The sequence below is a fragment of the Coloeus monedula genome, assembly GCF_965178545.1.
Source record: "Coloeus monedula genome assembly, chromosome: Z".
In the NCBI taxonomy this organism is placed as follows: domain Eukaryota; kingdom Metazoa; phylum Chordata; class Aves; order Passeriformes; family Corvidae; genus Coloeus; species Coloeus monedula.
This window is the reverse complement of record NC_138822.1, coordinates 32,016,525-32,304,882: the sequence shown is the minus strand read 5'-3', so window position 1 is coordinate 32,304,882 and position 288,358 is coordinate 32,016,525. Positions and strand designations below refer to the sequence as shown.

The 288,358-nt window shown below is 42.1% G+C and overlaps 5 protein-coding genes across 7 annotated transcripts; 3 read left to right on the top strand and 2 right to left on the bottom strand.

Moving 5' to 3' along the window:
- Positions 1 to 10,700: 10,700 nt before the first annotated feature.
- Positions 10,701 to 11,963, bottom strand: FOXD1 (forkhead box D1; the record flags this gene model as incomplete). Its single annotated transcript, XM_082301225.1, has 1 exon — positions 10,701 to 11,963. The coding sequence occupies one exon, from the start codon at positions 11,961 to 11,963 to the stop codon at positions 10,701 to 10,703; it is 1,263 nt and encodes a 420-aa protein (XP_082157351.1).
- Positions 11,964 to 23,544: 11,581 nt separating this feature from the next.
- On the top strand, positions 23,545 to 31,051 carry BTF3 (basic transcription factor 3). Its single transcript, XM_082300953.1, has 6 exons — positions 23,545 to 23,658; positions 23,937 to 24,005; positions 27,161 to 27,274; positions 27,453 to 27,654; positions 30,104 to 30,160; positions 30,693 to 31,051. The coding sequence occupies exons 2-6, from the start codon at positions 23,937 to 23,939 to the stop codon at positions 30,737 to 30,739; spliced, it is 489 nt and encodes a 162-aa protein (XP_082157079.1). The 5' UTR covers positions 23,545 to 23,658; the 3' UTR covers positions 30,740 to 31,051.
- Positions 31,052 to 45,488: 14,437 nt separating this feature from the next.
- Positions 45,489 to 54,928, bottom strand: ANKRA2 (ankyrin repeat family A member 2). 2 transcript variants are annotated; one of them, XM_082301200.1, is made up of 9 exons: positions 54,764 to 54,928; positions 53,877 to 54,265; positions 51,719 to 51,877; positions 50,278 to 50,343; positions 48,817 to 48,914; positions 48,531 to 48,656; positions 48,067 to 48,133; positions 47,895 to 47,975; positions 45,489 to 46,261 (listed from the first exon to the last, which is right to left on the bottom strand). In XM_082301200.1, exons 2-9 carry the CDS (start codon positions 54,175 to 54,177, stop codon positions 46,206 to 46,208), a joined length of 954 nt encoding a protein of 317 aa, XP_082157326.1. In that variant the 5' UTR covers positions 54,178 to 54,265; positions 54,764 to 54,928; the 3' UTR covers positions 45,489 to 46,205. The 2 variants fall into 2 exon arrangements, with proteins under 2 accessions (XP_082157326.1, XP_082157327.1); XM_082301201.1 differs by lacking the exon at positions 45,489 to 46,261 and adding an exon at positions 47,185 to 47,262.
- A 123-nt stretch (positions 54,929 to 55,051) lies between these two features.
- UTP15 (UTP15 small subunit processome component) lies at positions 55,052 to 65,288 on the top strand. 2 transcript variants are annotated; one of them, XM_082301534.1, is made up of 12 exons: positions 55,052 to 55,236; positions 55,582 to 55,674; positions 55,759 to 55,943; positions 57,075 to 57,253; positions 58,013 to 58,138; positions 58,798 to 58,933; positions 60,063 to 60,147; positions 62,193 to 62,342; positions 62,518 to 62,619; positions 62,824 to 62,957; positions 63,443 to 63,501; positions 64,001 to 65,288. In XM_082301534.1, exons 1-12 carry the CDS (start codon positions 55,147 to 55,149, stop codon positions 64,228 to 64,230), a joined length of 1,569 nt encoding a protein of 522 aa, XP_082157660.1. In that variant the 5' UTR covers positions 55,052 to 55,146; the 3' UTR covers positions 64,231 to 65,288. The 2 variants fall into 2 exon arrangements, with proteins under 2 accessions (XP_082157660.1, XP_082157659.1); XM_082301533.1 differs by having other exon boundaries at positions 55,582 to 55,943.
- Positions 65,289 to 88,803: 23,515 nt separating this feature from the next.
- ARHGEF28 (Rho guanine nucleotide exchange factor 28) lies at positions 88,804 to 199,338 on the top strand (the record flags this gene model as incomplete). The annotated part of the gene is made up of 35 exons (XM_082301409.1): positions 88,804 to 88,836; positions 102,691 to 102,838; positions 104,580 to 104,873; positions 114,121 to 114,304; positions 115,582 to 115,762; positions 119,001 to 119,073; positions 122,944 to 122,990; positions 124,543 to 124,603; positions 144,870 to 145,000; positions 147,348 to 147,649; positions 150,098 to 150,242; positions 151,535 to 151,646; positions 156,233 to 156,272; positions 156,816 to 156,939; positions 158,276 to 158,408; positions 158,778 to 158,833; positions 160,322 to 160,373; positions 160,914 to 161,061; positions 161,166 to 161,287; positions 162,173 to 162,313; positions 162,784 to 163,034; positions 163,949 to 164,071; positions 164,463 to 164,580; positions 165,462 to 165,716; positions 166,593 to 166,669; positions 167,351 to 167,529; positions 168,196 to 168,284; positions 169,151 to 169,333; positions 171,904 to 172,035; positions 172,639 to 172,724; positions 176,101 to 176,139; positions 176,229 to 176,276; positions 178,038 to 178,517; positions 181,781 to 182,081; positions 198,616 to 199,338. The coding sequence occupies 35 exons, from the start codon at positions 88,804 to 88,806 to the stop codon at positions 198,774 to 198,776; spliced, it is 5,049 nt and encodes a 1,682-aa protein (XP_082157535.1). The 3' UTR covers positions 198,777 to 199,338.
- Positions 199,339 to 288,358: the final 89,020 nt, after the last annotated feature.

Genomic DNA, 288,358 nt, shown 5'->3' with positions numbered 1-288,358 from the left:
GGCCAAATTCCTCCCTCTGCCGGAGGGGCCTCCCTTCTCAATCCCGCAGGTGGGTCCCAAGGGAGTCCCTCAACCCGCGGTCCCCAGTGGAGCAGGGGTGAGATCCTCCGAGAAAATGAAGTCATTTGCTCTCTGCAGCCGAAAAAAAATCCGTCCTCCGAGCTGGACTCGCTTTTGTCGGGCGAAAAAAAAAAAAAAAAAAAAGTAGATTCTATGTCCCCAAGGAAAATATTTGATCGGTTTTGTCCTTGGGACTCGTCCTGTTGAGTTTACTGGGATTAGACACGGTACAGCGTGAGCAGCGACCCGTATGTCCCTAAGGGAAATATTTGATCGGTTTTGTCCTTGGGACTCGTCCTGTTGAGTTCACTGGGATTAGACATGGTACAGCGTGAGCAGCCCCCCGCCTGGCCGAGGAAGAGCGGGGCAGATCCGGGACGCTGCTGGAGCTACCCCACTTTCCACCTGCCGGCTCATCCAGGTCTCGAGTCAGCCCTTCTCCCGCTGGTAACGCAGCCTGACTGCCGGGACGAAGAGGAGCAGATCCTCTCAATTCTCTCCTGTTGCCCCCCTCTGCAGAGGGTTTCCGGATAAGGTGACACTGGAGGCTTGAAAGAAAGGGAAGATGTCAATTGGATATCTGTGCCTGCCACTCTCGTAGGTCTTTCTCTCAGGAGATCCCACCCGCCAGAGTCTCAGAGGGGCTTGTCCTTGGGCAGTACGGGGAAAACGGGATGGGGATACGTTTCTCTGGTAGACTGGACAGTTTATCCAGAACGCCCACCGCATCACTGTCAACAAGAACAACACCACCGCCATAACAAAAAAATTAAATCCCAACTTCATTCTCCTTCGCCGATACTTGTTGCGCTGCAATCACCAAAGGCCCCGGGGTGAAACCCGCGTCGCCAACCCCCCACCGAGCCGATGGTACCGACGGGGCCGCCGGTGCACCCTTGTTTGCCGGCACAAGGGCGGCGCGCTCCCCAGGGTCAGAGCAGGCTGTCGCGGGCTCGTCGCCTGCCGAGTCATGAGTGTGAGCTCTTTTCAGGCACTTTTGGTCCTAACTATCCCGTAAATTAAGACATCTCTGTGCAGCAGGCTTGTGTTAATGAAGAGAAGGTTTTCCTCATTCCTTCCCCCCCTCAGCACCAATCTTTGACTCGCCTTTATGAGGACAAAATGTATCTCTGTCGTACGGGGAAGAAACGGCTCCGCAAATTCGCTGCCAGACACTGCAGCGCTCGGCCGAGGCTGCCTTCCCCGGGAGCGGGGAGACCCGAGGGCTGTCCGCGTCCCTTCCCACACCCCGCGGGCGCATAGAAATGCGTGTGTGCGTACTTAGGTGCGCGGGGGTGTTTTCAGATTAGAGATGGTACAGCGTACCCTGGAGAGGAATTTCCATCCTCCCTTCCTTCACTCCGCCCGGCGGCCTGTTGGAAACTGCTGCTCTACGTTGGGCTTCCCTCAGGCAACGTTTGGGGGATAGGAGCCGTCACTTCCGTGGGTGACTTTTCCCCACCCTCCATCCACCTCTTTTTTACTGCACTGTTCTTTCTGAACAAGGCCGGCGAGGTACAGCGAGGAGGGCAGAGGGGCAAGGAGGGAGCCGGGCTCCGCACCTGTGCGTGCGAGGCAGGACGGCGACGGCCGTTCGTCTTCCCCGAGCTCCTGACTGGCTTGCAGCAGGCAGCGGAGAAGGAGCTGCCCAACCTAAACTTATCCCGACCGCTGAAAAAAAATCCAGGAAGAAGAGCCTGGGCCTGCCGTCAGGAAAACCGGTTCCGAACATACGCTTGGGGAGGAAGACTTTGGCCTAGCTCCATTTCTCTGCCCCCCGTTTTTATAGCTGCGTTATCTTCTTCTCTCCTTTTTTTCCCCTCTCTTTCTCTTTTGGAGGTGGGGGCAGGGTGGTGGGGAAAGAAGAAATTCTGCTGAACAGAGAAGCCAAGCCCGGGAAGGAGTTCCTTTTGACCGCTCAGGGTGATCTATCCAGGCCCTCTAATTAGAGAGGGATCCAGGGTGGCATTAGTTTCCAAACATTTTAATCGAGCTTTAAGCAGAGCTCTTTTCAATGGCAGGAGATAAATGTAGCAACTGTTACCCGTCCTCCTGAATGGCCACCTCCCATGGCGGTCATTCAGCTTTCCTTTCAGAAGCCCTAAGCAGTTTAGTCTGTGGGCCCAGCAACACTCCACATATCTTCTAATTAGTCTAATTAGAAAGGTGGATTGATAGATACAAGGAAGACACAGTTAAGTTAGGAAGATGCTCAATGCTACCAGTCTGTGCTAGGGAGCCGCTTGTTCTCAGTGTGAGGGAAAAAAGAGATAAAGGGGGAAAAAAAACAAGAAAAAAAAAAAAACAAGAAAGGGGTGGGGGCGGGGGTAAGGGAGGGAGAAACAAGAAAGGGAAAGAGAGAGAGAGAGAGAGAGAGAAGAAAGAGAGAAAGAAGAACCCCGGGGCCTGACAGGAAGAGCAGGTCCAGAGAAATCCGAGAAGAAGAAGCTGCTGTCTCTTAATTGGAGGGGAGGCATAACTGAGGTGCCTCTCCTGGCTGCGTTTACCCCGATGCGGGTTGGAAGCGCTCCTCGCTGAACGGCCAGCCCCGGGCCGGGACTCGCCATTGGACACCGCTCTGGCCCCCGCCGGCTCTTTCCTGGGACACGGGGCCCTGGGTTCACACAGACACGGACTGGAAGGAAGAGAAACAGAAGGGACCCAAAAGCGGCCACCTCGACTCATCACGTCCCATGCTGTCGCCGGGGAGACGTCACCCGCGGAGACCCGTCGAGGGGAGGCAGCACGGGTGGCTCGAGGAAGGCTGAAGCTTTAATTAGGCGATAAATCAGGGAGAGGAGCATGTGGCAATGCGCGCAGGTGTCAAAACAGAGGAAAAGACGGTCGGTCAGCATGACAAGACAGAGTCTCCTCGCTCCCTCCCCCGCTAGTGTCGAGGGGAGGGGAGGGGAGGGGAGGGGAGGGGAGGGGAGGGGAGGGGAGGGGAGGGGAGGGGAGGGGAGGGGAGGGGAGGGGAGGGGAGGGGAGGGGAGGGGAGGGGAGGGGAGGGGAGGGGAGTCCGCGGATCTCGAGTCGTCTCGGGCCACGGTGGGGAACGGGACTGCGCGTGCTGTATTCTACTCTATGTTCTGAGCAGGTGTGTACACCTGTGGGCTTTCTCTTTCTTCTTCCTGGCCGGTACAAAAGGCAGCAAGAGAAGCTTGGGAAATGCCCCCACCTCTCATCCTGTGGCAACTGAGCTTCCACTTCTCTCCCTACCGCTCTCTTTGCTCCTTCTTCCCCTACCTGCCTTTCTCTGCACTTGCTCGATTTCTGGCAGATTGAGATTACAGACCAAATAACGAACAATTTCAAATTCAACACTTATCTCGGGAAAAGTGTGTCTGTGTGTGTGTGTGTCTGTGATTACAATCCAGCCTGTCAAAGTCCCTAATCAAACTGCTGGCGAAAGGGGATTCGTAGACAAAAGGAAACAATGGAAGTCTCGTTAGATCATTTTTCTGGACATTGTTTATGGTCTGGAAGGGATCAATCGTTTCAAAATGTTACGAGTAAAAATGATCCTGTGTGGAATGCAGCTAATCCTTTTAAGTTCCTGTCAACTGTTTCCACTCAAAGAATCCGATTTTCCAAATCAAAGGTGCAGAACTCAATTGCCGAGGGATTTATAGGGTCGGCACCGGGCTCCCCTCACCCCACACGCCCCCGCGCCCCACGGTGGGTGTCGACGGCAGGACAGGACTGGGCCGACGGCTGTCCTCGTCGGGGCGAGTTATAAACCCAGAGTGCTCCGTCGGCGGCAGCAGTGGTCTGCTCTGCCGGCGGGCGGCCCAGCGCAGCCCTGTTAGGACGGCAGCGTACCTGGGGCCGGGAGGAGGCACAGAGCACGGTCCCTCCTGCCGGTCTGCCGGCAGCGCCCCCGGCTCCGCCCCGGCGCCGGCCGCGGGGGTTTGTGCCGCTTTCCCGGGCGAGCCGCTCCGTCTTGCAGCTGCAGGCGCAGCAGCATCTCCGGGACTGAGTTCAAAAGCTCTTGTGGAAGCGCTAGGTTTGGCTTGCCCGTGTGTGTTAGCAAGTTGTTGCGGACTCCTTCTGGGTGGGGAGGAGGCTGGAGGGGAAGAAAGTATTTTCTTCTATCTACTCCACGTCTCTTGTCGGTAGCCCCGCTCCGGTGCGCGGGACGGGGGATCTGCTTTAGGGGCGGACGGGCGGGGGTGGGGATTCTACCGAAAATCGTGTCCCGACCGGCAGATGTTTGAGCACCCGGAAGAGAGACATCGGGAGGCAAGCCGTGCTGAAAGCGATCTAAAGAGGTTAATTTTCAGAGAAGGGCCGCCCTTTGGCTTCTCATACAGAAGCAAGAAGTAGAAAGGAAGAGGTCTGCGGTTTGGTGCTAGCGGGGCCGTGGGCTGCCGACCGCTTGCGGGACAGTGTGAGGATACACACTTGAGTGTGCTGCCCCATAGGCAGAGCCGTCTGCACGGAGAAAGACTTCCAGGAAGGAGGGAAGAATGTTTGACAGCGGCCACCGAGCAGCCCCAGACAGCATTTTGTGCAATCAGAGGAAGGCTGGAATGAAAGTATAAATTATTTTTTCCATGGTCCGCAATTTCCGATCCCATCCACTTTCGAGCAAAGTCACCTGATATATCTGTCCCTCCTCGCTGGACATCTTCTTTCCTTTTTGTTTCTCATCAATGGTTCTTTTAATCGTCTATTTATTAGAAGAGGCTGTCCTCCTCTACCCCTTCCCTTGTGCAGCCGACAGGTGGAATTTCACTGTATACACTTCTATTGGAAAGCTATCTGTTTCGTCTTGTTGTTGCTGAATAAGCAGACGTGACAGTGTTTATTTTACGAAAGGAAAACCCAGGGAATTCACCTCATTAATCTTGATTGTGTGTATTTAATTTATCTCGTGTATACAGGTGTGCATGTACTCTCCTGCAATGAAAGCAGAGAAGCAGTCCTATGACCACTGCGGTACGAAGAGACATTCACGGGTTTTAAAAGGACTAGCCAAAACCTGGGCATTAGCAGGACCGACCACCGCAGTGCTACAGTTGTGCGGGCACTGGATGGTGATACCACCGCGTGTGGGACACACTCCTGAACGTTCACACGTGTTTCGATACACTCATATGCTTTTCTATCGCATGCAGGGGACAGAAATACCTTCGGATTGACTGTAGATAAGGCTTTCCCGGTCTTAAAAAACGAATTAATGCAACAAATGAATTATCTAATTATCCTTTTGCTTCTTGCATAAATTTCGTAATTTATCATCTAAATATGGGGGCCCGCAGAATTCTGCATGCCGTTTTGCTGCATCAGCGAAAGGGAAACAGAATCAATTCAACAGGTCTCTTGTGGCTTGGAGGAAGGGCAAGTTTAATTATTTTGATTAGAAAAATAAAAAACCCACAATCACAAATTTCCTTCTGAATTCAACTCAGAGGTAGAATTCTGAAATTGATGAGACACCGCGCTTAAAAAAAAAAAAAAAAAAAAAGAAGAAGAAGAAGAAAAGGTGCTTTTCGTCCTGTCCAGTCCATATGTTTTTGTACTTTTTGGGCACTACTGTGCCCAGCCGATAGGTCTCTCCGTGACGCAGAGCGCAGCGGGTGCCTCTCTGTCTCTCACTGCGACAGTCGGCGGTGCAGGGGCGCTGCGCTGAGGCCGCATCTTCGTATGCTATGTATCTTCCGTGGGCTTCCCGCGGTGATTCCCGCCGAGACGCCGCCGGGTGCCTCCCCACTCCCACTCGCGGTCTCGGCGCGGAGCACCGCCACGGCCGCGGAGGCTCTGTCCCTCTGCGCAGCCGCGCACAGCCCTCGGTGCCACCCACACTGGTCGCGAGTTTGGTCGAGGGGCTCCCCAGCCCCTCAGCCTCTGCCTATCTTCCTTTGGGTCGTGCCGGTAACGGAGCGGCGAGCCGAGCCGGGCGGCTGGGACGGGGCCGGCTTGTTTCCAGGGCCCCGCAGTACACCTCCAGGCGGGGACGGGTGGCGGGAAACAAGAGTTCTTCCGCAAGTGAAAAAGAAGGAGCAAGAGGTTTACCGACTTGGAACTCTCGTTCATTTCTCCGTCTCTCCCCAAAATCGAGGGGCACCTGTCTGCGCAATGAGGGATACAGTGTGGTTTTTGCCGCAGCATGGATCCAGCAGCAGCTTGTTACCTTCTGAAGTGCCATTTGCCTGCACACACGTACACACACTTCTGAGTGAATGTCTCCTACACATCTTGGTCGTGCTTTGCAGCGCAGGAAGGGGCAGCAAACAGACACCAGACGGCGGCTGCTGGACGTGACTCTCACGGTGAGGGTTGCAAAGAAGAAAGGATTTTTGGGGAAGAGTGGAGAGGCCTTGCAGTCACCTGCAGCAGGTTACTGGGGGCTTGGGGGTAAGGGACGGTGGAAGCGGAAGCCGAGCGGGCGCCTACCTGGTCGTGATGCACCCAGCTGCAGACACAGGGCAGCCGGTCCACGCCTGTGCCCGGGTTCCGATGGTGTGTGCGACCCGGCGCCGAAGGAAGCAGGGAAAATACTGCTGCAGGTGGGGAAGCAACTGTGAACAAGCTGAAAAACCGATCTGCATTGGTTAGCAAGTTCCAGAACAGAGAGGGTTTGGCCATGATCGTAATTTCCATTATTTCTGTCAGATACGATATTATCAGAGACTACAGCCGTACTTACTCTAAGTACTAAAGGAAAGTATTACATACGGAGTGGCGTCTCCGGGCCATGCCAAGGGACAGTTAAATCAGATCCACTTTCCCACAGAACCCCGCAACAGGCCTCAGTTTCGACGGGGGCGAGCGTGCGCTTTGCCCTCGCCACAAGCGCTGCAAGAAAGGGAGCAGCGGAGGGCAGGTGAGAGCCTCGCCCCCCCCTTTCATCTTCCGGATTTGGGGATGGGGCCCGTCCTGGGTATTTGAAACCATCCTGCAAGCACGGGATGTGCACCCCGCTGCCCCCTGGAGTGCTTCTCAATACAAACCAGACCGAAGGTGTGGTCCGAAGGAGCTGCGGGAGGGGAAGGTTTGGGTTGAGAGCAGCTTCAGGGCCGGGGAGTTGTGCATGGGAGCAATGGGGCTCGGCCGGACCCCCGGGCTGCGCTGCCCGCTGCAGCCCACGGCGGTGGCGACAGAGCGGGCACGATGTCCGACCCCTCTGCACAAGGCAGCGGGAGCACTCCAGCGGGAAGGGCGCAGTGTGTGGACGTGAAAACTAATCATCTTTGAAACCGGGGAGGGAAGGGGAAGCCTCTTCTACAGGAAATGTGGGAAGGGACCTAACACAGTCCTGCTTAAGAGAAGAGTTATACAAGAAACTTGAAAAGAAATAATTTTTTAAAAACCTAATTAAAAATATATAAATCACCCATCAGAAACAAAGAAATACGTGGAAGGAAACGTTTCTGGATAGAGACACTGTGTGTGGCATAAAAGACGATTGAATACATAAGGGCTTCATTAAATTCCCAATAGATAACATTTGGCTAAATCTACCCCTAGATTAAAACTCCACATAATAGCACCATAAACTAAAAAGTTTCTTTTTGTGTGGTCCTTCAGGATGAACTGATTGAAACATTAGCCCCCTCATAGAGCAATCCCCTCCCAATTCAGATCCAGTAATTTGTCTCTCAGCCCAACGGGGGTATGATGAGCAAGGAGACGGGTTAATGAATCCACACTTTGTCTCTGGGAGGAGAAGGAGGCGACACTATACTGCATGTTCTACCAGATTGTTTATTAGGGCCCAGACTGTTTTGGAAGAATTGTTTGTCCAGGCTCGGTCCTTGCGAGGACTACACTCTTAGCTTCTCTGTTAGTCTTGAAAGCCGCGGAGAGCACGGCGGGCTATTAGCATGCGAATGGGGCGCTGTGGCCGGCGGTACTGCGAGCTCATCAAAGGGCTGTGGGGCCGGCGCCTTTTCTGGCGGCACCTGCTCCGGGGCAGCTGAGGGGAAACAGGGACCCTCGGGACCGGGCCCGAGGCAAGGCGGCTTCCCCGCCGACTCGAGGAGAAGAGGCAAAAGGGTCCTCCACCACCACCCCAGACCTATTCCCCAACCCCCTTTTCCGCAAAGAAAAAAGAAGAAATCTATACCTCCTACTGCAATTTGCCCCCGTCAGCTTCCCTACCAACTCCCAAGGGAAGGCCTTGTCCGCACGGGATGCAGGCAACCGGCGAAAAGCGTGGAAGGAGCAACTGGCCAAGCACTTTGCTTGCCGTATACCTCTGAGGAGACCTGAGGGACGGGAGATGGGCACACTCAGACCCCACCGGCCTCCAGCCTGGACCGGGCTGGGCTCTGCGCAGGGGAGGTCGCCGGGCTCCCCAGGGTCTACAGCGGAGAAGCCAAGAGAAGCAAACACAGGGTGCGTCGCCGGAACCTAACCCTTCTCATGGAACTGCTCGTGGAGAGCGCTAGGACTCGAGCAGACAGAACCCAGACTGAGGGCCAGCAGCATCCCTCCTTGGGGAGCTCCGCACTGCCGCATGGCCACAGCTGCCTTCTCCCCCGCAAAACCTTTCCCTGCTTGATTTTGTCTGCCTCTTCGAGGGGGGCCTCTGCTGAGCTCGGTGCTCCACGCTGCACCGGCCCGCCGGCCCGGCGCATCGCCGGGCCAGTCCCGGCGAAAGTGAATTAGTCGGTCTTTCGTGAAAAAGACGCGCTCTCCCCGGAGGATACGTACACGATGCCCCTGGGGTATTTTCCCTTTTGTTTTAGGAATTAGAACGGACTTTACTTCTTTTTCTGCTAAGGAACCCTGGAGGTTCCAGAGAGGCCTTCCAGCTCCAGACTGCAAATGGAGTCCAGCAGAGATCTTATGTCCAGTCTTTCTGCTTTTTTGAAACCCACTATTTTAACACAGCATTGCTACAAACAAAACGGAGAAGCACCACTTTTCTATCTTCGAGAATATTTTAAACCAAGGCGACGAAGTACTTCTACATGTAAAATCCCTCCTCACTTCAAAGAGCACTAAAAGGCATCCCTCCCTTTAATTTTTTTTTTATTATTATAAAAATTCACATAATTGATCCCCGAGTCTCCTAAATTGTTATAAATACAGTCGTAGTTGAAAAGCGCTTCCCTGTTTTGAAAAACGCGTGTTCCTAGCCCACAACAAGCATTCACACGCCTACTCTTAAAACATGCGATTCTCTTTTCCATGTCTAAGCTCCGAATATTTGAGGCCGGCTTTTTGGTTAAAAAATTCTTTTAGTCTATAAAATAGGTATCTATGGACTTTATGCTGTTTAAAAACGAGTGTTTGGAATCAGAAAAGCTGCTTTCATGGTTTGTTTTGTACATTTAAATATCCTTACTTCAACAGCTTATACATTTAATCAACTCGTCACACGAGGGTATTACAAAGCTCATTTTATATTTTATGTATTGAAAAGTAGAAACACATGCCACTATTATCGTCACAGAAACATAAGTGTCTAGAACAAATCTCTCTTAAGTTCAATACATGCTCTATATTAGTAGTATTTTGCTTTGGGCCTCTTGGAAACCAAACTATGATGCAGTTGTGATTTAAAACACACCCAAAAGTATAAAAATAGTTTTAAACCGGCTTTTTAATCAATCTCCTGATTGGTGCCTTACAGAACTGGGTTTTACTCCCTCCAGAGAGACCTATTTCTATTTATCCCCTCTTTCGTCCCTGCTGGTTTTTGTAGGTTTTTGTTTTGTTGGGTTTTTTTGTTGGTGTTGTGGTTTTGTTGTTGTTATTTGATTGTTTGGTTTGTTTTGGGTTTTTTTGTCTTTCATTATCTGCTAGGGTTAACAATGCATTGACTGCAAAGATCATATTTTGATTTTCTTCTTTGCGGTCAAATCTGCACATAATAAATTTCAAGTTAGAATATTCCTTGACTATTCCTTGACTATTGTGCTATTAATCCCGAAGAAAAAATTATCAGTGTCCCAAAGAAAAGAGAAGTGCTAAAGAGGGAAGGATCCAACGCCAATTGTTTGGCTGGGCTCCTTTGGTCTTTGGGTTTGGTTTTGATTTTTTTTTTTTTTTTTTTTTTGAAAATTAAAAATTTTATTTTTGAAAATGTGTAAAAATTTTACATTAAAATGTTACAATAATACTTGCCAGTAATTTTTAAACAATATTCCTTGTAAAGAATACGCATGAAGTACAAAATAAAAAACTCCGTAAGTCTATTATAATACAAAACACAGGTTAAAATAAGAAATGATAATCTTGACTTTCTTCTGTGTAAACACGTTAATCTTTTCTTTATAAAAGTACATTAAACAAGTGTACTAAATGAAAAAGTATTGCTCTGCTGTCCTCCCTCAAGCCTTTTTTTTTCTCCTGTACATTACGGTTTTCAAGCTCCTAGACCTGAGAATCTCTGAACTTCTACGGTTTAGAGAAATTATTTATCACCATTTTTGTTTCTTTTTAAGGAGTAGCGAGTAACTTTCCGATGTAGTGACCGTCTGCCCGTGCAGTATCTAGATCTACACCTGGCTTTGCACTAGTGCAGGTCCCGGGAGGTCCGTCGCTCGCGGCGGACGGCCCTCGAGCCCCGTCACAATTATCCCCACGCAAAGACAGGCAGCCCCTGCGGGCAGTGTCCGCCGGGCGTCCGAGCGGCGGAGAAAGGAGATACCCCAGATCCTACCTTCGGAAAGACTCCCAAACACTTAACAGTTAGAGATCCGTGCCGCGAAGCCGGAGGTGGCGGGCAGGGCGGCGGCGGGGGGCAAGCCGCTCCCGGCGCTCCCCAGCGAGCGGGACAGCCCCGGCGCCGCGGTCGACTGCGAGGCGCAGCTGCTGCCCGCGCCGGGGCCGGGGCCAGAGCTTCCCCCGATGATGCTCTCGATGGAGAAGGGCGAGCGGGCCAGCGCCGCGCCGCTGCCAGGCTTGGCGGAGTGCAGGGAAGCCGCCAGTGCCGGGCCCAGCGGGTGCGCATAGCCGAAGCGCGTCCGTGCCAGCTCCGCCGAGGGCAGCAAGGGGCCCGGCGGCGCGGCCGCGGCGGAGGGCAGCGCCGCACCGGGGGCGCTGCCGGGGGCGGCAGGGGGCTGGCGGGGCGGCGGAGAGGGGTGGTGGAAGGGGAAGAGGGCGGAGTGGGGGTGGTAAGGCTGAAGCTGGAGACCGTAGCCGCAGCCGTAGGGTCCGTAGGCGCAGGGCGGCTGCTGCGGGGGCTGCGGCGGAGGCTGCGGGAGGAAGGCGGTGGGGTCCACGGCGCGCAGCAGAAGCTCGGGCGCCGGGAGCTGCTGCCGCTTGAAGCGCTTTCGGCGGCGCAGGAAGCTCCCGTTGTCGAACATGTCGGCGGATTCGGGGTCCAGTGTCCAGTAGTTGCCCTTGCCAGGATTGCCGGGCTCCCGGGGGATCTTGACGAAGCAGTCGTTGAGGGAGAGGTTGTGGCGGATGCTGTTTTGCCAGGCGGGGAACTTCTCCCGGTAGTAGGGGAAGCGCCCGCTGATGAACTCGCAGATCTCACTCAGCGTTAGCCTCTTCTTGGGGCTCTGCAGGATGGCCATGGTGATGAGAGCGATGTAGGAGTAGGGCGGCTTCACCAGGCTGTTCTTGCCGCCGCCGCTGCCCGCCCCGCCGCCGCCGCCGCCCGCCCCGCCGCCGCCCGCCGTCGCCTTCTGTGGGCCACCCCGCGAGGGGGGCCGAGAGCCGCCGGCAGCGTCCCCGCCGCCCGCCCCGCCGCCGCCGCCGCCACCTCCGCCGCGCACGGGCGACCGCGGCAGCAGGGCGGCGGCGTGGAGGTCGCCCACATCCTCCTCGTCCTCTTCCTCCTCCTCCTCCTCCTCCTCGTCGTCCTCGGCGTAGGAGCGGCGGCGGCGGCGGGTCTGTGGCTCCTCGTCGTCCTCCTCGTCGTCCTCCTCGCCGACTACATCGATGTCGGTCTCCTCAGCCAGCGTCGACGCCTCGGACATCTCCGAGCTAAGGGTCATGGCGCGGCGGCGGGGCAGCGCATCGGTGGCGGCCGGCGCGGCGCGGCGGGCGAGCGGGCGCTCTCCCCGCCGCCGCCAGGCCTCCGCGCCGCTCCGCGGAGAGCCGCCCCGCCGCCGCCACGGGCAGGCGGGCCGCTCAGAGCCGCGCCGGCCCCCAGCGCCGTTGCCGCGCCTCTGGAGCGCTCCCGCCGCCCGCTCGGAGGCGGCGGCTGGTTTGGGTTTTGTTTCGGGGTATTTTTTGCTGCCGTTTGGATTTCTCTCTTTCTCTTTTTCCCACTCCCTTTCCCCTTTTTGGGGATCTTTTTCGGGTTTTTTTGGGTTGGGATCGGGTATTGTGGGCGCAGGGAGGTTGTGCCGTCGCTGCTGGAAGTCGGTTTCCCCTTCTTTCTTCTCACCTCAGCCCCCAGACATTAATGGATGCGGGGCAGGAGGGAGCGAGCCTAGTCCTGGGAGGAGGAGAGGGGAGGAGGCTGCCGAGGAGGGAGGGCGTAGGGGATGGCTTGCCGGGCCTTAGGAAACACGGTGAAAAGGCTGGGGCTTAGTCCCAGGGAGGGCGGCCTTCCTCCCCGCCTTATAGCGAGGGGGCCATCACATGGCTCCCAGCGTCAGAGCGCGGTGGGGGGAGCGGCGCCGTGTCTCCCCCCACCAAGAAGGGCGCCTCGCCACCGTCCCGGCCTCCCCGGCCTCACCCTATCCAGGAGGGGCTCGGGGGGGTGGGCTTCGGGGAGACCGGTGCCATCTTTGTTGGAAAAGGGGAGAAATAAAGGTAACACTTGACCCTCCCGGAAAAAAAAAAAAAAAAAAAAAAAAAAAAAAAAAAAAAGCAAGCAAGTCCGTCGCAAAGTGCAGGAGCATCTTCCCAGAAACCGTTCGGAGGGTCTAGGAGCTTCGAATCTTCCGGGGCTGCCCTCAGAGACAGGGTGCTGCTTGCCGTGGAAAGGAAGGGGGAAAAAATCAAATCGGAGAGGGAGATGGTGAGTTAATAAACTTCAGACTTCTGTCGGCGGAATGGTTTAGAGACATCCTTTCCTTCCTCTCCCCCGTCACCCTCCAGAGTTTAATTTACTTAAGAATGAAATAAAATATCTCTCCATGTCGACCTCACAAGCTCTCAAAGAACAGCCTCCAAAACACACCGCTATTCTCAGTTTAATTGTAAGGCTATTGTTATTAGAGAGAAGCAGCTCCCTCCATTATGAGAAACACTAACAGAGAATTAGAATCTCTTTTGTACGCAAATGAAGTAAATCCACTGTCCTTTAGAACGGGACTTTTCGCTTTAAGTAGGAGCAACACCCCTGAGAAAGAGACAGAGGGTTGCTTGCAAATTTAGTGGCACTGTTTCCCTTTACAGGTGATCTATGCGACGACAGAAGACCGGGGCCCCCTTTATGTAAGGCAGGGGGAAAAAAAAGGCAACAAAAACTCCAGCAAAGAATCCAAACAAAATAAACCCCCCACAAATTTGGACAGAAATGCAATTACCACGGTCTTAAAAAGAAAGGCTTTGAAAAATCCCATCGTTCCCAGTTCTGGCAGGATAAACCACACTCAGGACCCGACTGGGATAGGAGCAAGGGAGCATTTCGTTCTTCGGCAGAAATCATCGTGAAAAGGGCAGACTGATACATAAAGTTTTATTGATCACATCCCTCTTTTCAAACAACTCACACACCCAATTTCTTGAAATACGTTTTCAATATATTGTCCTAACCCAAAGCTACAAGCCACCCTGTTTCAAACCCAGCTCCATCGATTTACAACATAATCCTTTCTACTATTTCCAAATAATCCTATTTACATTTTGCTCACTACTAAGGAGCCTGCAAGACAATACCACCAAAAGCTACAAAACAGGAAAAAAAATAGAAAAAAAGACGATGGAAACCCCCCCCAAACCTCTAGATCCAGCAACTGACTACTTTTTTTTTTTCTTTAGATAAATAGACATCACTCGAGATTTACAGTTCATACAGTTAATAAAATCTCTCTTCAAATTAGTTTTGAGGTCCTGGGGCAAGCTACTAAAAGGAAGTTAGGATTTTTCGTCTTCAAGAGGTTTCTCCTCTTTACAAAGAGTTAGTGTTTTAGCTTTCTGCTTCCCTTTTCCCCCCTTTCATTATTTTTTTTCTCCCAACCTGAACGTTAAAAACCGCCTTAAAAGAAAAAAAATCATGCTCTTAACTATGAAGAACAGCGAAGTTTAAAAATGCACGGGGAAGAACCACTGTAGCGACAAACCAAAAGAGCCGGGTCTGCCCTCGATCCTCTGCAAGGAGGACGCACGGGTGTTTCACTGAGCGTGTGACACCGGCGGCTCTTCGATAGCACCGAGTTCCCGGGAGTCTCGGCTGGGGTGCGGCTCTTTCTAGACGTGGCCAGGTCGGGGTGGCCATGGAGGGTGATGGTGGGGACCTCTCTGGAAGGCTTGGGCAACACTGCAAGCTCTCGTCTGTCGCTGCGGGGTATGCATGTTGTGTTTGTGGGCTGCTGAGGAGATATCTTTTGGGGGGTCAGTTGAGTCAGCCTCCAGTGCGGGCAGTTAAGACCCGATGTTACTTCAGTCCCTGGAGATCGCGACGTGTCTTTGAGTCTCTTCTGATCGTTCCCGTCCCCAATCCGGCAGGTGCCATTTCAAAAAGGCAAGAAAGACAAGGAGGAAGGCGAGCAGAGGCGGCACAGCCGCGAGTGGCATTTCCCTTGGTAAGACCCGGCCAGCGGCGGGGCTGCGGGCTTTGCCCCGTCCCCCACCTCGCGGCCGGTCCCGCTCCGCGCCGCTCCGCTCCGGGCGTTGCTCTCCGCGGACGGGGGATGCCATCTACCGGCAAGGAGCGCCGGCTGTGGGACGCCGTGTGCCCGGGCAGGGGGCCCGGCGTGGCCTCCCTGCCCAAAGCAGTCCCGGAGAAAGGCAGGGTCGGGCAGGAATCCCCCGCTCAGCGACTGCGCGGGACTCCGATACCCTAAAGAAAAGCAGAGTTCTGGAAGGGACCTAAGAACAGTCCCCTTTGCGGAATGGCTGGAACTTCCTCGACCACCTTACCACATCCATCCCGGGCCTCTCTGCCCACACACCCTACCACCAAACTACCACCCTGGGCCCAGGATCTCGGGGACTGCCTTCTAGAGTTTCCTGCTGGTTCTGAATGATCTGGTATATCATCCACCTAAAAACACAGTAGCACAAAAGCAAGATGAGAAATACAGTTACCCAGCTTGGGTTTATCCATTTTTTATTGTTTGGGCATATTAATATTAGTAATGAATTTTAAATTAATATTAATTATAATTTTTAGTTATATATTATACACACAATTTCTTCATGCATATAAAGAACATCCACATTTTATCAGTGCAGCCTAGGATCAAAGCACTCTGGCAATCCATCCAAACAGTCCTGATGGCTCCTGCTGTTCAACCACACCCCTCCCTAGTGGCAAGGCTGGGTCCCCGGTGCCGATGGTTCCTGCAGGGCAGTAAGGACAGGAATATCTCCCTCAAGCCCCTGTTCCTCACATCCAAACCTGAGAAAGGTTTGGGTATTTGGGCAGCTCTCTGCTGCCCGAGGTGGCCAGAGCAGGGGCATTCTGGTTAATGTGGTGTGTCCAGGGATACTGGGCAGAAGCCAAACTGGGTGAACTTGCCATCACTTTCCCTTGATGTTTTCTTTATTCTGGGGGACAGTGTCCCTTGGGGTCCCACAGGCCACATATCCTTCTACAGTGAGGGAGCCTGTGCCCAGCAAGGGAGACAATATTGGGACAGAGAATAAATGAGCCTACATATCTTCCCTCATCCTTTATTCAAAATTGAAGATAATCCTGGGCACTAATTAGGGCATTTTCAAGCAGCCACACTGGCACACTGGCAGAAGTGCTGTGAGTTTTCTGGAGCTGCAGAACTGGACTTTCTCTTAATGTATAGAACCATTTATTGAATGATTTACATTTTCTGTGAATGTAGTGTCTTGGGTCAAACACTGGACTGAATTCTGAGCTGCTTGTGTCATGGAATGAATAAATCCTCCAGCAATGACCTTGCAAAAGGATAGTGGTGTCCATGACAGACACAATAACAGTGACAGCTGTAGTCTTCTTTGCCCAGTATAACAGTGACTGCCATTTTATCTCCACTTTTTTGGGGGGTTTATCCTCCTCTACCCTCGCCATGTAGTTTTGCGGAAGGTAACACCTCCTTTAAGCCTTCTGTGGAGGTTGAGATTACAATGTCTGTGTGACCACAATGCATTGGAGACGGTTGGCAGGAGACACCGGAAAAACTGAAGAAAAATCTGGGCTTCCAGCCATGCCGACTGCAGAAAAAGGATTTACCATCCTTGGAGGAGATTTCCCCTCTACCCTCATCAGACATACTTTTCTTCTTGACCAAGTTGGTTTGGTTTATTTGTTTCATGAGTTGGATTTTGTTGGGGTTTTGTTTTGTTTGTTGGTTAGGTTGGTTCGGGATTTTTTTTCCCCCTAGTTCTATAATCCTTGCAGGGCATGTACATTTGCTCTGACAAGTGTAAGTTACTTCCTTTAAGGCCCTTTGGGCTTTTCATTTCTGTAAAATGTGATTTAATATTCTCATGATGTTCTGATCTTAAGAAGCATTTTTATCAGGTTAGACCAAGACACATCTAGCAGCGTAAACTGACTTCAACATCAGCTAAGACCAGATGTTTAGGGAAGAATACAGGAACAAAACAAGTGTGTAAAATCGATTTCTAGCTGCCAGAAACCTGGGTTTCAAGCTGTTTGTTTGTTTGTTTTAAAGCAGAGATAATATCTGAATTTAATAGCCTGTGAGAGAATTTATTCCGTGAATTTGTCCAGTCATTTTTTGAAATAATATACATTAGTACCACTAAATATATTCAGTGGTGAAATACTCCTGGGATCTATCTATCAGTGGTAAGAAGTCTCTTTTCATTTGCTTTAAGCAAGTCACCTGCTCATTTAAATGTGATGTGCTCTCATTTTTGTACTAGAACAGACAAGGAACAAGTGTGGTTAAATATTTTTTCCCTGCTGTTCATGGCTTTGTAAGTTCTAACACAAATTTTTTCACTTGTCACCTTTCTTACATGCTGAGGAGTTCTCCTTCAGAATCACTGGACTATCGCAAAAGATAAATGTCAGTATTTCTGACAATCTTTGTCATTTCCTCCACCTTTTTCTTTGTTCATCTCACTCCTATTATTTTCCTAGTAGTCCTTCAAAACAGCATGAGATACTTAAATTTGCTTTTCCAGTTTTAATTTCAACTTAAAATTTCTACTCTTTTAAGCCAGTAGCCATTTCCAATGCTGCTGGAAGAATATCAGAGTCACAAAATGAAGCACTGGCTTCCAGAGCTGATATAGCAGAGTACTTTTCATATGAACAAATCATGTTTGTTTAGGTTACTTTTAATTTCATAACTTCATCAAATACTGAAACCCTTTCTAATATTTTCCACATAAGCCCTAAGTTTTTGTTGTAGACAAGCTTTAGCAAACTAGGAGGGAGATCCCATAATTAGCGTCTTAAATATTTGAGATATTTTCCATTTCATTCTGCAGAGGTGGAAGTAGGAGTACAAAGGAGTACAAACTCATTCATATATGCAGTAACTATTGGCAGGTATACTCTTTTTTCGCTTAGAAATCCTTGGGGATAAGCTATATTGTGATCAAAGAAAAAGAAGATAAATCTAGAACTTAGTGGGTAATAGGTTCCTGCCAGGACTTGAGCAGAAATAACAGCTAGCTGTTGCAGGAAGAAGACCCTTGCCTTGTCCAGCCTTCCTGCCTCTTGCCACCTGTGCTCACCTCTTACCTCCTGCTGAGCACCAGCTGGACCAGGAGGTCTAGAAAATCAAAGAAGTCAGATCCAGAATGAATAAGAATTTTGCAGCTGCCAAGGCATTAGTCAAAGGAAGCATGATGGCACCTACACTTCTAAAGTGGGCCAAATTTAGTCCTGATTCATCCTGGGCAAAATGTGATACATTACACATTTACATGTTGATGTTGCATCATGTTGTCTCAATAATGTTTTGACTTTTAAGTGTCAATTTTTTAAAGACAATACAAAGACCATGGTCTTAGCAGAAGTCAAAACATTTCTGTGATCATGGTTTGAAGAATTCAAGTCCTCTCGAATTCTGCTGTCTTAGGTTACAATGTAAGGTAATTATGTAAGGTAATTACCAGAAGTATGTATTCTATCACCATCTTCATAAAAAAGACGGTTTTTCATGTTAAAACCAGGTGGGGCAGTGTTCTTTATCTCTTCCATGACACATCCCTGATAACTCCCTCCAGGGGATATCTTCTGCTAATGAGCCATCAAGTCTCACTGCATGACTCATAGAATTACATCTCCCATTGTGAGATGCTCCGTCCAGGTGGAGGAACCAAGCATTCCTACCTGGATGTAATCTGAGGTTTGGAACACCGTGGCAGCATTATTCACTGGATTCCCAGAGGAGAAGAGCTCCATAATCACCACTGGACCTCCAGAAAAGGACCAGACTTCACTACAGGATCACTGGTTTGACAGAGTGACATTTATCACTCCAACAGGACTGCAGCCACCATTGAATTGGACTGCTATGACCACCCTGCCCGGCAGGGTGTCAGGTCATATCCTGACTCTGTCAGTTTAAGCTAGTGTTTCTGTATCATTGCCTTTATCTTAATTTTCCTATTAAATTGTAATTCTGACTTGGGATCTCCCACTGGTTTGCTTTCAAACTAGCACATCTGTGTATAGAATGCCTATAGGAATAATCCATTTGTCTGTCTTTGTCATCTGTGCATAAATTTAAGGTTTAAATCACCTTTTCCACACACAGTCAGTAAGGAATATGGTGGCTTCTACTTCTTACTTATTTTCTATCAAGGTATTTGTTATTCACCAAGATTAACAGGCAAGCCTTTCTTGGTGAGATTTTACCAGTCTTATTAACAAGAACTCCCAAATATCCTGCAAAGCCTGCTTGAACCATGTACAGTGAAGGGAGGGGATTCTTTAAGTAGCACTGCTCCAACTACTCTCCAGCAGGACTCTGCAGGGTGTTAGAGAGGCAGCCCAGATGTCATAAAAGCCCAGGTATCTTGGGTTGCTGAGTTTAAAAGCCACAGGCATGGTGAGAAAAGGACACTCTTTGCTGGGCAGCAGTCTCTCTTCCTTGACACTGAAGTCTATTACCGATCACTCCCTACAACTCAGAGGCAGATGAAAACAGCATCAGACTTAAGTTCAAACTTTCTGGGCTCCTGTTCAGTGCTTATAAATTTTACATCCCTTAAAAAGTTAATTCTTCAATGAGTCTTATGTCTAGATATCTGGAGATGATTTCTTTTCGATTCATCTATTTTTAGTCTTCTACCTCATAATGCTGCTATTTTCCTCCATTAAATTGCTAACACTTAGGGGTATTTTTTGTAATTCCTTAGTGCTTTTCCCCTTATGTTCCGCTGTTAAATACAGCATTCTTCTGAACAAATGTTTCCAAATGAAATTTTGATTATCAGATTTCCTTCGCTGCCTAAGACTACTTTTTTCCCCCTTGCTGTCACTGATAATCAGGACAAATATTACTTCACTATAGCCTGATCACTTATGTTTATGACCTGTGATAAGTTCCCTCAATATGATACTAACACCTCTCCTCAACAAGCCCTGTTATTAATTATGCAGCACTGGCCATGACTTTCAGAAGAGCTTTTCCACTGGCATTTTGAGAGCAAATGTCATTCTTCTGCCCTTAAACTTCCATATAATTTAGGAAACAATTTTTCCAAGTAACCATTTTAATGATCTTCCTCCACTCTTATGCAGCTTCTGTGTAGATAATGAACTTTCCTTTAGCAATGTATACTCTTTGATGGTTTTGACGTCATGACTTCCACCCTTTTTCAGAACTGAAAAGCTGCTTACTGAGCTCAGGGTCCCTTTCAGTGGTACAGCCATTGGATCTGCTTCATTTCTCAGCAGAAGTTCTTCAGGTAAAAGTAAATCCAGCTTTAGGTTTATGTTCCCCATTATGCAATTACAAAAAAAAAAGAAAAAAAAAATTGAAGAAAACAAGCCAATACTATTTTAGCATGCTAAAATGCTTTTTCTCAGATGTAAAGTTTGTTTTTCAAAGGTCTGCTGCTTGATCTACAAAATGTAACCAAATCTTAGAGTCCCTTGAACTGCCACTCTTGAACCACTTTAGCTGAGTCCTGATACAACTCGGTGATGTGGTTTTCATCATAGTTTGTCTTCAAAAATCTCACATGAGGGCATATGAGATCATATCTCTAGACCAGCTAATGCTAAAATGACAGCTGGATCAGCATTTTCTACAGTTTCCATTTTGGAATAAGCTTTCTGTGATTCATTTTCACTTCAGTATTTCAGTCTATTAAAATATTTTGCTTGTTTGTAATCACCGTTTGCCCTAGAAATTCCAAAATATTTCATAAATATTGATGGAAGACAGTGATAAATCTGAAATGGATCGATTTTTACTTTCAATAGCTTGCAGTGACTCAGGTTTGTTTTGTGTTTTTCATCTTGGCTCTCTTCACTTCTGCTAGTTTCATCCTGCAATAAATTTATAAGCTTTCTTTTTGGCTCCTAAGAAACTCTATCCTCCCCAAACTATCCGCAAATACTCCCTTCTCCTAAATCTGCTTTCCCCCCAACTTCTGAATTATATACTGGGTTTACTAGTTCAGATAAAGTAACATGGGCTTCCCTGCCATCTTTTCTCCACAAACTGATTGACTGTCCAAATTTTGCAGATACAGTGGATCAAATATTTGGAGGTCCTCCACCATCTTTTACAGTTTGATCATCCTCTGATTTTCATCTGTAATTCACCTGGTGGGAGGCACAGAGGCCACTGCTCTTCAATAGCACCTTTTGAATTATCACCTCCCTGAGAACTTCTATCACCACCAGATGGAGTCATCTCAGAATTATCATTAATTTTCACTAATTACAAAAGCCTTGATTTTAAAAGGATCAAAATATTTTGTACAAATTAACACTCAGCTCTGGTGTAGTGAAAAGACAACACAAGAGCAAAGAAAATTTACAGACACATAAAAAGTACTGCTCTGGCAAAACCTTGGCTCTGGGGATTACTAACAAGGGAGACAATGTTAATTAATAAAGAAGGATAAGTTAATTATTAACATAGTCTTACAGAAACAAGACCAAAGAGAATAGTTTGCTGAGGATATTCCAGACAAGAACCAGTATAAAAGGCATTAAAATACAGGATGAGATGGCAAGGTCAGTAGTATTTCTACTGGTGCCAGTGGGCTCATTGGGTTCAGTTGTGGTAGCGAGTGGGACCGTGGAGCAGCAAGGCTTCTTCTCTCTTTCGTCACTCTGTGAGCACGTGAAGCACTGATGAGAATGCCAGGCTTCTTCCCCCGTAAATCTGCTCCTGTCCTCTAGTGTGCAACACAGGTCCTGCAAAGACCGCTTTGCCTTCTGTTGGAGCCAAGACATGAGCGTTTCTGATAGCTGTGAGATTAGTCATCAGAGTAAACTCAAACACATTGGCAAACTTGTGGGAGACTGAAATTGTAGGCTGTGAATGATCTCTGCCTCAGAAACGCAGGCTGAGGAACAGGGTTTATATATGCTCAAAGGCAGCGGCAACTGTGTGGGTTAGGGCCTGGGAGGTGCGTGTTTGGCTCTCAGAATAGGATTCGAATAACACAAAGACTGGCAATACATAAAAAAGCGCACATTAAGGCCTGAGTGATGGAAAACACAACTACAGGGGAACATCTCTGAGGGATCCAGCAAGGGCACACAGAGGGTGTCCAGTGACCAGCAGCAAGCAGCCACAGGTGGGTAGCTTATAAATTGCAATAACGTAACAGAGGAGGAAAAGCCACAGTGAAAAACATGCAAGGTGGAAGCAGTGCGAAAGAGAACAAAGACTGACACACAGGTGGGTGATAACAGAAAAACCTCAGTAGTCTGGCTGGGCAGGGGCAGCTGGGGGCATTGGTTCACCTAAGGGTCTCCACCACAGAGCTCTGCACTGGCTGGCTGGGAGGAAGGCGGCACGTTGCTGGGGACAACAGGGAGCAGCACAGCCATGGGCTTTGAGAGGGGGTCTGCATTGCACAAGGGAGAAGGAAACACAATGCTTACGTGTTTTCTAGCATGGAAAAGAATAAATACATAATTAGTGAGGCCACACCTTTAGTACCATGTCCAGTTCTGGACTCCTCAGTACTAGGAACTACTGGAGAGGGTCCAGCTGCACAAAGGCAATTGCTGAGGTATCTCTGTTATGAGAGACTGTGGGAGCTGGGCCTGCTTAGTCTAGAGAAGACTAAGAAGGGATCTTGTCAATATATATAAATATCTCAAAGGCAGGTGTGAAGAGGATGGTGCCAGACTCTTGTCAGTCGTGCACAGTGACAGGACGGGGAACAATGGCCAGAAGCTAAAACACAAGAAATTCTACCTCAACATGACGGATAACTTCTTTATGTTTAGGGTGGCCGAGCACTGGACCAGGCTGCCCAGTGAGGTTGTGGAGTGTCCCTCTCTGGAGCCATTCCAAACCCACCTGGATATATTCCTGTGTCACCTGCTCTGGGTGACCTTGCCTTAGCAGGGGTGGTAGACTGGATGATCTCCAGAGGTCCCTTCCAGCCCCAGTGGTTCTGTGATTCTGTGATGCCAGACCACGGATGTCATACCTGTGGCAAGGAACTTCTCTGGCAAGGCTGCAGGTAGCAGTGTGGGTAAGAGAGCAGCAAAGTGAGTAATGCATGGTAATGCGAGGCATGGTGAGGGGAGGCATGGTGATGAGTTCTGGGGCCTGCCCTTTGTCCACAACAACCCCAGGCAGTGCCACAGGCTGGGGCAGTGGCTACAAAGCTGCCCACAGGAAAAGGACCTGGGGGTGCTGGTGCCAGCAGCTGAACATGAGCCAGGGTGTGCCCAGGTGGCCAAGAAGGCCAATGGCATCCTGGCCTGTACCACCAACAGTGTGGCCAGCAGGACCAGGACAGGGATTGTCCCCCTGTACTCAGCACTGGTGAGGCCACACCTCCAGTGCTGTGTCCAGTCCTGGGTCCCCCACTAGGAGGACACTGAGGTGCTGGCAGAAGACCAGAGGTGGCCAACAAAGCTGGTGAAGGGTCTGGAGCACAAGTCCTATGAGGAGCAGCTGAGGGAGCTGGGTAGGCTCCACCTGGAAGAGACTGACGGGTGACCTCATCACTTTCTCCAACTACCTGAAAGTAGGTTGCAGCAAGGGGAGGGTCGGCAACCAGTCAACAGGACGAGGGAACATACTCTTAAGCTGCACCAGAAGAGCTTTAGGAGGAATTTCTTCACAGAAAGGGTGACAGATACTGGAATGGGCTGCCGAGGGAGATGCTAGAGTCACTATCCCAGAAGTTGTCTAAGGAAAAACTGGCCGTGGCACTAGGTGCCATGGTGTAGTTGACGCGGTGACGTTCGGGGGCCCCAATGGCGCCGCAGGTCTTTCCCAGCACCCGATCCCGGGATGCCCGAGAGCGTCGGGGCGCCCCCTGCCGGGCCCGGCGCGGCGCACGCGCGGCCCGGCGCGCAGCTCCTTCCTTCCGGCCGCCATCTCGCTGCGCCCGCGTGCGGATCCCGGCCCCTTGCCCTGCCCGCCGCCTCCAGCCCCGCTCCGGCGCCCTCCGCCCGCCGAGGTACCGCGGGGGCGGCCGCGAGGGGAGCGTGACTCGCCCGGGGGCGGGGGGCGGCGGCGGCGGTGGTTGGAGGAAGGGACGGCGGTTACGGGCTGGGCCTGAAGGGAGGCTCGGCTGGGCTCGGCGCCTCTGCCCGCGATCTGAGATCGTTCCCGGCCCTGCCGCGGAGGACGCGTGTGGGCGTGTGGTGAGGGGCGGCTGCAGAGCTGCCTGTGCCCACTTGGGCTCACCTGGGTTCCCACACTCGCCTGTTCCGGGCGCTCTTGTTGTTTCCGCAGATGAAGGAGACCATCATGAACCAGGAGAAGCTGGCCAAGCTGCAGGCCCAAGTGCGCATCGGTGGCAAGGTAGGAGCCGCCTCCCCGCGCTGCCATCGGGATTGCGTGTCCTTGCACGCATATCGGGCCTGGCACAAGGGATCCTGGAAACGGGTGTGGGAAGCAGCCCTGAGAACTCTCAGCTTCACTGGACTGTCCTCAAGGGAAGCTGTGCAGTTCCAGGGCTCCCGAGAGTTACTTCTGTAGGTGCAATATGTAGTAGCTGAATTTCCAGCCGTTTCTCTTTGTGGATGTTATGTTAGAGCAGCCTTAATATTCTATATTAAGGCAAATGGGAATCTCATCTTTTGCAAGGTCGAGTGCAAGGTGCTGTACCTGGGTCAGGGCAACCCCTGGTGTCAACACAGGCTGGGGGATGAACAGATCAGAGCAGAAAGACTTGGGGGTGCTGGTGGGTGAGAGGCTGGACATGACCCAGCCATGGGCACTCACAGCCCAGAAAGCCAAACGTGTCCTGGGCTGCATCCAAAGCAGTGTGGGCAGCAGGGCCAGGGAGGGGATTCTGCCCCTCTGCTCTGCTCTGCTGAGACCCCACCTGGAACACTGCATCCAGCTCTGGGGTCCCAGCATGGGAAGGACATGGACATGCTGGAGCAAGTCCAGAGAAGGGACAGTGAGTTGATTAGAGGGCTGGAGTTTCTCTCCTGTCAGAAGAGTCTGAGGGAATTGGGACTGGTCAGCTTGCAAAAGAGGAGGTGTTGGGGTAATGTAACTATGGTCTCCTAGTACATGAAGGGAGCCTACAGGAGAGATGCATCAAGACTATTTACAAGAGCATGTAGTGACAGGACAAGGGAGAATGGGTTTAACTTGAAAGTAGGTTTAGATTGGATATTAGGAAAAATTCTTTACTGTGGGACTGGTCAGGCACTGGAACAGATTGCCCAGAGTAGCTGTGGATGCCACATCCGTGGGAGTGCTGCGTTGGATGTGACTCCGAGTAACCTGGTCTAGTTGAAGGTATCCCTGCCCGTGGCAGGAGGGTTGGAACTAGATGATCTTTGTAGTCCCCTTCTAGCCATTCCATGAAAATTGTATGGGCTGTTTTAGATGTATGGGATTTGAAGTGAGTAGACCTTACAGCAAGTGAGGTTGGGTATAGTTTTCATAACAGATCATCGAGAGTTGTTACAGACTTGTCAGAAATACTTAGGGTGCTAAAGGCAGTTTTTTTGCCTTTCTGCACGAAGTTGGAAATTCTATGCTTGTCAGACCTATGTAATTGTAGACTAATATAATCAGAACATTTTTTGTTTTGCTGCATCTGAATATATGTAGTTGTGTGTTTACTTATGATCTGAGAAAAGTATGTTTAATATAGTCATATGGCAGTAAACATTTTAATTACAGTGTCAGTCTTAATTCAGGAATTTATTAGGAATCTTTTGTACCTGGGGGAGTATACACAATGTTCTAGAATACAAATTACTTAACAGAACTCGTCCAGACAGAGTTTCCAGGAGCTTTCATTTCTGTGCTGATTTTTAATTTTTTTTTTTTTGCCAGTTGCTGGAGATTTAGGCAGCCTTAAAACAGGGTTTATATAGTAATTACTGCCTCGGTGATTTTTGTATATTCTTTGTTAATGGTTAATTAGAGAACTCCTGTATTATATTGCTGATTGTATGCATGTTGACCAGTGTGTGTTTATTGACTACAAAGGCTTTTAATGTTAATCATATAAGATTATAGCTCTTGCAGTTTACTGGTCAATACAAGGCTTTTAAAGACATTAAGCAAAGCTTGGAATGGTCATTTAGTTTTAAAATTGGCCTATGAAATACTTGGAATGCTTGAACCTGCCTTACTTTATAACGGAAAATTATTCCTGGGATTCTTTATGGCATTGTTGCCATGTAAGTTGAGACGGGTGTGGAGGAGGTACATATTCCTCCATATCCTTTGATTCAAGACGTCATATTTTGAAATTTACTGAGAGTTCTTTTTTCCAGAGTGACTTAGCATATACCTTACCTAGCTCAAATCATGAGTAGACAAGGCACTAAAATGAGGCATTTCTACTATATTTAGTAGTTTCCAAACCACTGTGTATACTTACCTGACAGTAACAGGGTGTGAATATCAAGCTTTCTAGACAAAAACCTAAATGTTTGAGCTGTAGTCTTTCAAGTGTTAGGTTCATACAGATTTGTCACTAATGTTCCTCATTGTTGGTAACAGAATTATGTTAGAGTTGTTAGTGTCCAGCCAGCTTTCAAACTTCTGACAGTAAACTGAAAAGGAATTGCAGCTATTTATATGGCTGGGCAGCAACGCCTTCTCTTATTATTAGCATGTGGTAGATGAGCAGCTGGAGTGGGAGGACTTAGATTAGTAGTTACATTATGTCAAAAAGTAGCTTAGTTTCACTTCTTCATGTATACATTTTATGTCAGATTTTTGTGAACCCTTATGGCTGAGCAAGGAAGTATAGAATAACATTTTCTAGTTTTTCATAGAAATAGATATGTTCTAATGTGGGACATTGACTTCCCTGGAGAAATCTAGAGCTCTGGGTCTGTAGGGCAGCTTAACCTTTGCTTATTTGGTTTCTAAACAGGGTTTGTCTGGAACACTACATAGAAGTATTTTAAAAAATGTATATATGAAATATTTTGGAAAAGTAGTCATTCTTCAAATATGTAAGTCCATCAGAGGAGAGATGGGTATTTAGAATAAAAATGTAGTATTTTGACTTTTCTCATATTCATTTGTTAATGGTGTGTTCATAGCTTTATGGCTTCTGACTGTTACCAGAGTTTGGCTGTAATTTAAGAAAGATGATCTAAGGAAAAACTAGTAACTTTTGGAAATTGCTTAAAACTGTTCATTCTTCAGGTTTGTGTCTTGTGATAACTTGGGTTAACAAGGGTAAATTTGCAACTTTCCTTTTCTAAGATGCTGCAGTAAACCATGAAATTGTGGAATAAATGTTTTCTGATGCATTGCTTCCTGAAACACGTGCAAATCTTGCCTTAGTGTGAGAGAAAGACAGCTGCAGTGCAGTTGGGTGGCAGGGTTGCATGCACTGAAACACAGGAGCAGAACTTTATATGTTAAGTTGATTTGTAGATACAGTAAAGTAGTTATACAGCTGTTAGGATTAGAGTTTGGGGAACTATGTACGTTTTAACTTGTAATTTTTTTTTTTTTTTTTTGCAAAGGGTACTGCCCGCAGAAAGAAGAAGGTTGTTCACAGAACAGCTACAGCAGATGATAAAAAACTTCAGTTTTCGTTGAAGAAATTGGGAGTCAACAATATTTCTGGAATTGAAGAGGTAATTGCTTCAAAGAAAAAAAATTCTATCTATAAATAGAAAATGTATTAAAATCTATTTTCTAATGTCTGTAAATTATCAATAGTTCTTCATGGAGTTTTAAGAACTTTGATTTCTTGTTAAATTGAAAAATCCTGCTAAACTGCTTCAAATGCTGGATTTTTTTTTTTTCTTGCAGGTAAACATGTTTACCAATCAAGGAACAGTCATTCACTTCAATAACCCAAAAGTTCAGGCATCTCTGGCTGCTAACACTTTCACTATCACTGGCCATGCTGAGACAAAGCAGCTGACAGAAATGCTGCCTAGCATCCTAAACCAGCTTGGAGCTGACAGTCTGACTAGCCTCAGGAGATTGGCAGAAGCCCTACCCAAGCAGTGTAAGTTGAAACTTGAATGTGTTTCATGCTGGCAGCTGACATGAGGCTTATTTGTGTAGCAGCAGTGACATTCCATGCACTCTTGTTGTCTGCAAGCACGTTATAAAATGCTTATAAAGAAATCAAACTTTCTAAAATCAATTTGATTTGTAGCTCAAATCCAATGGCAATTATGACTCAGTAAAGCCAAGTTACCTGTTAGCATGTCTTGTAGCTGGGGTAGCACTGGAAAACTGTAGCCAGACTTGATTTTCTGGTAGTTTCCTTCTTGATGTGGCTGCCATATTTTGACATACTTTGTTCATTAAAGCTAGGTGGATTAATAACTCTGTAAGAGTTAGGTTTTAAAGAAAGATAAGCTTGGAGTACATCTCTTTTGACACTTTGAATGGAAACATAAATGATGGGGAAAGGAACTTAACAGATATCTATCTTGCAATTGCTTTTCTCCCTCACAGGTGTGGTGAAGGTATTTCTCACATCGGCTTTTTGATAATTAGGAAGGAATTACAGGGTATTTATAAGGAAGTACATTATGATTTCAGTATGTGTAGAACAGTGTAGAGGACAGGGCTGACATGAGCATTAAGCTAGATGCACCAACTTCCTATTCCATACTTAAAGTAGTAAAAAAACTCGAACATTTGTTCCTTCTAAAACTGGTAAAAGTAGAGGAGGGACTTAAATATGTAGTGTTTGAAAAAGGTGCTGCTGCTACAGGATGAGAATTAGGAGTGAAAGGCTTCTTGGCACTGGGAACATTCCTTTTGTCTTGTGTGTACAGTCTTCCTACTTTCTGAAGTATCTTAAGGCCATTACTTTCAAGGGACAGCTTAAACATGGAAAAAATGAGACAATGTCATTGTGTCCAGTTTTCAGCAGTTCTAACTTGATTGTTAATTTTTTTTCTTCCTCTCCTTTGTTGCCAACAAAACAGCCTCTATTTACATTCCTAAAGTTGGTGATACTCTCCTGTCAACTTTGCAATGAAAAAATATTTGCTAGAAGTAGTCTTCAAGATTATTCTTTATCATGATCGTCAAATCCTTTCTTCAAATGTCACTCCTGTGACTTCATTTTGATAGTAGAAGGGCTTGAAAGAAAAATTACTTGAAGGATTTAGAATGACTGCTGAAGTTCTGTCCTGTCATAACAATGTGGTTATATTCTAAACTAAATTGTGCAGTTTTAGAAAGAGGGAAGCTTGTTTGAAGTGATTGCTTTTTATGATCTAGTAAATGGCTATTTCTTTCCATTAAGAGTGGGTGCCAGACTAGTTGCACAAAACTTTTTATTCAGCATTGTCAGCTAGATTTGGAAGCCTAACATCAGTGAGTGGAGGAGCACCTGTGATGATTGCAGGTGCTAAAGTAAACTTGGACTGCTCTTGGGAATGAGAGAGAATGCAGGTAGTATAAGAGGAGATAACATGATTTGCTTTTAAAATGTCACTTTTAACACTAAGATGCACTTAAGTTTTAACAACTCTGCTGCTTATAAAAACAAATAAAAGTTAGTGATGTCCTTGTCCCAAGCCTTTTCAAAAGAAAGTTTATGCATTTCTGAGTTGTGGTTCTCTAGAAGTTAATGTACAGGTCTAAATAAGAACCCATATTTTTTCCTCATGCTTTTTTTAAAAACTGAGAGGGATTAATTAGAATAAAATTGAGGTAGTAGAGAGTATGAGACAACTTACCGTTGACAATACAGCTAAGAATAGTTGCAGAGGAGTGGCACAGGCACCCAGACACGTGCGTAGCATTATACTGCAGGTGCTCACTGCTCTGCTGCAGTGGAGAGGGTTAAGTCTCACTACCTCTGTCAAATACAATGGGAATGGTTAAAGAAATTACTGAGTCAGCAAACATGTGGACTAGAACACTAGGTCACCTCAGCCACTAAGGAGTGTAGAGCTGTGTGTCCAGTTCCATATTCTGACTTTGCCAGGGAACAGTAGTACCTTTTAAGTACTTCTTCTAGTTGTGTGTCTGCTTGCAACTTCAGAATTACAGCTCAGCTTTCTTTGATGTGTAGGATAATAAGATCCTTTGTATTTGTTAAAAACTGATGATGTAAGATACGTAAATTCAGGAGCCATGTGGTAGTCTGTAAACTAACCTACTTTCAGGAAAAACTGGTAAAATCAATCCCTTGTATTTGGAAACTATTATCATGCAGGACACTCAGTATACCTAGATAGAAGATGTTGACTAGTAAGCTGTTTAGCATGCGTCTTCTAATTTCACTGCTAGGCTGTTGGAGCATTATCAGTAACAAAGGGAATGTGAACTTCCTACTTTAGATAAAGATTTTTATTCACAGAATTGGATAAAGCATTGCAGCTTAGCTCAGAATCTTTGATAATGTTTTCAAAAACACAAAGCTAAACAATAAATCAAAATGCCTATGGTGAGCTTGAATGAAGCTTTTGATATACTTGCTCTTGCAGCTGTGGACGGAAAAGCACCACTTGCTACTGGTGAAGACGATGATGATGAAGTTCCAGGTAAGAACAAACGTGGTGGAGGAAAAGGAAGTGAATTTTGTGGAGAGATCTTACACATAGCACAAGATCAGGCCAGGGATGATAAGAGCGGTGTCTAGTTGCTGTCACAGGATTTCTGTGGGCAGATTATTTCATTAATTTGAGATACCATGAGAGACTTAGCAGTCTGAGCTAGCATTTTGGTTCTATGCTGAAGTAACAGCTGTGACTAAGATCAGTATTTAATATTCCATAAGAAACTACATTGTCAGAATCACTTTGCCCAGTTGTGGTTATAGTGAAGTTAAATGCTTTTAGGATTCTTTATCTTAGGAAAATGCTTTTTAATGAACCATCCAGAATTTCCTTGGTTGAGCAAGGAGGATGAACCTTGAAGCTCTTAAAAATTATTTGGTCTCTATTTTACAAGCTGAAAGTTTTTATGGTGTAAAAACTTGATATGAAGTAGAACTTTGGAAGAAAATTCAAACCCAGAATATTTGGCAAAGGGGAAGTGGGTCAAACTTTAATTCTAACAATCTTCTTTTTCTAGATCTTGTTGAAAACTTCGATGAAGCTTCAAAGAATGAGGCAAACTGAACTGTCACCTCCTGAATAAAATTAAAACTTGAAAAAGCTACATGGAGCTGCTATTTTATATTGTGACTGCCTTGATTTTATTTCCTGATGAGATCTCAAGATCTGTGATATTTGGAAACTTGTTGAATCTGCAGCTCCTTAGTTACTGCTTGTACACAATATTATTTTTGTGGCCCAATTGAACAAACCTATGCTTTGAAATAAGTCAGATTGCTAACAAATTTCTGCCTAGACACATTTTTTCAGTAACTTGTATACAAGCAAACACTCATCTTTAATGAACTTTGGCATACAATAAAAATATAAAACAAAGTTTCTGGTGTGACTTTTTGTCAGAAAATCAGGGACAAAAATGGCCCTAAATATTAAACAATTTTAAAAGGTTTTGCTTTTCTGCAGAGCATCTTCCTTTTGCTGTGTTAAAAAGCTGGCTCCTGAGAAAAAACTTTCTGTCCATAATGAAACGGTTTGGACTTAATTGGTGAATTTTTGGTGTTTGCAGGTTAGAGCTAGGAAGGCTGTAAGTCGCTTTGCAACCTACTGAATTTAAGCAATAGAATTGTATTTTAGCAACAGTTGCTGGTGTCTTAATAAAACAAAACATGCAAGTTGAGGAAGAATTTTTACTTGCCAGCTGCTTGCTGCTGTTCTTCATGGCCTTGGGGGAGCTACATGTGAATGTTAAATTTTTATCTTCAGTGTATTTGCAGGGCATAGCTGTTCAGTGGGTTAAACAATAGTTTACTGTTTTAATTTTACTTACCTAAAACCATCAGTTATGTGGGGAAGTGGAGGATAGAAAGAGGGAGAAGCCTTGATAGAATTGATAGTGGCTCTTAATTAAATCTGTATTTATCAGCTTTAGATCTATTAACTAATGATTTGAATGTTTCAGGAATATGGTCTTTTTATTGCTTTTTGGGCTTTTTGTTATGTTTCAGAGAAAAAGATAACTTTCTAGGGCACAAGAAAGACTTCTTAAATTCCTTTCTGACCTCAGCTAGAGTTTCCAGGGGTGAGAGCTAAATTTTATGTTTGTGAATCATTGATATTAATGATAGATCAGAACACTTGCAAAACAGAAGGTAAGCTAGGGATAGAAGAGCACTCAGCTACCAGCCTTCTAAGGTTGTTTCTGGAGCGCATACTTCAGGAAGTGTAGATTCACTGACTTGTCGAGGATAAAATTCAGGGTAAGACTTTGCTATAGCCAAAGAAAACTCTCCGTGTGCCTGGGAAAGGGTGGGTCTGTGTCTGACTTGCCAAGCCTGTTTATCGTGGTGTAACTCGCTGCTCTTTGGAAACAGTTGAGGAACTTGTTCAAGCCCTAAAACTCCTGTGGTTTGAGGTAAGACAGCAGACTAATGTGAGCATGACATGGCTGAAGTCAGAAGCAAGAACTCTGAGTAATGATCTCGGAGCACTTGTCCTTGATTTACAAGTACTTTATCAGTAAACTTTACTTGTAGCATTGAATTAGCTAAAGTGCATTCATTGAGTTGTGGGAATAAGGCCATGTGAATAAGGCTATGTGAATTTGACTTCTGAAATGAGGATGGCAAATGTAATTGCTGTGTATAAGGTAAAAACTAAGTTCTGCAGAGTAGTTTGCCAAACTTCTGTGACCTGTTGAATCAATAAATGACATGCTGGATTTTTATCAATGTTTTACCTATTCTGTGATTCAGATATGCTAGTCCTCATAAATACTTGCTTTTAGCCATTGTAGCCCTTGCTAATGAAATACTTTCTGTCTTGTGAAGTAACTTAGTGCCTTGCTCAGACGTTCTAGACAGTGTTAGCCTTTTCCCCTCTAACAGACATACATTTGGTGCTTAAAAAATAAAATCCTTACTAAAGCAGTGTCTTTGAAGTGCAAAGTAAGGCTAATCTAGTGATACACAGCCATGTGACACATGCCTGTGGAATGCTGTGTGCAAGGTATGCTTGCAGTACACTCCCAGTCAGGAAATACTGGCATAATCTGCATCTCCAGACTCAGACTGAGGATAAACGTGTGAGCAAAATATGTTCTTGACTATAGCAGAGTCTAAATGCAAGTAAAGTACCTATCTTGTAAGGTTGCAGTAGTCTTCATCTTTAACTTAGTTCAATCCTGGACTCAATGCTGTGATTATTTTTCTCTTGGTAAGGAGTTTGGTATGGTTTTCCTAGTCTGTCATTAATTACTACAAACTGAGAATAGTTGTGCTGATTGTTTCTTGTCAGGTTGAACTTCTGTGTACCCATATGAAAGGGACCGAGTACTGAAGAGCTGGCCAGAGTAGCGACCCATGCACCGATACAATTCGAGCATCGTTCTCCATTTTATTGTTTAACTATGCAAGCTTATATCTACTTTGCAAAGATTCACACCCAGTCCCTCTAGACAGCCTCTAATCTGCAGGGAGCCGACCAGTGTATTGCTTTGCCAAGGACTTTCAGGGGTGCCTGCAGCCAGGTGTCTTCCAGGCTTGCCTGCAGCCAGGGGCCAGTTCAGGGGTTTTTCCTCAGCAACCCTGGGTTGTCCAGTTTTTCCTGGGGTATCATATGCCCCTGTTCCACAAGGAATCCCTCTACACCTATACTTATAATTATGCCATTACGAATTTGTATCTGTAGTTTTACTCAGGGAAAATGGCACTGTATCTCCGTTCCCAATATTTTGGACAATGGAGAAATGTAAACAGATGCCTGTGTTTCTGCTGAGCTTTTTATTTTTAAAAAGCTTAGGCCATGTTCAGGTTTTGTCACAGTAAGCTCTGAAATAGCTTGACTCAATGCAGTGGTGGGTTCTAGTAAGATTTTTTCATAATGTTTGGAACAGATTTTTGGAAATATTTTCATAATTGTTAATCTTATGCTTTAAGGGCTTTGCAATGTTTTAAAATTAATATGTTCTAATATAAAAACCCAAACAACAGAACCCTTTTGGGAGGTGGTGAAGCTGTGTGGTTTATTAAGCTAGTGGTATATATATGAAAAGCTTCTAACTGTGGTTTTAGAGTAATACTGGTTTTAAAGCTCTATAAGCCACCTTGCATGTTTGTTCTTGTTATTAAAGTCTTGTGAGTCTGTGGTTGTGTCTCTTAGGAAAAATAAGAAAAAAAAAGGGTGAGAATTTCACATAATTTATAGTACATGTTTAACATACATGGTTTAAAATGTTCACAGCTCAATACTTCAAATGCGAAATCAATGCTTGTGTATCTTAATATATTTATTTGCCTGGAGTGTGGGGGAAGTTCAGTGTAGTTGCCACCTCTGACATTTTGTGCTGGTACTGTGTTTTGTGGGTGAAACATCTTAGAGACACTTCACTTTTCCTCAAGTTGTCTATTGTATCTGCTGAAAACCTAAATGTTGTGTAATGGTACAGTTGCAGTAACAAGCTGTTCTCTCCTTTAAATGTGAGAATAGATCTGAACAAGTTAGGAAACTGGAGTGTTAATATTCAACAGAGATGCAGGGAAGTCCATGTTGATGATGACTAGATTAAAGCCTTAAGTGACTGGCAAGATGGTGGTATATGTAAAGAGGAGAGATTTCTAAGCTAGGTATTTTAAAATATTATTAAGTACTCAACATGTCTTGCACTCAACTAATACATGCAGTGTGGCTTCTAATTTTTCTGAGCTGTTCTTTCTTCTATCATTTCAGCCACATCTAGCAATCTCTGAGAGTTGCTGAAAATGTTTTCTACTGGATATGATAGTTGAAAGATCCTGACCAGTAACAGAGGTTGGACTCTGTGAGGAAGTCTTATTTTACAAAAAAAAGGACAGCTGCAGCGCAGCCAAGCTTGCTTAGCTTAGGTGAACTGTCTGTAGCATGAGGGAGTACCATGATTAGTTTGACTGTGAGTTGAACTCAGTTACTTTAAAAATGGATGAAGAGTGGGTGCATATGGAAGCTCTGAGAATCAGGAGTATAACTGTTTCTGTGTGTTCTAATTGACTTTAACCTGTAGTTTCTTGGTAACATGGTACTTACAGTCTCATCATGAAAGTTTTAATTGCTCTGTTAATATTCTGCCTTCATGCACAGATTATCATTAGCAAATAATGTTACTGAATAGAAGGAAGACATCTTATGTAATACTGTTACTGTACTGTCTTGCTGTAATCTGGGTTTTTTGTAAGAGATTTAACAGATGTAATTTATATTGCCTATACATTGCACTGAAGGTATTCTGGTAGTGAAAAAAAAGCCATTCTAACAATGTTTGTGTAGTGCAGAGATTAGTAACACTTTAACAGATGAGTTACAGCCCAACGTTTTGCATTGCTAGTGAATCCAAACAAAGCAGAACAATTGTTGAACAATTAGTGTTATAATAGTATAGGCACTAATGATTGTAGCCTATGTCTATAACTTCTTACATGGGTGGAAGGCAGAATTCCTACGATATCTTACTGGTATTCTGATTGGTTGAAGGTCAGTTTGATCATGCAAAAGCTTTTGGTTTCGATACCTAATAACCAGGATTTGCAACATGTCTCACACAGGGATTTAATGTGCACTACAGGATACTGGCCGATAAACGTGGAAGTATCTGCTGCACTTGAAATCCTTATTCTGCAATTCTATTGAACAGTGCCTTTATTTTTTCCTGGAAAAATGTAGTAATGGGTTGAATCCTACTCCAAATTTTTAGGACCCACCTGAAGTTAACAGGTGTTAACATTCTCTGTGTAAGTTGTATCTGAGTTAGGTCTGTAAGGCTTATGCTGGAGTCTCAAAAATTTCAACCCTGCACACCTGATCAGTATCCTGCTTCATAACCAACATATAACTTGTGGCAAGTGTTTGCACCTGGATGTTATCACTGAGTTTAAAATGATGCAATAAGATTAGGCAAGGTTTGAAGTTCTTGAAAGTATCAACTGAAACAGAGGGAGCTGTGGGTTTAAGCTGCAGCTCTGGGGATTATGACTAGTCCTGCTATTCTTTCCTGTTATTTCCAGTAATTGCATCAGGCAAATGTAGATGTAACTGAGCATGACTGGACAGTCAGATCTCTGAACAGCAGCATCTCGTGAGCTGCTGTTTTGTGATGGGTTTCTAATAACTGTGTATACACAAGACTACTGCCACCTTTAAGAACCCAGCTGAGATGCAGAAGGGCTTCTTGCCCTCTTGTGACTGTAAAAAGAAAGATAATAAGATGGTTGGATGCCAGAATCTATGCCAGCTATGTGATATTGGTGTTTGACATGACATCTGTGGTATTACACAGACACTGTGACTGGTAGTCACAATAGAGTAGAATGGTGTTAAAATGTATGTGGTGACAAATACCCTCCTTGTCTCTTCAGTATTGTTGCCTCTGCAGAACTACGAGGAATTAAAAGTGATAATGCCTCATTAGAGCCACATAGGTGAGTAACATAGCTAAGATACACAGTGAGCAGACTTGAGTAGTTAGGAGCCATTTTTACAATACTTACCATGAACAACTGCATCTTAAACACTTCTGCATTTGAGGTGATAACTGACATTGTTCGGCTTCACCTGCACAGGTCAGTCAACTCATTTTGTTGTGTTAGAGTTGGGGCATTCATCTGCCCCCCCCCCCAGGCATGAGTCTTACATAACATACAGTGAGAGACAGCTCAAGACTCCTGATCCTGTAAAGGTAATGTGAACATGAGTATTTGTAGGATTCAAACCTAAACTAAAAATGACATGAAGTGAAAAAATGGAACAATTGTGTCAGCAAAGTGGCAGGCTTACTGATTTGAGGTGTCCATTACAAGTTTTTGTCCCGGGGACAGTTGGTATCCAAAGCACCAGGGGGGAGTTAATTTGAAAATTCATTTATTTCCCTCCTGGCTGCTTTGCACCAGTTAGTGTTAGGAATCAGTAGTTAGTGCAGTTCTTTCTGTTTAGGGAAGTTCCTAAACAGTGTGAAACCAGCATAGCTAGCTCATGCAGCTGGGGTTTGCCTTTAGCATATGTTGGGGGCAGCATTTGGGTAAACAATCCCCATGTACATCTGCAGCATTTCATGCTCCAGTAATTACTACCCGGGGGTGATGATCTTTAATTTTTTTTTTGGGGGGGGAGGGGGGTGGTTGGGGTGTGGTTTTTACTGTGTAGAAGCTAGACTAGCTTACAGGTCTCAGGATTCACTGAGTCATGATCTTCCACCAGCGTACAAAATTCAGACTTGCTTAGATGTGACCTTGTGCATGTATACACTGGTGTCTAGGCTGACCTCTGTCAGGAACTGTATCCTAGATGGATTGTTGTTCTCCTTTAGTGCGTCAGCCCTTGCATTTGTACAACAGACCCTTTACTCACGTTATATTTGTTCCTCATATTTTAGCATTGTCCTATTTTGATCATTAGTACCTTGAAAAATAAGTCATTATTTATTTCAAAATGTGGCGTTGTTTTTACTGCTGATTATGTCCCACCTTGGTAACTCTCTGGTTTCATCAGGATATACAGTATATTTGACAGACAAACTATGTGAGCAGGCTGTAAATTAAATTCCAGTGGAGATGCAAGGCTTCAACAATGCACTGATATATTTTTCTGGGATGCCGTGTACCTTCTTGAAACTGTTTTATGTGAACAGAAAATCATAATGCTTCTAAACAAAAGCTTTTTTGGAGACAATGGCAGTGTTGTTATGCCTGTGATCTTACCCAGTACTGGGATACACATTATACCACAGTTGCAGAGTAGATATTGTAAGCTATTTTTGGGATGCATTTTCAGAAACAACTGTGTGTTGAATCCCTTAGATTGTAACATTTAAGACAGTCTAGGTGTAGCCTTGTGGCAACAAAAGTGGGGTGGAAGGATCTGTGGGATTTAGCTAAAGCTTGCCTATTTTTCCATGGTGCTAGAAGCCTGAATAAGTTCTGGCACATTAAATGTGCCTGCAGACTGCACATCATTCAGTGTCCTTTAGCTGACAATCATACACAAAGGTTGAATCCAGCCATTGGATGGTATGATAGGTCCTCTTAACATGCTCGGCAGTGATGTATACTAGTCCTGGTGTGAAAGTCATGCTGTTCTGTAAGCTTCATTTTCTGTTTATGAAATAGAAATGCTGATGTGCTAGAAAATTTTGTAGGCTGTGAAAAGCATGTGATGTGATTGTTATTTGCTATGCTTTGATTTCAGTGCTAAAAAAAGAGCATGTACAGCTGATTTACATAATGAATCAAAACAATATCTTCCACAATGCAGGTCAGGATTTTTTTTAGAGGATTATTTAGGGATTACTTAGGTTTATTCTTGCAGGAAAGGGATGAGCTGTACAGTGCAGTCCCACAGCTGTAATCCACCTTGTTGCTGTGTCCAGTTTACTTCTTCCTTTCTGTTGGGCTCTGCAACCTTCCCTGCTGATTCCTTCGTACATGGTTGGCCTCATCACTGCTCATCTGCTGAAGATTGACTGACATGCTTTACAGTCCTGTATGCCTGGAGAGTTGCTAGCTTAATTTGGTGACAAATAACCCTCAACAGAAAGATCTATTCAGACGTCATTCCTAGGACTAACCCCTAACAATATCTTTGATCTTTAAAGTTCCAAGTGACTGGATTCCTAATTCACCCAGTTATACATTCATTGCCAGATGGAGCAGTGTACTTCCTGAAAGCATTATGTGCTGCACAGCAGGAGGTGCATGCAAGCGGAACTGCTATAACAATACTAATGATGATCATTCTAGTGATGGGGAGTGTCTGCACTCCAGTGATTTATACTGTTGTTGTAAAGGAAAAAGGTCTGGTCCACAGTGTTCAGGAAAAACTGCTAGAATGTCCCTAACATTAGCTTAGTAGTTAAAGATGCAGATCATATTTGAGTCTATCATCTCAGTAAATACAGGGTTCCTTCTTTTTTTTTTTTTTCTTTTTTTTCCCTATCCCTTATTCCTTCCAATTTCATGAGAATATGGAGTTACATCTGGTTGATGCTAGGGGTAGGCTAGAGCTGTGAATGTGAACTGCTTAGCCAAAACAAATCACCTAGAATTAGCATAAACTTACATGGTTCCTCTACTTCTGACATTTTTTGTTCCAGGTACTGTGATAAAACAGTTGTGGAAAATTAATAATAGTTCTGGCATTAGTTGACAGCTGTTCCTCAGGCTGTGATCTAAGCATCATCATCAGGGTTTAAAGAAAAAAGATGCAAGATTGCTTAAAGGTAGATTAAATACACAATGAAGTTGCTCTGGAAATGCAAAATTGGTGCATGCTGTAAGTAAAAGTTTGTCTCATGTTGTTTCTCAGCTGAGTAAGAGTAAGGTTCAAAGGCTGATTTTCATCTTGGAGTTGTGGAACATTATTTCTTACTGCAGGAATACTATTGGGTTACCAACTGCCGAGTTCTCTTGGCGGGGAGGGGGGAAAGAGTGCCATGGGGCACTTCCATCATGGCCCTGGGACAGAGTTTGCCTCTAGTGCCTCAGTGGCGAACTGTGATCATCTCACATGGATCATGGAAAAGGTGAAGAGCAGAGGCCCCATCTTCCATCACTTGGCTCCCTGCTGTGGGCACCTGCTCCCTGTGTGGCATGAGGAGGTGTAGGATACAGACTTTTTTTTTTTAAATACCAAGGAAAAACCCACAGGAGGGCTGAAGGGAGATTATGCTCTACCCTGGGAAGGTCTGGCAGGAGGTTGCTGCTTTCTATAACTGTCTCAGAAACACAAGTGGGGAATTCAAAGTACAAGACAGATGAACAAAGAAGGCAACAGAGTGGAACTAGTAACAGCCGCAGGGAAAACCAGAGCAGACAGGGAAGAGTGTTACAAAGTGCTCATCAAATTTACATGCAAATAGTAATGCTAACATTGTACATGATTAACCAGAATACCCTGCAAAGTCAAACAGGAATGAATAAGACAAAGACTTTGTGCAGCTCTGAAGCATTTGGCTGTTACTACTACATGAAACTGCTGGCAATCTGCTGTGTGAGCAGAGTTCATGGCATTTGTGTTTACATGCTGCACATTGAATTTGGCAAAAAATTATTTAGTTAATCAGGAAAAGCAACTTATTATATATATGTATCTATCAATACTCTTTGAAAGAGAGCATGCTGTCATTCAAGTTCAAATGTAAAAGATGAACAATTACTGTAAGAAATTACATTGGCAAGAGCTTTTGGTAAAAGCTTTGGAGAGAATCAACTTGGCATTAAGATTCTGACTGTAGAATTTTCAGACTCCTCTGGTCTTGTGACAAAGAAACACTGCTGCCTTTGGACCCATGGGTGTGGTTCAAAGGTCATAGTGTCTTCTCACGGCCTTAACAGGCTACAGAAATTGTTCACTAGAACAAAATCAGAAAACTGACCTTTCAAAACACTTAACCAATGCTGAAATTCCCACCACTTAGGAATTTTACCACTATAAACAAAGAAAAAATGAATACTGAGAAGTATTTACACCAAGAGAAAAAAAAATTCATTGTTGTGCCTCAGAGAAACACAAAGTATGTGGAGTGAAGCATGCTATTAGTATTGCATAATCAACAGTTGTCTGTGCTTTTTACAGACGGATTTTTTTCCTGCGAGTAAAGCTTTTTCTTTGCATTGTTTTTTTTTCTCTGTTTGCTAACTCTTGACTAACTTTTCCTCGTGGTGTCTGAATCGTAGTTTATTAAATAGTGCTGCTTGGTCCCTGCAGGGTCCTCAAAAGAGCCACAGAAAACTTCAATTCCATGTTCCCTTAGCAGTGTAATGTCACACAGTAATGCAGTAAACAGCTTCTGAAAGATTACCATCTTCACCTTTGTACTCACTCTTGTGGGAGGTGTTGTGATGACTATCTGACGATTGCTTGAAATTCGGCAGAAAAAAAGATGGAAGAAATTTTAAATTTTGTTGTCTTAAACTACATTCTTCTATTCCAATGTCTTCGTATATAATTAAAAAATGCATTTTCTAGGATATGTTTTGAGGCAATAGTTAAGATGTTTTATTTCCTATATATTATCCCATTGCTGACTGAAATTCAAGACAAAATACAAAGCAGATATTGAAGGTTCATTATTTAGAACAAGTACTTTCCTGTAACACAAATAATACAGAATGGAAATTCTGTTCTTAATGCATACTGATATAGTTTTGTCTACACATGAGATGTCTTTCAATTTAAGAAAAAATGGCTCAGGTTATGGTATGTTAAGGAAACACAATTTGCATTTTATTTGCATTACTTTTCAACAAATGTGGAAGTTCAGCATTTGTTTTTACAAAGGACATTAAATCTCAGTATTTTTAATATGCAGCTTTACAGTAATGGCCACTTCATGTTATTTTACTTTAAAATTACTTACCAGAGACTTATTTTTATGGACTTTGATTATGAAACATTTTTTCTCACTTGTTTCCAAGGCATGTCAGATTTGCTGTTTCTTTCATCTGATTTTATCATGCATGATACAATAAAACTGGTGTAAATGCTACGTAAGAATACAGGTGTCAAAGCCTGAGAGACAGATAATGGAGCAAGGATTTCACCAACACGTGCATGCTCAGTTACATTTTTTTGCTTCACTTCCCCTAAGGCTGGTTCCATTTCAGATTTCAGCTTCACAAAAGAAATGTATCTCTGGCTCTCACATAGCCTTTCACAGGTTAATGCTGACCCAGTGTACAACTTCTATGTACCACAGATGTTTCAGTACCTAGCGTCAGAAAGAAATGTAGCCAGAAATTCAGGTCTAATCCATGTAGGTTTGGAATTTTTTTTCTACGTTTTCCCCATTTGTATATTCAGTGACTTTGTTATTTCAAAGTTAGCATTTTTAATTTGTTACTTCTCTTGGTCTGACTCAGAGAACTTGGCTGGATTGTTCTTCAGCCTTCCAGTCCCTTTCGTCAGAATCACAGTGCATGTTCTTTAAATAGTACTCATTTCCTTCGTGTATGGATTTATTTTCAAATAGAAAAAAATAAGCATAGTAGAGACACTATACAAGAAATACAGGAACTTGGGAGGTTGGGGTCTCTACCCATGGACTGGGGAAGAAAGGCAGGGATTAGGCGTGTATGGATGTCAGTAGATGCCAGACCTCTAGTGGACACAATAGAGAAATGCTTGGAACCGTGAACACACGACATGGGGAAAACCCCTATGTACTGTTAGGGAGCAGCCACTGAAAAGTCTCTTTCAAAATCTTATCTATTATTTGTGCAAAACTACTATGTCCCGTCATTCACTGTAGCTTTGTCTAAGTGTAGAAGTCCCAGAAAATCAGTAAACATTGTCTGATTTTTTTCAACTAATTTCAAAATCTTAATTGCTATTTAACTGAACTGCATCACTGGGACATCCCCCAGACTGGAGGACAAGAGGCTGGAGAGCAGCCCTGCAAAAAGAGTTGTGAGGGTTTGGGTTGGGGACAAATTGAACTTGAGTCAGTGTTGGAGCCCTGGGTTTAGAGAATTTAGGTTTCTGGGATATAATTATATATATGTGTAACAATATGGAGGATTTTGGGTGTGGATTAGCTCTTCTTTTCTTCTCCTTCTTCAAAAATCTGAGTGTTCTGGTGTTGGTTCAAAAAACCCACACTGTGGGTCATGAATAGATAGTTATTGGATTACAAGTAAAAACATATTACTTGGTATTTCATAATTGGTTGATTTGGACTTTAAAAGGCCTTGAAAGTTAGAACTCACAGCCATTTTCCACCTTATTAACTAAGAGGCACATCCTGTGCAGCTGTGCTATAGATAAGAAAATAATAAACATCAATTAGAAGAAAAACCTGGCATTTCCTGCATTTTAATCCAAACTCTGAGTAAAAGAACTCACAGTTCAAGAGGCAAGAAACTGAAACAGAGAAAATTAGTAAGTCAGCAGTGCCTGGCAGCCAGGAGGGCCACCTGTGTCCTGGGGGCATCAGGCACAGCATCACCAGCCGGGCAAGGGAGGGGATTGTCCTGCTCTGCTCTGCTCTGGGGTGGCCTCACCTCCAGTGCTGGGGCAGTTTTGGGTGCCACAGGATAAGAGAGATACAAAGCTATTGGAGAGTGTCCAAAGGAGGGCCACGAGGATGGTGAAGGGCCTTGAGGTGATGCTGTATAAGGAGCAGCTGAGGTCACTTGGTTTGTTCACAGGCTGGAGGAGGCTGAGGTGATGTTATGGCAGCCTACAGCTTCCTCATGAGAGGAAGTGGAGAGGCAGGCACTGATCTCCTCTCAGGTAACCAGATATAGGACATAAGGAGATGAAATAAAACTGCATCGGGGGGAGTTCAGACTGAACTGAGGGAAAGGCTCTTTATTGAGACGGTGGTTGGTCACTAGAACAGGTTCCCAGGAAAATGGTCTCCAAGCCTGTCAGCATTCAAGGAGCATCTGGATGGTGCTTAGTCATATGCTTTAGTCTGAGGCAGTCATAGAACATCTCAAGTTGGAAGGGACCCACAGGGATATCCTGCAAAGAGCAGGGAATGTGACTCACTGATCTTTATGGTCCCTTTCAACCTGAGATATTATATGATCCAAAGGACTGCACTGTGGCTGAAGAAGGCTGTAGTGCAGGAGGCTGTGGCTTTCCTTCCCATACAGCTGGTATCTGCTTTCAGCCACTGTGTGAAGAATATTTAGGAGCTAGGAGTTCTGTACTCGCAATTAGACTCCCTTGTACCAAGGAAATTTCAACCTACGATGCACTGGCCTAGTTGCTCCAGGACTACCAGCGGAAGGCAGGTGGAAAGAAATCAGGTACTGTCAGTGTTCCCACTGAAGCCACATGCTGCTCACTAAGACTCCCCTCCCCCTGTGGCAGACTAGAGAGAGTTGGAGGCACACCAAGTGGTGTGATCAGCAAGACCCACTTATTCCACGCAGCTTTGGTAGCATGACGTGTAGGAGGGACTTCCCCTTTGAACATCCAGCCCAGCACTGGCAGTCAGGGTGCCAGAAGACTGCGAACATCAGTTTAACCAACGGACATCTAAATTGCAACAATCACGTCTCGTCACTGGATTCACAGTGGTAATATGTTTCTACCCTTTTCCTTTCTTTCTCCTTTCCTTATATATGTTTTTTAAGTGGTACTTTTATGGTTTTATATTATTACTATAGATAACAATAACCAAAATGGCTACATACATCCTCTCCATTGCAACCAAATTGTTCTAAAACAAACCCTACACACACACCCATACACGTGTGTGTGTATATATATATAAACAAAACTATATATATATATATGTAACTACTGATCATTCCGTGTCTTTTCACTTTAATCTGCCCAAAAGGATCTATCTGCTCATTATTCAAATCCCTATAGACTATGTCCAGCACAGTTAATTCTCTCAGTTACTGGATACCTTTTTCCATGGTGTTCCACCTGCTTGGGTGCACTACTAGATCATCCTTGAGAGTACCTTTCTTTCATGCTTTACAGGAGTCACCTCCAGGGTCTGAGTTTCTGTCCTCTTCCCAGTCTCCTCATCAGTGCCCACATCCCAGGACAGGGATCCCAGTTGCCTGGCTTCACTACCAGCTGGTTTTGTATCATGGGCTGCAATATCCCAGCATTGGACCAGGCAGGTCCCCAGGGGCTCTCATGAGTGGTGGCTGAAATCTTCTTGTGCATCTCACAGCTCACCCAGGGATAGAAATGGGGTGATTATCTCTGGCCCTGCCTCTTCCTCCTGTTAGGAGGACTCTGCTTCCTCCTCATTCCTCACTGTGTGAACTGATTTGATATTGGATTTCTTCTTCTGTATAGGGGCGACTGCTACCAGCAGAGGTTGCTCCTCTGGTTCAGCTGCAGTTTGAGAGGCCACAGTGCCTGTTGGACTGCTTTCCTCCTCCTCCCCTGAGGGTGCTGCTTAGGGATAAGCAGTGTCCAGGAAACAGTAGCAGGGTCCAGCACATTACAGAACTTTGTGCCTCTCTGGAACTGCCACTGCTGTTTTCCTTCACATACTCTACCACTTTATCAGGATCCTGTAGTTTTTCACAGGCGAACTTCCAAACCACTGAAGCACAATAATCCTTCAAAAGCTGGCCCATTTTCTCCCACATTCCGTGCCACTCACGACTATCCATCCTCAGGGCAGATGTCTGAATAACCTCCCTAGAAATATCTAAACATGATGTAGATCGCATTGAGGAAACCTGGCAGACTTAGCAACATGAACATGCTTTCCTTAACATCCAAAGGGAATTCAAAATTCTCAAAAGCTCTTGTAACAGGAGTGAAAAGATGGGGAAAAATCATCCTCTCCCCCTGCCAGATTGGACATGACTATTAATGGAGTCCCGAAATGTAGTGCATGAGGTAAGGGTAGGCGAGCAGCACTGAATACACATCCCAAATGACCCTCACTGCCCTTGATGTTATCATGCCATAAACTGATGTCACACAGTACAGCAACAGAACAATCCTGATTCCTCTCCCTCCTCTGAAAAATAGTACCAGGAGGAGCACAAACAGGCACATATAAAGGGTTAGGTCCAACACCACACCAACAGACCAAGCAACACTGTGACCAGTGGTTCCCTACCTAATACAGCAAATGCTTAGATCAAATCTGACCCTCTGGTCAGATCTGTAATCTCAATCCTTCCCAGTCCATATTGGGTGCCAAACAAGACTGCTGTTTAGGAATGGTACTGCCCAGTTTAGTGCTCCCACTTAAGACTCTTCAAACCACACTGCTGCTTGCTTGTTTGCCCACTCCCTCCCCGCTTTCCCCTGGAGTGAGATGGGAAGGGGAATTCAAGGCAGAAAAGGTAAAGATCACAGGTTGAGATAAGAAAAATTTACTGAAAACAGCAATGAGGTAAGAAAACAAACATTAACAGCAACAATATTAGTAACAAAAATATACAAAAGAGAGTGATTCACATGCAAAAAAGCTCACTGCAGAGCTCAACCCGACTCCACTGCAGCCAGTCCAGACCTCCTCGTGCCAGTAGCAATGAGGTGAGGTGATACAGAATAACCTCTGGGTCCTAGCCCCCTCCTCACTATTGCAAAAATGAACCCTGTCCTGGCTCTGCCAGGATAAATATTAACCAGGGAATCTCGAAAACTTGACGCACAGTGCACATTTTGGTATTAGTAAAGATATTCTGTGGTGATATACCTCAATATCGAAACACATTTTTCCCTGTAAATATGTATTAATGATGTGATGAAGTAGGACACTTGGCATAGTGCCACCCACTGCACTCAGTGTAAACATTTACATGGTCAGAAATGGGTTTATTTACAAAGCTTTTCATGCACAGCAACTGACTTCTCTAAAATTGTATAAAATGTATTTAAGGAAAGGGTGACATTGTATATTTGTATTAACAACAGTGAAAGAAGAGAAAGAATACTAAAAAGCTTAACTAAAACCAGCAAATAGTTGAACTGAGGTGAAGTTACAAAACAACAACTCTTGTCACCGATTAGAGAGCTAATCAGTAGTTCAAATCTCCAAGCCAAGAAGTGGCACCTGCAGAAGAGCCAACCACTATTCCTTGATGTTTTGAAGTAGCTTTAATAAATGAGACTCAATAACCTGTTGAACTAAAGCAGAGAAAGAGGTGAGGTTAGTTAGTGTTGATTATTTTGGTATTTTTAGGGTTATACTGTTTTTTCTGGCAGATACCTGCTTGTCCTGTACAATCATTTAATAAAAACCAGATATGTATAAATTCACTCTGTGAAGAAAGTCTGCATTCCTTCAGAGAATAAAAGCCTTACATAATGCAAAAACAATGCACCCAGTTAGGCAGATGATGTTTTTTGGGGTCATCATCAGGTCTTTTGTTTGAATAGGCCAATAACGCATGGAAAGCAAATTTTTAGTCTACAAACAGAAAGAAGGCAAAAACATTTATTAGAAACTTCTTCTGTGACACACTTTGAGATTGAGCTCTTGAAGCAGTCTTATATGTAGGCATCTGTGAAGTTTGCTGTGCCTGGATTCAGCTGGGGTAGAGTTAATATTCATCTCAATGGCTGGCATGGGGCTGTGTTTTGGATTTGTGCTGAACTCAGGGCTGATAATACAGAGATGTTTTTGCTGTTGCTGAGCAGGGCTTGCACAGAGCCGAGGCTGTTTCTGCTTTTGGTACTGCCACACTGGGGAGGGGACTGGGGGTGCTTAGGAGACTGGGAGGAGACAGAGCCAGGACAGGTGACCCCAACTGACCAAAGGGATATTCCAGACCCTGTGGCACCATGCTCAGTGCTTAAAGGGGGGGATGAAGGAGGAAGGGGGGACGAGGGAGGGAGTTTTGTCTTCCCAAGTAACCATTATGTGTGATGGGGCCCTGCTCTCCTGGAATGGCTGAACACCTGCCTGCCCATGGAAGCAGTGAATGAATTCCTTGGTTTGTTTTGCTTGTGTGCACAGCCTTTGCTTTCCCTACTAAACTGTCTTCTTCTCAACACATGACTTCTCCAGCTCTCCTTCCAATTCTCTCCCTGATCTCTCTGGTGGGGAAGTGAGCTAGTGGCTGCGTGGAGCTTGGCTGGTGGCTGGGGTTAAACCAAGACACTGGCTCATTCAAAAGCACAGGGCTCTGCTCGGAGAAGCAACACAAAGTGCTGGTTTTACTTTTCAATTCAATTCATTTCTGTAATGGCAGACATTTCACAGCTTTCAAAATGACAGCAGCAATGAGGGAAAAAACCAATAAGGAGTCCTTTCTTTGCTTCTTGTTTCCATAACCAAATGCGAAAGTATAATTCACTGATTACTGTCTGCCTCCAAGACAAATTAGAGCTAGAGCTGATCTGGCTGAAGAAGGTTTTGCAAACTACATCACATCATGCCAGTCAGGTAGGGTGACGGGTTCAGGAGGGCTGCTAGCCTCTTACCACTGTCCAGTAACACACTCCTTTGTACAGAGTGAGGGAGCAGCTCAGCTCCCCTTGTCTGAGTCGTGACTGCATCAGCCCTAAACACCATTATTTGTGTCCACTGATATACATCCAGGTCAGTTACATTTTCTTACTAATAACCTGACTTTCTGAAACAAGAATGAAAGCTCCTACCCATTTTGGCCTGACACATTTAGGATTATTAAGACTTGCAGGAAAGGTAACATGTTAAGAGGTACAAAACCTCTACTAGGCCATTGCAGCAGCTACATAAATGAAGAGCTGTAAAAACTAAAATTTTTTTAAAAGGGTTTACATTTTCAATACTCACCACTCCGATAGCCCAAGGCTACAGCCAAATCCATGGAATTATAGCCAGCATCTGTTTCGATAGTTGGATCAGCACCACTTTCTATGTAAAACAGGAATAGAATCTTGTATTTATGACAATGGGAACCGATGGTATATTATTACTGATAATTTGGTTTGGACAGTCTGCTTACCAAGAAGAATTTTTACACATTTCACATGGTTCCCATGTACTGCATATAACAAGGGCGTGCCTCCATTCTGCAAAAGCAGAGAAATGTCTCAGACACTTCATGATTAAGCAGTCAGTCCGCAACTGTAATTCCTTAACACACCAATATACTTCCATGTACCAGTAGAAGACTTCCTAGGTTTTATAAAAATGATGTTCTGTTTTAGATCTTCACAACTTCCACCTTTTTTTGTCTGTTGTTCAAGCTGTGAGATCACACTTCTACAAGAAGTCAGCATTAGTCTCACTCTCTTCCTACCAAGAGGTCAGAACTAGTAGCACCAACTTCTCTTACCCTATGGAAGTTTTGAAACTCTCAGGTATTTCAGAAGAGGTAGAACAACTTTTAAACCCAAGCCAGTGCTATGTCCTGCTTCAATTTTCTGACCACAGCACTGTCTGACTAAACTCAAGCTGGAGTCTTACCCAGTCATACTCATTGACATCAACTCCACAGTCGAGCAGCATTTTGACAATATCTGTGTATCCTTTACTGCAGGCCAGTGAGAGGGCACTTTCTCGCCCCTTCCCCAGAATCTGAGGATCTGCACCCTGAAATAAAGTATCAATTTAAAAAAAGAAGCAACTTTGAGGTTTTGCACAGACCTTAACTCTAAAACTTTTGAGCTTGTAGCACCATCAACAAACTTAGGAGGGCAAAACAAACTAAAGAGTACATAAATTCAAAATCAATTGTGATTTTTTTCCTTACATTCTGGAGGAGAAATTCCACTACTGCTATCTGCCCATGAGCTGCAGCCCACATCAGAGGGGTAAATCCTTCTTCATCCTTATGATTGATTAAATTTTCTGTTCAGAGAAAAATACATAACTTGGTAATCCCTTTCACTAATGCACTGTGTATCAGCTGGTGAAATGTGTTGATGTATCCACAAACATTTATTCAATAGGAACCAGTGTGACCTAAAAGTCATTCTCAACTTTAAAAACAAAATTCCGTCCCAGTGGTGGCGGTAATATTCTGTCCAAGAAAGAAAAACACATCTGACTGACCAAAGTAAAATTTCAGCCTTTAGTTTAGTAATTTAAAATTTAAGTTTTTAAGCTCTATGAATCAAACTCTGTTTTTACTCAGAAATGTTACAAGTTGTCTGTAATCTGGGCTTCACCTTTGTAAAGAAGATAAAGGATGTTTGAAAAATATAGAGGTACATCCTGTATTATACTGTAGACCATGTTTTTTTCAACAGAGTGAGCCATACAATCTTGTAAAGAATGAACTTGTACAGCAATATAGATAAAACAACTCAATTCCTCACAAAGTTCATGCAATCAATAAGGTGGTCTGTGAAAACAATTAACGTCTACATCTAGTGCAGATGGAAGAAGAAAAAAAAAATTTCTTTTAACAACTGCTGACAAATATTTCAGCTGGATTTTTTTTTTTTTATCTAAGTACTTTAAAAATTCCATGCTTATTATAGCACCAAAATAAGCATTTTTAACTGCTACCGACACTCCAAATTTGATTTGCTTTTCATATACATGGCTCATTACAAAGTATTTCAACTCAGTGACTCATAACCTACTTTCCAGGAAACATTTCAACAACGATGCACTGAAAGCATGGGTGATTACTATTAGTGCAGTAAGAATATACTATTAATGTTACTAAATTCCTCAATCTGTTAGGTAGAGCTGAAATTTTGCATATATATTACAGACACACAAATGTCACATTACTCAGAATGTGTAGTACTATTATATTGCAGGTGTGAGCCATGGCTTAAATTAGCGACATGCAGGTCTTTATGCTGATTGATTAAATACAGTTGGAAAACCACCCTTAATAGAAGTACGTTTTAAATTACAAAGATAAATTTAAAATAAAATAATATAAACTGCTGTGACAGAACTAACATATTCCTTTCTTAGTTCCATGGCTTACCTATATAGCTAGACAGCAGGATGATGAAAGGATTTACCTACTCCTACTAAGGTTAATGTTTTAATTTAAAATGTGAATCATACAGTGAGTGAATAATAGACTGATGCAAAACAACAGTCCACATCTGCAAAAAACAGACACCTCAAATGTCCTCCAATTTGTACCAGAATTGAGGACTTTATAGCTTTGGGGAAAAGGTCAAACACAACAGCATACAAATGGCCCAAAGAAAAAAAGAAGGCCTTTAATCTCCTTCTGACTCACCTTGTTCAATACGTGTGGCCAAATATAACATTTCTCCCTGAGCAGCCAGCTGATGCACTGATAAAGCTGCAAAAAAGGAAGCAAAAGCATGTGTTACATATACCAGTTTTCATTCTGCTCTATTTGGAGCTGAACATAACATGTCCATTGGCTTCAGCAGTACAGAACTTGGAACTGAGAGTGTACATAATTTCACCTTAGGCTCTGAACTTAAATCACTCTTAAACACTGAAAATTTTCCAAAGACTTTCACAGGTTTAGGTAATTTTTAAACCAATGCAGCAGTGATTCTTGAAAGCAAAGATAACTCCCACACTGACTCTTTACAAAGCAACATGCTCTCTTCTCTGCTGTTTGGTCAGCAACCCAAGATCATGTTAAGACCATTTATCAAATGAAAACAAACATCTTTTGATAAATTAAGTATGTTTAATTTAAAAATCACGCTTAAATCACCAGAAGACCTGCCCTGCTACTCAACAAAGAAACCTCTAGTGTGACTCTCACATACTACGATGTGGAATAGATCAGACATTACAAAACTATACACAACTCGATATATAGAGGGGAAAACAAAGATTGTGGGATATTTTCTGTTATTTCAGAAATTATGAAGAATAAACCTCCGATCCCATGGAAAACTGCATGGGTGCATGGTTTTGATAACTGGAACTTGGAGCAGGCCTGAGAGGTGCTCCAGAGGCTAATATGTAATAAATTATCCACATGATATAGTAACAAAATTAGCCAATGATTACATGAACTGTAAATGTTCACTGTCCTCTTCCAAGTCACTATATGAAAGTTTAGTTTGTTCAGAAAGATGCTGTATTTTCTTCAGTGGCCCATACTGCACCTCCAGATTAATTTTTCCCATGCAAATGGCATTTTTCTTTATAAAAAATTGATTTGTAACTTATAGAGGAAATAATTTACTGATGAAGTAAATTACAGCAAATTAATTTATAAAGAAAATGGTTGACAATTCAGAAAAAAAACCCACCACAAATAATACTTCCTTGATTTTCAAGATCTGTGACAATCATGACACTTGCAGTACTCTGTATTTATATTACATTACATCTTAAGTATTCTGCAGCATTTACCAATCATCTAATTTTAAGATGCACAAGTTCTGAAAACAGAGGCATGAAGCACATTAACTTACAATTTAGCAAAAAATCAGAAAAGCCCTTACCTATACTCTTAAAATCAAGAATTAGATTATTTCTGGAAAATAAACTTCAGTCGTGAATTCCATACATCAGGTGGATGACTATTTTATAGTTGGACCCATGTGAAACTAGACAAGACTATCTCAGGTTTTCTTCCTACCTTAAAGTTCATTTTAACACCAAAGAAAAAAAATGGATAAATCTGTTAAGCATCCAACACACAGTTCACAAGACAATTATTAATAGTACAGCAGAAGGATACTTACAGCTTACAAGCAGAGGCGTTGTAGAGACTTCATTTCCCCTGTGTTTGTTAGTTAGTGTAGTTGATTGTTTTATTGGTGAGAAATGCTTAGTAGTTGAAGGAGTATAAACATGTCTTACTTGGATACCAGGGGAAGGAGAAGTGTGGCTGTTGCATTCAGCTACATTAAACAAAAAACACAAACAGGATTTCAATACTAGTAAGAGCATTACAAGCAAGCCATAGATTCTAAGTCAAACTGTAAAGTACCAGTATCACAAGACCCTTAAAATCCATGTTAAGATGTTGTGACATGTGCTTTTTCCATTGTGTATTGTGAAAGCTGAATAAAGGGCTGCATTAATTTCTAGCATAGAACAATTATGCTACTTTACACGTTCAGTATGGCATAATGTCACCCAGAGACAAGCTGGTCTCTAAATGAGGTAAGCCTTTGCCTAGATTTTTCAACATACCTGGCATGGATTTATTAGGTAAGAAGGCTCCACTTAACCTGTCATCTTCTTATAGACACTCTCCAAGGCAGTAACATGATGCAGCTCTGGTCAGACTGCTCAGCCTTTGCCTGCTCCCTAACCAGTCCACTGCATGAGTGGAGACAACCTTCATTAACTTTCTTCACCAAGGCTCTTCCCACTCCTGGATAAAATTTTAACAGCATAATGAAAGCCTGATGAATACTTATCCAGCAGGAAGATATGTTCCACACTAACTTACATAAAATGCAACAGCAGATCACCACTTAGAATTCAGGAAGTCATTCACTGCTGATGTGTTCCTTCATACTAACTTTTCTTGCCTTCTCTTAGGAGCTAATGGCATTTTATTACAGAATATACTTATATGTTGTCTTGGCTTCTAATTCTCAAAAGCAGCTTTTGGTTTTGAGAAAGAACTGAAAAGCTAAGCAATTTTTAAAAAGCTAACTGATTAAATACTGGAAAGACATATTGAAAGATTAAACTCCATATTGGCTTAATTGATCTGACACCAGTGTGCATGAGTAATTAATGACTGGAAGCTAACTAACACACACAGTAAGTTAACACCATAGAGAACTTTCATCATAAATGCAAGCACAAATTCAGGGAAAGAACTAATTAAAAAAAGTAGAGTGTAACAGAAAGGAAACAAAATTATGTTTTGTTTGCCAATCAAATAGCTACAACTGACCACACTGAATTAAGAGTCCTACTGCAGATTTTGGCCTGTCGTCCCTGGATTTGCAGGACTATTTCTAAGGGATTTACAAATGTTACCTCAGAAAAACAACCCTATTGCTGATGGGCTTAAATCTGCTGCTCAGACCTGTGGCTCTGCTAGTGAGCACTTGAGACAAATCTAAAAAGTTTGAAAACTACAATGGCTGAGCTGCAGCCAAACAACACAAGTCAGTGAAACCATCAAAATTCGAAGTAGGCCTGTGTTTGCATTTGTTACAAGAAATAGGTGACATGAACTTAATGAAAAAATACACAGCCAACAGTCTGAAATATGACAGCAAGTGCTAGAAACCACAATTGTTAAAGGGAAGTAGATGGACGTCCTAATTTTGCTCTGCATGAATATCCTCAGCCATGAAAAAGCATGGATCAGTTCTGATGAAGCTGCCCAGAAATGGCTGGATTAGCTGCAGGGATCCAAATGCTGGAGCAGCATTTGCTTTCAAGTAGTCTGAAGCTACACTGGCAAGCCCTTTGGTACAACTAGAGGCTTTGTTCAGCCACAGTGACAAACACACATGGCCTGTGTTATTTTTCATCATACTCATGAAAAGATACAACATGTTGCTGAAAGCTACTGAAGCTGAAGTGCTTTCAGTAGTGTTTTGGGAAGAAGCATACTGCTGCAGGACATGCCATACAGAAGCAGCTTGTTTTCATAATCAGCATCAGCTCTTACTAACTTAAAGAGACTTTTTGAGCCACTGTTTTTTCAATCAATATAAATATGTAAAATGTGATAGAAAAAATAATCTTGGAGGAAGTCAATTTTACATTATTAATCCATTAGCCATATAACAAAAAATGTTAGAGGAACAAATCTTAGAAAAATGATCAACATACATATAAGGCAGAAGCTTTTTTTTTTTTAAGTAAAAATAATAATTTAACAGGATGACACAGCCCACAGATAATGATTTGTTCCATAAATTCAACCTTTAAATAAGACAGATGCAACTTCAAGGTCAGAGTTGACTTGATCTTGAATATTTTTACTGTCCTCCTCATTCAAAGACTTCACAAATCGTGAGCAGACATTCATATCAAATCTATTGGGCAAAATGAATTTCATCCCCATGGTGACACTCTGAGCTGGGCCTTCCTCTGTGTTGGTGTCAAGCTGATGCTCCACTTTAATGTCTGGCATGGGTGGAAGGCTGTAGCTCGTGGTGCATTCTTCCACAATTAACTGAGCCCCGACATCTAAGTTTGTTGAAGATGCCATGATCTCAGTCATGTAAAAGTTTCATGCAAGATCGTGCTTCATTGTTTCCAGCCAGGAGCAATTCTGGCCAGCCAAGCCCAATATTTTGAACAACCTGCAACTGAACAGATGCAACACAGATTAAGAACATTCTGTAAACAACGCATAAAAACACATCAAACTTCATTTAAGATTACAGCATTTAATTTTGGCACTCAAAACACTGGTGAAATATGAACCTTGTTGCTATCACAAGTTAGTGACCGAATTCTCCATTTATGTTTCATCATCTGGATGTTTAAAGCAAATTCCGTAATTAAGCCAGTAGGAGTTCCATCGAAATGATGCTTCGAAATATTTGCCTACTTGCAACAAAAAACCACCACACGACAACCAACCAGATTTATACCAAGGCAGGAACAAACTACAAGAAGATTACTTTATTTCCTAAAAACATTAAACTCGGAGGAAAAGTTAAACTGCCTTTAAGCCTCTTTATGTCTTTCACAACCTGAGTAACATAAATTGCTTCTACCTACGTCTCCTACGCACGTAGGAAAAAACCCAAATCCCTTTTAAACCGACAAAGGTGACCCCACAATACTCGGGGCTTGCTCACAGTACGGCGGGAAGCCTCAGATGGGGCCGGGATTCGCGCAGCTCCGGGAACGCCTGGAGACGTCCCCTCACCCTGGAGAAAGTCCGGGAGGCAAGGCCCGAGGGCGGGACGCCCGCACGGCGCGGGCGCACCAGAGCCGGACGCGGCCTCACCGCGGCTCTCGGCCACCGCCGCCGCGGGCGGAAGTGAGGGCTCGCCGCGCCGCCGATTGGCCGGGGAGAGGCGCGCCTTGATGACGCAATGCCGGTGCGCCTGCGCTTCCTCTCCTCGCGGCCGGCGCGGTGCCCGCCATCGCTGGGGCGCAGCGTGTCCCGTTTACCGGGAGCCCATCGGCCCTTCCCGACCTCTTCCGCTGAGCCCCACCCGCCCCGGCCCCGCGCGCCATGGCCGCGTACAAGCCGGTGGTAGTGCAGGCATGCCCCAAGCTCGGGGAGAGGGTCACGCAGGACACGCTTTACTGGCGGGGATACAAGGTAGGAGGAAGCGGCCTCACACTCGCAGTTACTGCCCCAGCATGCTTTTTTTTTTTTTTTTTCTGCTTTCCTGCAATTAATTTTTGTTTTTTTTAAACACGTACGAGTTAGTTTTTTACCTCAAAGCACATAAGTAATGGATCAGTTGTAATGTGAGAATTGGAAAAATTTATAAGAACAGGAGTAACGTGGCAGAAGTGAAACTCACTATCGTTGCATTTAAAAAACGCTTTGGTTCTAATGGAGTTCTGAGCTCTTTGTAGGAAGAATAGCTTTTATTTTGCTGTTTTCGTACTTGATGGTGTGCTTATGTGTATTTAATGATCCTTATTGCAATTGTTTTAGACACCTGTTCAGATAAAGGAATTCGGTGCAGTAAATAAAATTGACTTCTCCCCAGTCCCACCATATAACTATGCTGTCACAGCATCCTCGAGGGTAAGTGGCTTTTCTGAGGCTTTTATGCTCTTGTCCTTCAGTTGGTATCACACAACAAGATGTAATGCTGTCTTGTTTTGGCAGATCCACATCTATGGCCGGTACTCCCAGGAGCCCATCAAGACGTTCTCTCGCTTCCGGGACGCCGCGTACTGTGCCACGTACAGGGACGATGGGCGGCTGCTCGCCGCCGGCAGCGAGGACAGCGTCATCCGCCTCTTCGACATCAGCGGCAAAGCACCACTGAGGCAGTTCGAGGGTCATACCAAGTAAGACAGGATTGGTTTGTTTCCTTTGTGTTCATAAACTTCTTTGCTATATTTGCACATCACAGACCAGATGGTATGACCTTAAAGATCGTCTTGTGCCAGCCCCCTTGCCACATGGCAGGAACACCTGCTAGTAGACCAGGTTGCTCAGAGCCCACCCAGCCTAGCCTTGAGCACTGCCAGGGAAGGGGCATACATAACTTCTCCGGGCAACCTGTTCCAATGCCTCACCAATATACAGTATTTATGTTAAATTATATGTCTGCTTCACATGCTGCTGAAAATCTGTGGAATACTGGTTTACATTGCTTTCAATTGTCTCATGTAGATCTTACTGGAAAGTAGACTTTAAAATTAAATTTGAAATTGGAGGAAGTTTTTAAGAAATTCTAAATGTGCATCAAGTATGTAGAAGAGTAAATATATTTTGTTTCAGCTAGGTGTCTCTTAATAAGTTGTGTAGATACAGTCTTATGAGTTCATTGCACTGATAAGCACATTTTATCTCCTTATCACCATTTATTATGATGCTGGTAGGAGAAGAGTTCTAGAAAGTGTCTAAACCAAAACAGTGAAGAAACATGCCAGGAAAAGTAGGAATCCTTTAAGAAAAAGCTCCAAAAACAAAACAGAAAAAATACATAATGGTAGCTTGGGGTGGAGAAGAAGTTAGGAGTGCTGATGTATCAGTGAGGAGAAGACAGTGATAATGCTTCAACAGATCTCTGTGCTATGAAAGATCAATGTGCATTTTATCTACACAGAACAACAAGAACCCACCTTTGCGTGGGACGTACCCAGACTGACCTTGAGAGTGTTTCTGTTTGAGGTCTGTTTGTAGATTAGGTGTTGTGTTATATTATAATGGCTAGGCTAACTGCAGTAAGATTTGCATGCCTGTGCTCCTGCCAACATCTGTCGGGATGTTATGGTGATAGCAAAGTTTTCAATAGTGATTTTAAAGGACAAGAACATCATTCAAACCAGTCATACTTAAAATTAGCAATGCTGTTATGGAGAGGCTTTGTAAATCCTAATATAAAACACGGCGCTTCTAAGTTAGAGTAGTTTAATGAACTCTTGAAACGTGAATGTATTTTTACTTTGGATCTTGTGGACTTTGTTTTCTAGACCAGTTCATGTAGTGGGCTTCCTGTCTGATAAATACCGAATATTTTCTGGTGGTGATGATTATTCGTCAAATTTGTGGGATATTCCAAGTGCCACAGAAATCGTCTCATACAGTGAACATACTGACTATGTGAGATGTGGCTGTGCAAGCAAAGTGAATGCAGATGTCTTCATAACAGGTTTGGTTTTATTTTTTTATTTATGCTTCTTTTGGATTGAATTTTTTTTATTGTATTTTAGTCATGAAGGATCAGTTTCCCTGTGCAATGCCTACTTTATTGTTTTCTTTTTTTTGCTTGCTTTTTAAGCTTGACACCGATGTTTTAGGGAAACTTTGCAGGAACTAAGTTTAACTGAGTTTTTGGTTTAGCCTGTTAGGGTTAACAGAACTGTTCTGACTAACTTCTGAAAGTTAAGAAAATACTGTGAATGTATCCTTTGGGTGGGAGTGACTGAAGGGTTTTACCAAGTTTCTGGAGCAGGACGCTAGTCTGTACAGCCCGTAACTGGCAGACTCAAGAAGTTGAGGTCATGTGGAGTTATTCAGAACCAGTTGCTTTTGGTTTTCCTAGCAGGAGCTTTCTATCGATCTGTGGAAAGCTGCTGTGAAAAAAACCTAGTATTCGTTTTTTCAGGAGGCACAAGAAGCTAGGGTTTATCATGTTGCCTGATATTAATTGTTACAAATACACTTGATTAATAGAAATGAAATTAAAACAGATTACTTTCACAGACTGACATGTAGCTAGGGCTAGAATTAGAAAATTTATGTTGCCTTAGATATTAACCAAGGTAAATCACAAGGTGTTTTTACATATATGGTTTATGGAAAACTATTGCTATTAGCCAGGACTCCTTTAGATGGTAGGACATGGCTGTTTTAGTTCCTGAAATAGTTGAAATTAGGAAACTGAAGCTATTTATGGTGGTATTTGCAGGTTCCTATGATCACACTGTGAAACTGTTTGATGCACGAACAAAGAGTAGTGTCATGACAATAGAACATGGCCATCCTGTGGAGAGCGTGCTTCTGTTCCCATCTGGTGGACTTCTGGTATCTGCAGGTAATTCTATAAAATCAGATAAATCAAATTTCTTTTCTGTGGTCCTAATTTTGAGAAATACTTCAGCTACTTACTTTTTGTGTTGTTTTAGTTTGATAATGAAGTGGTAAGTGATGTGACAGACGGATTTCTCAAATATTTTCTGCAGGAATCTGTGTTTATCTGGAGGGTGCAAATAGGGGTCTTTTTTTTATCTTTGTTTTGATAATCTTGTAGTTGCTATTCCCCCCCTTTCCAAAGACATTTTTAATGACAAATACAGGCTCTAACTGGCCCACTTCTAAAGTGAAGGAATCAACATACTTAGGTTTTGAAAAGATGGGACTGTGTGTTTCTCTTAATGTTGACAAGCCTTTTTAGTCTCTTCTTGCCATTGCATCAGAAGTACTGTAACCCCATAGTTTACAGATTTCTTTTTGGTAATTAATATGGTTGGAGAATGGTTGAACCATTCAGCTCCATTCAGAATGGCGTAAAAAAGAGCAGGATTGTAATGTATCTTGTGCCAGGAGATAGAATGGAAGAGGATGGTGAGTAGGTACAGAAGACTGTTAGGAGTTAAAGGTACCAGTGAAGGAGGTACTGCATCACTCTGTGAAAACTTCAGAGAAGCATAAATATGTACATATGTAAGACTGTTTTGTGTACTTTCTCTTCAGGAGGTCGATATGTCAAAGTTTGGGATGTACTAAAAGGTGGACAGTTACTAGTTTCACTTAAAAATCACCATAAAACTGTAACTTGTTTGTGCCTGAACAGCTCTGGACAAAGGCTATTGTCAGGATCCCTGGACAGGTTGGTGTACTTTGTGGCTTCATTATGTGTACATTCTTTAGGACTCTTTTTCTTTGAAAGGTCTTACACATCACTGTGAATCTGTGTGTGTTTTTTGGCTTTATATGAGAACACGTCTTGGGGCCAAGGTACCTTCTGCGAAGCTGTGCCTGCTTATTGCAGGGACCTTGGTCTAGATGAGCTTTAAAAGGTCCCTTCCAACTCAAACCATAGTGTGATTCTGTGATACATCTTAACCTTTTCCTCTTACTGATCTGAATGTCAGTGTGTGCCTTTTGGGAATGCATATGGGGAACTTCTAAATGAGTGTTCAGTTTTTTAAATCTCTAAACTGACCTTTCCAGTCTTTGTAAATTAACTATTCCTAACTCTAATACAGTTTAAATAGCTAAAAGTGTATTAATATTCGCCTTTAAAAAGCCTGGGTTTTGTGTCTCTCTGCTGTTGCTTCTTGTACCCAAGAGTGCAGGTGAACATGAGCTCTTTGCTTTTTTGTTTGGTTTCAGTTGATGAGTACTGGTACTTGGTCTCTTGTCTCTGAGACATTAGAAATACAAAGTGGTCTGAAGTGACAGTGGGCCTGTTTTCCTCCTCCCTCATGTATTTCCTAGGCTACCTCAGGCTTTATGATTGCATAACACTAAAGTTTATCCTTGTAAGATAATATTTTGGTTTCCAATTTGTTAAATATTTCATATTTCCAACCAAACCTCTAAGGGGCAGCTGGATACAAGAATATCTATGGATTTACAGAAATTGCTAGTAGATCTTGTATTTGACATCTAAGAACAAATATGAAGAGATGCTCTCTTAGTGTTTTACTAATATGCATTTCTGAATTCAAATAGTCACTACATCTGCATTCAATTTCTTCTTCTGTTTCTGCCCCATTTTCACCTTTTTTGGGGTAAGAGCAATCCTGGCCTTACTTGTGGATATCTTTTGACAGAACCTTTCTGTTGCAGGAGGAGTTATACCTAAGAAGCCCAATGGTAGTGCGAGGAATGCACTGTATTAATACTTAGCTTTCTTAAATGATCTATAGATAAGATGAGAACGATGAAGTTCCTGTAAAATGACTACAGTAAAGCTTTACTAACAATGTTTTTATCTTTACCCTTCTGTGTAGGCATGTGAAGATTTACAGTACTACATCCTACAAAGTAGTCCACAGCTTCAACTATGCAACATCCATCCTCAGTCTTGCATTGTCGGTAAGTATATTAGAAGTCTTGCTAGATAAGGTAATTCCTGATACCTTTTAAGTCACTAAAGTAAATGTTGCTTTCATATAGCTTTCATGGCTATTGGGTGTTCCAGAAGAATGCTGTATATGCAAAGTAGGGTGATGGAATATATTTCTCCTGAGTAGCAAACACTAAGAGGTTTTAAACATCATAGATTCAAATAGCAGATGTTACCTGACTAGATCAGTACAAAATCATGTGTTTATGAATGACAGTGTACATCACAGGGAAAGTATTCACTTTAGAAGGGAGGTTCTTTGACTTCAAGAAGATTGTACTCACCTTTTGCCTTTTGGGAATGCTGTGAGTCTTTTTGCATGGCAGCAGTAAAAAAAAAGTAGTTACTTTTTTGAGAAATTTAGAATAGGGTGTGAACTTGCTTTAAAAGTTGGTGGTGTTAGGTTGGTCTGAGGAAGAAAGAAGAGGGTGTGAGCAATAAACAAGTTTGTTTTTCAAGGCATGTGTCTTACTGTCTTGGAAGGAGACAGCAGAGACTCTTCTCTGAAGCGCTTGATTTCCAGTGGATAAGTGACCTGCTGGCCAGAAATTTGGAGGCTAGCACCAGTTTTTAAACAGTACTGTTGTCATGTAGTCACCCCCTTACATAGCCTCTGAAGGACACGTGAATGGGACTGTGAGGGATCTTTACTAGCTTTGCTACTTTACTATTGTCCTGCTCTGCTGGAATGTAGAGGAAAGTGGGTGTGGGGAGTGTCTTCCTTTCTTCATTTCCTAGCATATTACCTAGGGAGCTGAGCTAAAATGAACTTTGAGGTTTTTTTTCTTTTGAGGTGGAGTGTACAGAATCCATAGCCTTTTAAGACCCTATGGCATCTGCAAAATATGCAATACCTGTAGTTTAGCATCTCTAGAGTGTGTATAATACATCTTTTGAAGCATAATCTTTTGCTTTTTATTGACTAAACCATTTTAATTTTAAATGGTTATAAGAGAACATTATAATGCCCTTACTGAGTCAAACCAAAAGCAGGTCTAATTCCAGACGCTGCTTCCAACTATAGCCAGCCATAAGTAGGTGTGTATAGAAAATTAAACTGAAGGCAAGTGTGTGCGATAAATTTGCTGAAATTCTCCCAAATTCCAAACTCATTTTCTGATGAGAAATTAACTCATCAAAGTGTAATTAAACAAATGTAGTTTTTGTGTAATTTAACAAAATTCTATTGCATAAGCCTGTTCAGTCTCTCCTTGAGCTTGGATAAACTTGAAACCTTGCCTAGATTCCTTGACAAGGAGTTCCACATTTCTGATACTTGTTGTGTGAAGAATTGCTTCCTATTGTTCCACTTGAACCTTCGTTAGCTTCCATTCATGCCCTTAAATGAGACATTGACCAGCTGATCTCCATCTATACCTGTCATAGTTCTGTAGACTTCTATCATATCAGAGAATCGTAGAATGGCTTGGATTGGAAGGGATCTTAAAGGTCCTCTAGTTTCATTCCCCCTGCCCTGGGCAAGGGCACTGCTAGACCAGGTTGCTCAAAGCCCCATCCAGCCTGGCCTTGAACACTTCAAGGGATGGGGCATCAACAATTTTTCTGGGTGAAATTTATACCTACTTTGTTATGTAAGTGAAATTACATATACCAGTGACTGGTGTTTTGAACAACTTTCAGTTGTTTCTCAAAATTCTGCTGTTCTGTGATAGCTTTGCTTTCTCACAGGTTCTGCTCATGCTTGCTGTATGGCACCTAATAGCCAAAGGTAGTTGTATGCCACTGCAAAAAACAAAACCTTATAGTTACAGAAGGGTGTTAATGAATCATTGAGCTTGGTTCACTAGTCAGTCTGTAATGCTGCTTATGAGCATAGCCTTGAAGCAGTCCCTGTTTTGAACAAAGTATTCAGTCACAGAACCTCAAAGAACTGCCCTCCACCTTAAATCATCTATGATACTATGATTCGAACCTTATCACAAAGCATAAAAATGTGCATGATAGAGCACAAGTGAAAACTCTGGGTCCTAACTCTGTGATTTCTTTATGCTAGCCTGAAGATGAAACCATAGTTGTAGGCATGACCAATGGGGTGCTAAATGTTAAGCACAGGAAGGCAGAAGAAAAGAATGAAAAGTCTCAAAAGAAGAGACAACCAGTGTATAGAACCTTTGTGAAAGGAAGAACTTACATGCCAAAACAGGTATGAGGTGGTAAGAAAATATGCGCTGAAACATTTCCAAAAAATTGGTTTCTTGAAATGGGCTAAATTGGAGGAAGGGAAGAGAGGGAATACATAAGATTATTCATGGTAATATATCTAATCTATTATGTGTGTGTGTATTTGTCTTATTCTGAGCTCTTTTTTTGAATTCTAGGAAGATTTCTGTGTCAGTAAACCTGTAAAACGTGTTTTGAGAAAATATGACAAGCTGCTGAGGAGCTTTCAGTCTTCCAAGGCTCTGGATGCAGTACTGGAGGTGAGGCATTGGGTTTTCTTCTCATCAAAGTTTTGTGTTGTCACCTGATGTTAATTTTCCGTGTATGTCATACTAATTTTATTTTAGCGTATAACTAGAAAGGAATCTAAGTTGGGTTCCGTTTTGGTTTTGCTGATACCAGTCAGTCCTCTGTTGTGTGTAAAGATACTGCTTTGGTACTAAACTCTTCCTGTATGTGTCCAGCCACCCATCATGCTTCATACTCCTGAAGTCACGGTTGCAGTCATGCAGGAACTGCATCGCAGAGGAACACTGAGAAGTGCACTTGCAGGCCGAGATGAGAAGCAAGTTAATCTCCTGCTTACCTTTGTGGCAAGGTATTATTTTAACATGAGTTCCCTCTGACTATTTTGACACTTCTATTTCCTAATAACTTCCCACAGATCACAGGTAGAACACTGGTACTCTTGAAAATCTCACATGCCTTTTCCATTCTGATTACCAAGGTTTTGGAATAGGTTTGAAACAGTTTACCTGTTAGCACAGAACAGTTTTGCTGATAGTATGGTTATTCTACTTCTTTGCCAGACACTCTACCCTTAGTCTGTTATTTTCTGTCTCCCTGATGGAACTTGCGTTTTTATGTACTCGAGGCTTTTTGCCACTCCTCCAACCCCCACTGCCTTCCTGAAAGGAGGAGGGTAAATATCACATGTATGAGTTTTTTTGACTTGCATCTCTGACTGGTGTGCTGTGATGTCTCTTCATCAAGAAAAATTTGTCTGTATGCCTGTGTGAGAAAGCTTCTTGTGGAGTGCAGTTGACAAAACCAGTAAAATTGGAATGTCTTCTAATTTTGCAGGCGTGTGATTGAGCCTAGATTTACTCCTGTGCTGGTGACTGTTGCTGATATGATCACTGGTAAGACAACACTAAAAAGAGGCTCAAAGCCATATAGCTAGCTTGGAAATAAGATTGAAAGTGCTACAGTTTAAAGAAACCAAATCTTTATGGGTTTGTTTGAAGTGTGGACTTAGTGTCAAGAGAATGATCCAAAAAAGATATTTCCAGATAACATTGACCATAGTCAGAATCTGATTTGCACAGGCTTCAGGAAGCTGCTCATGGTCTCTAAGTATCTTTGATACTTCGTGCATCTGTGTTTACATAGTACAAGTAGCTTTTTCTTATTCAGTGAGGTAAAAATAGTATTTGAGGTCATAAAAACTTCTGTTAGTTGGACATATTGCTGCTGTGAGTACATACAATGACAGTTTTCAGAACAGACAACATTAAAGTTGTCTTAGTTTTTCAGAATGTTGGACTTGTGCTAGAATCCTTAAGTGTATCTCTAACTAGCTGATAAAACTTTTGCCTTTTTATACATCTATGGATTCTTAACTGATATTTTTCTTTACAGACATTTATCAGCCTGTGGTTGGGCAGTCAGCGATTGTTGATAAACAGTTCTTGAAACTTCAGGAAGCTATTGGAAAAGAAATAGACTATCAAGAGGAGCTACTAGAAGTTTTAGGAATGATGGATACGCTGTTTGCTACTTTTACTAAGAAAAGAGATACGTGTCTAGAAGAGAACAAAAGAGAACAAAATGGTCTTACAGAGATCATTGAAACAAACAGGAATTACTGACACTCATCACAGCAAATTGTCACAATTGTGGACCTGAAAGACATGACCTATTCTCTTGGTAACTTCTTATAATAGTGACTTTCAAAATAAGCCTCTCTATGTTGAACTTGTCTTTTAAACTGTGTTGCTGAATAGACTTGATTACTGAAGACAGAGAAAGAGAAGGATGTTTTCAAGATTGTCCATGCAACATTTTCCAAAAAATTAAATTTTAAAGTTTTTTTTCAGGGTTACATAACTTCTTAAGGGTTTACATGGCCTTAGTTTTGGTAGCTGGATGGCTTCTGTGAGAAACTGTCAGAAGTTTCCTTCATGTCTGGCAGAACCAATCCCTTGTTCCAAAGATGGACCCACTGCTGGCCAAGGCTGGGCCATTTGGAAATGGTGATAACAAAGTTATTACACAGTTGTAACTGCGGCCAGAGAAGAGCAGAGTGAGAACATGTGAGAAGAACAACCCTGTGGACACCAAGGTCAGTGAAGAGGAAGGGGTAGGAGATGTTCCAGGTGCAGCAATTCCCCTGGAGCCCATGGTGCAGACCATGGTGAAGCAGCTGTGCCCCTGCAGCCCAAGGAGATCCATGGGGAATGCAGAGATCCACCTGCAGCCCATGGAGGACACTCAGAGTGGAGCAGGTGGATGTCTGAGAGGAGGCTGCGATCCAGTGGGAGATGCGTGGAGAGAGGGGCCCTGCTCCAAGGCTGAGCAGCCTGTCCTTGAAGGACTGCACCCCGTGCAAGAGTGACCCACGCTGCAGCAGTTTGGGGAGGGCTGTTGACCACGGGATGGACTCATGCTGGAGAAGTTCATGGAGAACTGTCTCCCATGGGAGGGAGCCCACAGTGCAGCAGGGGAAGGACTCCTCTCCCTGAGCAGTGGGAGAAGCCACGGGTCATGAACTGACCATAACCCACATTCCCTGTGTTCCTGTGCCACTGGGGTAGGAGGCAGAGCTGGGAAGGAGGGAGCAGGGGGAACATGTTTTTAAGGGTTTATTTTACTTCTCATTGCCCTGCTCTAATTTTGTTTAGTAATAAATTTAATTACTATCTCTTAAGTTGAGCCTGTTTAGCCCATGATGATACTTGATGAGTGTTGTCTCCCACTACTTAACTCAACCCATGAACCCTTCATTATATTTTCTCCCCGTGTCCAGCTGCAGAGGAGAGTGAGAGAGCAGCTTTGGTTGGGTGCCTGGTGTCTGGCCAGCACCAACCCACTACAGTTGTGTGTCCAGTACTGCCAGCAGTCAACAATTTTCAGTTTTTATTTACCAGAAAATAATTATTTAGGGGTAATCTCCAATCTCACATCCTTGGAAATTCAAACAAAACAGCCTACACATTTGATAACACTTGACTACATTGTTTTTTCTCTCCCGCCATCATCTCCATTTAAGGTTTCCATGAATTCACAGGGCACAGCAGAATGACTCAAGAAGTGCATGCTTATGTATATTGAAAAAGTTATTAATTTTTTAAATGATGCATATGCATTTATGAATGATAATTTTCTAGAAAACAGGTCATACTTCTAAAGGGGAATTAATTCAAATTAAAGTAATAAGTGCACAGCAGTGAAAAAATACTCCCGTTAAATATCAAAACATCAATTTTTGTGTAATTCTGTCACTTTCAATGCACAGTAGGTGGAATTTGAGTCTATATTGTTATTAGTCTGTGTTTGAATGCTAGGGTAATGGTTTATTTTAACTTCAAGCAGGGCTGGATCAGTATGAATACATTGGGAAGAGAGATGTGCCAAAGGCTGTTGCGTACATGTAGTATGACAGTAGGGTAGAACTTCGTTCTTAACCTGTTTTATGACTTGCATTTTCCCCAGGCCTGGAATTTGTTTGAGATGTAATAGGAATTTCTTGCAACATTAATTTGCTCATGTGTGGCATTGGAAGGTAGATATCAGTAGTACAAATAGCTAGAACAGTTTTGCAACTTCTTATCTAAAATCTTAACAATTGTGACTGAAAAGCATGGAGTGGTATCTTGTCTGCCACTAAATTACTTTTTGAATAATGTATGTTCCTGACTACTGGGATTTATTGGCTTTGAAGACTTAGAATGATAACAGGTAATAACAAGGAGCATGTTCATGCAAACTTCAAACTTCTAGTTTCCTTGCTGCTTAGTTAACTATTTTTAATTTTTATTTTGTTTATATTAATAGACCTGAACCTGCTTTTGTCTTTTAGGAAATCCACGTACTTCTCATAACTGTGTGACTTAATCAGGCAATATCACTTAGATTTCACACAGAATTCATTTTCGGGAGTGGAGGTGGTGGGGAGGCTTATCTTGGAGCCTCCTTATTCTGTGAACCAGTATTGCTTGAAGATGCACATTTCTCTTGGCAGCATAGTTTTCTATGTCTTGAAAACCACTAACCTGGACATAAAACATACTTTCAGTTCTTACTGAAAGTATTCATGTCTAAGGTATGTATCTGTCCATTGTAGTGCTTTAAAGTTTGATGTGTGGCTAGCAGAAGCATCGGAAGAAGTTAGATTAAAATAGTGATTAGTTGGATCTAAAGTGGAGAGAGGTGGATTTGATGGTTGGACTGTTAAGTGGATGAGAATTTGGTTGGTTGGTTGCATCCAGAGGGTAATGGTCAAGGGCTCAATGTCCAGATGGAGATCAATGGTATACGAGCTGTGTCCCTCAGAAATCCATACTGGAACCAGTACCATCTGATGTCTTCATCAATCACAGACAGTGGGATCAACTGCACCCTCAGCAAGTTTGCAGATGACACAAAGTCAAGTGGTGCAGTTGACACACCGGAAGGATGGGATGTCCCTTTCCAGAGGGACCTGGAAAGACTCATGAAAGGGACCCGTGTGAACCTCATGAAGTTCAATAAGACCAAGTGCAAGGTGCTGCACCTGGGTCAGGGTAACCCCTGGTATCAACATAGGGTGGGGACGAAGAGATGGAGAGCAGCCCTGCTGAGAAGGACTTGGGGGTGCTGGTGGGTGAGAGGCTGGACATGACCCAGCCATGGGCACTCACAGCCCAGAAAGCCAAACGTGTCCTGGGCTGCATCCAAAGCAGCGTGGGCAGCAGGGCCAGGGAGGGGATTCTGTCCCTCCGCTCTGCTCTGCTCTGGTGGAGAACTCCCACCTGAAGAACTCTGTAGCTTCTTGGGTGCTCAGCACAGAAAGGCATGGACCTGTTGGAGTGAGTCCAGAGGGCGGCCGTGAAGATGATCAGTAAGCTGTAGCACCTCACCTGTGAAGACAGGCTGAGAGACTTGGGTAACTCAGCCTGGAGAAAAGAAGGCTCCAGGGGGACCTTACTGAGGCTTTTTAGTACTTGCAGGGTGGTAAGAAAGATGGGGACAGACTTTTTAGCAGGCCCTGTTGTGATGGGACAAGGGGTAATGGTTATAAACTAAAGAAGGGTAGATGTAGACTAGACATATGGAAGCTCATTATAATAAGGGCAGTGAAATGCTGGAACAGGTTTCCCAGAGTTGGTAATTGCTCCATGCCTGTAAGCATTCAATGTCAGGTTGGATTGATTTACCAAAATATGAATATCAGTCTAATATCGATATCCAACTGAGATGGACAAAAACTCTTAACAGTTTAGAGTTAGAAAGTGTATGTTTTATTTGGCACCTAGCACTGCGTGGGATAGCTGCCTAGGGTGCAGGCCCCGATACAAGCAAACACGATACCTTTTATTTCCAAATATTATGAATATCCAAAATACAAATGCATATTCATAATGTTAACACCTCCCATTCTCTGCTTCATATGGAAATGGCCTTAAATGTCATTAAGCATGCATAGTGTGTGTTCTGAATTGAGTTGGTGGTCTTGAATTGGATCAGTGGTCCTAAAAAAGATGAAATAACTAATCTTCCTCATTTTGACCTTTTTGCCTTTCTGAGCTTTAACAATCCTAATTACTTTAGTGACCTCCAAGTTTCTTCTTGCGTGACTTTTGGACGGGTTCCCACCAAGGGAGGAAATCGGTAATTGTCCTTGTTCCCTACACCAACTTATCAATGTTTGTACTCCTCATTCTAAGCACAGCTAAGCAAACATGCAAATGACAGATCATCAGTTATTTGGCAATCAGTTACTAACATCTTAAAACCCATTTCAGGTCCAGCTCTCCTAACTATTTTAATTAACTCTCACTGGGCCCAAGTTCTTTCCTATTCCAACTAATCTCAATACAAAAATCTCTATGCTTCTTCTAAATCTGTGTTTCAGGATGGGGCTCTGAGCAACCTGATTTAGTCGAAGAAGCCTCTGCTTATTGCAAGGGGATTCGATTAGATGATCTTTAAAAGTCCTTTCCAACCCAATTTGTTCTATGATTCTCTCTCTTACGGCAATTAGATGTGTTACGATGTTTACCATTTATGTTAGTCTTCCAAGTGAATTTGCCAAGGTAGATGTGGAAACAAATGTGAGATATCACCTACACAAATGTAAATGGGATGAAAATATGAAAACACAAATGCTATTTAAGATCTTGATCTCTAACAAGACGTAAAATGGAATTTGGAAGACTCATGATGGACAAGTTGTACTTTGAGTTCCACTGGATTTACTACCTCTGCATTGAGAGCCAGTATTTGTTCAGGTGACAAACTTGTCAGACTTATGTGTTCTTTGTGGATATTATTTTTCGTTCTGAAAAACAGTAGTTTCTTTTTTTTCATTTAGTAAGATTTTTTTACATTATGCAAGCTCTTCTTCAGTACCGACATAATTAAGTTACAGAGGAGCTAGAAAAAGATACCGTTATTACCAGTGTAGTGCCTGTTCTTCATGTTCTGATTTTATTTAATTACAATATTAATATAAAGCTTTGATTTTTGGCTTTTAAAATAGGCTGCAGCTTGAATAAAACAGGAAAAAAAAAATCCAGGTGAGAGTTTGTAGTGGTCTCTTGTGCTCGTGAATGTTTGAAATGCTTTACGGCTGTGCCAAGCATACATACTTTTGTTCTGCAAGTGAAAAAGTATTTATATGAAAATGTAGTTATTTTTCCACCAGTGCATTATCTTATGCTCCAGAATCTAGTACTTTGAAGTATTAAGATGGAATTTAATAAACTCGAATAGTTAAAATAGTTAATTGTACATTGGATTGGAGGGGATGTAGTGCTGGGTATCCTGTTTTGAGAAACTGTATTTATCTGCTTATGTGGGAAAGGTGTCGGCGATTGAATCACGGACACAGACCAGCAGGGAATCTGAATCATTTATTCAAAGGAATGAGCTGGTTTTATACACTTTTCTAAGGCACAGCATTTCTTTATAAGGCGTGACCTATCCTGTGTTGCTACATCAGCAACACTCTTTCTCAATGTCCTTCTATGGGGTGGTCACTCGCTGTTCACTTGTCTGTCAGCTCCCCGCAGGCTCCTCTCCATAGGGCTCTGCCCTGTGACACCTCCTCCCCCCAGGGTCTGGTGGAGGCAAACCTCTGTGTGCCGCCGTGTGCTCCTTTGTGTTGCCATGTGCCTCTGCAGGCAGGTTTTACAGCTCACAGCCCAATTCTCTCTAGTAATTCCCCATAGAAAGGGAGAATTTATTGCAGACGGCTTCTTGTTGACTTGTAGCTCATTTGGAAATAACCAGGTTGATTGTGTTGAAATGTAGTTCATAAATTACCTTGCCCCAGAGCAGATAGTTACAGACAAAAAGCATGTCTGTTATTATTCTTTTAATGTACTTTTCATAGGAAATATTCTTGCAGCTCTTTGTTGGAAAGAAGGAATACCTCCTTACCCCCCAATGTTCTTGTGGCTCAGGAGCATAGTTAGTGTGGAGTGTAACCAAAAAAGAGGCTTCTCTAAATGAATGCAACCAGAATTAGACTGGGATTCAAAAAGAATAGTAAATTAAAACTTCCCTTTCCTGTGTTCAGGCACTTGAATTACATGGGAGAACTGGAGAGATGAGCTGGTTGGTCACTCCATTGCTTTTATCAAGGCTTCAACTGAACATTCCCCAGGAAAGACACTGACCTCTTCCCTGGACTAATTCCGCCAATGAGTGAAACTTTTATTGCTAGGTCACATATACATTCTAACTTCTCGAGGGCATTTCAACAGATACACTTGAAGACCATGCTGCTAGAATTTACTAAGTTGTACTGTTTGAGTTGTTCAAGGCTGCATAACTAATGACATGAAAACAGAAAATACTAAAATACTTATTGTCTAATATTACCTCATCCCGCAGCCATATGGAGGAGGAGAGATATACAGCATGCAGGAATTGTGCAGCAAGATTGATTTATTTAATTATTTTACGAACTCTTATAGATTTTTTTCTTCATAGTCTAATTGGACAAAGGATCAGCCACCCCCTGGGGGTGATTGGCTAAAATCCTAAAACATCCACTGTCAAAATATTTTCCTACTGTACTATAAACAAAGGTCAGCAAGGTTGCAGGTGTTCATGGTTTATAAACCCTGCAAATATCTTCTGTGAGAGAGAAAAGTATCCCACGGACTTAGAAAGTAGCAAGAAAAATTCTTGCTAGCAGCATTTTTGTATCCACAATTCCCCTTTTTGTTTTTTAAGATAACAATTCTACTATTAATCCTACTATTAATCCTACTACTATTAATCTACTAATTAAGTAGAAATTTACATCAGTTATTAATTCTAAACATGTCCTTAAGGCTTTAACTATCTGACTCTATAACAAGAAATTTAAAGTTCAGTCTCTGCCTGTAGAAGGACCATCCCAGTCTCCGCTTGTAGAAGGACCATCCGCCTGATGGTTGACATCCTGGTCATCATCAGAAGAGTCATTAGGCTGATGATCTACATTCTGGTCGCCATTTGGATGGTTGGCGTTCTGGCCATCATTTGGAGGTTGCCTGTTCTGCCTCTGGTGCCGTAGGTCAGGGCGAACGCATTTTGAAGGTAGCCACCGTACCCCAGTATCTGTGGAAACGCAAGCATACCCACGACCCCAAATGATAAGCTCATGCGGGCCTTCCCACTGGTTAGTGAGTAAATTCCGCACCCAGACTTTTGCCCAGGGCAGTTGTGTCTCGCCTGCAGACTGCAATGAGAGAAAATGATTCAGAGTAACAGGATTATTTGAATTTTGTGGTACTGTAAGGTGATTAATTGCATACAAAGCTTTTTCTAGTTGGCTCTGTGGGGTTTCTCCATGCATTCTCACTTTTTGTTTTTCCAAAACATGCTTCAAGGTACCATGAGCGCATTCGACAATGGCTTGGCCAGTAGGAGAATGTGGGATACCAAAGGTATGGTCTACACCCCATAGGTGTAAGAACTGCCACGTCTTCTCCGAGGCATAGGCAGGACCATTATTGGTTTTCACAGAAGCTGGCATGCCCAGGACTGAGAAAGCCAATTTCCAATGGGCAGTGACATCACGGCCCTTCTCTCCAGTCTGAGCAGAAGCCCACATAGCTGAGGAGAAACTGTCAATAGATACGTGCACATATTTAAGCTGACCAAATTCTGGGATGTGAGTTACATCCGTTTGCCAAATCTGCAAGGCTTTTAGCCCTCTGGGGTTTACCCCCGCTGGCAAAGGTGCAGCGAGTCCGTGACAGTTGGCACAAGCACTGACAGTGTCGCGCGCCTCGGCTGGTGTTAAATGAAACTGCTTCTGCAGGGTGTGTGCACTTTGATGGAAGAAACCGTGCGATGCCTTGGCTTGGGCAATTTTGTCAGGCTGAGGCCCTACCCACGCAGGGTTGACCAGCATGGCAGCTCTGGCATTGCCTTCTGTTAGAAACCCTGGTAAATCGGTGTGTCTTCGAATGTGCAGAGTGCAATACGGATACACTTGAGCCTGAATGGCAAACCACAAGGTTTGCAACAGTGAAAACAAAGCTGCATTGTTCACCTCCTTCAGAAGTGAACAATCTAAGTGTTGGGTTATATCTGCTACGTAAGCAGCAAATTCAAAGGTTCCTGTGAGAATCATTGAAAAGCCATGGTAACAGCCCTTAATTCAACTAACTGAGCAGAGCCTGACTCGTGGCCCTTCAGCACCTGCCATTCTGATCCCTCCTTCCAGGTAACGATGGCTTTCCCAGTTTTCCCAGAACCATCCATAAAGACGGTGGGTCCTTGCACCGGCACTCGACTATTTCTTGGCCACAAGGAAAGTATGGTCGATTTTGCCAATTGCAGTAATTTATGGCTGGGCAGATGGTAAGTGATCTGCCCTGAAAAGTTTTGCAGCGCGCTTTGCAAAGGAGCACTATGCATAAGGCTCCACTCAAAGTATTCCTTTGAGAGTGGAATGATAATTACTGCAGGATCCACAGCCATCAATTGCAAACACCGTTGGCGGCATTTGATTATCAGAGAAGCAACCAATTCAAACACTGTGGTCACAGTCCTTTTCGGCTGATGAGGCAAAAAAGACCCATTCTAGGATATGCAAAGGATCAGGCCATTGTGCATTCCACTGGCCAATGATACCTGTAGGATGGAGGTCTGGAATAGTAATGAAAACAGTGATAGCAATGGAGGGATCCACTCGATAAACCTGACGAGTGGAAACAGCCCGTTGGACCTCTTGCAGCGCTCATCACGCTTCAGGAGTCAACTCCCGAGGTGAATTCAGATCAGGGTCCCCTTTTAACATATTAAAAAGTGGGGAAAGTTGCTTTGGAGTTAGACCTAGTCGTAATCAATTGGTCGTAACCAATTGATGACACCCAGCAGTTTCTGAGCATCATTCAAGGTTTTAATCTAATCCAAGAATTGCACCTCTTGACATTGGATAGTTTGGTCCAAAATTTTTACTCCTAAATATTTCCAAGGAGGATGCTGTTGAACTTTCTCCGGAGCTACCTCTAATTCATAGGCATACAGAGCAGCGAGCAGCTGAGGCTGTATTCCCAGCAGCTCGTCCCGAGTGGACAGTGCCACCAGGATATCATCCATGTAATGGTAGCAGCGTGCATCAGGAAACTGCTTGCGAACTCCGGCTAAAGCTTGGGCGACATACCACTGACAGATAATGGGCTGTTCCTCATCTCTTGAGGGAGGACCTTCCATTGGTATCTCTTAGCAGGTTCAGCATTGTTAATGGCAGGCACAATAAAGGCAAATTTTGGTTTGTCATTAGGATGCAAAGGAATTGTGAAAAAGCAGTCCTTCAAATCAATGACCAGGATGTCCCACCCCATAGGAATCATGGTGGGAGAGGGCATGCCAAGCTGCAATGCCCCCATACCTTCCATTACTGCATTGACTTTTTGGAGATCCTGCAACAGTCTCCATTTCCCTGATTTCTTCTTAATTATGAAAACAGGAGTATTCCAGGGACTACTAGAAGGTTCAATGTGTCCCTGTTGTAACTGTTTCTGAACCAGCTGATGAAGGGTGTCTAACTTCTCCTTTGGTAGGGGCCACTGCAGCTCAATAATTGGTGTGTTAGTCAACCGCTGCAAAGGCAGTGTAGGATACTGTGTGCCCTTACGCACAGTGACCCCTGCTAAAAATTTGTCCCAATCCGTGCCCCCCAAGCTGCCAACACGTCCCGTCCCCAAAGGTTAAGGGAAGTGGTACTAATATAAGGCCTAATTGTAGCTGTGTGCCCCTGTGAGTCCCTCACCATCACAGGCCGTTCACTTAAATAGCTCTGTGTGGTTCCTCCTAATCCTGCGATGGCCGATCCCACCGGGGCTAAAGGCCATGAGGGAGGCCATGCAGAGAAGGAGATGACAGTTACATCAGCACCCGCATCAATCAAACCTCGAAGCTGAGTCCGGGGTGGACGGGCGTTCGGCAGGGTCAGGGTACATGTCATCTGTGGCCTTTGGTCAGAGATGTCTGCAGTCCTGAAGGCCTGCAGAAGTGCTGTAGATCCACTGCCGTTATCGTCATGAGTTTGCTGTTCTATCCTGGGGACACAAGACTTAAAAGGCACTAATTTAGCAAGGCAGGTCTTTTCAGGAATAGTTACAGGGGGTTTTTGCGTGGAGACCATAGCGCAAATCTGACCTTTAAAGTCAGCGTCAATAACTCCTGAGTGCACTAAGATTCCTTGGTGGGCAACGTCAGGTTTTCCCACCAGCATTGCACTGGATCCCTGGGCTAAGGGTCCATATGCATCCAAGGGAACCTTATAAATACAGCTAGAGTCTAAGACGACTGCGGCTGCGGTGTGGATGTCAAAACCATCTGATCCCTGGGTGCCATCTCTAGGGTGGCTGGGTAGGCCTGTGTGTTGGGGAAGATGAAACAGGAAAGCCTTATAAATATGATTGCCTGACAAAAGATTTTGGGAATATGAAAACTACAGGTGACATCGAAATGAAAGCCATTTTTGAAATACCAAATCTTAGTTACTGAACAACTGGAAAACAATGGTATGGCCGACTGAAGGTAATCCCCTCTTGATTGAACAATACCCTCTGCTTGCAGGCAGGTCTAAGGGTCAGAGCAGACCCTACTAGCTCAGCAGAAGGGGTCCAAAGAGTAGTTTTTAGAAGTTAAGATGTAACACTCTATGGTAATATAAGAACTCTTATAGGCTGTATGTAAATGCTATAGGATCTGTATCTTGTATTAGATTGGTTAGTGACAATTAGAATATTCAGTACAGAAGATGATTTATTGTATTGTAACCAAGACTTCAGACACTCTACTACTTCCATTCTCTCTCACTACTTCTTCACCCTCATTCCTCTCTCTCCCTCTCTCTCTTTACTTACTCGCTTACTCTCTTGCTCTCTTGGGCCTGCTCAGAGCTGCCAGCTGCAGCTCTAAGCAGTGCCCCTGTACCCACGCCCTTTGCAATAAACCGCATGTTCCAAGATCTGACTTCAGAGATCTCTCGTCACCACGCGTCTCCCATCACCATCCGTCTCCGTCCGTCCCGACCGTCCGACCCACCCAAGCTCCCGCACCTGTGCCTGTACCTGTGCCACTCTCTGGGGGAGCAACTGCATCGGAGAGCAATTCCCCCTCCTTGCACCCCGGCGGAAGTTTCCCAACAAAGGCCGACCATCGGCATGAGTCAGGGATCTACAATAGTCTGAGCAATGCCCTGGCCTGCCACACCTCTTGCACTGGGGGATCGGTGTGTTCTCTTTTTGGTTTGGCTTAGGCCGCTTCCATTATTTTGCATGTTTGGGTTGCTTTGGTTCACAACCAGAAGATGCGTGAACAGGCTGCAGGAACACAGCCAAAGCAGACCTTCTCTGGTTCCCAGATCCCACCTTAGCACAGGTCTCAACCATGTCTGTTACCTCAGGTTCTCCTGGTAAAGCATCTATGATTTTTCTGCACTCCTCATTTGTGTTATCTCTCACTAACTGCCTTAACAACATCTGTCTTAACCCGTCATCCTCAACCTGCTTCTCTACAAAAGAGAGGAATGACTCTGATTTCCCTTGAACTATTTCAGTATATCGCTTTCTAGGTGCAGACAACTCTATGGTTTTCAACAGGGCAGCCATGCCGACCTGCTGAGCTTGCTGCAGGACGCTAGAGGACAAGGTACCCTGTAGACTGGGATCAGAGAAGGGACCAGTCCTCGTCAAAACATCTGTTCCCACTGTCCATCTAGGATCGGCAGCGGGGAGCTGCATATTTCCTAATGCAGCCCTGTCGGCCAGCTTTCTCCAGGTTTTCTCAAAAACTGTAAATTGTACAGGTTGAAATAGAATTTCACCAAAGTGTCTGATATCAAATGGAGCAAGTAAATCTGTATTTATCACCCTTATTATCTGCATAACCTCAGCAGAACCTAGCCCATATTGTGCCACCTTGGATTGCAGATCCTGTGCGACCTTCCAAGCAATTACCTCATGCTTATCACGCTCGCCTGAATTTGGGAGAGCCTTATACACTGGGAAAGCTTGGATCTCACCTTTCGGGGAGTCACTACCATCCTGAACTACTGGCACAGCCTGTGGATGGAGCGTAACAGCTTCTCGATTACTCCTAGAATCCTCAAATCTGTTTGGCATCCCAAGTGTTTCCAATAACTTCCACTCACTCTCCTCCAAAGCCCACATCTCAACTGACTCTAAGAAGCGGTTGTAGTGGGTTGGACGCACTGTCACCGTGCAGTCCTGAAAGGGCCAGGGGCAAGACCGGAGCAGCCTTTTCTTTCGCTGCCTGGCTACGGCAGCTTTACGCCCTGGGGCCAAAGCCTCCTCTGCCTCACTGCCCGACGATGAGTCATCAAGTAAAGGCAACTCTGAGGTGCCATGAATGAACAGAGGTGGGTGGGGAGGAATGGATTGACCAGAGGCAGAACACGCAGCACAGACTACAGTCGGCTGTGCTGTAGTTTGAACTGCAGCCTCTTTTTGGGATGTGATCTTGGCCGGTTTTGACCGAACTGGTGCTGGAACTGTTGTGGCTGTCTCCGGGGCTGCAGCTATGCCCAGCACTGCGCCTGTCTTTTGTGCCATGGCAGCGCCTGGCGCCACTGCCAGCCAGGGCATGGCTGCCGTGTCCGCCACTTCTGTCGCTGGTCCTGGCTCTGCAGGCAGCTGGAGTGCTGGCACTGCCCCGGTCACTGAGACTGCAGACGCTGCCGCGAATTCCAGGTTCACTGCTGGCAGCGCTACTTCTGGGTTTGCCGCTGGCTGCGTCACTTCTGGGTTCGGAGCCGCGTCTCTCACAGGCAGCACGGGTGGTGCAGGTGGCACAGGCCCGGTGCACTCCGCGTGGCAGGGTGCCTCTGGCATCTGCAGCAGCTGCTTTTGCAGGCCGAGTAGTTCCAATAGCTGTCCTGATATATTCGGCAGTTCCGAAAGCTGTCGTGATACATGTGGCAGTTCCGATAACTGCCATGAGGTATTCAGCAATTCCGTCAACAAAGGCAGATGACGTATTAGAAGGTCGACTACTCAGGTCTGCGACTGTGCAGAACAGTCTGGCACTATGGAGGGCAATGGGCTGCACCCAGGCATCCTCCGTGCAATAGATGCATGCGCAACATCTCCCGGGACTACACTGGCCAAAAAGGTACATCCAGGCGTTCTCAGCGCAGCAGACGCATGCGTGGACAGGCTAGGAGCTAGCATGGGTGTCCAAGAGGCTAGACTGCTGTACCGTGGTCCTGGATAAGCCGTGGCTGCCGCCGAGCTGAGTGGCAAGGTGGGCTGTAGGCCCTCCCGCTGCCCCGACACCCCCGCCAGTTGCTCTGTCAGCGCAGGGTCCTTGAGGGGCGCGGAGTCCTGTGACTGTGCAGGCTGACCCGGTGCAGGTTCTGGGGCAGGCTCCGCCTGTGAAACCCGAAGGGTTTTTTCGGATCCACCACCACATGCCCCTGGAGCCCGGTCAGTGGGGTCCCCTTCGGATATATCTCCTTCACTCACCACCGAGACAGGCAAGCCAGCTCTGCTGCCACGGTCAAGGTCTGTCAGCAGAATAAATAACGAACGCCAAGTTCAGAATAATTCCAACACTGCTGGGTCCCCAGATGGGAGCTCATGTCGTATGGCACAGCCTAGTTCCTGCCACAGCCCAAAGTCCAGGGCAGTGTCTCTGTCCAGGGAAATACCATGCAAGGCAGCCCAGTCTAATAACTCACAAAGTGAGTTTTCAGGAATGGAGGTGTACATTATACTGAAAACACCTTTCCAGACCATTACCACAGCATCGGTTTGTGAGTCGCTGTTCGCCATTTCTCAGTCCCGTCGGACATCCTGGTCCTGGGGGCGGGAAAGGGAACAGCGTACCTCTAGAGGAATTCGGCTTGACTCACAGCAGCAGGACACGTCAGAGAGTGCAGATCACGTCGGGCAGCACCAAATATTACCTCATCCCACAGCCGTATGGAGAGGAGAGATATCCAGCGTGCAGGAATTGTGCAGCAAGATTGATTATTTAATTATTTTACAAACTCTTCTATAGATTTTTTTCTTCATAGTCTAATTGGACAAAGGATCAGCCACCCATTGGGGGTGATTGGCTAAAATCCTAAAACATCCATTGTCAAAATATTTTCCTACTGTACTATAAACAAAGGTCAGCAAGGTTGCAGGTGTTCGTAGTTTGTAGAACTCTGCAAATATCTTCTGTGAGAGAGAAAAGTATCCCATGGACTTAGAAAGTAGCAAGAAAAATTCTTGCTAGCAGCATTTTTGTATCCACAGTCTAACATTATGATTGAGCTATGTACAGTGTTTAAAAAATAAGAAACTGAAACAAACTAATAAAAATGAAAATCAGAGATAACTGGTCCGTTACTTGATGAGGTCAGTTACCTCAGAAACAGCGATGTAGACAGAGCAGAGGCATTTAATGCCTTCTTCACTTCCGTCTTCAACACAAGTCATAGACTGTGGGGTCCACACAGGTCTGGATACGTCGAGAAGGCCTTGACTAGAGGGATGATGAACTCCCCAGCTGACTCTGAACTTGTTTGAGACTTGCTTCTTCAGATGGATGTGCATAAATCTATGGGCCCCGATGAGATTCATCCCACTGTACTGAAAGAAGTGGCTGATGTTATTGCAGGACCTCTCTTCCTTACTATTCAACTACCTTGGGAGTCTAGAAAGGTACCAATCTACTTCACATGGCAAATACTGTCCCAGTTTTCAAGAAAGGTGAGAAGGAAGGTTGGTAATTACAGGACTATCAGTCCTGCCGTGCCTGGTAAAATTATGGATAAGGTAATCCAGGAGTTACTGAAAAACAATGGAGAGACAATGCAGTCATTGGTCCCAGCCACCAGGGGCTCTCGAGGGGAGAGTGCTCCTCGACAAATTTATTTTCCCTTAACGTCAAGGTCACCCATCTAGTTAACAAAGGGAAGCCAGTGGATGTGGACTATAATTTCGTAAGTTCACTTGGAGAAGTTTCTCCAAACAGTGGCACTTAGGGAGCAGGGTGGAGTAGGAAGAGGAGGAGTAGGAAGAGTAGTAGTAAGTATGTACTTAGTAGTAGTAATACTACTAAGCTCAAGAAAACACCTCACTGCCTCCTTGCCAATCATACTTCCCATTTTGTAACATTACTTTTTGCATGTGTGTGTTGAAAGCTAAGCATTCATCTAAACATTTTGAGCCTTACTAATTAAGGTTGTAGTTGGCAAATCAGATTCTTTGCCTTCAGCTGTTTTCTATAGCCAATGTATTGAAGGAGAAACCATTTGGTACAACGTGAAAAACTGAGTAAATGTTAGCCAGTGACATAAAAGGCCTAGGGAAGTAATTTGTTCGATGTCTGGATGTTTTATGAATCTGAAGACAGTCTCTGCAGTGTATGCTTTTTTTCCCTTTGTTACTTGAATGTGATCTATAAAAACTTACTTGTCATAAGTTTTGCTAGATACATAGTCCCAACACATACAAAAAGCTTGCCTAAGTCCTTATTTGCATGATAGAAATGCAGGAGGTGGTCTCCTCTGGAACTGAGGCCTGACAGTATCTTATAATTCTATTACATTATTACATTGGAAACTATGTAAATTAACTGTTAGGTAGTAATTTTTGTATCTTTTTCAATCGTCAAAATTTGGCATTGACATCTTAAATCTACAGCTGCTGCAGATGCACCTATGCTTGTATTCTTTTCTGGGATAACATGCAAGTGGCTGGCTTGCTACAGTCAGTGATGAATGAATATAGCAAGTGAAGTAAAGCAATCCTTATGTATGCTTCCAATAAAGTATCCTGGGGCTGGATGCAGAGGAAAGGTGCTATAAGATGGTTTCAAGTCATCTGTAACCTGACTGCACCCCATCAATCTCTATCTCTTTTCTTTCTGGTAGATTTAACTTTCCTAAGTCCTGATCACACCATAACCAGCAGGTTATCTCTGTAATTTTGGAGCTGTGAACTTGTTCTGACTAGTCCCTCCTTCCTTGCACAGATGGTTTTTTAATGTGATCAACCACCCAAAGCAAAAACAATGAAAAGGTTCATATTTTAGAAGTGAATGCACATGTATATAAAGCCATGAAATTCTTGCTGAAACACACGGGGTGATAACGGTGTCTTACTGGCCTTTTTCTCTCCTTCAGGGAATTGAGAAGTAACTCACTTTTCCATAGAATTGAGAGGGGACAATGTCTTCAAAGCAAAAAGCTATTCATATCAACGAGTCAGCTGAGTCAGGTGTGTTCCCCTCCTCTGACAGGTGACAGAAAACACACACACTTCACTTCAGTGGCAACCTTTTTATACCCTTTTGCGGCCGAGGGGAGGGGTCCCTGTCTCCTTTTCCATTGGTTGTGTACTGAGGAACTCTCCTCACCGTACTGTGTATTCTCCCCACCGCCTACCCTTCTTTCCTCTCCCCTCTCATCTTTCTTCCTTTTTGGTTATGTCTTCAACATTGCTTCTTTATTGGTTCCCAACAACACTTAACAGGTGCAATGAACAGATCAAACAAACCATATATAAACCGTAGGTAACAACAAGTAGGAAACAGAACTATCACTTTTCCTCTTTTCCTTCTTTTACCTCTAGTTCTTTTGGGCTGAAGCAAAATCCTACTTCATCTCTCACAGGGAGCTATCTTCTCGACTTTTGCTCTGTTACAGCAGTCTAATATGCTTAATATTAATCTAATGCTGCTGGTACAAAGAGAGTATGCTGTCCATCTACAGCAGACAGGTCATGAATTAATTTACAGTGCAGCGAGAGGAAACATGCTAAGTCTCTACTCGCAGTCTGGTACTCATAACCCCACATCTTCAGTGCTTCACTGTCTTAACCAGAGAAGCAGGTTGTCAGAGAAGTCTTAGGGAATCAACATAAGATGATTTTAAGAACAGCTTAAATTACGTATTATGTATGTATACGTGGCAGCTGAGAAGCTAAGATGTGGTGCGGTTTGTGGTGGGATCGATGGACTGTGCAACACGAAACACGCGTGGAAGGGCCGGGCAGCAGGCTGATCAACCAGAGCCTTGAGTGGCCAGCTCCCAGCGCAGGGCTGGTGACTGCGGGGGCGCGGCGAGAGGAGCGGAGCCCTCCAGCCGCCGTGCGAGAACGCGGGGCTGCCCCGGCCCGGCCCCGCCGCGGGCGCGCATCCTGCGCTCCGCCGGGAGAGGGCAGCGCTCCCCTCCCGAGGCGCCGAGGGCGTCGGGGCCGCGCACGAGTCCCCGCGGGGCTCTCGCCGCACTTTCCCTGTCCCGTCGAGCTGGTGGCGGGAAGCTGGGGCGACTACCTCAAGGTCTGCTCCCCAGGAGCCTCCCAGCGCCCGGGGCTGTCACAAAGCACCTTTGTTCCCTCTTCCCGCGGGCTGCCGGGGCGGGGGCGGCGCATCCGCCGGGCCGGGCGCGTCCCGCAGCGCTCCCGCGGGCGGCTCGGCAGCACCGCCTCCGTCCCTCCCTCCCTGCCTCCGTCCCTCCCTGGCCGGCGGCGGCGGAGCCCGGCCCGGAACGCTAGGCGTAGGTAAGGCGGCCGCTGTCCGCGGAGGGCGAGGCCGGTCCGCGGCACCTGCTGCCCCGCAGCCCCGGCCCGCGGGCGCTCGGGCGGGGAGCGGTGGATTGTCCCGAGCCTTCGCCGGGGCGCGACGTCGAGCTCCGAGGAGCTGCGGCGTTGTTCCGGCGGCTGGCACGGCGTCCTGTGTCCGCTGTGCGCGGTGTCCCCGGGCGGGTTCCGCTGGTGTCCGGGCAAAGCCTTTGCGTGCGCTGTCATTCGCCTTCCAAAGCACCAAAAGGCAGAGAGGGATTTGAGAAGGGCTTTGTTGTGGTTTTGTTGTTGTTGTTTTTAAATATATGTTGTTGGGGGTTTTTTTTGTTTTTGTTTTGTTTTTTTAATTCATTATTTTGCCATAGAAGCTACTCTTTTTTTTTTTTTTTTAGCTCTTGCCCCAATGTGGATGAGGTATTTGGCCTTGATCATAAAGTTGCTTGCCTTTCTCATCCAGAACAAAAGAAGTTTTAAACTTAGTTACTCTTCACTTTTTGAATAGCCAAAATTGTAAAGGAAATGAAAGCTTTTCTAATGGTAAAATTCTGAGAAATAACTTTCAAAGCAGTTCTTGGTAGTGTTTTGTTGGGGCACTGCTGTGCGCAGCTTAGAAATGTGCCAGGCTCTAAAACCCTTCTTCATTTTTATGGGCTTAACTCCTGCCTCTGTATCTGATCCTGTACAAAAATGAGTGTAGTTCTTCTCATAAATCTTATAAGGCACACAGATGTAATTGAAAACATAACAGGTATTTTATTTTACAGAAGTAATTTGCTCTTTACTGCACATTGTGGAAATAGGATTTCAGGGGGCATTTTACTTAGAGGGATTTTCCCACATAAGTAAAAATTGAACTGTATTCTGTGAAATTGGTATGAAAAATTGACAGGACAAAATCTGGTGGAAATACTAGACTATTTAATTGCTTTTATTTTTCTACAATGGTGTTTGAATATTGACTGAAACAAAGAAAATGGTTGTGTTGGTGTATCTTGATAATAGTGTACCAGGCAACTCATCTGGCCTTCTCGCAAACCTGCAAATTAGACATTTATTCCAATGTTTTAGAAAATTTTCAAAAACTTACAGGTTTTCCTACCAATTAGTTGAGTTGTGTCTTTCAGGCTTATCTTCATTAAGACAAGCAGTTATGGCCCAACTACATTAATAGTTAAAAGAGGGTTATAAGGTGGAATAGTTACCCTTCTCAATGGAAGCTGCTACTTTGATAATCAGAATTATGTTTAATGACTTCTGGTATCAAAAATTTTTTTCTGGCTCTTAGTGTAGAGTTTGTTGCACAGTTCTAGCTGTTCATGAAAGTGGAGTACCAGTTACAAAAGTGTCGTTAAACACACAGAATATCCCCTTGCTTTGTAAGTTACAGCAGTTTGGTGGATGGCCAAACCTGAGGGATGATGAAGTGTCACAGATAGCACTGGAGCCTGCATTTGAATGCATTTGTAGAACCAAAAGTTTCTGGTCCATTTCTTTGCCACCTTGTCAGTAAACTGTACAACTGTGCTGCGTGGACTTTTTAAAGAGTTTCTGCTGCTCTGGTCCCATGGCTTCACAGTGCCCAAACTAGGGAGTAGTAAATGCTAAAAGTATTTACTACTAATTATTCTAATTATTATTTCTAATTATTTCTAGTTTCACAATTAGAAAACTACTGTCTGTCAAAATGGGTGTTAAAAGGAGTAAGTGAGGTAAGACAGGTGTCCCACGATGTTATCAATCATGTTTTGTTTCAGTAACTGTAGTAATACATTTGGTTTTATTTTTGTCTTGTAATGTATAACCCACATTTCACATTTTTAAGGTTTCTAAACTCTAGAGACCCATTTTATTTTTAGTTGAAATGAAAATGCTGCATTAAGAATGTTAATACAGGAAGATGTAAAGAATGTATTTCGCCAACCCCAAGAGCAGACTTCTGTCAGAAGAGGCATCTGTCAGAAGAGGAGTTTTTTCTGTGTTTTAAAACCCAAGACTATTCTTAAAAGGTTAAGAAGTATGATCCTTTTTTTGAGACTGTTAAATTCCATTCTAAGGATCATAAAATGGCTGTGCCTTTAACAAATTAATTTGGATATATTTTGATATTTCAGTCACCCTGAATGGAGTGATTTTTTTAGGAATAATTATCTCAGATTGTTGAAAAGAGTGGTAGTTTAAAAGGCGGTTAGCTGCATTTCTTCTGTTCACTTGCTTCAAGAGCAGCTGATGTCTGGTGAAGTAATCAACACTAGTGCAGACTGCTTAATGATAAATGTGATAGGCAAAGGTTTATTTCACCTCTCAGTTTGAGTACTGTTAGAAGGCAGTAAACAAAAGTGCTTTTGAAGCTACAGGCTGAGGGTTCTGCCCTGTCCTTTCCCTACCCCCCACGTTCTAGATGCTCAGGAGACCCTAGTGAAAAAAATGAAAGATATGTCAAAAGCCTTGGCTGTAAAGTTAAATCTCTGACTTTGGGAATGTAGTATTTATTATGCATGTATTTTCAGTTTGCTATTTTTTTCCCTTTCATTTATTTTGTTCAGGGTCTTTTAGTCAGATCTAGGAAAAGGATCTGTGCTTAAAAGAATGTTCTGTACCACGTTTGACCTGGTGGCTGTGCAGTGTAGTTCCTGGTGCTGGGGAAACTGTGAGCAAGCCTTCGCTGTACCAACATAATGTAACTCAGATGGAATCTGTACATTCAGGAACACAGTTGAGTTCATTTGCTCTGCTTTTATAGAGGGAGGTTTGTTATTAATGGGCACTGGCTTGTCTGTGAGAACCATACTGAAATCTCACTGGTTTTGAAGAGTATTAAGGTCTGAGAAATACAAGCAGTGTTTGCATGGCCAAAAAGAATAAAATGGTGGTAATAGTTAGTGTTACACAGTCAACACACAGGAGAGAGCTCAGTAGAACACCTCTTGATCTGCATGTGCTGCTAGACTTCTACAAGACATTTTGCTAAGACAAATATATTGGGTTTTAAAGCATTACAAATGATGCTCTGGGGATTCCTGCCTGCCTTCTGGGTGGGACGCACCTTTGCTTTCCTGTTGTTTTGGCTGATCACAAATAAGAGATTTAATGTGCCTGTCTTGATATAGTGGTAATAAGACTAATTCTCAGTGTTCTATAGACATGAGTTTCAATGTGACCATCACCAAAAAGAAATGTAATTAAAAAGGAAGAATTGAATTTCAAGGCACCTGGGAAGCGTCATTGAGGGTTTATTTACGTAGTATGGTATTTTTTACAGTCTGCTGCTTTACAGTTTATGAAACAGCAGGTCTGCGGCACAGAGGTGTGATCTGAAGGGAGAATGTAACAAACAGAACATGAGCAAAGACGTCATGTTTTGTTACCTTTGAATTGATACATGGGAGTAAGAAATTCATCTTTTATACCACTGCTCACATTTTGCACCTCTCTTTAAGGCACAGTTTGTTGCACGAACTGTGATCTGGCGCAGCTTAATGAGCCATGGAGGCTCGTTGGAGCAGCCACAGAGCACGGAGTTCAGTGAAGTTCATACAAGTGACTGCTGGATCACAGAGCAGCATCAAAGCCAGAGTCTTCACCTTCTCTGTCTCTTTCTCCCACTGTGATATGCTTTATTTACAGGGAAGAGGAGAGAGTCAAGTTGCCGGCTGTGAGCTGGGTTGCTGTAGGATCAGGAAGTGTCCTTCTGTGTTTAGGAAAACGGTGATGATAGACAGTAGGTGCTAGGTGCAGCCAGTAATAGTCACAGTGTTGGCTGGAGGGTCACCTTGTTAACTGGTAGAAATGCCTTTCTGCTGAGACTTAAAGAATGCTTCCCCTTACCTAATTTCTTTAGTGTGTACAGAGTAAATATCTTTGATAACTGACATCTTAAAATGCAGTTAAGTCAATAATGGATATTTTTATTTTCCATTCGTTTATTTTCTTACTGTGGTTGTTCTAACATATCCTGATAATTGGGGAACTCATGCTGTAAAATGCTAAAATTTTTAATGTTGAAAAAATCAGAATATTTGACAGTCCCGTAACTGACAACCAGTAACTAAAATATTAAGTGAAGGATTTTATATTCCAGTTACACATTGGAATGTCTTGCGTCTGTGATAAAACCCAAGTTGCATGTTGCTGTTTCTCTTATTAGCTTGAGCTGGTTAGGCACTGGCAATAGCATTTGTCACTAGGTTTAAGGGGATATTGTAGATTAAAAAAAATGTTTACTGAACTAAAATGATGGTCAAGATTTTTTGCTCATTTTTGTATATTTACCTCTGCCTGACTGAAATCTCTGCTGCAAGTCTCTCCAGTTTGCACCACATCACAGTATATGATTCCATTAAATTAACTGCTAAACTGGATGCTGAAAAGGGGTTCTTTGTGTCTATAGATGAATTTTCTGCTGCTGCCATTGGCAATGTGGGCAATGCCTGAAACCAGACCTGTTTGTGTGTTAGATGCCTGTTGTGCTGGTTTCTGTGTCAGAGGCACAGATGCCAGAGGAAGGGATCAGGTGTTGCTCTGTGAAATTATGTGCATTCATGATGTTGGGAGCTTGACCCTCCCCTTGCTGTGTGGAGTGGAGCTGGAGAGGATTCATCTATGTGGCACCTTGTGTGTGCTGGGGGCCCTTGCTTTTTGTGGATCTGGGCAGTTCTTTGCTGTACAGAGGAGGTGAGTGGTGAGTAGTAAGCTGCATGTGATTGTCTCTTTCAGTCCTCGATCTGAAATGGAGGTTGCACAAGCACTGCACTGTAGCCGGAGCTGAGTATTTCCTCCCTGTGTGCATCCTCTTCTTCCTGCCTCTCCCAGCCACTTCCAGCAGCCAGGCTGAGTTACTGTAAGCCCCAGACTTAAGAGGAAAGATGTGAGCATTCATGTGAAATTTTTTTCTAAACAGCCAGGACTCTTCAGAGTGCGAGAAAAGCAAAAGAAGCTGGTTAGTGTTATGTGTTGACATTTATTGATTCTTCTGCAGAAAGCAACGAGTACCATTAGGTACCCCTTTGTATCCAGGAAATACCATTATAAGCTGGTTTGTCAGGAGAGTACACAGGGAAAGTACTGATAGTCTTTCAGCATGGTTCTAGTCGGTGCTGTATGAAAAACATTGATTGGTTCTGATGAGCTAAATCTTCAGGTTATTTACCCAGTCAGGATTCATGTTAGACTAGGTACTTACTATTTCTGACTGCTCAGGCTCCCAGGGGGTCTACAGTGTGACACAAACAAAGGGTGAAGGGAGCAGAAGCCAGGATGGCACCATCTCTGCAGTGAGTTTTATTTGCCAATACAAGTTCGTTGTACTGGTGATGCAATTTTTATCCTTCACAGGAAGAGCTGAGTTATGGTTTCCTGCTGACACTTTCTATAGAATAGGTAGAGTAGACTGGATACCTGCCTTTCTCATCCTTGCAGAGGAGGAGGATGTTGAGATATATCTTTTGAGGCTTTGGAGGTCATGACAATCATTTGACAAAAGTAACCAAGAGTAGTTCTTATTCTCTTGGCGTGGCATAGTTATTTGAATGTGCTCATGTGTTCTTGCAGTGGAGATGGTGGAGTTTAGTTTGGTTGTGTTCCTTTAAAGATTGAGAACTGTTGGAGGTGAAGGGGTTTTATACATTGGAATAGAGCAGTGGTGTCAGATGGCTGACTGATGTGTCCCTCATTTCAGCCAGCCATGAAGTGGTGCCCACTTCAGAGAGGCAGCAGTAATTGTGAGGTCTGGGATAGATATTAATATGTGTCATCTGTTGCGTAAGTTAACTCTTTTGAGAGGCTCTACCTTAAACTGCTCCTTGTGGAACTAATGTTACTGTTTCTTAACTTGTCTTGTAACCCTGTTTTCTTCTGTTCCAGCAGGGCTGTGCTTCCCATGCTGCTGCTCTTCAGGTTGGGTTCAGGATGCTGTTGGTGGAAACTGCAGAGCTTTGCTGAAGTGAGATGCCTTGGAGTCAGGTGAGGGATACCTCCTTCCTACACAGAAAATAAGAAACCCCTCTGTCTGGATCTCACTGCCGACTAGGCTGGCTGGATTAGTGTTTGCTTTGATATATTTTTCTTACAATAGGAGAGGTTTGGATTTTTTTGGCTGAACCTTTGCAACCAGTGATTTTGTAAAGGATTTTTCCTTGTTTTAGAACTGCAAGAATGTGTGAACTTCTGAATGTACTTGAATCGATGGGCACCAGGGGATGAGGATTAACGAATTTGTGGTTTTAAAGGAGTATATGCTGGGATGGTGAGTGGGTCATTTTCGGTTTCAATTGAAGCTATGCATTTAATTTCTGCATTTGTAGGCAGGGAACTTCTCAAATACCATCTGACTCATAAAAGGATGTACCTATGCATTAACATGCAATTAGCTGCACAACTGTGTTGTTCTTGGAAACTCTTCCATTTGTATAAACAAGACCACATCTGAGCTGAGACAGCCCTCTCTTAAGACAGACTCTTTTTTAACAGCCTGTTTCAGCAAGTTGAAGAAGACTTGTGCATAGTTGTTGAGCCCACCTTGCTGCTGTAAAGATAGGGAGTTGCTTCTGGTATGCTTTTCTCTTTTGGAAGGAATACTACTTTTAGACTATGAATTTTGAGGGTGTGGTGAATCTGAAATATAATTATAGAAATCAGAGTTGCTATGATGAGTGTCTTTATGTTAGTTCTGATGATGACTTGTCTCAGTAGTTTGCTGTTTATGGCAGTTAAGGCAACCTGCCTTGGGGATACCTTCTATGAAGTTGCTGAAAAAAAAATCAGCACCAGACACTTGGGATATTGGTGTGGAGTAAAAGTTGCTACAATGCAGGTCAAGTTCAAATTTGCTTCTAGAGATAAATGCTGAATTTCCCACTACCTAATTTGTTGCAGCTAGGAGTGTCTCAGCAGCTGGGCTCAACCTGACCTGTTTTGTTTACTGTTTCTATTGTCTGAAATGCATGCAGCATGTTAACTAATACCAGCCATCCCTCCTCCAGCCTTCCGTAGGCATCGTTACATCAGTGTTTTCTTGTTCTGGGGAGGTTTGGGGTAACTGGATAGCTGATAAGCTTAATATCCTTTTTTCCCCCCTAATTCTGGAAGATGTTGACCTAGTTTGCAGACATGAATCACACATAATGATATCAATGCCTCCTGATGGGTGTGTAATAATTCCACTGGTTTATTCTGTTTGTAGATGCTGTGACAATGGAGTTAAGCTGCTCTGAAGTACCTCTTTATGTAAGTCCTACAACATTAGGCTTCTGCCTGGAGAGTTGTTTTCTTTTGGGTAACAGCTCATTCAAAAGCAGGTTGAATGAAACTAAAAGCCATTCTCTGGTTTTCTGAGACTGGAGGCTGTTGAATGTTGCTGTCTGATGAGGCATGTGTGGAGGTGATAGTTTTCGGAAGTGCAACTCAGCTCTCTGAAAGAAGTTTGAAATTATTTCCCCTTTGTGATCACTATTTTGTTCTCCTTCAGTATTCTCAATTGCAGTTTTCAAAAGCAGAGTTACTGCCTGTGAAGAGATAACCACTCACCCACTTTCTCACAATTTGGTTGTTTTTTGCTTACGAAATTCCAAACTACCATTCTCTCAGTTTCCACAAAGCAGGAAATTGTGTGTTATGTAAAAAAGTAAGTTGAAATTTGTAATCAAATGGATTTTTTTTCTGCAAAACCTGAAATAATTGCTTAAAATAGATGAACTCAAAGTTAAAAAACAGTTAGTAACATGAATGAGGACATACATTAGATGAACTTAATTTATTTTGTGCCTTCAAGGGGATGTGAATGTGAGTATTAAAACTTGGGAACTCTGGTCATTATTATTTAAAAGCCATAATTTTATTTTTTTACTTGTTCTGCTTTGAAATGAGGGTAGCAGGGATACATGGATGGTGTCTGGGGGAAGATGGGAGGACACTGAATGGTTTTCAAAAGGGTGGTAAAAGATGAAACAAAGACGGGAAAAAAACCAATTATCTGCTTATTGTTGTGAGATGGGGATGGAAATGGAGTAATACAATAAACTGTATCCTGGAGTATTGAAGGAATATATGGTTGTTAATGCACCAGCATGAGTTTTCATTGTATTTGTCTTCATTGAGAGTTAAAACCTCAGGCTTGCAAAAATTAGATGTAGTATCTTTGAAGGCATCAGGAGAAAAGTATTTTTGAGGCATAATGATGTGATGTTTATTGTGTAATGCAAGGCTTTAAAAACAAATTTTGACAGAAAAAGTAATCAGGGACATGCTGATATCTGATCTGACTGATCTGGTATTTTCTCATAAGGTAACTTTGCAAAGGCAGTGTAGTGGTTTCAATCCAAGTTGTTGAAAATGAAACATTTGATATTGAGTCTCACAGGAAATTCTTATGGAAGAAAAAGAAGGGGAAGATTAATATAAAGAGATAAAGTTATATGGGTATTGCCAGAGCTGTTAGGGTAGAAAGAAAGATATTACAAATCATAGTCCTTAAGTGTCATACTTAAATGTAGTTCTGTTTAATATTTTGATTATAACCCTATGAACCAGGTGTAGGCTTGCAAAATCTTTGTAAATTTGGTGACATCATGGTTTTGGGAAAAGTTGGTTAGTACTGAGAAGAATTCAGTTATTATGTGGGAAGATTGAATTTTCCTACCTTTTATTTATACCAGTAAAAAGTGGAAAGAATGGTTTAAAACTGGATTTGGAGACTAAAAATGATACATCTCTTAAGAACAAGGGACTCACCAGGGGAAAGATGAGAGAATGTGATTTTAGTTGAGAACATTCACCCCAAGCTTTCCACAAGTGAGAGTCTGTACCAGATCTAAGCTTTGCTGGTTGTGGTCCTGTGCTTTGGTAATTTTCCAGTTGTGGTCTTCAGCCTCTCACCAGCCCAGGTGGATAAATTCCAGAGGGGCCTCCTAACTTGCTAGAAGCCCAGTGAGAGTAGTTTGGATTGCTGCCAACTCATTTTCTTGTGGGGGCAGCAGAGGGAGATGGTGTCTTTCTTCTGCGTCCTCAGTGTCCTAACAAGCCTGAGGTTAGTGGAGAAACATGGGCTACCAGGGACTTGCAGTGGGAGCACCTGGGGTGAGTTTCCCAGAACCTGGGATTGTAGTAATTTTTTAACATCCTCCTATATTTATTTCTGTGTATATGTGTGAGAAAGATTGAAGGTTTTCTCTCAACTCCCATCTGAAACTTGGAGAAATCTTAGCAGACCTTGTACTGATCATTTGAGGTTGATGTAGTTACTGTAATGAGTTGAAAGTATTGCAGCTTCACAGTCTTGCCCGTCACAATATTGTTCATAATCTGAGTGCCTTTTCAGCTTGTTTGGGAAGATTGAAGAGTTCTGTTCATCCTGAAAAATCCTTGAGTCAGGGCATATATCTTCTGTTAGTTAGATCCAATTATTTAATCAGTTCTGGAAACTCCTTCCCACTGCTTCTGCTTTATTTGCTTGACTTTGTTGGAAAACACAATCAAATCAGCATTTAAATTAAACATGATAACCCTTTCTGATTATTCAGTTCCTTAGTCAGTTTTAATTAAAGAGTTCTCTGGCAAGCTGAGCTTGTCTAAATGCTATTCCATCTCCTTTGTTAAACACTGCTTTCATCTCTCATAAGCATCTCAGGGACAGAGAAAACTTCTCTGGAAAACTGAGGGAACATGACAAATACTTGCACTGCAGTGAATTTAAGTATTTCTCTGATGTATTCCAGTCCCTTCTAAAGGGCCACAGTGGACCTGCAGAATACCATGTCATGGTAATTGCACACTCTTCTTCACATGCAACTTCAGAGGTGTCAAGCATATGGTTCTAACACATTATTTTCCACAAGAAAAGTGGAAGAGATCAAAAGGTAGGAAATAATCCCTTCTTTCCAGCCTCCTTTAAAGCATAGGCTTTGTTCATTGAGAGAGGGAGAAATCTGCTGGGTCCAAAATTAGAATGCTTTTCACACTGTATGTAAACATGCTTAGCATCCATATCCAGTGGATTTTACCCTCTTCTTCTTTGTAAGAATGCCTGTTTGGAGAGTCTTGTATTTCATGTCAGATTATCTGAGAATAACTGCAGTTTTGTGTTTATAATACACATTTTTAAAGATGATATGCAAGGTACTTTGTTGACTCACTATATGGGAACAGCTGTTAACACAGCTGGAGAATGTGTCCATACTGGGCTGCTACTTCAAGCTGTCACACTTCAGCAGTACTGAATTTCTTGGCAAATCTAGAATAGTGTGTGTAATCTTACTGGCTGGGTAATGGCTGTTCTTTTTTGTTACATAAGAGGGAATGCTTTCTGAAAGCTCAAGGACCTCACTGATTTAATACAATTTTTGTGAAATATAATTTAAAAATACTCTGTGTAATTAGCCCATTTTGAAAATGCATTATTTAATACCCTTCTTCTGTATGTAATTTTTGTGGCAGCAGTACATTAAAATCTAATTACAGCACGCATCAATACCATGATTCAAGAAATAAATGGTAATGAAACAGAAAATCAGGTATTTGAAGCGCATCTCCTCAGTTAATTTGAGGAGCCTGTTTCTGGATGCCAGACAGCAAATTACTGTTAACCACTCTATAAAACTACTCTTTATAAGCCAGTCTAGTTTTCAGGGTTGACTAGCCAAGAATAAACTGAAATTTCATAGACATCTCTTCTTTCGATGCTAATAATACATCATTTAAGTATATAGAACTTGAATGTAAGTAGCTTTTGCCCTCCTAAATTATGCGTTTTTTAAAACTGATACAAATTAAATTATATTCAGCCAGTTCTTTCTGTAAGAAGTGCAGCAAGCTGAGTTTTTCATTTAATTGTGTACTAGACAGTATATGGAATAAGACCTCACTATCTTCAGGCAGACACTGGTCTCATTGTATATGGAAAAAAGACTACTCATGAAAGAGGGAAGATAAAAGCAAAATATTTGATGAAGCAGCCTTCAGATATTAAAGAATTTATGTATGGCAGTTGTTCTTCCAATTATAAGCAGGTTTTAGTGTGGAGAAACAAATCTCCCTCATGGAAAATAATTCCTTCTTATTTAATGGTAGGTAACTGGTTTTTGTTTGTTTTAAAGAAATGTTATTGATTACCAGCTTTGATATTGGCAAAGAAATACCTTGCTGCCATGGGGCAAACATAGTGTGGAGGTAGTGAGCTCTCAAGAGCAGTAAATAAGTGTTCTCAGAAGTTTGTAAATTATTCTCTGCTGGGAGCCTTATGAATGTTTCCCGTGGGAGCTGGAGAGATAAATAAAGAAATGCTGAGCCACAGAGTATATCCCCATCAGTTTCTTGTAGACACCAAAGGGACCTCATCTCTGCAGGAGATGGTGCTGAAGGTTTTGTGTCTGTCTTTCCAAAGGGGCTTTTGGATGTTAATTCTCTGGGAAGAGGCAGGAACACAGGCTCCTAGCTTTGGGACTCAGGATCTCCTGGAAAAGAAAACTTCCACTTGATCCTGTGCTGCAAGGTGCTTACTATTCTCAAAACGCACTTTTCTAAGGTATTGCATGCTCCTATGTACAACCACTGCAGCTGGCTAAAAGGCCTCAAGGTCTAATCTTAATTAACTTCTCTTGTGTTCTGTTATACAATGTCTCCCTCTTAAGGTGTCTCTGCTCGGTTGTTTTTACTTGGGGACAGTTTTGTTTCTGACACTGTTACAGCTTCCTTGGTGAAGCATAGGTGCCAAGGAGAGAGAGGTGCTTAATACTGATGTATGGAAGTATTCCTGCAGTGAGGTTTTGGAGGATTTCTCTGCCTGGGGAAGGGCAGAGAGTAGGATGTGGCACCAGGCTACTTGCAGCCACAGCGTCTGATGGCCTGGTGACTCTCACACGTGGGATAAGCTCAGTGACGGTCTTTGCCTGGGCTGGGCGTGGAAAGTGCCCAGCATGATTCCAGCATGCTTTTGCGTGATTTGAGTAGGAAGTGGCAGTAGGACTTAGGTATTGATTGTGAGTAGCTGATTTTCTCCCTCGCCAAGCTGTTTGCTTTCCTAGTTCCTCCATACTGTACTAACAGTTGATGTGCAAAGAGGGGTGGAAAGGGATAAGTTCCTATGGTTGGATACAGCTTTTGTATTTGCTGCTCCTGCCAGGTATTCAGTGTCTTCTAGCCAGCCCTTTGTGGAAAAAGGCAATTTCTAGCCTGTCTTGGCAATTCTGTGTTTTCATATTCTTTGCTGTTGCAGTGGGGCTGGCCGTAATTCTGGGCCTACCAACGAGGCTGAAATGACTGCCTTACTTAGACTTCAAAACACAAAACAGAACTGTGGTTTAAAATGTAAATGTGTGTTGGCCTTTCACCGTGCCTTTGCTAATGCACAGAGCTGTGTTGGCCTCATCCAGCTCTGGCTGGAGTCAGGAGTACTTTGCTGTTGTCTGCTGTGGGAGCCTGGTCAGGTCTGTCATGGGAAGCCTGCGTGGGGGTGCACAAAAGAGTGTGCACAGGCTGGCCTCTGGATGCAGACTTGCTGCCAGAGTGAGACTGAGGAAATACATCTGAAAGAATGGGAACAATTTAGAAAGATACGAAAGCAAAGAATGGGTGCTTCAAAGCATGTCCATCACCAGGCAGATGCTTTTTGTTCCTGTGGTATATTATTTTTCCTTTGTTTTACCCTCAGTCCTTAAATTAAGATTTTTCTGGGCATGGACTTTGTGCTTACATGTATTTGTGTAGTGTCTGCAACAGTAGAGCCCTGATACTACACAGGACATGAGAATAATAACTAGTCTGGTTTGTATATTTTAAATCAAGTCAACTGAAATAGATTACTCCTTTTCTTTTAGTCAGCAGTTGCATGCCAGAAGGGATGTTAATTTTCTTATTGCAGAAATTTTATGACCTATGTTAACAGCACATTCTTAAGCTTTTTAATTCCTCTGTATTACTTGATGCATGAACATAAATTGTTTTGTCACTGACAGCAAAACACTGAATGATATTTTCAACGATAGACCAGAAAGAACATTAATGCATGTTTTGGCAATGGCCTTGAATATTTTTTGCTTTTTCGTCTGCCTTTTCCCCTCTCCTTTCTGCTAAAAGCACTCCATTTTTATTTCTATACAGTGGTTCCAGAATTAAAAGATACACCATTTATTTATTTATTTATTTATTACTTATTTATTAGTTTGCCATATGGGACTCTCAAAATTTTTCTGTGCCTTACCTGTTGTCTAGGTTTGATAATGAGCTAAACACAGCTTTAAGACCAGTGGTGCCAAGGTAAGGAAAACAGGGTCAGTTTGATGTAAAGTGCTGATTTGCTGTAGACTTGTTCTGTGGTTCAGATTGTTTAAAAACACTGTTAGATTAATTCTGCATGGGTTGTCAGTTCCATGACTGTCTCTCACACTGCTGCCAATGTAGAGCAGGCATAAAAAGCACAAAGCCAGCATAAGCTCTGTGTCATGTGCTCTCACTAATTCAGCAAAAATGAGATTGTGTTCCCAAGTCTGGCATGGGTCAGGTTAGTGTGGCTGGATGTTGCTTATGGTGACGTGGAAGTGGTGTTGCTGCCAGCTGTGTCTTAAATTGAGCAAAGGGCTGGTTAAGAGGGTTAAACAGAAGAAACTGGACTGAGGAAAACAGTTTTTTATGGTAAGATAATGCTGTAGAAAATAAGAACCTGCAAAGCATCTGAGCATATTGCATGTGCACTGAATGAAAAGCATCATATGTCTAATATATGTTTCTTTATAAGTGGGTAATATTAGAGGCAACTTAACAGTGCACAGTAGCATAGAGACTTGCAGACATATATATGTCATGACCTATTACTGGTTTTCTTCTTTTTAGGGGAAATATATTTAGTTTTGCAGTAAATGAGAAGTATTTTAAAGGCCTGTTTGTTTGGTTTTTTTTGGTTGTTATTTCGTTTTGTTTTGTTTTAATTCTGTTGGATTCTAGTTCCTTTTCCTGAAGACAGCTCTTGCAGTTCTCAACAAAAAACCCTTTTTTTTCTATGTGTGTCTCTGAAGAGAGTGAACCTATGTTGAGGCTAGTGAGGAGGTAGAAGGTATAACTCATTTTGAGACATCAGCTTTGGGTAACAGCCAGTGTCTGCAACTTCAGAAACTCCCAATACAGCAGATGTATTTAGGTTTGTCACTGAAGGGGGAGTATTGCAATAAGCAGTAAGCAAGTGATTGAAAACCCACAAGGTTAAAGGATGGTCTCCTCTCAAACCCCGACAACATAAACCACATCCTTCATCTCTCTTCCCCTTATCAAGGTCAAGGACTTGTTAAGCCATTAAAGAAGCACAAGGTATGTACCAGGTGCGGAAGGTGGGAGAGGCCAGACGGGATTGTTTGGGTGGGAGGAAGCTCACAGTACTGTGTGTTAGGGAACTATGTGAGTGGTGTTTTCACACACAGGATGGGGAAAATCCATCTCTGAGGAGTAAACTTGGGCAGCTTTGATCCTGATGTGAGGCAGGGGAGTCAGCTAGTTAACTTGTGAGGATCTCCTCCATCTTTTGCTTGGAGTGTACTTTTGTCATCAGTTTGGATGTAAGAGAGTGCTTAATTTTTTTCCACTTTATGTGGGCTACTTAGTCAAAAAGGTGGTGTACTTCTACCAGTACTTACTTTTTCTTTTAAAAAGGCACTGCATCTAAAACAAAGTGAGGAGCTTCCTGCTTTTTCACATCAAAAGACGGAAGCTTGTCTGTCTTCATTAGGAAATTTCTCTGTTAGTGCTTTTCTATTCAGGATAGTGCTGGGACCTTGCTAGAGGCATCCTTCAGATTTTATGTTGGTGGTCACCGAATACTTTTTTTCTCACGTTTTTGACAAGAACAGAGAGCTGCCTCAGCTGCTCATCAGTAGACTTTCTCTGTGCTGTATTGCCTTAAGCACCTGTGGGGGTGATGCTTCTTACTTATGCCTGTGCAAATGCATCCTCTACACTTCTGAGAAACCTGCCACATGCTTAACAAGTACCTACAGGTAGTTGGTGCATAAAGCTGATGTGGTTTGGAGAACCTGCCGTGGTCCGTTTCCCACATGTTGGCAGTGTATAGTCCACAGGTTCAGGGGCTGAAGACCAGTCTTGAGCAGGTAAGTGAGGTTCTCAGGTGCTGGTGGAGTTTTGCAGTATAAATCAGCAGAGGACTGGCTCTTCTTGAAGCAACTCTGCATGCATATTTAATTTTTATAAAAGTGTATGCGTGGGCTTTTGGACAATATGTAATATTAAATATAACCCTATCAACACATACCTTGTCTCCAGGTTTGTATGCGGAGTTATGCTTATGGGGTTACTCTGGATAGAAAAAAAAGCCATACTCAGTTGCTTCTTCCCTTAAGTTATTAAATGGGGGGAAAAGCCACCCTGTTTTTGTTTTGGATATTTTTAGCTATACAGTTAGAAAGTTAATGCTTCTAGAAATGTTCAGCTTTTATCTCGTATGTTTTTCAGTTTGTAACTTCTGTCCTTCCCTATATGTAGTTGCTGTTTCATTGTGTGCTGAATCCCACTGCATTCAATTCAGTTGGTGGCGCATGATTTCTTAAGCAAGTCGATAACTGCATTTACTGCAATCTGTAGACAAGGTCTGTCTGGTGGACGGTATAAAAACATCACACAACATTGGAAAGACCAGTTTATAACTTTTTTCTTGTTGTTAATGATTTGAATATGATTGATTTGTGCTCATTTAGAATTTCCCTACTGCTATTTTAGCATCTTTTGTGTAGAAGTGTTCACAGTTGCAGCTGAGTTGCAGAAGGGTCATTAAAACTTTATGCTACTGTTCTTGTCCAAGCACAAGTAAAATATAAACATTTTCTGAAGTGAGTCTTCCCAACAGTGAAAAAATATTTATGTGAAATTGCAGTGGCCAGTAGCAGCTGACATAGAGGAAAATATTCCCATTATTGCTGTCAATGCTGGGGGATTTGTGCTTACTTCAATGTGTTGGGACTTGCATTTTGGAAACAAACAAGTCATTGCTTCACCTCAGGATATAAATATTTTTCTTAGAGAATGTAATTACTAAGTTGTTACTTTTTTTGTCCTGTTACATTTAGAGATGATATCCTTGAAAGCCCTGGATAAAACATTATTTCTCGAGCTTCTCATGCATGATTTGGTAAAGAAATTTTAGAATGTGTTTTACTTTAGAATGTGCTATTTTTATGGTAAAAGGCTGCTGGGAAAGTAGATTTATCCAGGCTGTGTATGCAAGGATAGAGAGCAATTGTTGAAATTTAAGTGTTAGCCAGCATGGTGGCCTGGATCTGAAGTCCACTAAAGATTTTTTTGTCTTGCACCTGTTTTGCTGGGGCAAGTTCCTGTTGAGGAAGATGGTGTTTCTAAAAGGTTTCAAAGTGGAAGAAGCTCAGTTCAGGTTAATGGCCAATTTTTGGTTAAGGCATAGAGTGTCTTGCAGCAGGCTGAGGATGAGGCACAGTGGAAGTGCCATGGTCAAAACTTCAGCTCCTCCTGCCTGCCTGGGTGCTGCCATGTTTCAGCTCTGAGGGATTGCTACCCGCAATTGCTACCCTCTTGTCCTCACAAAGAGCCTGCCTCAGTCCCTTGCTGGGATGCAGAACAGGGTCGGAAGAGTGTCTAGAGGTGGGAGCTCTTCTCCCAAGTCTGGCCTTTGCTGCTCCCTACCCAGGACATGGGGTTCAGGGGACCTTGCTGCTGCAAGACTGACATGGCTCTCAGGTGCCCTAGACAAAACAAGGGAAAATGTAAGTCTGAAAAACCTGTTTTGTGACACTGAAAGAGTGCATAGACCTATAAATCTTGCTAAAAATACAAACCTTGCTGATCTCCTCCCTGGTGCCAGTGCCAGGACAGTGTTGTCTGTGGTAATAAAAGGTAGGCTTTACTTTTTGGATCCCAGAGAGGTAAAAACTAACACTTCTTCAGCCACAGGTTTAATGTGTTCAGACTTGGGACTGTGTCTCTCTTAAGTCACCCTTAACTGCAGTGTCTTCTCCTCAATTCCCCTGTATGCTTTCCTGGTTTTTATTTCAAGGATTACAGTGACAATCTTGGCTCATTAAATCAACGTCAGAACTCCTCTTGGCTGCAATGGGCTGAGGGCTTCTCCCAAGTTCTTTTTCTTCAGTTTTCTGGTATCTTTTTTGCAGTCAAAGGTGTTGGTGTGGCTGCCTGAAGTTCTCTGCTGTTACAGGCCTGTATGGTGTTTGAGCGGTCTCCAGTTTCCATGTGTTCCTGTGGTGATTCTGTAGAGCTGAATATCTTTTTTTAGCCATGCAGATGTAAACCTAAGTAAGATAATGGCTGGTTGGTCTCAGTAAGTGCCCTTCAACTTTAAAATTTCCTTCCACTACAAGTCTATCAGAATCAACACAGTGTGAGCTTGAGGCAAGGACCTTCCCCAGCATCTACCTGAGAAACCAGCTATGGCCAGGGACTGTGTTTATTTGCTGAGATGGTGAAGTGGTGCATCCTTGCCCTTGCTTTGATTAAGTGGGAACTGGGCAATCTGAGGTTCATGTGGACCCTGAAACCATGCTTAAGCATACCTACACGTAGAAACCAAGCTCTTAACTCTCTGTTGTATTTTCCTAAGTTTGTGGGGATATGGATAATCTTACTAATGCAGTGAAAGAGTTGGGAGAGAGGTTGAACTGTTGTTAAATGAATGAATCTGTGAAAATCATGTCAAAGACATCTAGCAACTGGATTGTCAAGAATCTGGCCCTTCTGGATCCATGTTCTCACAGCTGCCTCGTATTCAGTGTACTTGGCCACCTTTCCAAATATGAGGAGCCTGTGTTATTTACCTTGTTTGGGTTTTGGTATCTAGAGGATAAGCTTAAATTTTGTCTTTAGAAATGTAGAAGAAACATGTTAGTTGGGATGTATTTCCAGTTTCAGTGTCTGGAACAAACTCAGACCAAACATCACTCTGTAGGAGGACAGTGTTCTCATTTCAGGTGGTGTGTATTTTGTAATCTCTTTCTGTTGGTTTTGCTCTTTTGTACTGATACGTGAGCTAGGGCTTAATTACCTACTTTAACATGACGGTAAGTGTAATTTTATTTTCTTTGTGCTTTACTAATAAGTCAGTGCCACAGTTTTTTTGCAGACTTGAGAAGGTGCTTTGCTCATGCCTTGCAGAATGGGTTGTGAAGTAGTGGAGAAGCCCTTCTCCCACATGTAGTGAGAGTGCTGCTGTGCAAATGACTTTAATGCGTGTGAATTTCTCATTGAACTCCCGGAAAAGTGTTTCACTGTTGTTTGTATAGACCATTTAATTGTTGTAACAGTTAAGTGAATATGGTTGATTGAAAACCCGGATTGAGCACTCTGGCTCTGCCAGGAAGCAGTGCTTTTACATAAGAGGTGTCATCTTCCAAAAAAGTCTGGGAAAGCCTTGTGAAGCGGGGAGACATTTCTTTGGTGGAGCTACTTTACTGCGTCTCATTGCAAGATCCAGCCCACTTCCCTCCTGCATGAGTGCCTTGCTAGGAAAGGAGGACTAAGATGGGAGCTGGAATTGCTCCCTTTCCAGTGACTCTGAGTTAATTTTTCTGTGGAGGAAAGATCTGTTCAGGTAGTTCCTGCTGCAGCCTGCTCTTGGGGCTGGACTGACCTTGCCTGAGGGACCCAGGATATAAATGCTTCTGCAGGGATTTGATATAAAACCTGCATACTTTCTCAAAGTATTTTTCTATGTAGGAGTTTTGTAGGATGGACTGCAAGTTATCTTTGTTTGTAGAAAAAAAAGTGATTAAATAGTTCCTGTTATATATTTGGCTTCACAGAGAGACAATTTGAAAGTAAACTGATACATATTTTAGTAGCAGCAGCAGCAAGAAGAAATATCTTTGAATGGAGCAACATGAAACAAGAACATCTGAAGACAGGATGGAATGTGCTGGAGACAATGATAAGAGCTTGCATGAAATAACTGTTTCTGATGCCAGGTGTGATAACCATACAGCATCAAAAATAATTCCACTATTTCTTTCTGTGTTATCTCTGAATCATCTGCTGTAATACAGGGTTTAACTCTCTTTTTGGATCATGTGAGATTTTCCAATTGAATCACTTAATTATTTGGCCAGATACAAGCTAGCTGCCAATTTGCCTTCCTTTTGTAAAATCTCTGCTTAAATGACCATGACTTTCATTTTCTGGAGTGTTGTAAAGAGTGAGCTCTATAAAACTTGGTTTTTATTACATACACACGAGCTTTCCACTCTCTTTTCCCCCTCTAGACAAGGATTTGTGAAATTCTCCCTCGTGCCTATACATTATGTGAAATAATTAGTTGAAGATGTTTCTCTATCCTTAGTGAACCCAAGTTAACATTTATCAAAAAGGAGCAGTATGGCTACAATTTGACTTGAATTTTTTTTCCCCCCAACAGCATCTAATTAAGTGAGAAGTGTTTCCACAGAGTATCTCCCTTGTTTCATGTAGTTACAGCAAAGAAAACATGAAAGCTGTCTGGCTGTATATTCTCTCTAATTCAGGGGTGCAGAGGGCATAGAGATGGTTTGGGAGTTGTGGCTCCAAGTGCCCATGTGGAAGAAATTCTGCTGTGCTCCTGTGCACCAGGCAGCTGTCAGCTAAGAACCCACTGGAGTAGACTGTGGAGGGTCTTCAGAGACTTACCCTATTCCTATCTCCCCAAAATAGCCATCCACATTATTACTCAACAGACCAAAAGGGTTATTCATAACTACAATAACATTTTTTAAAGAAGATTGCTTTAATAATGACAGTAAGAGCAGCAACTGCAATAATAATAACAATAGTAATAATAATAATAATACTACTACTACATTCTGGTTATAGTAGTGCAAAACCCAAAGAGAAATAGGAGAAAACACTTCACAGTTAAAACACTTCAGGCTACTAAAAAGAGGTGCGTTACCATTTTTGGGGGATGACGGGCATGTTTGCTTTTGATTTTGAGCTCCTAAAGTTGTTTACACCTGTCCTTATGGGAACAGTCCTATCTGAGGAAGATTTTGTGCTTGAAACCAACCTTTGCCTCTTCACCCCAGTTCATTAAATCTGCCTGCATGGAAGAGGAAAACAAATGCAGGATTTGCATTGTTATGAGTGACGAGAAACATGTCCTTGGGGAAGGCAGGCCAGATGTGATGTTGTTGTGAGTGGCAAGAGTCACACTGCAGTGAAGTGTTTGCTATATAATGAACAGCGTAAGGACAATCAGAGGTATAAGTGTGGTTTTCAGCCACAGAATTTTCTTTGGTACTGTGTTGTGCTTTGTTTTTTACAGGACTTGTTTATGGAGCTGGTGGAGTCAGGGCTGTGGTAACTGTTTTGAATAGAGCAGGGCAGGCGTCTTTGGAAATACGGCTGAGATATTCTTCCATAGCTTGTTTTCCAGAAAACACCATTTCTGCCAGATGTTGGGGCAATTTGGCCTTATTTAGAACAACTGTGGCAGTCAGGAACTGTGGTGTAGCACACTGTCCTCCTCCTCAAGGAAATGCAGCTTGATCTAAATTTCCGCCCTCAGACTTGTCAGACATTTGTTATTGTTTGCTGCTTCTTAGATCCCTTTCCTGTTCTTTTTTGAAGCTATTGTATGACAGGTTTTTCTTGGCTGGCTGCTTTCTATTTACTATAAAGAAACCCATAGACAGATATCTGGGAACTAGTGTTCTTTGAAACCATTTGTAGAATTGCATTGGTGCTTCTTTTTGAAAACTAAATCTAAGATAATTTAAATCACTTCTGAATTTTTATTTTTTAAAATAGAACTTGCTTTTGTAAACAGCAAAATATTTGAGTTCAGGTTATTCTGATCAATTTTAAATAAAAAGTCAGTTACATTTGCGTGGGGTAGGATGAAAGGAATTGCTTGAAAGATATTGTTTAAAAGAGTTTTTAAAATCAGCTTTGCTTTTGCAGGCATAAAAACTTATTTTCTAAGTGGAAGTAGAAAACTGAAGGTTTGTTGTATCACACTATCTCTGTATAGTAGAGTTATAAAGGTTATAATAAACTTGGACGTGAATTATACATTAGTGGGTTTGTGGAGGATGGGAAATTTACTAAATGTTTCTGAATGCGCTTTAATTTTTTCAGGGACAGGTGACTATACATGCAAAATTTGACAAAGACATTTACCTCCCAGAGGATGCTGAGTTTTACTTTGTTTATGATGGGTCCCTGAAGAGACACATAATGTTTGCTGAGCGAGCTGGTGACAACACTCTTCAGTCCATAGTTCCAGGTGAGCCTTAATTCCTGTTTATATTTTTCCACTCTTTGTTCTACCCCAGCCCCATTTCAAAGCTGGGTATAACTGGACAGCTTGGTATAACTGTTTTGTGCCTCCCTAATGGAGAAAATGCAGGGATTTAAATGATGGCCTTTAGGATCCAGGCTGAGTTTGGCTGAGCGTAGGTGATCCTGCCTTCTGTAGCAATCTGTGCCAACACAGTATTGGATGTAGACAGCTTTACCTGACTTGTACCATTGGGTGTGCATTAAGTTCAGTCTTCAGGGATGGCATAATTTTTAATGTGAGTTGATTCTATGCCACAACTGTTTGTCTCTGGTCAACCTAACACCTGCAAAAGTCCTGGTTTTTTTGAGCCTGCCCTTGGTGCAGCTGATGCCTGGACTGCAAGGCCCTCCTGCTTGTGATGCTCGGAGCTCTGCTGGAGCTGCACATGGTATGGAGATGTCTGGGAGACAGTTCCAGGGTGCATCACTGCAAACAGGGGGACATACGTGCTGCCTCCCAGCTGGCTCTCTGCCTTGGGCTTGTCTCCCTCTTGGATGTAACATAAACCCTACTTGTCACCTTTATTGTGTGCTTTGTGACCTTTCCATTTGTGTGAATAGAAGGCTATAGACGTGAGGTACCTGGGCAATAGGATCTCCTTGTTTTCTCTTGTGTTCTAAAGGGGATTTAGAGTCTGAAAATAAGGGTAGAGTATAAAAAAGGAAAGTTCACTGCAGTTAGATAGTGGCTCCTTTGAACCTGTAAATGCTAAATGATTGTCATGAATTACAACTGGAGAAAATGCAATGCTAGGTTTGTTCCAAGTTGGTTTTAATTTTTTTTTTAAGATCTCAGCATATTCTGTGATACTGTTAAATGGTTGCTTCTGGTCTAGGAACCAAAACAGAAGGCTACGGGCAACACTTAATCATGACAGAAGCCATGAACAGATGAAAATACAATGTGAGGCTAAACTATATCCCTGCTGATGTTAGTGTTTTTTTATGGTAGCCAAATTAAACATAAGGGAATACAGAGCACTTTGAAAACAACTATTGTTGTGGTAAATACATCCTTCCTTCTGTAGTTACTAGAATGCACACGTAGCTCTTCAGAGTATGTAGGAAAATTTAAATTTGTGCCCCATGGTTAACTCTCCAGTGAGAGGTACAGCTTGCACCTCTTTTAGATGTATGACATCTACCCTCCCTTAGATGTCAAAGGAGTAGGAGGGAAAGACAAAGTGCTGAAGAGGTTAAAGAGGCAAACTCCCTTGGACTTTGAGGGTCCCAGCTGTAAGTTACAGAGTTGATAAAACATTTAATCAAGTTTGCCAAGAGCCTGAAATGTACTTTACTTAAAAGCCTTTGGCCTGGGTAAATACAAAATTGGTTTTAATAAAGAGGTATTACTCAGAATTCAGGAACATCTAATTTTTCTTAATGCTTACCCAAGAATCCTCAGTTCTTTCCACTGTGGTTAAAGAACCCTCACCTAAAAAGACTGGTTCTAGAATTAATTAACTTGGTATAATTGGGAGAACTATCAGTTCAATAGTCTAATCCAAGTTCATCAATAGAAATAGTTGGTGGATGTCCCATGATAAATAAGTGTAATGAAAGGGAAGAATAAAATAATTCTGAATGAGCAACCACAGGTCTTAGAGGTGGACAAGAATTAAAAATAACTAATGTATTTTTTGAACAGAGATGATGTTAATGATTAATTTACTGTGTAATTACAGGCCATGGATACCAAGAAGCAGTTTCTGTGTCTGTGTTAATGTACATGGTGGGTTTCTCACCTGTGGTCCTCGGCAGCTGTCCCATCACTTACAGACAGAATCTGTCATGCAAGTTGTCTCACTTTCTGGTTGACCACACAGAACGTGTCACCACCAGTAGTCACAAGCTGTTGCTGGATAAGTTTGGGCTAAGGATGAAAGATCTGCAGTCACTGGATAATGACTTGATGATGGCCGTTGCTTATGAAAAGTTGCCTTCAACCTGGAACATCCTTGGAAGCTGCCCAGAAGGTGGTAGAATTTTATTTGAAGTTAGAAAACTTTTAACAGTGGTTTAGTACACTGTTCAGACCACAGTATCTCACTGTTTTATCCAGTTTCTCAATTCTTGTGCTTTATTTTGTGGTTAATATGAAAAATTGTTCAAGTGTGAGAGGGGTAATAAGAGATTTGGTTTGTGCCCTGAGAGTTAAAAGGGATAATGCTGGTTATTGTAACTCTGTCTCCCTAGAAGGTTTTTCTGCCTTGACTCACTGTGAATGCAGCTCTTTATTTGTAAATAGAGTTGTCTGTTTAAAAAAAGCAAGAACTGTAGCATGAAGCTTTGCAGCCGTGATTCTAACCAAGTGAGATATTTTATCTCCAGAGAAAAAGGTGGTAGTCAAAGAAGAATATGTTACTGTAGGCATTCTGATGTGCAGAGTAAATATAATTTTTGTGACTGTTCTGTCAGTGTTTATCCTTTTTTTATGACTATGGTCATTCTTTTTGGAAAATATCATTAAACAAATTTCTTTGTGGCTTTTTTTAATTGTAGAGGAAGTGGAATGAAGATATATGTGAAACTTTACATTAGGGTATGCTACTGAAAATCTTCATAACAAAATCAAGTGATATTTTCCCAGTTTCAGGTTTCATTGCAAACAAAAAACTTAGGGTTTGGCAAAGAGTATATTATTTTTGCAGAGTCAGCTGATTTATAGCTGAGGGTAGAAACTGTGTTATACTTGATGGCTTCACATGTTTTTCATTCAAAATTTGGTAGTTTTGGCCATTTTCCTTTTAGTACTTTAAATTGCTAAAAACCAGAAGACAGGCAGTTTCCATGTGTGCCAAACTGAAAGAGATTCATGCAAGCTTTTGGGAAATAAAAACACATCACTTAAGCCCATTTCTTTGGGTAAGGGCTTTTTTCATGTCTTAAATCTTTCTAACTCTTAGTGACAGATAACTTAAAATTTGAATAATGTTTTTTGTCTGTCTGTTGTAAACAACTCCTTTAACAGATGTTAAAACAAATACCAAGTCTCATTCAAATACTGGCTAGACAGCAGAGGAAAAAAAAAAGCCCATTACTTGTTTCATTTTGATATTTAGTAAATATTTGTTCACGTTACTCAACTTCTGGGAAAACTGTTGGATTTTAGCAATGGGGAACTTGTATCAAAGCCTGAAGAAATCAGCTGTAGTTTTGTTCATTGGCTTATCTAAGCTTTTCACCAGCTGAAACCCAACCCAGAAGCATCAGCAGGATGTCAGTGGTACTGGGAGATGCCTGGGCTAGCCAGCTGGGTACCTGCTTGCTTGAAACATGGGGAAAGGTTATCCTGGGTGTATTGAGGGTCCAGAGAGTCAGAGATCATCTCAGCCAATATCAGAGTAAGCTCTGCCAGGACAACTGCTATCCACAGAGCAAAATTCTTTAATTTTTAGTTGTGCTAATAGTTAATTTTCAGGTATACTGCAACATTTATATGGAAAAAGGGTATGTTGCCCTTGCAAGACTTTTATAGATCTTGTATTTTAGGTTCTATGTATTTTTCATACATTTTTCACTTTTCAGATTAAAATACTATACATAAACAAAATTTCAACACAGCAGAAAAGCTGAGATGTGTGCCACCATTGCCATATAGAGTTTCTGTGAACATTTGAAGTGTTAGACAAGCATGTCTTCAGCATACTGTGGTGGGGCTCCCTCATGGGCACTGTTGCACCTGTGGGAGTGACATCTCCCTTTGTACAACAGATGCTGCTCTTAAGTGAAGCCAGGGTCTTTTGCCTTGTTTCTGAACAAACAAAATGAATTCCTGGGGCCTGGTAGCAATGCTCATTTACAGTGGGATCTGTCAGTGCCCTCCTGCTTGGGCAGTGCTTGGAGCCACCCTCGATGAATGGAGGGCTGCTGAAAGCTTTCTGGACAGCTTTTCCTTCAGCCCAAGGGAGGTTAGTCCTTCCCTTTGTCTCTGTCTGAGGTCCAGGCTTGGGCTGGGCCTGATATCTATTTTGCTCTCCTCTAGGTAGTTTGTATAATTTTTCTTTAACTTCTGTATCCTTTCTCTCTCCTTTCTGAAAGTATAGTTTTGATCCTCTCTCCTGACTATGAGAAGCACTGATTAGAATTGCTTCCTTGTGCTGTCTCCATCACCATGTTTTTGTCCCCAAAGCCAAGAAAGCCAAAACTGAGGGTTGTTTGTGGCTGAGGGAGCCCTGTGGATGCAGGGGAAGGAGAGGGAGGGAGAAGGGGGAGGACTGAGACAGGAGAGCCTCAGATCTCTCAGCTCATGAGAAGAGGAGGAGAAGGTCTTCATCAACGCTCAATCATCTTCAACCATAAGGCGATTAAGTGTTGTCCCTGTACTCTTCTACATGGTCTAAAAGATCAAAATTGGTGAGAAACAGAATGTAGATGTTTATGAGTGTTTAGAAAGGGAATGAGAACTTCTTTCCCTACTTGCTCTCCCTACAACTCCTTGTATCAAAGGTCAGAGGTGTCTTGACACTTGACATTGTCAGGATGTTCTTTTTAATATAAATGTTGCAAAAGATGGGTGCTGTTGTCCATCACTACTTAGAATGTTATGCTTGTGCAATTCTGTCAGTTTTAGAGCTGCTGGGCTATTTTTATTGGAAAAAAGCACTTTTGAGTGACATGTTGCTGGAAAAAATTATTGCACCATCTGGTGGTTTTTGACCTCATTCATTTTTATGCGGATTTAGACACGTAAGGTTGATGGAAAGATAGAAGAATGCTTTATTCATAGAAATTTTGGTATTTAGGGTAATGTATAAGAAGGATTGGGTAAAGAGAGCCAAGAGATTGTCTAGGGAGCATTGCAAATAATTCAGGAATTTAGTGTAGCCTCACAGGTCAGGAGTTATTGGCCGCATTATAGAAAGTTCAACAAAAGAAACAAGAAAGCATGAACCTTTCAGTAATGCTCACTTGTAATAGATGTGAGCTGCTCACTCTCATAGAGTGGTCAAGTGTTGACATCAGCAGCTTGCTGCTAGAGAAAACTAGGGACTCAACAAAGGTGCTATGCTTAGACATTAATTTGTTGGTGGGTTTCAGGAAAGGGGAAGGAGGGGTGGGGAGGAGGGAGAGGGAGAAGCTGATTTTCTTGTTTATTGCACCTTGATAAAGAATATTTTCCTTCTGAACTGGATTATTCAATCTGTGGAGAGAATCAGTATTAAATAATAAGCTAAATAAATTGTTAGTGCTGCCAAAAAAAGAGAAGAGAATCTCTGTGGAAAGATTCCACAGTTTTTTGTTTACCAAAAAAAGAAAAAAAAAAGGAAAGGATGCAAAGAAGGGAGGAAAGAAAAACTAAAAAAAAAGAGAAAAAGAGAGAAAGGAGAAATTAATCGGAATGAGAAAAATGCTTCCAAGTAACTCTTTCTTAGCACCATCAGGTTATGGCAGCCTTCCAATACTGGCAGTCCCAAGAACCTTGAGGCATAGGTTCAGCATCTTCCCCACAAATTTTTATCCTTGACGCACTCAGGTTTACATTTCTCAGCTGTCAGAGGGTGAATAGGAGCACAGGAGGGCACTTTGCAAGTAGTGCACTTTATTGACAAGAAGCTGAGGGCATCTCAGTTTTTGGTTGTTTTAAGGGCACTGCCAAGTGAGTGAGTTCACGTTGTCTGGGATAATTAACTGTGCTGGTAATCAAACAAGAACAGTTGCTGACTGCTTTGCCACTATTAACAGTTATTTTCAAGAGGAAGGCTGCTCGTTTAGGTTTTGGCTATTAATAGAAGCAATAACACTACAGCCTGAATTAAGAAAACTAATTGTGGAAGGGAGCAGTGTTTAGTTCCCTTTTGTGAACAAGGAGATTTTCCATTTTATTTCATAAATGCATAGTAATTGTTTTCTAGGGTTAGGTCTTATGGAATGAACTGAGCTACCCAACCTTGCTGCTTTATAGTCTGCCTTTGGGGGATGCTTTTCTATTTTCTGTGGCACTTTTTACTTTATAGCCCTTGTCCTACCATTTTCTTCATAATTTATGTTACTCCTTTCACCTGGTAGTACACATATGCCTTCTAAAGTGCACAAGCTCAAACCTGACTGATGCGATGTCAGGGTTTGATGTAAATTAAAGAAAATTCTGTCTTCTCTTCAATTGGAATTTTAGATTACTTTTTTTCCCCATGGAAGGAAATGGAGAGGAGTGCAAAGTGCCTGTTCTCCTTCACAGAATTAGAAAAAACATTGGGAGCAGTGGATAACTGTGTCTAGGTCTGGTGAGATTTGTGAGGAGAGGTAATTGTATTTTGGTCAGAGAGTTCAGGGTGTTAGAGAAACAGATAAATCTTTGCCCCAGCAGGAGTTTGTCCTTTTGGAAGCTGTGTCTGGTAGAGGGAGGAGGATGCTAGCCTGTACATTGTAAAGCAGATGAGTGTCTTCCAGTGCCTGCTGCTGACCCAGAAACCTGCATGGGGCAAGATATTGTAAAACACTCTTCAACCTATGGGTTGCCAGCACGTGTATGATTCTCATCTCCTGGTCAGTGGTAATAAGAGCAGAGAGAAGGCATTTGACATCCCTTTGACCATGAAGGGGCTTTTTGGGAAAAGCACGGAGCACTTGGAGATATGCAGAGTGACAGGAGAGCGAGTCCTATGAGAGATAGAGGAGATAAAGTTTCCTATTGAAGGCAGTGTTTAAGTAGTGGGGTTCAGGAGCCACTCTGCTGCTGAAGAGACCAGGTGTGGAGCTGTGGTCTGACCCAGACCTTGGTGCTGGGCTGGAGAGCCCTGCTCTTCTGGCTGAAAGGGTGTCCCACCTGGTATTGAGTACTAGGGTGGTGCTCAAAAAACAAGTGTCTTACACCAGATACCTCGAGGGAGTGTTTGGCTGCAGTACTAAAGAATGAGGAATATCCCTCCTGCTAACAGGTGCCATCTCCTGTAGTGTTTTGCATCATAGTTGGGGTCACCCAATCAGTAGAGTCAGCTGCAGCTTCACCTGAGGTGTAAGTGTGGCACCACGCGCAGCTTTTAATGCATGGGGCTGGTGGATGGGAGCCTTTTCTAACCCTCCTGCTGCTAGAACTGCTGGAGCAGGACACCCTTTGCAATGGACCTTTACCTTCCCTCATGTTCTTTTCTTCTGTAGGATTGATGCCAGCCTCTGGGAATTGGTTCATGTAGGTATGCTCTCAGGTGATCTGTCACATACCTGACTTCATGCATTGCAGCCTTATGCCCCTACACAAAACCACTAGTGTGGGTTTTTGTAGCAGTGGGGTGCACTGAAGACAGTTTTATAAACAATCTCATACCTAATGGAAAAATGAAAAAATTAGCAGTACTGTGTAAAAGTATGAGGCCAGGAAAAAATTGAATTTGTCAGCCAGTTTTGATGTCTCCCCCTGCTTTTCAAGTCCCAGATCTTGAGGTGTTTAGTCTCCTTCCAGGAAACGAATGAAATTCAGAGCCCAGAAAGGACTTAGTCATTTCTGTAAGAGAGAAATACTTGGTTTTAGTTTATTTTTTTGAATATAGGAAGGGATTCAGGTGCAAGGAAGAACAAAAGGATTTTTTTAATGTTTGAAACAGACTGTTTGGTTCAGCTCTGTGTAACCCAAACAGAATGTTTTGGCTGGAGAACTGGGATGCAATGCAAAACAAAGTCTTGATAGTGCATATAATTTACGGCACCACCTGCCTTGCAGCACCTGACGCTATCTGAATCAGCCAGCAGTGTGTCCTTCAAATTGTAGGAACAGTTTGGTTTGTGCATCGATAGGAAATGGCATTTTATACCATTTAAATTAAATTATATTTTATACCATTTAAATATGAATATGTTGAAGAAGCCTTGTGTTTTCCTTTTTTTCCTTATTTTGTTCCAGCTTGCCACAGAATGCAGTTAAATAATGTTGGGTTTTTTCCACAATATGGGGGGTGTGTGTATGTTTGTTTCTGGATAGTTTTCTTTCTGTTGTGGTTTTTTTTCGTGGTTCCCCCCTCCCTGCCCTTATGCCACATTAGAATTCTTCCCCAAGGGAATGGGAAAATAAAAGTGTAGGAAAATGCCATTTGTTCTGTCACAGTGAGGAAGTATAAGAGAAGGTGGTAAAAGAAGAGAATTGAAACTAGAAATTGTTCTTAAGGGATGAAATTGCTAACCCCCTGTTGTTTCAGAACTTTACCATCTTTTAATGGAAATCTTTTCTTTATGGGCAGATCTGTTTAAAAAGCTTATTATCAGTCATCATGCCTTTTTTTTTTATATTGCTGATTCTGGAATAGAACAACAGCAGATTTTGGATGTAAATGTCGGTGGAGGTGACCTGGTCCTACCCTCCACTTGGAGCAGGTCTAGCTTGAAAACTGTGTCAGGTTGCTACGGATCAGATTTTGAACACCTCTGTGGGCAGACAGTTTGTAACCTCTCTGGGCCACCTGTCCCAGTGCTTCACCATCCTTGTGGTGAAAAAGACAGATCCTTGTATGGAAAAGCATACTTACCTTTCCATTTATCCTTCTGAGTAGACAGTTCGAATTTCAGATTTTACTATCATGAAGGTATTAGTAATTGCTTTATGTCATCAGCTTCTGTTCAGTCTGGGGCAAGCCATGTGGGATTAGTAAGAAGACAGTACCCCAGCAAATGCATCCTCTAGAGAGGTGAAGGAGAGGGAGGAATGTGAGTGCTGTTTCTGATTAAGTGCATCAGGGCTGAAACCAGACAGTCAACGTGCTGGGTGGTTCAGCTACCATGTGCATTGAAGCTGACCATGAACAAATTTAGCATAAGGTTAGATGAAGGTTGTTAGGTTAGGCAGATAAAGATCGGTTACTAGAATATTTGTGGTGAGATAGTAGAAGTTATTGTTTTAGATGGTGGTTTCAGAAGACAAAGATTAATTACTGTTATTTTTAAAAATAGGTTTTTTGTAGCAGACCTATAACGAACTGCATTGTTTGTAGGATTTGGCTGCCAGAAGAGTAACTTTATTTGCTGCAGTGTCAGAGCAGAGAGAAGGCTATTCCACATCAGGGAAAGCTTCCTAAGGGCTCCCTATTAGGACTTCCCTGAGTGGGAAAGTCCTAATCTTATCATCCTCAGAGCAAGCTTATCTGGCTTTTTTTTGGCATTGTTACAGTATACATTGAAACCCCATGGCCACAGGCCAATGTTCAGAGCAAAGTTTGCCTTTTTGTTTCAATGCTTTTAGTCTGAGGATTTGGGTTGCATCTACTTGGATGTTTAGTGTGTTTAATATTGATTGATGTATTTGCATGTGTTTTAATTAGATTAATTTGTCTGCTGTCTCATTACTAACACTGTATATAGAAAAAATGTTCTAGCTGGAAGCATCTGAAGAACACAACTTGATGTCTAAAGTGAGACTTCAGCAGAATTTCAGTATTCCAGATCAAGGAGCAAGTCTGAAAACTTTTTTTTTCCCCCTGTGAATGCATAATGTTGGTTCAGGGTCTACATTTTGGACCATATAATTTCCTGGGTATTTAAACTTGAACTCCCTGGTGTACATATAAACACTTAAGACAAGGTGCTCTGCTGGGGTCCAGACTGGTGGCACAGCCTTGAGTCTGCTGAAGTCCTTGTGTGGGAGACTCTGTGAAGTACAGAAATAGCACTGAGGCCAGTGCTGTCTATGCAAAGTGTAGATGATGTTATCAATCTCTATTCAGAAATATAGCTAGGGAGAGGGAAGATACTGGCACACATTTTCATACTGTGTCTGAATTGCTAGGTCATTCTCCGAGCAAGTGAGAGATCTGGGCTTTGAGAATTGTGTTTCACTTCTGATGACAGTATAATGAGAAAGGCATCCACGTCTAAACAGCTGAGACTTGTCCTAGCTGATTGTTGCATTGTAGTCAGTCTGCTGTTTTCTTGGTCCTCTGCCCTGCAGCCCCTGGATTTCCCTCTGCGCCATGCCCTATTTTCAATTACTCTGCAATGGAGTGAACAGCATATGCTTCCACCAGATGAGTGTTCAGAGGAAATTTTAAGCTATGTGTGTCCAAATCCCATCTGGCTGAGGGGGAAATTGTACTGAGGTTTCTCAGATTTTGGGAGGCCTTAACCTTTGTTATTTAAATGTTCCTTCATAGAAGAAGGTCTCATATCCAAGCAGACCAAGGTGCTTGATGAGAAGTGCTTGACTGGGCTTTGAAACTGAGAGTTTCAGTGAGATCTTCTGGGCTGAGTTGTTCAAGGCCAGGTTAGATGGTGCTTTGAGAAACCTCCTATAGTGGAAGCTGTCCCTGTCCATGGCAGGGTCTTTGTACTAGATGGTCTTTGAAGTTTCCTTCTGACCCAGGCCTTTCTGTAGGTCCATGTTGCTTATGATTCCGTGTAGCAAAGCAGTCTGCAAATACTTGAGTAGGATTCAGCGGATGTAAAAGTTGCATGTGCTTAAAGACTTTGAAACATACATGCTGTCTTGTTCCATGGATGTCTAAACACTGTAGTTCATATTAATACTGGTAACTAAAATGTAGAAATGATCATTGTTTCCAAAGACTGAAATTAGAAACACTTTGTAGACCTTGGAGCAAAAGACCCCATAATTTATAACTTTTCTCTGTGGCCCTGGATCCTACAGCAGATCCTGTGCCCAGATGGACATATATTTGCCTAGAATCTGAAATGGGAAGATCAAGAAAAAGTTTTAAAGACTGATAGCCGGGAAGAAAATTGTTGCATAGGCAGGTTAATGCATGAGGCCACATGTTGGCTAGCCACAAATAAGATGAAATTTGAACATGAATTTAAAAAAAAATAATGATGTGACATTTTATATGTTCTACAAATAGTTAGGTACATATTATTTAAATGTTTAGTGACATTCAGGTTTCAATAATTCTCCCTGCATCTTGTTAATGTGTCTATTTCTGTTAGAACTGCAATGAAAAATAGTTTTCAGACACTACATTCAGGTTTGCTGGCTATTACAGTGCTAGAATCTGAGGCCTGAAGCTCCATTTTACTCTGATGCTTCAAATTTCTTTCATTTATTGAAGGAAGCATGACCTGGTTTTCTGGGTTTTGGCTGTCTGGAAGTTTTGATTCCAATTTAAATGGAAAGATAAGAAGTCTGGATGGGTTGCCACCAAATACTCAGATCAAAAACTGTATCACCAGTGGAGATCCTACAGTGATTTTCCCTGTGTAGTGGTAGAGAAAGTTCCTTAAGTTCCTAGCAAGTAAAATGCTGGTGTTTATTACTGATTATTTTGATTTGCTTGCTGTGGTTTTTTTAAGAGTCTGAACAAAAAGAAACTCTTCTCCACCTTGTGATGAGGTTGGGCTTGGTTAAGCTTTCCCAGTTCTTGGCAGCCCAGCCTGGAGGGTCATCAGCGTTGGCATTACCTAATGAGGATGGAGCAACACCGTTAGATTTGGCTTTACAAAATGGGCACTCCAAACTTGTTCAGTTCTTTACAAAGTGAGTATAATGGTTTGCTGTTTTCAATGAAAATCTCTTGTCATTTAAGGGATGTGGGGAGTACTGTTATTTATCTGGAAAGAGTTGCCTATTTTGTGCTGGTTTTTGCTGCTTTTGCCAGTATTATCATTTTAGGTGGTAAATTTACATTTACAATTAAAGGAAGTTTATTATTTGTGTCCTTCACTACATTTGAAGTCAATTAACAGTCAGTTAAATGATAGAGGACCAGCTGCACCATCAGGTGCCTCTCCCAGTACTGTATCAACTGAATCCCGACACACTAAAACCAAGTAAAGACATTCCTTAAAAATATGTGTAAAGAAATATTTATACATAAACAGAACCATAGGACCTGACTTCCAGAAAACCTCAGCAGACTCTGTGATCCCTCCAAAGCTCAAGTTTGAATGAACAAATAAGGGAGAATCAGCAGCAAAGACACTGCTGCAGTTATGACTCCGTTCTGCCCAAGAGCTGCCACACTGACAAATGACTTAAAGGACAAGTGCTTTCTGGCACCTTTCAGCTGTGTGGAGCCCTGTCTGTGCAGTCCTGAGGAGCTGCCTGGGGTGTGTGTGCATGTCTTGGGATACCAAATGGTAAGCAACAGATACCCGTTCTTACTCTTGGCTTTTCTTTGCAAATAGAAATATGCAAGAATTGGGCTACATTTTTATTTTGGTATGTGGCTCTTTCAGTTCTGGCTCCATGCAGCCTGTAGTTTATGTGACACTTATCTGTACTTCAGCTTGAAAAAAAGTACAACACGGGTACAGTACATTGTGTTATGACTGTCTCATTTGTTTGTTATGTCCAAACAATACTGTATTCCCTTGAGATGCTTTCTGTTTTTCACTCTTGTGGGATAACAAATCTGCTAGCTGCCAGTCGTGTTGTACTGCTATATATGGCAACATTGACAGGAAAAGGTACTATTGCTCATTTACAGCAATAAGGAGAAATAGGTATTGTCACAGCTTGCTCATTCTGGCTTCTTTTAGTAGTGAGTAACCATCTAGAGCTAACATTTTTTTTCCCAGTTGATAGCTAGAAGTAGCTATGTGTTCTTAAGGCTGAAAAGAGTCGTTGCTACGTATTTGTTTGCCCAGCTGTGTTTTCAGTGGATGTTTCAGATTTTCTGCCTCTAGTTTTTGCAGTGGGTGCATTGGAGTCCTGACGGATTGTGCTGAAGGAAAGCAGGAAGCTCACTGTGGCTGTGCTTTCATTCTACCTGTGCAGAGAGCTCTGCTTTGACTTAGAGTGTCTCATTCCAGCTTCCAGGGCAGTCACTCGCTTGACATTTCAAGAGCAGAGATCAGCGAGGGTGCCTGCCTGCAGTTTGTTCATTCATCAGGAGCTCTGACGCTGACGTTTAGCCACACTGCACAGCACTTGCTGGAGTCAGACATTAAGCTCTTCAGAAAATACTTCTGGGACAGACCTCTTCTTTATCAGGTACCACAGATTTTCTTCACAATTTCCACCTGTAGACTTTTGAGGCTGGATTTGTTTTTCTTGTGTATCCTTTTAATTTAAGCTGCCTGTGTGACTGAACACCAGCATAATTTCGTTATTACTATTGTGGACTTCTACTTCATGTAAGAGTAGTACATTGTGTGTCTGAAGCTGGAGCGTAAGAGGTCTTGAGAACTTTGTCGAAGCCTCCTTTGCCTCCCAAGTTGTTTTTTAATCATGATGGACCCTACAGGGAGTATCTTTCCATGAAATCTCTGTGTCTTCAATTGCATTGCCATTGTATTCATTTTTGTACTTTGAAATATTTAATTTACTTCCATTCTTCTGGTAGTGTAGTGCCCTGGAGTCTTTATCAAGAGCCAACCCTGGTCTATTATTTACAGCAGAAATACAGAGTACAGACTTTTTCCTACAGAGTTTAGTTTAGTTGGTCTTATTTTAATGTAAAATGTCTGGAACACTGCTGTCATATCCTTAGGACATCTCTTGATTTCAATAAAATAAAGAGAATGCTTGAATGTAGAAGTTCTTTAATAGCAATGCAGATGCTTACCTGTGTTTTTAGGTTGAGACCGCACATCATATGTAAAACTAGGGAGCTAAAAGCACACTAAAATTTGGCTTTTTTTCTGGTCTTGAAATTCAACTTTTCCGTTCTTAGCTTTGGGTTTCCTCATTTGTGCACTGATTTTCCTTGCATTACCTTTATTGCATACTGCTTTTTTCTTAACTTAGGAAATTATTTATGTGTTATGTTTAACATAGAAACTTATGATGTGGTGTATTGTATAGTCCGTATGTATAATCTCATGTAATAACATTGTCCAGATTTTGATTTGTTTCAATACAAAAAAGTTACTCTCTGTAGCTTGCAGAATTCCTACAATTTGTGTGTGGCTTTTCCATTGAGACAATAATAAACTCAAAAGGAAAACCAAGACTATAATCAAGAATGCATTGTTATTTATATAACTGGCTTTTTCTTCCACTCACGAAGTCCTTGTTTTTCATTCAGTCTTTGAAATGGAAAAAGAAAGTGTGGCATGTTAGGTATTCTCAAAGACAAAGACTCTTAAAGGCTGCAAAATTTTGCATTTGGTATTTTCTGGAAAAAGCCTACTGCTCTGGATTTGTTGGTTCCCCTTTTGCCATTCCTCTAGTTGCAGCAGTCTAGGTTCTGTTGTGAGGACCTTATTCCCCACCTGCTCAGCATGGTGTTGCAGCACTTTTAATAAAGCAGAAATAAGCGAAGAGTAATTGGGAAGATAATGTGGTTTATTTAGTTAATTTCTTATACACAAGCTGTTGTGTTTAGACTATGTATTATGTCCTAAAAGAAAGGTAAAATTCATTTTCTTTCTGTTGCAAACAAGAATTCTGAGCTCTTTAGTGGTATCCAAAGAATTGGAAGGCAATTAGAAATTTTTGGTGGGTATTAGACATTTCACAGTACACAGTCTTTTTAAAATAGAGACAGAACTTACTGCTGTCCTGGAGTATTCATTTCATCTACAGCAGACTTAGGCTGTACATTTGGTGTCTGAGACTGTATAAATGACCACATTGCTATTTCATGCTTGAGTCAGAATGTCATGAACTGAAGAAAGGGAGCTTGTCTCAATTATGATGGCATGTAGTGTTGGATTTGTGGATTTGTGTAAAATGATTGCCTTAGACAGCAGCACATCTATTCATGCAAGAAAAGCATAATCTTTCTCAAGTATATTCTTCACTCTCTGCTGTGTCAGTTCTTTCAGTTCCTTTTCTATTCCTTAGAAGCCTACTGAAGAAGTAATGAAAAAGTTAAAACAAGCTGTCAGTAAGCTAAAGTCACTTGTATGGGAGCCATGCCTTAATCAAGCAGTTCAAAAAGTGGAAACCCACAGGTTTTGTGGGCACGTTAGGCAACAGAGATGGGAAAGATACCTGAAATTGCTGAGAAGAAATGTGGACTTGCTTAAATTCTGTGTGACCTCCTTGAGGCAGAGATTGCTGTGTGGTAATGGTGCCTGTAAGTGGGACGATGTGGTTGGTTCATTGTGCAGTTCCAGTGGAGACCTAGACAGCAGAGAAGGTGATCCACAAGGCTGTCAGTGCTGGAGGCAGCACAGCCAGTGCAGGGCAGAGGTCCTGCGTGAGAGGAAGAGAGATCTGGGGACTGATGGACACATTTGAAATGGTGTCAGAGTAATGAAAAAACCAAAAAGGCCAAGCCAGGATAATTATCCAAAATGACTAAGATAGTTTATGATCATTTAAGTAATTTTTTTGCCTGGTGGTGGACAGATTTAATAGTTACCAACTTTCTTTTGACTTTTTCTGCCTGATAGGTGCTAGAGTGGGAAACTGTCTAGCACAGCAAGAGACGAGCAGAGATAAATGCAACTAGCCCCACTGAGGTGGGGCTTCATGGCTTTCAAATTAGTTTGGCTGCAGTATTCAGCCGAGGGTCACCCCTGGCCTTTTCTTTTGTGTCCAGGTTACCATGTCTTTTCTCTGTTTGCAGCTCTTGGTACATGGCAAATACACAGGCAGCCTTCTAGAGGGAAAGACTAAAAGCTAGCAGAGTTGTAGATGAAAGGACACAAAAGAATCCATTCTTTCTGCCTCCCACTTTGTTTATCATCTCTGAGGGTAATTTCTAAAATAGGAGACTGTATCCCAGCCCCCTCTTCCTTTTGAGCAGGAATGATATAGTCAGTGTGTATCTGAACAAGGCCTGGCCAAGGGCCACAGATAAGGGGAGTGTCTCCTGGCTTCCAGGCTGGGTTTATCATGTATTTAGTGTTTGGTCTTAGTTTATTCTCTTTGTATTACCTATCCACCAAAATTGCTTGCTTTACAGGGATGCTTTTAATATAAACTAGACTTGGGAACAGAGCTGTTGTGCAAAGCTGTTGTGCTGCTTTTCTCGTAGAGAAGAAGGTTGTAAGCAGTGAAGTGCAAATGGTAAATCATATCCTTTAGATCTATTGTGTATTGTAAGCAGGAGGTGATTTCTCTCTGTAGTTAAAAATATTTTATTGGTTTCCCTCTTGAGGGATTGCTGTCAGTTTCCTCTGGAAGGTAGCCATTAAAATATTGTGGAATCTCTCTCAGTCATTTTGGTATTGCTTATGACATAAGTGTTTGCTAGTCTTTGACATTGTTCTTGAGTTTTCAGATAAATGTAACGGGCATCAAATACAGTTACTGTCATTTTGATTTTTTTTTACAGAGTATTAATTCAAACCAGGTTGAGACAGTGGAACGCCCAAAAATGCCCTGCAGTACAACACGCTCTGTAGAAGGTACAGTTTTTTATTCCATAATGTTGCAATCTTCAAAAGCTCTAGAAAGTTGGCACAGATTCATACAGTTATTTATTCAGGAAGATCATGTTTTATATGGTTTTAGAGACCTGTTAGAAGAGAACAGTGGAGTATGTAAGTCATACATTACAAGAATTTTGTAAATCATGATACTCCCTAGAGAGCATCGGTTTTCCAATGTTAGACTGAAATTGTTCACAAAATATTACAACATTTATAGTGACTGGAAAAGCCTTAGCTGATTTCAAGAGCCAGAAAAAAGTCAGGTGTTTCCAGGAGAGGGCAGTATTTAACTGAATGAACTCTCCTGCAAATTCCAGTGACGCCAAATAAGTTAATAAGGATAGGAGCAGAGTAATGATTTGTATGGGTAGTTCTGGGATTCAGCCTAGGCTTCTTAATGTGGCAAAATCCTCATTTGTTTCCACCAGACATTAACTATTTTGGTGAGCAGTTTACCTCTGCAAGGATTGTGGGACTGTGCTTGTGTGTGAGGATGCTCTTTCATTACCAAAATACCTCCCAGTGTACCTCAGAGCAAACATGTCTTAGAGCTGAAGAGAAAATCACAAAAAAAGATCGTTCTTCAGTGTCAAAAGTATAAGGCTTGGGGACTTATAGATGGTTCTTAGGAATTAATTAAAAGTTTTCTTCAGTTGTCCATTTGCTTAGTGGCTGGCATTGTATGTTTGGATGAAGCAACAAGCTGAAAACTGAGAGCTCTGTGAGAGGCTCGGTCTTGCTCTTGCTCCAGTGTCTGCTGGAGACAGCCTTACTGAGGGCTGCAGAAATATTAGCACCTGCATGAACTGCAGACAGGACCAGGACCAGACCGAGGGAAAGGATGGGGACTAGTTTGAGGGGTGTCAGCTAGTAACTTCGTGTGAATGGGTAAAATAGGGACACAGTTGTGTATTTAAATGTGTATGCTGCCATTGCTAGTGCTGAAAAAGTAGTTTTATACCCAGTTTCTCTGTCAGTCTTCAGGCAACAAATGTTCTGCCATTAGAAGTTAAATTTGCAGAGAAATAATAAGCACTTGTTAGCAGTTACAAGTTACATATCTGTTATTGTAAGTGAGAATTTATTATACGCGTTTTGTAAATGACTTTGGTGACACAGCATTTACTCTGGGTGTTCACCTGAATGCTGTACTCTGACCATGGTGATCTTTATGCTGCTCCTTGGCAATAGAAAGTGAATGGCCTTCATTGGCAGTGCTATGTATGGGAGTTGCTTCATCAGTGTGACTTGTAGGTGATGATTAGTTTAATACTTTTTGCAAAAAGCAGTTTTAACTTGATCTGACTTGTGCAAGCAGAAGGCAGAGATCAATGGGTATTCATTTCCTGGAGGGGGAGAGAGAGAAAGTCTCCAGTTCAGGACATCTACTCTCATTTTGGATTCTGATGAGCAGCAAAGATATTTGGCATAGGCATACCTAGCTGTTTGTGTTTTCAGTGGAAGCTATACACTTCAGTGCCTTTAGGCATCAGAGTTACTTTGCACCTGTTTTGTTTTTTTTTAATTAATTTCAGTTCAACACCTGGAAAAGTATGCCACATTTTGTAAGTATTCAGGACCTACACGAACAGATTGTAGTAAACATACTTGCATGTTTTATGCTCTGTGATACCTACTTGTAGACATGAGAAGTCTGTAACTACTGTTGGTTAGTAGTTAGTGTTAGGCAACAAAGTTTTTTCATCTTCTTCTATTTCAATATTTAATAGGTTACCATATTTCTGTAAGTCTAGCCACCTAGTCAAAAAAAAAAAAAAAATCACTGAGTGGTGGTGGTTACTGGTGACTAGTAGCTTGTCTTAAACTTTCCATTCGCTGGCATTCGGGAGATCAAAAGAACTTTGTTCGAGATTGAGTTAAAATTGTTGCTGCTGGAAGCAAAAATTATATGAAATTATTGTACTTTTTACTACATTCTGAGTTGCATTCGCTGAGCTCCTTTATAAAGTGTCTGCTAAGGTAAGGACTTTATTTTGGCACATTCATGTCATGAAAGTATCCCCCTCAGATTTTAGAACTGCTGCCATTCCAAGAAGTAGTAACTACTCACTTCTAAAGTCAAGATCGACAGACCTTTAAAACACAGTGCTGTCAGCAGCCCTGAGCTGTTACCAAGAGGAGGTTGCTATAGCAGTGTGTTGCTTCTTGTGAAATGCCATCATGTGAAAGCAGTGGGTCAGCGTAAGGTGATGCTGCTAGCTTAGCAGTGAATCTCCCATAGCAACTTAATTAAATTCAAATATATGGAGTGATAAATTATCCAGACAGGATGCAGAACAAAAGGTGAAATTGGTGGTATTTTGGCTAATTTTATAGTTTGTGCTTTTCTTTTCTCTTTTCTGACCTGAAATTCCATGCTCATGAGCTGACTGAATACTGTTACCTGGAGGATAAGCCAATTGCTGCTACAGTATATATGGTATAGAGAAAACACGGCTTTTTATTTCTGAGAATTGTGGAACTGAATAATAATAATAATAATAATAATAATAATAATGCCAATTGCATGTCAATACTGTAAAAAAAAAAAAACCTTCTCAAGGAAGCTTTAAAGTTGGTGACTGCATTTACAGTTACCCAAGAAATAGTCTATTCCTACTAGCTGAAGGATAATGTCTGGAATGCTTAGTTTGACAGCAGCAGGGATTTTGTGCTGATTACCCTGTGTTAGAATGTAAGGGGAGATATATATATATGAGTGCTGCAGGAAGTTAATTAAAGAAGGTGGATTAATTCAAAATTAATGATCCTGATACTGATAAGCACGGACCCAGTCCTAACTCCTGCCAGTATCCAGGGGCACTGCCGAGGTCAGGGACAACAGGTTGCAGTGGGCCTATAACTGCATCCCAGAACTTCATGTCTGAGAGACCTGTAGGTCAGGTGGGGTTTTTATTGCTGAGGATTGTGTGATTTAGGTAACAGGCAGCTGTCTTTGAATTGTTTTTCCCAAGATGTATTGATACAATGCTTTTTTAAAAAAACTTGAGATATACTTTGTTCAATGCCAGTAAACGTCCCTAAACTCCATATACCTCAAGGTATCCTATGCTGACTGAGAAATGAAGAGGGTATCTGAGAACAGATATGAACCTAGAGTTGAAAGGTTCAGTATAAAATGAGACATATTTACCATGATGACTCTATGTAATTTCATTTTCATTTTTTTAAAAACATGTGTGCTAAATAATAATGTTCCTGGAAGCATGAATGATGCTTGTGTTCATTTACATTCCTGTATCCAAATTACTCTTCTTTGCTGTTTCACAGTAGTCTTTCAGGCTGCATTTGGGCAAAACTTAAAAAGTGTGGGAGGTGTTTTTTTTGGTGGCTTTTATTGCCATTGCTGTGTCCTTCTGCACAGTCCTTGGAAGAAAATATAAACCAAAAACCAGCCAACCAAAGAGAAAAAAGAGTGACAGAAGTGAAGTTATTTTTTTTTACTACTTGGGTTAAAAATACAAAGTCTAATTTCAGAAAATGCATGAAATCCCTGCAGAAGAAAAGCAGAGCTCAGCTGCTCTGTGACGTTGGTGTGAGGCACAGTGCTGGAGCTGTTGGTTTTCTGAGCATGTAGGGGTTAATCAGCCCAAACATAACTGTGACAATAACATAGCACTTGTTGTGCATCCAGCTTGCATGCTGCCCACGGGATTGCCGCTGTGGGGAGATGCATGGGCTGCCCATGTCCATTGTTCTGGCTTGCCTGCCTGCTTCTTGTGTCCCCTTTTCTATTTGAAAGAGGAGAGAGACCAGCAGCAGAAACCAAAGCAGACACAAACTGAATTTTCTTGTTATTAAAGGCAGAAGTCTTTGCTCTTGCAGGTCCTATGAGCTCAGCATCTGGTGACTTGTCCCAGGATGACACGAAGGTACAGATTTCTCCTTCTACAAATAGCTAAGCTTTATTTAGGCTGAGAAGCAGCAACCTCTGCATGCCTATCTGAGCACATACCAGAGCTAACAAATAAATTCTAGCCTGCCAGGCAGCATTTCTTGCTATTTCTATCTGGCAGGAATAGTTACGTGTGTAGATGATTATTATTTGAAAGAACCTGTTATGTAGTTGTGGGCTGGAAAGCTGGGTTGCAGAAGCAAGCTCTGCTTTTGGACCAGAAAGCTCTTGTATTTATGGTGAAACTTAGTGCCTTTAGGGAGCTGGCAGCCGCCAGTCTGGGGTCAGCACAACCTGTCTAGCATAAGTTTCATCCTTGAGACAGCATGGTTCATTATATCTGAGGAGTCAGTTTCTGAGAGAGACCCTGCGGGTGAGTCCTTAACTGGATGTAAATAGGAAAGATGCTTGATGCAAAAAATTCTGCAAGTTCCCATTGTCATCTACTTGGAGGTATCTAAACAGCTTTTGGGAGAGACCAAAATATGTGAGAAGTGCCATTACAACTGTATTTCTGTCAGTTGTATTTGATCTCTAGTCGTATATTCTGCTTTTTATTTATATGTATTTGTTTACAAAATGTTTGGAAAATGTTTGTCTTGGTATTTTTTGAACACTTTTCAAGTGGGAGCTTGATTATTACCTCAGTGGGTATGCAGCTAAAATAATAATTTAGACTGAGAGAAATAAAATCTGGTCAAACCTGGAAAATCTGGTAAAAGCGATATCAATACCAAGTGACTACTGTTTGTTTTGGGTTTTTTTAATAACATTTGAATGTAGTGGAATATTGCTGAGCTGACACATTAGGTAATTTTTATGAATGTGGTCACCTTTATAGGCTTTTTTTTTTGGTTGGTTGGTTGGGATTTTAAAATTTTTAAATTTTTATTACCAGCCACGCAGAAGATTGACCATTTGTTTGGAAGTCGCATGTTGCTGTTGTAATCTGTGAAATCTCAGAATTATATCTACAGTATGCACACAATTTGGAGTCTGTGTTGAAAGGGTGTGTTGGAGCAGAATATTTTAGCTCATGAGTCTTGCTGGGGGGAAAAGATTCTGGTCCCATATTGATTGTCTCTTGTTTTGATCTAGTAGAAAGGCTATAATGAATCTATAATGAATGAACTGAACTGTGACATTTCTACAGGTGTGAACAGCTCCGGCATTAGAAGTATTTCAAATCTTAGAAAATATTGGTCTTTTCTCCAGAGCACTGTATATTGGCTAGTCAGAGCACAATTAAACTTTGTAAGAAAAAAACAGGCTAAAGATTGAAGTTTGCATGGGAAGTAAGAGGTAGTTTGGTCTCTTCTTTAATTATAGTTAGAATTTGAGTCCTTAGGATTCATTTGCGTATGGAAGTAGAATGCCATATCAGCTGCATTTATGAAAATGGCTGAAATGAAGTGACTGTTGCTTGATGGTGTTTGAACTGAATTATGAAAGCCTGTAGCGCAGATTGCAACTAAGCATAAATACAACAATTTGTCTTCAGAGATATAGCTCAATTTTTCTGTTTCTAGCCTTCCCGAGACTCTGGGTTTCCTTCTAAAGAAAATGAAGATCGTGTCTCATTGGGTGTAGGTAAGAAAGAATTAAAAATTTTGACTTCCCAAAAGCTACTGATACATAGTGTGATGTCAGTTAGACACGAGGCAGTTTCTTTAAAAGAGGTGAAGGTAATTGACATTGCAGAGTAACTTGCTGAAAGATCAGCCAGTTGTATCTATGGCAGAGAGGGAACCTCTTTTGTCTCTAGCATACATGGGTGGTGTATCCAACACTATTATGATACCTGGATTTTTCAGTAATGTATTAGCTGTTGTAGGAACAACAGCCTTGAAAATAATATCCGATAGAGCCAACATATGTAACCGAAGGTGAAATGAGGTATGTAGAAATGTTTAAAAGCCACAGTGAGTTGTGGGCCTGGTAGGAGAATATAGCCAATTGTGCTCAACAGCACCTTTAGAGACTGAAACTCAACTGGAAAGGTATTTTCAAGCTTTGTGGAAAGCTACAAGAGCAATATGCAAACATGGGCTCACGGAAAGCACAGCAAGTTGGAAAACATGATGAGTAACTAAGCTCTGCAAGTGGGAGCTGCTGTGCCAGGCAGAGACTGCCAGTCTGATATCACTGGCCTGTAGTCCAACACTGAGCTCAGAAAGAGCAGCCTAAATGGTAGCATTCTGTACACAGATTTTGGTGCTGTGAAGATTCGCTTTGTGTGTGCAGAAAGGGAGGGGTTAGATGTGCATGCATAGGGGGGATATATGTTAGAGGGAAATGAGCTGACTTAAACTCAGAGACAGTTCTAAGATAAGAAGCTGGCAGATTATTTTATTACTTCTCACTAAATCAGCATCTAGTTATCTATTTTTTTAGTTACTGTTATGCCAAATACCTGTACTTCAACTATTTAATGATGTTTGTCTCACTGTCCCATAGAGGCAATGTATGAGAGCTCCATAAGGGAATTGGGACAAGTAGCAAAAAGCCCAATATTCACAGTCATCCTAACTTTAGTGCTTTTGAGGATAGGACACCGTACCACTCCTTGCCTTGCTCAAAAATGCAAGGTATGTGGGATATTAGTGCCCGTGTGTTCAAATCTGTTTTGTCAAGCAAAACCAAAGTATTGGACTGTGTCTCAATGTAGGTGTGTGTGGAGGCATTGGGGAGTGATTATGGTTTGTTAATCTGAAAGCCACATTTGCTCTGGTCTTTGTTCCAGTTATACCATCTGGACAGAACATAAAGTAATTTAGAAGCTCTCAAAGTGGAAGTTCTCCACCGTGAGATGATAGCTGGTATTTCTTTTTCTTACTCCTGAAATGCCTTTTTCTGCTAAGGCATCATTCACAGAGCATTGTGTGCAACAGCTGAAACAGAAGCCAGGCCCTCTGGCTTCAGACCTGCTCATTCTCTGATGCTTGGATGGGCAGCGGCATCAGATCCTGAGTCGTCTTGGAGGAACAAGCACGTGACTTTGGCCATGGTTCATACTGTTAGGAGTGGTAGTGTAGATTCCTAGAGGAGCTAAGAGGGTAAAAAGAATGGTGAGTTTGCATATGATTTGGACAACATTTAGGTGCTTGAAATTTGATTTAAATAAATTTTCTTTGGCCTCTTATTTGCACATAAAGTAAAATCAAAATGTGTAGATATACATATGTGTTCATTTACGTGTGTATGTGAAGTGTGTCCTGAGCATGGGATCATCTTATCTTAAACTAAGAAATAGTCCTTGTTTTAACACCTGTATGAAAAAGAACCAACCCTCTGTCGCCCCCAATATTGTCCTACTTTAGAATACATTTAAGAAGCTGACTTTTTGTGGAAAAGCTGCAGTGAAATCAGTTCTACTTGTTTTAGAAGCCACTGTAAATGAAAGTTTGGTTGCCGTGTGTAAGGACTGGAGCATGAACTTGCTGCTGGCCACACTGTGGGCTCTCCTTGCCCATCTCTGGGTTGTGCACCCAAATTGGCTGAAACACTCACTGCATAGACATCCGGTGGGATTTTGCTGTTGACCTCAGTGGGGCCGGAAAGGCTTCTGGTGCACACTGTGTTTGAGATCTAATGGGACTGAAGTGCAGGCTGGGGAGTGAGTGGGCTATTGGATGTGCAATAAAAAGTGGAAGTGGGGAGGGATGAAGGCTGGAAATAAGAGTTTGGTGACAGCAAAAATTTGTAAGTTGACCAAAGATGGGTTTACTGGTTTATTTGAATGTAAAAATCAGCATACATTCTAACCTGACTCATTTAACCATATTGCTAAATATTGTAGTTTTCCTACCCTGGATTGTTTTAAACTATTCTAAAAACAATTGTTTGCTTGGCAGTCCTGTTAAATGGCAGTGGCTTTGGCAGGAAAAGCACACAGTGGGGGATAAGAAGAGAAATTAAAATGGTTGTCAGTGGGGGAGAGGGAAACAGCTAAGGGGGATTGAATGAAAAAGAATGAATAGAAACAAGCGAACTCTGGAATCTCACTAGTAGCTGGATGTGTAAATCAAAGAGGACTCGTAAGAGCAAGAATGTGAGTGCTCTTTGAATGGAGGTACAAAGTCCCCCACTTCTGCTTCTCACTTCTTTTTCTATGTGGTTCTTGCTTTAGAAATCTCTGCCAAAAATCAGTGTTGTCATGGAATGGTTTTGATTGGAAGGGATCTTTGAAGTAGCAGTGGCTACTGGAAGGGCTCTCCTGTTCCTGCTCTCTGTCTTCTTCCTCAGACATCCCTTTCAGTTGTGTTGATCTTTATGGCTCTTTACTGACAACGTTTGGGGAGTGCCTTTGCAGAGGTACTTTCAACATTTGGTAGGATGCTGAAAGGGCACCAGCTCTCCTTGCTCCCTGTCTTCTTCATCTTTGGGTTGGGACCTGGCTGTCTTAGGCACCAGGTCTAGTAGAGAGTCTTGTAGTTTGGTTTTGAGAATTGTAGTTCAATTTTTTTTGTGCAAGAGGTTTCTCATCCTCCAGGATCTCTGGAGAGCCCCTGGGATATCAGTCCAGGGAGTGTGATGGTCCAATAAGAAGCCAAGAAGATGATGGACTTCGAGTTTGCAGTATTTAAGAATGGAAGGAGTAGGAGTAGAGCACAACACGATCCTAGACCATGCTTAACAGGAGGCTGTATGGAGACACCCCAGTGCTAGTCACACCTGCCAGTGTTCTTCCCCCTCTGTCTGTCTCCTTCAGAAATTGTTAGAGATCTGTTTTATGTTTACAAGAGAAAAAAAACACAAAACAAAACCCAAAACAAATGAAACAAAAAACCCCCCAAGCACTTTTTTTCTTGTTTCATTGAAGGCAAACGTGCTGGAAATATTGAGAGAAAACCAATTCTGTTTGGGGAGATCAAATAAAAGAAATAAACAGAAAGCAACGAAAAAAGGATTTTTTTTTTTCCTTTCAATATAATGCATGTGTTTTATTGCCAGGCATTGTTGTCCTCAGAATCAGCAACCCTGTACATTTTGGGAGAAAGTCTAGGAGGTGACAGCTGTATGCTGTTACTGTTGGGCATGTAACAGTGTGAGCAGGGCATGTGTTTCTAAACATTTATAATTCTTTCCTGTTTTGCATAGCTGGTTTGGAAAGATAATGTTCGCAAGGCCATTTATAAAGCTGTAAAGGTTTCTCTTTTCCATTAAGAAAAGTGACCCAAACATGCAGTTTTTTCTTCCAAGGATATACAGCTTTTTTTTTTTCCCCCACTAAACTTCAGGAAGGCAGGATGATGATAATTTTTCAAAATAATTTCCATTATCTCCTCCTTACATTGCCAGCAACCTAGTGGTGTCTGTGTCTTCTACTCTGTTTGCTCTGCTGGTGATGAAAAACTCCTGGAAGCCATGTTTCGCCAGAGATAAAATTACTGATGCCAAATTTTTTGGCAGTTCACTCTGTGACCAGGCAGATACAAAATATTTTTAGTAGAGTCTGCCCTTTGATTTTCATGATTCCACAGAAATACCCATTTAACCACATATCAGTTTAAGGAACAAAACATAACTGCCATAATGATCTTCTTCTCTGTAAACCAGTGGGCCTGTACTGAAATCTGCAGAAAAGTCTGGTTTCAGTGTTGCTGTTTTTTTCCTTTCTTTGATTAGATTTCCTCACCGTGGTTGGTAGGACTTAAAAGGGGTAGAATTTTTTTTTCTTTTAAGATAAAAAAAAGCATGGTCCTGCTGTCTGGAGTCCTACCTTTTTGCAGTTTTTGTTATGTCTATAAAATTATTATTTTTTTGCACTTACTGTGATCATATCTTTTTTTTGGTGCTTTTTTTTGCTTCTGGGTTTTTCAGGTCAGAATGTTTGCATTTAGAAGTGTTTGGAGTCAAGTGTGCCTGTTTCGACATTGGAACTACAGGAAATAATTTTATGGTTACTGATAGGTAAGAGTGAAACTTATGTGTTAAGTGTTGCCTATTTGAGACAGTTACAGGAGTCCTGTGATTCAGGCTATGCAGATCTTTTCTGGTTTTGGTCATTTTTGTATTTTTCTGGCAGTTTTCAATCCTATCTTTGCTTTATGTATGTTTTGAGAGAGGCTGAGTGATCCAGCATAGCATCTCTACTCCAGGAGCTGCAGACTTCTGCTTCAGATTTTCTCCTTAACAGATTTCTAACAAGACTTTGGGCATATCACTTATCTTTTCTCTGCAACTCATTTTTTCCTGAAAGAAAGAAGACTGTAGAGACCAAGGTGATAAAGAGGCACTGCAGTACTTCGATGATTGGAGATATGCAATACTTAGACTGGTTGTGCCAAAGAAGTTCAGTTTGTGGTAAAGGAACATTTTTAAAACCTCATTTTTAGTCAAAAGGTAGATGATTTGAAAGTTGCAGAGAGAAACAACAACTGAAGAAAATTGCACAGTTATCACTGCAGCTAATGATGGTGGCAATTGCCCTCTGGCGTTTTGGGCTGCAGCTTTGACATCTTTGTGCTGCTTCTTCCACTTTGCAAAATCTTTGCATGGTTCCTTGCACTGGAGACTCACCTTGGGCTTGATCTGTCAGAGTACTGCCAGCAAAAATTTTTAAACAACATTTAAACATGACAGTAGCTTATTTCAGTAGATAAAAATATTCACATTTGTTTGGAGTGTCTGTAAACAATGGAATATTGTAGACTGCAGAATAGTTAAGAGCTGCAGAAGATATGGGAAGTCAGGTTTTCCTGGGATGTGTGCCTGAACTGAGTTTAATTAAAAAGCTGTGGAGAAATCTAGAAGAAGCAACATCAGGCACTAAAACAAGCTTTTTCTTGTTGCTTGGACTTTCCTCCACTCTTTATTTTCTGAGGCACTATAATTCAAGTTAACCTCAAAAGAAAAAAAGAAAGAAAAATCAACAAGCTACAAACATATGATGTCTGTCTTCCCAGAACTTGTTCTCTTCCGCTGCCTTAAATCCCAAACAAATTTGCTCAACAAAATAACCCTTCAAAAAGAGGTGCTTTTTTTAAACTGATGTTAAATAACCTTTTTTTCCAGCCTATCTTCTGCCCAGTTTCATTTCATGCTAACATAAATAAGCAATCTGGGATGTATCTAACATCAAGTTACTCTTTAAATGTGAAATATAATCCAGAAATACATTGTGAAGAAAACACTTGTAGCCTTGAGAGTGCACACAAGAAAACATTTCTCAGCTTTCTTCCTCCTCAAGAGGCAGTCTTCACTTGAAGTCTTCCCTGAAACATGGAAAATCGGATTTTTAATGAGGTGGGTCTTTGGTGAATTTTTTGGCATCACAGACTGCCAGTGTAAATGTAGACTCAATAACCAACTCATTGGCACAGCTTCAGTAGGACTGAGGTCCAAGTCAAACTTCAGTTTGCTTTCACATGAGGCGATATGCATGCTCCTTGTTCCTGCTCTCACGGGCCTCCATGGAGCTGAAACAAGCAAGACTAATTCCTTAGTCCTCGGGCTTTTGCAAATAATCTCTTATTTTCATCAGGGAGCTTTTCATCAGGATACTGGACAAAAAAGCGACGAGCTTTCCACCCACATTCGTTCTGTATTTCCCAGCTATTTTTTTGATCTGAATAGATATTTGACAAGGAGATCATTTAGGCAAATCATCTCTCTATGTGCTTTGCTTAGTGATTGTTTCAAGAGTCAGGGCATCCTGACCGCTGCCATGTGAAAGTAGTATTAATGGGCTTCTTATCCTAACCGAGCTTGCTTGTTACCCTAGAGTGAACTTGGTGTTGTATGACAAGGATAAAAAAGTAAATACCTGCCATCAGTCATGAACCAGAGATCAGAAAGGTCTGAGCTGGAGGAATGCTGTGAAATCCTAACAGCAGAATCCAAACATGAAGAATCCTAAAAGCAGAATCCAAACATGAAGAGTTTGAGACAAAACCCAAGATGATGCAGTGTGTGTGCCCATGGACCTGCATCCTGTCAGTATTAGGCAGAAGTCATGTTCTTGCCTAAATTTTGTAAAAATATTGAGCCCTTCTATATCCTAGTCTGGTGAGTGTTTTCCAAGGATCTTGCAGTACTAGTATAGTTTATACAAAGCTGTTTCTTTTAAATTTGTGAAGGTACATTGTTTTTTAATTTATCAAAGAAACAAGCCTGAAGTACCACCACTTACAAACAGTTGCTTTCCAAAAGAGGTACCTATGGCTAAGACCTCTTTGTTGGAGAATTTATCATTCATTGAATATCACAAACATCATATTTTTATGACTTTTAACAGCGTTACTCTTGTCATAAGTGTTCTAACTGTAGTTGTCATCCTGCTTTCAAAGAAAGCATTAAAAAAATAGTCTTAACAATTAATTTAGTAATTCATGTGGCAATTTGAAATGTATCTGCTGGGGAATAATGAGGATGTCAATAGAAATTTAGGGAGCATGATCTTCTCTCAGTCTGGATGGTTTGCTGCAACACAGTGATTCTATGTGCCTTGTCTAGGAATGATAAAAAGATACATCCATTTGGAAGTAAATGCAGTTAAGCATAAATACTCTTGGGCTGGCAGTCCAGCTTAAAGCAATGCTGAAAGCAGTGCACACAAATTGCCTCTGCTTTTCCTGCAGCCTGCCGTGATTGCAGAGTGTTTCAGTAAACTTGTTGTGTCTTAGAACAGTGTTTTTGGAGATGGATAGGGTGGTCTGCTGCTCTCAGCTGAGTGTCTGTGAAGGCAGCAGCTGTTCTGTGTTCCTTTCCAGGCTAGTGTCCAAAAACTGCACAAATAAGTCAATGAAAAATTGACCCAAATTTCTAGTACTGTATTTGTTATCTTATATTTTTCATTAATATTTCTGTTATCTGTCTATACAACATCTACAGAAGACACTTGTTATGGAAAAAGAGGTCCCTAATGTGGGTGAGTTTTGTCATCTGATCTTTGAATGGAAAGTGAAGAACAGAGCATGAGTGGGACGTGAAAGTGGGAGGTTTGTGGGCTGGGGGTCAGAGCTGTTTGATCTCATGTCAGAATGTGGCTAACTTTGATACCTAATTCAGCCAGGACGGTGCTTTTCTGGGAGTGCAAATTATGCTACTTTAAACTCGTAGTGGGAAGAAGAGGCTCCGTGATACTGAATGGCTATGATCCTTCATCCTGTAGAAACCTGTGGCTTCTTCAGGTTTGAAACTGTGGAAAACAGGCATGTGCCTCATTAATATGTATAAATGACGAAAGGGTGGGTGTCAAGACAATGGACCAGGCTCTCCTCAGTGGTGCCAGGCAATAGGACAAGAGGCAATGGGCAGAAACTGATGCACAGGAAGTTCCACCTGAACATGAGCAAGAACTTCTTTACTGAGCATGTGACCGTGCACTGGAACAGATTGCCCAGAGAGGTTGTGGAGTCTCCCTCACTGGAGATACTCAAGAACCATCTGTGCACAATCCTGTGCCCAGTGCTCTGGGATAACCCTCCCTGAGCAGGGAGATTGGACCACTGTGACTGCTGTGGTCACTCCCAACCTGACCCATCTTGGCATTCTGTGACTCTGTTTGCAAGGAAAGCACGCAGTGCAAGAAACTCTGTGTTCTTCCTTCCCCTGCCCTGCTCCCTGCCCTTCCCAGCTCTGATCTCCTCTGGGTGATACAGTGTGGGTAGCCTGCTGCAGCATGCTGGAGAGGGAGAGGGAATCCACCAAATACTGCCATAACCTCAGGTAGTGATGATGGACCGTGGCTGCCTGCCTGGACTATTTGAAATCCATTGCTGAACAGTTTAAATCCTAAACTGCTGTGTTACTTGTGGGAGACCTCTGTTTGCAAAATAAGAAAATAATGGGCCAGTTCCTTAAACCAAATGCCTGAATTCACCCATCAGAAATTTAGCAACAAGGAGGATCATAAGAACAAATGGAGGAGGTTATCAACCAAGATCTTAAGGATCTGGGTGTGGTTCTTTGTTCTTCAATGATTGGTTCATCAATGATTTGGGAGAGGGAAAGAATATCGATGTCGCAAAGCTTTTCTGACTATTCCTATATAAACTTTTGTAAGAAAGACCTAGTAGAGGTCTTTAGTAGAGAAGAGAAATGGTAAGAAGAATGTCTGTGACAAGCCATCCTTCAAGACCTATGAGGATGTTGGCAGCTGTAGTCTGCATAGCCACACATCATTGTTGTGAGCAAATGGAAAGAGTGTTAGAGTTGGAGAGTTTTTGGTGCCTGGCATCTAATTGGTAATGTTTTGCTTTTAACTGCCTTTAATTTATATTTGCTGAGTCTTACTAGGTCTAATGTAGGGTAAAGCAGATAGTTTGTCTAGGTGCGTTGTCTGATCCTCTCTGTGGGAAGATACGCTCTAACTAGTAAGAACAATGGAGTGAAGAAGGTAGGGAAGCCATGTGTGCCTGTGGATCACAGACACCAGTGGCAAAGATCACCTAACCCTTTCTACACCGTTTTATCTTGTCAGATCCTGCAATGTACTTTGGGAAAGGATTGTAGGCTCTGCTGGGCCTGGGGCAGAATCAAGCTGGGGAAAATCAGTTGCATTGCTAAATCAGAGGAGACTCTTCCCAGAGCAAACTGAGCAGAGTGTTTTTGGCAGAGCTTTTGTTCAGGCAGCTCTCATTCTACCTGTGTTCAAAAGTGACCCTTTACAGCCCTGTCTGTGGAGTTGTTAACCACACTTTCCATCCCTTCTCCATCTGGGGAGGGGGCAGTGGCTCAGGGTTGTCCCCTTCTGCTCTACCCGAGAGAGAGAGCTGTCAGCTGTGGTTTAGCAGTGCTTGGGGAGAGGGAGCCCACCCATTTGGTACCATGGTGCTGTCCATTGCCCATGCAGGGAGGCAACAGTGCTCTTCCATGGAGTCTGTGGATGTGGTGACATTCCTTTGCTTCCTTCCATCTAGCCATGAGCCACAGGAATGGTCAGACAGTAGACAATACACTGTACTATCTCTGAAAAATATTTAGATTTTATGAATGTATTTTGGAAAGCATTGGTTGAAAGAATTTAAGGCATTACATTATTTATCAAAAGTGTTAACCTTAGTATCCATAAACCCCCCATTTGTTCTTTATCTTCACATCTATACCTTGGTATATATAGTGAAAAACATTTTTTCAGTGGAAAGTGAGGTTAATATTTTCCAGCTAGAAAGCACCTTTTATCTCATAAGTGGCCAGATCTCTGTGGTAGCTGCCTGCAAATGCCACCACTTTGGAAAGAAAGAGTGGCAGGTGAAAAGTGGGTTGGATCATCCTACAAAGTGCAAGAAACAAAATATTTTTAGTCTAAGACTGTAGAGCAAAGCCCTTCTCTGTGGCAATGAACAGCATGACATCTTTCATGGTTGCATAAAGGAGTTTTACAAATAAGAAAAAAGAAGTCTTTCACAAGGCCCAAAGAGAGAAAGTAATGTGAGTGATATTCAATTAACCCTTCAAAAATAGGGGTTAAGGTTGATAATTTATCTGCACTTTCAGACTGCAATTGACAAATTCCTGTGCGCGATCCTATTCAGGAGAGGTTGCAGTATGCAGAGTACGCAGGTGAAAAACCTAAAAACTTGGGAGAAAAAATAGATGATGAACAGCAGGAGTGCGTGATCAGGGTTTTATCACTGCAGAAATTAGTCACTGGATTCTCCGAGAATTATGTAATAGGGCTGCTGTTGAAAAATTATTTAACAATCTTAATTACTAATTTGTGTTAGAATGTTAAGTGAACGTGGCTTGTTTAATGGAGGGAGGCAATAACTGAGCAGTCAGTGAAAACATTTATGCAGTGTACAGAGGTCATTCAGGAAAGTAAATGTCTCGGCATGTAAAGTATTTTAATGCCATTAAATACACTGGCTGCATTTCCTCATGGTGAATGTTTTGTTCGGCTCTGGTCATCCCTCCCTGGACTAAACAGAAGTCCAGGAAGACCAATGAGAGTGAGTTCTTTTAGCTGAATATATAAGCAAAAAAAACCAGATTTGCAGAAGAGATGCACAAAGGGAGATATCATTGAAGTAAGCAAAATTTACCATTTCTCATAAAGTAGAACAAAAGAATAATTGATGAAATTGAAAGGTGAGAAATTTTAAAGCAAAGTGTAAAACAAACAGCCCTCTAAATTTAAACCGCCCTTTGTCCATGGAACACTGCCATTTGTGCATGTTTGAAATGAAAGCTTTTATTCTGGTTGGCATTAAATATATCCAGTGAGCCAGACAGCACACTTGTGTAGGGAATCTTGCTGTGTAGGGGGGAAATCTTTTCTGTTGGAGCAGTTGGAAAGGCTTTCTTTAATTGATATGGTCTGTCCTATCCTTTTCTCAAACCATGGCCATGGTGGGAGGCAGGCGAGTGCCCTGGGTGGTGTGCAGGTGGGAAGGAGTACGTCAGTGCCTGCATTCCTGTATGCCCAGGGGATTTATCAGTGCAATTTGAACCTGACATTCCAGGGAGTGGAGATATTTTGAAGTGGATGCTTAAAGCATGGATTTATATCCTCCCTGTATTTTCCATTGTCTGTTGTAATTCCCTGGGGCTGTTAATTATACATATAAATCAAACAAAGTCTCTGTGAGTGTCTAATATTTAAAGTGAAAGTCTAAGGCTTCCAGCGTCTGGGGTGAATTACTCTTTTCAGGCCTAACAAAGCTGGCAGAACTTCAGTTAAAGGAAGGGCAGAACAATGATGTGTTTCAGTCGTGTTTTATGTAATTTGTGCACTTTATGAAGGGCTTGTACAATTATTTTATCCCTGAAAATATGATAGATATTTTTCTAATGGGTTTTGAATTAAATTTGCATTTGAATTGCATTATTTTCTTCAACAAATACATTGTTACCTCTGAACAAAATGTGGATCAAAGAATCACTTGAAACATAATACAGAAGTAGCGCTGCAGACCTTAGCAGCCTGAAAAATAATTGAAGTGAAGTAAGGAATGTTAACAAGCTCAAATGTCATCATCTTCCAAAACCTGACATTTAAGCTGATCCACATTCCCTCTCCTCCTTTATGTGGAATACAAAACCACATACATTGTGGAGTAACTAAAAGAAATGTTTGCTGGAGTTGGTTAAGAAACAGTGGACATGTTATTTTTGTATTAGCTCTTGTATAGCCACATACGAGCCTGTTTGAAAAAAATGTAGTTTGTGTAGAGTAAAGATGTTGGGGGAAGGGATAATGAGTTCCTACTGAATACTAATTGCCTATGAGTTGTTCAGGGAGACTGTATAAGAATGGAAGATTTGTTGTAAATTAGTCACTAGCTGTATTGTGCACTGCCGTGAAGTTAGACCAGAGCTGTAAAGGTGCCAGCTCTACAAAATCCTGACGATTCACTGTCTTAACTTGGTGGCTGTGTGAAGGAGAAATTACTGTGCAGACTAAATATTATTGGAAAAAATGCTCCTCTAATGACAGTGTAATCTTTCTTCATGACACTTAAGCTTTAAGCTCATTTGAGCTAGAAAGATGGGAGTGACAGATTTTGAGTGGGTTATCACTGCTTTTCCAGCTGCAACATCCCAAGGTCTGCCAAAACTGTAAATGCTGAGAGGAGGGGTATTACTCTGGAGTCATATAGAGCCCAGCAGATTGATTAGTACTCTTAGCTTGGTGTTAATCTTAGGCTTCTTTAGTTCCAGCATTTTGCCTGATGTCAATTTGTGATCTTCTAAACCCCACTTTTAGCATGGAAACAAAGCTTTGCAATAGTTTATTTGCTTTTGAGAAGTATTTTCTCATTCCTTACCAGGCTCCTTTTGTTTTCATTTGCATCAAAATGGAAAGGTGAGTTAATGATTCATTGGCACACAGTGACCTTTCAAATAGCTCTTGACCGCAATGCAGCAGCTCAGCTCGAAGCTCTCATACTTTAACCTCCTTGCCTCTGCTTTAATATTTGCAGCCTGATCTGTCTACATGCCTGGATGCCTGAAGAGTGCAAACATTTACAGCTTCTCCCTCCCCTGTGTTTAGTGGGCAATTTGATCCTTCTTTGTCCATTCGTTTATTCCACATTACTCTTAGGCTTGACTTGCTGTTGAGAACAACAAAGTGCAACTTTGGGAATCTGCTCTCTGTTTATTTAATACAAAAATGGACTCAGACTCTGATTCACCTTTTAATTACTCTTGGCCTTCATTACCTAAAATGAGGATTCGAAGAAGGGCAACCAAACCAGGTAGAAAAAGCTATCTTCTTTTAAATGACTCTTGCTTTACAGCTCTGCCTCCTTTTCATTTTCTGCTTCTGTGCAGGTGGCTCTATAAACAGCTTGTGTGAGGTAGATTTTCTTTCTGTCAAAAGTCCACCTCACCACTTTTTATGCCTTTTTAGATAATGGAGTTGGAATTTGTTAAGTAAAAAGAAAGTATTTTTTCTCCAGATTATGTACTGTTCTTTATGATTGTTTTTATTACCTTACTCTCTTAAGGCTTTTTTTTCTTCTTGATGCATGTGTAGCTCTCACTGAACAGCTCTGACACCCGGAGCTGCATGGCACAGCAGCAGCTGCAAAAAGCTCTGCTGGTTGCAGTTGTTTTCATTTAGGGAGAATCTGGTAATTCAACCATGCCTCAACAACTAACAGGGTTTTTTTTTTTTTCAATTATGTGAAAAAATCTTACCGAAATGAAGAGAAAAATCTTATGCTTTCTGCAAAAGAAAATGAAAAGGGCCAGTTAATGTCTTTGCACAATTAGACTTTATCCTTTTTTGTGGAGAAAACTTTGGGAGGTAAGGATTATAAATGCTGTCAGTGTGAGAAAGGAGAGTTTTAAGGAGGCTCAAAGGCACTGATCGGTAAGTTTATGTAAGGAAGAATTATGATCGGAAGCTCTAATGAGGAAAGAAAAATTTTTGCTACATATAAAAGCAAAAAAATGAAGACAAAGAATGGCAAAAAAATATGATTTTGGTTCTTCTCATAGAATTGAGTTTTTTTGTGTGTGTGTTTCAGAAAGGGAAGAAAAATCAGAGAAGTAAGATGCATCAGTGTCACTAAATTCAGTAAGCCAAGAGAATAATTTTTATGCAGACTGAGACTTTGACCTAGTTCAGAGTGAAAAATGTGTACAGAATGCATGTTTTAATGTGCAAGGCACTTCCTCAACTTTTTGTTTTTTTTATGGGGAAATCCAGTATTTCCCAAGTGTGCAGGAGTTTCTGCAGTGCATTTGGATGCACATGCAATTTGCAAAGATGAAGTGAGTTGCAAGTTGCACAGTATGTGTTTACTCCACCTCAAATGATGACTCGTTTTATCTGTAAATGCTGTAGCTGTGCACCTGTCCTTCATTCACTTCTGTTTAGACAGCTTTTTTTTTAATACTTCACCAGTTGTAAAGCACTGGATGCAGATGTAGTGTTTGCGTGCTACAGTATTGCACCTTGTCTTCCATCCCTGTTAATAGTATACCAATGCATGTGGCTTATACACACAACTGACCTTTTATGTGGGGTTGTTGGAGCAAGAAGGTGCATTTTGAGTACATGTTCGTATTTCAGTGCTAAAATTCAAGGGTTCATTTGTGCTTGGGGGATTGAAATTCTGTGTGCTGATGTGGTAGGAGAAGTGCCTGTGCAAGGGGACAACAGGCTCATGATCTAAGCTTGTGATCTTTGTTTTTTCGTGGTAGTATTTGAACATGACCTGTTGATCCTGGCATGCAGGTGTGGACACATAGCTCATAGTTGCATTTTGTTCATACAGGGGTTCAGGTCTCACTGAACAAGAGCCTTGCAGTGCCTGGCAGGAAACAGTGCAGGGTTCTTCCAGCCACTCCACAAGTCACAAAATCATGTACCTCTGCTGGGTACTCCAGCTGTTCTGGACAATGAAATTTCAACTGCCTCCCTTCCCCTCGGAAGCATCAGGCTGCTGGTTTCTTGGTCTGGGGTTGCTCCTCTTGGGAGGCAGGGGAGATGTGCAGAGTGTCCCACTCTTGGGAACAGAGAGTCAAAGTTCTCACATGCCACTTTGCACCATGTGCATCAGTGTTTTCACATGTTAAGTTCCCTTTGAGGCCCAAGGTCAGTTTTCATCCCTGCTCAGAAATCTTTCAGACTGGGTGTGCAGCCCCTGCCCTTCCCCTGAACTTCTGCAGTCTGTCAGGAGCCGAGTGCAGGCTTCACTCCTTTGGGACATGCATTGCAGATTGCTCCCTTCTGCTGACGCTGATGGGCATGGTATATTTAAAGGGTAATTAGCCTATACAGAGAGTGTGTGAACGTGACTCTGTCTTAGTGATTTGACAGGGGAGAGGATCTAGTTTTTTTCCTTGCTGCAAGACACCAAAGGTATTTATGTTATGTGAAATTGTCACAAAGCATAGTCCTTGCTCTGCATAGTCCTACCTGTCCAGAGATAGTGACTCTCTCAGCCTTTTTGAGGGCTTTAAAAACCTTCAGACGTGCTGAGAATATCTGTCTCTTGTGAGTCTGTCCTACTGCACTGGGAGGTGGGAGTTACACGCTGAGTCCACTCATGCAGAGGTGGGAAGTGAAACCAAACATCCCACATCAAGGGAAAGTACTTTTTTTTTTGTGTGTACTGTTCTATGAAAAGAGACACCAACTTATTTCTGTCTGTATATTCATTTGACTGTGAATCCCATGTTGAAAACAGATGCTATCTTACCGCCCACATTTAGGTGACCAAGACCAAAGTCAGACTGACAAGTGTATTTATTCTATGGAAAATAATACCCACATCTTGAACATATTGGCATTATTTTCCAGGATCTATATGCCTGATCCCCCTTGTGCAGTATATAGGAAACACAGTGCTTTGGTCTCCACTTTACAGATTTAAGACAGTTAAATGTTCATCTACAACAATAGCACTTCAAAGCCCACCTCATTTACCCTCCACGTAGGGTTATCCTCAAGTATTTGCTCAATTTTGCTGTTGTGAGTAGCTGCACTGTCTGAATAAAGACCTAAGACACCTCAGTTAAGGGTGCAGTTCTCCCACTGAAATTGGTTATATGTGTCATATCTACAGATGTGCATGTCACTTCAGTTGCACCCATACTAGGAACTTTCTCCTTAAAATTCAGGTAACCTGGATTTAGAGGAGTATATCTGCAGCCCTGCATGACCCATGCGCTTAGCTGTCTGTATTTTTCACTGACTTCCAATTATACATTAACCCCTGCTCAGATTGCTGGGGGTAAATGTGATGAGCTGTCTGAAAACTATTCATTGTATCTAGAGAATGGAATTTGTAATTTCTTTCCTGGCTCTTGGCTTTCTCACGTTGATATATTTCACTGCTCTTTTACTGTATGTTCTCTCATGAAACAATTTAAGTTTTGATTTTTGTGAAAAAAAAGTCAGTGTTTGTTCTTGCCATTTTCTGACACAGGTCATTGAAAGCTATACATCTTCTTACACCAATATAAAACATGTTTTTAATTACTGTTACGATGATAATGTGTTTTTTTAAAGTTCTAGTATTTGTGTAAGCTTTGTGGCTGGTAAAACCTGGTGCAGCCTTTGCTGTATAACTCTACAATGTTACAGAAGATGTAGAGAACTTGTGCCTAGTTACTCCTTGGTCAAGGTCTTTTATTTTACCCATGTTTGAAGATTATTCTTCCTAGCATGACATCTAAATAACACATACATCTGTCTTGATTGTTCATTAAGGAGATGGCAGAGAGCCACAGGCTCTTCTAAAAGAGGCATGTCTTTATTCTTTTCCTGTGATCATGGTGTAGATCCAGAGGGTGTTCAGCTCTGGCAGAAGGATCAGCTTGTTGAGCTGTGCTTGCTGGGTTGTTTCAGTAGCAAAGCCAATTCTCCTCTGTTGTATTCAGGTCATTTTTACTTTAGTAAGCATCTTGAAATCCATTTCCAATGCCTTACAGAACCTAGACTCTTCTGGGGACACCTTTACCAGTTTGCTCTGGCAGTCCTGTCTTTTCAAAAACCATGCTGAACTTTTGCATTGGCAGTGTGATTTTTGAAATCCTAGGAGAGATTTTTGAAAGCCTAGGAGAGATTTTTGAGACATTTTGTTTGAAAATGGATTTTACTGATATTCTTCACCTTTCAGACAAGCGCGGCCTTTCTGCATATTACTGCTGGTACCCAGTACAGTCAGTTACCTGCTGCTGTGTTAACCTGGAGGGGAAGGTCTGCTGATGGTTCCTGTAAGATCAAGAGGACTTGTAGCCAGCAAGGCAGGTTGGAGGCAGTTAGTGAAGCTGTAGGAATGTAGTGGGTGATTTGGACACTTGCAATGATTTTGTCACCTTTTAAACTATGTGGGCCTTTCCGGTGGAAATAAGTTACTAGCACAGTCAATGTGTAATTAATATTGCTCTCCCCCACATTCAGCAAAGTCTTTAAACTTCTCGTGTTACAAAGTTAGTTGGATGTAATCATCTCTTCACACATGTTTGAAACTGAGGGGGTGAGGGGGCAGAGTGGAAGTAAAGAGGTACAGTGGGGTCATATTGCCATTGCACTCAGTGATCTTGAAGGTCTTTTCCAACATTCAAAATTCTGTGATTCTTTGAAGCCTGAAATAATTTGTTACCATTTAAAATCCAAATGAGTATTTATTTACTCATCTCACACTTAACAACAGACTAATTGGAGCATCTCCAAGAAAACATATGGCATTTAACAGGGACAATTAATAAAGATTTACAGACCGAATATACCACAGGTAGCATATTCTGATATAGCTTGTACTTGCAGCAGCTTTCTCCAGAATTTGTTACTTAGATTGTTACTCTTGTACAGAACTTCAAAATAATGTAAAATGTGTTATTAGAAGCTGCTATGTAAGTTAAAATCAGAAGTAACAGGGGGATTTGTGTTGTTTCTGGTTTGGGATGTCCAGTCCACTAAGTGACTGTGAAGATCCCATGTGACATCCTACCCTCAAGGGTAAGCGATCATCCAAGATGCTCATAGATGCTCAGGTCAAAATGAATGGCAAAAGTCAGAGAGTCCACAAAAGTGTATGAAGTTTTATTAGTAAATTTCAACGTGGCATGGAAATTATTATAAGGTAGTTCCTGATGTCCTCCTATAAGCACACAGCAGTAGATTTTGGGTAAAGAGGTAGGTTGAAAGGGAAGAGAGAGAGAGGGAGATGTATTAAAGAGGGGGAGAGAGAAAGAAAGGGAGATCACCAGTCCTGGCTTCACTGTCAGTTCAGCTAGTGGGGTGTCCAGGGTCCTGGGGCTCCTGTACAACCCAGCTTTGGAGGAGTACATTTTTTAGACAGTTTTTTTCACATCCTGGAGCTAATTTTCTTGCTTTCTATGTAAATGAGTTATCATGCACAGTCCATTCTTCTAGACCTTTCTGGTAACGGGTCAGAGGGCTTTGTGGGTCTCAGGTTGTCTTGATCCCTTCACTGCAGTCCATGCCCACTTCTTGACTTCATTCCTGTACTTGAACTGTATTGTGTTGTGCTTATCTCCAGGATCCAGAAGAAGGACATTTGTCCCAAAAAAGTGCTGCCCTACTTCTTGAGCCACATCTTGTTCTTTTTCGCAGCGTGTCATTACCAGTAATCCATGGCTGGCTCCACAGCTATCGTCCATTGGTGTTTGAGACATACGCATCAGCCCCCTTATCTTCAAGGCTTCTGCACCCCAGCAGTGGAAACTATTGCTGAAGTCCAGAAACTGACTTCTTAGGCTCAGGTTTACGCCGTGATATGGGAATCCCTAATTCCTGGGCTGTTTTTTGGGGGTATGTGTTGAACCTGTGCCAGCCTAGCACTGGAGATGTACACCGCCCTTGCCTGTTGTACCCAGTGGGTTTGTATACAAGAGGGAGTGCAGACTGGGGAAGGTAGTAAGCATACAAGAAAAAATGGAGAGTCTGACACTTACTTTTTTGCCTCATTGTTGGTTTAGGAGCAACCCTTGGAAATCTTTATTTGCCACAAGAAAGTACTGCCAATTTTGCCAAATCACATTTCCATGTGAGGTGAGCTGCGAGAGTTTGATGAGCTGCTGTAGAACACAATGCTTTTATACTACTTATAAACAAAGGCTTTGGGATCTTGTCAGACATAAGGAAATGGTGTGTAGCTTTAGCAGTTCTTAATATGACAGTCACTAAAATTGTGTTAAAATTCTTGCGGGAGGGAAAAACAAAATGAGATGCATAAGAATGTTTTAATGGTATGAAATCCCACAAGGCCTGCCAGGATTTGAAACCAAATATTCATAGTGTGCCATTTCCAAATGGGAATTTCCATCTTTCTCTAAGTATAGAGGTTATTGTTCTTAGGCTTTATGAGATAGCATCTTAAAATTAAATAAAAGCTGTGGTGTATCACTACAGATTTGACTGGTCTGGGACTTTTTTTTTTCAAAGCAACAAATGCACCAGACCTTAACAAGTGTTGTTTCTAATCCAGTTCTATTTTTTCATTATGACTTTTCTTGCAATCTAATGGCTATAAGCATCTTGGATGGGCTTTGAGCAACCTGATCTAGTGAAAGATGTCCCTAGGTATGGCTGGGGGGTTGGACTAGATAACCTTTAAACTTCTTTTTCAACCCAAATCATGCTATATGGCTCTGTGACCTTCCAAAAGCAGTTACATTACTTTAGGAATATAGTGTGGGGAAGTCTTTAGTGGTATCTTTTCCTTCACACCTCTGCAGAAGATAAATTTATGATGTGGCATAAAAAGATTAAAAAAATGATATTTAATAACAGCCAAACTCAAATTACGTTTATTGAGTGTTTTGATTTTGGGTGTTTTGCTGGGTGCAGTAGTTTCCGCTATCACAATCATTCTTATGCTAGTCTGTCTCCATTCACTTCCAATGGCAATGCTTGACTTACTGCATTTTAAGGAAAACTACATTACAACTGTGATTTTTTTTTGGCCTGTTTTCACACAGTTTACAACAAGACTGGTTTCTGCTTTGTCAAATTTTCCTCTATTTCCATTCAGAAGATAACCCAGCTCAAATGCTGCACTGGTACGTGCTCCTCATTCTTACAAGCAGCTTTAAGAGAAGTGGGCCTCCAGGACAGAGGATTTCTGCTGCTCAAAGGCATAAAATACACAGACCATGCAGCTTTTTATAATATTTGTAGTCAGGAGCACACTTTTGGAAACTAAACTCTGGATTTCTGTTAATGTTTTCTGGTGAAACTTGTCAAAAGCAGATCAGATGCAGTATTCATCCCAAACATCCTGTTCATGGATCAAGTCTTGCTTGATTGCTATCAATCTGTAAAGGCAGTATTAGTGGTATATTATTTATATCCCTATTGCAATTTTATTGGTGTTTTTTGGTTTTGTTTTGGTTAATTGGTTGGTTGGTTTTTTGTTTTGTTTTGGGGTTTTTTTGGTGTTTTTGTTTCATTTTAAGAACAGTAATCTGATTTCTTAGTTTAAGATCATCGTTTATGTGGCTACCAGTAGGTAGAATGCTTCAGGGGAATCATTATTTGGCTGCAATTCAACAGTATTTAATTCATGTAACATATCAGATGTCAGGTATTTTATGTATCAGCCAGAATCATGCATAATTCATCCCAGCCTATAAATCTTGTTCTGTGTTCTACTGCAACCACAAATCTCTACAAAGTTCTAGCTTAGGTGGAAAATAGAAGCTTTTTGCTAGACAAGATACAGGAACATTGATTTTTTAGTTATGTGAATGATTCTGTGGTACTCTAGAGTCTTGTCAGCTAAAGGCTTCCCAGAACATATAGCAAATGTTGGGCAGTTATGAAATGAGCAGGTCTTGGTGCAGTCACACAAATATTACTCAAATTGTAATGCTTAGATTTGGTGCTTAATGCTTAACTTTGGCATTTTTATGATAGTATGTGTACATGAGAAGGAAATGGTTTGAGATTTAATGGCAAATTTCCCACGCTTTTTTTTTCCAGAGCACAGGCACTCTACCCTTGATGTTCTAAGGAAATTGAAGTCTCCCCCTACTTTCTTTGCTGCAACCAGACTTTCTCCCATGCTGAGTGGAAGTGATGAAGTATATGCAAACTGCATGGTAGTAGACCAAGTAAGCTTATATTTGAACTTTGGCTAATTTTTCTTTGTCTTCTATTAATTTATTTGCATGATAGTAGGATTTTCTGTCACTGTCAGCAGTGGTGTGTTGTCAATTAGTAAAATTTAAATTAAAACCAGTAATATCTTACTCTCCTCAGCTATATTTTGTAACCTTTTTATGAGGTGTCTTTCAATAGAGTCAGTCAATTATAGGAATTATTCTCCCTAGCCTGCAGGAAGAACTCTAAGGCTGGTGTTATCATCTCTTCTGTGTGTTGGTGAGCTAAACAGCATGTGCTTCTTTCTAAAAAATGTTTACAATATTACTTGCTCGTGTGCACTTCAGATTTCTGAATTCTGCATACATTCACAGTACAGACAAATTTGCTGATAATTTCAGAAGTTGATTAAAAGCTCATAGTAAAGCTTATAGGCTCAACAAAACCAAGGTATTACTGAAGAGGTGAAGCTGATGTCCTACAGCTGTCATGGAACATTCTGATATTGGAGATCCTGATTTAGTATTCTTGTTTCTGATTTGTCACCAGCACTGGAGATGACTTAAAGTGTCTGTACCAAATTATATTTTACATCAGTGCGTTGCACCTGGAATCTTTCCTCCATGGTCACGCTCAGATACCATAATTTGGGCTGGGGGGATGAGTCTGACTAGTCACAGCATGTATGTGGTGGCTGGGTCTAGTTAAATAGACACCAGCTTCTGGTGGCATGTGGCTACTTTTCAGTGATGCTTTAAGTGATTTATTCATTTGTGACCTGCTTTAGGCTCTCCGTTGCCTGAAAGTTGGAATATAGAAGTAAGAAATTACCAGATAATATTAGAAGTCTGAGATTTTGCAAGTGTGATTTCTTCTTTTCCTTTCTTTGCCTCCTGCTTGTCCCTACCCCATGCTCTGAAATACTTCATTCACTGCAGATCCAGTTCATCATGACAGATGTGATGGAAGTTTAAGTGTTAAGTGAACACACTCAGAGGCTGAGTGTGTTCAAAATGCACTGAAGAGATGTATGTAATAATGACCCATGAGTGAGCAGCTGTCAGGGGACTATAAAGTGCAGTCTTTGAATGCTTGATTTGAACAATATCGAGGTTGGAGATGGTGATGTTACCCAAGTGTATTGCTCAGGTGGCCTTCAGCTAACCTTTGCTCCGTATGTGGTCGCATTCTACTTTTTAAAATTGAGGATTGGGGCCAAATTCTCCCTTAAGCACCATGCAGCAGGAGGCAGAGTGGCTGCAGGAGAAGGTCCCTCTGGTGCTGAGGAGGAACACTGCCCAAACAGGAACAGCTGCATAAGACCTGGGAAAAGCATTTTACCTTTGTGCATGTCATGTGCACAGCGCAACAGAAGTGTTTCCAGACTTGCATGCACTGTATCTTTGAATGCAAATGTGGGCTGCTGTAAAAATGCCAGCAGTTCTTCCTGTCTTTTACTAAGAGAAACACAGTTAAGATGGGGATGAAAGCACATCTCAAGAGGGACTGGAGAAGAGGAAGTCAGCAATCTGAAAGACCAGGGCTTAGGACACTCTTGCATTCCTTCCTTTATTCTTGCTTTTATACAGGTGCTTTTTGGAGATTGAATGTTTCCACTGGCAGTGTGACTTTTCACATAGTATTCGATATCTAATTAGATGACTGTAGCCCCTAGCTAAAAGACTAACAATGAACTGTATTTTAGTATCTTCTGCAGAGTCAACAGGGAATTCAAAGAATTATTTGTTACTAGAGTCTTAAGTCCTGATCCCTGTACCTGAGAAAATAGAATTCCCAAATCCATCCCTGTCTGTGCAGAAAGAGAGGTTCTTCAGGCCCCGTATTGCTTAATGGCAAAAAATAAGAGTCCTTTCCCTTCCTCCCATCAAGAAACTCTGTTCCAGGTCATGTATATTTATCTCAAAGCTTAGGAAACTAGTGCTGTAAAATTGAAAGTGCGTGATGTGTAGGCTGATTTTTCCACATTAAATTGCACAATGATTGAATTCTCTTCCATATGTCTCCCACACTAATGTATTATGCTTATTTTTTGCTCAACTCAAGGGTAGTTTTTAATAAAATCTATAAATATATATATCACTAAATTTAATATAAGGTATAAATATGAGTGAGAAATTCAGTAGACCTGGAAATACCAATTCATTGCTGCTCTAATTAGGGAAAAAAGCAATGCAAAGTCTTGAATTTCTTAGCCATACAACTTCCCTTAAATTCATGTGGTGTAGAAAGTAATAGGGAAAATCCCACGGAACATATATCCATAAATAAAAAGGAAGACTGCTCTGGTCCTTGTTTCCTTGTTGTTGCCTCTTACCAGCATTCATTTTTTACCTGCAGGCTGGAGAACTAAAGACTAACTACATTCATGGAGATGGTGTCAGCAGTGAAATGTCTCTGAATCCCACCAACTCAATCCCGATGGCTAAGAGCTCTTCATCTCCCTCCCTTGAGGAAAATGATCAATTTATGTATCTCCCAGATGAACAAAGTCAAAGGCCAGTGAAAAATGAAGAAAATGCAGGATCAAGGCATGCCATTTCACCTTCTCATCTGTATGGAGCAGATTCGTATCTTACATTCAAGACCCATGGATTTATTAAGGATTGGGGCCAAATTTATGCTGATATGAAAAAAAGAAGGTATGGAATTGACTTGTTGATATGGCCAGAATAACCATTATTTATAACCACCTTTTGTTTAAAGAGGAGAAGCAGAATCTGAAGTAATAAATATTATTATTGGGGTGAAATCTCTGTTTTTCATTACTAATAGTTATTGTCCTAGTAATCTGTTTTCATAAAATAGCTGTGAAGATATTTTTAACAAATAAAAAGTGTCCTCTTAATAAATGTATTTTGAATGCAAATGGATACTTTTATACCTTTATTTCTTGTATGCAAATACTCTTTACAAAAGAAAAAATAATAATCAGCTCTTCACTGCCACTGCCACTGTGGCATTTTTGACAGAAAACAGAATTCCGCTCTGGTTTTCCTCTGTTATATTTTCCATTAAGAAAATAGTCCAAAATCTGTTGAAGTCTCTGGGAATCTGTCAAGTCTTTAAATAGGCCTGTAGGAGGACCATGTTATTCCTGATTGTATAGGTATTTTTTATCTCAAAAGACGCAGTGCAGAGTATAGCTGCTGTTTCTGATAGGTTTAGATTGTTTTCTTCTCCACTGCTGGTACACAAGGTTTGCTGCCATTTGTCTGAAGACCCTCCTCCAAATGGCTTCAGGTTATGGTGGGAACTGGTAGGCTTTAGAAATGCAGAGAGCTTTGAAGATGGAACTACAATTTTGGTTATTAAAATTAGGTTTTTAACAGTTAATTTAAAAATGAAACAACTTAACAATGAATTTTCTTGATGAAAAGGTTTTATTGCTTCTCTGAATAGATGAGATTCCTTCTTCTGCAGGAAGAAATTTGAATCTTGCTCCCACCTTTGAAGAGTATTAGGAATAGTTGGATGTGGAGCATCAGATCTTTGTAAAACAGTAAAGAAGCAGAAGGATCAGCCAATTATTTTTTTAAATAGGCAATAAAATTTTCTCTACCTTAATTTTGAGTTTCTTATGCAACTATGAAGTCCCACTAGGAGGAATCTTTAACACAGATAATACAATAAATGTCAGAGTTTTTCTTTCACAATCCTTTTTTTTTTTTTTTTTACTAACTGTGGGGATGTCATGTAGAATACTGTAATCTTCCTGTGCCTCTGGTTAGAAACATTTTTATCCTATATATTTTTAGATAGTCCTACCCTTTTAAAGACTTGGGTTATGTACCTGTATGAGAACTTAAGGAGTGTATATAAATTTTCAGGGACATGTGATTTGCCTTAATATGTCATATGACATATGTAAGTGATTCAAATGTTACACATAAAATAAGACTACTGGTATGTAGTTCTGTTTTAAAAACAGCTTTTTATGTCAGAAAAATTCCCTGGAGAAGTTACCACAGTAGCTCATGTATTGCTTTTTCAATTTTAACATGTGACAGTAACTGATAAAGCATTTATGTAACTTGTTTCTGAGATGTCACATGGGCTATTACTTGGAAACATTGCAAAATACTGTCTCTAGAATTGTAATAAGGAAGTAGTTTCAGACAGTAGCGATAGATTTGTGCCTCAAAAAAGTAGTGGTGTGTGAAGGAATTTTGGTGCTATTATTCCTGGTAGGAACTCTGGCTATTTAGAAATACCACACATAATTTGAAGTTTTATGTTGTAAGGCTGGAATGTTATTGCAAGCAGTCAACCATTCCTTCCAATCACTCTGATGAAGAGACCATGAACTTGCTCTTGCAGATAACAGGACTCATCCTGGGGAACTCATCCTGGAGATACTGCTGATCAACCATAGTGCACTCTCCAGCTCAGAAACCCTTGCCAATCAAATAGTCTCTACATATTTGACATATTGATTTAGCCTGAGATTTTTCAGTCTGCTTGTAGCTCTGTATATTTTTAAATGTTTACCTTCCGAACTGAACCTCATGAACTGTCTCAAGACCCTCTTAATCTCCGTTGTTGTTTTTTCTCTTCCATCTTTTGTCATGAAGTGACAGATGTAGATGAAAATATGTCTGTGAACGGCCGTATCATATCTTCCAAATACACACACGCATATAATATCCATCTATATCTATGTATCTTGAAAGCTGAGGTAGTCCTCTCAGCCCTGCTTATTGTCTCAGTTCTCTTTATCATATTTGTAGAGAAACAGGCTTATGCATGGAAAAAAAATCTCATTTTTCAGGAGATGCTGAACATGGGTCTAAAAGTAATGATCCAGAGGTGGCTGGCTGTGGTGGGAGTGTGTGGGTTCATGAGTGATGCAGATATCTGCACTGCAGATCCACGAGGCTGGGTCAGAGGGATCCTGTACAGAGAAGCTGAGTAACCAGGTGACTGCAGGCCTGAGGAAGGCCTCAGGGCATGGTTTCCCTGACATAATCATGGTGGTTTGGGCTGTCATTGTTCAGAGGATTCAGCCGTATATTTGCTTGTTGCATTTGGGTTGAAGTAAATTGCTAGGAGGAATTCAGGGAAGTTAAAGACTTTGTTGTCTTCTTCAGTTCAAGTCTTGATGACCTTGAAGTAGACTGTGGAAGTGGAGCTGTGTCAGACAGATCCCACGTTCACTACCCTCCCCTCGGCTCTTCAGAGGCCCTGGCTTCTAGCAGAGATGGATTGAACTTACCTACCAGTCTGCAGCCCAAGGTATTTGATACTGTCTTGGTTTGAATTGTTTTCCTTTCAACTAAATCACTGAAACTATGTGAGGAATATCTAAATCTGAAAGGGAAAGATGAGTTCCCATTTGGCAGTGCTGGTGTCTCCAGAGAGCACTCTCACAGACTTGTGAAGCTAGAACTCCCTGGGTGTGGCTGGGCTGGGCAGCAGCCATGGAAAGAAAGTGTCTGTCAGAAATTTGCCTCAACTTTAAAAAACACATAATTTATCAGACGTGTTTCAAAGGAAATATCTCGGATTCAGTGAATCAGCATTTTTTAACCAAAATATATTTAGTGAGAAAATGTTTAACCAGCTGTAGTTATGTGAAAGAGTAATGCTTTGTAAAGTGTACAAGTGGCCTGCTGCCTGTTTTGAAACAGTTTCTAAACTCAGGGAAATTCAGTTGGGGTGTGTATTGACCAATGTAAGTCTCTTTATGGTTTTCCAAAGTATCCTGTCTACATTAATTTTCATTAGACCGTGGTGCTATTTTTGAGATCTTCAGATACATACATAGGATTATTTCTTGTTGGCAGAGATTCTTTTTGATTTTTTAGATGCACTTGTTGCCAGTGTAGAACTTTATCTGACTTTTAGCAAATGATTACATGAAGGGAGAAAAAGAGTTCAGCACCAACATGAATTCTGTTAGGGCTGTTTAAAAAAACAATAAGGTAAGCACTTTACAAGAGTTTTAGGAATAATCTCTGTTGAAATGCAAATGATGTATCAAACATTAGAGGATTTCCTTTCAGGGGGTACTACTGGCATATTTGGTAATTGGAAAATGTTTTCAAATACGGTAATAATTTAAAAAGCCAAAAACAATATAGAGAAAAGAGAAAGAGGTCAACTCCTTTCTTTGGAAACTCTGACATCAGTAATTACCAAGGCCTGGTCAAAGTCTGCAGGAAATGTTCTCAAAGTATTAAAGTACTAAGATTAATGCCTTCCTTGGTAAAAGAAGATAGCTTGGTCATCAGATATAATGGCCAACAGTACTGTGTGGATGTTGCCTGTTACCAAACTGAAGAAGAATCTGAGCTTTCTTAGTCTCTTAGTTTAACTTGCACCCACAACTTATTTCCTGTAGTATACAAAAATTTATTGTGGTGGAAATACAACAGAATTCGTAAGAAGTCACATGAAGTTGTCAAAAATTCAACTTGAAGCCAAGAAAATGTATGCAAGTGGTCAGCTGTTCCTGATTTACTTTGTTTCTGTTGCTGATGCATTTCAAAATGACACAAGGTTTCATTAGCTGCAATTTCTCGTAGGAATGCACAGTGTTTGGGATTCGGTCACGCTCGTATTCCTGCTCCTCGCCCAAAAGTTTGGTAGGACGACCTCGCATTCCTCGGGACTTTGCAGTTGGGGATTCAAATGGAGGTTAGTTCCCTGGCTTTGTGTTATTCAATACCTGCCCGCTTCAGGCGCAGAGCTGATGGCGTTACTTTATAGAGCTCACCAGTGTGTATGTTTGGTAGCCTTCAGGTAGCCCTACCATCATCCCTAAATTTTTTCCCATCTACAGCCCCATCATGCCTGCCATGATACAGCCACTGATCTTGAGAGGGCATACAAACTGGGAGAGCAATAGCCACAAAAACTAATGCAGACAAGGGCAGTAATCCTCTTTTTGGAAGATCCTTACCCTAGCCTCCTGCTGAGTGTCTGACAGAGATCAGGAGAAAGCTCAGGATAACACAGAGGAGGCATCAAAGAGGACAGATGGTTCCAGCTTCCCATAGATCCTCGGGAATCTCTGAGGCACAGATGGGCTGTAGTATCTCTACACGCTGGGAAGCAAAACCCACTCTCTTCATCAAGTGGAGTCAGAGATATCTCTGCAAGAACCTTGTAATATTTTATGACTTGTTTCTGACATGCTGTATTTCTAGACACATAGTTTCATATTTAGAAGACAGCCCACACTTTTCTCAGTGAGGATATGGGTTATATTTGAAAACTGTGCCAAGTGTGAAATACATACACTGTGCTTTTCATACAGTTCACATCACTTTAAAAACACCTGCATTTCAAGAGGCTTGAGTTCTCTCTGTAGCCGTGTAGTCCTTACTTCCAGTTTGTCTCTCACTCCAGTATACCTTTAGTTTTTCACTAATCCAGAGCAAGAGGCAGGACATGTGAGCCACAGTGAACAAGATGGAATGGACACCGAGAGACGTTGTGTATGCGGCATCATTGGAAGCGTTCAAGGCCAGATTGAATGGGACTTTGAGCAGCCTTGTCTAGTGGTGGCATCTGTGCCTGTGACAGGGGCATTGGAATTAGATCATAGAATCATGGAATGATTAAGGCTGGAAATTACTCCAAGGTCATTGAATCCAACCTTTGGCCAAACACCATCACGTAAATTAAACCATAGCATCAAGTACCACATCCAGCTGTTTCTTGAATACTTCAGGTGACTACTACCAACATGGGTGGCCCATTCCAATGCTTTACTATTGATTCAGTGAGGAAATTCTTCCTGACATCCAACCTGAACCTCCCCTGAAGCAGTTTGAGGCCATTTTCTCTAGTGCTGTCACTTGTTGACTTGGAGAAGAGGCCGACCCCCACCTGGCTACACCCTCCTTTCAGACAGTTGTAGAGACCGAGAAGGTCACTGCTGAGCCTCCTCTTCTTCAGGCTAAACATCCCCAGCTCTCTCAGCTGCTCCTCACAGGACTTGTGCTCCAGACCCTTCCCCAGTTCCATTGCCCTCCATTTTGAGAGGCTCAAAACTGAACACAGGATTTGAGGTGTGGATTCACCAGTGCTGAGTACAGGGGGACAATCTGTGCCCTGATCCTGCTGGCCACACTGTTGCTGGTACAGGCCAGGATGCCATTGGCCTTCTTGGCCACCTGGGCACACCCTGGCTCATGTTCAGCTGCTGTCACCAGCACCCCCAGGTCCTTTTCCTGTGGGCAGCTTTGCAGCCACTCTGCCCCAGCCTGTGGAGCTGCCTGGGGTTGTTGTGACCCAAGGGCAGGACCCGGCACTGGGCCTTGTTGAACCTCACACCACTGGCCCTGGCCCATGATCCAGCCTGTCCAGATCCCTCTGCAAAGCCTTCCATCCCTCCAGCAGATCAACACTCCCACCCAGCTTGGTGAGATCTGTGAATTGACTGAGGGTGCATTCAATGTCCTCATCCATATCAGTGATAAAGATACTAAACAGGACTGCCCTCAATGCTGCACCCTGGGAAACAGCACTGGTGACAGACTGACAACTGGTTTTAACTCCATTCACCACCACTCTCTGGGCCCAGACATCCAGACAGTTTTATACCCAGCAGAGTGCACCTGTCCAAGCCATGAGCTGCCAGCTTCTCCAGGAGATGGCTTGCTGGGCCTGATGACCTGGCTGTCCTGTATGTGCCAATGATCACACTTAAGATTCTCTGTTCCGTGACTTTCCCCTCACTGAGGTCACCAAGGCCGGGCTGACAGGCCGTAGTTCTGCAGATCCTCCTTCTGACCCTTCTTGTAGGTGGGCACCACCCTTGCAAACGTCCAGTTATCTGGGGTGTCCCTGGTTGACTCGGGCTGATGATAAATGATGCAGAGTGGCTTGGCAAGCTCTTCTGCCAGCTCCCTCAGTACTCCAATGATCTTTTAGATCCTTTCCAACCCTAACCACTCTGATTCTTTGACATTCAATGTGGAAACATACGAAAATTGTGGAAATGTTATCATTAACTTTGAAACCATTTAACAACTTCAGAAACTGTTGTGAGGTTGAGAGATACAATGTCTGCAGACTTTTTTCCTATAAAACTGAGTTAAGCAATGCAGAAGGTAACCTCTTTGATGTTACTCAGATTTACTGTAAGACTTCATGTCCCCTTGTAAGGAGGAGTATATATTGCAGCCTGCAGCATGCATCTGTGTTGTATTTTCCTCCATCACCTAAAGTATTTGTAAGCATTTATATTCAACAGATCAGGTGAGAAGTCTTTGAAAAAAACAAGGCAGAAGAAAAAGGTAGAAGTATGTCACAGAACTAAAAGATAGCAGAACAGTGAAGCTCTGTGTCATGTACTTAAAGTTAAGACAGAAATCCTGCAGCTAAGGGACTTTGTTGGTGTTGGTGTTGCAGCCCATTAAGTTTCACCAGACACCATTACCTGCCCTGACTTGATATGGGCTTGGCCCCATTTCCTTTTCATTCTTTCTCTGCTTCCTCCTGGGACAGTCAGTGTTGGACCTTTACATATCTTGTGGAGAGGTTGAAAACCTATTCCTGTCCAGACTTTAGAAGCAGGGTGTTCTACAGCCTGCACCGCAGATGCGGTGTAATGCTGGGAGGGAGGGTGGTGGTCTGCTGAGCTTCCTTCTGGCTCTTCCCTTCCACCAGCAACTCCTGCATTGTCTCTTTTTTTGCCAGCATTTTGCAAGGATGGGAGCATTGAAGACAGTGTTTGGCAGCTGGCAGTGGTGATTATTGTGTGAGGCAGGCACACCTGTGCTTGCTTTGAGCAGTTTTATCTGGGCATGGAACTAGCCCAGGAGCTTGGTCCAAGAAGCTGGGTCAGATAGTTCATCCCAATCTCTATGGACTGTCGTGGGACTGTGTCTGGGTCTGTGCAGGAGTCTGCACATGGAGAACCTGCCCCTTCACCTCTGCCTAGCTGCCAGCAATTTGGACATCTTGCTCAGGTCTTAGCTATACAAGAGGGAGGTGCAGCTGCCCTTGCATCTTGCAACAAAATGTAAGCCAAAGCAGATGAATTCAGGATGACAACAGGATGGTGTTTTTCACATAAAATATGAGAAAAAAAGAGGCAAAACCCCATCTGTTTCTTGTGGAAACTCCTAAATATGCCCAGGTTTAAAACCTACTACCTACAAGGCTGTAACAGTAAAGGATTTGTCCCTGCTCTGTAGATGGTGTGCTCATGAACAGTGGGCCCTCCCTCCTCCGGGCCCTTACACTCTCTAAGTCAGTGTCTCAGCTCCACCTTTCTAGTAAATACTTCAGTGCCAACCCCACAGTGCTGTTTTGCATGAGGTTGTCTTCCTCTCCCATGGACACATGGCACTGGTTTCTTACAGAAGCATCCCGTGGCACAGGTTGTGCCTGACAACTAACTGAAATGCCCTTTTAGTCTCGCTGCCTCTTTGGTAAATATTCTAGCTCTTGCTAACCTGAAGTCTACATTTGTCTGAGGAGATGCTGATTCAGCAAAGGGTGTTTAAGCCTGTATCTAACTTCAAAGAAAGCATAGTCTGGTGTTTTGACTTAGGCAAGTGCTTATCTTTCTGCACTATACCTGTGGTAGCTTTGCTAAAAATGTCTGCAAAGCAGAGTGGCTTTTAATTTGAAAATGGCAGTGGCGTCTATAGTTTTAGGCTTATTTTCTTCTGAAACAACCCAGCTGAGTTGTTTATCTTTTATTTTGCTTTTTAGAGAGCTTGTGAAAAGAATCGCCTTGAGTCATCTGTTTATAGGATCATAGAATTGTAGAAGATACAAATTTCTAACACATTAAACATCCTATGCAGTACCTGAAGTTGTACTATTCCTCTTTATGTAGAAGGATTTAAAATTTTTTATAGATAAAACTGTATAAGGTGTGTAACTGAAAATGTTAGAAAAATGTCATTAAGATATTTTAGAGAAAATGATGTTAAAAAGCAAAGTGAAGAGTGAGTCATTCAAGTCTGGGTTGTTAGGAAAAACAAAAATAATTTTTGCTATTCTTACAAACAGGCTGCAGAAACTGTTATTCACTTATACTGTTCTCAGTTCTGGCAGATGCTGTCAACTAAAAGCTTAGTAGGAAGTGGTCTTAACCTAGAAAAAGCTGTTTCTAATGTATGTATGTTTTTGCCTTCCTAATTTTCAAATGACATTGCAAACCCTTAATGGCAAGCTTATGGCTTGGCAGAGGTCATGATTTTCAAATCAACCTGATGACCTTGCAATCTAAGTGCCCGATGGCTGTTTGTGTCTTGCAGAGAGAGCGTACAGTCTGCCCGAGCAGTCCCGAGAGCAAAGGTATGGGTGTGTGTCGCGGAGAGCCGGGAGCAGGTTTGTGCAAGAATGCCATCTAGGGAGCTGTGTGGGGAAGAGATATCAGCACGCCTCCCACGAAGGGTTTGAGAAGTTGTGTAGAGGCCCATGGCATCTGAGAGCTCATGCCTAAACCGTGTGCCAAGCTCAACCCAGCTCTCATCACACACATCCTACAGCAGGGATTTACTGTGGGACCTGCAAAGTAGGGATGGGTTCCTGTCTGCTGCTGGGGCTCCTGTCCACTGCAGGAATGTCCAAACCACTGCAGTAAAAGCAAGGGAGCTTTTGATACCAACTGTAATGTAGGCAAGCTTGTTACACATCGCAGGTGCAGAGCGCTCATTGGCAAGTGTTACCTCTTTTTATAGAGGGATAGCAATCTTTTTTGTAATGTGTTATACCCACAGCAGAGCATGACATTGTAAATGTTAGGTGAGACAAGCACTGTCCAGATTCTGCTATATCTTAATCAAAGGACTGTTGCCACTGGAATGAGGAACATTTTTTCACTGGTCTCTATTTTAGGATTCAGGAAGAGGAATGGAATAAATATGCTGTACCCTCAAAAAATGAGTCTGAAAAATATAAAGTGAGTCGGACTTTCAGCTTTCTGATGAACAGGATGACCAGCACACGGAATAAATGCAAGGTAAGTCGGGATTTATGTCTTTTTATTATGCATGATTATGTCACTGTAATTAATTATATATGGAAGGTAAATTTTTATGTAAAAATAAATTGTTTATTACAAAACCATAAAAGTCTTAGGAAAATTATTTTCACTTAAAAAAAAAAATTAAAACATATGCAGGATACCTTGAAATGGCCTTTGTATTAAAAACTAGCCTTCCTTTTAAACAACAGCCTTAGCTGAACAATTTTTTGATGTCATTAGTACTTCTGTTTGGTGATTTAGCGAACATTTAAATGTATTAATTACATTTAAGAAATAATTTTCTTTGTTAAGTCAAATTAAGAGATATGGATCTCTTCTTGGAATTGCTCTCAAAAGGTAATTGAGTGTGTAAGCTTCTACATTAGGGTGTAGTTAGCTGAATTTGCCTTACTTGAAGTTAAGGGGACTTCTTGCATAAGTAAGCATTGCTTAGTGCTAAACAGTTGGAGATTTGAGGCCTGCATGGTCAAACAGGCCTACTGTGGAAGGTAGATTACAACACGGTAATTTAATTCTAAGACATCTTAATTTTAGATTAATGGCATCAATTAGCAGTTTGTAAGACAGGCTTGGCCTACAGGCTCTTTCTGGCTGGCCTTCTGGCAGTTTTGCAGACTCCCTGGTGTGCCCTTCTGTGCCCCAGGACATTCTAATGTACGTGGATGTCAAGGTGTTTGTCTGAGGTGGTATCTTCAAGAGTGTCAAAATTGACTGTGAACATGTATGTCTGGTTGTGCAGCCTGTGTCTGTGTGTTCTCCTAAGGTATAACAGTCAGTAACTACAAGTATATTATATGTATAGTTATGCCAGCAAGGGTACTGTAAAAACAGACAGACTTTATTAGATTTTTTTACAACTCATTAAAAATAGATTGTTTCTAGTGTCTTCTAAGACCTAAAGAATGCTTGTCTAAATTTGCATAACTGCTCCTTTATCTGCAGAGGCATGAGCTGTATACATGTAGGGGATGTAGGCATTGATACCCATGTGTGCAGTGAATCAGCAGCTTCTTAAATTTTATTTCATGTACCTCCCCTTTTTGTGGATTTCTAAATGTATTTCTGCCAGTCTTCCTTGAGAATGCTTCCAGGCCTAGCTGCCAGTAAAAGCAATGCCTATATAATTTTAGGGCTTCATCAACATTGAGTGTAAAAGTACAGTATGCTGTTGCTGGTCTTCCAGGACAGGGAATAAATATTATAGAATAATTTGGTTTTATAAGGGAATATTTTATTGCTTTTAAGATTGAATTACTTGATCTTATTTTCTTATTTATTTATTTTCCTGCCTCTGTTTTTGGGGATGAAGACAAAAAATAAAGATACCAAAGATAAGGAGAAACCAACCAGGCACAACTTTTCAAATGGTTCTTTCCCAGGAGTTATCCCATGTACAGTCTGTGAAAAGGCTCTCCTAGGAAAGGAGTCACTGCAGTGCTCTCGTAAGTAGGTCCCGGCTTTTACATGTGAATTTACAGTTCTCTGAATGCTGCTCTGACATCCTCGTTCAGTGTGTTGTTTGAAACCTTGTCTACATTTGGATGTACCTGCTTTATGTAATGAGCTGAGGTTGACAAGGGAGAGTGAGGAAGGACAGCAGGTAACAGATTCAGAAGGCACCTCGTCAATCTCCTAGACCTAGCACATTAGGCAGAAGCCTCTTTCTAGCCTGGATCTGTACATCAAAGAATCCTGAGGATTACTTTAGTAAGTAAACCTGAAAAAGGGAAAAACTGAGGCCTCAGAGTACATTTTCTGCAGACTGGGGACCCTGTTTGGTACCAGGCTTTGAAATGTACCTTCTCTTTCAGATTGCAGTGTGATTGTGCATAAAAGCTGCAAGGAGTGCGCTCCTGTGTGCACCAAGGTAACCTCGTACACTGATCTTACTGGAGCATACTTGCTTTCCAAGGGAAAAATGGAAACATGATCAAAGAAAAAAGAAAATACATGCAGGACTGCCTGGACCCAGTGTCTGTGTCCAAAGGGCTGCAAGGGTGTCAGAATAGCTAATGTGAGCAACAGAGCAAACACTGTGCTCGAATAACAATTTTTAGTAGGGGGTCAAAAATGGGTTTCAGGAAGTATTTAGGTTTTTGAAGACTTTCAAGCTCAGATTGTGAAATGGTGTGCCTGGAGGGTTGCAAAACAGATTGAAAAGAAGGGCTCCTCAAAACCACAAAGAGAATCCTTGTGTACAAGGGAGGATTCCATAGTTTGGAATAATGGAAAGCAGAGATGGAAGGCGCTCTGGCAGGTGACCTCTTCCACCTCCTCACCCTTGGGCAGGCTCACTTCCAGGTAACAATTTGGGCAGGTGTTTGTTTCATCCGTTCTGGAAATTCTCTGGAGGAGGGGACTCCGCAGCTGCCTGCCTAGGCAGTTACTCCGTGTTCAGCTGCTTCTGAACAGGGCAAAACCAGCACTAGAGCTAATGGATACTACCTTGACTCTTAACAAGGAATGCATGCATGGTGAGGTTGTCATAAAAAAGACATAATATTGAAAAACAGATGTGTAAGGCTACTGCCCTCAGGAAATAAAATGAGACTTGAAGAGAAATGTGCCGCAGTGATGCAGGTCATTTTTCAAATCAGTGGAGTGTGTCTTTCTGGTGTAGCTGGGTTTTGCGTAATGGTGGCTTGCAAGGTCAGCATGTTTCCATACTGATTCTTTAGCATAAACAAGCCTTAAACTGTATGTAAATCAAGTGGGTTTAATTTTGTTTATAATTTTCATGTCATAGTCTTGCACTAATTTCTGGGCAACTTTAATGTGTTAAGACAGCTGAACTGGCAGCTTTGCTTCCTGGGGATGGTGGGTTATTTGCAAGAGGAGGCAAGAGCCCCCACCACCTCCAACTCATCTCAGCAAGAATGCGGTGCAGGAAATGTTCACTCACCCACCTGCAGTGAAGTATATGCCCAAGCACAGCAGGCTTTTGCTACAGATTTTGCAAAAGTCCACTTTGGAAGGGGGAGCGGTTCAGCCTCTGGTACCCATGCTTCCTCAGAGAGTGCCCTGCCACAAATGCTTTGATCTTATTTGAGTATAAAACCCTGAATGTGCACTTTTCTTGCAGTCTTTGCAGGCAATACTCATATAGAGAAAGTAGAATGTTTTAACACAATCTGCTTAGAATAAATAATTTTGTATTGTAGTACAAATAGTTTTCTACTTTGAATATTGTTATCTAGCAATAACTAATAAAATCAGTTACTGGAAGAAATTAGTACCATAATTTAGGACCACTTTCTTGTAGCCCTTTGTGTGATGGTATATGTAAATGAGTTACTGACTTGACTGTTAAGTATATTATCAGCTATGTGATTTCAAAAAATTCTTCTGTTTTCAGAAATCCCAGGAGAGATACCATAATAAAAACAAGCCCCAAGCTGGTGTAACAAGTAAGTTAGGTGTAAACCTAGCATTTCTAAGGTAGGCCTTGATTAAAAATCGTGGGACTGATAGCATGAAATTTCCTGCATCATTTGTCTGTTTTTAATTTTCATTTCAGTATCTGTAAGAAAGGGTGTGTGTCTCTAATATGAATGGAATTTTTTTTGAGAGATGACTGTTAACTCATCCTCTACTAAAATGCATGTGAATTTACTGTATTTTCAGTTAAAACAAAAATAAAAAGTAGTTCTATGTAGTTTACCTCGTGCACAAGTATTTGCACACCTGTAGAGCATGTATGATTTGAGATTATTTTCTTATCAAATGATATCCACAGTGGGGCTATTGCCTACAGGCTTATTTTTATATTCTGTGATAGAGTATTGTGGTCATGCACCTTGGCAAGCAGACATTCTTGATGCCTGGTGTAGGTCAATATGAGCACCAGATATCATTTCTCAGTATAAGGGCGCTGTTGATGACATACTCTGTCAAACAATGACAAATTCATTGTTTGTCAAAATACTGTGTTGTGCTTTGCCTCACAGATGCCCTGCCTGGAGACATTTCACAGATGGTTCAATCCTCAGTGCATCCTTCTTCCTCCGTGCCTATTGGACTGTCTCCTGGAAAGAGGGAAGCCTCACAACAGCTGTACTTCTTGTCTAAAAGTGTCCCCAGCGCCAGTTGGGAAAGGTAGAAGGGCAGTTGCCAATGGACTATGCTAAATACATCCTTCAGCATTTCTAGAAAAATTGAAACTAGGAAATAAATGTGGGATTTTTTTATTTCTGCTGTAGAAGAGCTACACAATTTTCTGAACAAGACTCCGAGACTAGCCCCTGGAGGTCCAAGTCACAGTCTGAAGAGATGTTACAAGCATTAGGGGCCTTTTCTTCAATGGATGCTTTTATAATGGAAGGTCAGAATATTGCACAGATGTTGCGTCTTATAGCTGGTATTGGAAAGTGAAAACCAGAAAAACTCCTTAGCTCATTTAGGAAGACATTTCATCTTCTAAAAGAGCACCTGTTTTTGATAGTTACAAGTTGTGTCCCTCATTAAAATGATGAAATCAAACACATTAGTCTTAAAAGAGAACTTTTCCTTTCTTCCTCATAACTAACTATTTTATAACTAATAGAATATTTTAGTATGTTGCTACCATTTTAAAATAACAGGGATAAATGTACTGGGCATCCTTGCAGAAACAGAACAGTAATACCCTTTTCTTTTGCACTCATCCAGTCGACTCTGTTGACAGTGTCCATTGCAAACTATAAACCTGCAACACTTGTATTCCTCAGTCGCCCCAAATTCTTACCTCCTACTGGTGAGCTGTGCTCCTATGACAGCTACATAGCCTTGTGAAGCAAATAGAGACAGGTTTTTTCTGTAGATAGGTGGGAGACTGAATTTGAAAGCTGAAGGGCATTCACTCACATAGAATGGTGCAAATACCACTCACTGGACATCTGCTGTTGGAAATGTTGAATTTTATTTTTAAATTTTAAAAAGTTTCTTCAAGCAAAGAGTTATAAAAAGGATTTAATCTGAGGAAAGAAGAGTGGTTTTTTTTTTTAATTCTTCTCCCCTTCTGTCACAAAAACAATTCAACACTTCGGTAATAATATTGACATCTGACAAACTTTGCTGCAGTAAAGCCGGTGCCAGTGTTTGCAGAAGTCTTACCTATAGTTATCTCTGTGATGTGTTCCCCTTACTATATGAATAGATGTGCATGTGCCAAGGGAATTCCCTTACTCTTTACATGTGTGGTGTTAAAGAAATATAAATTTTGTCATAGATGATGTGGATTTGTCTCAGTGGACTGATCTCTGCACAGATGCAGAAGAGTTTGAGGCAGAGTCCTGGAGTCTTGTTGTGGATCCGATGTTCTGTAGCAAGCAAGAAAAGGATGTTGTCAAGCGGCAGGACGTCATATTTGGTCAGTATTTTAAAGATCTGTGTAGGTTTGAAAGCAATTTGGTGTATCAAATAGAGAGGGAACCTACATGGTTTATGTCCAGAAGAACAAATGCTTCAACTTAAAACAATAGGAAAGTTCAAAGAACATTTTTATCACAAATTACAATGTGTCCTAGAACTAAAGAAATGGATAGTAGTGGCTACCAGAGACATGCCTAGCCTGTTCACAGAAGGGTTGAAATTGGAAGGGACCTATCCAATCCCCTCAAAAGCAAAAGCAATTACAACCACAGCTTGTTCAGTGCATACAGAGAGAATTGTGTCAGAGCCGGATAAATTAAGTCTTCCTACTGACATAATCTATTAGGTTTGAGGCTCACAGAGGAAAAGGAGCTATGACTGTGCATTTGATAGACTGAACTCTATCTTAGAAGGTGTGCAGAATATTCAGGGGATTACTACACTGTGCTCTTTTCTTTTATACCACAGAGTTGATGCAAACAGAAGTACATCACATCCATACCCTGTTCATTATGTCTGAAATATTCCGGAAAGGGATGAAGGAAGAACTGCAGCTTGACCACAGCATGGTGGACAGAATATTCCCCTGCTTAGATGAGCTACTGGAGATACACAAGCAATTCTTCTGCAGAATGAAGGACAGACGGCAGGAATCATGTGAGGCAGGGAGTGAGCGTAATTTTGTCATCAACAGAATTGGAGACATCCTTGTGCAGCAGGTAGAGGCATCAGCTCTTTTAATCCTTTAAGTGCTCAGGGTTCCCAATTTAAACAATTTTTTTACTCCGAAACTTCTGTGGGCAAGAAGACAGTTATGGTTGCCTCAAAAAGATTCAAAACCTGTCCTCCCCTGACTATTTCAGGATGAAATAGCAATGTGAAAACAAATCATTATTGTCAGGTGACTGTGATGAACTTGGGGTGGACTTCTCCCTATGTGGTATGAGTGACAAGGAAAGTGATGAACTTGGTCTTGTTTACAGTAGAAGGCTGCTGTTATACTATGGACTGCAAAAAATGCAAGCAATGGATTCACATTTTTAACAGCTGAGCAGGGATGTGAAGATCTGACTGGTAATGGAAAAGAAACTACCCATTAATTTCTTGTAGTGGTCTGGCATGTTACATATCAGGATACTGCTCCCTAGGGAACGGTTGGTTGCAAGGTGTTTCCCGTGGCTGAAGAACAGCTGACTGATAGCTTGGCATTCACACTTCAGTTCCTTGTGAAAGGGAGATGTAGCTTTTCACCTTTGGTCAGTCTGTTTTGACTCCACTGACATAGAGAGCTGAGCTGTTACCTTGTCTAGGAGCAGTGTGGAGATCAGACCAAAGTAAATGAACCTCAGAGGGTTGTGTTTGAAAAGAGGTGAAGGAAATGTTGTTAAAATGTTCTAGCTGTTACCAGCAAGACTACGGTGGAGGTTGCTTGCTCTCTCTCCAGCCTCCATTCTTCTTCTTGCTCCTAAAAACATCTAGCCTATTTTCATTCTGTTGTGGTGGGCCCTGTTTGTGAAATTCAGAGAACTTGATAAACCAGTTCCCTATTGGTACAAAATTCATTAGTTAAAAGGTATACAATTTCCTGTATATGATATAATGTTGAGTACAATTCACTTATTACTTTCTTCAGTTTTCAGAGGAAAATGCAACTAAAATGGAGAAAATATATGGAGAGTTTTGTAGCCATCAGAAAGAAGCTGTTAATCTCTTCAAGGAGCTGCAACAAAACAAGAAGTTTCAGAATTTTATTAAAGTAAGTTAATGTGGAATCACGAGCACTATTGACAAAAGGCTCTGGAAAAAGGTACATAGCTTCTACTTAGATTTAGGATTGGAATTATATTCAGTAACTCACTTTTAATAGCTAATAAAAATGGCAAAAGTTTTTTCCTCCTTAACTAGTGAGCTGATAAATCACAGTTTTCTTTCAAACTTTAGAATGCTTTGGCATCCAGTGTGTATTACACACATGTTCCTGTTATAGTACGCCTCATCCCTCAGCACAGCAACTGTTCCTTGGGGATGGTTCAGATTACCAGCATTTGTTTTAACTTATTCTAATGCTTTTAGATCATATTTCTTATTAGTCAATTTGTGGTTTAATATGCATTTACTACTTAAGGTATATATTTGTATCTGTGCAGCTGAGAAATAGTAACATGTTGGCACGACGCCGAGGAATCCCTGAGTGCATTTTGCTCGTCACCCAGCGGATCACCAAGTACCCTGTTCTGGTTGAAAGGATACTGCAATACTCAAAAGGTGAACAAAAGCTGAAGTGTTGTTTCACGTCTGAAATCCTAGCACATTTCTAACGTAAGGAATTTGCACAGCTACAATATCACAAAAGATTAAATTCACTGCTCTGTTGAGATAGAACCAGAGCAACATAAATAACTACTGCTCAGTCAAATGTCACCTAAACAGGGTTGTCTGGTCTGTATGGGCCTTGTCAAGGCTGGGCTGTGAAGATTTCTGATATTCCAGCCAGGTAAGCCATAGAAGTCCAGATGACCATACTTGTTTTAGGAAAAGACCTTGACTAGAGGATGTGAACTAGCTCAGATACATATCTATACGTTTGGAATTAATTCTGGAGGACTCTTTTCTAAGTAGGGCTAGGCAGACATTTCATAAATTACTCTCTGTTTTCTCAGACAAAGCTTGAATGACCTCTGGAACTTAGTAGAACATTTTACAAATACTATTAACTTAGAGATATTGCCCCCCACATGGGAAGTAAACGAGCATTGTAGGAAGTTGCATGTACCAATGCAAATCCTTTGTACTTGCAATTCTGTTTCAAGGGTTCTTTTACTTAGCCAGAAAAGTAATATACTATATGATTTACTTAGCTGCTGATTTTTTTTAAAGTGCTTACACCTCATAAATTTGTCAGAAACTATTCAACATGTTGTTTTGGCTAACGAACAAATCTGAGGTACAGGTCATCTTTTAATAGGTGAGTCAAACAGAGGTACATATACCTTTAATAATTCTAGTCAGATGGTTGCCAGGTTCAACTTACAATAACAAATGTATCCATTTAAACTTTGGATCATGCTGGTTGCTGAAAATAAGAAATTATATCTTCTCTTGAACATGCTGACTAGTATCATGTTGTTTGTTTTTGTTTCATACAGAAGGAACAGAAGAACAAAAAGACCTATGCAAAGCCCTTCATCTAATTAAGGATATAATTGCAGCAGTAGATTTGAAAGTGAATGAGTATGAAAAAAAGCAAAAGCTGTTGGAAATTCTCTGTAGAACTGAAAACAAAACATATACAAAGCTGAAAAATGGCCATGTTTTTAGGAAGCAAGACTTGATGAGGAAAGAGAGGATCCTTCTTCACGAAGGTTTAGTGTATTGGAAGACAGCAACTGGTCGGTTCAAAGGTATTTCATCTGAGCAGTAAAGTCCTTTATCTCTTTATTTGCAAATAACATTTGAAGACTGGTTAAAGAGGGAATATACTTTATTGTGCTATATTGCAAATAGGAATGTCTGGGGTAATGGTACTGTGAATATCCCACTAATTGCTGGAAGATCAGTTCCAGAAGCTGCCATGGTTTGTGAGTAATCTGCATAAGAACACAAGTTAACATACAATGTCATCTGTATTTCTTCTTCCAGTCCCCTCCTTCTAGTTTTCTGTTTTTCAATTTCATTTCATAATACAGTGTTTGGACTTGTACATTTTTATTGTTTCCAGTATTTGCTATTGAAAATAGTTTACTAAAAAATTCAGTGGTAATGAGACATCCATAGTAGAAAAGAAATTCTAAAGCCACATTTGGCTGGACTACAGTTTTACATGCAAGCTCAGAATTTGATTTTTGGTGTTAATCACATATTAGGGGTTGGGGTTTTTTGGAGCACACTAGTATTTGCAGTACAACTTTATAAAGCTGTCTGTTCATCATTATTCTACAAATGCTTTTACCAGTGTACTACAGTGCTGTATGTTACAGCACAGGCAAAGCAAGGTTTATGTGAGGTAGTCTTTGCCAGGTGAATGGCTTAGGGAAGCTGTACTGCCATTGGTGCAAGGATTTGTTCTTTCCCTGGGCCAGTGCTCCAGCATGGTGCTCTTTCCTGGGAGATACAAAGCAGGGATGAGCAAGTGCTTCATGCAGACTGTGGGCTAATTCAGATATTTCCCGTTTAGTTTCCTGTAGGATTCTATATTTCTTCATCAGATAAAATAAGAATTTAACACTGATTGTACTAATTTTAATTGAAAGCCATTATTTTCCTTTTCTCATTTTAAGACACCTTAGCTCTGCTTCTAACTGATGTACTACTGTTCTTACAAGAAAAGGATCAAAAATACATCTTTGCAGCTGTTGTGAGTATATTATCAGATATTTGAACACATACATTGCTCATTTATTTGTATATTTCTCAAAAATTAGGTTGTTATCTGGGTCATTCCCACATAACTTTTATTTTTTCTGAAATCCTGGTATTGTGTTCAGAACTGTAATATGTCAGTATATAGAAAATTAAGTTTGTTTCCAAAAATCTTTTTTTTTTTTTTTTTTTAATGAAGAAGGATGAAAGTAACAGAATTATATCTTTAGTATTATACCTTACATGATTGTGAAGGTGGGAAGTAATGCAGGCTCTTTCAGTTGTCTAATATAAATTTTAGTTTTTGGTAAAACAAACAGAAGAAAAATTGTTACTGAAAATACAGCAGTAAACACACATGAAAGATATGAAAGGTCATGGAAAGAAGTCCTCAAGCTATATAAATATGAACATTATATGAATATTGTGTCTCAGTATGATTGGGCCTCTGAGATTTTCTTTGTAGCACATATCTAGTGCTTAATTTGTTTGTTAACTGTATAATGTATTTTAAAAATCAGTTTAAAAAGATGTCTGATTACTCAAAACTTTCAGTAGCCTGACTATACCAGGACTAGAGTTAGTCCAATGAATTGAAAAATTATATTCTTCCTGGAGTGTGGTGTTTTATAAGAAAGTAATTTTTTTATGTGTGTGCTTTGACTGTTTCCTCCAGGACCAGAAACCTTCTGTTATCTCCCTTCAGAGGCTCATAGTAAGAGAAGTAGCCAACGAAGAAAGGGGGATGTTCCTGATCAGTGCTTCATCTGCAGGGCCTGAGATGTATGAGGTTCATACCAGTTCCAAAGAAGAACGTAACAATTGGATGAGGCATATTCAAGAGGCAGTGGAAAGGTAGGGAGAAGGAGTTTGGTTTTCATGCTAGCAGTCCAAAGCAGATGAGAAGTTGGTTGGATATTCATGGCAGCATGCTCTTTATTCTGCATTGCACTGGGTCCATCTGTGAGTTTGGGTTTTCTCTGAGCTCAAGGTGCCAAAACCTCTTCATTGCTCCTGCCACACTTCCCATATTCCTCCTGGTTTCCCACTGAATCAGCATACCCTTTCTGCTCCTCATTAAACATCCTTACCACTATTGTGACAGCCTTCCCTAACCTTTGCCTTTGGCACTGGCTGCCTTAGAGAGTCCTGCAGGTGTCCCATACAACCATTTGGAGGAAATCACAAATCATGCCTGTTATCTTGGCATCAGCTCATTAAGAATGGTGGGGAAAACATTGGTTCTGATGGGGCCCAAGCTTATCCTTAGGACAGCAAACCTGTGTGTGTGCCAGCCACTCTCTCTCTGCACAGTGCAGCCTTACCACAGTAAAAACAAGCCCTTCAGTCTGCTTTCTGTCCACTTACTGCCTCTTAAAGAGGCAGACAAGTGGCATGCTTCTGGATTATTGCAAAAGGTGCTGGTGTTGTGTTCTGTTTATTGTGAACATAATATTGTATTGAAGGTGAACAGATGATGTGCAGTTTTGCTTTATCTACCTTTGCCTTTCATCTTTGAAGTTGTCCAGAGGAAGAAGTAAAAATGAGTGAGTCTGATGAAGACAGACGTATTGCTGAGGCCAAGGCATACAAAATTCAGAAATATCAAGGTGTGGTACCTTTCCTGTTGCTCTGAGAGCTCTGACATCCTTAGAATTCAGGATGAATTAATCATGTACCCATATTGGCTGGAGGGTTCTGAGTGGCTCAACAGTCAGAGTCACAGCAGAGACAGATGGGGTGGTCTGATGGTATAATGTGAGTGTATCAAAAGAGAAGCATGTGTTTTCCAAACACTTTAATGTTTTTGCTACATTGCCATAAGCAAAAAAAGAAAAAATAAAAATGGATATTTTCAAGACAAACACTGAATTTCACAGATTAGCATCAGGACCAGGTAGTTCTGGTAATACCTTGAATCTTTACAGTTTTGTGGCTTTGTGCTTGTTTATGGCACTGTGTCCTTTGCTGCTATTATTTTTATCTGAAAATACAGCTAATAGCATAAATTCTACTTCCTTGGTGGCCCTACACCTAACTCCCACATCTTTATACTGCTTTGAGGAGAGAAATCGCAGCAATGTCTGTCCTATTGAGAGCCACAGGCAAGGACATCCTCTGCACAAAGTAGGTGTTCTTTTGATGTTGAGGCCCTGAATTACCACACATGAGCCAAGTGCTTTTCCAGAAGCACTGACTTGTCATTGTGAGTGCAACAGGAGTAATGAGGGCCAGAGAGGGCAGCCAAGGCCACCTCATCAGGCTAGGGCTTTGGGTGTGTGTTAGCTTTCGTTTGGACAGACTATGGGATGAACTTGGATGAATTTGGCTCCTGGTCACTTAAAAGAAGCATAACTTGAATTAGCACCTTCTGTGTGGCATAAAGATTAGAAAGGTGAATGGGCAACATGCTTTCCCTGCAGGATAAAATTTCTAATACAGTTTTCAATTTTACACTGTTCAATTTTGGTTACAGAATCACTGAGTAACCAAGACCAGCAAATCTGCAGTCATTTAGAAGAAAAGTTGCGTATCTATGCAGAACTGGGAGATATGTGTGGGTTTGACGATGTCCACGTAGAACCTCACCTACTTATCAAACCCGATTCTGGAGAAACTCCACAGGCTGCCTCACTGCTGGCAGCAGCACTCAGGGAAGGTGAGTTTGCATGGGAAGAGCAGATTGGTGGCTCTTCACATGGGCAGGTATTTTAAGGTAACAAAGTGCAGCCATGTTGCCTTGTGTTGCAATTCTGTTGAGTCTCAAGAATTGGCAGTGTCAAAAATTGCCAAAGGGTGTAGAAGAGAAATCTGTCAAGTTTATTCTTGTCAGATACAGGAGACGGTACCTGCCAGACTGCAAAATAAAGGATATGTTTAGGGCATAGCATCAAATGTAAACAGGCAGGAGTGTGGTGTTAGGTTGTTAGCTGTCCTTGCAGTACAGCTCTGTGGAGCACATCAGGAGTTGCAGTATGATGTTGCACCTGGTCCCCGACCTTCACCTACCTTGGCTGATTTTGATGTCAGATCAGAATCCTGTATGATCATATACAGAGCAAATCAAATTTTTACCAAGAAACACCTCCACAATTGCTCTAGGAGCCCTTTTTTCTCTGCCTGCTATCTGACAGGAAGTTGATAGGTAGTTGCACCATCTACAGTGCTGTCCTGTGAAGGAAGGAAGGGAATGGTATTTGTAGATAGCTTGCCTAGCTGGAACTTCAGCTAAACTTCTGCTAAACTCAGCTGAAAAGAGTCCTGGTAAACTGAGTCCTGATTCTAGCATCACCTAAATTGAGAACTGTGTGCTACTAACAACATTTCAACCTATAAAGCAGTGGAGCTTGGTATTCATCATCATAAATAAGTCAAAGAGCGTTTTATTGATAAAATTGATTTAACTTGTGTAGGGTACTATAAGTCAGTGATGAAACAGAAAATAGTTAAAATGGCAGCCTATACTTATTACTTACCTTTATTCTGTCCACTTCTTTAGTTTGCACTTTCTCTCATGCTGTTTTTGATGTTGATGATGTCTTGGATTTCAGGACTCTACAATACTCTGTGGAAGCTTACAGTTACTTACACTGTAGACAATTTGTGGGGATCATTATCCAGGATGGAAATACTAAGTCCCTGAGCTAATAGCAGACTCTATAGGAATAAAGCATTGCTTGTTGTAGAGAAGGATAGAATTACAGAGTGCTTAAGCAAATTAGATATACGCAAATCCATGAGATGAGATGGGATAAATCCAATGCTGCTCAGGGAGCTGGCCAATGTCACTGTGAGGCTGTTTTCTGTCAGCTTTGAAAGGTCACAGTGATCAGGAGAGGTTCCTGATGACTCGAAAAACGCAAACCTCACATTCCCCTTCATGAGGGAATATACAGAGAACTAAAAAATAGTCAGTCTCACCAGTATGTCTGAGATAATCCTCCTAGAAAGCATTTCCAAGAATCTGAAAGACAGAAAGAAAATTTGAAACAGCTGTCATGGATTAATTACAGCAGTAGTGTCTGACTAACCTGACAGGTTTCATGGTGAGAAAAGAGTGCATGTTGGCTACCTGGACATCTCTCAGACCTTCAACGCTGTTTGCACTGGCTGTAGTATCCTTACATCAGAATTGATGTAAACTGCTTAACTGGATGGAAGACAGGCTGGACTGCTGGGCTCAAGGGGTCGGTCCTACAATGTCCAGTTGGTATCATGTTATTAGGGGATTCCCTTAGGGATGTATCCTGAGACCAGTAGTGCGCAACATATTTATTAATGCAGTTAACCTCAGAATTGACAACACTCTTGGCAAATTCATGACTGTCATCGAATGAGGTGGAGTGTTCAGTGAGCTGGAGAGACCTCTACAGACTGGGAAAATGGGCTAAGAGGAGCACCTAGACATTTGACAAACACAAATGCAAAGTCCTGCATCTCAGGTGATGTAATCCCGTGTGTTGGTACAGGCTGGACACTAATTAGATAGAAAATACCTTTGTGGAAGTGGACCTGGGAGTCGTACTCAACAGCAGGTTGACCATGAGGCAGCAGTTGCCCTTGTGGCAAAGATGGCCAACTTCTTTCTAGGCTGCTGCAGTAGGAGGAGAGTTGCCAGCAAGTTGAGGGAGGTGATTCTTCCTCTAGTTACCTCTCATGAGTCCTGTCTGGAGTGCCATGACGAATACTGCACTTCCCTGGAGAGGAGAGACATTGACAAAGTAGAGCAAATCCAGTGAAAGGTACCAGGATGATTAGAGGGCTGGAGTACATGACATCTGAAGAGAAGCTGAGGTAGTTGACTTGGTGGGATCTCATTACTGTCCGCAACTGCTTAATGGGAGGATATAGAGAAGCCAGATTTTTTGCAGAGGCATATGACGATAAAAGGACACATGGACGCGAGACAACGGTCTTGTGGTGAAACACAGAATATGCCAATTAACTGAAATGAAAAATTATATGCCATGAGAGTGTTAAAAAATGGGAACAGATTGCTCAGGAAGACTTTGAAGTTTCCATCTTTGGAGGTGTTAAAGGCTTGCATGTTCAAAGCTCTGATCAACACAATTTAAATTGACCAGCTTTGAGTGGGGTGTAGGACTAGGTGACCTCTTAAAGTCCCTTGCAAGCTAAATTATTCCATGGTCAATCAATTCTATGTCATTGATTTATGCACTAAGGAACTATTTAAGGGGCCTCTGTAATTCTGTATGTTTTCCTCTTTAGTTGAAAGTCTTCATGTCGCTGTAACAACATCACAAGTGAGTGAAACAGACAGATCACCAGAGGAAAGTACTGACGAATTAACTGTGAAGCGTACATTCACTGCCAATGAAATCTTGGAATCTGTTGCTGGTGGTGAGTAAAATTTGATGCTTTTACATATTCAGAGTTTTTTGGAAAGCCTCTGTGGTCTAGGACAGAATCAATAGAAAATAATGTAATAAAAGTTGTCTTTTGGCAAATGCTCAGGTAGTGTAAATTGTTATATAACTTTGTTGGAGGTACACTTTCTTATCATTGCTGTTCAACACTACAGCAAGTCTATTTTGCAGTATAGGCCATTTCCCTTTTTGTCAGAAGGCTTGAAAACCAGGATTGAGATTCCAGTAATTTCAGCTGCAAAGGGTAGCATTAATTTCTCACAACAAAATTGCAAATACAGTTGTGTAAAAAACACTGCTACAGAGCAGTTTTAATGTTATGGTTACACTTATTTCCAAAATTTCATATGTGAAATAGTGCTAATTTTTAAGGTAGAAAAACTGGATTGGGCCACCTGTGCCATCCTGGCTTCCAAATTTGTTTTTCCCCAGCCTAGGATCCATTATGTAACTCCAAATAATAAAAATCACTTTCTCACTATCCTCAGTAGCTGTAAAAAAGCATGCTCTCTGTTTTACTAGTCAGGATATGCTTTGATACCTTTATTTTGCATTTTCTTGGGCCTTTATTTGTTAGATGCAGAAAGAAGAGAAATTGAAGAATCACCAGAAATCAATCTCAGTGTTGAGGAGGAAGTGGCAGGTGCCAGTCTTGAGGATAAGGTATTGTAACCAGCTTTTCTTCTTGCATTGCACATAGCAGTCTGGGCACTGTGCATGTACATACTGTCCAAATTTTTACAGGGAATTTCACTCAGATCCAGGTAATTCAGTTTAATAGAGGTCACTGCAATTATTAATAAAATTTTTAAAAGCAGTCTTAAACAATCCAAGCATAGAACAATTTTCCTGGAAGGCTTAGGGTCAGTGAGTTGTAACAACAGGCAGTGTTTTCAAACCACTTGTATGGGCCACTTAGGAGCCTGGTTCTCTGCTGTCATCATTCAATAGATGCATATCTGTGGAGCTGACAATAGTATTTCCTCTACTCCCTCCTCCTATTCACAGGATGATGAAAGTCTCCTGCAGTGACAGTCCTCAGCTAATGCAAGGAAGACTTGTGCATTGGAAGAACTTCATCCTGAGAACAAGCACATAGAATAGGATGGATGTTTTTACACCAGCTTGCTTCAGAATTTTGAATTTTAAAAAATGGAGCAATTAGAGAATAGAAGAGGAAGTGCCCATTTTGCAAAGTCCTATAGTTGATAAGCAAATCCGGGTAGAAAAGCAGAACCAAAAATCAGTTCTGGACAAAATTAGGAATGACAAATTTTATGTAGCAACAGAGTGTTGGAGTAAGCAATGTGAATTACTGTGTGGAAATAAAGTCAACTCTAATAGTGTAGTTCTTAGGTGGAGAATAAGAATCACAAAAGGACTAAAGGGGAGATACAAGAAGATAAGATACAGAATGTGAAATGGAAAGAAACCTTTGCCTAGAAAAGGAGTTAATTAGCATTTACATACTGTCTTTGCATCAGGTCTGAAAGAGGGCTTGTGTGCCTGAAAGCTTGGGTTTGTTTGTTTTCTATATTGGGAATACTCTTGCTAATACACTAATCTCTCTATAATCTCACCTTATATTTAGCTCTGTATCATCTTATCAGACTGCTGACAGAGGGAGGAAGGAGGAAGAATGTGAGTGAAGAAATAGGTTGAAAACAAAAGTCCAAGTGAGGGAGCAGAGAAGCTAGGTGAAGAGAAATAGAACAACCTAGAGAGGGTAGAGTGGCTCAGATATAGCCCATTAGAAGTTCCAGCAGCTCCATGTGAAAACTTTGCCACTGTGGTTATACAGAAGATAGAGCCAGGCTTTTCTCAGAGATGCAAAGATAAAGGATGAGCATCCAAGATTACAAGTTGCAGCAAGGGAAATTCTGAGTGTATACAAGGAAAAAAAAAAGTGCAAGGATGAGCAGGGAGGAATGTTTGTCCAAAGAAGTTGTGGGGATCTCTACTCTTGGGAGTTTCCTGGATTTGACTGAAGAAGGCCTTGGGCAACTTCCTCTAACTTTGAAGCTATGCTTGCTCATAAAGCTGGAGGGACCTGTACCCAACTCTTCCACCCTAAGTCATTATCCTATTATTTGTGGCCTATTTTTTGGGCAAGGCATACATCAATTCTGACACCATGTCAGAATCAGACTTACCGGCAGGTGGCAGAATGAGCAAAGAGAAGAGGCAAGGCAAGGGCTTTGCAGGGAGGTGGGTGTGCAGCCCCGGAGCGTGGAATACCAGCTCTGGACTCAGCCCAAGTAGCCTGGGAAAACAAGACCTGGGCAGGGGGAGCAAAAGCTCCCAGCTCAGAGGTTAGATGCTGACTAGACACTGGAAGGGAGAGCATTGCCCCTGCAACATGAGGGGTCCCCAGTGGGCAGCTGTGAGGAGTGATCACCATCTTGTCTCCCCTGCTCCTGCCTTGTAATTGGATCTCTGTGGGCCTTGTCCAAAGCGCGGTGCAGCCTGCTCTGGGATGTGACCAGCCTCATCTCTCTGAACCAAGGTGATCGGGAACAGTGGCAGAGAGGTGGTGGTGGCCTTCAGTTAAACACCTGAAATTATTGCTTCACTCCTATCTGGATTTGCAGGGCATGTGCCAACTCAGCTAAACCTGCCTCAGCCTCATCTCCCAGCACTCAAGCGGTGCTGCAGTGAGGGGACTATGGGCACTGTGACTGGCTACTTGCAACTCCGTAGTCAAACCAATGCCAGATAAACCTTCCCCTGTGCACATCCTTTTCTAAATTCAAAAGGGCTTAAAAACCTGAAAGAAACTCTACTCTTTCAGTGTGCAGGCTCTCCTTTGTACACTCTTCCTCCACGTTGCAGCATCACCTTCTTTCTCTCCCTCTTGGCCCTGCTGGTCACCATCTTACCCACTGCTCACTATCCAGTTAAGGGAAAGCAGAGCTATCGTGTGTCCATCCTTGTGCTGCACAGAGACATCATGCAAAATCCTCTGCTTCTCGCAGCAGAGCTGAGCTTTTCTATGGCTTGTGGATGCAGTGAGGAAGAGGAAGGGAAGATCCTCAGGTGGAGGGGAATGGGAGCAAATACTGCAGAGAGATAATGAGACAAAGAGTAGAGGAGGAAATGATGCAGCTGGTATTCCCTTTCCCCCATGGGTGTCTCTGTTGGGCTGTGTTTGGGGGGCTGGTCTTTCTCATTTTCATTTTCAGTTATTGCATCTAAATGTGGCAGATGCTTTGCTCTCTGTGGTGGAAAATGAGACTCAGTAGAGAACTTAGGAGAATCAGAGAGAAAACAAATATTCCCCAAACTCTCAGCTGCTTCTCTGAAAAAAAAAAAAAAAAGAGAAAAATAATACAGGAAGTCTTTTCAGCATAGGCTCAGAAGGGATTGCGCTTGACACAGTTCCCACCATTTCATCTTATCTTTCTCAGAGGAGCTATTCTTCATGCTGAAGGGATTATGGGTAGCTTCACCCCATAAATTGAGAAAGCTTCTTATGAAAAGGGAGCAGGATGAAGTGGCTGTGCCTTGCTGCAGAGGACAGTAGTGACCATGCTGGTGTGTTTTCTAGAGTGTACTGGACACAGCATCTCACAGGGCACCTAAGGCATTTGTTGTAATCCACTAACATGACTTCTTGCTAGTTTCTTCTCTACTTTTGAAGAGTCTCATGCTGTTCTATCCCAGTGTAAGTAGTCTAAACCCACTGTGCTTATATACAGAAGTCTGGTTACTGTATTTCAAAACTGTCAAGTAAACAATTGAATCGAAATGTCTTTTCTGTGTAGCATTAGTCAAAAGGGATTAAAATTCTGGATGAAATAGTTTTATTTGTACAGTTGTGCTTAGAGTCTCTAGTAATTTCCACGGAAACTCCATTGTTGATGAATTATTAGTCTTCACCGATTGTTGCTTGTGTCTTTTTTCACATACCCCCATAAAGGGTTGACTCAGTATATGTTTCCTAGCCTTAGGTCCCCACTAGTTTAAAATAAAAATTACCTAGATTATACAATTTTAAAATTTAAAACAACTTTTAAAAGCTCACATATGTTTTTTTTAGGGAGGAAGTATGAATATTTCAGGATCTACAGGGACAGAGGTGAGTAAATCTAAACCTCAGATAGAATGTAGTAACTATTTAGTTAACAGTGGTCAAACCTTTGAAAATCCTTCTCTTTTATTTTCTAGATTGTACAAGCAATCCAGAACTTAACCCGTCTCTTATACAGCATGCAGGTGACTACTCCACTACTAACTTCATAGAGTAATTCATTTGTCCTAATAATTTACTTTTAAAGATTTGTTTTCATGTTGCCCTACTTTTAGACATCACATTAATAGATACTGATCTCAACTGACTGTTGCATAAGTTGTCACAGAATGTATTTTTATTCTAGTGGTAGATTTCTTTTAAGAGCTGAATAATACTAACTTGCTTGGAGATCAGTCCATCCTCCCAAAAGAGGATGTTTGTACAGTCCAAAAACATAGCAGGAAAGTAAATTGATGGCTTTACTTGAACTGATGTCATTCCACATACAGATTTCTGAAATTATAGTCCAAAAAATTGAAAAAATTCAGTATTTTGATTAGACTGTTCTCTTGGTTAGTAGTAAGCAGTAACTTTGCCAGGGATCTCAGATAGCAAACTCAGTCCATTTTAGATGCTTAAATCTCAATTATCTTGTATATTCTGTAGGGCCTTAGTCTGAAGCATTTGCCTCTTTTATGCTATGTTTGAATGTTTTAACTTACTTTTTCTTATTTAGCTGCAGTTTTATAATTCTATTTTAAAATGTTTCATTTGAGTATACTTAATTTTTTGATCCTATTGACTTTAGCATATATCACAATAACCTGGAAACCTTGGGCTTAGAAGTTAAATGTATTGAAGCAATGCAAAAGCAAAATAAAAATCCTATAATTCAGGCAAAATTTTTTGAGTAATTGAAAAACAAATAGGGACAGTAAAGTAAGGTTTAGGATCATGCATTAATTGTTCAGACCATGGGCAGTCAATTGCAGAGAAACAAGGAGAGGATCTTGTCCTGTTTACAGATCACTGAAACTGACCCAATACTGGAGGAAGAGCAAAGGAAAGTGGGGATTGCACACTGCATGAAGTTAAAAACTTTCTGGGGTGGACAGCACAGGGCAGTGGGGCTATGTGAATTCTCTGGGAATGTCTGCTGAAATAGGTTCCCATGTCAGCTCTTGAACATAGGCGGTGCAATAAGTGCCTCAGCAGATCTAGGGTTTTCTTGCTTTCCTTTCTTCTTAATCCCAGCTATTTGTTTTTGTGTTACTGGAGGATGTCACAATCTTTAATGCAAATGTCACAACACTTTTGTGAAGGATGGAATATAGAGCTCTCAGCTGTAAAACAGGAACATCAAACATGAAATGATGACTAAGCTGCAGGTTTATGCTTGCACTGACACCTTGGTCAGGTGCGTGTAGCGGTACAGTCCTGGTGGCATGGCTGTATTGGCAAGTGGCCGTAGGACTGATGTTAGCTGTGCTGCAATGCTGCAGGTTAGCAAGGAGAGCCTTAAAGTTGGAGTGAGCTCTGCTGGAAACAGTACAGTTTTATCTGTATAGGTCACAGCTGTGTTAGGAATACTTGGGTGAGTATAGCATTCCCAGTGCCTTATTGCCCTCTTTAACCATGAAAAATCATTTTTCCTATGTGTCTTTACATCGTCTGAGAGAACACGACCCCCAGCTGTAATTGAAGTGCATATGCACAGCTGTAACATAAACATGTATAATAACACTAAGTGTAAACCAGAAGCCTTGTTAAAAGTGCTCAAAAGAATTGAGTTTTATTTTAGAAATACCTCATTGTAAAGGCATGATCACAGAATTTTCTCTATTTGCTTAAAGAATAACCTCCAAAAAAAGCAGAAGTATTTTTATATGATTCTCTGTAAAAACAAAGAAATGGATTAATGCTGATATTTAAACATTTGTGTCTGATTTTGCTGTGGTGTCTAGGCAGTACTGGCTATCCAGGACAGCCACAAAGAGCTCCATAGGTTACTACTGCAAGAGAATGAGAAGACCAGTCGAGGCCAGGCTTCTCGGCTAAACCTCGTTTTGGAACAAGAAAAATACCGGAATCTGGAAAAACAAAGGGTGGAACTGGCTAACATACACAAGTTGAAGCAGCAGTTTCAGCAGGACCAGCAGCGGTGGCTGCGTGAATGTGACCAGCGGCAGCGGGAGCAGGAGGCGAGGGAGGGCCGGCTGGGGCAGCGGGAGTGCCAGTGCGAGTGCGAGGAGGAGCTGCTGGAGCAGAGCCGACAGGGACTGGCACTGCAGCTGCAGGAGTACCAGCAGAGCCTGGAGAGGCTCCAGGAGGGCCAGAAAATGGTGGAGAGAGAGAGAGACAATGTGAAAATGCAGAAGAAACTCCTGTGGCACTGGAAGCATGGTCAGCAAAACAGCCTATTTTCACCCACGGGGGACTATGAGGTGTGTGGTTCCCCATTGTAATTATATCCCTGACTGCACTGCTAGAGACCTTCCTTGACGAATGAGCCAGGACATCTGGGTTTTGTTGGTTCTTAATGTAATGAATGAGCCTGTGGGAAGCTGAGATTCAGGCATATCCAAGCATTTTCTTTTACTCTTATTAAGTTTAACCAGGGAAAGTGCAAAGTCCTGCCCCTGGGAAGGAGCAACCCCTTGCATGGGTAGACGCCGGGGATCACCAACTGGAAGACAGCTTGACTCTCTACAGCTACCTGAAAGGAGGTTGTAGCAAGGTGGGGGTCAGCCTCTTTTCCCAGGCAGCTAGTGAGAGGACAAGAGGAAATGGCCTAGAGCTGTGATAGGGAAGGTTTGGTTTGGGAAGAGTATTTTGCTGAAAGGGTGGTCAGGCATTGGAACAGGCTGCCTAGGGAAGTGGTGGAGTCACTATCCCTGGAAGTGTTCAAAAAGTGACTGCACATGGTAGTTAGTGCTATGATTTAGTTGACGTGATGGTGGTGTGTTGGGTCCAAAGTTGGACTCAATAACCTTGGAGATCTTTTCCAGCCTTTACGATTCTGTGAAAAGAACCTTGGAGTCCTGTGTTGAACATGAGCAAACGTGCCCCTCTGTGAAGGTGGCACATGGTCTCCAGGGCTGCATTGGGCAAAGTACTGCTTGTAGGTCAGGTGAGGGGATCCTTCCTCTCTGCTCTGGACACACCTGGAGTCTGGCTCCCCAGAACAAGAAAGGCATAGAGCCTTTCTTGTGGAAAGGATGTAGAGACAGGAGGATGGATGTCTGGTGAAGTGCCTGTTTGAGATACAGGGACATCACTCCAGTAAGGAAAGGCTGAGACTGTTCAGCCTGGAGAAGAAAGCGTTCTTATTAATGGGGGTTCCTTTTAATGTATATAGATACCTAAATGGAGGTTCTAAAGCAGATGGAGACAGGTTCTTTCCAGTGGCACCCCGTGAAAGAACCAGAGGCAATGGGCACAAAGAGAAACACAGAAGATTCCTTTTGAATGTCAGAAAACTGCTCTCTCTTGTGAGGGTGATGGAGCCCTGGCACAGGCTGCGCAGGGAAATTGTGGAGTCTCAGTCATTGAAGATATTCAAAAGCCACATGGTCTTGGCAACTGTCTCTATGTGGCCCTGCTTGAGCAGGGGGCTAGACCAGATGTCTTCTAAAGGCCTTTTCCAACCTCAGCCATTCTGTGATTTTAAGCTGGATACCCTAAAACCCCCAAACTTAGGCAGATGTTTATTAAACTGAGAAGACAGAAATTGTAAATATGAGAATCTGTGTTTTATTCTGCTTTGCTACTGTGTTTAGAAGATACATTGTGTCTCTGCACCTTGTAGGAAAACTAAATTATTGTAGTGCTTAAGCATATAAAGCACTTAGTGATGTTTTTGGTTGCGGCCCTTTTTCCTGGACCACTATCTCCAGGGAGGAAAAGGAGCACCTCCAGGAGCAGCAAACATCAGGCTCTTGTGAACCTCACATGTCAGGCCCTGCTGTCCTGTTCCCTGAAACAAGCAGCCCCCTAGGGGAAGAGGTTGGTGTGTGGCTCCATCCCTGACAGTATTAAGTCCTTGGAGATGACCATTGTTTGGGGGGGCAATTTAAAGTAGCTCTGAAGCTGCTTAAGTGTTTTAATACTAAAAACAATTACGTTTTTGTTGAGGGTGGAGGATGCAGTCTGGCTCTGAACTCATCTGTCTGGGTGCTCACCTGGCAGGTGGATCCTCATCTCTAATCCCTGCTTGGTGGGTATGGTCTTGATTTCCATTACTGTTCTCTAAAGCACCTGAAAATCAAAACATTTTGTCTGGCTTTTCCACATATGGGAGGCTCACTGACCCAAACAGTTCTTTTTTCCCCTCAGGTTCTTGTTTTCACAAGAAAATCTGTAAAGCCTTTCTTCAAGCCATCACCTCCATAGTTTTTCAGCTGGCAACTCACCCATAACAGGCAGAGACCATTTGGCATCTAAGATTGTGCCTGCATGAGGGGGTAAAGGATTGGCCTCTGACCTCCCCCTTTTCACCTGGCTTTTGTGAACACCGTGTGAACATGACTTTCCCATACATGCTTGCCAGCCCAAACAATGAACACACTTTTTACTAGCATAGCATGTGCTACAGTTTTGGCTTGTTTGGCAGTGCTTACGAAGTGGATGATAAAACCAAAACTGAGGTTTCTCATCAGCTTTAATGGATGTGACTTGTGACATCTTTTGAGGAGGGGAAGTTGAAGGATGATAGCCTGATACAGGGATATCCAGGATCACATAGACAGAGGGAGGCAAAATAATTAAATGCTGAGTGTCGGAGAGTAGTAGTTTTTGTAAACTAATGTTTTATTTGTAAGGCTGCTGTATTTTTATTTCAAGTAGACTACATGGCTTTAATTCCATCCAGGCCTTAAGATTGTCTTTCTCCCATGTTTCCAATACTCCTTGCAGCAGCAGAACTGTCTGAATGATTGTCAGTCAGCCGGTATTTCCAGCCCAGTGTTTTTGTTTTACACTGAACCTAGATAGTTTTGTGTGACCAAACAATGCAGTAACTTACACTAATACTCCTGCTTTTTTTTTTTTAAGATTGGCCTTAATAAACACCTGCAGACAAAGAGTCTGCAGGAATTGCATTTTCAGCCCTTGGGAGCCAGGGCTTTCTTGCTAAAGCTGTTCACCATCCTCAGTTTGGCTGCTGCAGCCCTGTTCTCTGTGATTACCTATCCACGTGAGGTACAGTGTTATTTTTGGATTGCAGAGTATGCAGATTTATGTATCAGAAGTGGTACCTTGTAGAGCCATGAGGCAAAATATTAACCCCCTGAAAGCAGTCAGCAGAGCTCAGTGCATCCCAGTTAGCGGTCCTTTGTTATCTGTTACTTTGTAGTTATTACTTGTTTTGAGGTGAGCTAAGACCAGATCTTCTAGGTTATTGCTGTTTATTCCTGAACACACATCCAATTTAATGTGTTTTGAGGTTAACTTCTGGCAGATTGGATGAATATTTGCTATGAATCCCCATTCTGTCTGGCAGTTAATTTTATGCATCCTGGTATAGGATTCTTCAGGGTGATACTCATAGTTATACACTTCAGTTTCACACAGTGAGAAGCAGGGAATTGGACTCCATGATTCTTATTAGTCCCTTCCAACTTGACATATTCTGTGATTCTGGTACTTGATAAAGGTGAAAATGAGATTCTCTGTTTTGTTTTTTGTTGTTTTATTTCCCCTTCTGCAGATAATGGGACATAATCAGTTGGACAGCTTACATGGTGAAAATGCTTTCTACTTCAAGGAAGCTGTAGTGTGTGTGTCTCTAAGCAGAATCAACAGACCAGATTCTTCTCTCATTTATGAGGATGGTGTGTATGGGCTGAATAGCTCAAATTCTGATGTAGCAGGGACTAGTGAAAATCAGGTGGACCTCAAAATGGACACTTCTTGTCAGCCAGCATTAACTAGTGCACTGTGGAAATCCACTAGTCCTTTCCAGCAGTTGTCTTTTTCCTGCAAAAGCAACAAGGATTCCTTTAACAATGGTAATTAATGCTTTATTTAATTAAGAAGTGGTACAGGCAGTTTGCCACCTCTCTGGCTGAATAGTCCTAGGAACAAAGACAGCTTGGTAGTGGTGGAAGCAAGAGATTTTGGTAAAACAATCACATGCTTCTTTGCAAGATTTCTGATGGTAGGTGAGAAAATAAGCAGAACAGAAATACAGAAAATTGCTGAAAAACCCCGCAAAACTCCTTTTTGTGTCTGTGTAATAGTACTCAGAATGTGTTTTTCTCTTAATCTTTTCCCAATGCTTTTTGACCTTTTTTTTGCTACTTGGAGTCACTCTTTTTCAAGTTCATTTTATTGATTGTTTTAGAACATATGTGCATTACTTGAGGATTTCTGGTTGGAATAGCTTTTGATTTAATGTCTTAGAATGATAATTAGTGTTCAAACACCCTTTTCTTGCTTCATTGAGGAATGAAAATATTTTGAAAGATCTGTGGACAGACAATTGTGTCACTTCTAAGGAATAATGCAATCTTTGACTATACGTTACGTTAGTAGCTCTTACTGCATTACCTTTCTTTATTCTTGGATTTTATCAGAATCCCCAAACATATGTAGACTGCATGGCAGTTATTGACGGTGGCTACCAAAATGAGTGGAAGAGGCTGCCTGTCTGAGCACTGCATGCTCTGAAAATTCCTCAAAGATTTTAAAAACTTAGGAGAAACACTAAACTGTCTGAGGTTTATTTCTCATTTTGCACAATATTAGTTTTGATCTAACTTCTTTCATTAGTGTGAGTTAGAGAGCAGGGTGTAAAAACACAACAGCTAAAACTCTTGGGGGGCAGTGGTGCACTTTTGGTATAATAGATTGTAATCTGGTGGGTTTTTCTGCACAGTTGTGAAATTCAGGAGACATGGCATGTCAATGCTGCAGCAGTGCCCGAGCTCCCATTTTTCTGTGGTTGGCAGTGCAGAATAACTTCTGTCCTCACACCAACTTCAGGCGGGTCACAGCAAAGACCAGTGGGCAGTAGAATTAGGAGTAGAAAACATACACAGGTACAATGGTTAATTGTCTTATATCAGTGGTTAAGGAACTTGCTCCTTGTACTGCCTGTAATGTATTAAGCAGGCATCTGTTACAGCCTTACTAGTCCTTGGTATGTGGATTGCCAAAAGAGCATTTTATAATCAAAGGTAGGGCAGGCTAGCTGTATCACCACAATCAGCAAACCAAGCTGATTAGCAAAAGAGATTAATATTTCTAAAAATGCCTAAATAAGTAGCCTGGTGAAACTTGTTCTAGTTTGACTGCGGTTGTCATTTTAGTTATAAGTTAGCTAAGCTAGGGCAAATTTGAGAAGGAACACATATGTGGGTTTAAACCTCTCAAAAGCTTGCACTGGCGAACATACAGATACAAGCTAACCAGGATACTTTCTACTGAGCCCACATGAGAGCATCTGTTTTAATTAAACTGGCTTGTACTAGTTTAATTGCACTGATTCTAAGATAAACTGGTTCTAAGACACCTACAATGGACCAGCTTTGTGTTTGGCTGGTGTCAATGCATCCTGCGTAGACATCCTTATCTTGCCCTGGTAACAGGGCAGCGGGACAGTCCCAGCACTCTTGGGGACCAGCTCTGGCTACAGAGCCTGCCCAGGAGGCCAGTGTAAGTCTCTCTGATAAAGTCGTGTTGGCAAAATGTGCATTTACTGCCTGGGTAGTGCCACAAGACACCTTATGCAAAGGAGCGAAGCAAATCCTTGTAGCATTCTGATGGTTCAGATGATGCTGTGAAGCCCACCACTGCATTGCTAGAGCAGGCAGGGCAGGAAGCCTCCCCCCAGAGAGATGTGACATCACATTCCATAGTTGCATTTGTGATTCAAAAGGTGACAAGAATTTTATGCTCTGATCATGGAGTGCACGAGTCTGCATGATTCAGACTTGTTTCTGTCATGCATCAGGACTACTGTATAGGGAGGGAATGGGGAATGAGAAGAGTGCTAAGCTTCCCCAAAGGGCTCTCTGCACATGAAAATTAAGCAAATCGCTTGTTCCAAAGCAGTGTCAATCAAATTGAACAATACAAACATTTCGTAAAAGGAAACTGGTTTCCTTTTTCTTGAGTGTTTTTGGGCATGTTTCTTCCCCAGAGAGTTTAGCAGAGTTTAAGAAGATCTCCAACCTTGTGCCTCCACTTTCTGACACCTCTGCAGGATATAGTCGGTTGCAATCACTTTGAAGGACAACGAACTTAAATGCAGTGAGGGAAAGAACTTGAAAGTTAGCTGAAATTGTCAATATTTTCATGTGGATGAATGTTTCATGGCATTTTTGTGCATTTTCCGACCAGCTTTGTGTACAAAGTCTCATAATCATCTTTCAAAAAAAATCCTTAAATAAATAGTCAACCTAGAACTAAGAAACAAATACTGAGTATGGTTTACTGCATATAGCCATGTACCACATACATACATGGCCAGACCTAATATATAGTTAAAGTTTTGTGTGTATACAAAAGGAATTTCTTGGGTTTGATTAATTTTCCCAGAATTATTAGGTATTTTGTAAGAAGTCTGCTCTGTCAAAAAATCCCCTTAAATTATTTAAAGAGGAGCACCATCTGAACTAGTTTCCAAGGAATTAATCACACTGCAGTCTACCATATGTTAAGTACTATTCAATTAAGCTTCATAAATATACAGAAATGGAAACTGCTACATTCCTCCAGTGCATAATTTTCCATTCATATTTCCTAAGGTAAGACATAGGTCTCTCCACATAGCTAACATCATGATTATATATCATTGTTTTATGTGTATGGGAGGGAACTTTACTAAAGACCTTCAGGCAAGTTCCCACAAAGCTGAAACTGGCATAAGTAAACTCGCTAGGAAAGGTGTGTCAGTCAACAGGAGGAAAATATGATTGAAAGAAAAATGTGTTAATGCTTTACAGTAATCGTTATGAAATTATCTGCATGAAAGAAACAAGTACTTTGGCTAATTAGGAATGAGGGGGAAGTATAGGTTTTGTGTCAGACTAGACTGAGAATTGAATTAATTAATCTTGCATTTAATTGACATGTCAGGTTAACTAGCCAAAGTGATGCCTAAGGATTTACCTATGGATTCACCTCTTTGATTTCAGGAATCAGTGCAATTTTAGTTCTTTTAAACTTTGAAGTGAACAGCATTGTTTGCTGCTGCTACCTTAACTTTATTTATTCAGATGTTGTAGCTACAGAAATAGAATTGAAAAGTGATAGATCTGGAAAACCGCTGAAACTTCATTGTGGGAGGGTTTTACCTCAGGCATTTAGTATGAAGGATCTGTACACGGGATGCAGTGAAAAATGTAGTTTAAATCTTTATGGGGAGCATAGGAAAACCTGTGATCTTCATAAACAGCTAAATGCAAACCCAGGGAGCAAAAGTAGGACTCTATTTGACTAATGTCATTTAAATATTTTTAAAAGACAGATATACATGTATGTATATAAGCAAATGAGATATTTTGATTTTGGAAAAATAATTTGTAGCAGCTTTCAATAAAATAAGTGGTTTCTAGAGATGTAAAATATTTAATTTGCAATAGAAAAAGCAAATATTCCAGAAACAAAAAGTAGTATCCTATAACTCCATAAAAGTTTATATGAAATTTCCTTCCTATTCCTTAAGGCAGATTATGCTAATGGTGATTGCTCTGTTGAACCTATTCTTAAAACTTTGTATCAGATTCATTTGCTTTGGTTTCCCATTGTTAATTTAGGTGGCATTTAGAACAGCACATTTTTTGTCTATGTGCTGGTTTCAGCTGGGGTAGAGTTAGTATTCATCTCAGTGGCTGGTATGGGGCTGTGTTTTGGATTTGTGCTGAACTCAGGGTTGATAATACAGAGATGTTTTTGCTGTTGCTGAGCAGGGCTTGCACAGAGCCGAGGCTGTTTCTGCTTTTGGTACTGCCACACTGGGGAGGGGACTGGGGGTGCTTAGGAGACTGGGAGGAGACAGAGCCAGGACAGGTGACCCCAACTGACCAAAGGGATATTCCAGACCCTGTGGCACCATGCTCAGTGTATAGAGGGGGGAATGAAGGAGGAAGGGGGAAAACATTTGGAGAGATGGAGTTTGTCTTCCCAAGTCACCATCATGTGTGATGGGGCCCTGCTCTCCTGGAATGGCTGTACACCTTCCTGCTCATGGGAAGCAGTGAATGAATTCCTTGTCTTGCTTTGGTTGTGTGCACAGCCTTTGCTTTCCCTATTAAACTGTCTTCTTCTCAACCCATGAGTTCTCCAGCTCTCACCCTTCTGATTCTCTCCCCGATCCTTTTGGTAGGAGAGTGAGCAAGGGGCTGCTTGGGGCTTGGTTGCTGGCTGGGGTTAAACCACCACTAAGGCTGCCTTAACATAAGTTATGGCCTAATGACATTGTATAAAAGTACCTGCTCCATGTTTGCATCAAGAAGGTTGAGAACAATAGGCCTGGCTCTTTCCTTTTATTTGTGTTAAGGTGAATTTGTTGCAGTCAGGAGAGGTATACAATGTAAAACTGTGTGCAATGCAAGTGTGATAAAAGCCATGTGAAATATGTGTTAAAAAGCCATCTGAAGTAGTACAGGCTGTTTGTCTATGCTTACAACTGGAGACTGGATTTTGGCAAGGAGCAAACCTCAGTAACTCAGGGCCTTACTCAGATAGCATAGCTACTGCTGCCAGTGCTAGAGGTAGCTAATGGGAGCCTATGCTGAGGACTTTGTTGAGTAAGATTGCTTTCATCACTTGGAACCTGTTAAATAATGATTAGCAACACCCCCCCCCCCCAAAAAAAAAAAAAAAGTCACCACAGTTCTGCATATGTGACCGTTGTGAGTTAATTTTTATATTATTGTTGCTGAAAGGACTCCTGAGTACATCTGTCTCATCTGAGCTGGAACATAACTGTGTCCCATACAGCACACACCTTATAACAGCATCCTTTGGAGTCAGTGACAGGCCAGCCCCTTACGACCTGCATAATTGCATGTGAAGATGTCTGTCAACTTATTTTAATTTTTTTCTGGTATGTTTAATAATATTTTTAATAGTGCCATTTTTTTCACTGTCCCACCCAGTGAGCAAATTCTTTCTGTTTTTCTTTCACTTGGGAAGAGGGAAAGAGGGAAATCTTTAAAAAGTGAAGGATGATATGACCCATGGAGCTCCCAGTTTGTTGGGGAGCTTCCTGAGCAGGTGTGACATATTGAGCTACTTTAAATTTTTTATCTTTTTAAATTGAGTATATGCCACATTGAGAACAATTTTAAATTGCTTTTTTTGAAGGGTATTCAACATATCCCTTCTACTCTTAGTGTGGGTGGCTACACAGGGGAGCACAGAGCCCATTCGGTGCTCATTGTAAGCTATGAGAAAAAAATTAAATGGAAATATATAAGAATATGAAGTTGAGCAGCATCAGCACCAGCATCTTCCAAGTTCAAAATTTCATGGATTTATCAGAACAATTAAGCTCTTACTTTTAACTCCGCAACAGGCAACAGCAAATTTGCCTCTTCTCCATCCCACAAAACACTGAGTTTCATGCTCTGCTGAAAGACGTCAGTGTCTCTGAGATACTTGGTGGAAATGAACTAGAGAGGAAGTATTTTTTTTCCTCTTGGGAATAATGCTGCGGTTTGTTTAAAGTAAATGGCAAAAGGGACTAAATCACACGGCAGTGTGATACCAAAGTGAAAAATATGCCATTATATGTCATCTGCAATTAGTATATTTCGAGTAACACTTGATTTTCACCTCTGTAGGTTTTGTTGTTCTGTTAGTGATCTTCTCATCTCAAAACACTTTCCTCATTTCTGAAAATAACCGCAGTAGATGCAGCACTATTACATAATCTTTTAATTAAGGCAGCTAATGATATTCTGGTTTTATCTTGTACATTAATGTAAGTAATGCCTATCCTGTGTAATGCCTGTCTGATTTTATTCCTTCTAATATCACCTTCTTTAGAGTTCATTTATTTGTGGGGGGAAGTTTAAAATCGTGCACATCTTTAAGGTTATGAATGGAGTAAAGAGATTGCCTGCCCCTTTTGAGGTACCACTGGTGTTGGTGTAAATCTGCACACCACACTCAGGCTTTCATTGTCTGCAGACTTCTTAAGCAGCCATAGGATGATGGCTAAATCTTCCTCGTTTTTCTCACATTTGTGGTTCCACCAGCTTCAGTGCAGTGGTTTGTGGGATGAGCAGAATTAGTGGCATCAATGAAATTGGAATCTTGTGGATGATCTCCCTTTTATGCAGATTTATTCTTTACTTAGATATGTTTTTTCCAGTAGGTAGAGGTTTCAGGGAAGTAGAGGGATGAAAGGAGAACTTTTCAAAGCAGAAAACCATGGGCAGAGGGTCTTTAGCCAGACAACTGCTTTATAGTGAGTTGTATCCTGAGCTCCAGCTCAGGGTTGTGCAGCTGTGACTTAACAAGTCTTCAGGGAAAGAGGTGATCTCTCATGAAAAGAGCCACAAAACAACAGCCTTGCTGGTTGTTTGATGTCAAGAGGGAGGTCTTTGTTTTCCTTGGGAAATGCGATCTCAGTGCAGGTGGAGAGTTGGTTACAGTGCTCTGCTTTAGTACATTAAAATATTTTGTATGTGTTTTGTAATGAAGTTGCAGCCTGAAATAGATGCACTAGTGTGAATAAATAATACATCCTAATGGCTGAGAGAAGCTGTTTATAGATGACCAAATATTACAAGATACTGGGTATGCAAACACACCCTATAAAATCATGTAGCTGAATTACCAAGTGTATCTGTCTGGCTTATTTTGAAAAGTACAATCTCATTTTAATTATTTAGTATAATACTGTACATATTCCAAGAAATGGCCTGTAGCATGTTGTGCAAAAATAATGAAGCGTTAGTAATATGAAACCTTCTCAGCGTCATCTGCTGTTAAATATTAATTGAGACATGGGGGTAGATTGTCTGTCTTTTGCTCCCTTGCCAGATGCTATTGAAGATTTTCTTTTGGGTGTAAAGTTTTAGTTTGGCAGAGAGGAGGAGCCTTGGTGCTGGTGTGGAAGTTGGTTTTAGTTTAATCAAATTGGAAGACTTCCAACACTCACCTGCTGAGATTCCTTGAGTGTTCCTTGGAAGTCTGATCTAGAACTGGGACATAAATGATAAAAAATAGATATGATTTTTCTGTATTTGTTTAAGGTCTGTTGTACAAAAACCCAAACGTCTGTACTTTAAAAATCATTGAATATATTCCATGATAGAGAATATATGGCAGACAGGGAAAGCAGTGTATTTGGCAAGGATGAAAAGAGATTTTTTTTTTCTCTTTATTAATTGAACTTGAAAATTGAAGGATAGTTGTTGCTGACAGGGAAACTGCAGGGAAGCTGTCTTCTGTGCAGAGCAACTTGCCACTGAAGCACAGTGCCATTGGGGAGGGGATGCAGGTCTGAAGAAGGCTCCTGCATCAAACACAGGCAGTTTAGATCTGAAAGTGAAAATGAATGCAGGCAGGTGTTTTAAAACTTGTTGTAAAGGTGAGGTAGGAGGAGGAGGTGTTGAATTTGGGCTTAAGGGTAAGACCAGTGTTGCTCATAGCAGGGAGAAGCAGGAACAGAAGTAAGGAAAGTGCATCCAAGTGCTTTCCATGCACTCATGGAAAGCACTTGGCTGAAGGGGTGGCAGCACATGCTTATTTAATAATTGTGGGGTTTTATGGCTTTGATGTACAATTTTTCCTTTACCTTTTATGCAAACTGTTTTTATAGCAGTTACATGTTCACAGAGGTTTTACCAAACAACTAAAAAGGGCATTCATTTCAAAATATTCAATCACATACTGAAAATTCCTATGCTTACAATGCAAAATTTGGGAAATGTGGAACTTTCAAGTTTTTTCTTGATTTTTTCAAGGACTCCAAGAAGAAAACATCAGCACATATACTTCCTGCAAGAAATAAATAGAAATGGCTGTGCTAATACTCAAACTGCAATCAAAAATTAGTGAATATTTCCCTCAGTTTTGAGCTCAAGAGAGAACAAGTATCTTTGTGACTCTGAGATAAGAGGCTTCTCTCAGATGCTCACTCTTGTAGTAATGCCTGTATTTTTTCCTGTATTAATCAACATCAGCAGCTTCTATTAAAGGGTAAGATTAGCCTGTAATTGATTTGAAACAGGTGCTCTGCCTGATTTTTTCTTCTGCAGCAATTCTGTATATTGACTTAGTGTTCTTCTGCTACTCTCTTTGAGTTTTGATCTCAGCAGCTTTTATGAATAAGAAGTGGTGGATCTGGTCTGTTGCTGGGAAATTACCCTATAAAACCAAAGTGCTTAGGAGGAGACTTGAGCGTTTTATAAATTACCTCCCCCTTTTGGTTTTTGTAACAGAGCTATGCTCTTCTGCTATGCAAGAAAATGGTTGCCAAAGTCCAGAGCACACTTATTTATGTTGCACCTGAAAGACTGGCCAAATACTGGGGACTGATTTTTTGCCAAGGTCTTTGATTTTATGTTTATTTCAAAGTGAAAAAAAACCCAGCAAAACAACCTACAACCAAAGAGCGTCCATAAAATATGAGGCAGAGTTAATCAACACACTAACATCTGTCTGTGGTAACAGCTCAAAAGAAGAGTTTTGATGTGTAAATGTCCCCTTTTGTTTCAAAGAGAATGACTTCATGTTCCAGAGACTGTTTTTTCAGGGTTAATGCTAGCTGTTTCTCTTTTCAAGAGGAAAGGAGATAAAGCCTCAATACAGTGTTTTATCTTCAGGGTGCAAATTGGGACAGTGGGTGAGGGACGTGTGGGGACGTGCTGGCCGGCAGCAGAAAGGGGACCTGGTTCATTGTCCTTTGAGTCCTTGGAAGTTTGGGTCTGTAGCTTTGTGGGTTTTCTGTTTCTCCATCAAACATTCAAGCAGGAGTGTTCCCTACTGATCGCAGTTTGACTTCAGCCTGCTGGCCAAACGGCTTCTGCAGATGATGGGCTAGGAAGAAGTGGTTGCAGCCCACTTCATTCACACCCACACTGGACACCCAAAAGAGGAGGCTGTGGGGGTTTCCCATGCTTCCCCACTGCTGCTGTCAGTGGGCAGGCGAGCTGCCCTGCCCCTGGAGAGGTGCCCTGTGTAGCTGTGCTGCTGTCCTGGGTGGGGCAGTGGCCCCGCGGCAGCAGCTGGTCACGTTCCTTGTAATCCTGTGTAGGAAGGGTGTTCTTGGAGTTTTATGGTTCTTTCCTCTTGATCATTTGAGTGCAGCTGTGTTTAATGAGCTGGAAAAGAAGTAGGTCAATAAAACATGTGTTCGTTGTTAGTAGAATACCTGTTGGACCACGTGTTTGTCTGTAATTGACCATCTAAAGCTTCAAAGCTTAGCACAAAGACAGTTTAATAGGGAATTCATACCTAAATAAATTAATATTAAGCAGAAGCAGACAGCGTCTGCCCTGCCAAGGTGAGACTGTGGGTATTTAATGCACAGACAAGTTATGATTTCAAGTCAGGCCTATTTTTAAGTCTCTCTTACTGATTTGCATTAGAAAAACAGCATGCCAAAAATAGCTTAGAACCCTTGTGCTTTAAAAACCAATGCAACTGATAACATAGCCATGTAACTAGGTTAAAATTTTAATCAACCTAATCAATTTTAATCATCATGCTATGAATTTGGTGTTAAAGTGACACTGTCGGTGTCTGAGCTTGAGTTGGTGTTAAAATATTTTCTTTGGTAAACACCAGTGTTAGAAATAGTATGTTTACTGGGTCTTAATAAAAGCAAGATGACTGCATCATCACATTACTCCAAAACTTGGAGCTTTAAGACAAGTATGAGTTGGAATTTTATGATAAATGCCATTTCGGTGGAATAAATGTGTATTTTGTGTTAGCCAAGGATTTGGTCCAAATTGTCTAGACCAAACTTCTCTGAAGAATTATGAGACAAAACCTGAAAACAGAACTGCATTGTTTTACCTAAGCCAACAACTACACAAAGAGCAGAAACATGCAGAATAATGGCATTCCCAGTAATTTTACCATGATCAAAAATCCAGAGTACAGATGTAGAGAAGAGTTATGTTGCAGACCTTATTCATCATAGACAGAATTCTTTCCAAACGAAAGACGAAACCAAAAGCTGCTAAGACTAATTAGTGCAGGATCTCTTATGAAATAATTCCTCATCTGCTTTTTGTGTAAAGATCTCTTATTAATGAAGGTGCTTGTTTGTCTAAGAAACGCAGCTGCTGCTTTTTCACAGGGTTGGGCTGGTCAAAAGTAAATAACAGCATTACAATTCCCAGACTGATTTTCTTGCCTTATTCAGTCAGCTGGGAAATGGATTAGGCTCCTCTTTCCTTGATAGCTGTAGGGTCAAAGTATTTTTCCCAATGTTTTTTTGAGACCCAATACCAAATTCAGTTCCTGCCGTGAATCAGCTTTATTGAGGTGCGAAGGGCCTAACTTGTTGATGGTATGTGGGATCTCAACTGCCAGTGAAACTGCTGGGAGTTGTCCTCAAATCTTCAAGGCTTACACGTGACTTTTCTATAGCAAGTGTTCTGCTCTAAAACGGTAGCAGCAGTATCTTGGTCGTTCCAGGGTAATGCTGTGGTGTTCCAGGCGCACAGTGCTGCTGCATGGTGTTCCCTTTCTTCCACCAGCTATAAACAATTGAACCTGCAGTATGGAAAATCCATCACAATTTGGGCAAGTCTTAGTAGGCATTAAAAAAAAGCAATCAAAACTGGTCATGGTGTCTTTCACGGTGAGGAAAGGAAGACAGGCTGCGGTGCCTGGAGTTCCCTGGCTAATCGGCTGTCTATTGCTAATGAATCTGCATGGAAACCACTGGGAGCATCATTAGAGACAAAGAGGTGCCGCGGGATTTGCCAGTGGGGACTTTCAGTGGAGCCCATGGGAGTTAGGCTGCTGTTTGTTATTGAACTGTAATGGCAAATGAGAGCCTGTTCCCTTGAATTCCTTTGAATATCCCAGACCGGGTAGACTTAGCACTGTTTTTTAGGTGTCTGCTTGTGCTTTGCATTATGCATGAGTGCCAGTATGGGGATTAAATAGAGCAGCTCTGCCATTTCAAATAGCTGTGGCCTGAAGCTGATGTGTCAGCTGTCAGTCCAGATGAACTTGGTACCAGTTATTATAGGTACATGTAAAACCAAAACCTAACTCTATTTATTATTTCAGAAGATTAGTGGGTTTGAGACTCTTTAACATACTTGTTGCTAAAAGTGGCATAAATAACTCTTCATTTAATGCAATTCTATTTTGTAAAGAGGGTCAATGTGACAGATCTTGGAAAGTCACAGCAAGGTAATTGCAAAATCCGTGTGGTGTGTTCCTTCCATCTCCTCCCCCCGACCCCCCCCCCTCCCCGCCTCTTATTTCCGCCCCCCTTCCTTTTTAGAAACAGCTAAGAAGTAAAAAGTATCCCGCCTGGCCTGACCTCAGAACTAACCCAGCTTTAAGGAGGAGTTTGAATCTGAGGCCTTCTGAGATCCCTTCCAACTTGAATTATCCTGTGATGCTGTGAAACCAGGGTCAGAGCTGAAGGAGAAACACTAAGGGTTTTCTGTTCAAAACACAGAGATTTGAGAGGTTTTTTGCCTGGAGTGTTTCCTAGTGCCTTGATAATGTTCTCCTGTCCTTCCCATAATCGTCACTGTGGGCACTCCAGGCTTACGTTAAGAGCTGTGATCCTGGGTGAGGGAGAGGAGGGGTGAGGGAGAGGAGGGGTGAGGGGGGGGGGGTGAAGGAGAAAATCTCTGGCATTTATTTGATGTGGAAGTGCTTACATTCTATGACAACAGACAAGAGGTGAGAATCAGTGTGACTAATGAGTTGTTTACTTGGCTTTTGTATTCCCTGCACCCCCAGGTACATGGGCTTTGTTTGTTTTGATATGTATTGATTTCAGATTCCTGCAAATACCATTCCTTTGTCCTTCACCTTCTCAGCAGTTTGTGAGATACTACTAATCCTGTCTCTTAGTGCTGTGAAAAAGGTAGGGTAGTAAGGATGCAGAATGCTACTCTTTTTTTTTCCCCTTTCCCTACAACAGTACCATGTTTTTAGCCAGGAGCTGTCGTTTCTCAGAGTGTGGACCCCGACCCTGCTTGGAAAACTGAGGTCCTCTTATAAACTCCCTTGAGAACTGATCCCACATACGACAGGCCTGCCATTGTTGGTCTATTGAGGTGGTCTAAAAAAGTATGGGAAGAGTAGAGTGCCTCTCTGCAGTTTCCTGATGCTTGTCCTCATGGTACCAGACCTAAACTGAAGGAAAATGGGGAAAAAATTCTAATTTTAGTGTTGACTTTGACAGTATCTGTTTGAATAAGACAATTTGTGATTGGATCAAGAATTTGTTAGAAATAGCCTCCAACTCCTTTTGCAAAAATTGGTGGGGAAGACTGCAGGTAATGCCTAGGGTTTCTTTATTTAATGAAATGGTCTTAGCTGAGATAAAAAGGAGTAAAAGCTGTACTTTAAGGGTATTTTGTGCTGAGGTGTGGCACTGCTGGGCTGAACAGGCTACATGTCCCCAAAAGGCTGAAGTGCTGTCACAGATTACCTAACATTTGGTCACCAGCCTGAAGCACACCCCTTTTGCCTTGGGTGTTTGACCAGCCCAACATTGAAAATGGATTTCTCTGGTCTGCTGTTCCCTGTTGCTTAGGGTATCCATTATGCAGCTGCAGATCTGGCTTGCTCTTAAGGAAGAAGTTACCTGGAATATCGTAGGAGAAATATATTTTATATAAGTGGGAAACAGGTAAAGGGGGTTTCAGTTTGCGCATAAATTCTGGGGTCCAGGGTGCAGAGAGATGCCGACAGCTCTTGGCTGGTGCAGAAGTGTGAGGAAGCAGAAAGCTGTGTCAGAGTAGTCTGTGGAAGGACCTGAACTACAGCTCAGTTCTGTTAAAGTTTTGGAAATACTCAGGGAGTATTTTCTGCACTTACCTAACTGTGAAAGAAAAACAGTGTAAATGAGCAAGTGGATGGCTACGGCCAAGTACAGTCCTTTTGTTTGTCCTTTCTGTGCGAGGGTGTGGGAGCAAGGCAGCAGGCAGAGCCCAGCCCGGGCAGGTGTGGTGTGGGCAGGGGCCATACCCGGCTTTTGCTGGGTGCTGGTGATTTGAGTGCTAGTCTGGTGGGCGCGCTGTTGAGCCAAACACAGCCTCCAGAGGGAGCAGCCCGCGGTAGCTTGGAGGGGAGCAGAAAAAAATGTAAGTGCGTGCTGAATTTAAACAAAGGGAATAACGCAGAACTCATTTTATGGCTGATGTCGACAGGTGAACTACAACCACATTGAAGGAGGCTCATGAAAGGCCAATGGTCCATACTTACCTGAGTCTTGATCCGTAGCGAATTCTGACATCTGCTTCAGTGCAGCAGAGAACGGGCCTGGAAAGGGACTGGGGAGCTCCTGTGGGTGCCCCAGCTGCCAGGGGAGCATGGGAGAGCTTCTTGCATGGCACTCTCTGGCAGCAGCCCCTTTGCCTTGCTGTCTGCACAAATAATCAGTTTGTTTTCATTTTTTATTTTTACTGAGCATCCTCAAATCTCAGAGTTCTTTAGTAGACAGCAGCTGATGTTTTCAAGTCCGGTTTCAGAAATTTCCTCCCTGTTTTGGGAGTGCATTTAAATTCCTCCCACCTTTCTCCTGCTTGGTGATAAGGGTAACTCGTTTCCCCATGCTGTACCAGAGAGCTCAGGAGGTGCTTCTTGGCTGCAGTCACTGTTCTACATTACAAGAACCAAGGCTGACTGGCAGTTCAGTCCACTTTTCCCACTCTCCCTTCACCTGAAACTGTTGTTACCATTTCTAGCACTTCCTCCACACTTCACATGCATCTGCTCTTGGGGCACATCATGCTGCCATCTGTGATACCAGCTCGTCTCCTGGCTCAGCTGCTTCCAGCATGGCACCAGGTGGAGAGACAGCAGCCACCCTCCCCGATGGCAAGCTGAGTGTGTTGGCCTTGGGGACACATTGTGCTTTTATTAGGCAGAGTCTGTGTTGAGTGCCACCTGAAGTGCATCCAAAACCAGCCCCTTCTCTCCTCAGTTGGATTAAGCACAACCTTTCCAGCCTGAAACCACTTGCCACCTCAGCAGCACCTGAACTTTCACCTCCAGGGTGCTCTCCTGCTGTTCAGGTTTTCCCGATGCAAAATATTTAGACAAAAACCCCCAAAAGAATAAAAAAGCAGCTAAACTAGTGATAAATAATTTATTTTGATAGTGACAGAATCTGATTTATTTTCCCAGAATGCTGACAGTTTCCACTGCTCAGCTCTGCTGCTTATAGTTGTAACAGTTGATGAGAAATGGTTTGGAAACAGCTACTGTTTTAATTGGTGGAGCAATTACTGTTTAGTTTTGATGATGGAAAATAACTGCATGTAAGGTGTTTCTCTTAATTTTCTGTGTATTTTCAAATTTGTAATTAGGCTTCTCCAATTATGTACTTCATAAACTTTGGAATCAGATCTTTCAAATAAGTGTTTACTCTCTGGTATTCTTATGCACATAACTTTGGTAATGTGAATAGACTCACAGGACTTAAAAGGAATATTAATGTGGGTAAAATTACCCCAAAATGTAAGTGTTTAGAACCTGAGAAACTTCTGCTAGTAGGTCTCTTTTAATAAATAAACAAACCAAATGTATCCAGTTTTCATGAAGACAGGCAGACATATTTTTTGCTTTCCTCTGTGGGCTGAAAATTGTAATCTTTTTCTAATATGACTGTCAGAAAGAAATAAATGCAGACCTCATCTTTAAAAAACCAGGGCTGTTCAACTAAGTTAGGGAGTCAAATCCTGCTGTGCTACATATTGCAAATAACTCATCTGCAGTCAAGACTTACTCTGGATTTTCAGACTGAAACTTAATCCAGTATAAAACAGTAAAAGAAAGACAACTGGAGACTAACTTTTGTAACATTCTGTGTCATCCCACTATGACTAAGCTTGTTTATAAATACCTTGCCCCTGCCATGGACCCTGCAGTCTTGGCAGCAAGAATAACATTATGCTGGAAGCTGCAGCCCCAAAGCCTGTTTGCTCTCCCCAGCTGGGTGAGTATCAAAGAGGAGATGCTGAATGCAGAGGCTGTGATATGATGTGTTCCCACACGCCTGTTGCATAATCACCCCACACTGCTCCACATACCCCATGCCAGGGAGCAGCCAGAGAGCCTAGGCTTTTCATGGTGCCAGCAAACTTGTCTTGCCTTGAACTCCTGCCTCTGTGAACAGGACTGGTGAAAGTCACATGTGTTAGGGGAATGCCAAATGTGGGCAGGCGTCATTATGAACTGACACTAGTTAAGTGACATGGTGTGCAAAACCCCAAATAGCTCCTTTGTAATAGATTTTCATTGCACATACATGTGAGGAGGGACCAGAGCAAGCATGAAATGTCTCTTCAGCTCTGCATGATCAAGGCTCAAAGAACCCCAGTTCTCAGTTTGTGTGCTTCTGGCATGACCATGCTGTCCAAGCTTCCCTTCTTTCTGCAGAGTCCTTTATGAAAATTTAACCCCCCTGATGTAATAGAAGAGTTGGTTAGGTTAAGATTACAGTGAAAAGTATTGCAGCATATCCATTACAGATCTTTCTCATCATTATGCATAAGGAAGACATTCTTTGTCAAGTAACTTGTTTTTATGGTAAAATTGCTTTGAAGAAACACAGATGTAAAAAAGCCAGCTACTGAGATGCAGCTCCTGAGGGCTCAAGTGCTACAGAATGCTGACTAGGGATAAAACTCAACTGTAGTCGTGTTGTTTTGGTTTTTTAAGCTGTACATGGATCATCACAAAAGTCTTCATTGTGCAATGCTGGAAAACAAGTACCTGATTCTCTGCATTTGTGGGAGAAAATTGGAAAGATAACAAATTAAGATCCTTGTGAAATAACGTTCTAGTGTTTGGGTGCAAGTGTTTCTCTCCACACCACACCAAAAGGATCAAGACAAGAACAGAGTAGGTAGTTTGTGCAAATAAGGACAGATAAACTTGGTAGAAAAAGCTGAATACAAGTTACAGCCATATAGACTTTTAACTGGGTTTACTCAGTTGATTCCTTTTCATCCGTAAAAGGAAGGCTTACAAATAAAATTCTGTGTAATGATGAAAACTGTATTAATGTTACAACTCTTTTATTACTAAAGATACTGATTATATGCTGTGTGTTTCTCTCCAGCTCAGTTCTGACCTCATTTATGTCTTTCTATCATTGTGTATCTGGTTAGTAAAGTATAGCTACATATTATTATTATTATTATTATTATTATTATTATTATTATTATTATTTTCACTAAATTTGGGTAAGGTGCCGTCTATACTAGGCTGTAGTAGAATTTGTTCTAGGGTAGCGTTTTCCTTTCTAGACAGATGCAGCAAACTAGAAAATGGTGCTAGTGAAAAAGTCAGAATTTGCTCTTTTTAATGGCATGGGCGTGGCAGAAAATGCATTGTCACATGTCCTTCTCTTGTGTGTTACAGATCTGAATGCATCACAGACCCATGGTCCCCAAAGAAGTGTTCCGAACCAGGGGTCCATCCAGTCACCACAGGTAGACAAACTGCAGCTGAACCACCAGCCTGAGAACCTGCAGGATGCAGAAAGTGGAGCCAGAGTAGAGGAGGAGATTGTTTACCTCTGATGACTTGTTTTCTAATCTCAGTAGCACTTTGGAAAGATAACTGTGTTTGCTTTTCTAAATATCTGTAGTTGTTCTCTGTATGACCTTCTGGCTTTAAGGGTAGTATTTAATCTTAAATGCAAAATTTTCCCCATGATAAATATAGCAAGTAAGTTATTTTGAAGCCTTGTTGTATAATCTTTAATTTATGACATGATTTCAAATGCTTTGCAAGAAGCAATGAGTAGCAGGGGAGACATAACATTTTGAAATTGTAAAGATGCCACCAAGAACTGTGAAAGCTAGTGTTGATTTTCTCTAGTCCTCATTTTACAAGGATGAGCTAAGAGAGATGGGTCTGCTACTTGAGATTTCAGAGTGTGTATCAGTAACCTTCTAACAGTTGTGATATAACATAAGAAGACAGCAACGTAAGAATGATGGCTATAGTCTTCCCTGAAATGTGCTATATACCCTTAGCTGTTGGGTCATTTTCCTTATCTTCTAGCTCAGGAACTGCTCAGAAGGGGATGTTTTTTATGGTCTGAGCATAATTGCATGATTGTAATTGTTTTTTCATGTCCCAAAGCCTATTATCATTTTGATACTACTGCTAGTTTCTGTGCAGAGATGCACTAAATTAGTTATTGTATAATAATTGTATTTCATTTCAGTAAGTGTCCTTATGCATTAAAATTTACCAGATGAAACCATCTCACTGGTCAAAAGAAAGGGGATAAATAGTAGGCTTCAGTTAACTGAACCCTTCTGAAACTCCACTGCTTTCCCATGTAGAAGTCAGATAGCTTTCTGCTTTCAGGTTCATGGGATTCTCTGTGTGTTAGGCAGTAAGAAACCAGCACTTGTTTTGTGCCTTTTGTCTTTCTGAAAAATTTGTACGCTTCTGTCAAACTGAATAAATGTTCTGTGCACTTCTGCAAAACTGTAACTTTGATTCATTGTGAGATCCCCCAAAGAAATAAGAAAACAGGAGGAAAAGAAAATAAATCTCCAGGCCTTGTTTGCACTGAGCTCAGCTGCAGATGTGTGTTCCTGGTCCAGCATAGCTAAAGCTGAGCTTCGTGTGTCTCGGCTGGAAAAACGAAGGATGTGCCTATTGCTGCTTGGCATGTCTGATGGGATTGGCAGAGGCGCAGCAGGAATGCAGCTGCACAGCTCCTGAATCAGGGCTGCCTCACATCTGCCCAGGTCATGGGGAAGAGGAGCACAGGATTGCTCCTGCCCATTTGTCTGGGTAAGCCCCAGGTGCCAACAGTTTCCATTTTACCCTAAGCCTTGGGCTGGGCAACATCTTCTGCAGGGCACAGAGTTTTAGATGTGTACGTACACATCTACATTCTGATGGACAAGATTCTCTTCCAGGGCCTGGTGTGCTACGGGGAATACTCCGGAATATGAGGAATGTGCCGGTTTGGACAAATTTGGAGGAAAATATCCTCTGATAGAAGGCAGGTTACAACCAGCTCTCTCCCACCAGGTTCTGGAAAAAAAAAAAGTTTTCCTTGGAGGAAAGTGAAAGAGACAAAAACTATTTATTTAACAAACACACAGGAAGAGGATAATAATGCTGAATAATAAAACCTCTCGCTGTGGAGAGAAACCTGGGAAAATGTTAGAGTCCTTCTGTAGGTGTGGTCTCTCTCCTCCTCCTCGGAGCTGGGTCGGTGTGGGCCCACCTCCAGGGCCTCAGTGGAAAATTCTCCAGATGTGTTCTGATGTGGAAACAGTCCAGAAGAGAAGAAGGGAAGAACTGAAGTCCCAGGAAAACAAAGTTCAACTCTCCGTCTCCCTCTGGAGAAAAGGAGCTGAAATCTGGGTGAAAAGCAAAAAAGGTACTCTGCTCTTCTCCCCATAGAAGCACACAGAGAGAGATAGCAGTGACCTTGGAGCCCAAAACTGCTTTTGAAAAGTTTGCTTGGCTTTTTTTTTTTCCTTCTCTCTCACCCAGTTTTAAAGACACAGAAAGGCACAAAATTCATTTCTGGGCATAGAGCGCTGATAGGGGATACATGTCATAAAGACACCCCAAGACAAGCAGAGCTTTCTGAGCTGCATCTTACTGGACTCCAGAGCTGTTGTTTAGTGGGTATCTTGGGCAAACAACTGGGCACCTGACTTGATGATTGTGACTTGATTACACTCAGGTGTAATAACTGGTGTGCAAATGCCACCAGGGAAAAACTGTGCCTGCAGATGTGGTTTCCCGTGTCTATGTCCAGCCTCCAAGACTCCTGCTAACCTGACAGCACTTTTAAAATATGTCTCTTTATAAGAAAAAAAAAAATCCCTTTTAGAATTTATAGAATTGTTTTACCTTCCTTACTTTTCACAGTTAGTCTAAAATTAAAATGTGGATCCAACTTCTTTTAAGGGACCTGCAGTAAGGACAGCCTCTCTGTTTCATCAGTCAGCCACGAAGTCAGGGTTGCCATCTGAACAACTTTTTGGCAAATTTCTAAGTAGCCAGACTAATTTCTTGGGATGCTGTATGTTCCAGGATATGTGCCTTGCCCAGGAACGCACAGGAAACTGGGAAAAAATGAGCAGTTTTCTCCACAGTTACTCTCTCTGCATTTTATTATGCTTTGGCTGAAACATCTGGTACTGGTTACTGTCAAATTCAAGCTGCTGGATGGATAGCTGCTGTCCCAGTCTGGTGTGGGAATTCCCATGTAAGCATCTTGCCACTGGGAGAGGAAGAGAGGATACTGCTTCTCTCATCAGTTTTAATTGAGGGGCTGGGACCTGAAAAGTGGCTAGCCCAGACTTCAGCTGTTGTGCAAATTCTTTAGGTCCCTTAAAATCAGGCAGCATCTTATTTTGCTCACCTGTGTTTACAGTAAAACTTCTGGCATTTCAGAAAGGCAAAGGCAGGAAACAGATGGCCTCTAGATTTAGGTATTTTAATTGTAGAAAATGTTTAAAGTATAGGCCAGTATGGTCTCGGCAGGTGCTCTTTATAACAAGATGTATTATGCACCCCTGAACTCTGTCCATTATTTAGGCATTTCTTAATACTGAGCAGAATTTAAACACAGTCCCAGTGAGACTCAGCTATTTTAGCAGTCTATGTTTTCAGCTATTGTCGGGCATATATTAATGCTGTGTCTTCTTTTTTAGTTAGAAAAATATATTCAGAAATTCTTTTCACCTTTTTTATATTATTTTGAAGTGGGCTTATTTGCAAAGTTTGTTGTTTTTCCCTCATCCCATATATTGTGTTTTCTTTTTGCTATGCTTCTCAAAGCATCTTGCCTCTCAAAGCTCAGAATCTAATTTAGTCATTAATTTCAGTGTTTAAATTAAAGGAGCAGTTGCGTACTACCAATATCTATGACACTGGGATGAGCTTTCTATTCGTTTTTTCTTCTTTTAAATTATTTTCTCCATCTTTTAACAAAGAAGGGATTTCTTTACTGTAATACCTAGACTTTTCCAGCATTTTCTCCTTAACATTGTATGCTAGTAAAGTTGTCATTTCAAGCAAATTTAAGACTTCTAAGGGAAACTTGCAACAAATCTTTTTTCAGCAAGCCTGTAGTAATGGTAGAGAAGAAATTAATGAAGAGCTTAATCTTACAGTGTGCTGGATCCAGACCCTTGGATTTGTGCATTCAGTCATTTGTAGAATGAGGCCAGAATAGAGCAAATTCTTCACTTGGATGCTGTTTGAGTATTGAGGTAAACGACACACTTAGCTGCATTTCTAAGAGATTTTTCACAAAGGTCATCCATGTTATTTTCAAATTAGTAAATTAAATACAGATTAGGCTATTAGCAAAATTCCCTAATGTTTGTTTACTGAAATGATTGAAAAAAAATCTGTTAATGTTTTCCATGTAAGGAACACAAATAATTTTACTTAGAGAGCCCTATTAGCTACATTAAGTTATATGCCACCCACTTAGTTCAAAAAAGTGAGTATGATTTTTTGATGCATCTTAATCAAGTAGGTGCCAATTTTGTAATGTGCCATATTGCCGCTAAAAACATTTTTATCATGTGATGAAGTTCATCCAAAAAGAGATTGTGTTGTGTTAAGTAAGATGTATAACTTGCTCAGGCTGAATTTTGAAAGCAATGGAGAGTTGCAGATGAGGCAGTTTTCCTTACGCATTTGATGACAAAATGGGGAAATAATGTGACTGTTTGGATAGCTTCTCATGAATATTCTGACAGGAATTCCAGCCCCAAATCCTTCCCATCCAAACCTTCACTGTACCCAGTTTACAGTACAGAAGTAGAAACAGCACAGGTTGTGGGGCATTAGCATACTGAAACAGGTTGGATGTCTGCTCTTTCTTACAGAATTGTGGAACTGCAGTTGATTTCTGCCATTTTTCCAAGGCAAATGGATACATTTGTCATTTTCTCATCCCTAATAAAGATTTGTATATAGGAGCACTGCAGAAATAGCTATGAGTATTTTTGGTAATCTTAGTCATAAGGACAGCTACATGTTAACCTCCTGTCTTGGTTTGAAAGACAGGTGTCTGCTAAGGAAGGCAGGAGCCTCCCTTGGAATGGCAGACGTGACCTCCCTTCCCTCCGAGTTATTATAATTTTGAAATCAAGAGGCTTTTAGGCAAAGATACGGAAAATAGGAATAACAGTTCTTTACTACTATATATGTGTATAACCAGTCAAACAAAACAACAACTATGACAGTAACAGCACACACAAACCCAGTGCCAGCCTTCTCGGCTGTCGGGCCCTTTCCCCTCGGGTGCAGTTCCGCTCGCAGCCGGCAGGGGCGCTGGCGGCTCCCGGTGAGCAGGGCAGGTGCGATGGTTCCCCCGCGGCTGCAGGGGGCGCTCCGGAGCGAGCTCGGGGAGCACGCGGCAATGGCGCCCTGGGATCCCGGGAAGGGAAGGAACAAAGGCTTCACAAACCCCTGGGCAGCCGATCCCAGTGTCCAGCCGGACCCTCGGGAACAGCAGGCTGGAACAGCAGGGACGAGCACAAACCCTGGGTGGCAGACGAGGTGTATCCAAATGGGGAACCCCCCACAGGTCTGGGCAGGCAGGATGAGCAGGACTACAACGTCGCGAAGGCTTGAAGCAGCAGCAGGGGCAGGGCTGCCACAGCCTGGCTCCCAGAGAAGCAGGGAAGGCAGGCTTGGGATCCCGGGGTTTCTCTGGCAGAAGGAAAAAGCAGCCGAAGAAGCAGCCTGTCTGTCTGTCCAAATGCTGGGACTGACGGTCCACACACCCAGGTGAAACATAAGGGCAGCCAGATGCGCCCCTCTTCAATGGCTAGCTCTTTTGTTTTTCTTAAATGCCCAGCAACTTGTCCCCCTAGCAACACGTATGGGGAAAATTGCTTTAACAGAAAAAAAACTAGGAGAACTCCTAAAACCCCAACACCTCCAAAAATGTTTATGTCTTGCTGCAAAATTCTGAGGTAAGTCTGTGAGGGTGGCCTGAATTCAGTGGCTTGAATTTTGCATAAAGGCTCCATTTGGCAGGCTGATGTCAAAAAGTGTTTCATTTCTTCAGTATAAAGGAAAACCCTCAGAGGATAACCTTGCTAGCATTATTCTAAAGTGTTGTCATCAATCCAGCCCTTTGCTCTGAAAAAATGCATCAGACGATAATCTACTTGTCTTCTTCCATCAGGAGATCATCAAAGGCTACACAGATGTGGAAGAACTTGCAAGGGTTTTGTGGGCTGTGAAGGTGAAATGATCCCAGTATCTCACCTGGGAATGTCAATGTTTTTCCCTGACATGCAGAGCAGTGTTGGAAGCAGCTCTATTCAGGTCAGTAGTTGGCTCCCAAATTCCCAGAGAGCTATGTTTCTTATTCCATGGATCATCTGTGCTGAAGTTTCTTCCGCTTCTCCTCACTCAGTCTCAGGCCCAGATCAGAATGTTGCCACCTCTTCCATGGAAAGGTTCTGCCACAGGGAGGTCTGCAGCACCTGCCAAATTCTGAGTTTGAGTCTTGAAAAATCCTGGGCAGAGACCAGAAGAGAAAAGAAACATGGAAAAGGTGCTCTGGGTGTAGAGAAGGCAGGAAGAGTGTCCACTCTAGTTAGATACGTCTAAGGTCCTTCATGGAATAAGCTTTTTTATTCAGAGAAAAAAAGTCTGTTTATCACACTACTTATTAACTGACTGATAATTTGAGAACTGGTTAGATGCCACATTTTTTAATTCCAGTGCCAGGGAGAGCAAGGACCAGGTATTTACAAAAGGGACAGTGAAGCATGCAGGTTCAAACAACCGTGGAGGCCTAACAGACCCAAGGGAAATCTCTTATCAGATTTCTGTAAAATTGCCAAGCCATACTACAAGAGCTATGCAGAGGCATGAACCTTCCACTCACACAGGTTACCACTGCTAAAAACAAAGACTGATATGGATAAACAATTGCATGAACTGAAGACAGCTTGGGAAGATCAGTGTGAGCCCCGGCCTTCCCATGCAAGTGAACAAACAGGATGTCTGCATTCCCTGTGTCCAGCTCATTGAAGATGCTCAGGCCAAGCCGTGAACCCACTCGTGCTCCTTTTGAGTAGTGCAAGAAATGTGAAAAATTGGTGTTGCCCCTAGTTAAAGTAAGCAATGTCTCATCTGAAATGAAAACTGTCCACATGTCCTGCATGCACACAGTTGTCCTAGCATTGCTGAATGAATACTAAAACAAGTCATTATAGGTCAGTCCCAGATACAAAGCAGCCAAGTGGACAAAAATAACTTTAATAGCCCTGACTGAGCATCTCCTGCTTTCTGTTGGTGGAGGATAACTATCCTTATCCCCTGGGGTTTCTTTCCAGCTTTTAATTAAGGAGCAAGTTTTCAGAGTGACATACTCAAATTGTCAGTGAAAACGAAAACATTTAAGAGTGAAATTGCCTCTCTGCTGATGTTGCTTTCCCTCACAAAGTCCCACATGACCAGATCTGGTCTAATTTTAAACCCATGTCTGGCCACCAGGTAAACTGACAAGGTGGCACAGCCTTCATAAAATCAGCTCCATGTGCCTGATACTTGCATGTTATCAAAACAGCTTGTATCTGAGTCCCGGCCAGATAGTGACAGCGCTGCAGGTAAAGGAAGGACTTGGAGAGTACAAAGCTAAGGTGTGACTTCCTTTGAAGCACACATCAAATTAATGATTTACTTTGAGATCTGGCAGTGCTCCTTAGATGTCCTATGAATAGAAAAAGCTGGCACAGAGCTGAATCTGTGAGTAAGATTCCCTTCCTTCTTCCAGATGGTTCGAAAATGCTATTCTACCCTGGAAATGATGTCCTTGCCTCATATGACCTTCATTTGATATTTAGAATACAGCCATGCAGAATGTCTGGGCTGTAAGTCATGAACCCATAGGACATCCTACTGCTGCTGTTGAATGCTATGGAAGATGTCTTAAACACATCAGACTACCTTCCAGTTGCTGCCAAGGCTTTCTGCAGGAAGATTTATCACAATAATTTTCCTTAAAGTTCTCAGTAAACACCTACAGCCCCAGACTAGAGGGTGTGGTTGGTATTTTTCTGTGTCTGGCAGTGCAGAACTTGTTACCATGAAGTGGTAACAGTGAACTCAAGTGGTAACATGAACTCAAGGGTACAGGAGGCAAAGCGTGCTTGTGGCTGATCTATAGACTGTGAGTGGATGATTCCCTCAGAAACTACAGATGCTTGTTAATGTTTCAGGTAAGCTAAAAGGCATATTCCTCTAATGGCCCCTAAGAGGAACAATGGGTGCTGAGGGAAGGGTTCCAGCTCTGAAGCTTGTACATGGATATCAGTTCAAAGGTGCTGGCAGCTTAGTAATCTGGAAAACCTAGCTGTGGGAGGAGCAAGCCATTTGGTGTCACTGAAGCTGATGCCACAGGTCATGCTGGGAGCTGGCTGCATGTTCAACCCTGCTTTGCCACACAGCAGAGTGGTGGGGCCCTGGGATAACCTGTGCATCGCTCAGATCACACCCTTGTCTGGCTCTCATCCCTTCAGTGCCTATCTTGAAGCTGAATGGTTGTGTGCAGGCTGTGAGAGAGATGGCTTGCAGCCTTGGGAAACCTCTCTTGGCATATAACATAAATGCTGAGCACTGAAGGATATTTCACACAAAGTAATTATTTACAGACGGTAGGGTACATCAGCTGTTTTACTGGAAATCACAATTTGCACAGCAGAAGTTCAATTTCTAATCCCGACTCCAGCTGTTCTCATTTTATTTACAGCATAATTCTTCAAAGGGATCAGGATAACAACTTTCAAGGACAAGATATGGAACCACTAACAGGTGGGGAAGAAGTTTAGTTTATTGGTAAATGATTGGTTACTTCTGCTTGTCCTACAAGCAGGACTGTGTTTGAGTCTCATGCACTAAAAACCCCATGAGCTGGCAGGGACTCCAACATACTTCTCAAGTACACTGATCATGTGTAACAGCATGGTTTGCAGACACCAAACTCAAAATATTCTTCCTTCTGGGAAATGTGAAGTTCAGAACACCTGGACAATTGAAATTTGCCAGAATGCAGTCCTTCCGTCTATAATTTCAATTAAATGGAAGTCAACTATGCTCATCACTTAATTTCACAATAGCCTTCTGATAAGCAGAAGCATTTCCCTAAACATTGATCAGATGTTTCCGACCTATTATTTCTGCCACTTCCATCAGCAAATCTGGGGGTAATTACAAAGATGGGCCTGAACATAAAAGAGTTGTCAGATGTTTGAAACATGTAGACCTGGATCCAAGCTTGATGGACTCTGACAAAATGCTTCACTTCCACACAAAGTTAGATTATGAACTATCAGACAAAGTGATAGGGACTCAAAAATAAGTCGTGGAAATAAGCAGTGCAAGCAATAGTGGAAACTGTTGCTTTTGTACAGCATTCAGGGAGTCACTGACAAGAATAGCTGTGTAAGTATTCTATGAAATTATATTATTATAACAATAATGTGTTATTATTTGATTAGAGGTTTTGTTAATGTGGGTTTAGTGTATAATAAAGCTACCAGGTGATGAAAGTGATGAAAGTAAAGCTCTAGTGATGAAAGTAAAGCTGAATAAGATGGACTGAAACATAAAATTTTATGGACAGGTTTCATGGATCAAGAACCTACAGCTGGCAGAGAAGGATAATTGTCTAATCTCTTCGAGAGAGTCTTGCTTCTGTCTACATCTGTGTCATGATTGCCTCCCCAGTACAAAATCAGGATGCTCTGGGCCCTTTGCAGCAGGCATCTGGCCAGGGTTTGTCTCCCCATGGGCAGAGATATTGGGGTGTGAGGAGCCCACAGATGTGCCCCATGCTGGTGAGGATGGCTTCCCCATGCTGCCAGCAGCTCCTCTATGCTAAAAGAGGGATTTTACTCTGTGTTGCAGAGAAACTATGCGCTGCACATATCACACAATCAGCCTCTCATATATTTGGTGCTCTCTTTTATGTTGCCATGTAATAAAAGGCAGTTGACAAGGATATGAATTACTGCCTTCTAAAATGCAACATCTCTGTGAAAATTCAAAATGTGTTCAAATTCTTGCAATGTAACAAGGGTCAAGTATGGTTGTAATAATTAACAACATGTGTGTTGTTTAATCTTCAAAGCAAGCTTTACCTTTAGACGTCCGTAATTTACTCAGTAAATATTGTTCCTCTTACTTCAAAAGGAAGCAATAATTAGATTATGCCTGCACTCAGATTAACATTTAATTTGTGCATACTTTCAGCCCAACATAGTTGTCTGCATACAATAGCAAAATAATCTTTTTAACTCTGTATCCTGTCAGCTTTTAAAGTTGTAATTTAATATCCAGAGGAAAGATACGGCAGTGTAAGAGATGCAAACACTCACTTTTCCAAGCCAACATTCCCTCCATCCACTTGCTACTGGTGCACAGTCACAGCCTAAATCTGCCCACTCCTGCCTCCTTCCCATCTACTGTTTTATCAAAATCCCTACTTGAGGCAATTGTCATGGGGTTTTTTGGAGGTTTTTGCTGTTTGTTTGATTGGCTGTTGGTTTTGGTTGGGCTTTTTTAGTGGTTTTTTTCAGCTTTTTTTTTTAATGCCCTGCTCTAGCCTTACCAAGGGAGCCTGGCCTAGAGGCACAGAGGTCCTGGTCCCTTCCCACAGCTGTTCCTGAGGAAAGGGCTAGCTGGGCATGTGTAAAGTGGAAAACAGCTGAGATAGCAGTGCTTCTTGCTTTGAGGCTGGCCTAAGAAGATTTACCTAAACAGCCTCCCAGGGCTGTGCTGGCTATGGGAAAAGCTGGCTTGTGGCTAATGGTTTGCAACTGACCTTTGGCTATCAGGACTACCCTCCCTGGGTGGAGCTGAGACAAGATTTTAATTCCTGGCAGGGTGTCCTGGCACTGTCATGGTGGAGAAATCCAATCCAGGGCCTCCTTCAGTGTAGCTAGGTACAAAAGAAAACAGAGAATGGGAGCCCCTTGCCCACAGAATAACTGAAATAAGCAGCTCTTCCATTAGCTGAAACAACCCCTCTTACTCCAGCCCCTACTAACATCTAAATGATGGGGGTCACACCTTGCCAAAACATGTGTTTGGAGCCTAAGCTGACAAGATAAGAGGACTAGTGAGATAAGAAATACACCAAGGAAATTCTTTTTTGCTCCTAATATTTTCATAATCACCTTTATGTTATGAGTAGCAGGTGCAGCACTGCAAAATATTCCTATTCATTTTATGAAGCCTGCATTTTTTTTAACATAACAAAGTGGTAATGGATTTCTTTCTAGGCTTTGAAAAAGGAGTGTGTCTGCTTTAATGTGACTTAGCTCAAATGCTATTATACATTTTAATGAGGTAATATATGAGGAGGGGTCAAGTAGAGCAAGGACTCATTCTGTTCACATCAGCACTGACACTACTTTGCTAACACAGGAGTAGATCTGCTTCCATAATTTGAATAAAATATGTAATGTAAAATGCTCTACTGAATATTCCAAATCAGGGTAGTCTGTTGAGCATTGTTGCCATGGGGACTGTGTGAAGGTTGGAATAATTAAGGCCTGAACAGATGCTCTGGAGTACGTACTGTCATTTGTGCTTTCTGCTTGTAATTAATGTGCATGTGCACAGGATGAGAAACAAGGGAAGAGAGAGATACGCACCCTGATTTGCATGTGACAGCTTTTCAGGTAAAATGAATTATTGGTATATGAAAAGTGATGCCTCTACACATGCTAAAAATATGGATTAAAAAGGAAGGAAAAAAGGGATAATCAACATCAGCATCTAGCTGTGTCACTATGTTTTGTATGAGAATGCCAGAATCAATGATACAAACTTCCCTCATTACTACAAGATTTAGGAATCCAAAAGAGCCACTTCATCTCTGAAATTGATTAAGATTAAAGAGTATCTTTTAATGTTATGGTATAAAGCTAAATCATATCACAGCTTTGAGAGGTATTTGTATATACACAATTTTATGCAAGGAAAGAAAGAGGGGATAGCTTATTCTATGAGCGTGTATGTAAAGTTTGGCCTCCTGTCTGGTTTACTGAAGTCTGTTGGGTGCTGCTGAGCTCAAAGGAAGCAGTGAAATAAAATTTCAAATCACTTTCCCTGTGCTCAATAAGCATATGCTGTTGCTGTAGCAGGGCTTGAAATCTTTAAGACAGTGTTAAATCTTTTCTGCTTTGTCTGATGGTGAGACAGTAGTGCCCAGTTCTCTGTGACTGCTGAAGCACATGCCCTGAGCTCCAGAGGGAAGGCTTTTTGGGTATAAGGGACCACACATAGGAGCAACACCCTCCAAAGAGCGGGCTGAATATGGTGGTGGGCATTTGCTCTTCCACTGCCACTGCTGTTCTCTCTCCACCTTTGCATGGGGATGTGGAGAGACCCAATTTTTCAAAGGTTCATTCAAAAACAAGAGAGAGGAAAAGATTCATAACATATCCCATGAAAAATATTATATGAGCTTTTCCTTTTGAGCTTTTAGAAGTGGGAATACATTACCTCAGAGGAGCCACAGTTGTTTTGTGACTAGCTGGTGGCACTGGAATCACAACTGCTAGAAAAAGAAATGCAACAGTTGCTCACAGTGTTTTCTATGAGTATTCAGTTGAAAAGAAATCAAGCTCTCAAAACTGCATACATTTCGTACAGTGGAAGAAAAGTCATCACAGTGCTTCCAAGCAAAATTTTGCAGAAGCCCAACAACTCCATATAGGAGGACAATTATCCAGCCTTTCATGATTAGAAGATGGGTTCCTACAATTCCTAATAGTAAGACAAAATTAGGCATTTTCATGTAAATAGGTAGAGGGCAAAAGCAATGATATTAACTTGCTGAGTCCTATTAAATGAAATATTTCTGTAGCACAGTTCTCATCTGGGCTCCTATTTTAAAAGATCATTTTCTAGGCACTCTTGGCAATATTTCATGCCAGAGCCTGCTGCTTATATAGCAATCAGGGACTCAAAATACTTTTTTCTTAATAGAGTGATTTGTAGTGTAAAACTCTCTGAATTGCCTGTGTGACTGTGGAATGAAAAGTGATGGATATTTTACTCCAGATTGTGAGAAAAAATAGTCAGTCTAATGAATGCTGAAGTGTGTCTCTTTCCCAGGTGCTCAATCCTCTTTCTCTCTCCAATTTGCCTGCTAAATCTGCTGCATTTTCCTCTCGTTTCTTAATGTTTAAGGATTATCTCATATGCTCTCTTGGGAAATGCGGCTTCCTTAGGGTTATGTAAGTAATTAGAAAAGATTGCGGCCTGCTTTTTGAATGAGTCTGGATTTATTTCTGTTTTTCTTTTTGCTAATGAGAGACTTGCTTGTTCTTGCTTTGATTTAGAAAACTTTTTCTTTTTTCCAGAAAGAAACGTATAGTCTAATCCACAGTGTGAAAAAATAAATGTTTGAGAGAAAGTTGAAAAATTCACAGAAATGGCTGAATGGTTTTGATCAAATGAACACACTTAAATTAAACATAGACATAACTTTAAATAGAATGGTCTGGAATAGACTGGAGGTACTAATTCAGTTACCATGCCACTAGGAAACTAAGAAGATAAATGAACCTTCTAGGAAGAATGTCCCCAGATTTTGATGAAATCCAAGTGAAGTTAGTTCAAGTAAATTTACACTTGTCTCTGCCCCAGTTCTGAACCTTGAAGCAAATGAAATCTGTACCATCTCCCTAAGTACACATAGATCTTTAGACACATAGAACAGTTTCATCCAGAGTACACTTTCCTACTCCAGGCTTTCCTTATGTGAATAGTTTCTGAACACATGTGTTTAGTTACCATTTACATGATTTCAGTGACAATTTAGATGTTTTCTCAGTTTTATGTAAATGTCCAAATAAAACTTTGCCCTCGTCTCTGCTCCTTAACTCTGGGGTTTTGTATGTTGTTGGCTGAACTTACAGATACTTGTCATCTTTTCTGTAAAGAGCTATTTTTCCCTTGCATTAGTAATACACAGTAGGATGCTATTATGTTGTCATAATATTCGCAGGAGACCCTTCCTAGAGTTCATTATTAGATCACCCTCACACACTATTCTATCCTTCCTTCCTTCCTGACCTTCAGATTAGTCTTTATTTTCCCTGAGGTCCTTATTTGTCTGTCTTCCTTAATGAAACAATAGCTGAATGATAAGTCTTGAAATTATCTGTATCTGAAGGTTTTTGGAATACAGCTACACCAACCAACACCTTTAGAAAGTTAGAAGCCTTCAGCTAGGTATGAATCAGATAGCTGGGAAACCAGACAAAATGTAGCTGTGACAACCTCAAGAGCCACATGTGTCTTGTCAGGAAGAAGGACCTGTACTGAGTGCCATACAGCTGTGTCTGCAGTGTTTGTGGTACCCAGACTAACTTGCTGAAATAGAACTTGGATATTGACAAAGCATTTTGCATGTAGAAAAAGCCCAGGGATGTCTCAGGAGTTGTTTGGTGCTGAAACTGTCAAATAGGGCATGGGCAGGCATTCATGTTCTGTATTTATGCCTTAATTTCTTTCCCTGGCATTTATTACTGAATTTACGACTTGACTTATTTATCAAGGCTTTTGACATGACTTCTCCTGTTACTCCCAAAATCAAAATGGACCAGGTATTTGCCAATAAAGAAAAATTCAAAGTCATGCATCTGTGCTGGAATAATGCTGAACAGCAGCAGAAATCTGAGCAATCCAGACCCCAAGAGACCTGGAGACCCAGAAAAGGAGTGCTGGGCCCCAGTGGAGCAGCCAGTAGGTCAAGGGAAGCAACTATTTTGCTCCTTTTGGTTGTCATGCTATTTTAAGATAGTATGTCCATCTAGGGGACCCAGCACAAGAAAGTTACTGGAAACTGGAGTTCAGGGGTCCACAGAAGGATGCAGTGGGTGCCGTACAAGAAGAGCCTAAGATAACCCCAACGGCTTGGTCCATGGACGGCAGAAATGAGCTGGGATCTTACTGCTGGGAATCTTACTGGGAATATGGAGGAGGTAGAGCTAGACTTCTCTCAGAGTTGCCCAGTGGAAGGACAGGAGGCAGCAGACGGGAAATGCAGCAAGGGGAATTCCTACTGTGCTTAAATGAAAAACTTCACTGTTGTGGTGGCTAAGTCCACTTTACACCCCTCAAGTTGCCTTAAAAGTGGTCTCTCCTTACAACACTGTGCTAGAAAGTTCTCCCTTTGTCTAGATTCTGCTGATGACTGGCCCTCTCCCCCTCCCATCCCTTTTCCCATTGGCCTCTGTTATGCCATTCAACCTTGCCTCTGCCCCCTAGCCCTCAGACCATTGGTTTTGGATGCTCTGCCCGCCTTTGGCAGTTTTCAGGATAAAACTGGTGTGGGCTTTTGGTTTGGTGGTTCTTTCTTGCCTCTATTCCCTTCAGGTGTGTTGCCATTAAATGCCTCAGAATTGCATGCAGAGAACCCCTCTCACCTCTTTGTCTCTGGTTCGTGCACAGACTGGGTGTGTGAGCGGCTGTTCGTGACTGCCTGTGAAGGTGAGGTTGTGTGCACGTGTAGGTGCCAGGAGAGCGCTGTCTGAGCGGTCCATGAGGGACCCAGTCGGGAAAAACGCGGCATCGATCCACCAAAGCCCTTTCATTACTTCACCAAGGTGGAGAACATGTGCTGAAACAGCTCATACAGAGAGGTGGTGCCATCTCTATCCCTAGATATTTTCAAAATGCCTGTAGCCAAGATCCTGGGTAGCAGGACTTAACTTGGAGTTAGCCGTACTTTGAGAAGGAGATCGGATCAACCACTTCTAGAGAACTCCTTCCACTAAGATTACTCTCTGATCTTATGGGAATTGCTATTAAATTTAATCTGTCCCATCCCATGTACCATCATATCAAAGCTTTACTGTCTGTATTGCTCCATCACAGCCTTAAGGTTCCGTTGTGGGATTTTACCACATCCGTAATTCTGATTTTGACTTAGAAGGCATTTAACATACATTTACTGCTGTGAGCAGTGAGGTAAGTCTTTACTCTCATTTCAAATTACATCCTCTGCAATTACACAGAATTCTTTTCTGTCAATGCAATTTCAGTGGTCACCATTCTTTACCCTGGATTTTATTATGCACTCACTGGTCTCTGTAGGGGACAATATGTAACTGCATTACCGTAAGTATAATGCCAAAATGGAGATTTACTTCTCTGGATGATTTGTTTTGTTTCACCTTCAATTTTGCTAATCTTCTGAGGGCAGTAGATTCAGGAGATGGGCTGGAATATTTTCTCTTAAGATATTCTTTTTTGGACTGAGGAATGCAAGCCTTGGCTTCACATACTACCTAGAAATAATATCTGAGGCAACTAAGGATCTGCAACATGATAAACATCAGTCCACATTTTTTCACAGAATAAAATCTTAGCTAACATAGAATTTTTTGATGAAAACCTGTGATCTTAACAGGTGTTTTTACACAGTAGCTTATGGTATATACTGAAAGCAATTTCTGTCTCTTTTTTATCATTTAAATCCTACTAATTATTTTTGAAACAGAGTACTGAATTTCAAGTTCTTTCACTTGCACCAATGTGTAGTTTGAGGTTATATAGGGTTGTCTTTAAGCTTTTTAAGAAATCTATTGAAACAAAGGGTTAGAGTCACATTGGCTGTAATGGCCTAAGTACAAATACCCTTGTGAGCCTTTGGGGAAGTGTCAGCCAGATACACAGTGGCCCCTTTATTTACCAGGGACAGAAGCACTAGTGGTGCAAAAGCCATTGCCAGACCACACATATCACCCATAGGGGTGATGAAGGCAGTAGGGGCATTTGGTTCTTCTGCTATTGACCTCGATGGGGCTGCCTGGGACTGCTGGCTGCAGCTACAGCTCAGGGGTGAGTTTCTGCCTCCCAGGAGCCACACAGAGATCCCTAGCTCCCATATGGAACTGCCAGAAGGAGATGAAGTCATGTTATATAATGACCAGCTGGGCAGCGTGTGAGGAATTAGTTTCTCTAGGAGGTTAAAGAATTTGGCCGCTTCTGCTGGGGCCAGTTCAGAATGACAGATCTTGACAGCTGGATCTAGCACCAAGAAAAGGACTGCCTGATCCTGCGCACTGAGCATTAAGTGAGCTTCTGGGGAGAAAATTTTCAGACTCCTCCTGCCACAGCGTGCACCTTCTACACTGGGGTTTATTTAGCATGTAGCATCAGGAGATGCTGCTGAGGCTCAGGGCATGTGAGCAAAGAGTCCAGCATTTGGGTACTGCACTATTCTCAGCTGATGGCTTAAGGATAGGCTTTAGGAATGGACGCAACAGATTAGCAAATCATGGCAAAGAGGAGATGATGAGCTGTTTGACAGACAGTGAGCAATTAGTAACTGTTTTTTGAAAATCAAATCACCTCTACTACTCTTTGGTATGAAGAGTAGGATGTCAGGGCTGCACTGACCTGAGGTGAAGGATTATTTAGCATTTTCAGTATGTTTTTTCTCATTAGTCATGAAAGTTGGGGTTTTTTCAACTTAAAGAGTAAAGGCTCATGGGGGTATGTCTGCCATCTGCTACATCTGAGGATGATGTACCCATTAGTTCAGTTTCTTAAATGTCACCACTTCTTTTGATATTCTAGTATCAGTATCTGGGTGACTTGCCCTTTTGACAGCCAGGAAAAATTATTTGGAAAACAAAAGCAGTTACAAACTTTAAAGACTCTTGGATGTCTGGCCAACATAATTGCATACCTCTCCCCTTGGAGCCCAAGTGGGCTAAGATGTGATAAAGAGAGAAAATGGGAACTGGTTTAGTGGTGGTATATCATTCAACTGTCCATGTGCTAGAGAGAAATATGGGACATCATCCTTCCTGTCTTTCTGTGGCTGTAGAGTCAGGAAGAGTGGGGTCTGCCTCATTCCTGACTCATCCTGGCCATTCCTTAAGTGTCCCTTCTCTCACCAGTGCTGGCTGTCTGTGCGAAATAGGGTGTATGATTACTCCCCCCATGGGTTGCAGGGTTACCTGGATGTCTCCCTGCAAAACCAAACTGTGTGCAACTGCAGGAGCAAGGAAAACTCATTTCCACTTTATGCCTGAGAGTTGAGGAAGAACTGATTTACAAAAGCAAGTAGTGACAATGTTTTAGGTTTTCAGCAGCACCCCTGACTCATCTCAGAGGTTCATCATGTTAATCACAGAGCAGTGCAGCCAATACTTCCTAGCACAGAGCCACTTGGAGACTGTGAATGAAGGAATGCTGCAAAAGCAAGGGCCTGGGAAAGTTGTAATGAAATTCTTGAGGCCATTGAAGGGCTAACAGAAAGGAAATCTTCTACATGGATTTCCCAAGATTCTCCTATCTGCTTGATCACAGCCTAGCTCTTTAGCATGCCAGACTACCAATTTTTCAGGAAGCACAGAGATAAGGTACACTCTGGGAAACAATGAATTCAAAGTCCTGCAGCTGTGTCCTTTCACACAAACAGGTGCATTTTACTAATAGAGCGGGAATACATATTAATAACAAACAGACAAAAAAAATCAGAAAAAAATGCAGCCAACAATAAACCTCCTGTACTTCCACTAGCTGCAAGGGTTTTAACCCGCTCTTTGCATAAAGAAAGCTGATACTTTTGACTATAAGCAGTCTCTCTTCTGCTGATCCAGGTCAGCACTGTATTGGTCAGCTGGGCCTGCTGACAGAAGGGAGTATGAAAATTCAGGTATATTGCTTCTTCTCTCTCTCTCTCTCTCTCTCTGGCTCTCTCCACCCCCCTCTCTTTCCCTCTCCACATCTGTATTTGCTTGTCTGATCACATTTCACTGAGCAGATGTGGGACCAGTCTTGATTTATGCTGGTATAAACCTGTAACTCTATCTTTGACCTCCATGAGTTCATGCCCATCTACATCTCTGGAGCTCAGAGGGAGGTATTTGTCCCAATGATTTGGTACTTCTCAAGCTTCCTCCTGTCACCTCATGTGCGAGACATGAAATAGCAGAGTAGTGTCTCTGCTGTAGTGCTTTCCCTCCACAGGACATCATTGGTGAATTTATATCAGGCTGCAGAAAAAAAAAGTAATGAAAATTGTGGGGTATGCCCAGCTCCTGCCCTGGAGGGATCTCTGCTGAGATAAGAGATTTTGCAATCGCCCAGCAGGACTCCCTGGAAAGGCAACCACTTTGGTCACGGCGAGAAAAGACAAACCCACAATCCTTTAGGAGACATTATGCAGATTTCGTCATAACCCATTGGGCTGTTCCCATCCCAGATCCTCTGTAATCCATTGGTCCTTTACTGATCTCCTGTATCCCTATAAAAGCTAGCCCTCTGCCCCTGTGGAGAGGGAGAGCTCTCGTCCCTGGCTTTCCCCTTCGCCGGCGTACGGACCGACAATAAAGCTACCTTTGTGCAGAACCAGCCACACGAGCCTCTCGTCTCTCTCTCTGGTCTGGCTTGGCCTGGAGGCTGCCCTGCAGAGCTGAGCTGAAATCACGAGCTGACAATCGCTAAAGAGCTGACAGCCTCTGCAAGGGCCCTCCTGCCAGCAGCTGAGGGAAGACACCGGGCCTCGGGAAGGCGATTCCTTTCGGGACCATCTCTCCAGACCGGTCACCTCTTCCTGGGTCAGAGCCGCTGACCCTCACCACCAGCTGTAATAGATAATTATTTCTGTTTCAGCAGTTTTTGGTTTTGTTGCCTTTGAACTCTCTCTGGAAACAAATACCTTTCTTCTTTATTTTCCCCTGGAGACTGTCAGGAGATCTGCTTTCAGGTAGTATAATAAGAAACAAGCCTCTGTCGACAAAGTTTAAGGAATGTGATTAATTGCTTGATTTGAGAGTTGCAGCGTGCCTCCACCTAATGCCTAGAAAAGCAGGAGTCAGGGGTAGGAGTGTGCCCTTTCAGCAGTGTATCTGTTCCTTGGTGCAAAATAAACCCACACATCCCCTCCTACACAACCCCAAGCTCTAAAATGTGATATTGCAAACAGGCACTTACTGCCCTGTTTGGGTCCCATCACCACATCTTTTTCTGCAGATTTGCCACCTGGACATTTCTGTGTCTTGAAGACTCTAAGCTGTGCCTGCATACTGAATGTCCAGGGGAAGGTGTGCCAGGTGTGTTGCAGCAGCCTTGCCACAGGGAAGTGAACTGCAGCTTAAAAGTCCTGTCTTCATGGAGAGTAGACAGGTCCTTGGCTCTTCCAGCTCTGCTGAAAAGCAGTAGGGCAGGCTCAAATCAAGGGCTGTAAGTCTGCACATGTTCAGGGATAAACTGAGTAAACTCATGGTCCTTGACCATCACCAAGATGTGAGGCTATAGTTCTGCTCGGGGCTGAGACCACCTGGCTGTAGGATCATTTCGGTTTCCTAAAGCAGAGCTTGTCACACTCCTACAAACAAGTGCCATGGAAAGAAAGAAGACTAGCACCAGCTCACCCCCATCACCAGGCCACTTTAGAGGCTAAAAAATCCTGGAAAATAACAGTAATTTGATGACCTTGGGACCTTCATGGCATCTCTTCTGCTACTCTTGTTTTGCTAATACATGATATTCCTGGTACTCCTGAGATGGAAGAGACATTTAGAAAGGATCCTTGATATTTCAGAGGCCTGTTTCCTCCAGGAATCAACTCCCCTCAGTCCACACAAAGTTTTTCCACACACAGAAGCTGAGTCAAAATTCTGGTGTTATTGGCGGGGTTTGAACATTTTCTGACCCATCTACTTACAGCAAGCATGCATGCCCTGCACCTTGGCATTTTCTTTCCACACGGGTGTAGTGGTTTGGTTCAAAATGTCCCTTACTTACTTATTTTCCTTCTGTGAGAAAAGAATTAGGAGGAAGCAAAACAGGTTCAAACTTAAACTGTTGCAGTATAAAGAAAGAGTTTTATTACTAATAGAATTAAAAGTAAAAAGAAATAACAAGAAATTAAAGCAAACCCCCTCCCCCCCTTCCAGCACTCTCCTCCTTTTACCCAACTTGCACAAAGGGTAACAGAACATGGAATGTTAGTCAGTGCTGCAGTTCTTGATAAGTCTCTTTCATATACTTAAGGAAAAAAGGGTTTCTTCTGCTTCACATGGTTCCCAAACTGCCACCAACAGCAGACCCGCCCAGAAAGAAACGATCTGCTGTGGTGTAAAACATCTCTGCCATGAAAAATCTCACAGTTCCTTCACACTGCCAAACATGGGCCATCACATGAGGTTATTAATCTTTTAAAGGATGAGTTATTTTGGCCTGAACACAAAGGCTTTCTTCTCCACAAGTCTCTAAAAGCCTCTCACTGCTTCTATACAGCCTGGCATAGGCACTCTTCACAATCTTCACGGGCCACACATGAATTCTTCATCCCCCCATGTTCTTCAAATGGATTAAAGAGACAAACAGTTTGTGGTATTACAGTTTCTTACCACGGCATGCAAGAAGGTTTCTTTTAAGCTGCCCGCCAGAATCGCGGCACCGCCCTCTTTTCTCCCGTCGCCATTTCCAGCTCCGTCCCACGGGACTCACTTCTCTTTCTCTCTGACTCTGACGCCGCCATGCTGAAGGGTGTTCTTGTTCGGCCTTTACGGTGGGGAAAACCTCGCTCCCTTTGTGCTGCTGGCTGCGTGGTGTCTTCTTCAGTTCAGCACGAAGTGTGCTGGCTGCAGACAGGAGGCTCTGCCGGCTCCCGTTGACTCCGCCGGCTCCGCATGGAGAGGAGAGGATAAGGACCCGCCGGTCCCAGGAAACCGCACCAGACGGATTTAGCTGTGAGCAGTCCATGGCTGGTTTGAGCTGCCTGTGGCTCTGGGACGTTCCCCCCTCAGTGACCCAGGGTCTGTGCTGCGGCGCTGGGACAGGGGGGCAGGGGCCCTGGCCCGGCCTGGCGGGACCCAGAGGCTCGGAGGCCCCCCCACCTTCCGGCAGGCGAGCTGGGACAAAAGGCAATTCCCACCTTTCCACATGGTTTTAATACGTAAATTGTGAGAAACGTTATTGTCTAAAAGACTGTCCGTCAACTTAGGTTCAACCCGCTACAATGGATGAGCACTTTTAAAATTCATTTATCAGTTTTCCCCCTTTTGTGACAACATGGCAAAATTGGCTTAGTGTTTGTATTTGATTGATGGGCTAGAAGATGAAGTTATGATTCTTCTGGCCTAAACCAGATTGTCAGCAGAAACGTTGCCACTTATTTTCATGGGGACCAAGTCTTTACCATTGCCTAAAAGAAGAGTGATCAACTTTGAGCTGGGTCTTTGAGGTCCTGGTTTTGCAAGCCAGTTTCCAACCCCTCAGACCAGGCCAGACTTGTTTCAGCCTGAGGAAGTGTCTCTCTCTGTGCTACTTTGGAGCTGGGACTGAATCACAGCATTGCATTCCAAACAAGAGCTCCCAAAGGACATGTATAGATTGAGAAAATGGTAATCCCTTCTTGAAAAATTTGAGATAGACAGTTAGGGGGAAAAGTCTCTTACAGTTCTCTGCACAATTTTAAATAATCATAAGGGACCAGGACATGGGTCCTTACCTCTAACATAACTCTCTTTAGTTTTCTTAGGGACAGTATGAAGTAATTTATTTCTTTACACCACATGTATTATGCTTAAGGGAAAATGAAAAAGCAAGAAATAAGTCTGCAAATATTCACTGTTTTTCACATTTGATTACTGGATGCACAACATAATATATTTCCTAAAATGGTGATTGACCAATTTGGACTGGGGAAATGTATTGGAAAAAGAGCTCCTGAAAGGGTAACATTTTCTCTCTTGCCACTGCTGGCACTTATTGACATGGAAAAGCAAGAACTGTTATGAGTGAAATGCAAAGGCTGACATCTGGCATGAAGTAAGCAGGGTGAAAAAACTCCAAACACTGGGTCTGAGGGAAAGGTGTGTCTAACACTCTTTGTCTCTGTTTTGCTGGATTAATTTACCCTAGTGTCTTTTTGCATGCTATTTTAAAATTAGTAATGATATTGCAAAAGTGCTACTGAAGCAGGCAGGAGGATTTCCAGAGCCAGGTGTAGAGATTGCTTCATTCATGGGACATTCATTAGGACTTAGGCATGCAGTAATTCTTAGTTATTTATGTGATTCATTCTTCTGGTTGTATCATACAGAGTTATTTACACTTTTGGGGAAAGTAAGCTCTGGCTGTAAAACATGTCACATCAAATTGGAAAAGTTTTACACTCATTCTTTTCTTTCATTGCATATGTACTGCAGAAAGCTCAGAAATCACATCCATGAATATATATATATTCATGTATTAATTGTATCCCTTGTAAATGCTATGGCATGCTTACAAATCTTTGATTACTCATCCTACCCCAAGCTGAGAAACTGCTGATCCCCACAGAAAAAAGGGAAGACTTTGAAGTCTTCCAGCATTGGCTTGTCATGGAGTGAATGAACTTGAAAGAGAAATGTAAGCCCTTACTTCTGATATAGTAGAGAGCTGGCAAGTTCCTACAGATTTTTACTCTCAGATGACATCAGCTTCTCTCTGGCAACTTGCAGCTTGTCTAGCACTGCAAGGTAAACATAGCCATGCCACATAGTGCTCATCACCTCAGAAACTGTCTTCGTGTCTTCCCATTCCTAATCCACGATATCAGCAAACTGCAGAGCAGATGGTATATGAACTTGCAAGGGCAGATCTACAACCAGTGGGCATTGGCATGTCTTCCATGTAGTGGAGACAGAGGTTATGCTGATTTATACCCTTTGAGATTCTAGCCCAAGGTGATGGCATCTTCATTTCTGACTTCAATAGGAGCAGGCGCTGGTGCTGGGAATGAGGCTTCCTTCCAGTAGAGAAAAACACAGCTGGAACACAAAGTTGAAGGAAGAGTAGCATTCAAAAAACTGCTTCAACAGCAGCGGTTAGATTTAAACATTGTGCACACCTTTAATGTTCCTAAGAGCCAAGTCTCTGATGTGTAAGCACATTTTTTGTGTGATGCCAAGAAAACAGATGTGAGAGTTATTTCCTAATAGCCACAGGCATTGTCACATGACTAATTCAGCATCTTCCAAAACTGGGTGCCTGCCTAGGCGTGTGATGGAAAGATGGGAGGAAATTGTCTGGCTATGGGGATTCCTTGTGGTAAGGCAAATTTAGCTCAGTGAAGCCCATGACTAACAAATACCAAGCACTTGACTTTTCAAATTATAAAATCACAACACCCTGAAACCTGCTGATAAGCTTTTACAAAGCTTGGAATGTTTGGATGAAAGCAGAGCATTATAGGACTCAGAAAGAGAATTTCATGGTGGCAAATAGGTGTGTGCCTTAGATGTTCTGTTTTGGGATTATGCCACAGCAAAATCCATTTGTAAGGTAAAGTGTGTTCTGCTATTCTAACTGGTTTAAGTAGTAATGCTAAAAACCAGCCACTCTCTGCAGGTTATTCTCTGTTTTCTAATTGCCCTGAAACTCATGTGAAAGAATCTGATGGTACCACCTTCTGGCTTGGAGCTGTGGGAGTAGGTCACACTCAGAGCAAACTACCTCATAGACCATTAAACTAAAGTTTTTTTCATTTTAAGAAAACAGCTCAACATTAATGATGAAACTAGAACATCCTCCTCTGATTCCCTTGCAATTTGTCATTCTCTAATTACCCAGTGAGGTACATCCTGCTGCTTCATCAACTCTCTGCAGCACTCTATATAGCTCTGCTGTTGGCTGCCTTCTTGTTTCTCTCTACCTCTTATCTCTCAGCAGCCCTGGCCAGGAACAAAAATTTAGCCCTGTCAGCTCTGCAATGTTTCCTGAGCTATGTCTGTGCTGCAGAACCACCTCCTTCAGTCCAAGCTAAAATTGTGACTAGACCTCTTTAAAACTATGTGATGCTGATCCACAATGTACTCTTGTTTCTCTGCAGCCAGCACTTATTTCAATGTCTTTTGCCTCTTGTTTTTATGTTTGGATTGCCAGGTCTTTGTCATAAAGCTTGTGTGTGCTAGCTGCGTCCACCACATGGGTCTAGTTTGACAATTGCAACTTACAAGTGCTACAATATACACAGATGACAAATAACCGTAAAGTAATACTAAGTTGCAGTTGAAGTGTGTGTAACTAATCTGTGAGTCCAACTCATAGTGAGAAAGTTTGTTGATCTACATTCAGGTAAAATGCAATGTACTTTTCACTGAACCTTTCCCCAGAAAGCCTAGCCTATAAAAAGGCTTATATTATGCCCACAGGCATATGGTTAAAAAATATTCCACCTTAATGCAGTATAATAACTGTTATAAACAGTATATTTACACAGTCTCTGGAAAGGCTATTTATATCTGCGTGTCTGCTTCCTTCTCCCTAGCCAAGGCTTCACAAAGGTATTTTTTAGGACAGAAGATTCAGCCTTTTGTGAGAGGATGAGCTTATGCTCAAGAGCCAGGACTGCATCTGAGGAATGGAGAATAGGAAACCAGGTGTTGGGCAGAGGTTGCACTATGATTGCATACCAGAGGCCCCAGGATTAAAAGGAAGGTACCTTGACATGGCTGGGCTCAGGTGCTATTAGACACCCTGGGAAACAGGGATTGGTCTCCTAGTACCCAGGTGATGAGCAGTAAGGACATTTGGACAGATGCCATCACAGGTGCATCATTACTTGCAAAGCTGAGTTATTACCAGTTTCATTTATAAAAGTGGCTACTTAAGGAGCATGCACAGCTCCCTGTTTAAAATTCCCCATTTAAATAAGCAAATTGGCACTTGAAAGAAATGGTAGCTGCTCAATGTTTGATTATGCATGAGTCTAGTAGTCACTTGTGAAGAAACAGACTGTGCTGCCCCTGGAACTGTGGCAGCTGTCCTCAGTAATATCTTGCGAGAGAGGAGACCAAAATGCAAAGCTCATCAAAGTACAGAAGTGAATGCAGTGCTAACATCCTTCATGATTCCCTTCCCATGGCCTTCCTCTTGGGGCCATGTTCTCAGAGCTGCCACATCAGTGTGGATGCTCTGCAAAGGATTGTAAGGTGGTCTTGTGTGTTCCCCATGGCTCACAGCCCCCCTTACCATTCTCAGAGCCCTGACAAGGGAGACAGCTCTTCTGCAAAATAGCCAGACAGGTTGGTTAGTTTAGTTCCTTTTCCCTTAAGCCCCTTTTAAAATACGGTGTTGAGTGATAGAACAGTAACTTACAGATTTGTTGTAACCCTCATGGTTTAAAGGCATGAGCAGGGCTTAGGAGAGATAATGCAGTGAGGCTGTCTGTAGAAGACTTTCAAGTGAATAATAGTTTTGATTAAACTCAGTGTTCACATCCCACCAGTTTTACCACTGTTTTAATAGTGAAAAATCATAGATCCATTAAGAAGCCTGTTAGTGTAACCAGTGGCATTTGTTGTATCTTGGTCCAAAAACGTCATTCTTTTTAAAGGAAATGCCTTTAATTTTGGATGAAAACTTTGAGGTTTCTTTTAAAAGTACTGCAGTGCCCTTGTTTAGGTAGAAGAATTTTTTTATGCAGTGTGTTTCGTCATTTCTGCTCTCGTGCATCATTTTTCAAATCTTCTCTCATCAAATTACCACAGCTTTAGGAGTCCTGAAGAAATGAGTGTAATCACTCACTGTAATTAAATGTTTCATATTTTATTAGACACTGCATGCAATATGCTGCATGGAGATCTCATACAAAGCCTGCCATATCTTTATGTATCTCTCGCACACCTGATTGAATCAGTAAGTGCAAAGATTTATTTCCCTCACATCTCCTGTGTTGCAGAGATGATGTATTGTATTGTGTCATTGGAGGCTTTTTCATACGGATTGGCAGCTGCCAAGAATGGCCTCACCTGCATCAGAACATGAGGCAAAGGGAGACAACGTGAAGTCATGTTGTGTAGACAATAGCCTGCTCTTCTTAAGATGGAGAGATTAAAAAGGACTGAGTAGAGGCCCACAAAACACAGACCTTTGCAGCGTATCCTGGTACGACCAGCAGTCCTGAGCTGAAGTTTTGAACATCTCTAAAAGGGAGTTTTCTTCCCTCATCCAGGACTTGGTCAACCAGGCTAAACAATTAAAATTGTCCATGTAAGTCTCAGAAAACTGTCAAGAAGCTAGGAGTTTGGCATCAAATTATATTGCTGGGAGGATTTTGTGGTCTCAGCTTTCAAAAGCTGAGGTGTCATTAGTGAATTTATGGGGTACCGTGGAAGGCAATTTTCATTGTTACAACATAAATTACTGAGAAGTCTGAAAGAACTAGTTCAGAAATAAACTAAGAACCCACAACCATCAACTCATAAAATAAGGAGAGAGTGATGCTAGCTATAAATGCCTCATCTCCTGTGTTGGTCCTGAAGGACCTGCCCAGGAATTGCTGGGAAGTGATGCTGTTGCTTCCAGAGGGAATTAGGCCCTTTCCCACATTTAACTTATCACTTCAGATGTTTTCTTTGATTTCCAGATCTAGTCTTCTTTATCTCCTGGGTATAAAATAAAAAAAGAGAAATAATGTGAGAGCCACATGAAATGCAGTTCTTGAAACCATGATCTCCAGAGAGGAAACCTTGCAAGCAGTCCTGTAAAAGTGAGGGGAAAAAAAAGAAAATTTAATACACTGCAACAGAGAAGGAAGTTCTGTGACATCATCAACAAGAGAAAAAAAAAAAGAAAAAACCAGAACTGTAAAATTCAGAATGAAAGCAAAGAAACAACATGAAATACTTATTCCAGCACAGAAGGAGAAAAAATAATGGAAAGAACAAGAATAGAGGAGACATATGAAAATTACTTTAAATATAAAGTTGAATCTATACCACCACATTAGTTTGCCCAGGTCCTTTATTTTGAGACATCAGCACATTATAATGGCTCAGGGTATTGCCTTGGAAACCTGAGGTAGGGTTGTGTACTCTGGCAACTGTGTCCATATCTTTGCTCCTGAAGTTCCAGCTGTGCAGTGAGAGGGCTGGTATCCTCCTCTTTGTACTGCCGAAGTTCTGTCTTTCTTTGCAGCAGAGGAAACAGTCATCATTTAATTACAGCATGCTGCTTGAGTTGCAGGTTGCCATTATTGTTAACAAGCTGTTTTCCCATGATTCTAAAAAGCGTAGTCCTGAGGACAAGGCTGAACTGGGAAGCAGGGAACCTGCCTACTCTACCCAGGCATGCCTTTGGCCTGTTGTTTGATTATGGATACATTTTGCCATCTCCTTAGCAGGATATGTGCTATGATTGTGCTATACATAAAATACAAGGACATATATAAATGTGTTTGTGTGAATGCATAAATATATATATATATACACACACACACATATATGAATGCATAAAGTGTTATATTTTTTGCCTTCTTGATGCTTAATGCAAGTCGCTTGTATAAATGGAAAACCAAATTGCATCATCCACTGCAGTATTTTTTTAGACTTAGTAGCTCTTTTTAAATCAGTAATACTCAGGAGACACCACACAGGTACAGGACATCTCCTAGATATTGTGAATCTCAGCATCCATCAGATCATGCTGTCCTGCAGTTCTGATCCATTCTGCTGTCGGTGCTAGTGCTGGCTGGAGGAGGTATCACACCTCAGCACTGATTCCCATCCGTACCTCCACACCTGGGCAAAGCACGGAACAGAGATCAATTACTTCCATCACTCACTCCTTCACAGATTTTTCACCCAGAGCAAGCAGCTGAAAATGTCTTTCCTAGATAATAAATCCCATTTCCAATGTCAGCTCCATAATCAGGACAAAAAATGACAGGTCATTTCAAGCTGGGTACGCACCTGCCATTGTCACTGCCAACAAATCCACTGTGGGCAAAGACAGGGCTGCTGTTGGGAAAGTTACTGGCTCAGCAGGTACTGATAAAATGCTAATTTTAACAGATTTTTTTTTTTTAAGCATTTGAAAAGTACATTGTGGTCAGATGTCTCATTGTCGTGAGATGGTTTTAATAAAACCTACAGCTTTACAGCTTTTCCTTATTATTTGCTGATCAAGCTGGGAACCAGTTTGTCACATGTTTCTTTCCCTAGGACAAGCATCTAAATACTTATATAGTGTATTGGAAACCTGAGTTGCCTTATAAAACAACCCTGTATAAAGCTTTCCAGTAGAATAAAGGGCCAGCAGTGGTGAGGCTGTACAAATAATATGATAAATTCATGGGTACCTTTTTTTCCTCTGTTTGTATCACAACACATGCACAGACAAGCAAACATGCTAGAGCACATAATTAAGATTGCTCTATCAATTAACCCAAATGTAGGAAATGCCAGAATGAAGATTGCCTGTGTGCTGTCACTCCTGTTGCTCTTTTATCTTATGCAGCATGCACAGTTTTGAGAATATCCTGTATTAATTTTCCCATATACCTATGCCTCATTAAGTGCACAGGGCAGATGAGTCCCTTTAGTGAGCAATTATTCAGTGTTTTACTGCTGCCTTGCTATTTAATATGAGGTTTTACACCTTATTTATTACTCATCCCCATAAATCCTGCTGCAAAAATGAAGTTATTAACGTCTTTATAAGCTTTTCTGTGGTATGTATCATTATGAAACCTGAACATTTTGCGAACAATAATGAATATATTCTCCCACTAGCTCTGTAGGATAATAATGAGAATTACCTCCATCTTAGAGTGGGCAAGCTGAAGTACAGAATTAGTAGAATCAGAACTATGCCCTCAGTTTAAAGACTTACTTTTGAGTATATGGAATACTAGACTGTCTACTAGACTTTCTATGTTCCTATTGGAACAACATATGTTTCAGCCTTGCGGGTGAAATGTGCAAATTAGATACTGTTGGAAAAGCCATATTGTTACTATGTGCCTGAAGTTTGTACTATGTTGTAGTTGCTGCCCAGATGACAAAACGGTTCCTTACAGTCCACTGCTTTTCGTGTTAGGTTTTTTAATTTGGTCCCCTTACACAAAAGATGCATTTTTAGTTTTTTTGTAGTTAATAAAGGATGAACAGTGAACAATTATGGCCTAAGGCTTAGATCATGAGCCACTCACCCCATCTCCACTTTTTCCCCACACCGAAATTCCAGTCTCTCTTTTTGAGGCCCTCGTGCTGGCTCTGTCTTTGATCAGTCTGCCAATATCGCTGTAGCCTACAAATGTAGCCAAGAAATGTAGCTTCTTACCTAAGCAAGGAAACCACTGTTAAAGGGCAGCATTGGTGTGAGAACAAATATTTATCAACTTCCTACTAAGACATCAGGCTATAATTTAAAGAAAGATGCTTAAATATCAGAAAAACATAGAGTATCCTTTTGCCCATAGAACGGACAAAGAAAGGCTCTTTTAAGATGCAGGTGAGTGACATTCCGGATGAGCAAGTGTGTATGTGGTGTCTTCAAGATCTGGGGTATATTTTATTACCATGGGCACTAGTCCTTTGCTCCTGCCTCAGCCAAAATGGGTTCCTTGGTCTCATCAGGTGCATTCCAACCCAAGCAGGGTGAGGGCAGGTGCTAAAGTATGTGCATCTGGGTAGGGGTTGTCTTCTTTTACTTGTATCTAGTGTTCAGGGTTCTGAGTCTCTGGTCATGGCAGGCAGAAGGAGAGCTTTGTTTCCCCACTCAGCCATTGAAGATGGATGGACGGGCCAGCTCTGCAAGTGTGAACACATCATGATGTGTGCAGGCCAGTTTTTGCTTAATTTGTCTTCAGGATTTCACATTTGATAAAATGAAGGTCTCCGTTTAGTGGGGGTGATTTTTGTCAACTTACAAACTCAAAAAATTTGGGAACAATATCCCAAGAAGGCAGATATATAGGAAGAAAGCAATCTTATTCAACTTGTCAAATCTTGCCTAAAGGTGGCGACACCTTGGCTGCTCAGGGCAAAGGACTCAGAAAGGTTTTTTTAACAAGTGCAAAGCAAGATAATATTCCCTAGTGTCATGGTTTAACCCCAGCCAGCAACCAAGCCCCAAGCAGCCCCTTGCTCACTCTCCCACTAATGGGACTGGGGAAAGAATTAAAAGGGTGAGAGCTGGAGAACTCATGGGTTGAGAAGAAGACAGTTTAATAGGGAAAGCAAAGGCTGTGCACACAAGCAAAGCAAACCAAGGAATTCAATCACTGCTTCCCATGAGCAGGAAGGTGTACAGCCATTCCAGGAGAGCAGGGCCCCATCACACATGATGGTGACTTGGGGAGACAAAACTCCATAGCTCCAAATGTTCCCCCCTTCCTCCTTCATCCCCCCCTTTATACACTGAGCATGGTGCCACAGGGTCTGGAATATCCCTTTGGTCAGTTGGGGTCACCTGTCCTGGCTCTGTCTCCTCCCAGTCTCCTAAGCACCCCCAGTCCCCTCCCCAGTGTGGCAGTACCAAAAGCAGAAACAGCCTCGGCTCTGTGCAAGCCCTGCTCAGCAACAGCAAAAACATCTCTGTATTATCAACCCTGAGTTCAGCACAAATCCAAAACACAGCCCCTCTCTAGCAACTGTGAAGAAAATTAACTCTATCCCAGCTGAAATGAGCACACCTAGTCATGTAATTTTAAGTGCCCAAACCACAGCTTTCTGCAATTTATACAGCAGCAGAAACCATTACTGCAGAAACCTGATGCAAACATCTGGCATACATAAATGTCAGTCCAGGCAGTCAATGTTTGGTGTACACAGAATTGAAAAGAGAGTCTTACAATGTAAAGTGTCTGGTAATCTTAACAATGGGTGGAGTTACCAGCCATATCTGTAATATTAAATTTCACTGCTTCAAAGCAGGTTGCAAGTGCTCTGTGTCTTTGTTGTATGTCTTGTCATGTTGTTACACAGAAGTAAGATCCCTCATTCTCTACATGATCAAGAAACTCATATAAAGATACACACTGTATTTCATTTTTGGGGTGTAATTTGGCCAGTGGGGTTCACCAGCTGTGTACTGGATCATAGCTCCATGGGCACAGAAGGAAATGTGGGTGTGTGTGTATGCAGATATGTGTGAGCAGGTGTGCAAGGATGCTGGTGATGCTTACCCCATGACTAATTTCATTCCAGAGCTATGACTGTGTCTTGGCATTTGACAGTGAGTTTCAGAGCAGAGGGTTTCACCCTGCTGTTCCCCTCCCCGTGCTGCTCAAGGCAGCTTCTTTGCAGTGCCCCCTCAGCAAAGATGGGGCATGACCTTGAGATTCAGAAATTTCCCCCAGCCAAGGAGGCATGGTGTGGCCGAAGCAGCAGTGCACTGTACATGTCAGAGCCTGTCTTCACATCGACTACAGTTCAGACAGTGCAGAGGGAATTTTCAAGGTAAAGTGGCAATTGGACCACATTTGGGCATCAAAGACCTTGTGTCAGAGACGCAGAAACGTGGAAATCCCTTTCGTGAGCTGCAGCAAAGTAAGGCAGAACAGCAGCACCATTCAAAGTGGTGCAGTATCACTGTGAAGCTGATGATGGGCTGTACCTCAGTAGATTATTGTTTGTCTGGTTGCATGTGCAGGACAAGCCCCAACACCTGCTGGCATGGCCTCAAACTCTCACCTGGATCTGGGGGGCAGGAGCAGCTCTGCACAGGTCTGGGGCAGCAGCTGGGAGGTCCACCAGTCACAGCCTGGGGAGGCTGAGCAGCAACTGAGCAGACAGAGCATCACCATGTGCACAGGTCCCTGCAAGGTGGTGGTGCCCCAGCCTTTCAGGCACATTGTAGAAACCATCCCAAAGTATGATCCCACCTTTAAATGACAAGCTCATTAGAGCCAAGTGGCAAGAATATTCTTGGAAGGGAGATGTTTAATGCTGTCTTCACAGAGGTATGAACCTTCATTTTCCACACCTCCGGAGACTGTCCCAGCTGGTGTTCTCACTCTAGGCTATAGGAAAGCCAGTGACACTTTCCCCTGTGCCTGGTGCAGATGCAAAGAATCCGAGCTTCTCCTGGTGAGCAAGAGAAGGGCTGCGTGCTGAGGACTCAGGAATGGAAAAATCCCAGCTTCTGTTGCCAACATTGCTTCTATGTTTCATCAATGGCTGATCAATGTAAGATGCAGAAATAATGCAAATTTTACTTAATTTGTACTTAATTAGACTACAACCCTAAATGCTTTTACTGGATTTGTGTCTGACTCATATTGAAGATTCTGACCAGGTAGTGACTGGGAAAGGAGTCTTTGACAATACCCTCTAAATGCCTTTTTAAGATAAAAATAACGTTTTTTTTATACAAGCAGAGTAAATTATTGGACTTTGTTCCTGGCACAGTGACTATAAAAATAGCCTGACCCTCTCACTCTATAAACCTATAGCAAATGAGAAAAAGAATTGCTTTAATGTAGATTTTTTATAAAGTGTCTACTTGGGATGGCCTGAAATGAAAAAGAATTGCTTTATCTAATCTTGCCAGGAAAAGCATTTCAGCACAGAGGAGTATGAAAGTGAATACTTGACCCTCCTTGGAGGCCAGTTTCCATATGGGGTCAGGCAGAAAGACAGAACCTGATGATGGCTGATGATAAACCCAGGATAAAACATGGAGGCTGACTGAGAGTTCAGGCTTTGTGGTTTTTGCTTGAGCCTTATCACTGCTGAAAGAAAATTGAAGTGATTATATAGTACTTTGAACTTAATGGAAAGAAGAAAGATAGTGAATGGTTGATTTCATCTCCTCTTGAAGCCATTCAAGTACAGGCCATTGCCCATTAAACTGTTGCCAAGGCAGCTTTAGCTGGCAGCTAGATAGCTCAGGGTCCTCTCTCCAGCCTTCCCTGGTAAAGATTAACTACATCATCTCACTTGCTTTCATTGTCAGAGCCAGTCAGAGCAAAAAGTGCTGCGGGAGATTTCTGCTTTTCTCTGTTGCCTTCAGCCTGGATACAAAGCAGGCTGCAATTAAAACAGTGGGACTCCTGGGCTCCTATGAGGATGGGACAACCTGATTCACAGGAACATAAGAACAATGCTTCCTGCATTTCTATAAAACAAGTTGCAAGCTGTAACTGCCCAAAAGTTCCTCAAGAATAAAATTGCCAAGAATTACTGATGTTTTTCAAGAGACTCTCACACAGTGTTGAGGCCTGACTCATGACTGTGAGTATTCATGCTTGGCAGGATGCAGCATGTAAAGAACAGCCAGGGACATGTGTGTTGGGTACCCTGAGGTGCTGCAGGAAGGTGTTGTCCTGGGACCTGATGTGAAGACATTGCTAGGAACAAAGGTGGAAAAGGGTTAGCCACTACTAAAAATAACTTGTTACACAAGTTACACAGCCGCCACTAATTCAGACACGACAGATTATGAACTTGCTTATGATGGAATTTTGAGAGTCATAAGACACTGCAGTAGAGTGGACAGACAGCAGAAACAGGACAAGTGATGATAGTGACATTGTGACTCTGGTTAAGTCACTGCACTTTCCTCCCCCAGGGTCACTCTATAGGGTCAGCTCAGTGCCTAATAATGTCACCTATTGTCAGCATTAAGGTTGTCACAGATGCTACAGCTGGTTTCCAGGTTTCCCCCATGGTTCTGCAGGAGGATTGTAGGTCTCCACAGAAAAAAGCTGTCCTGGGAGAAAATAAAACTGAAGCTTGCATTGAGTCCACATCACTAAGAGAAAAAGTGCTCAGGATCCAAATGATGGTGAATAGAATAGCTTTGTGCTGTTGCAGGCAGAGCCCTAGAGCTAAAGCTGATGCATAGACAGGTATCAGAGCTTATAGTGAATGGCAACAGCAAAGATTTGAGCTTGTCAATCAGAGACAGCTAGCGTTAATGCATCCACTTCCACACAAGAAAATCAGAAGTACTGTTGATCTTGCTAGCATTGGTTGTCCTGTTTATGAAAGATTTGACCTGGAGCGGATCTACCAGTCAGAATGGTCCTCTTGCCTCCTGTTGTTATAGTGGGGATACTGAAACATGTGTATCAGACAACGAGGCCCGTAGAAAGAATATATCTGGACCGATTCATGGTAGATGTTTCAGAGATGTTTATTTCTCCAGCCGCATGGCCAGAGGTTTCGCCAAGGAACTGAGGCAATCCCGGGACCCAAGGGTCCTTGCCCACGCAGGGGAACACAAAACAACCAATGGGGAACGAGGCTGACCAGGGGCAGGGAAACCCCGTGCCTCCCCCCCAGGGCTCCTCTCCCAGGACTACATGGCAGGGGGAAGAGACCCCGACATCCTGTTTCAAAAGAAGGGCAAAAAAGACACTTGCACTACATTTCATTACAAAAAGACCTAAAGTCAGGAATCTAGTGAGAACTTTATAATTCTTCCACTGCAGAAGTATATCAAAAAGAGAGAGATTACTGGCCTGCATATAAATGAACTCCAAGTTTACCCACAGGAAGCAAGCATTTATATGTAAGTCAGCCAACCAAGAAGATACATATATATAAAGCAAAATTCCTCTTCATTCAGAATAGAAAAATCACTTCCAAGTGGTACATTCTTGGTCTGTTCCCACTAATAGTGACATAAACGGGAGTTTGTTTGGTGGAATACAAAGAGTGCCTGGGAACTGTTTAGGTACACTATCTTTGAAGGGAGTGTGATACCATTTTCTGTGCTTGTTTACACTGTGGCTAGGTTGTGGTATGTTTCTTAGTTTCAGCATATGAGAACAGCCTACCCTTACCTCAGAGCACCACCAGTACCTCACAGTCATGGTCCCCCAAAAGGCTCCAGCTTCTTCTTCTGCCCTCCACCCACTCACTCCCCTGTCCTCCCTTCTCAACTCCCTGCTACACCCTGCCAGCAGAAAGCTGGGGGGCTTGGTGTTCAGGAGACATATGCTGGCTGGTACCCCAAAACATGCCTTTACTGAAGAAATTTATCTTCTCCTCTAAATTTACTGATTTTACCAAAGCTAGGAACTAAGACTTTCTGTCCCTTTGTCAGACATGGTGTACTAGTTTGAAAACAAACCAGTGGGAGGCACCAAGTCAGAATAACAATTTAATGGGGAAGTTAAAGAAAAGGAAAGAAAAAAAAAAAAAAAAAGAAAACACTGGTTCAAACTGACAGAGTCAAGATACAACCTGAGTCCCTGTTAGGCAGGGTGGTGGTAGCAGTCGCTAGAGTGGTGGCTGCAGTCCTCTGAAGCGGTGATCCTGTAGAAAAGAGGGTCTGCTCTTCCTCAGAAGGTCCAGTGGTGGCTGTGTAGCTCCTGTCCTCTGGAAATCCAGTGGAAAGGTTTCCTCTCTGGTGTTCAGCCTCAGCTTATATCCACGCTGGGATGCTTGGTTCCTCCCTATGGGTGGAGCATCTCACAATGGGGTAATGAGTCATGAGGCCAGGTGTTGATTGGGCTCATTAACAGATGATAGTCCAGAGGGAGTTATCTATGAGTCATGCGGCAGGACAATGATGGGCCATTAACAGCAAGATAGTCTGGGGGGAGGAGGCAAGGAAACACTGCCCCACCTGATTTCAACGGCTGATGGGGATGGTAATAGAATACACTGCAACCCAGGACACATGGTTTCAATGGGCAGTGAGCTGAAAAGCTCAGAGGAAAGATGGTCCAAGAGAAAAGTAGCAAAATCAAGCTTTCTTAGGAGGTAGGGGAAATAATGACAAAAGTAACCATTTTTCAAGCTCTTCAGTTGTGACCTGTCATATGCAGGCATACATTCTGATTTTTAAGTATTAAAAGAAGGCAGTTCTTTAAAAAAGGTAGAAAAGCAATGTATTTGCATGTATATACATAAGCACATATGAAAAAACGGTAGAATAAGATCAAAGAAGAGTTTAGACAGTGAAGCCAAAGAGCAAGTTTTCTCGAGGCAAACTCAAACCAAAGTCCTACTTAGAATATTTTCTCAACTTTATGGAAAAGATGATGCAGACCGAGATTCATAGTCAAATGCCCTAACAGTAATGAACTCAACATGGCTCAAAGAGCCTGACATGCCTGATGGGATTTTACTGTTCCTCCTATATGGGGATGTTTGGAATGCAGATGCCCAAGAGGTTGGGTTTTGCTGGGCTGATCCCTAGGACTGCTGCATCTATGCTGCATGTGACACGTACCAGGGCATCCAGGGCTGTCCTCTGGATGCACAGTACGTGGAACAGCCCCATAATGTTCCCTCTTAACACTTTTCTTGTTAATGTACTTTCAGCTTCTTCCAAACCATGTTTGTACTCAATGAACTCAGAATTATTTGGCTTTAAGGAGTTAGCTCTGTTTACCTGCTTCTTACTTTATATTTGACTTATTCCTGGATCTGCAGGACTCTTCTTTGTTTATCTACACATGCTGAGCCCTGTGACACAAATGCAAACAGGAAAATGAGTAGGTGTGTGGTAAATGAACTCCTGCATCAAACTGGCATTTGTAATTACTTTGTCATTTCCTAATGGGAGGATAATGAAAAGTGAAGGATTAAAGTTAATGAAAAAAATGAGGATAAGAAATCAAGCCCTGAAACAGGAATCATATTTCTGAAGTGCATGTTGCCAGCTGTAAAATAATAACAATCTTTGTGGTCTTGCTACATGCTGATGATAAACACATCTCACAGAGAGGAAGATAAATGGGACAAAATTATTTCTGTAGTGTACTCTCTGATTCTTGAGATTTTCTGGTATTTGAAAACAACTGTGGTTGTTTACTTTTATTTTTTTCTGTATTAAAGGTTGAAGGACAGAAAGGAACTTCTGAACTACTCGGCACTCATAATACATGTGTTCCATTGGGTTAATCTGATCACAAAGCTTACAAGCTTCACCAACTATGCCAGGAGACCTTGTCAATTTTTAAGTTAAATGAAGAGATTAGGTTTGTTGAATGTGGAAAAATCTATCATCTTTGCCAATGGAGCTATTAAACTATTTGATCCACAGCTGTTTGGCCTGAAGTCTCTCATAAGCAAGCTGATCTTCATTCTCTATCCTGCATTTTGCCAGGTACAATCCCCAAAAGCATCTGAACCCTGGAGGAGCCCAAGTTCCTGTGACTGGGATCTTTGTGTGTGAAGGTGAACATAGTGGGATTTGTTCCACCTGGTGTTAGCTCTTAGACACAGGGTATATCATCTCAGCTGGCTGTCCAGCTCTATCTGTAACCAGCAGGGACACATGTGAAGACAGCAGGCTGGTCTCAGCGTGGGACATCGAACCTGTTCTAGCTGGAATGCTGAACCACACACCTCCTTTCAGTAGTCATGGATGCGCCTGGAGAGCTAAGATTCCACTTGATGCTCCATGGTGATCGGGTGTGATGAATTTCACCCAAAGGGCTAACCCAAATTATGGACAGATAAAATGGACAGATGGGCATCCATTTCAACACCCATGGGATTCACTGCTTCTGTGTCTTTACTTTTAATTTGAGGATGTGATCCAAGCCTCACATCTTTATGTGATTCTGTGCACAAGGACACATGTATTTCCATGCCAGGTCTTCTGAGGAATTATCATCCTTTTATAACAGAGGTCACATGACAGACTGCATTCCTGTCTCCAGGAAAGGGCTAACTGTTCATTTTATTTAACTGTTTCCGTTTCTTAAGGGAACAAAGCTCATGCTCTTTGCCCTGCCTGCCTATCTTCTCAGACAACCTGTTTTAATAAGCTCATTTCCTCTGGCTTTCTTCCTCCACTGCTTCACAAAGATTCAGTTTTCAGATGCTAAGTGGCATGACTTGAACACAAAAGGTAAAACTATCTCCATGCCCCAAATTCACCTACAGCTAATGGGTTAGAACTCGATGTTATGAAATGTAGACTAATAGAGGTCTGAGCTTTCCAGGCTGAGGAGTGTACTCAGCCCTTCTCACCCTTTGCCTGGAAGATTACTTTAGAAATGCATCTATTATATCAAAACTCACTAGGGTCTCCCTCCTCATATTCCTTGAATAAGAAAGCGCAACCTTGGATCTTGCCTTCAATATAGGATTCCTATCTCCTACCTTTATCCCTCTGTAAGACAGACCTCTGGTTACTTTTACCCAGTGGGTTGTTTTAGGTTCCTAAATCCAGATATGACGACAGATTTGGTTCCAAACCAACCTCTCTGATTACTGCTTCCTTTTATCTTAATGGTGTCTCCTCGTATCTTTCCAGGTGTGATAGCTGATGAAGTCCAGACTCTGTGAGGTACCTTACCAGAGATGGGCACCATCATGTATACACCTTCTGTCAGGTCACTACCATCTCAGAGATTTCTGAGGAAACTAGGACTAGAAGATAAGGGCTGATCCATAGGAAGATGTAAAAGCAAGGGTAGCTGTTTTATGAACCCAAAATGAGCACTGGGCTATACATTAACCAAGTCATCAGTATTTCAATCACATTAGAGCCCTTGGTTTGCTAAATAAATTGAACTCTCTGAGTCTCTTTGCACAGAGTAAAATTTTTCATCTTACCTCTCCCATATGAATTTCTTTCTCCAGGATGTGAGTTGTTGGCCTTGTTCTTGATGTTCCAGTTAATGTGTTGTGCAAGATTGTGAATGCTTCCCTATGTCTACTGGAAGTACTTTCCCTAACAAAGTCTATGAAGACATTTGCATTTTGTACAGGCCTATGAACCTGCACTCTCACAGTTACTCCCGTAAGTGAATAAAATTAGCCTTTCTCCTTCTCTTTCACTTCCCCACATTCTTGCAGGGATGTAGTAGTGAATAACCAGACTACTATAGAAATCCTCTTGTTAGATGTTAAAGACAACATCTTGAAATGAGTGTTAAGCTTCACACTACTACCATTTTTCCAGACCTGTAGGTTATCTGTTTCACCTGTACTATGTTCAGATGCCTTTCTGTATCATGCTGTCTCCTGCAAATGTCTAAAGAGCAAATTTCATTAACACACACCTACTTTTTCAATCAAAGTCCTTTATGGAAACAGCTGTGAAAAGATTCTGGTTCCCAGAAAAAGCTGCAAGTCATCCTTTAACACAACCCCTTGCCATCTCCTTTTAAAGGCATTTCGTGCTTTCTTGCTACAGTTTGTGTGTTTTTCCTTTTGTCTTTTCCATTTTACCTCGTGAATTCTCATATCACAAGTGCTTCTCAGATGTTTGGACAGCTTCACTTGGCTGCAATTACCTTCCTTGAAGCAATCAATCAGCACTCTTGCAAGCAGAAGTTTTAGGCTGGCCTGGTACCCTCCAGCTGGCAGGCACAGGCTGTTGTCCTTCCTTTTATTTTTCATTAATCATCATATCATTAATTATCCCTTTCATTTAAAATTCTTCATGTACTCTTGCATACTATTACAATCAAGCTAACAGGCCTTTAGATGCAAGTTCACTTTCTTAATTATGGTTACTATATTTACTGTTCTCAAGTCATGTGGATCCCTCTCCTTCACAGCTTGACAAAATTATTTAGACCAGCTGCCAGGTCTTCAAGTGTCCTGCAGTGAGGGATCTGCTCCCTGCTGGCTGAGCGCATCCAGCTCTCAGAGTTTTGTATCCCCCCTGAGGAAGTATTTTCAATTTCCTGACACTCATCCCATATCTGTCCTCCTTTTCTCCAGAGTTTAATATTCTTACAGAAAACCAAAGCTGAGCTTCATTTAATGTTTTCACACACCTATGCCAGTATTAATCCTCTCACCAGAAAAACATAACTTATTTTCTCCTCTAAAATCTTTTTATTTCAATAGCTCATAACTTTTTATTATTTCCTTTTATTATTACTGTTTAATTTCCTCTGCAAACTTCTAGCTTGGTTTGACTTTTGGCAATGTTTACCCCAGCCCTGTACTTCCTGGCCTCCAAAACTAGGTTCTCTTTGTTGATTAGCTGTGCTGGACTTTCTAAGGATCCATTTTGGTCTGTAGCGCCTTCCTGCAGGTTTTTCTCCTTTTCTTCTGAAGTGAATTCCAGAGAGCTGATTGCAGCTTTTATTGAATATAAATTATAGGTTCCTTCAGCTGAACTACCTTACAAATCTTTGGACTCACTGGACTCAACTAATCAGTTTGCTTTCTGAAAACTGTTCTTTCAGAACTGGAAATCTGACTTGTTTTCGTATATTCCTTCATTTCATCTAAAAGCTTGGCTAATGGCTCAGTATAGCTCTGAAATTATTGTTAGTCTTTCCATTGGCTGTAGAAACTTGGATCTGTCTTGTTTAAATGTTCTCCAGGGCTGAGGGTGTAAACACAATGTTATGGGCCATGGTTTCAGCTGGTTTAAATTGCTAAAGCTCTGCTGGACTCTGGCCAGACAAGAGGAGTCTCTCTTGTCTAAGAAGCTGAAGTTTTCATCAAAGTATTTTGGAAGCAACTGCAGTCTCTTAAATTACTAGAAAAGAGATATTTCTGCCATCTTTCCACAGAAGAAACTGCAATAAAATCCGTGTTCTCACACTGTTTATAGTAGTCTCCAAATTAATTTACTATACCTGTCACAATGTATTATTCATGCTTTCCATGTGCATTACCTCATTTGAGAGCCTCTTCTTGTTGCATACAGTAAATGGCAGGAAAAAACCAATGTGTTACAAATTGGTACAATGTGCGCAAATGTAAAAACCTTTAGATTGATTCAACTTTGCATGCCCATACCCTCCCAGTCCTCCTACTTGCAGTGATTGCAACTTACAGTTCAAACAGCTGCAGCAGTAATGAGAGACTGGGAGACAAGTGCCAATCTTCAAAATCTCCAGTGAGGTGAACAGAGCAGGCTACAAAGGGGCCAGAGGCTAGTTGTCATACCAAAGTTTGACTAAGTTGCAGCATACTGAATTGGACAGCAAGATTACGCAGTCTGAGAGTGTTAGATGCTCATTGCATCTTCCCCTCCATTACACTCCACCACACCTCTATCACCAGGCATGTCTTAAGATGTGCCAGAGGAGAGGAGGAAAAGAAGTCAAAAGGACCATAGCACAAGTGAAGAGTGCCAGTTATCTCTGAGGACATCTTGTATCCTAGGGCAAAACAATACACTTTTGTAAGGTTAAAGAGGAAATTTTTCCACACGAGATAATAATAATAATAATAGTAATAATAATAATAATAGTAATAATAATAATAATAATAATACCTGTAATGGCTTTCTGCCGCCCACCACCCAACGTTAGTAATTTCCTGATAGTGTGCTGTTACTCAGTAGTAACACAGCATTAGCTGATGCTAAATAGTTGCTTACACTTGACATACTCTGAAGTATTGGCGTTTGTGGCTCCTCAGTACTGGATTTAAACAAAGGGAGGTATGAACTCCAGGATTCAGATTGTCCTTTCCTTCCTGCATCTCCCAATTTATATCTACTCTAAAAACCCATACCAGTCTTGCCATGGGCCGCTTGATTCATTGTAACAGGCAGGCTAAGAAAGCAGACATGGTCTCAGGGATTACCTGCCTGGCACAGGAACACAAGCCAGCCACAAGAACCAGCCACTTCATTTTTGGCAGGTATAGACTATTGAGGAAATAAAAAAACCCAAGTCATCTTCCTGTTTTTAACCCTCTGATTGACACTGTGCTCACTTCAGACTGATTGCAAGCCTGACTGCTGAGCGCTCTGCTGATGGAGAAGGGAGTGCTGCAGGACAGGAGGAGGGAACTGGAGGCAGCAACACAGAGAGGAAAACAGAGGCAAAGATGAGTCCCTAAAATGCAGGGGCATTCCTTTTGGAGACAGATGCCTGCTCAAAGTGTCTGTATGCTTCACTGTAGTCAGAAAGAGGCTGAGCTGAAGAGAAATAATTGAGCCTGAAAATGTGTCCATTTCCAAATCGTTCTTCTCTCGAGGAATACTGTTCAATGTTAAGCTAGTGCCACTCAAACCACTTGCACCACTCCAACACCAAGCTCAACTCTCAGTGGTCATATCTACCTCTTAGCATATGGTGTCTCCCTGGGCACTGGTCACACACAGTGTTCTGAACATTGAAAATCCTCAAATTAGAGAGAAGTCATCAAAACTCAAACACTCCTTGATCCTCTGTAGTTTATACTGAACTAATTTCTGACACTGTTTGTAGATTGTTATTAACCTTGAAGAGTGCACAAACAGAAAACCTCACCATCTCTTTCTGTCTGATGGGCAAAACATTGTTTCCTCTTTGGGGGTAAATCCCAGATACATGCACACTAAGGTCATCGTAGTTTATATTTAGGCTATAACAGTTTTTAGGGTTGTTTGTTTTGGGGGTTTTTGGGGAGAGTGTTTGTTTGTGTTTTTTTTAAAATTTGTTTGGTTTGGTTTTAGTGATTGCACACATGCATGTACAGTAAATTTTAGCCTGCTGACATGGTCTTACTTTTCTTAGTTGCCTTCTGTGGGCTCTGTAGAGGTAATCCACACATTCCTTGGGGTTTCTGAGGTCCTCAGTTTAAAGAAAGTACTCACTGTAGGCAGCAACACAGAGATGAGGCTTCAGTACACTGTGGTTCTGGATGCAATGCAGCAGCAGCAGCAATGTAGAAATCTGAATTTTATCCCCTTTCAGTGGGTAAAAAACTGTGGAAAAATTGAGAAAATTATATCATTAGGATTTATCAAACCTAAATAATTTGGGAGACTAGGAAAGTCCAGGAAAAATATATTGCTTAATGAGTTTGTTTTAGGAGCTTGGCACAAGGTATGTAGGGGACTGTTAGTGTGTAAAGTGGGAATTTAAAATTGTGATACGTATTTCTACACTTGTGTTGATATGGTGTGTCTTCACTGTTATGCCTTGTAATCTGCATGTAACTTAATGCATGTAATATTTACGCATATTCTGTAGTATGCATGGCGTTCAGGCTGATATTTTCTGCCAGGCAGCTTAATCCAGTTTGGAAAAACCAGCAGAAGACACTGCAGTTGGTACTCTGCTGGCTGTCCCACATCAACTATCACGCATATTCTTCCTGCTTTTCAGCCAGAACAAATATATCAATTCTTCATTTTCCCACACTGGTGCCAGCTGCAGTGCCAGAGAAACATGCAGCTCTCAAGTAGAGCAAATGAGCAAATGTGTCTCTCAGGGTGAAGGCTTACCAAGTGGTGATGGCTGGACAGTACTGCCCTCAAAGCCAAAAGCTTTGGGAAGCAGTGAGACCATGGAGCCTTGAGCACTCTTGGCAGAGGCTGGGTGGAGAACGCAGCAAATCCTGGCTTGAGCACTGCTGTCATGTTCTGTCCATAAGGAACTTTACGACTGTCCTTTCTCCTCAAACAGTTGCTTATGATTTGCAAAGACATGAAAATGTTGGTATGCTCTCATGTGGTCAGCAAACAGCCTTCCTTATTTTACAGTTCACACTCAGAAGTAGCTCTTGGAGAGGGAACAAGTCACTGCAGTGTAAGGCAGGGTGTGAGCTGGCAGTGCACCAGCCGTGCTGTGGAAACACAGTGTGCTCCTGTTTGATGGATGTCTGCAATAACACAAGGTAGATCCTCACCCTAAGGAACAGGGTGATTTTCTGTATTTGTGTTGTGATCTGGTGTCTGCAGAGCTTCTTGCAACCTCACCTGGTCATGATGGCAGTTTGAAGCCTCACAATCCATCTCTGATGTCCTTTATTGTCCTGTTCCTATAGTTTGTTGTGATGCTGTCTTGCTGCTTTTTACATGGATGGTATTGGTGCAAATTTTATGGTGGAAACTTCCAGCTATCAGGCTTGATCTTGACTGTTGTCTCAAATTGATATTCCAATGCCTCATTTTATTCAGCATCTATTTGTAGAGGGTTTTTTAAAGAAAAAACAAATATTTTGGTGCAGGAATTCACTAACTTGTAGAATAATTTATCTCATAAAGATTTGGCTTGTTATTTTACTTCCTTCTTCCTCATGAGGAAAGGTGTTATGACTGCAAAATTTCCCATGTGCCTACTCCCAGTGTAGAACACAGCATCTGAATGCAGTAACAAATGAACTTTCCTATCCATCTCCTTCACGGCCTTGTGTTTATTCACAGGTCTGAGATAAAGAGATAAAAGCTTTCCTTGGAAAATATTGGCTCTTTCAGAAGATCAGTTTCTTTCAACATGGTAAACAATGTACCCAGAAGAAATTTTTGCACACTTTCTGTTCTGTTACTATTTTATTCTGCTCCTGAAGGAACCCTGTGGAAGCCTACTAATGACAGGTTACCAGTCTTATATCACCCCATTCACCATAAACCCTTGTGTCCAGTCAGCCAGCTGTTCACCCATGGCATGAAGTATCCAGATGGATCCTGTGAGAGATAGTCCTGAAAGCTTTACTGAAATCCAAAAATATTACATCAGCTGAGTTCCCTTGATCAGCTAGGTGGATTATCCTATCATAAGAGGAAATCAGATTCAACAAGCAGGACTTTTCCTTTATGAAGCTGTGCTGGCTGGTGACTTGTTCTTCAGGTGTTTTTCAATACCTCCCAGAATAATCTTCTCCATACTTTTACCAGTCACTGAAGTGAGACTGACAGGCCTGTAATTTCAGGGTCACCCCTCTTGAAAGCTGGTACAACATCAAACAGCTGCCAGTCAATTTAGATCTCTCCATATTCTCAAGAACATTCAAAAATTATTGAGAGACACCTTGAGATTACAACAGACAGCTTTTTGTGTATTCTCAGATGAATCCCATCAAGATTATTAATATATTTGTGATAACCCCCCCCTTAGACTGTTATGTTTTTATCCCTCCAGGTGACCACTAGAAATGAACACTGAGCTCACTGCATTGAGGCAACGTCTAAAATCTGACATCATGGTCAGATGTGATTGGGCCTGACTGGTTAATCCCACTTGTGGTCATGGGAGATCAGACACTGGAAAATGAAGGATTTACATGCACTCACTGCTGTGAACAAGTGTTCAGTGGGATGTCAGCTATGAAAGGAGTAGAACTCTTCTTTACTGGACTGATTATTCCTCTCCTGGACCAGTATGTATGACTGCATGAGAGCAGTTTAAACTCATGTGGCAAAACAAAGATCTCATTCCCATGTAAATTGTGTCCGCTTTGAAGCCAAGGAAATTCCATTAGCAGTGAACAAGTGTGAGATCAGAATCAAACACCAAAGAGTTGTGATCTTCCTACTGCTAAGAGGCAAGTATAGGGACTTCATTTTTCAGAGCTTGCTGCTGTGTGAGCTGACGTTTGCTTTGCATAATTATAATTGAGTACAACCATACCCAGGGAAGGGAGTGGTGATGTTCAATGCAGGCACACACACACAAAAGCCAAGGGCAGACGCCTGCAGAATATTGATAACAGAATAATGCTGGCTGGCAGAAGAGTGGATGCACAGCAGCAAATCTCTGAAACTCGTTCACATGCACTTTGAAGGCCATTGGCACAGTTGGTTAGGGAAATTAAAATAATTATAACTCCATGGTTCCTGTCTCCTTTCTTATGGGTTGTCTTTCAGACCAAACACTGCACATGTGCCAAAGTACCTACATCAAGTAAAGAAGTGCAGCATGAAGACGAGGTTGCCTTTTCATATTTTTTTCATATGTGGATTGTGAGAGGAAACATGCTGTTGCATGACAACACATGAGGGAGGATTAAAGCCACGGCAGCAGAGCCCAAGATTTAGCATGGAAAGGTCAGGTGCAGTGCTGTCTGAACAGCCTGTTCAGAACCCAGCAGCTCTAGGACTGGCAGAAGCTGTACAAATCACTGAGTGGGTAAGTTTGAATTCTACGCCACCCTGTTCCTGCACAGACAGCTCCTGGCCAGTCTCCCACCTTTATGCCCAATGTGGGAGGTGGGAGCACTTCAAGCCAAGGCAACATATTTTCTGGACATTTTATAACTCTGCTCCAGGGATTCTTGGTTTCTGATTGCTCTTCTCTTGCATCAGCCATCCTGTCAAATGTCAGCTGGGAGATTTGCAGGAGAATTTAGTTCTGTCTGCCCATATTTTTTTCTCATTTCTTCTCCCCAGAAACCCAACAAAACAAAATGCTGAGCTCCTCTCCCTTTTCAGATGACCAGAGCCAATACAAACACCAGATAATGGCTTCCTCAGCTGGAGCTCCTCCATCTTGGCAGAGCTGCAGCTGCTTGCTGATGTTCCCCTGCAGGGAGGGACCTCTCTGTTTGTGGGATGCTGGTAATGCTGTTAGAAGCACCATGTACACCTCATTTTAACTCATGAGAAATAGTTTTTCTGTTGACACAGGCAATGAGTATATATTAGATTATGCTCTAGATTGTTCTAGTAGTCTCTGGGGCTCATGCTAAACCAGCCTGTTTCGAGAATCATTTGAACATAAAGAGCTTTTAACATATCCTTTATTTTCCTCAGCTTTATTGGGGAACAGAGACTGTCCTTTAGGCTGATGCATCTGCTTCAGGAACCAAGAATGGAGATCTTTATATTTGTTGGGGTTTTAGTTTAGTCCTAGTTTTTTTGCTGTTAAAGGAATTTTTCCCATATGTATGTTGCTAAGGGAACAAATGGCTGAGTATCTAAGGAAGACAAAGGACCTGGCTGCTCTTTTTGTCTCACCTGGGGGTGTGGGCAGTTGGGTCTCGAAGGCGTTCAGAGAGAGAAGCTGCTGGTTCTTTTTTCGGCCATTTTTCTTTCTGCAGAGAAGGACCCCAGGATCCTTGGCCCACTTTCCCTGCCCCGCTAAAGGCCGGGCTGTGGCTGCCCTGCCCCGCTGCTGCTTCAAGCCTTCGCTACGTTGGAGCCATGCTCACCCTGCCTGCCCAGACCTCCGGGGGGTTCCCCGTTTGGATACATCGCATCTGCCATCTGGGATTTGTGCTTGTCCCTGCCGCTCCAGCCCGCTGTTCCAGCCTGCCGTTCCTGAGGATCCGGCCGGACACCGGGATCGGCTGCCCAGGGGTTTGTGAAGCCTTTGTTCCTTCCCTTCCTGGGATCCCAGGGCGCCATTGCCGCGTGCTCCCCGAGCTCGCTCCGGAGCGCCCCCTGCAGCCGCGGGGGAACCATCGCACCTGCCCTGCTCACCGGGAGCCGCCAGCGCCCCTGCCGGCTGCGAGCGGAACTGCACCCGAGGGGAAAGGGCCCGACAGCCGAGAGGGCTGGCACTGGGTTTGTGCTTCTGTCTGCTCTTACTGCCATAGTTTTGTTGTTTGTTTGACTAGTTATATATATAATAGTAAAGAACTGTTATTCCTATTTTCCACATCTTTGCCTAAAAGCCCTGATTTCAAAATTATAATAACTGGGAGGGAAGGGGGTTGCATCTGACATTGCAAGGGAGGCTCCTGCCTTCCTTAGCAGATGCCCGTCTTTCAAACCAAGACAATATTACACCAGTAATATGATGCAAAATTGAGATTTTCCAGCTAAAATCAACTCTTTTTTCCCCCTGAATTATGCTCTAGAGATCCTTAAGTTTTCTACTGATACAAAAAACCAGTCATTCTGACACCCAAACCTAGCATCCCACTGGAGTATGTCTGTACCACTTCCACTCCTAATCCAACCCTGGAGCGGCTGAGGAAGTCACAGAATTATAGAATCGTAGAGTGGTTTGTGTTGGAAGAGACCTTAAAGATCATCTCCTTCTAACTCCCTCCCATAGGCAGGCATCCCTTCCTTCAGGTTGCCCAGAACCCCACTCAAATTGGCCTTGAATACGTCCAGGGATGGGGCATCCATGCCTTCTCTGTGCAACATCTCTCAGTGCCTCACTACCCTCACAATAAAGAGTTTCTTTCAACTAGATAATCTAAAACAATTTCAACTTGTTTATCAATACTTCCCCTTGAAAAAAGTTCTTCAGCTCTCTTGAAGTGCTAGAAGGTACTGTAAGGTCTCCCCAGATCTTTCTGTTCTCCAGGCTGAGCAAGCTCAACTGTGTCAGCCTGTCCTCACAGGAGAGATGTCCTATTCCTCTGATCATCATGTCTGTCCTCTTGACTCACTCCAATAAATCCACGTCCTTCTTATGTTGAAGACCCCAGAGCTGGATGCAGCACCGCAGGTGGGGTCTCACCACAGCAGAGCAGAGGGGCAGAATCCCCTCTCTGCTGGCCACGCTGCTTTGGATACAGCCCAGGACATGATCGGCTTTCTGGGCTGTGAGTGCCCATGGCTGGGTCATGGTGAGTTTCTTGTCAACCAGCACCCCCAAGCCCTTCTCCTCAGGGCTGCTCTCAATCCCTCCTCCATTCAACATATATTTAGTTTTGGGATTGTCCCTACCCATTCGAGGGACCTTTCACTTGGTTCTTAGCACCTGCAAAGGCTGGGGGCCACACAAAGGGCAGCCAACATCAAATGCCCTGCAGCTGTGAACAGTCATGAGGTTTCTGCCTTCACCATTTTGAATCTTTTATGGCCAATGAGAGATGGTGGGTTTCCTTGTTAAGAGTAGAAATACTGAAGGGGCTGTAGGATGGTAACAACAGTGTACAGTGTGAAAAACAAGACTGTTAAACACTCTTGTCATTGTGCATGTCACCATGGCTTTGAAATGGGTGATGTTACAGAGCGGGGCATATGACCCAAGACCTGTGATGGTCATCAAAGGACAGGCACTGGCAGCTCTGCTGCTGCTCCATCACCCACCAGAAGGGAGGACAGGCATGGGGGTGAGTCTTAGGGAAAGAGCTGATGGTACAGCACTAAGGATCTGCCTTTACTCACTGATCAAGGGCTTAATTTCAGAGAAGACCAATAAGAAACAAAGAGCCCATATTGAGAGAGAAATTGAACCAAAATTATGGGTTGTATTAAATTTGGCACCGACTTGTAGAGTTTATCAAGAGTGGGGATCATAGGGATTGGCTGTCATTTTATCACATTTTCTGAAGCATGGCACTGTGTAAATTATTGAAGGAAGAAATATTGACTTATTCCTGCTGTCACCATCCTAAAATATTAGGCCAGTGAGATTGCTCTTGCTTAATTTATGATCCTTCAAATGAAGATCAAAACATGATTTAAAAAAAAATTCCAACAACAAATCAGAGGAAAGTGAAATGTAGTTGCCTGAGAGGCAGCTAGAGTCTCTTTGTACCCATGTCCCTGCCTGAAGTCAGATAAATACCACAATCTGGCTGTGGCTCCTAGACAGGATGGCAGAACTCAACTTTCCTTATATAGGATTTTTCTCTTTTTTTCAATACAGAAAGTTTGCTTGTTATTAGTCTAGTGACCTGGCATACTAGTGAAAGCTCTTGCCTTTAGCAAGCTTCTTTACACAGAACTGAAGTTTGTCTATCTCAGCCCAGCCCCAACCAGCATTGCCACTGTCCTGCAGGCAACATCAAATGCAAGAGGCGAGTTTCAGAATGTCCTGCTTCTTCCAGTCCCTCCATTTACCTGGAAGTTTATGGAGTATCTCACACTACATTTTTTTGACTGTGAGGAGTCTTTCTGACTAGTAGGAGCAACAACGACAACAGTGCTGGCACTTTCAGAAATAAAATGACATTGAAAATGTAAAATTCACTACCCAAACTACTTTCAGTGAAATCGATTTCTTCCTAGAATCAAAATACAGATGCTCAGGTGCTCTGCAGGAATGCAGATAAAGATGGGATTTTAATGATATCCAGTATGGTTTGCTGTAGGGATTATAATCTCCTGTTCCCAGTCACTCAGAAACAATGAAGGTTGGGGGCAGCCTTGACAGTAGTGACTATAAGATTGTAGACTGCAGTATTGAAGGAAGAGGTAGAAGGACAGTGAGCAAGATTACAACCATGGACTTCAGGAGAGCTAGCTTTAGGCTCTTTAGGGTCTTTTTGGAAGAATCCCATGGAAATAGACGCTTCAGGGAAGCGAGTCCAAGAGCATTGGTCAATATTCTAGGATCACTTACTCCAGACCGAAGAACAATGCATCCCAGTGAGAAAGAGATCAGGCCAAGAGGACAAGAAACTTTCATGGGTGAATAAAGAACTCCTCTCACTACTCAAGTATAAGCAAGAAATACACAGGAGGTGGAAGCGTGGTCAGGCCACTTGGGGTGAATATAGACAGGTGATCAGAGTATAGAAAAGAAATTAGAAAGCCCAAGGCCCATCTGGAATAAAATCTGGTCAAGGATGTCAAGGATAAAAAAAGGGCTTTTTCAAATATATCAATAACAAAAGGAAAACTAAGGATAATGTGGGCCCGTTAGTGAAAGAAGAGGGGATCCTAGTAACAGAGACTACAGAGGAGACACGAGTTACTGAATGCCTTCTTTGCATCAGTCTTTACTGATAAGACCAGCTCTCAGGAAATCTCTGACCCAGGAGACCAGGGAAAAGGAAGTCTGGAAAAAAGACTTTGCCTTGGTCAAGGAGGATTGAGATAGAGAACCTAGGCAAACTTGCCATCCACAAGTCCATGGGCCCTGAGGGAATGCATCCATGAGCGCTGAGAAAGCTGACAGACACTACTGTGAGGCCACTTATAGTCATCTTTAAAAGGTCATGGAGAGCAGGAGAGGTGCTGAGGATTGGAAGAAAGCAAATATCAACCTGGCCCCAAACTGTCTAACTTGTTTATCCATGACTTGTAAGAAGGCACAGATGTCTCCTCAGCAAATTCACTGAGGACACAAAGCTGAGAGGGGTGGCCAATACCCTGGAGTGCTCAGAAGGGCCTCGGTGTGTTGGAGAGATGGGCAGAGACGAACCTTCTGAAATTCAGCAAAGGCAAATGCCAGGTCCTGCACCTGGGGAGGAACAAGCCCAGGCACCAGCACAGGCTGGGGCTGACCTGCTGGGGGGCAGCTCTGCAGAGAAGGACCTGCGGGTCCTGGTGGACACCAAGCTGTCCATGAGCCAGCAGAGTGTCCTGGTGCCCAAGGAGGCCAATGGTATCCTGGGGGACATTAGGAAGAGCATTGCTAGCAGGTCATGGAAGGTGATCCTGTCCCTCTACTCAGTCCTGGTGAAGCCTAACCTGGAATGCTGTGTCCGATTCTGGGCTCCTCAGGACAAGAGAGACATGGAACTCCTGGAGTGGGTCCAGGAAGGCAACAAATTTGATTAAGGGACTAGAGCATCTTTCTCAGGAAGAAAAGCTGTGAGAACTGGGCCTGTCCAGCCTCAAGAATAGATGATTGAGAGGGAACACCATCAATGTCTGTAAGTATCTGAAGGAAGTGTGCCAAGAGGATGGACCAGGCTCTTCTCAGTGGTGCCAAGATGTAGGATTGGTACTTTGATATCCCCAAGACCTAAGCTGACTTCTGGTATCCTCTAAACACAAAAATCCATGCCATAACCTGGACTTTTTGCGTTGGCTACAGGATTGTCTTGGTTTTGAAAGACAGGTGTCTGCTAAGGAAGGCAGAAGCCTCCCTTGAAGTGGCAGATATAACCCCTTTCCCTCTGAGTTATTATAATTTTGAAATCAAGGGCCTTTAGGCAAAGATGTGGGAAATAGGAATAACAGTCAAACAAAACAACAACAACTATGGCAGTAACAGCACACACAAACCCAGTGCCAGCCCTCTCGGCTGTCGGGCCCTTTCCCCTCGGGTGCAGTTCCGCTCGCAGCCGGCAGGGGCGCTGGCGGCTCCCGGTGAGCAGGGCAGGTGCGATGGTTCCCCCGCGGCTGCAGGGGGCGCTCCGGAGCGAGCTCGGGGAGCACGCGGCAATGGCGCCCTGGGATCCCGGGAAGGGAAGGAACAAAGGCTTCACAAACCCCTGGGCAGCCGATCCCGGACTCTCAGGAACAGCAGGCTGGAACGGCAGGATAGAGCAGCAGGCTAGAGCGGCAGGGACGAACGCAAATCCCGGGTGGCAGGCGAGATGTATCCAGATGGGAGAACCCCACGGATGCCCAGGCAGGCAGGGTGAGCAGGGCTACAGCGTAGCGAAAGCTCGAAGCAGCAGCAGTGGGGCAGGGCAGCCACAGCTCGGCCTCCAGCAGGGCAGGAAAAGCGGCTTTTGGGGTCCCGGCGTTGTTTCCAGCAGGAAGAAAAACGGCCGAAAAAAAGAACCAGCAGCTCCTTTCTCTGCAGCTTCTCTCTCCGGACGCTGAGACCGAACTGCACCCACACCCAGGTGAAACAAAAGAGTGGCCAGGCCCTTTTGTCTTCTGTTAAGCACCCAGTGATTTATTGTCTTAGTAACAGAATGGGGGAAAATTCCTTTAACAGAAAAAAACCTAGATCTCTTAAAACCCCAACAAGGATATGTTTATAATGGAAAAGACAACATATAAAAGATAGTTCAGAAAATCATTTGCTTCTGTATTAATAATGTCATTCCTCAATTCTGTGGGAGTTCTATTTTTATAAAGGGGCATGCCTGCAAGGGACAACACCAGCTTTTCACAAAAGATTTCCATATTTGGGTACAATTATCTGCTGAAGGCCATTCAAATAAGGTTCCAAACATTAAGTAGTATTACTAATATACCTGGAAGTTTTCATTTTAAATTGACATCCTAAACTCATATCTGTACCTGTGTGACCAGCCTGGGAAACCAGCAACTCACACGGGATAATGGCAGATCATGTGAGATGTGATTCATGCTGTGATTTTGATTGCAGCCCTGCAGCAGCAGTAACATCCAGAAAACACACAAGGATAAACTCTTAGCAGCCTTGCCATTTGGGGACAGTGTTTGGAGTAATTCAGTGAGGTTGTTGTCCTTGTGGTACTGGAAGTGATATTTCCATCTGGGGTGAGGGGAGATAGGGCCATGAGAAGCAATGGTCCTAAATTACAGTGACATTTCTCTATCCCCAAAATGAGGTGATTATTACCATTTAAAAGCCAATTTACAGGTCAGCATTCCATAGCAGTGCTTTAGGTACATGAAGAAGTGAGACATGGGTGTGTTTTCCTTTGTTCTATTAATAAACACTGAATAGCTTTGAATTATACATTTCCTCATACTGTGAGCAACACCATGAAGAAGCTCTGCTGCTGGCCAACCCTATACATCAAAGTGAAGGTGTCTTACCTTAATTAGCAGGTAAAACAGACAGCAGGTGACGAGATGCTGCCTGCTTTGAAGATAATGATTGAAAATCATAGCTCTTTGTGTCAAGCCAACACCCTTCACTTTACCTCCTCATGAATCTGCTTGAGATGACAAAAGGGAAGGGTAGGAGCATTCTGCTCTGACATCTAATGCAAAGAACATCCCATCCTTCTGCCTCAGGAAGATGAGGAGGATGCTCTGTGGTTAGAATAGAAACTACATTGAGGCAAGTTCACCTGTCCTGCCCTGGGCTTTGGATTGCTCTAAAGGCATAAAATGTTTGTTTACCCAAGGAGGAAAAACACTGAATACTTTTATGTTTCATGACAGGAGGTTATTCTGTACTTTCTTATGAATACAGAGCTTAACAGAGAGGCAGCTTTGATCAACTATACCCACAGGGAGAGATTTTAAAAACAGCTGAACAAAGTAGACCCTCTATATGCAATTTTCAAAAAAATTAGCTATGATAATGAGTCATGAACATCATTGTCAGAATTAGCCATTGATTGCAAAAGAAATAATTATTGATACAAAGTGAGTTAACCCTGGAAATCCCATGCCCCTATTTATTCTGGATTTAATTTATTTCACAGCCAAAAAATGCAATAAAAATTCTTCCTACTCTTTGCAGCTTTCTGTAAGACTCTTATGACCAGCAGGTAGAAAATGCACCTTTGGGGTAAGCTCACACACAGCTGAACTATCATAATTCCTAAGGTGAACACAGTTTGATGATTAGTAGAAGTTATCTTCAAAGGGTAAACAAGGAAAAGGATTGTCTTGAGGCACTGAACAGCATTTTCATTGGAGCTGGGCTTGACTGTCCAAAATTTCTTTGAAAAACAACCCTTTATAATTTTTTAGATTCTAGCTATACTTTGCAGAATAAATAAAAACAAAGGTCTTAAGATTTGTGTTTTCAGGTGTAGTTTGTTCCATACGATGCAGTGTTATTAGAACAAGTTATTGTGCAGAAATTTTGTCTGGGTATGGTAACCCTTTCCAGTTGCACACAAGGCCTGTTAAGGATCTGATTCAGTTGTGAGGACAGGACAAACCCTTGCATTAACACCAGTTCAAGTGAACTGTCTTACACTTTGTTCTTATATTGTCACTGTAAGAACTAGGTAAACATGTGAGAAAATATTGTTTTTATAGAGCGTTTAACACAGGAGAGGTACCTATGTCTGTTTTAAAAACAGGTCCTACAGACAACATATGGTGAACTCCTGAATATATTTTCTGATCTTCACCTGCACAGACCCTTAGATCACACGTGCAGGCTTCTCATGGTAATGTTTCCATGAGTGCTGGTGTAGAGGTCAGGTTTCAAATGCATATTGTTAATTTACTTCCACAGTCTCTGCAGTACAGCTAAAGCTGCATCAGGGCCTGCAATGGCAGATGTAAGTGATCACAATGTATCAAATTCTGTTGGGAAATCTAAACAAACATTTTCTAAGATGACAAATGTATATTTATTTTGCTTTTTACTTTCCATTACAAATTTGTAATGATTTGTTAATGCTGTTTATTTTAACTGCTGACTGAGTCTGTGAGACTGAAATATTCTTTGCAAGCCTGGAATAGTGAGAGCAGCAGTACAAACCTAAATCCTGACAATGTGCAATAGTTTATTTGATTTATACAAGCTCTGTGACATTTACAGCATAGGTGCAAAGACAAAGCTTGCACAGTGGTAACCTAAAGATGCTTTTGACTTATAGTGGATCTATATGATCAGGCTAGAGGTGGTTGCATAAAAGGTTATTGTGTAACTCCTAACAAAGCAAACCAGAGATTAATGTTTCTAATGCATGAGGAAAAGTCAGAGATGATTAAGAAATTTAATGTCCATGTAATTACAGTTCTTACCATACTAAGATATCCTAAAAGACAATCTTCACTGATACTTTGCTACTCACTTGATGGATTATTATAACTAAAAAGAAAAAAAAAAAAGGAGAATAATAAAGCAGACTTAGCGGTTCTTTCAATAAATCAGGTCTACACAAGAACTTGCTCTGTCTGCTACCACCAACCTACCTGAAGTGAGAATGTGTGCCTGTCACTTTCATACAGGAGGTTTGGTTTCAGTTTCTGTGAAATATTTCTTAAGGTTTCTTCTACAAAGCTAGCCCAGGAGAGTTACATATGAGTGCTGTACCTGATGGCAGTCCTCCAGGGACCCTTTTACTATTAGATACATTTTCAAATTAACTCAAACAAAGAAATAAGACGATTTGCTGCTACTCTGCAAGGCCTTTTTGAAATAAATGGAACAGATGCCACCTTAGGGTCTGAGTTTTATTAATTGCTTTATAAAACATGCTCTTCTTTTAAAAATACACTCTGAGTTGGCCTGCTGACCCTGGGAATTCAAACCTTATTACTCCAGTTTAAACACTTGCCAGTGTATAGACAGTTAACAAAGCTAAAGCTTCTCCCAGCTGAACACCAGGATCCCCGGGGAATTCAATCAGGCTACTTTATTCTGTTTTTTTTAAAAGTCAGGTCAAATAGCTATTTGAATTGTAATGATCTCCACATGAATTCTGGTTTTGATAGCAAATGCTGGTACCTCTTCACTTCCAGACAGGTTTATTAATTGCATATCTTCTGCCATATGCAGTGTGATGCTGCTGCTGCTGTGCTGATGGGTTTTACTCACATCCAAACTTTTAATTGTGTAAATAGGATAATAAGACAGCCATGAGCCCTGCTATCTTGAGATACCAACTGATATCCAGTCTTCTGCTACACTTAATAGATATATTAAGAGTTGTGACAGGATAAGTTGTTAAAAGGTACTATATATGTCTATATCCACATCCTGATTCTGGACCAGGTCAGTGGGAGTGGGAAGGACCAAGACTTTGTGTTATTCGATACCATCTTACATCATTGCCAGGAGCAGGGAAAGGGACTCTTTCTCTCGCTTCCAAGAAGAAAGGGTGCTCCTTTATGGTCAGGGGGAAAGGAGGCAGAGCATCTGTCCACTATTGCTTCATTGTCCTGGGCTTGGTGACCATTTTGCATGTAAATCACCCTCTCTTTGTACCCTTTTGTTATTTAGTATTGTTGCTGTTACTGTTTCTTATCTCATTGCTGCTTCTGGTAGATTGTCCTCAGCTCAACACATGATCTTTGCATTTTGTGCTTCCATCTAGAGGGGTGTAGCGGGTTGGGGTTGTAACCGGGCGGAAGCACCAATTTAGTGTAGTGGTTTGGCCCAAGATACTCATTACTGTTTATCTTCTGTGAGATAAGAATTAGGAGAAATGCAAAGCAGGCACCAAACTTGAAAGAATATAAAGAAGTTTATTAACAGACCTAAAAGAAGAAGAAAAAAAAAATCATAGCACTCCTTCAGAACTCTCCTCCTCCCCCCCCCTTCCTCCCTTCTCCCACTGACAATGGAAAAAGACAACCCTTGAGATATTCAGTCTGTTTATCGCTTCCATAGCAACCTTGTTCAGTCCATTTAGGAAGAGGAGTCTCTCTTGCTCATGCTATGAACACATTATCACAACGAGACAGCCGCCAACTTCCAAATAACTTTGTTCAGTCCATTTAGGAAGAGGACTCTCTCTGCTCACATGTGAGTCCCTTCCCCCAACTTGCAGCTTTTCCCACAACTGCTTTCGAGGGTCCACTCTTGAAGTTTTTGGGGTACAATTTTAAGGTTGAGCTGTTCAGAAACAAAAGTTCTCTTCACCCATCTCTGGGAGCATTTCATCTCTAAGAACAGAGGCCCTTCTCCTTCCCTGGGAGCAAAGGGTCTTCCTCATCTTCATCTTTAGGACTGTCTCTGGGAACAGCATCTAGCAAAGGCCACCAACTGTGTGGCTTGAAGGCTAAGTTTGTACCAGTTTGGCCAAATTTAGAAATATATCCTCTGAGAGAAGGCACAGCCACCCCTCCCCACACCAGCTTTGGGAAAAATAAATTTTCCTTGAAGGAAAGTGAAGGAGATAAAACTATTTATTTACCAAACATACAGGAAAAGGAAAATAATGCTAAATAATAAAATCTCTCGCTGTGGAGAAAAAAACCTGGGAAAAAGTGTTCGAGTCCTCCCTTTGGTCTCCTCGGAGCTGGGGCTTGGCCCAGGGCCAGGCCCTCTGTGCCCGGTGGAAAGTCCTCCTGATGTGCTCTGAGGTTGAAGCAGTCCAGTAGAAAAGGGAGAAAATCCAAAATTCCAGGGAAGGAAAAGCAAAGTCCAACTCTCAGTCTCTCTCCGGAGAAAAAAGAAACTGAAACAACTGGCCAAAAGCTGACTGGAAAGCAGCAAGCCGGGTGCTTCCTCACTCCCCTGCTGCAGCTGAAAAAAGAATCCCTATCTCTATGTGACCTTGAACAAGCTGCAAACTGCTTTGAGAAAGTTTTGCTCAGTTTTCCTTCCCCCTCTCAGGCTCAGTTTCAAGGCATAGAAAGGCACAAGAATTTATTTCTGGGCATTGAGCAGCGATATGGGATACACATCACAAAGTCACCCCAAGACAAGGGGAGGAGAAGTGAGTGCCAGCGCAGTTTCACTGGGAGCACTAAATTGGGGAATACCATTCCTAAACCACAACAATCCAGAAAACTGCAGTTTGGAAAGATTCAGAAGGACTTCTTGAATAATTTCATCTGCATTTCCCCTAGGCATGGTGTTAAGAATGATGTTGCAGAAGGATCCCAATATGGCTATAGCAATCCTTAAGAGTTTCTCAGCAGACCAAATGTGTGAGAAAGCATTTCATTTTTTTGTTTGTTTTAATTATTTGATTTTTTATACCACTTTCATCCACCCAGCAAATGATAGAAGATAAACAGCAAGCAGACATTCAGAGGCTGACACTTTTCACTCACTAGGTCAACCTTACAGCCTTGAAAACAGCAGTAATCTATTTAAATCACTATGGCTATTCCCATTCCCAGCAAGGTTAAATTTTGTTCACTTTTTAAAAATTATCTAGCTGTCTATCACAGTCTTTCCTTTAGCAGTTGTCACCATAGCAATGTTCTACTACATTGGAGTCTAATCTCCCTCATTCAAGGACAATATGCCTTTTTTATTCAAAAACTCTGTAAATTAACTACCTTTCAGTCATATAATTATATAATTTATTTTTGAATGGTAGAAATAGATATACTTTTCTCTTTTTGATTTTTCATTGAACTTTGTCTATTTTTTTCTGGAATAATTATTCTGATACTTTTTCAAAGAAGTACTTTCACTAGGTCTATTTTGCCTGAGTTTTACCCCAAATCTTTAAAAACAACAGCAGTACATCCTTGTTTTAATTAAGTGGTTGCTTATATGTTTTGTTGAACCAGATTCTAAATGAGATTGACCATGGGTAAAGTCCTACTGAAGGAAAAGACTGGGTCTGAACTGTAGGAACCCAGAGTGCAGAGACTTTTTCTCTGTCTCTTTTGAAGGGTTCTACCCCCCTGGGCAACACTGGTTTTGACCTTTGTCCTTGGAGAAAATTGCCTACCCTCTGGGAAGTATTAGAGTCTACACTGGTGGGAATTAGGTGATAGAATATTATGTAAGATTGTCACAGGGTGAAAAATTTAGAGGATTTGGGTTTGTTAATGTAATAAATAGATAAAAACAAAAACCGTCAAAATGGAAGATTGTTGTTCTCCAGATCTTCTTCTGCTTCTTCTACTACTTCATATTCTGCAGTAGAAGTAGTTTGGGATGACTGGATAAAGAATTCTGCAGTTCCTGTCTACGTGACTAGATTATTTATTATACATTGGTGGAAAAGTAAAAATAATGTACACTTTTAGTGACCATTGGTTAATTTATCTTTAAAAAGGCTGTGTAATCTTGATAATTGGGCATTCTCCTGCATTCTCTGCTCTGTGCTCTGTCTGGGTTACATTAAGTGGCTGTATTTCTCTGATAAGACTTAATAAACAACTATCTGAAAGTAGAGAAGACTGATAGCCCCGTTCGTCTCTCAGACTCCTGGAAAAGACTCGTAAAATTCTCCCCCATCAGGGGAGGCATAATTATGGCACAGATAGGGTCATGAACTTTCCCTCAGGTGGATTCTGTAGTACAGCACACTAAGACAGCTGTGTATCCCAAAGGGACCAGTTCTCATCAGAAACTGGCACCTAAAGATTTAGGTATTGGTCCTCACTGTGCAGGAGACATTTATGCTAATGGAGTTTCTGCTGCATTTTCCTGCTTGTTAGGAAGGATCCAGAGCATTCAGTGGTTACCTAAGACAGCTGTGCCCAGTTGCATACCACAGTTGGAAAAGAACTAGCTTTACTCATAATGAAATACCTCATTTGAGGAACAGTGTTACCATTTTCCTTGATGTTCCAGAGAAAACCTCTAGACAATGACATAAAGACTTACACTGAGACCATTGAGAATGTTGATAATAAATTTATCTAGGAATGCATATGCTGTGTGTTTTCCTAACTCACTGCGCTGCTATACCTTACTTGGAGTGAATTCAGTGTAAATCAAGAAATGTGGAGAGAGAGGGCAAAATATATTGTAATGCTCTGTTGTTTCATTTACAGTGATCTCATACATATTTAATCTGCTGAAAGGCCATAAAAACAAAAGTCCCATACAGAAGCGTATCTTGAAGGGCTTTCTAAGTCTGAGCCAGTGTCTGTTAAATGTTATTTCTGCCATTGGGTTACATCAACACTGGCACTGGAAGGGCTCAAGTGCTAGAGTCCCACTTCCTGGGGCAGTGCAGTCATACCCAACATAGCCTGTGGTAGTCAGCAGGCACTGGTTGATGCCTGACCATTCCTTCAGCTGACACACATACACCTCCCCTTTCAGCCCTGGTACTGGCAGACCATTGTATTCAAAGAGCTCAGAGGTCCCTGATTCCCTGTAATAAGTGACCTAAGTATAGAGAGGTTCATAATCTCAGGTTTCCGGCTGTGTCCATTGCACACTCTGCACACCCCTGTTTCCACCTACCAAAGACCTGTAGCTCAGGATTCACTATAGGGGGAGTGTGGTGTGTCCTGCCACCCATCTGTGACACAATCTGTGCTTTGTTTCTTCCAGGGTTTTACACAAATATTTTACTTGTGGTACCGTGAAAAAGAAAAAGAGGAAGGAAGAGACGAAGGAAAAGAGAGAAAGAGGAAAGAGAAAGAGAAAGAGAAAGAGAAAGAGAAAGAGAAAGAGAAAGAGGGAAAGAAAAAAAGAAAAAGGAAAATGAAAAGAAAAAAGAAAAAAAGAAAAAAAAAAGAAAAAGAAAAAAGAAAAAGAAAACATCAGGGAGAATTAAATAGTCCTCTGTGTTATAACCAGTGTATAAATGAATTTTTGTCTTTCAAGTCCTCCAGTTTGGGAGCAGTAGGATAGTCTGAACAGTAATTTTAGCAGCCATTGATTTCTGCCTGTAGATTTTGTTCATATTAAAGTGACTCACTCCTCACCCAACTGTCTATGCTAAATAATAGTGGCAGATGGGGAGAGGAAAATCTGGATTTTTTTGCTTTCAAGGAACCACAAAAGTTAATGAGGTAATGTTAATTGTTCTGCAGCTATAACAGAAGGAGGTCTCTGCACAGCACGTACGTTGCTTCCTCTTTCTCTTGTGAGTGAATAGAGCAGTGTATGAAAGAAATGTAGCCGAGTCATTATGTTAGGGTGTGATAAAGCAGATGTGAAAAATTATATAGTCGGGTAGGAGGTAAGGGAAAATTTTACTTCTATTTGTTCCTATTGGAATAGGAGTAGCATTGAAAGTGTTTCAGTGTAAGTGTTGAATTCCAAAAAATGGTTCTAGTTTCAAGAAAAAAAAGAGTTTTTAGATGTTTAGAGTACATTTTAGGTATTTTAAAAAGTATTTAAGACATCATCTCATAGTATCAGTGACATAAAATCCAGTTCTCTGCTCACTTATCACTCGGAGCAATTTATCTGTGCAGTATTCTAGCCAAACACAGCACTTTTCTTTTTTGACAGAAATCCTCACTTAAATAACTGCTTTGCTGTCACTGCTTTTCACCATGGGTCTGTGAGCTGCAGGTCTTAACATTCTCTAAAGATCCGACGAAGTTTGTGCTACGGTAAATAATTAAGACTGATGGTTATGGTCAAAGTAACATTTCCTTACACATTTCGTCATTTTCTCATCTCTCTGGAGGCATGGTGTTTTCAAACGGATGAAGCGTCCACCATTAATAGGCATTTTCTCTGTTGTTTCCTAAAGAGCCATTCACCAGAGTAACAAAACAACAGTTAGGAGCTAATAAAGGTCCTTTCAGCTCGACTTGAGAGGAGGACGTGTTAATGCCCCCAGGCAAAATGCCAATGAAACCACAATGTCAGGACTGGTCACAAAGACTTTGACCTGTAATTGCGTCCAGAGAATTCAAAGGCGTGAGAGTTTCGAGGGGAGGAGAAGGGAGCAGTTTTGCCAGACCATTCACTGCCTGCAATTAGGGATGGACTTTTAACAGAGCGAGCAGGCCCCCACCAGTTCCTGACTGCTCTCCGTGGGAGCTTCTGAAAAGCCTCCCTCCAAACGCTTTGGTGAGGAAAGTCTGAAGGCAAATTTTGGAGACCTGAGGCGAGAGTGCCATTCTCACCTGTGTCTGCAGTGTCCCCCTCCCAGCTCCCCGGGGGATACCGGCAAACCAAATTAAGGATGAGAATTGAGTAGCTCTTTCCCTTCTGTGCAACCGCAAAGAATAATGGCCCAATGTGTTTTGATTTCCTCAGTGCTAAAGGTTGTACAGCATTTCTTATCACCTGGGGATTTAAACCCTGAGGGTTAAGAGCAACGGTTCCCACGGAATAAGCACCAAGTGGGATTTGCATCCAGAATTCAAACCAAATTGAACATTAGTAACATTTTAGCACACATTAGGCTATTGATCCTGCAGTTATTTTCTAGATAAAACACTTTAATCATGAAAGTACAGCCAATTCCAGCATAAAATACGGCAGTACAGCAATATCACAGGTGATGTTAGAAACAACAGAAGGAGGGTTGAGAGAGAAACTGGTGTTCAGTTACAGTTTATTCTGAACACTTCTACTTGCACTGCAGGTACCCTTCAAAATGACTAAAAGTAAATAGAACCTTTTTGCTTCTTTTTGTGAAAGCTGACGTAGCCAAAAGCTGTCTTCACTAGCCCCATGCAGAGATAATGGTCCAATATAAACCTCAAGAAGAGACACCTATTAAAGTACCTCCTGCGATAGGAAACTTAATCCAACCAGGTCTGTATTTGCCACTGTTTCTTTCAAGAGCTAATTAATTTTCTAAGGCTCTGTGTCCTTTATCCCTCTTTAAAATTACAATTGGTACAGTCACATTAAGCTTCATTTCTCCTAACTGTATTTTCTTTATCTTTCTACCTGGACTTGTGCTACTTTTGTTGAAGGAGAATTGAGTTGTTAAAACTCCAGATATTCTTCTTGTATATTTTGCAGCACTGAAAAAATATCTTGTGGATGGTGTCTCATTGTGCTGCTTGCTGTCATCAAGCTTGTCATGGTTTAATCTAGCCTCCCAGCAGCCACACCTGGTTGGGATACATTTTTGTCCCATTTCTGTGGGTTTTTTATGGTATGCAAGGCTGGAGCAATTGCAGTTCATCCCAACAGCAGATTAGAGGAAGAGACATCACAAATACAAATCATCATTTGTGGGATTCCCCATCTCATGTAATGGTTCCAAGACCTGCTCTGGAGAACATTGTTGTCTCTTGGACTGACAGGTATGGCAGGCAAGCACAGGCAGCCACTTTCTCATTGGCTTTCAAGACTTTGGACAGTGTGCCTATTCTTCATTCACAGATTTGTTGATGAGAGTTAGTTGTCTCTCAGTAGCTACAGCTGGGTATTTAGAATTACAGTCTACATCTCCACAGTCTGCTAGAAAGAGTGATAGAAATGAACGATGTATGTATAAATATGAAAAAGTTAGACATTCCTGAGTGCAGGGTATTACAAAATTGCATCAGAGACAGTTCAAGGATTTGCATTTAACCAAACACGCCCTAGTTTGTAACAAAATTCATTATGTGGCTGTGAATTCTGGGGAAATAAAATGTTGAATCTTGGTGATGATACGCACTGAAAAGTCATAAATAAGAAGTAGTCTTGTATTTTCCAGTTCTGGCTTGGGAAGTGGTAAACCTGGTTGTGCTCCAGCATGCTGCAGCACAGTCCATATGCAGAAGTCCCAACAATGAAAATGTTTGCATAAAGCTTCATATTCATAAATATTCCCAGAGCTAACCCAAACTTGGATGCAGGTTTCATTTTCCCTTTAGATTCTTTCCAATCTGAAATGCTTTGGAAATTTTTAACCCCATCTTAACCCCCTCCAGTCCCTGCCTCTGACACACACAAACGACTTGCCTAGAATTTGCCAATAACTAAAACAGAGCATATTTTCTGCAGCATGCCAGATGGTGCTGGTGAAGACCAGACACGCAGGAGGTTCCTAATTAAAGCTTTAAACCTAGGGATGAGAAATGGCAGGTGCAGTCTGGTGGGTGCTCAGATAGTGGACACACAGGCGAGCTGCCTAACGACATTTTTGAGAACACCCTCACACCCATCCTCAGGGAACTCATAATGACAAGAGGCAGTTAATTTAAAGCTAATTGAGAAATCTCTATCCAGTCTTCACACAATAAAACAAGGTGCCAGACCTCAGCTGGCATTTCCACCCTGACAGGAAGAAAATGGCCAGTGTCAGGCTGCAAAAGATGCCACCTCATTCTCACCCGGGGCACACAAAGCAGCCGAACCCTTGAACCTTTATAGTTTCAGCAGCACTTCAGCCCGTAAATAAGAACTGCTGAGAGGGAGCACATATGTCTAGGAATAGAAATGAATCCTGTAGCTTCATAAAGGCTGTTTCTTCAGCAGTAAGAGCTCACAGAGTTGAGGAGTAAGTGCAGGGCCCTGCATGGGTGCCCACCAGGACAGGCTATTGCTAGCCCTGCCTTAAGCAGGAGGGACCTCTGGAGTCATTCTCTAGGGTACTACAATTCCTTCTTCTGCTGAAAGTCTTGGGTTTTATCCAGGCCCCACTGCCCTCTGACACCTCTTCTAGCTCTTCTATGACACAGAGTGATGCATCAAGTACTTCTGCTTCCACTGTTTTATGTTTGAAGGCAGTAGACAAGGAGGAGAACTTGCACTATCTTATAATACATAACTAGCATTTAATCCCACAAACCCAAAGTCAGTGTCTCTGATGCAAAGCCAGTTCCTACACTGGACATAACCACAAGTGGCTGTAGGGCATGAGATGCCAGCAGAAAGCACAGTGTCTGTATAGCCATAAGCACTTGGCTGGTTTCAGCTGCCCAGACATTCTTCACATCTGCTGATTTGCCCGGATGCAGAGCAGGTAGACAGCTGTTGACAGCAGGTCTTGACCTGCGTCACTGACACATGAGGCAACTCTTAGGACAATGAATAAGCTGGTCTTTTTCTTCTACAGCACTGCACTCTCAAGAGCCAGAAGGACCTTCCACCCTCAATCTCCCACTAGGGTCCAGTTTACCTCTTCAGTTTGTACCAGTTGAGCCACTGGAAGTCCAAGTTCTCCATGGAAGCTCAGCTGGGAGAAAATCAAAGGGCAAACAGCTCAGGGACTGGTACCAAACCCTCACCAAAATAGAGTGTGACATTGTGCTCCAGAGTAACTCATTGAGAAGGTTGTTTAGAGGCATCACAGTGCTGGTATCACAGTGTAGCTGAGGATCCCAAATAAACACAGTATGTCCTTTCCATGTCTCTGGTCTGCCAGAGAGTTTCTTTCCTTGTTGGCCTCACCTCAGTTCTGCCAAAAGTCACATTCCTTGCCACTGTTTTGAACAACCTCTCAGATTTGTCTGAATAAAGTGTTCTTAACAGATAGTAAGCATACTGAAAGAATTTCTGTATTGCAATAAATCACTAGTTTCTCAGTCACATACCCAAATACCAATTTGCCCAAATACCTCAACTTTCAAAAAGGTGCCTCCCATTGATTTGCAAACACATGGGTAAAATGTGAGGGGATTTTTCTCACACTTTTGGAAGGGATGGCAAAATCTGAGCTATATCTGAGCCTCATGTTGTGGACCAGTCACAGCTGCTGGACCATGAATGTGGTTGAGCTAAATCATCAGCACTTACTGTAACAGAGAAATGGCTTTCTATAAGGGTTTCAAGAGATTCCCACCTTTTCCTGCCTCTGGCAGCTCATTCTAACCCCAAATAACATTTAATCTTATGCCCTGCTGGGCCAATCATACAGTGATATGTGGGACTACAATCAATGACAGCTCAGGGATTCAGGCTGAACCCCACAGCCTTCTTTTTGTTTGTTTGTTTTGGAAAACACAATACAGAGCAACACTTTTTCTCTTTTTGACTCATAATCTAGTCCCAGCTACTGCACACAGATAAAAGAACTGGAATTGGCTAGAGCTCCATCTGCTTTTATTGGCTACAAAACCAACCCTCTGCTCCCACTAAGTTATGGCCTGTACACCAAGTGTTTTATGAACTGTAAGGAGTATCCAAGAAGTGGGTGAATCCCATCTCATTTTCCCCACACTGATTCTTTGGCTAATGCTTGTAGAATTATGGGTGTCCTATAAATACTTATACTGCACATAAGCTCACCATAAACTATGCTATAGCAAATGGTAATATTTATGAAATTGAGTGAGAGAAAGAATCTTCATTCCTTTCTAAGAGTTTCATTTCTTAGAAGTTTGGAAATCCTTAAGAACATGATGGAGAGGATTTGCAATGTGAGTAGATTCATAAAGTTCCTATTCTAACAGAGTAAATTAGCCATGAAAGCAATATCAAAGAACTGAAAAAGCCTTTCTCATCAGAGAGCTGGAGAAGTGAACAGCAAACTAATCTGCAGGGTGCACAAAGTGTGAGATTAGTTTGGCAGAACAGGAAGATTTAATTAAAGACATATACAAACCAAATTGTCAAGCATGTATTATTCTGCTTTTGAAGCGCTTGGGAAAGACAGCCATGAGCAAATGGTGGGAAAGAATGCATGAGAGCTGGAGAATAGCAAGGATTGTCAGTCACTGGCAATGCTGAAGGCTGATTGCTCCTTCAGGGAACACTGAGACAGGGTAGAGTCAGTTTAGGGTAGAAAAGGGCAACTGAGGTAAAGGAGCCTGAAAGAAGCTTGTCAAATTCTTACCTGAATTTGACACTTATCACTGTCCCTATAGGGCCAGAGAAAAGAACCCACAGGGGCAAGTCGCAGAAGGAAGCAGAATAGCACTTGGCTCCAAGCAGAAAAAAGGTCAAGGGTTGTATTTCTTAGTTATAGAAATGCAAGCTCATTGGTTTCAACCCAGTTAAGAGCAGTATTTTCACTCAACAATCAAAGGAACTGATATGTGCATTTTGATAACACAAAAATTAGCTGTTAAGTTATCCTGGTCTATAGGATCTCATTGTACAGTGGTTTGCAATCATGATTTTCTGGACACTAATATTATGACTGCTGTGATAGCATTTCAATACCATCCATATATGGAATATGCAGAAGGATCAGTGCTTCATTTTGTGTAGTTTTACTAGTATTAATTTAAATGCTAAATTCAGCAGACGTCCTTCAGTATTACAAGCTCAGGTGTTTCCTGAAAGGAAACAACCATTCAAGCTATAGGACCCTGCCATTGAATGTTCCTTCAAATTTCCAATGGCTAGAGGTGCAAGCATGTGCCAGCTGAGCCTCATTTCTGTGTGCAGCCTCTCTTGACCCTGACAGCTTCACTGCTTGCTTAGGAGAAGCAATGGCCCATAGGTTACCATAATTGTGTCCCTTCCAGATAGCTGATGGGACCTTGGTGAAGAACACTGCTTTAAGTTCTTGCATAGTAAGCAGCATGAGGATGAGCATGTGGGGAGCTTGCTTGTGCAAACTTTTCCTCACTTTGCATTAAGTCACTAGCTAAGATTACTAATTCAGCTCAAGTAGTCCTCCTGATGTCATTCTCTGTCAGGAAGAAAAGAACTATGCAGTTTCTTTATTAGACAAGAAGGAAAACCTTGGTGTTTGCCAAGAAATCTTTATGAAGTGGAAAGAGATTTGTCATTCTAGAAACAAAATCTTACAGCTATTTGAGCTGTAAAGAACAACCCACCCGGAACAGAAAGCAGAGCATGTAAACGCAGTATCAAGAAAACAATGGCTACAGAAGATCAAATAGACTCAGAAAATACCTGAGTCAAATTCCTCAGTGTGAGCAAAGGACTGAAGATCATACTGATGGGGAAGTTAGCTGTTTGTGTGGTGTGCTGGTGGTTGGTTTTCGGGTTTGTTTTTTTTTTCTCCCCTTCTGCTCAGGAAGGCAAATTGGATTTCTGCACCTTTTAATTTTCCAAGTGTGTTGATCCCAGGTAATCTTAGCTTGTCCAAAGTGTAAAAGATTTTGTTTCCATACTGTTGTGTTACCCTGCAGTTACTGATTTCAGTTGAATAGATCTTACTAACTTAAACCTGGCAGATCAACATGGGCTATATTTTGTCTGTCTGACAGAGTTCACTTTAAGCTGATGTTAATAGTGGTTGTAAAACTGATGAGTCTGTGTGTACGTGCATGAATGCAAATGAGATCAGGAATAATAAATATACAACTAGGTAAAAAAGATGCAGGCTTTTTTTAAAACATCTCAGAGAATTTGTACAGTTGATTTACAGTTTGAGGAGATAGTGCACCATGTGTCAAGCAGAGGAAACGTGGAAAGGGAATAAAATGACAGTGTCAGTCTCTGTAAAAAGCTGGCACATATTGGAAAGGGAATTCAAGCCAGCCTTATGAGCATGGTCTGCCCCGAAGGGCATGAGGAAATGCTGATTTCCTGCGGGGCAAGTCCCAGCTACTCTATTTAGGATTGGCATCCTGCCCAAGGGCAAACGGCTTCTGCAAGGTTGCAGGCGGAGTAGTGAGTCTTCAGGCTGGGCATGGACATACCCACCATACAGTCACAGAAAAACACGTGTTTTGGTGCTCTATTCATCCTCACCCTCCTCCTCCTGCTCCTTCTCTTTCATTCGTTTGACACAGTCACCTCCAGCCTCAGGCTCATCTCACACACATCAAAACAAAGTCCTGCCCTGAGTTCAGTTTCAGCAGCTTGTTGGCTTATGTGCTTGAAGATATTTGAATTTCCTGTCAGTGTGGGTGCTGCCAGAAATTTTCTTAGGCTTTTTTCTAGACTTGTAATTACAAGACAGCACAGTGGTTCTTTGTAAAAAGGCTGCTTTCAAGATTCTCATCAGGCGAACAATAGAAATGGTACAGATGGTGCCCTGCAGATTTCTCTTCTTGCAGTATCTAGGAATTCAAGACTATGTGCTGTCTATATTTGGATAATTTCTATTTCTTTTTAAAAGTTACACACAAGCAACAAGTTATAATCCTTAAAAGTCCAGATATAGCCTTTTTTTATTTTTAATTTTCTAACAGTGTAAAATGCTTTTTCAATTCTGTTGTTTCCTTTTTTTCCCCATGTATGCTGGAGGTCAGAACTGAGTCCTTTCTGACAAGAAAACCTCAACTGAGATATCATACCTTGTGTTACTTCTTTTTCTACCATCAGGTAAGGAGGTTATTAAGAAGGCCAGCATGACACAAAAATGTCATTAAAAAATCAGTGACTTTTCATCATCAATAAGAAAAAAGAAAAAAAATACATGGTGCTATTATTACAATGAGAAAAGAAAACCTGTCTGAGGTTTCACAGCAAAACAGGTTCAGACAGTATTCTGAAATGGCTGAAATAGATGGTTAAAGAGAAAAATGAGAGCACTGAGTATCCTATCTATGAGATTGGATGGAGTAATGTGCTAAAATAGGACTGAAAAGATCAAACTGTGTAAAGCTGATGTAGTTTAGAGTTCACATCTTAACTGAGACTAGGGCCTAATCCTGTAAAAATTTCAGAATCTGTATGGTTAGATTTCATCCCAAAATAAAAACATCATGGAAATTGTCAGGTTTGTGAGACTCCTGCCATCTGGAGAAGCAGAAAATCCCTTACACCTCTTTCTGTTTTGGTCTATATCTGAAAGAAAGGCATACAAAAAGATTAAACTGAAGCCGTAAGTTCAGGAATTTCTGACCCTGACCCAGGCATATTGTTGTGTATGTAAAGAGCATTTAAAACCTGCTATTTTGGGTTTGCTTGCTGAAGGAAACAGTGACAGCTGTGAAGTCCAGAACTACATCTGGATTTTATCCAAACAAAACTTTTCTGGCTGGTGTAGATCAAAACATTCTTTGAGGTTAAAAGAGCTGTTTATTTCACAAAATACTATATGGGTACAAAAATGTGTATGTTTATTCCTAATTAGGCATATAAAGAAATAATAACAGACATGCAGACATCAACGGCATTTTGTACAGAATATTAATTTCAGTTATAATTATTAGAAAAATCAAGCCTATTTTTTACACTTATAAAATATCACACTTCCTTATGGAGCAGTTTAAAAAAATGTTAACTCCTAGCTCAGGGATAGACTTGTAACAGTGAACCAGTCACGAGGCACTAGAGAAGAAGGTCTCAAAAAATTGAAACCAAGCTTCACATGGCCACACAAGTATAAGCATTGAGCTGTGATACACACAGCCTATATTGCTGCTTATAAAGAAACTCTGTTGTTTTTACATTTTATTTCTCTCAACTTTTGATGTAGGCAGAACAATAACCTCCACACAGCTAGATAATTGCTTTCTCCAAAATCTCTGAGCACATCATCCCTTAATGACACTCCACCACAAGTTCATAGATTTTATCATAAAATTAATTATGTTTCCTGTGAGAGTCATTAATGGTGATTTTGATGTCTGTCTTATTGATTGGCTATTGAACTCCTCATTGTGCTGTTTTGACAAGGCCCTGGCCTGACTGCACACCAAGCTTTTGCCCTGGGCTAGCTGTCAATCTCCACAACAAGGCAGCTTGAAAAGGTCAGTGCTACCAAAGGTTGGCCGAAGGTGTACTGCATTTAACTCAACTGAAAGAGGATTTAATTAGGAGAGAAATAATACATTTGTTGAATTTCTTTTCATGAGGCAGCTATCTAGCTGATGATGAGTAAATTCAGGAGATAGGCTGTCTGTTCTTATCCCTTGTAGGGATTAACACTGAAATGTCATGGCTTGACAAGAAAAACCTCACAACTCACACTGGCAAGCAAGGGAAGGAGAGGAGTGCTGGCAGAGGTGGTGAAGGCTGAAAGTGTGTTTCCAGTCACTGGGCCCAGTAATAAGACTTCCCCAAGGAGCAACTCCCTTTTTCTTCAATAGCAAGTGGCTCTGAAATAGAAAGGAAAGCACAGGAACGTGATTTTCAGCGTCAGGCACAGAGTTCAACTGCACTGTGAAATGGAGAATGGTAGGACTGGTGCTGGGAAGACAGAGGCATCAGGGAAAGCATAGAGTGAGCACAGGGCAGCATGGCATGCTGCACGCTTGGCTGTGCTGAGCTGGTGCTCACTTGCTCTATTAGTCCAGAGTTCAGAAGATAAGCCCTAATTTTTGCAAGGCTTTATCCGTTTGGGACACTGCTGGCCTAACAGCCTCCTCACCTGAGCTGCTGTTGAAGCAAGAGCTCCACCTTTTCTGATGCAGGCATCCACCCATGCTCCCAGGTATGAAAGGACGGCTTCGGTGGATCGATGCCGCGTTTATTCCACAGGGTCCCTTGTGGAGACGCTTAGGCAGCTCTCTGCCAGCACCCACGGGTGCACAGGATCTCACCTTCGCAGGCAGTCGTGAGCAGCCACTCACACACACAGTCTAAGCACGAACTGGAGACGAACAGGTGAGAGGGGTTCTCTGCATGCGATTCCAAGGCCTTTAATGAAACCAACACACTCGAAGGAAGGAGGGACAAAGAACCAAGAACAAGATGCATGTGTGGTTTTATCCCAAAGAGTCCTGGACGGGCAAAGCATCAGAAGCCAATGGTCTGAGGGCTAGGGGCAGAGGCAAGGGTGAGTGACATAACAGGAGCCAATGGGAGAAGGGATGGGAGCGGGAGAGGGTCAGTAACCAGTGGAATCTTGGTAAAGGGAGAACTTTCTAGCACCGAGGTTTATGGAGAGACCACTTTCAAAGCAGCGTGGGGGGTGTAAAGTGGACTTTGCCACTGCAACACCCAGGCACAGCCTGGCCTCAGTGTCCCAGTGCCTGGCCTCTGCCTCCATGCTGGAAAGCACTGGCTTTCAGTGCCTCAGCAGGCAGTGCCATGGTGTCACCTCTGCATGGGAGTACTTTTACCTCAACCACACTGAAAATCAATAGTCGAGGACAAATAGCAGAGCATAATGACCACATGTTTTTGTCTTCAGGACATCACACTACACAAGACTAAGTTGTCAGTTAAAAGCTATTCTATGCTTTATCTCAGCATTGTATAGTACCTGGGATGTTTCCCACATTCTAATTTCAACTGTTGGCACAAAATTCACATTCTAGACATATCCTATCATGAGTTTGTTTCACAGAAAACTCCTTATGACCTTTTTACTGTTAAAGCAGGGAAAATGTCTGTTACTTTGTACCTAGGCCCTCAACACTCTTATTTTCCATCAGCCCTGTGGGTTGGCTTTCACAGCCTACTGGAAGTTCTTGAACAAGCAGAAGACCACAATCAACCTGAAAGCCAAGCAGAAGCAGAAACCTACTTGATTATACATGCTAATGACTGTCAGTAGCCACTTTTCCATGGATTTAGCTATTTAGCTAAGGTGAATTGCTGGGCTGTTTGGGCCAGAAGAGTAGGTGCAGAAGGCGCCTGAGTAGAGGCTGCAGGAGAGGTGATGGGGCCTGCCCTAGCAGGGGAGGGTGAATCACTCCAGGCAGAGGGGATGTGGCAGAAGAAGATTTGCTCTGTGCCAGGAAGGAAACAAGGACTGTTGTGTGTGTGTGTGGGTGGGTGCAGGGGTGGAAGGGAGCATGTCACACATATCCTGTGCCAGGAAGTAATTTCATCTCTTTCCTGGTGCAGCAAAATTCAATTTTTGTGCGTGGTACAGAGACACTTGAGCCCTCTCTGCTAGAGTAATATAATTGAGTGACAGCGGGCTGAGAGTGAGGTCTAGCTATGAAAGTAGGACAGCCAGCCAAGTGTCAACTTTGTTGGTGCTACCAGCATGTTGAAGAAATCCATGATAGCTTTTCGTCTCATTTGTAGGAAGGTGAGATGAGAGACAGTTAGAAAGTTATTTTTATAGCAATCTAAGCAAAAGGGAAGGAAAAGGACATCTCCTGCTTGGTTGCTCTTCCCTCATATGCAGTGGTCATAATGAGCAGCATGGGGTTTTTATTCATCCCTGCATTTCTGAACATTGACCTTCATCTCATTCTGTATGGAGAGATTTGTAGCTCATTTCTCTCTTCGCTGTTGTGCCCTTTTTTCCCCCACTGAAATTATAATATTAATTGAAATCTGAAATTAATATCTAATTGCAATCTAAATTGAATAGAGAGCCACAATTTTCCAGTTTTCTGCAATCATAAAATGACATGGCTGAGAGAGCTAAATCTAATTGTGTGGGAATTTTTTTAAAAAAATCTCTTCCTGCTTCTGCACTTGCTTTTGTATTCTAATAAGCCCAAACATAGAAGGCATTTCTAATCAAATAGCTAGAATTTCATGTCTGATTATGGATGCATATTTGTAAGAAGAAATAACCTGGGAAACAAGTGGGATTGGAGAAGCATTTCTAAATGATATATATCTGGTTTCTTCCAGCTGATAATATTTTCAGCATTTCTTGGGTCTGTTAGTTTTTAATTCAGTGCAAAGCTTAAAACTAGTGGCACAAGAGAATGTGTTGCTAATCTTGCAGCAGAGCAGTGAAAATGTCAGCAGCAGATTTGATATTCAGTACTACAAACAGTGCTCCATGTAGAAGCTCCAGTGAACTGGGACTGGGTTTGTTCCAGACAGCGATTTGGTAAATCCTGCCTGTTTTTAAACACACATGTATTCCTATTAATTTTATGGAAAAAGTGTGCTGGAGAAAATCCATAGGAAGGCCCTCAGTAGTGCGGGCAGGAGGACTCCTTTTTAAGCAGCTGCTGCATTTTTAAGGTGTGAAAGAAAGTCATTTTACAATGACTCCCTTATGTGTGTTCTCAGTTTTGTAGCCTGAACTGGACAATATGGTGTTGGTGACAAAGCTCCTCTTGATTTCATTGGTAGTAGGTGAGTGTACGTTCCTTGTCTTGTAGGTCTGTATTGTGCTTGAGTGTAGGTCTTGGAAGAAGCATTTGTTGGCTTCAGTGGGTAGAATAAGACTGATGCCTCTTTGCTTCAGTCATTTAACTGAGGGGCCTATTTTGGGAGTCTGGTGACTTGATCCTTTCTTTGAGCAACATCAGTTGTGATATGGGCACCTCTGGAGGCTGCCTGAACGTGCAGCTGAGATAAATCATCTTCCAGCAATGCCTGCTTCTTTTGTTTGGGATGGCTGGGCCATATGTGTGCCTCATTCAGGAGCCTTGGTTTATGGGTAGGGCTTGAGGCTGACTGTGGGTCTTGTGACAAGCACTTCCTTTAGTTGGTATGGGGTCAGTGAGAGCCCAGAGACTGTGGCACTTCCAAAAAGATGTAGAGAGTCCTCCTGGAAGAAGCGATGCTTGATTTCTGAAGGGGGTATAATGAGGATTACTAAAACAGGTTCTTCCTTAATTTTTCAGCTGTAAGGTTGGGAAAAAAATATCATTGATTAGTGGCACACACACACACTTTGATATCCTAGTATCAAAGAAAATTGTTAGTTTCTTGTCATCTGTATGCAGAACTGCTGTACTCTTATTTTGCAACATTATAAACTAATTATTAAATTAGATCTGAATAAATATTCTTGGGATGCTGTCTGTATCAGATCAGAGCCTCATTTCATGCAGATTAGAAAGACACAGAACTACATGCCACTGGAGGTGCAAAGTACTGTCAGAGTAATTTCTTTGCCGAGCAAATGCGCTGGTGGTCACAGACTCTGTCCTGCCCTAGTTGTGGGTTCCATAGAACTCTAAATTGGCTTTTTTAGGCGAAGGTCACATTGTGGTATCAATTACTGGCTACTACCTGGAAAATTTAATTTCATGCCCTGCAGTTGGTCTGCTTTCTTCTCTTCTATGATTGGCAACTGTTTCCCTGCTGGTAACCAGAATAGGTCATTTGCTATAAGTGATTAAAATCCAGAAGCTAACTGATTTGGAAGGGCAGCTTTGGGATGCTAGCATAACCCAGAGAGCTCTTGCACAAATGCATTTGGATGAATAGAACAAAAGCTACTTCTTGCTCTTTACAAGGTCTCTGAAGAAATTGTACTGTTTGTGATTTGTGTCATGTCAATCTGTTCCTTCTCCAGTTGATATTTAGTAGATGCACTTACAAAAACCAGAGGAAATTAGTGAGCTAAGAAGTGCCTGATTTTAGGTAATAAGATATCGTTAATATTACTTATTGTCTTGTTAATCTTACTTATTTTTTAACCTAAAAACTTTTGCTTGGAAATCAATTGTCAAATCTTTTCTGTCTTTTAGAAGCTTCTGAGGAGCTTCTAAAATGCCTAGTTTGCATTTTAATAGATCTTAGTGCTATTTCTATGATCCAGAAAGCTGGGTCTTCATTTACATTATATCATTTACTTTGAGGTGGAACTAGTAATCAAAATAAAGGGAGATTTCTGCTTTGAAATTTCTTATGTAGTATAGGAAGTGACAGGTTGAGTGGGGCCCTGGGCAACCTGGTCTAGTAGAATGTGTCCCCACCCATGGCAGAGGGTTTGAAATGAGGTGGTCTTTATGGTCCCTTCCAACACAAACTGTTCCATGATTTTATGAATCTGATCCTTCTCATGTATCTTGAAGAATGCAGTTCATCTTTTTACTTACATGTTTACTCAGGATAAGAGGACCGCATCAGCTTCATGAAGAACAAGGATTTGAAAGAAAATATCTGTGAGGAATACAAGGAATTCTTAACTGTTATTTAGGTGAAGAAAGGCTTATTGTTTTTGTTACTGTAACAATAGAGTTTGGATAGACCAAGTACTCCAGGGCTTTCAGATTTAAAACAGTTCAAACAATTACTGCTTGGTGACTGGAATGACATCTGTCAGCCTGCAAATACATTGCAGAGGCTTTTCTTAATGGACATTTTGGCATAATATGAAACAACTCAACATTATTTGAAAATTATTTATACCAGGTTCAAACATACATGTGGTGGAGCAGGATCAGAAGATTTGAGAAGGCAGCAAGTTGGAATTTGGCTAGCTAAAGGACACAGGGCACCGAGTTCTAGGACCCAGTGTTTCTTTACTAGCAGCCAAGAGATTCTTCTTTTCTTTGAATTCAGATCGAATTGTCTAATCACTTCCCATGTATTTTTTAGCCTTTTTTTTGCCTACAGTACAGTTGGAATTGTCAATTTTTCACTACAGGTAAGGTTTACTAAGTAAGGGATATATCCCTAGCCCAGGAACTGGACAATACAGAGGTCTGCTCATCACTAAAACTCTTTGAGAAGGCTTACAAGACACAAATTAAAATTTATTTTATAATAATTTTCAATACAAAGTACTACAAACATAGCAATATCTCTATACATTATTTCTTTTCTTAGGAGTGTGTTGCTCCCAAGGGTAATCCAGTTGCTAGCCCCAGATCCTAAAGTTATCCACTGGCATGTTGGAGGCCAGTGATGATCACCTTCCTTTTCATAAGACTTGACCACAGTCAGTCTCCAGAGGAAGCAGTGACACCTAGGTCTGCACAGTCCTTTGGATATTTGTTTTGATGCCTATCCATACAGGGCTTAGCTTGGGACTTCAAGTTTTGTAAGCCTGGCCCAGAATCACCACACTCAGGAGGAGCCATGAAGCAGCTCCAAGGCAAGGAATGAACTGAACTGATCAAGTTTTCTATTTCCTTCTCTGCCCAGGTGCACTGACCAGGTAGACTCCGCACTGGCCATTTCTCAGCAAAGCTAGGCTCTGCCTGTGTCCCTTTCCAGCCTTGTTCCCAGAGGCAGGGGATCCAGGCATTCATGCAGTCAGTCTTCACACAGCAAAAGTTATGGAGTTTACTGTTCAGGATCTCTGCAAGGCAGAAGATTCTAGGGCAGATGGTCAAGCATTTTTACAACAGTTGAGACAAAACCCAACAACTGTAAGTCAAGTGGTACTCTAAATGCTAATACAAAGAACATATGTTTTTCCTTTGAAAGTGATGAGATTTTCTCGTTTGAAAGGATGTATGCATGTATATACTTTGTCAGAAGACAGACAAAATCCACTTTTTGCCTTATTTTGCTTTTTAACTTCTTAATGAAATTCCAAATATGTCAGGCACACACCTGTTATAAATAATTTTACTTGGGAGAAAAAGTTAATATTGGCTACTAAAGCACCGAATTGCCAGACCCAGGCTCTGCTGGTAGAAATGTAATGAGTTGCTAGTGGTTTGGCATTGCAGTATCATAGACAGACTGGAAGAAATTTGCAGGTCAGAGAGAAATACCATAGCTCCGGCCTCTAGAAGGTCAGGCAATTAACTCTCCTCATTCCTTTTAGAGAGGCCCTCCATTCTTTGACTTCCAGGAGTTATTCAGTAATGCTTGCCATTTATTGTTACTTTCCAGTCAGCATACAGATAGAAAGTATCTACTCTGGCAAAACCAGAGCACTACCACTCACCAATAATTTGACAATTTCACTACTGATGATGGCTCTCTTCCAAACTGCACAGCACACCTAGAACTACCTAAACTTCACACTGCCAGTGTGCAGTGACCGAGATACACTCACTGCCTCAAAAAATAACAGAGTGAATATTGGTATCATTTAAGTACAATGCATTAAACTGCAATTATTGGTATAGATGGTAAAAAAGCAGAAATATAAAGCTGATCTCAACGTGCATTCAGCTTTTAAATCCTTGGTGCAGCATGTGCCACATCTCATTACAGATGTAAAGAAACAGACACTTGTTGTTTCGTCTGTAGGATGAAATGACGTTGACTTCTTGCAATGTGTGAACAGATACTTTAGAAATACTCAGTTTCTCTAGCATTTCATATATATCACCAAATCAAATGCCAGCACTTGGCATGGGCAAACACATGGGCACCTGCCAATCAATCCTTGATTTTTATCCTGTTTTAACTTTTGTGCTGATTGATAAAGAAACTTCCAACCAAGTCCTAGCAAGTGAAGTTTTTTGAAAGAATCCAAATTTAAACTATAAATTCAATACTTTGCCTTTGTTGAGAATTCTAGTATCATAAATTCAACTTCACATTCTTCAGAGTTCTTTGGTTATTTATCTAAGGAGGGATCTCCATTGGCACAGAGGGGATTTAAGCACTGGGTAGGAAGTAAGTACCTAATTCCCTTTTGTGTTTTTGTAAAGGTTTCCCACTGATGCCTATGATGAAAAGAACTGAAATAGCAGGCCTTACTGCATGCAGTCTTTAAGGATATTCTAGGCACTCCCCGTATATTTTAACATCCATAAAAGCATTTAAGTTTTTCATGTGGAAAAGGAATTCTTGAATCATGAATCCTAAATACTAAGAGGAGGTCAAGGATTGTATTAATTTCCAGGGGGAGGCAATACAATATTTAAAAATTTTCTTTCAATTCTAGTATCTTATTTTTCCCAGTTCTACTTTCACCCTGTCTTTCTTCCCCTTCTTTCCAGCTGAAAGTCAAGGCCCACAGCTGGAGGAAATAAAATGGCTATATTGCAGTGCTTTAAAATTAGCATGGTTCAATTTCAGCTCAGAACTAATAGACCTCTCTGCAGAAGGCATTGAACCTCTTGCTTTTTGCATCTGTGTCTTGTGTAATGAAAAGAACATAAGCAGCTGCCCTATTGAAAAAAAAAAAAAACCAGAAAAATCCACCACTTGCCTTTTCCCTGCACTCAGGAGCTAGTGGTCATTCTAACTTGGTAACGAAAGGCAATTCCATCCCCTCAGCATACATTATCAAGTAGCTTCAGTTTGTCTTTAATCACCTTACTACTTTTCTGTTTCAAAGTTTAGGCTAAATGATTTAACAGTGCCCATGTGATTTCCCCATAAAGACTGTGGAATTGGTAGCCATGTGCTGTAGGTTAGGACACACCAGAACAGGAAAGGTGAATATACTCGTTCCACTGCAGCAATAACAGCAACCTTCCTTCCCTCCCTGCTTTCCCCTGCCCTTCACCAAACCCTCTTCTCCCAGACCACATAACCATATGGTCAAGGTTATAAAACATCAAGGCCTCTGTCACTATAGCAATCGCAATAAAAAAGCCAAGGTAGAAGCCTTCACAAGGCTTAACCTTCATTTACGTCTGATCCCTGGAGAGTTTAGCTCTGCAGTTTTTAAACACTGCTAATATCCCCCATAAAAAATGTTTCCTATTTAAATAGTAAAAGATTTACTACATGAACATCCTTCTTTCACTCTGCTGGATTACACCTCTCCAGGGACAAAACACCAACCGGGCAGGGTAAAACACCTGCCTTATTAATACCGTTAATCAAGACACAATGATGAGGAGCCTGACATGCAAAAACCTGGCCCCTCTTTGAAGTCGCAAGAGTCTCTGCTGGGCCAAACAGACTTCAGCTAGGAGTAACAGGTGCCTCTCCCCACAAATGGTGCTGTTCTGCCTTAGGATAGCACAAGAATCCAGAGACCTGCACTGCTCAGAGAGCCAGTGTCCCTTCTCTGCTATCACCATCTCTGAGGAGGTCCCAAGAGCTCTTTCTGATGGAGCAATATGGGCTCATCCTCGCAGCCCAGGCAGCCTGAATTAAGGAGATTCCTTAGCATCCCCCAATCCCCCGTCCTCTACTCAGGCAAGGCAGCAGCCTTCCTTGGGCAGGCCAGAGTGGCACTGCTGGCTTCCTCTGTTAAGGCCAGACCATATGTCTGGTCTGCACTAAACCCATCTAATCACGTGCTGTGTCTGCAGTCGGGAGTATTTGGGGCCAGCTAGCATTTTCCTCTGCCGCAGGCTCTCCCTGTTTCTGGTACATGACGGCATTAAATATTACAGTGCCTGGGATGCCCAGATGGCTTATATGGCACAAAACTTTGCCCCAGGATGTCTGCAGAGAAAAGCAGATAATTGTATTTCCAAGGTGGGCTGACTTGGGTGAGAATATCCTTAGCACTACTGGAAGTGAAAATTAGACCCTTGTGTATCTGAAGGAGCTAAGGTGCTGTGGAGAGCATTTGCAGCACCTTTACTTTAATCCAGGTCTAAGCACAAAGAGGAACTTCCAAAACTATCAGGGGGACTGGAGAAAATCTATGGTTTCAGAGGGTGGCATTAAATTTTTTCCCTACTGAGGCTTACTTACTACTGCTTTAAAAGACTAGTTTTCCACTAAAAATAGATTTTAATGATCTAGTACATTTTTACTTTGTATCAATAATCATATTGTTGAGTCTTTAAAATTCTCTGGGTGTCTGACATGATTCAGTAAAACTCTAGCTGTATTTGCAGACCTGTTTTGGAAACTCAGCATTGAAGCTCACCAGTACATCTATAATCTTCCCCCTCATTCTCATTCCCCCTCTTCCTGTAGGCAGCTTCTGCTATTTCTGTACTGCAGTAGCATTTGCTGACATTTCCATGGGGATGTCATATATTAGGTAGCACTCCAGGCTTTGGTTAGCAATACATGGTACATCTTGAAGCAGTTAAATTCCTCATGCCATTTTGAAGTTAAAACCCTGTTTAATTTAAAAGCTGGACTCCTGGCTGGTAACTTGTCTGGAATAGTGGGTGGCAGGTCAGTACAATTTGAAATGGCTAGGACAGAGAAGGAAACCATGAAAAATGGAGCAATTACACTGCAGGTCAAGGTTTGTTATTGGGTGGCATGGTTTCAATTTGGCACTGAAGCATGGCAACAAGTCTACTAGGCATGTTCATGCGTTTTTGTTATCTGCCATTTGTAAGCAATATTTGAGGAGGGAGAAGGGGGAGCATTTAGGAGTCCAATGCAGCTATCTTGAAGGCTTTGCCTCTTTGCCTACAACAGAGGCCTTTTTTTGTCTTTTTTTTTCTTTTTTTTTTTTTCTTTTTTTTTTTTGGAAACTACTGTTAACCTAAAGTTTGGAATAAAAGCATCCACATGAAACTTTGAAAACTGTGAGCTGTTTGCCAAGGTCTAGATCAAAGGTGCTTGAAAAGATTGGTACAATTTTTTTTAATAAAACATGCACATCTGGCCTGAGAATTGGTCTGCCAAATTTCAGCCTAACGAGCTTTGAAATCGGCCTCCTACCAGCAATTCTCTAGACCCAGGTTTCTAGTAGAGTAGCTGGACAGTTTTTATAGCCAGAAGGTACTCATATAATGACTACTCTGCTGGCAACTAATTGACAGACTCCTGATACAGTGTTGTTTCGAGCAAACAGAATTGGTTTCAATTTGTCCCCCATCATTTATCAGCTAGCTCATGAAGCCTGGATGTTAAACTTTTGTTGCGTCAGAACAAGTTAAAATAGCCTTAAGTCCAGCAGTGGAATGCACATCAACAACAAACTGTTTACACAGCACAGCTCTTCACATCTTGTACCATTCCTTTTGCTTTATTATGCAGACTGAAAGTTGGTTGGAAACTTAAAAGCTTTTGCTGAAGCTGGTGTTTGTTGGAAACACCCTTTTGTTCTCCACTATCCTGATTGCCAGATGGGAGGAACTCTTGACAGTTTAAAAGTAACAAAAGATCCTTGCTTATGCTCAGCCCAGAGTCATAGCCCACAGAGCCAGAAGCTCATGCAGAAAGAAGTGTTTCCTGCCGTAACTACAGTGAAAAGCATATTTTTCCCAAATAAACCCATTTTAAAAATCCTTAACCATTTGAATCTCCTCTTGAAACTAGATTTCATTATAATGACAAAAGGTTTAAAAACTGAAAGCGCTAGCTTTGCAAGCTGACCCTTGCAAAAGCCAAATCAGAAAGGGAGCATTTAAGTGCACAAAACTTCTTTGCCCCCAGGCAGGTGAATATGTATATCTAAAATAATCCTTACAGCAAATACCCCTTATATGGACCAGCAAAGCTCTTTCGTAAATGCTTTTATCTCAAATCCACTTATCTGAACTCCGGCAAATTTCAAGTGAGAAGGTAATTAAGCCTCAGCACAATTTATTTGGGCTCAGAAGAGTGATAGCATACAGAGAAACTCTATTATTATTTTTCTTATTGCTTCTCCACCATTATTAAGGCTAGAAATGTCTTCCTCGTGGCTCATTTGATACTAAAATTCCATATACTCCTAACAAGTCATATTTCTGAATTTAGAGAAGTTGAAATTATCCTGATTCAGTTTAGAGACACTGCTCAAGACAAGATGACAAGCACTTATGACTCCACTGATTGTACTTTCCAGATTTCTACTGATTCTAAAGACAAGCACCCCTCAGTCAGACCCCCCAGTGGATCCCAGCTGCAGATCTCTGTTCCTGGAGACATCAGTACAAAGTGGACCAAGAGATTCCCACCTAATGTCACTGGTGCCTTCCCACAGTACATGGTCCTTGTGTTGATGGGTAGGATCCACCTTGGACTGATTCCTTGAGTATATCCACCCTTCTCAGAGCTACAACACTGTAGTAGCTCTCTGAGCTCTCTGAGTAGCCCTCTGAGATTTCCACCTTATGCACTAAGACCTTATGTCTTAGACGGAGCAACTGGGGAATGAGATAATCCTGTGTTCTCTTAGAAGCAGGGTGCATTGAGTTCACGCACTTTGTTTCTGCAAACTATTAAGAGCTTTTTGATGCTGAGTATATGCAAGAAAGAAGCCGGGAAGAAGTACTGTACAGGAAAATAAAGTATTGCATCTTGGTATGTGAAAGGCAAGCACATCATCCACATTTTACAGCCACAGGCTTTGCAGAAAGCTGAGTATCGAAATGGGTAATAGACTCTTACCCTGGCACTGCAGAACATTCTGGCTAGAGGCATCCCTCTTTTGCAGTGTAGACACTGAAAAAAATGACTCAGTGATACTGTTCCTGCCCTTTTTTTTTTTTTTAAACGCCAAAGGAGAAAGGAAGATAAAAGGAGGGCTTGGAAAGGTTTCCAAAACATGTTATGGCTATACTGTCCTGACTACAGTAAAGAATTTATGATAGTGATTTCCAGACTTCAAAAGGTTTCAACAGAACTGATTCAATTAAACAGATACTGTAACATAACATTCTTGTACAAATCACTTTTGTTAATAGATTTTTTCTTCTCTGAAATTCTGTTGTTGCCCTGATTGAGGATTTGAACACCCCAGTGCTAACATCCACATTTTAAAATTTTGTTCTTGCACAACAATGCAACAGCAGGCTATGGTCAGAGTAATTCAAGTCCTTTACTTCCCTCTCCAGACAGTTATTAAAAAGAAAAACCTTTTCTCAAAGTTATAAAGTTGTGTGGGCACCAGATGAGCAGACACATGTGAAAAGGAAAAAAAAAATTAAAAGTTCTTTGAAAGAGAGAAAGAATATAGTATTGCTGCAGGCCTGTCCAACTGAGAAGAGCTAACCTATTAGTGTCAGACAGTAGCATCTCCTTCTTTATATACTGGTGCTCGCTGTGCTTAATGGTGAACTGTACTTTGCTGTCACTTTGAGTATTGCTAACTGCAAGACATTCCTGGGCTCACATCAGGTATAAAATCTTCCTTGTTCTAACAGACATACGAGAATGTCCTTTCAGCATCACTCACTCAATAGATTTTACATTTAGATTACAGAGATATACCTATAGATATTGCAGTAAAAATCACAGGAATCTGAAGGACCATATCTTTCTATGTATTGAAGAGTATAACCTTTAGTGTCAGTTGAGTCTGCATGTCTGCATCCCATTGTGCTCCCAGGTGTACCAAGTATTTGTGGAATTTCCTCAAAGAACTTACTGTTGACAACAGTTAAGAGAGGCACATCCTCTGTGGGTGCAGACTACAGAGAAATAGAGCAATGATAATCTGAAAATCTGCCTACATGATTTTTCTCAGCATTATGGAAGAGAATGATAGCAAAATGAAGGCTGGCAAGAGTGGTTATCATTTTGGAAACACTTATGAACAGCTGTAGCAAGCAGCAATAACATATTCATCAAGGGAAAACTGATCCTATCTTTCAATGAATGTTATATCTGAATGCACTGAAATCCAGCATCTGCAACAACTGTGACAATCATTTTCCAGCTAGAGCTGGACTAGCTCATGTCCACAGAGCACTGTCCTGCTTAAAATCTCTTCATTTAAACAGCTAGTCAAAATGACTCCTGAGAATGGAAACAACCAGTGTATGCAAAAAGGGCCTTGAGTGATCTCTCACTCTTCTAGTGCTCACCTTCCCAGCCCTCACTCACAACTGGGTTGTTACCATCTCTTGCTGTGTTATGTCCAATCCAGACTGGAAGGCACAGGCCTGACCTTTTAAAAAAATTATTTGTAAAGCAACACGCACGCTTCTGGCTTTTTATTAAGAACAATTAGATAATAATAATAAACTGACCATTTAGCCTTTTAAAAAATAGCAAAAGATTTACAGTTCCAAGTAGACCATTTGCATGTAGGCAGTCTCTTACCTGCACTGGCTGCCAATATAAACCTTAATATTTACACTGACACTGTCTGACAGCAGAAGACAACTATCAATGCTTTCCAGGTCTTTATAAGGAATTGTACCAACTGACCTTGGAGACACAAACCTGCCTTATCCAAAGTATTGAGGCTCTGGACTTCCCAGCCTCAGGGTTGACTCTACACAGGTATTGTCCACCCCCTGCTAGCAAGAAACACTGTTTCCTGGTGTGGAGAGGAAGGAAATAGACTTTCACTACCTTCCTGGGACAAATAGCACATCTCAGCTTTCTCTTCTCTAACCCACAGAGCTGAATGTCACTCTTCCATGTTTCAGATGTCTTTGAAAAAGCTGGTGGGACAGAAGTGTTTTGCTCCTCTGCAAGGATACACATAGCACTGACCATACCTGCTTCAGAAAATTCCACCTTTGTCTATAAAATGAGCATCTCCCAAGATGAACTCCCAATAAATATCTGGAAAATGTCACCATCAACATATAGTTAAGTCAAGACATAAACTTTGGCTGACCTAGTTGTGTAGGTCTCTCTAATTCCTCACTTCCTCACAAAACTGGGTGAATGGTCTGAGAAACCCACGGACCTCTTGATAAATCATAAATCTACAGGGTTTTTAGTTTGGAGGATTTGAAGAACAGATTTCAGGAGGTAGTGAGGAATAATGATGCTCCGGGGTGTTTTATCATTTTCCATTCCAAGAGTTTATACATGTTGTCTGTGACTTCCCCAGTGGATTTAAAGGAAGGAACTGAACTATCTCAGTATTTAATTTTTGAGTGATATTAATCAAAATTGTACTTTAAATGATAGTGCTCCATAATGTGAGAATTGCCATATGTCCAGTGAAGAAATAAGCTATTTATACAAATAAAGTCAGACCTGATTTAGGTATAGTCCAGTAGAAATGTATTCTTGACTGCAGCATTATTATACTATTTCATTTTGTCTTCTGGTGTAAAATTTTCTATATTTTCAAGATGCGAATGACTGGCCTGATTCAGAGTGTGTGGGAAATTCAGAAGGATGTACAAAGGTGGACATGCTGTGACATTGTCAGAAATGTTCATACATTTAGCTCATGGTTTTCTGCTCTTTGCTACTGTCCCAGGGCTCCAGGGACTCTGGCTGTTAAAGTACTCAACTAAAGAGCTTTGAAGGTTTGTTAATGTGCTGTGGCACTTTTGGGCATGTATTTGATGAGAACAGATCAAACAAAGAGAGTGTGAGACCATGTCTTTTGAAAAGTTATTTAGACAAGAAGAGAGGGACAGTGCAGTGAGTCCAAGGTACCTTCAGATTAGCTGGTTTGAAGCTGATAATAACCTTGTCAAGGCAGCTCAGAGCTCGGTGCACATTCATGTACTCTGCTAAACAGAGATGCATATTAGTAATCTGAAATTGTATTTGCTTTCCAAAAGTATCTCTGAATTATTTGCATCTGATTCAGTATGATTTTTTCATCTGACACCTTCCAGATAGCAGGGTCCTTCAGTGCAATGGCAACACCGTGGAAGGACTTCTTCCTTCAGAATTCATGGCTAATCAGAAAGGATCTGCTGCAGTGTTTCATCCCAGTGCCAGGGCAGGATTATTTCTGAGGAACAGCAACTGAGATGTCCTGCCAAAATCGCACATCTGTGGATCTAGAATTGTCTGGGATTTCCTCGAGAGCTCAAGAGACGGTTACACATACGACAAATTATGTGGAGAGTAACAGATAGATGACAACTGACTAGAGAAACACAAAGGGATGTGCTAAAGGACTATCTGTCATGCTTGTCATTTTATGAGGTTATAACAAGAAGTGACAGATTTAAGATTCAGTTGGGAAAATCTGTCATTATTATTGGCCAGCATCTACAAATCTCAATGGCTAGTGCTAAGCTCCTAAATCAACTTTCAGGTATTTAAAGAAAAATTGTTCAGGTTTTCAGAGGTGGTGAAAAGTTGCCTTCCCAGTCCTCCTTTCCTACTGCAAAAAAGCATGAATCCCCCTAATGAGAAAACTTTCAAACCCATGAAAATATTAATCTCCTACAGACATTTCTCCCCTTTACACTGGTAATGTGCTTCTTGTTCTGTCAACGCTGTCTCATTAAAGGAATTGGAGTCCTTTTTAAACACACTGGCCAAATAATTTCTTGGATAGCTCTCACTTTTTGTTTCTGCAGTGCTCTCTGAAGCAGGAGCATCGGCACACAGTGACATGACCATCTCTGCTCTGCTGTTAAATTGCAGTGAGACACACTAAAACTGAGGACTGTTAAACTCCTTGCTTTATAAAGTCATATCCTACAACCATGTGTATACAATTAGTGTGTGCTGCCAGATTGTTAGGAACACTAAGTAAATGCAGAAGAAAGTTGGATTCTGGACCCAGCTAGGAGGTAAGATCTATGGGTGTATGAATTAAAAGGAAATTATGAGGTTAAAAAAACCCCACAAAAGTATATCTGGTGTTTTTGTCTGATGTAAACACTACTGGATGGCCTTGGCCCAGATTATATTGAGCTGAGAGGCCTGTGAATAAAGAGATGCTCTTTTTTTGCAAAAAGTGAATAAATCTTCTCCTCAGGCTGCATCCTGCCGATGCAGATGACACGGCAACCTGTTGGGTATGTCCTTGGACATGAGGTAAAACCACTTCTTTATTGAAAGACCCCTCTTGTTCCATCAATACACAGCCTGAATCTAGATTATGTGTGAAGAAGTTTGTACCACCATCTGGTAAAAGTGATGAGGTTTATTTGTAGCAGAGGCTACAAGGGAAAGTTACTCACAGAGCTGGTAAGCGAGAGGGCACAGCTTTATTCTGCTGGGGTGGACAGTCCCACTCCAACAAGTAACACTTCTGCCCTTTCAGCCTCTGCTACCCGTCAGAAAGGTACCACTTCTGTCTGATGGCCTTTGGGTGCAGTGCCAAGGATTCTTGTGCTGCTCCCTTTCCTTTGCTTGCATTTGTCTGCCTGTACCTGAGAGGTCACAACCCTCGTTCAAGTCCCTGGTGATACTTAGGAAATGGCAAAGACAATTTGCTGTTGCCACCCTGAGACTGAACTCCACACCCTGTGGCTCACCTCTGCCTGGGATGCAGGCTGCCCCGGGGTGTGGGGGAACAGCTCTTGGGAAGGCTTTGTGGCATGGGGGATGGCCACTGTTGGGGTCTCAGGCAAAAACTCAAGACGGACCTAGCTTGCACAGTCACGGTGCTCACTGGAAAACCAGCCTAAAGAAAACCCTGACAAACACCTCTCTTCTCCAGTGTAAATCCAGCTGCTTTCAACTTTTCCAGATGCCTGCACTTGGTTCCTGTCCTTCCTTCATGCTATTTTAAATGTTGTTCTCCACAGCCACTGGGCTGCTGAGATCAGAGGTGAAGCACCACTGCCCAAATGCAGTAGGAGCTGGGGGTCCTGAGGAGGTGACATTTACTCTCCTCCCTGGATCTCTCATTTGCACTTCTTCTCAACAGTGTGTGCATCACCTTGCTGCCTCTGCTCTTCCTTTTAGAGAGGACCTGCAAGCGAGTGCACCCTGTGCCCTGAGCCGTACCTTGCTGGCAGTGTTTGTATGTGGAGAAAATGCTGGATATTGGGAACTGATGAAATTGGGGTTAAAATCCTTGTTCTGCTTCCCACAGGATTCTGGATAGCAACAGTCTGAAGGCTTTTATGAGCTTGAAGATACTCATCTATGGTAAGAAAAATGCCTGGCTAAAGACTTCTGGATCACCAGGAAACCATCAGCCACTGCAGGGACTGCAATGCCTTTTTAAATGCCAGTCTTCAAGTCTGTGCTTCACCTCCTCTTACCAGCACAATTGCAGCAATGGCTGTAAAATGCTCAGATGCTCTGTAATGACAGCCACATAAATGGAAAAGCCCAGCCTTTTTCAGGAAGCTTTCTTAAAAAAATTTCAACAAGCTGAGTTTCCTTGCTTTTAAAGGGCCAGTTTGCATGAAGAGTTATACCAAACAGAGCTTGAGGGAGGCCCCAGATCCCAAACTTGCCATGTTTCTGCAGATCCCTTGCCCAAAACAAGTGAACCAAACAATGGACAAGATGTGTTGTCCCCAGCCATCCGACCATCCATTACCTCTCCCAGAACCAGACACAGAAGTGAGGCACTACTGTGCCAAGGGATTTCCTACCTCACCTGTTGGGATTTACTCCATAATCTGCTGGCAAAACCCCCTCTGTCCATGAAGAGTGCAATAGTCTGTTGCTGGCAGTTGTTGGCAGCTGCTGCCAGAAGCCAAGGATGATGATCAAAGCAATCAGTGTGACCTCAAACACTACATACCTGTCCATGAAAAAGCTGCATGTACTGGCTGGGTACCTTGAGTGATTCCTGACTTTTAGGGAATTTTCTCTGTGGACCTGATGCTTACCACTTAGTAGATGGGTACAAGGAAAATCTTTTTGATAAATGTGGAGTGTTGCAATGACTTTATGTAACAAAACAACTGTAGAAGCAATTTTGCTCATAGAATCAAACCATACTTTTTAATTTATAATCACATTTTTATTATAGGAACAATTAGCTAGTTTAAGAATTCTGTTCAGTTTAGCTGTTCTCTTTACTAGTAACTGATTTTAATAAGGCTGGTATAAGAAGAAAATTCTGATTAGAGAGATGAATACAGACACAGGAAAAAAGTTAGGAAAACTACTTTGGTCTCCAAGTATGAAATGTACTATCTTAAGCAACATATTTACTACAAGCAGAAGGACAAGAAAATGTTTATTGCTTCTATCAGCCCTAATGCAGAGTCCCTTTGGTTATTTCTTTAATCCAAACAGCTTCCTGGTAGATCCAAGATGTGAGGCCTTTCTGTAATGACTTGGCAAGAGAAAGGGTCCAGAACTTCTCTGCAAACACAATTAAGTTGTCAAAGGCAAGTCCTGTATTTGAATTAAAACCATAAATCTTTCATCTGCACCTACTCCACATCAAATAGCAGGAAAAGAGGCCCTCCCATCTAACAGTCTTAATTACCAGAGCACTGCAGCCTTTGAGCATGACAGAGCCAATGATAGCTGACCTTGTGCTCCAGCCCCAGAGCGGGATCAGTGTGATGAATGGGAAATCCTGCCTGAAATATCACAGCAAAGGGAATAGCCTCAGATGGCAAATTAAGTGCCTAGCACACTGTTGGGGCTACACAAATATATAATAATACCCTTTACTTTGATCTGTTTATACTGGAATGAGCAGTATGTTGAAGGCTTCAATGTAAACACATCAAACTTTGTCTAGTAGTGATCAGCCCTCGACACCTATTTTCCCACACGAATGCGTGGTGGGATGGTGGCTTTCCCTCTCTCAAATGCTGCTTTAGAACTGTTGTGCTTGGAGTAGGAGAAATAGGCACTGTGGGTTTGTTATGGTTGTCTCTAACACTCCCGCATAACTCCCCATGGCCCATAGTAGGTAAAAATAACTGTGGGTCTCCAGGGAAAACAGGACTTCTGAGGCTTCATTTTCCTTTTCAAAGTATTCAGGTTGCAGGTGAGTCAAATACTGTGGCAGCTGGGTGTTTGGTTGCCTTAGAGCAGCAGTTCTCACACTGTGTAGTGTGGGCATTGAGCAGCTCTCAAGATCCTCAGTAGTGTTTTCTCTTCAATTCCGCGTGTTTTTTAGCTCAAGTGTAACGAAGAGGCACGGTGGTCCATGAACAATACTTACAGTATGTTATTGGCCCAAAACTTGGAAAATAAATGCCTGAAGTCAGGGCCACATTTTCTGGTGTCATCTCTGAAACAACTACTTCTTAGGACACC

Excerpts from the sequence above, each read along its gene's own strand:
- BTF3 (XM_082300953.1), top strand. The coding sequence starts at position 23,937 with ATGAAGGAGACCATCATGAACCAGGAGAAGCTGGCCAAGCTGCAGGCC. Across the intron at positions 27,275-27,452 it reads ATATTTCTGGAATTGAAGAG|GTAAACATGTTTACCAATCA; the intron begins GTAATTGCTTCA and ends TTTTTCTTGCAG. Across the intron at positions 30,161-30,692 it reads CGATGATGATGAAGTTCCAG|ATCTTGTTGAAAACTTCGAT; the intron begins GTAAGAACAAAC and ends TTCTTTTTCTAG.
- ANKRA2 (XM_082301200.1), bottom strand. The coding sequence starts at position 54,177 with ATGACTGAGATCATGGCATCTTCAACAAACTTAGATGTCGGGGCTCAG. Across the intron at positions 50,344-51,718 it reads AACGCCTCTGCTTGTAAGCT|CTTTATCAGTGCATCAGCTG; the intron begins GTAAGTATCCTT and ends CCTTTTTTGCAG. Across the intron at positions 47,976-48,066 it reads ATGTGTAAAAATTCTTCTTG|AAAGTGGTGCTGATCCAACT; the intron begins GTAAGCAGACTG and ends TGTTTTACATAG.
- UTP15 (XM_082301533.1), top strand. The coding sequence starts at position 55,147 with ATGGCCGCGTACAAGCCGGTGGTAGTGCAGGCATGCCCCAAGCTCGGG. Across the intron at positions 58,934-60,062 it reads TTGTCAGGATCCCTGGACAG|GCATGTGAAGATTTACAGTA; the intron begins GTTGGTGTACTT and ends CCTTCTGTGTAG. Across the intron at positions 60,148-62,192 it reads TCCTCAGTCTTGCATTGTCG|CCTGAAGATGAAACCATAGT; the intron begins GTAAGTATATTA and ends TCTTTATGCTAG.